General features: G+C 46.8%; 1 protein-coding gene across 1 annotated transcript; it reads right to left on the bottom strand.

Annotated features, from left to right (window-relative positions):
* Positions 1–105013: 105013 nt before the first annotated feature.
* CLIC3 (chloride intracellular channel 3) lies at positions 105014–256390 on the bottom strand. Its single transcript, XM_069609744.1, has 6 exons — positions 256079–256390; positions 135860–135969; positions 129835–129960; positions 128917–129023; positions 109581–109756; positions 105014–108673 (listed from the first exon to the last, which is right to left on the bottom strand). Exons 1-6 carry the CDS (start codon positions 256112–256114, stop codon positions 108512–108514), a joined length of 717 nt encoding a protein of 238 aa, XP_069465845.1. The 5' UTR covers positions 256115–256390; the 3' UTR covers positions 105014–108511.
* Positions 256391–288358: the final 31968 nt, after the last annotated feature.

The following is a 288358-nucleotide window of genomic DNA, read 5'->3' as shown; positions in this document are numbered from 1 at the left end:
TGCAAGCATCAGCAGTCATTGAGAAGAAGCATAAACTCTCAACTTGTCTGGTTCATCATTCAAGTGGTAGGGACACCCCCAGAAGTGGTGATGTGGACAAATCCCTCACCCGCATTGAACAGAAGTGGATCAGACTCTTGAACACTGTTCAAGATGGCCTGAATATGTATATTGAGTGGTCCATCCTGATGTTTTAACAATACCGCAGGTGTCTTACTCTATTCTTACCGGTCTGTCAACTATGGGTTACAACTGTTCTTTGACCCAGTAATTTCCACATAGATGACATGTGAGGGGTATATACATAAATAGGTATAGTAACGCTCATGATACAAGCAGCTGTGAGCATTTTTTGATAAGGGGATTTCATAGAAATGAATGTGCACTCATGGTTGGTGCATCATATTGGGACACGCGTGTGGCCCATCCTGTGGGCATTTGGTATACTCTGTACATACTTACACATGTGGATTAAAAGAAAGTGGTGCGGGTAACAGTTCATTTCAAAACAATAACATCTTATAACATCACCCGTAACAAGATACAAACCCATTATGTGACTTTCCGCTGTATACAGCAGAGGTCAAGAAGGCGGCTGCTTTTTGCAGAGCCCGTAAGAATGGCTGGGGCCTGAATCGCGTTTTCCCCTATCTTTACTTCACATGAGGCATTTTATATTTAATAAGTAGAGTAAAGATGGCTGTAGCCAGTTAGTTTCCGCCGAGCAGAGTGGGCATTTTGAAAGCAGCTGCGTCTGTGTTTTTTCCAAAGTAGGTCAAAATAGACTGCACGCACAACTTTTTCGCAAAAACTCCTCCTAGTCTAAATATTGTGTTTCATAATCCTTCTTTGCCTTCCTGATTCATGCATGAAGGTCGTTATTATTTGAACACAGGGTTTGCGTTTTCATGGCAGACCTCTTTCAGATGCAACATCGGGAGACAGGGAGATCCGGGGCTACGCTAATGTCGGGGCTGTCTAGACTCTGGCTAGCTACCCTTTTGGCTGTAGCCACTCATGAGCTTCTATCCAGGGCCACAACCAAAAGACCAGGGGCTATATAGCCCCCCTGAGTACCCTCTAGCAACGCCTCTGTCGGGAGATCTGTTTATACCTGTGCAGTCCATAAGCAGGTTGTTGGAAACTACCACAGCACCGATGCGGATGTGCTTTCACAGTGATTGGTCAGTAACTGGAATTAATTAAGCAATATGCCCCGAGCCCCATAGTTACGAAGGCCCCGGGGCATTACCACAGTCGGTAATGCCCCCGCCATGAGGGGCATATAGCTATTAGTATCCCGGCCTGCAAGAACTGCGTGACCGGAGCACTAAAAGCTTATTTTTTAAATTTTTTTTTTTGGTCCCGAAATGTTGCAGCGGTTCGGGAGAAAAGGCAAAGAAAATGGCCGCTTAGAAAGGGAAAACGGAGTCCGTTTTCCCTTTCCTTGGCGGCCATCAGGAGCGGACGCACTGGAAATGGAAGCGTTTCCAGCATGTCCGCTCCCGAAAAAAAAAAGAAGGTAAATGCGGTTGGGAGGGCGGAAGGGAGGGGAAGAAAAAATAAAAAAAAATAAAAAATGTACCTGGTTCCCGGGCGGGGGACGATAGAAGCCTCCAGTCGCGGGGGGCGTGGCAACCCCTCAGCCAATGAGGATGCTCGAAGCGGGGATATCCCAGCTCCGAGTCTCCACACGGCAGGAGGCTGCCATCGTCCCCCACAGGGGACAAGGGATAGAGAGGGTAAGTGGGGAGGGCAGAAAGGTGGGAGGGAGGGGAAAAAAAAGCCAAAGCCTTACCTAAGTCCCTGGGGGTGGGGGCGAAGGCAGCCTCTCAGCCGTGGGGAGGTTCGGAGCGGGATGGCCCCGCTTCGAGCATCCTCATTGGCTGAGGGGTTGCCATGCCCCCCACGGAGACAAAGGTCGTGGAATCCCAACAGGGATTCCCGGCCTGGTAACGACTCGGCGAGGTCCAATCAGAATGGCTCTTTTATTCTGATTGTGCCCTCGCCGGGTACTGGTACTAATGCCTATTATAGTTCTGGGAATCCATGTTTTTTGTCTTGAGAAGATTACCAATACGTTGCGAGCCATTGCAAATATGCCCTGAGAAAGTCAGAAAAGGGAGCATTGTTAGGGTATTTTTCACATGCTCTGTATCTCTCTGAAATTAAAAATACAGATGCTGTCTTATTTACAGCATTTCCATATATGTCACAGTGATGTATAGGATTGATGTCCACATGATGAAAAACTGAGTAACACTACTTCATTTATACATTAGTGTTGAAGAAAGAAATCCGAATCTGAAACCTACAAATTCATGAAGAAATTATGGCTAGCCCCATGCTTGACTAAATAAGAATAAGCTCAGCGCTTTCATGGAACCCCAAATAACGTCAGTCTTATATTTTGGTGAACACTCTGTATTTGGCCCAATTGGCGGGGTCCAGAATTCCTATTAAAAAGTCTCATCGTATTTTTTTATTCACAGATCGTGTTGGTCTGAAAGTTTCCCCTTTTTCAGAAGTGCACAAATTCAACTTCTCATAAAATTTCTATCTGTGTCCTGAGGAAGGCCCTTCCATCTACTTAGGAGACACCACGGATGATTGACCTGAAATATATAGGGCCGAAACACCAGGTGCCGACACCCATAGACTCTTAGACATAGGGTTCATGTCTAGAAAAAGTAATCTTGGCAGAGATAATAACATCTTAGCTGCTGTAACATGGTGATCAACATCACAAATAAGAATATGTTGATATATAGAATGCATAGCATGATCAATCTTTAAATGTGTACCCTTGGAATGTAATAAGCTTCAGGGTATTGCCAACTGTGTCTGTTTGATCCATGTTCCTCATCTCAAACCAGGCTGAACAAGTGGTGTGGTTGTAAGCACGTTGATGCACTTGCACTTTTCTAGTGGTCTTTCGCATATTTTGCACATTTCATGTAGTACAAATGGACACAAGCAAATGAAATGTTGTTGTGTGATTTTTTTTTATTGTATGAAAAAAATGAATATATTGACAGGTCTATTTTCACCACTCACTGATGTACGAGACTGTTGATGGGGATAATGCAAACATCATGAATAGATATGAGAGAGTGTGGCACCTGATCAGGGTGTCTTACCCTAGTTGCTTGCTCTACTTTATTGGATAGCTGGGGACAGTTGAATCCTTCAGGACGAAACTACGCATTCTAATCGGCGCCACATCAGACTCACTCAAGAGTCGACCTACATCTAGCCGAGAAAGAAACGACGAGATTGGCTTTTTGACGTGCACTATTGGGAGCGGGCTTCTCTCGGATCATGCCAGCAAGGAGATATGTTTGGAACTAGGCTCCTTGGAATGCAAGAGCTGGATCTGGCATCTCAACCCATTACTACTTTGTGATAGGGAAAATAAGCAGAGAATCCAAATAAGAACTGAGTTCTTTCAAAATTAATAAGGGATTAATGACTTCCATTTGCACTCTAGGCGTATTGAGCAAGGAGTCTGCCCGGGGAAACTAAAGAGAAGAAGGAAGGAGCACGTCTGTTGTCAAGATGGGAGCTGGAAAAAGCAAAATGCAAAATTATCAACATTCACTTAAAATGCAGAGTATACTGTCTTTATCACGCCTCCCATATATTGGGAGGGGGTGGAGACAGATAAGGCATGCATGCCACCAGAGATTCAAAGGGTCTGATTCACAGAAGAACTACTGATCTCAACACAACGTTTGCGCCCATCTACAATTTGCTCATAGGTATGCCAGACTCTGAGGGAGAAATCACAGCATTCTTCAATAGGACAAATTGGCGCATAGTTTACCAAGTGACAGGGAGAACCTGAACAAGGTGAGAAGACTTTCGGAAGTGAAAGAAAGCATCAACGGACTTGCGCTAGGCAAAGCCCTTGGGCCGTATTGATTTAGGCGCAGAATTTTGTGCTGCTTTCCGAGACCTGCTTGCCCCCTCCTCTTGACTGAAACCTAAGCAAAAAAGAAATCTGCAACAATGGGGTTTCCATTACCAGTCAGGCATGTTTTAGATTGCGGCAACTGAAGACTCACGAATATCCTGATCAGCAGTGCAAAGATAATCACAAGGTTATGGGCGAGCTGATTTGCAGCTTTCGTGGGGGAAATTGTAAGAAATAACCAGATTGATTTTATCAGAAAGTGCAATGAAAGCTGAAATTCCTAGCATTTAACAGATGCCATGCACTTTTCAAAGGAAAGCTAGAACACTGGTGAGCTACTAGTGAGCCCTGATCCGGATTCATCACGGGAGGATAGCTCGGGGGCAACGTGCTCGCCTTGGAAACAAGACTACACGGAGACAAGTTCGATCCCTGGGTCCGCGCTTAGAAACCTCTGGGTATTAAGCGCATTATAAATAACCTCTCGTTAGGTTTAAATGTCATTTTGTTTGTGTTACAGACCTTTGGAGTGTTTATTATGCTGTGTTCCATTCATGCATACACATTCCGAGAATTTCTGCATCCTAGGATTCTCTCGGAATGTGTATGTACTGCATGCTTTGAACTGGCAGAGTTTGCCTTGAGTACCTTAAGCTGAAGGTGCGTCTGCTGCCTGTGCATAGTTTAACTTAAATAAAGCCTTTTGTTAACTCCTTACGGCGTCAGTCCTATCTCAACACTGGCGACGAGGACGAGCCCTGCTTACACTCAGCTGTTCCCGCCCGCAGCTGAGAAGGAAAGAAAAGGAAGGGTAAAGCCGGCGGCACTTCCCTACTGAAGACTGCAGCACCCTGCTGTGCCCTACGAGCGCCGCTCCTCCCTGCATGGGAGTTCAGAGCGGCGCACTCTCAGCATTTTGAGCCGGTGCACCAGGCAGCAGGCGCTGCCCTACATTCCAGGTCAGAGGGGGGTTCCCAAAAATAGGGGGTGGAGCCCACATCAGCAATGGAAAAAACTCCATACTCACGTTCATGACGGAGTGTGTGTGATTTCTCATATAAAACCTCTTGTGTGGTTCTCATACATTTCGGGAAATGCTAAGGAAATCTCAAGGCCTCTAGGGGAAGTTTCCACCCGAAACAATTTCAAAGACTGCAAGTGGTTGCCCAGCAACTGGCACAGCCTTCTCGTCCAGGACAGAGTTTTGACATTCCATTTAGTTATTGTGATGCAACAAATGGTCTTTGGCTGAGCACCCTTTTCAGAGCCCTCAGGCAGGCCATACCCTGCTCTGATGCCCATTGTGATGTCATAATTGACTGTGCTCATCACATCAAGTTCATGGATTTTGTCCGGCTTTCCAGCTCATCCTATTCTGCCATTGTTCAGTGTTACACTGCAAGACCAAGAGCTCACCTCTGACTTTGACATAATGGCGGCGGCAATTCCTCCGCCTGCACCATTCCTCCCCGAACCTGGGAGGCCCCCAGCCAGATGGGACAGATGGGTCAAGATGTTTGAAAATTACATTGTTGCTTTTGGGGGTGATAGGTATAGCTCTGCCAGGAAGAAGGCACTTATTTTACACAATTTGGGTCCGGAAGGGCGCATTGTCTTCGATGGCCTCACACGTGTGGTGGAGGACAGATCTGGAGACGCTGATGAGTATGTAATTTCTTTGAAAAAGATGGGAGATCACTTTGAACCCAGGAAGAATGTGACATTTGAAAGACAGAAGTTATTTCAATGGGCACAGGACAGTGCAGAAAATGTGGAATCTTATGTGGCTTCATTGAAGACATTGAGCCACACGTGTGACTTTGGGGACCTCACAGACTCCCTCATAAGTGACCAACTAGTGCGCTGCACCAACAGTCCCAGGGTACAAGAAAAGTTGCTTGCCAAGGATGTGCCGTTAGAGCAGGCGGTGGAGTTGACACGCTGCATTGAGCAAACCTCTCAATACATGAGGGCAATGAAAATTGACAAGCAATCACACAGCGTGGCACAAGGGGTATGTGCAGTCATGCCAAAGAGGAAAGGGAATACCAGGAAGGAGTGGTGGAAACAGAGGTGCTCTAGATGTGGAAGTACCAGGCATTCATCAAATTTTCCATCCTGTGCCGCAAGAGTTGCAGAATGCTACAAGTGCCAGCGCAAGGGTCATTTTGCGAATATGTGTAAAGATGCTTCGGTGAATTGTCTTGAACAAAGAGAAACAGAATACCAATCTTCCACACAGCCACACTCAAAGAATGCCAGATGAGCCGCCTGTCCAGGAGAGAAATGCTAGGCATGTGTTCCAGATTGATGCTGTATCAGGTGATGCCAACGGACCAGTTGACCATTTCATGATTGGTGCCACATCAAGATGAAGGTGGATTTGTGTTCGCCTTGGACCATAATTTCAGAAGATACCTTCAAGAATATTCTAGGCAAGACACCTCATCTTCTTCTTCCTGCTGAAGTACAACCCTGCGGTTATGGAGATTCAGATATTGCTCTCACTGGCGAGTTTCATGGCACAGTATCTTACAAAGGGAGAGAATGTTCGGCAAACATTCTGGTTGCAAAGAAAGGAGCGTCATTACTGGGTTGGGAAGAGCAAAGGGTATTAGGTGTCCGTATACAAGCAAGTGCATCAGAACCTGTAACTATTGCAGACATTGAGGACAGGTGGTCCAAAGAGTTTCCTGAGGTTTTCACGTCCAGCCTAGGAAGGTTGAATGACTTTAAGCACAACATAAGGCTCAAGCCTAATGCACAGCCTGTGGTGCATAAAGTGAGGCCTGTTCCACTTAAACTTCGACAACAACTCTGTAAGGAACTTCAGAGTTTGATTCAAAAAGGTGTGATTGAGCACATCAATTGAACGGAATGGCTCTCCCCTCTGGTCCTAGTAACGAGAAACAATAGTTGCCTGAGACTATGTGTCAACCTCAGGGACCTTAACGAGAACATTTTCATTGAAAGGCTCCCTCTACCCATAATTTCTGAGACTCTGGCTACACTTGGAGAACCTAGTTGGTTCTCATTAATAGATCTCTCTGCAGCGTATCTCCAGGTGCCGCTATTGGACAAATGTCAACATGTAACTGCTTTTGTCATTCCAGAGGACACGTTCAAGTATTTTCGCATGCCTTTCGGACTAGCATCAGTTGCTTCAATGTTTCAACGAGTCATGGAGGAAGTACTTAAAGGTCTGAAGAATGTTACTATGTTTCAAGACGACATTTTGGTCTTTGCTAATTCAGAGGGTGAACATGATGTTGCATTGAGGAATGTCCTTCAAAGGTTGAAAACTTCAAGGCTGACAGTACAAAGAGAAAAATGTTGCATTGGTCTCAGGGAGGTTGAGTACCTGGGACACACAGTGTCGGGTCAAGGTATATCGCCTAAAACCAATCTTGTGAAGAATATATGTGAAGTTCCTCCACCTACCGATAAAGATCAACTGAGATCATTTATGGGTATGGCAGAGTTCTATCGCAAGTTTGTGGAAAAATTTGCCACTATCTCAGCAGCCCTAAGGAACTTATTTAAAAAAGGAGTGAGTTTCAAATAGGCTCCTGAGTGTCGGGAAGCGTTTGCTGCTATAAAGGAAGGGATATCAGGAGCACCATATCTTGGTGGTTTTGTAAGCAGTAGGAAAACTGTGCTCACGGTCGATACTAGTTTGATTGGGTTAGGAGCCTCATTGTACCAAGTGGACTCGGGGAAAGAATGTCAGGTGATTGCTTTTGCTTCCAGGCCTTTGAGGGGGGCTGAATGTAATTATTCAGTAATAGAAAGAGAAGCATTAGCAGTGTACTGGGCCATTGTACATAATTTTTTTTTTTTTTTTTTTGTGGGGGCAAGAATTTTTAGTGAAGTCTGACCATAAACCGCTGGTTCAACTTTTAAGTAGCTGTGATTGGGCGAAAGGCTCTCCCAGGATTGCTAGATGGATTTTGGGATTGCAAGGATACAATTTTAAGATTGTTCAGATTCCAGGTAAAGAAAATGTGGTGGCTGATTGCCTGTCTAGAATGCCAGTGAAACACACTGAGGGCACATCAGAAATTGTCATGGAAGAAAATATAACTATTTCAGACATGTCCGCAGTTGCAGTGGGGAAAGATGACTGGCTAGAAGCAGATGCATGTGACACACCTATCACCAGGTTGAAAGAGTGGACAATTAATGGGTGGCCCAGCAGGGATGCCTTAGATAGGAATTTCGATCGTATGTATGAGGTGAAACAATAGCTAAATCTGTCTGAAGATGGAATCAAAATCAGGAGAGGGACCAAGATTATCCCTCCCTCAGGTATTAGGGCCCGCTTAGTAGATCTGTCTCATCAAGGTCATCTGGGAATAAACAGTACCAAAAGATTAAGACAATCGTATTGGTGGCCAGGCATGGACAGCATGGTGGAAAAAAAGGTGAGGGGTTGTCATGAATGTGAAAAAGTGGATAAAGGAAAAGTAGTCAGAGGAGTGCCGCTTAACCCTGTTCAAGTTCCATGTGAGCCATGGAAAAAATGAGCTGTTGATTAAAATTGGCCTGATACAAGGTTTGGGCGATGGCTTTAGGTTTATAGTAGTACTTGTAGACTATCACACCAAGTGGGTTGAGTGGAAGGCTCTAAGAGAGGCCACTACGAATGAAATGGTCTCATTCTTTGAAGAGGTGTTGCACAGAGAGGGCTTTCCCACAGAGATCATAACAGACAATGGGGTGCAGTTCTGTTCTCAGAGAATGAATGAATTCCTGGTCAGGTATGGTATTACACATTTGAGAACTGCGCTATACCACCCTAGAGCGAATGGTTTGGTGGAGATGGCTAATAGATTCATTAAAGGGGGTATTCAGCTAGCTCTCAACTCGGGTCTTGAGTGGTCAGAAGTGTTGAAAGAATTGGTGTGGAATTATCGTATTACTCCACATTCAGTAACCAAGGTGTCACCTTTTGTCTCATTGAAAGGTAGGCAGCCAGCTACCAGGTTATGTCCTGGGTGGCTAGAGGCATCAGGATGTGTGAATGTAGATAGACAGTAATGAATTTGATTCATGATGCGCAGAATGAGTACAAACAGAGATTCAACTCTAATTCCAATGTAAAAGAGATGATGTTGTCGGTGGGAGATTATGTGTTAATCAAAAACTCACGTTTTTGGTGCGAAGTGTACAGAAAGCAAATTCCCAAGTCCCAAGAGAGTTGAAACTATTAGAAGTAGCGTGGTCATTCTTGAAGGGGGTGAGTGTTGGTCGAAGTCTAAATTAGTCAAATGTGAACCGAGAAAATATAATGAGAGACAATGTGTCAGGTTGACACATTCTTACTTACATTGGGTCAGGGGTTACATACATTGACTTATTTTTACATACAGTGGGTCAGGTGTGGCACATATGTAGTTAGTAAGGGTTTAGGTGTGTTATGATTGGTTTTATTTGAGATACAGACAATTTAGCCTTAACCTTAATTGCAGCCTTTGGAAAAGGCCCCACGCCAAGATGGAAGTGCTCAGCCTAAGTTTTGATTGACTGGCGATTGTTTATAGGAAGGACAGTGAACATTGTAAACTGCCTTTCATCGTCAAAGCCCAGCTGAGAGGTCGTGTGAAAAGCTGCTCCTGCTTAACTTGATCAGGAGTTTCAAGTTTCAAGCGGTCGAGTGGCTTCTTAGAGTAATAAACTGGAAAAGAGTTTGGATTTCGTTTTGGACACAGGACAGGAGTGAGAAGATTCCATTATCAGTGAGAAGAACTTTTCTGAGACTTATTCATGAGATAAGTGCTTTCTAATAATTTTTAAGTGGAAGGAAACTTACATACAGAACTATCTTAGTCTTATGTAATTTTTGTAAAAGGTAAATTTAATTGAAAAGGTTCACGAGCGCGAGCAAGTTCACCGTATCTACGCAAAACTGTAATGCGCGCACGCATGCTTTCATAAGCTACGTGACTTTTCAGAGCAAGCGAGTGTTTGAGCCATTAAATAAAGCAACCGCGCATGCGCGAGAATCCTGCTACGTGAGTCAACTGCGCGTGTGCGTGTGTTTGCTACGGGAATTAATCGCGCGTGTGCGAGAACTTTGCTACTGGAACTAAAGCAGGTGTGCGTGTTTTCTGCTACGTGGATCTATAGCTTGTGTACGTGTTTACTGCTACTGGAACTAAAGCGCGTGTATGTGTTTTCTGCTACGTGGATCTATAGCGCGTGTACGTGTTTACTGCTACTGGAACTAAAGCGCGTGTACGTGTTTTCTGCTACGTGGATCTATAGCGCGTGTACGTGTTTTCTGCTACGTGGAACTAAAGCACGTGTACGTGTTTACTGCTACATGGAACTAAAGCGCGTGTATGTGTTTTCTGCTACGTGGAACTAAAGCGCATGTACGTGTTTTCTGCTACATGGAACTAAAGCGCGTGTACGTGTTTTCTGCTACGTGGATCTATAGCGCGTGTACGTGTTTACAGCTACTGGAACTAAAGCACGTGTACATGTTTTCTGCTACGTGGAACTAAAGCGTGTGTACGTGTTTTCTGCTACGAGAAACAATCGCGCGTGTGCGTGTTTTTTGCTACGTGGATGTAAAGCGCGTGTGCGTGTTTTTTGCTATGTGGAATTTTAGCGCGCAAGCGTCAATTTTACTACGTGAATTCCCTTCGCAAGTTTCAAGCTCTAAATCTTTAAGAGACTAATATTAGCATACAAAAAAACCTTTACCAGAATGGATTTCGTTGGGACTTCCTTACTTCATCTTGAACTAAAAAAGTTTGTAAAAGTATAAGAAGTTACTGGGAAAGACTGTTAATGCATTCAAGGACCTATCTAAGAAGGCTGAATGATCCTTAAGCTTTCCTGGCAACTAGTAAGGAAGTCTTATCTATTAAATCACTTCTCAGGGCATTTTCAGGAGAAGTATCAGGTATGGTCTTTAGTAAAGGATATAGTTTATAAGGTCAGTCAGGGGAGTTGCTAGGTCTGGAAAAGACCCGGGGCTAAGCTGGTGTCGGAACTGTTGGGACTGGGGGCTAGCTGGTCTTTTGGCTGTAGCTTCTGAGATTCTATCCGGGGCTACAACCAAAAGATCAGGGGCTATAGCCCCCTTAGCCCCCCCACCCCCTAGCAACGCCCCTGAGGTCAGTGACTCAATGAGTAATTGTGGTGCTGTATATGCTTTTGTCTCAACAGGTGAGGAACCAGCTAGTCAATAGCGTCCAGCCTGGTGTTTGTTATTTTATCCACTTTTCCCCCTTTCCCTTGGAAGTGTGGTAAACTGAGCTGAAAAACAATTTGGAGCTCAGAGTGCTACATTTTAGGTGGATTGTCTGGGGGTTCAGCAGCTTCCGCAGACGCAAGATCAGAATCTCAGCCTGACACAATGTCAATGATGAGAGTCAAGAGGAACCAAGAGGTGAAGGAGTTACATATCAATCACCTACAAACATTAGTGAGCAAGTGGAGAATGAATCCAATGCTGGAGACAACTGCAAAAGAACAAAGAGACTGCCTGATCGTTGTAAAGACTATTACCTTGAATAGTTTAGCTAAAATTCTTCCACATTAAGGGAGGGAGATTTGTTAGGTTTAAATGTCATATCGTTTTGTTTATATGTGTTACAGACCTTTGGAGTGTTTATTATGCTGTGTTCCATTCATGCATACACATTCCGGGAATTCCTGCATCCTAGGATTCTCTCGGAATGTGTATGTACTGCATGCTTTGAACTGGCAGACAGTTTGCCTTGAGTAGCTTAAGCTGAAGGTGCGTCTGCTGCCTGTGCATAGTTTAACTTAAATAAAGCTTTTTGTTAAATTCCTTACGGCGTCGGTCCTATCTCAACACCTATCGTATCATATTATGCTGAGAAGGCTTTTGACAATATTACCTGGCCCTACTTGTTTGAGAAGCTGGGACACTTCATTCTAGGCGAGGCCGTACAGGAAACCCAGCTCACAGAATCCTGCCAATGGAAGAGGAGAGTGCAGGAGGGGTGAGCAGGCTGCAAGATGTGAGATTAGGGTGGTGGTTTGTGGGACGTGCAGGTGGGAAATGAGAGGAGGGTGGTGAGTGCACACTGTACGTGATGGGTTTGGATAAGGAAGTAGGGCCGGTGATACAAAGTGAGAATAGGGCATAGTGTGGAGTGGGTGCGTGTTATGGAGAGATCGGGGGTGAGAACCCCTTGATGAATAGCATCTTGATGAATGGCATCTGTGCCTAGTTGTCAGGTGTTTTAAACCACACTGGTGTGGCCAAAATAGCAGCCTTTTTTTTAGGAGCAACCTTATGTGAGCAATCAACTTCCAGGCACCGAGTGGTCCAGGGATGAATATCGGTTTCTAAACAATCAGTCAGCCCTATACCTCTAGTACGCCAGAAGGGATACGAACAAATTGGAAACACAAGTCAATTACAAACTCCTTGTCCAATTGTGGTAATGTGGACGAAACGGCAAGCTTATCTCTGCAAGGTCGTGGATTGTTGGTTAATTGCAACACAGAGAAAATACAATTACCCAATGATAAAACGGTCTGTCCAGTCAAGGTTGTATACAAATATCTACTTTTTCATTATCCCAACAGACAGTTCAAGCATACTACAAAATACAACCCACCCTGTAAAGGAATGCAGAGGACAGAGAGTTCCAAGAAGGAAAGGGGGTGCACTCTGATACTGACAGGAGGGTAGTCTGTGAAGTATTTAATCACAATGTTCAAGGATTATTGGTCTCAGCACAAAGGGAGCAATGGATCATAAAATGTCAGTAGGGGCCTTCGCAGAAGGACCAGTGGGGCAGAAGCCCCATGTACCTTTTGCTTGTAGAAGTTCTTGGTGCTCGACAGCGTCAAGTCAGTTTTAGGGCGCTTGCCAGCTTCTGTGACAAAAGACGGGAGGCAGTTGCGGATATCAGGCGGAAGGGATCTCAGAAAGTGAGGCTGGACGGATGGCTGCAGGCTGGCCTACACATTGACTCTGAGTAAGGAATCGTTGTCTCAGTGCTGGTCGGTGGGATTGAAACACTAGTCGAGGCCGTCTCAGACGACGTTAGCGACTACAGCATGACAACAGTCAGTGGTGCAGTCAGTTGCAGTTCGAGGGGCTCGACTGTCTTGCAAATTTCCTTTTCGTACAGATGCTGGTTGATGCTCGTCAATGTACTCCTCCTAGCTTCTCCGCTTGGCTTGTCATCCTTTAAGGTGGATGGCCCAAAGTTGAGGATAGTGTTGTAGGCAACAACCTTGTCCTTTGGTTCAGAGACTCTCTGGCACTTCCCACCTATGAAGCTTGCCTGCAGAGCCTAGCAGGGCATGCTGTGTGCTGGCTGGGTACCAGTTATGTAGCTGCTGGAGGGTCTGCTGGATTCAGTATCTCCCTCTGTTCCCTGGGAGATGTTTAGGGGAGGGATCTTCCTTCCCTCTTGGATGTCCTGGCCTTTCTACACTGGCGGAGGATGTAAGGCAGACTGTACTTTCAGCCAGGGCCCAATGCTGAGTTCATCTTTCCTGCTTCTGGTGAAGTATTCAAATGATCTGCTAAGAGAGGAGCTCAGCCCTCTTTCAAAGCCAAATGGGCCACAGTGATTGGTGCAGGCTAAGCCTACCTTAATGAACCAATCCCGGGTCCCCACCAACAATGTTCTGTTATGCATGAGGTCATAACCAGAGTGCTTTACAACAGGAAAAGTAAAGGGGTGAAAACATGTACTACAAAGTCTCACCCATCTTCCTGTCTGTTGTGGATCAAAGGGTCTCTCTGGTTAATTGAGCTCTCTGTGGTCCCTGATCAGAGCGCCGGTCTCCCTTTTCAGTTATGGCCAGAACAGACTTTCTGTCTCCATCATATCACATTCTCATACCTTCCTGAATGGGGTCCCCCTGCGGAATTGACAAGTGTAAACGGTTGTCCCAGACATGACATTCACTGCCCTTCATACTAAAGGGCAGGAGCTGACTTCAAGTTGACAAAGATGCATATCAAAAGGGTGTTGGGCCTCTTGTCCTTTTTTTCTGTCCTGCCATCAGGCCTCCCGAAGACCCACTTCAATTAACTCTCATCGTTATGCGCTGCCACTAGCAGGCAGACGAAGGAAAGGGCGGATACATGGAGCCTTTGATATTTAATTAGGTTAGCTATGGCAGGAGGAAGGTGTTGCTCTCCTCCTCTTGCTGCTTTCATGTACTCCTGGCTGTCACATTCCAACTGAACATGAAAGGAGGACTGTGCCTGTAGACTGTGTCCACCCAGATTACATGTGACTGACTTTGTTGTGCGTTGAGCATAGGAAAATGTGTGCAGATTAGCCCCACAATTATTTTCGAAATCCTATCATTCAATTCAATACCTGCTGTGCGTATTGTCGAATTCCTCACACCTCAACAGGTCACGTTTAGACTATGCACCAATTCTTTTGGGTTTGCTATCCCTAGAAAAGATACAATTGGGTATTGTCAGAGGTGGGTTTTTGTTCCCTTGACTAAAAAACGACCACCAGGATAACATAATGTCACAGCTATGCTTTATCCTTTTCAACCCTGGTAAATCAAATCAAACTTGGGTGAAGTGGAAAAGACATTTATAGACTGACGATTTATGGGATCTCGTCACTTCTCCCCAGAGGGGAACCCTTCCTTGTGAGGCTAGAGAGGTGAGCCTGCTCTGCAATAATCCCCCTAGGGGTGGAGGAAGGTAAGACCTCACAGGGAGAGATTCTGCTCATGGGAACACAGACTTCCATTCCGTGATGGAACTCCTTAACCCCCTTGCCCTTGAGACCATGACATCCTTGAGGTCCTCCAAGAACCAACCTGAGAGCAGTACTGTTTGTTACTGCAATATTCCCTTCTTTTCTCACTTAAGACTTAATACCACCAAGACAAGGAGGAGACAACGAAGCATACAGAGTTATAATAAGTCTGCTCCAAAAATTACTGAGTAGAGAAAGATAGAAGAAGTTATACAAACTACTCCTTTTCCAAGTCTAGACAGTACTGAGAAGAGGTGGCCCTAAGGAGGAATGAAAAATACTTCATTGATACAAAAGAAGGACTATGGCACTACTCAGGGGAGGGCCACGCTACAGGACATAAAACCCATGAAGGGACTCGATAAAGGGTGTGTCAGGTGTGAAACCTGTGAGCTTCAGGAGATTCAAAAATGGGATTGAGGAAGTGAGCAGGAGAAGCTGGCCCTCGGTTGTCAGGACACCCTGAAACAGTTGGTGGAGCACTCTGTAGTACGACGGAGACCCATCCTATGCAAAAGCTGGAGAGGCCGACAGTGGCATGACCTCAAAGAGGTAGAGCATGCAGCCCTTCAACTATGCCGACAACGATAGGCCAAGCGACTCGCAGATCCAGTGCTGTGCAGCGGGAAGCGGAGAGAGAGCAAGACGCGAAGAGCGTTCGACAAGAGCAAGCGAGACCAACACCATGGGAAGAACCAGTGACGTGTCCCCAACAGAAAGAAGGTAGTAGGAGCCATGGGAAACCCAGTAGGGGTTTGGACAAGAGTGATGTAAGGAATACGGAGTAAGACTCTGACACAGGGGCATTGTGGTGATTGTTATAGACTTTTATTAAAGTAAAAAGAGGTTCGGAGAAAAACCTATATCGTCCTATTGCTTTGAGGGGTTTCCCTGCCTCAACTAAACTAAAGGCCAATGTCAGAATGTCGCAATGTAAAGCGTTCTCCGTCCTGTGTTCAAAATCCTAATTTGACCTTACATGCTAAACTCAAAATAAAGTGAAAAAGGATGTAGTCTCTCAACTCGCCATTGGTAGACTTTTTCAATAGTTCCATTTTTTTTTTTAAAGGTGAAAAAAGAAAGGAATAATCAAAGTTCCACAATCCTCAGAAGGGAGATAGGCTGGGTGGGGGGATGGGGCTACCCTTCTCGGAGCCTCTCAGGTACTTTACAGTTCACAATCACAAATCTCAGGAGCTGCTTCCTTTCCTCTGGGTTTCCCAGGTATTTTATGGTGCACAATCACAATTCTTAGGAGGTGCTTCCCTTCGCCTGAGTTTCTCAGGTATCTTACAGTTCACAGTACTTAACGGTGTATGGTTCTTTCCATTCTCTCTCTTTTCCACAATATACAACTTTCCAGCCCAGGGGGTCTGTTTCCATTCCCCTGGATTTCACACCATTGGGTACAGGGCCTAGACTCGCAATCAATTCACCTGGTATACTCTCCTGACAGAACTTTCTTACTATCCTCTCTTAATTGTGGGTGCAGGTCCCAGCCTTTCAAAACAGATTGCCTGGTATACTCTTCTGCCAGGACTTTCTCAATGTTCACTCTTTCTTCTCTCAGTTTTGGGTGTGGGAACCAGACTCGCAAAACCATTTGCCTGGTATACTCTCCTGTCAGGAATTTCTCAGTGTTATTTTATATTTGGGTGTAGGTCGTGGACTCGCTACGAGGTTGACTGGAATACTTCCCTCCCAGAACTTTCTCAACATGCAACTGTTTGACTCATTCAGGCACCAGGTCTTCTCATTCAGGTACCGGGTCATTGACCCTCTTTCATCCGCTTCAATTAGTAATGTACTCTGTGTCTCAGCTCTCTTGCTCAGGTTTGCCCCATCAATATTACTGTCTCTTATCGATGTGCAATACATGCCGCAAAGCACTCCAGTGTCCCAATTCCCCTCACTGGGATTAACGGTCTCTTGTGGCTGCTTCAGCGTTTTCCACAGTCTGCAGTTTCTCCAGCGGGGTGCTTCCTCCTGCTCCTGCTGGTGACCAGTCCGCTCTCCGGTACCTGCTATGCCTCAGCCTTGTCTCCCCAGCTTCTCCTGCTGCCTGCCTCGGTGCAACATATATCCGATATTTGAGCCTCTCTTGTTGCCACCGATTGGAGCTCTCCTGCTCCCTGGTGCAACTGGCCTCTCCCTCGATTCCTAACCTGCAGGAGCCGAAGTCCAGGAACATCGTCCTCCAATTATACACGTCCCATGTTGATGCCAGTTATTGTTTGCTCTGGGTTCCTTGAGCTGGGACAGCTTCTGAGCAGGCCGGGTGGTGCTGAGCATTAGTGTCCATATGGTGCGAGCAGATCTGTACTGCACTCATTGCCGTTGTGCAGAGCATGGGGTTGCTGCAGAAAACTGCACTTGGCTGGTATGGTATTTTCCCATTGATGCTGTGTCGAGGTTTGCACAGCTGTGAGCTGGCGTGAGTCCGGCGAGTGAGGTGCTCCCAGGATCTGTCCGTGTTGCGTGCTGGCTGACGAAGTCTTGTAGCACAGCGTGCCAAGAGGACAGAGACCTGTGCGGGTCGTAGGAGACTCGTTAGCCAGAAGGTGTCCAGGACGGATTGCGCATACCGTGACAGGATCCCTGCGGTGAGTGAGCTGTGAGTGGTGAGCAGTTGTTCATGCCCTGGAGGACTGGAGGCCGGGCAGTCCAATCTGCAGGGGGCATGTCATGGACGGCACTGCGAGGGAGTGGGCGTCCGCTGTGTGCCAGAGTGGGCCAGTGTGGCAGTGGGGGAACGGTGTAAAACCCGGAACAGGCCGGAACGGGCCAGAACGGTACCCTAATATATAAAATGGCAGCAAAACTCACCTGAAAATGATGCAAACACACATGAAGAACATGTTGAAATGAGAAAGGTGCACCAATATGCTGTCATTAACCCATTATTGCCCAAAATTTACATTTTATCACGAAAATGTACCCGGAACGGGCCGGAACGGTACCCTAACATATAAAATGGCAGCAAAAATCACCTGAAAATTATGCAAACACACATGAAGTACATTTTGAAATGAGAAAGGTGCACCAATATGCTGTCATTAACCCATTACTGCCCAAAATCTACATTTTCACACGAAAAAGTACCCGGAACGGGCCGGAACGGTACCCTAACATATAAAAAGGCAGCAAAAATCACCTGAAAATTATGCAAACACACATGAAGAACATTTTTAAATGAGAAAGGTGCACCAAAATGTTGTCATTAACCCATTACTGCCCAAAATCTACATTTTATCATGAAAAAGTACCCGGAACGGGCCGGAACGGTACCCTAACATATAAAAAGGCAGCCAAAATCACCTCAAAATGATGCACACACACATGAAGAACATTTTGAAATGAGAAAGGTGCACCAATATGTTGTCATTGACCCATTACTGCCCAAAATCTACATTTTATCACGAAAAAGTACCTGGAATGGGCCGGAACGCTACCCTAATATATAAAACAGCAGCGAAACTCACCTGAAAATGATGAAAACACACATGAAGAACATTTTGAAATGAGAAAGGTGCACCAATATGCTGTCATTAACCCATTACTGCCCAAAATCTACATTTTCACACGAAAAAGTACCCGGAACGGGCCGGAACGGTACCCTAACATATAAAAAGGCAGCAAAAATCACCTGAAAATTATGCAAACACACATGAAGAACATTTTGAAATGAGAAAGGTGCACCAATATGTTGTCATTAACCCATTACTGCCCAAAATCTACATTTTATCACAAAAAAGTACCCGGAACGGGCCGGAACGGTACCCTAATATAGAAAAAGGCAGCCAAAATCACCTGAAAATGATGCAAACACACATGAAGAACATTTTGAAATGAGAAAGGTGCACCAATATGCTGTCATTAACCCATTACTGCCCAAAACCTACATTTTCACACGAAAAAGTACCCAGAACGGGCCGGAACGGTACCCTAACATATAAAAAGGCAGCAAAAATCACCTGAAAATAATGCAAACACACATGAAGAACATTTTGAAATGAGAAAGGTGCACCAATATTAACCCATTACTGCCCAAAATCTACATTTTCACATGAAAAAGTACCCGGAATGGTACCCTAATATATACAATGGCAGCAAAACTCACCTGAAAATGATGCAAACACACATGAAGAACATTTTGAAATGGCAAAGGATGAACAATGTGCTGTCATTAACCCATTACTGCCCAAAATCTACATTTTAACACGAAAAAGTACCCGGAACGGGCCGGAACGCTACCCTAATATATAAAACGGCAGCAAAACTCACCTGAAAATGATGCAAACACACATGAAGAACATGTTGAAATGAGAAAGGTGCACCAATATGCTGTCATTAACCCATTATTGCCCAAAATTTACATTTTATCACGAAAAAGTACCCGGAACGGGCCGGAACGGTACCCTAACATATAAAATGGCAGCAAAAATCACCTGAAAATTATGCAAACACACATGAAGTACATTTTGAAATGAGAAAGGTGCTCCAATATGCTGTCATTAACCCATTACTGCCCAAAATCTACATTTTCACACGAAAAAGTACCCAGAACGGGCCGGAACGGTACCCCAACATATAAAAAGGCAGCAAAAATCACCTGAAAATTATGCAAACACACATGAAGAACATTTTGAAATGAGAAAGGTGCACCAATATGCTGTCATTAACCCATTACAGCCCAAAATCTACATTTTCACATGAAAAAGTACCCGGAACGGGCCGGAACGGTACCCTAATATATAAAACGGCAGCAAAACTCACCTGAAAATGATGCAAACACACATGAAGAACATTTTGAAATGGCAAAGGATGAACAATGTGCTGTCATTAACCCATTACTGCCCAAAATCTACATTTTAACACAAAAAAGTACCCGGAACGGGCCGGAACGCTACCGTAATATATAAAACGGCAGCAAAACTCACCTGAAAATGATGCAAACACACATGAAGAACATGTTGAAATGAGAAAGGTGCACCAATATGCTGTCATTAACCCATTATTGCCCAAAATTTACATTTTATCACGAAAAAGTACCCGGAACGGGCCGGAACGGTACCCTAACATATAAAATGGCAGCAAAAATCACCTGAAAATTATGCAAACACACATGAAGAACATTTTGAAATGAGAAAGGTGCCCCAATATGCTGTCATTAACCCATTACAGCCCAAAATCTACATTTTCACATGAAAAAGTACCCGGAACGGGCCGGAACGGTACCCTAATATATAAAACGGCAGCAAAACTCACCTGAAAATTATGCAAACACACGTGAAGAACATTTTGGAAATGGGGAAGGTTGAACAATGTGCTTTCATTAACCCATTACTGCCCAAAATTCAGTAAAAAGGCAGCTAATAAGTAAACTCAAAGAGGGACTTTGTGATGACATCTATATTGTACTAGAAAATCCTCATCTACCTAAATATACTCTAGTCACATAAAGGTAGAATTGTAACACTTTTGATTTGATTGACATGAAGGGAAATGATATATTTCAAAATATTACTGGAGGGTGACTACACCTTACTGAACACTAGAGGGAGCAGTAACTGTTTAGTTGTGTTCATAGTCAGGTTTTCCTTTATCACTTCCATATCCTTGTTTCAGGAAGTGGTAACATTTCACATGTTTCTTCTTCACTTAAATGTTGCAGCTTCATCTTGTCTGTGCTGATCACCTTGAGTTTAGATACAGGTCAGATTTATGTTTTTTTTCTCTCTGCAAGCCTTGAGCATAAGAGTGCAACAATGGATTGCTTCATGCTGACCAGATCATTTCTTATAGAAAAGCTCTGCTGCAGCAACTTTGACAAATGTAGGACCACCCTGCCTTTTCACTACTTGGTTGGAAAGAGGTCTTCAAGTGGACAGGGCCCAGCCTCGTATGTGACACAGCAAGGATCATAAAAGGTCTTCAAGGTGGCTCAGCAGCTTATAAACACATTTCATGCAAACAAGGAAGCTTGAATCCCTAAGAAGGGGCCCTTAAAAATCAGACACATCATCTCTTCCTAGGAGAAACCTAGATGTGCATCATGAAGAAAGCTGTTTCATTGTTTTCTCTGTGTAATGAGTTATGTCTTGCTTTCTCCCCTGTTCCTGTGTTGTGAGCCTGGGTGCTGTGGAATGCTTGTAGAATGCCTGCCTCTGGAATGTTGAGAGAGTGTTTGAGAGCTCCTTGCAGTTTGGAGGCTGGGGCTAGAATGATGGCATTGAGGCTTCAGCGGCCAATCAGAGAGGATGTTGTGACGTGGCTTATGGCTGAGGATGTCGAATGATGTGCCATTGAAGGGGATGGACAGCATCACACACTGTACAACGGTTTGCCGCTGCACGCCTCTAAGGGTTTGAACTGAGTCTCAGAGGAGGAGATGTGTCCTGATGGTAATGCTGCTGAAAAGAAAAAGCGTCAGGTAACATCTAGTGCGGCGCCCAGCATGGAATGCTATCCGAGCCGGAGCTGGGAGTTGTTTCAGGAGAGCCGTGTGTGTGCTGTCAGCATAGTGAACAGCTGGGTGCTGTGTTTGGAGACCCATGTGGGCACAGTCAGCTCAGTGAACAGCTGGTACCTGAAACAGTCAAGTTGGCAGTGATGGAGGTTGGGCCCAACGTGTGTTGGGGTCGGGTCACAGGTACCAGCTTGACAGCTGCTCCGGGTATGGTGTGGATGGAACTATGCTGTATCCTGACTGCGTCTCTGGGAAGCAGGAATTGACTGTTCGCTGGGAAGAGCTCTGGGGTTTTTGCCTTGGTTGTGGGGCTGACCTGGGTGATTCAAGAAGTCAATATATGGCAGTTTTCCACAAGCTAGATCAGGGCTTTGTCATTTTTCAGGGAGCTGTCCATGCTGAACCGTGAATATTGATCAACAGTGTTATATGAAGTGAAGCCTGTTTGGGTGTAAGTTGTCCATTGGTACATTGTGGATTGTGGTGGATCTAAGTTGTCCATTGGTACGTTGTGGATTGTGGTGGATCTGGGACGTGTCTGGTGTATTTTGGTAAAGACATGTCCTCTGTTAGTTGAAGGAAGTTGAAGTTTGGTTTGTTCTTGCATGTTGATTTAACTTTTGCCTCCACAGGTCTGTCAGAATATGGACGTGAGAATAGGGCATGGACTTACTGGGGGTTACTTGTGTATGTGGTGTGTGTTGTGCTTACTGGGTGGCCTGGCAAACCACCTTGTGGGGTTGGACAGTTTTGTTTGTGTTTTGTGTGGCAGGGTAGTGCCAGCCACCTGGGCTGCTAGCTGCCAGCACATGGCACACCACAGCACTTTGGGGAGGTATCATGTGCCCGTGCCATTTGCGTTCATGGTTGTGGCTGGAGAAATGTTGTTGAGTGTAGTTTACCTCATTAGTTTGTTTCTGTGGAGGTGGACCCCGCACTCACATGTTTTTTTGCCATTTGGTCAAGTGTGCTTTGCCATTGTGTGTTGGGGGGACCCCAGTACCCTTTGTGGGGGGTGTCGCTCCCACACCTTGAATGTGGTGGTCTCAACCTATGTGTTGTTCTTGTGGTTGGGGTGCTCCTTGTTGGGGCACTGGTGGTGCATTTTCATGCGCCATCTATTTGCGGTGGTGTAGTGTTGCTTGTCTGTCGAGCAGCCTCAGTGTTGGTTTGGTTAGGTGATAAAGTGGTTTTGTTTGGTTGAGATGGGTAGTCAGCAGTCGTTCCGTGGGGTTTGAGGCCGGTCCCTTGTGTGAATTCCTGCTGGTTGGTCAACGGTGTGGATGGTGGCGTGTTTTCACTTGTGATGTTTTTCTAGCATTTCATTGGTAGGACGGTTGAGGGGATTTTATGTATTTAAAGTTTATTTATTTATTTAAATATGGTGGCGAAGGCCCGCAGGCATTGATTGGGGCTCCAGGTCTGGGGTATGAAGGGGTCTGTGGGCGCACAGGAAGGGTTGGCAGAGCAGAGGATGGGAAGTGTAGAAAAAATCTGAGTGAATGGGGGATAGTGGAGAGAAGGTACTGAGGGGTGGGAGGGAAAGGAGGCTAGTGAGTGAGATCACAGATTTTTAAGCCTTTTGCAGTGAGAGACGAAAGAATGAAGAGAGGTCGGGGAAGAAGGGTAAAAACTGATGGTCCTGGATAGTTTGTGACGGTAAAAATGGAGAGAAGAGATGAGGTTGGTGTAGCAGTGTGATGTGACAGAGTGCAGGATGTAACAGAGTATGGGGAGTGAATCCTTGTAGGCGACAAAAAGAACCTGGGAAAGGATTTTACAGCAGCGATGGATGTCCATATAGTATGATGAATCAGTAGTGAGACCCCCCAGAATCTTGACCTGGGACCCTTCTCGTGTGACCAGGGGAAGGCAGATGCTTCCTGATCCCAACCCTGGGGGTGGTGTTCTGCGGGAGGATCACATGGGGTGGGAACAGGCCAGGAGGAAGGAGAAACTCCCTTGTTTAATTTTCTCTGAACCCCCAATCTTGGAATGGCTTATTGTAAGGTAGAAGAAGTTAGGAAAACTAACTTGGTTGGCAGGGACTTCAAGTCCCATAATTCTTCAGTACTGGGACGAGGAAAAGGGATGCAGAGGAATATTGCTGTGGGAGCAATCAGCTAATTAGTGTAAACGACCTACACCTGAGGGAGACTGAGAGGCATAAAAAGCCCCCTCAGGTGCAGGAAGAGGGAGAACATGAACAGCAGGAGCAGCAGGAGAGGAGAAAGCAGTGCAGGCTGCAGAGAAAAGTGAAGCTGGCACGAGAGAAGACGCCGGGACCATTGTGCAGCCAAGAGCGGTGTCAAGTCCTGTGAGGGTCTTTGCCTCAAGCTATTCCTGTTGCAGAGGTTGCGCAGTGGGAAGCGTAAGAACGGGACGCTTGCCCATTGAAGGCTTGTTGTGCAGAGGTTGCGCAGCAGGAAGAGGAAGTAGCAAGGGAAGTGTACCCTCGTTAAAGGCTTTAGGTGGCTGGGTTGCACCTGAGCCTCTGCCGAGTGGAGGAAGCTCCAATTTCGAGTGGCGTGAGCGGAGGTGGACCAGACGAGGCTGTTTGCCTGACCGCGAGGAGCCACAATGACAGAAGACCTGCGAACACCAAGCGGAGCTAGATTGAGCGACTTACCTTGTGAGTTCACAGCTTGCAAGTGACTCCGGATCGCTCTGACACTATCCACGGCAGGCAGTTTCACTCGCGTGTGAGTGAGAGAAGCAGTGATTACAATTCTGAATACTGAACCGTACAAAACCAACAAATGTTTTACTTATTAAACCAAAGTGACTGTGCAAGCAAGCATGTGAGTTGGTGGAAGGGCCAAAATCCCTGTGGTGAAGCTTTAGTCCAAACAAAAGCATACAAACAATACCAAGAAAAAGAGTATTTAAAAACCCGGCAATACCAATATAACAACCATTGCTCAAGATTTCGGGAGGATAGCCCAGGGGCAACGTGCTCGCCTTACAAGCAAGACGACATGGAGCACCACAGGTTTGCCACAATTGTCACATTGTCAATTGTCACAAGCTTTGACACTCTCCTCCCGATGACTGTAAGATCCTCTCCGTGCCCAGATCCAACCGTTCTGGAGGGGGTGTAGCCTTAATCTTCCCAGAGTGGATTCCTGCCTCTGTCATTCCTATGCAGGTCTACTCCTCTTTCAAATGCCTTGTCTGAGGCTTTCTCTCTCTCCTTGCCACTCACTTACCATGGCTACTATCTATCAGCCACCTGGTCAAAACACCTCCTTCCTCCCTGAGTGGGCGGACCTCACTTCCTCCCTCCTGGCCTCAACTACTCAACTCCTCGTTCTTGGAGACTTCAACATCCATCTGGATGCTTTCGCGACCTCTGTGACTCTCTCTCTCTTTCTATTCTCCCCTCTGGCCCAACTCACTCTGCTGGGCCCACTCTGGATGCTCTGATCTCTTCAGACCTCCCCCTCTCTATCCCTCTGACCACTCCTCTCTCCTGGAGTGATCACTCTCTCATTTCCTCCCATATCTCCCTCTCTACCCATCAGGCCAAGCCAACTCCAACACTGCCATGTACCTTCTCGGTCATCCGACCCATGAAGCGTGTCAGTTGAGGCTTCCACTTCCACTTTCTCTCCCCCTTCCTCCTCCTCTGGCTGACTCACATCCTGACACAGCCCTTTCCATGCTCTACTCTTCTATCTCTGATACTCTTGATGTTCTTGCCCCTGTCATGAACATCCGCTTGAAGCCCAAAACCAAGTGCAACTCTTGGTATGACTCTGACCTAGTTACCCTTAAACGCAAGCGTAGGGTGGCTGAGAGGAAATGGCGGGCTTCTTGTGCATCCTCTGACAAACTGGCCTGCGCCTGCTACAAAGGCAATACCAGCTCCTTGTCCGCACTAAGAAGGGAGCCCACATCCAAGCCTGCATCTTTGTGGCATCTAACAACTTGGCCGTACTCTTTAAAATCTGCAAGGAGCTGGCCAACCCTGCTGCAGTCTTTACCTCTCCTTTGCCTTTCATTTCATCTCAAAACCCAGGACATCCTGTCCACCCTCTCGTCCTCTCCTCCTCCTCCCGCTTCTCTCTCTGCTACCTTTGGCCCCCCTGCAGCCGCCTCTCCTCCTTCTTTCTCATTTTTTCCTCTGTTCTCCCTTGAAGAGATTTCCAGAAAGTCCAATCTATGAAAGTATCGTCAAAACAGATTATTTCCTGTTAATCCAAAACCATCAAGGACCACATCGACACCCTTGCTCCTGCTCTGGCTGACTTCTGCAACCACTCCTTCGCCTCTGTAGCCTTCCCCTCCCCTCTGAAGCACTCTCTTGTGCACCCTCTTCTCAAGAAACCCATAGCCGACCCCTATTACCCGGCTAACTATCACCCGATCTCTATCACTCCTTTCCTGGGCAAACCCCTGGAAAAGCTGGCCATCTCCCAGCTTAATCTTCACTCCGATTCTGTTGGTTGTCTCCATGACCATCAGTCTGGCTTCAGAGCTGCCAGAAGCATGGAAAGTGCTCTCCTGAACATCCGTGAAGACCTGCTCTCCACCCTTAATTCTAATATCCCATCTGTCCTCATCCTACTCGATCTTTCTTCTGCCTTTCACATGGTCAACCATGTCATCCTGCTCAATCGCCTCCGTGATAAGCTTGGTATCACTGATCAGGCCCTGGCCTGGCTGACACCCTTTCTCTCCAACCGACCCTCCTAGGTCCAACTTGGGTCCTTCCTTTCCTCTATCTCACTTTCTACCTGTGGCGTTCCCCAGGGGTCTAACCTCTCTCCTTGGCTTTTCAACCAATACCTGGCACCGCTAGCCCACTGCATTTCTGCTCTCTGCTGAAACTTTCAGGGCTATGTGGATGACAACCAACTTGTTTTCAGGCTCCCCTCTGCCACCTCTTCTCCCTCTCTCATCTCTGACTGTGTGTCTGCAATACAGGTGTGGTGCGCCGCCAACAACCTCTTATTTAATGCCAGTAAGACAGAGATCCTCCTCATCGGCACACCTGCACCTTCCTTTCCTGTCACTCTCTGGCCGGCCTCCCTTGGCCCTCTCCCTGCTCCCACTTGCGAGGCTAAGAACCTCTGGGTCATCTTCGACTCCACGCTTTCCTTTTCTCCACACATCTCTGACGTCTCAAAAAAAGTCTAACTACCAACTGCACCTCCTCAGAGGTATTCTTCTTTGCCTCTCCTTCCCCCATTAGCTCACTGTTTCCAGAGCTCTGGTTCTCTCTAGGCTGGACTATTGCAACAGCCTCTTTGTCAATCTGCCTGCAACCACTCTCCGCCCTCTGCAGCTCATCCAGAACAGGACTGTGAGACTTGTCCTTGGCCTCAAGCCCTGCGATCGTATCTCTCCAGCCCTGAAATCCCTTCATTGGCTCCCAGCGTCTGCAAGGATTAAATTCAAGACCCTTTGCATTGTCCACAAGGCTTTCTGGTGCCTGATTCCGCAATACCTTGAACTCTCCCTCTGTAAATACCTTCCTACTTGAGCTCTTCGCTCCTTCACCTCCAACTCCCTCAGGATCAGTCGCTTCTCCAAGCAACAAGTTGGGGGTAGATCCCTTTCCTCTGCTGGGGCATACATCTGGAACAGCCTCCCTGCCTCTCTGAAACTTGAGGAGAACCATCTCCGGTTCCGGAAGCACCTCAAGACCTTCCTCTTTGCTTCTGCCTTCGCTCTTCCTCTCCCCTGCTAAACTGTCTGCTTTGGCACCGGGCACCTGGTTACCCTCTGATATCGGGCCCAGATCCCTGCCCTCCCAGCCACACACCCGCACTGCCTCCTGACAACCCTTGCACTTGGGTCTGTACCTGCTACCCTACAGTCCCCTTCGAGCACTTATAATACACCCATTGTTTACACCTTATTTTCGCACTTACCACCTACTGGGCACACTACCTGTTGTTCTATCACGTGTTCAGCACTTTCCACTCTTCCCCTGCCCCTCGCACTTCCCCCTTCCCTCTCCCCTGCACTCGCACGTTCTTATTGTCACTGGGCCTAGTAAGATCGTTGTTCTGTCCTCCCTTGTTTCCCCTCCCTTGCCTCGTTGCGCTCTGAAACAATTGTGTATTGGTGCAATACAAATAAAATATCAATCATGTAAATATCAGCCTCAGAAGGAAGGTGAGTAACAGCAATATTCGATTGAATAGAAATGATTTCATCCATAAAACATGCGGACAAGGAATTACAGAGGGCCTGAGAGGAGGGAAGAGGAACCGGTAAGCTAGTAGAGAGATTACGAACCACTTTGAACAACTCCCTGGGGTGATTCACAGAAGTTTCAATAATAGATGCAACGTAGACACGTTTGGCACATGAAATGGCTAGGTGATACTGGGAGGTGACCAGAGACAAGGCAAACTTTTTCCTGGGGGTATAAGAGTGCCTCCACTTTTGCTCCATCTGCCTGCATTGTAGGCGAAGGGCACGCCGCTTGTCCATGAACCACTGCTGAGAGGGGCGTGAAGATAGCCTAAATGTCTTGAGCTGAGCAAGGCTGCCTGCAACTACGGTCAGAGTACTAGTTAAAGAATTCATGTCCACAGGGGACAGCCCTGAAGTCGGGCAAGTATCAAAGAGGTCATATCAGATTTAGATACTGAGCGCCATCCACGCCGCTGAACTAATTTGGCTGGTGGAGCAGATGGCGGGCCCTTAATGCCCCAGGGGAAGGGAACAAAGAAATGATCAGACCACAGGATTTGAAAGGCCACAAAAAGAGTGATCTCAGCATCTGCTGAGAAAATCAGGTCCAAGGTGTTACCTAAGGAATGGGTCTGTTCATGAACCTGCTGGGGGAGGGAGAGTTCTTTCATAGAGGACAGAAAGCTTTGAATCTTAAAGTTCTCCACCTCATTGACCTTAAGATTAAAGTCACCCACAATTGTAATTGTTTATTTATAACATGCTTAATACCCAGAGATTTCTAAGCGCGGACCCGGGCATCGAACCTGTGTTGCTCCGCGTTGTCTTGCTACCAAGGCGAGCACGTTGCCCCAGAGCTATCCTCCCGACACAATGGCATATCATCCTGACAAAGACAGTGTTTGTTTACTTGAAGGAGATGAATTTAAATCCTGTTCTTACTCCAGGAGAAGTTGGAACCTATCACTTCTTTTCGTACATTGTTGATACAACTGAACTTTTTATTATCAAGTTTTGAATCCGAAAGAACTGTGTTGGAACTTTGTGGCAAAACAGAATTTCCTGATTTCTTTTGAACTGTGGAGCAAATCCTTGCTCAAACCTTGGGAAGGGGAATTAACCCAGGTTATGAGAAGAGGCAGTGGCCACATTGTGATGTGGTTTTATGTTATATATAATTGTTGGATTAAACTGCCATACATTTCCTTATTGATTTATTGAGTATACAAGTGTGAGGGACAGATATCCTTTTGTAAGAGTATTTTCTTTAGTTTATTCTAGGCAGGAAAATCCTTGTCAGGGTAGGGATAGAGTGGCGTTTATCCTACCTTTTTATTTAATAAAATGCTAAAGTTGAAAACTCTTTACAAAGTTGTCGGCCTCACATTTCTTACCCCTCACAATAGGTTCTGAGATGCTGGATGGTTGGGGAAATCCAAGGTTCAATGCACAGGCAAGAGGGATAATGGTACTCAACGAGAGCACTAGTGCTAGGTTAAAATCTGGGAAGGCCTTCTCACTGGAGTTGGTAACAGATGGAAAGAGCACCTAAAGGAAGGGCCTGACTTTATTCAGATGAGGAGTTATTTAGTCCAGTGAGTTTCAGAAAAATTGGGCCGACTGATTGTGGAGGGTGACCAGAAAATGGTCAGAGTATGAGGAGTCAAGGTGAAGACAGTGGCTGTAGTCATGTTTACGGCAGGTTGAATTGACAGGTGTTCAGTGTCAGAGATTTGATTAAGAGGTCTAAGTCATTGGAAAAGAGAGATTGAAGACTCAAAGAGGTCAATAGATGAGAATTATGCAAGAGGAGGTGGAGCAAGGAGCTGAATACAAACATACTCAAAAGAAAATGAGATTAAGTAATTGGGGAGAGAGGTGGATGGCGTGTCTTTACTGATCATAAGACCTCCCATCCTGCTACCCATTCTGCCATCCTTTTAGGATAATCAGTAAGAGTAGGGAAAGTTAGAGGAATCAGTGTGAAGGGCTTCTAGTGAGGCTGATGAAGATATGGGGCCTCATTACGACCCTGGCGCTAAGTGTTTAACGGCGCCGTAAAAGGCTGCGGCGCCGTTAAACACTTAGCGCCTAATTACGAGGTCCCTTTGCGGGACCCGACCTTAACGGCTGGTTTTTCCAGCCGTTAAAGTAGGCACCCGCAAAGGGACCTTGGTGCTAATTACGGTACCGCAATTTGCGGTACTGTAATTAGCGCCTTCCCCATTCCCATTGAGCCCTATGGGTCAAAAATGGGAATGGGGAAGGGCCATGGCAGCATGGGGAATTACTGCCCTACCAACCTCGGAATGGGGTGGTAATTCCCCATTCCGCCATGGCGGACACCGGCATGGACCATGGTGCTAATAGCACCATGGTCCTCCGCCTAGGTCGTAATGAGACCCATGGTGTTTACCCCATTGATACACACAGGTTACTGGTTATCAGCACATAGAGACCCATTTTATGATATAGTGTGGAATTTAGGGCCCAATTCTGCTAGAGGTGTAACACATCCATGGCCCTTAGGGCCATATTCTGCCTGGGTTGTAATTCATGAGTGAATTCCTGATTCGGAATGTACATTTGCTTTTTACACCAGTTTTCTATCTTTATAATGGGACCTATTCTGCTAGAGGTGGAACAACCCCATGGGGATATTACACCTCTAGCAGAATAGGCCCATTATAAAGATAGGAAACAGGTGTAAAAAACAGGTGTACATTCCGAATGGGGAATTCACCCATGAATTACACCTCTAGCATAATTACACCTCCATCAGAATAGGCCACTAAGTCCAGATATGCTTCCTTTATCACTATGTCCCGACATCATCCCTTATCACTGTGTCCCTTCTTGAGTAACAAACCCACAGCCTGCGTATTTGTAATGATCTTAGGGCGTGAGGGAAACAGTGTTCATTTTTAATTTAATTCATATTTTTACTTTATCCTCCAGAATGTGCAGCATAGTTTATATGAACAAACAAACGCCTATTTCACCACAAGAAGTATTCAACATTTTAAGGCATCACCTAAAAGGCAATATTTCCACACTTCCGGCAACTAATCCAGAAAATGGTCAGGTGTTCCTATACAGTTATGAAGGACAAAAGCATAGAAAAGATGATTGGAGATGTGATCAGTATAAATGGATTCAGAAAGGAAGGCATGCTCTGCCGAGGGCCAGTCCTCTGGTGTGGAAGACCTACTTCCAAAGATTAATTGGTAGAGAGGAAGTTACATTTTACAGATATGGCTATGAAGTTCTTGATGGAAGTGTTGAAAAAGTGATTGTCCATTATCTAGGTGAAGACAAAACACCTGAGCCATGCATGCCTCATGGAAATATGAGAAAATACCCCTTAAGAGCTCATGTTCGCACAATGCCATCTGTGCTGATAGAAATTGCTGAAAATAAAGATTTAGGTCCAACTTCAATTTACCAGAAAATAATTGCAGAATGCGATGCTTCCCCTACCCACATGAGAGTTACAGTGCCGAAAAATACAGAGCAAATAAAAAATAAACTTAAGTATGGGAAACAGAAATGTAGTATCAGTCATGATGATTTATATAACATCTTCGAGCTTCACTATGCACTGGAAGGGTTTGTATGCCATTACTCTCTGGTTCCCGAACTTATTGTAACTTTGGCTCTTCCAGACATTATCAATATTTTTGAGGAAGTGATGAAGTTGAATTCAAGAACCCTAATTTCATATGACACAACATTTCAATTAGGTGATTTTTACCTCTCTCCACTAATATTTCAATGTTCATTGTTTGAGGAAAATCCTGCAATCCCTGCCTTTGTACTGATTCATGATAAACGCACAACGATTGTCCATGAAACATTTTTTTCTTTTGTAGCAAAGTGTATGCCTCAAATTAACCATTACTATAGTAACAGACAGAGAAGCTGCTATTGTGAAATCTGTAGAGCATATTATTCCAAGATGCAAGCATGTGGTTTGTTGGAACCACATACTGAAAGACGTGGAATTCTGGGTTTCAGGTCATGAAGGAGGAAAAGCAGACAGAAAAGTGTACACCAATAATATTCTACAGCTCTTAGACTGCAAAACTGAAGAAGACTTTCTAACATTGTTGGAAAAACTAAGGGCCACATGGAGTGCTTCTTTTGTGAAATATTTTGAGGAAAAACTGAGCAAAGACATCTTGACAAAGGCAGGCAGATGGGTCTTGGAAACAGTTGGCATTTATAGGAAAACCAGTGGAGTTACGACTAATGTGTCAGAAAGCATGAATGCAGTGATGAAAAGACTGACTAAGCACAAAGAGGTTCACATGGATGAAATGGTATTGGCAATCTACTTTTTGCAAACATTTTATCTAAAGGAAGTGTTGAGAGGACAGTGTGGTATGGGGAATTATCACCTGTCAAACAGGCATGCTGGCAAAAAACTTAATTCTGGTGATATTGAATTCCCATTTGATTACATACCTGTGGAAAAGATAGTGGACTTTATAAAGAAGGGTCACTATGATGAAGAACCTGTAACAATATCAAAAGGTGATGAGCGCAAATCAAATGCAATGGAAGGCCTAGCAGACTTGATAGTTAAGCAAAACTGAGTATTTCTTCAGGCACAGTCTGGATGTTTCATAGTTACCGGATTACGAGACAAAAAGTATGTGGTAAAGTTATTCCCAGTTGAAACATGCTCTTGCAACAGTTCACGAACATGCTACCACATTCTGGCTGCACAGAAGTCAATTGGTAAGAGTTCAAGTAAGAAAAGAATAGTGTATTCTCTGAAAAAGCTCAGGATGAATGTCAGAAAAGGCAAATCTGGAAGGAAAATAATTAGACAGAAAGATGAGCTGCAGACTGTAGCCGCAATGGATTCTATTCTGATGAGTGAAACTAAATTTGATGACACTCAGGAAGACATTAAAGCAAAAAATAAACATACTAAACAATTGAACCCATATTGTTCCCAAGAAAGAACATTTTACCTCTTTTCTGGTAGACGAGTATGATCTGGGTGTACCACAGCGGTCAAGCTCACCTAAACAAACAAATAAAAAGGTGCCCCTTCCATGGGACTTAATACCAGATTATCCACGCATGCAGAGTGTCCTAGTTCAAAATATTGACATCAATGTTAAAGACATGAAATCTCTCTTAGGTGATAACTGGCTGGTTGACACAGTCATTGAAGGCTTCTTGCTTACTAGAGCTTCTCTAAAACATGTCACTGAATGTGATGTACATGTGAGTGTTTTCAGTCCATTCATAATTCATTCCATTGACTTACGTGGATACTCTTCAAGTGTTCACGAGTTTGGCATCAAATCAGATATTATGGCAAAGGACATCTGGATCATCCCCACAAATGTGCACAATACTCACTGGGTACTTATGCTGGTGTTCATGAAGTGGAAGATTATTCTATATTTAGACTCCAATAAAACCCTCTACACAAAGTACATAAACATACTACAAACATTCATGGACATGCAGGTGGCATCCACAATTGACTGGTCTAAGTGGACAATCCATGCTCCTCATGATGTACCAGCTCAGCATGATTCATCCAGTTGTGGACTATTTCTCTGCTTATTTGCACATACATTGTGTAGTGGGTCACTTGTACCATTCCCTGCAGACATGACTGCTGTGCGGCAGTGGATAGCTATGGAATTAATTAGTGGAAAATCCTTTCTCCCAAAATCACAGTTGAAGAAACAAAAATATTGCAGAGCAAAAAAAGAGATTAAGCAGAATATTAAGAAAGATTTTAATACACCTTTTTCAAGGAATCCTCCAAAAGAGGAAACATCCACTGTTGAATTCTTAACTACAACATTAGATGACTATTACACAGCAACTTGGTTCCTCTGTTTCATGGGTAAACTCTGTAAAAAACCAACAAAATCAAAAATGATACTCTGCCAGGGACTATGCCAGGACTGGTATCATTTGTCTTGCCTTGACCTAGCTCATTTCCCTAGTGGTCTGTACAAATGTCCGAAGTGCATTTAGGGAAGCACTATGTATTTGAAAAAACAGAATAAATCTCTTCAAATACACACAGATGTCTACCAAAAGACCAATAAAATATGACACTCACACTGCATCAAAGTTTATGGACAACCTTTGAAAGACATTTTATGTTAAGTTTTATGTGACTTGTTAGCACAACATTTGCCAGATGCAGCTGGTTCAGGCAACACAATCTGCTTGTCTCGTGTGCTAGATTAACAGGAATAGAAGGCAGGTTTTACTGACATCCTACAAGTGAGATGATCTCCCAAGGCGCTCAGGTGGCTTGGTCAAGAGTTTGAAGAAAGGGATGGCATATATTGTGAAAGAGAGCTCATCCATACATGTCTTATTGGTAGCTTGAAACCATGTTATAGTATCTCATTTACAAAGTTATTTCATGTATTTACATTTGGTTAAATGTTATAAAATCTATGCTAACATACAAGTACTAATGTCTCTCGCCTTTGCTGATTTATTACACTGAGGGTGGTAAGTGACACTGGTGAATTGTACTTAGTGCCATTGCTGAATTTGGGTATTCATTGCAGTCATACCCAATGCCCCATCTTACAAACTTGTCACACAAAGTTGCACTCCTCTGCCTGTGCCTTCCACTTGTGCAGTGGAATGTATATAAACATAAGCATATCCACAGCACTAGCCAAGTTATACTGAGCGAGTCACTTGTCCCAACAGGTAGCGAAGAGCGGAGAGTCTTCTCCTTTGCATGTGCTCCCCTCACCCACTTGATTCCACTTGCGCAGCCCTACCAGACACTGCTGGTGAGTGCCCCTGCTCTTGTGTTTCCTCTTACTGTCCCCCATCCCTCCACTTTCATTTCGTCTTAGTGTTTTTTTGCTTGTTTGGTCCTTTCCCAGTCCCTCCCTGACCTTCACCCCTGCACACCCTGGTCCTCCTGCAACTCCTGGATTGGGCCATGAGCGAATCACGTGTCCCTCATCCTGAAGAACTCCAGGGCAGCCTTGCCTGAACAGCCATCGGCTAATGCTTCTGTGATAAGACTGTGCTCTTCTACCATACAGCATACCCTCATACCTTTAACTGACAAGTTCTACTCCATATATCCAGGTACTGGCAGACAAATCACTATAGACCATGTTTGTGAGTAATGGGTTAATGACAGCATATTGGTGCACCTTTCTCATTTCAAAATGTTCTTCATGTGTGTTTGCATCATTTTCAGGTGAGTTTCGCTGCCATTTTATATTTTAGGATAGCGTTCCGGCCCGTTCCGGGTACTTTTTCGTGATAAAATGTAGATTTTGGGCAGTAATGGGTTAATGACAGCATATTGGTGCACCTTTCTCATTTCAAAATGTTCTTCATGTGTGTTTGCATCATTTTCAGGTGAGTTTCGCTGCCATTTTATATTTTAGGGTAGCGTTCCGGCCCGTTCCGGGTACTTTTTCGTGATAAAATGTAGATTTTGGGCAGTAATGGGTTAATGACAGCATATTGGTGCACCTTTCTCATTTCAAAATGTTCTTCATGTGTGTTTGCATCATTTTCAGGTGAGTTTCGCTGCCATTTTATATTTTAGGGTAGCGTTCCGGCCCGTTCTGGGTACTTTTTCGTGATAAAATGTAGATTTTGGGCAGTAATGGGTCAATGACAGCATATTGGTGCACCTTTCTCATTTCAAAATGTTCTTCATGTGTGCTTGCATCCTTTTCAGGTGAGTTTCGCTGCCGTTTTATATATTAGGGTAGCGTTCCGGCCCGTTGCGGGTACTTTTTCGTGATGAAATGTAGATTTTGGGCAGTAATGGGTTAATGACAGCATATTGGTGCACCTTTCTCATTTCAAAATGTTCTCCATGTGTGTTTGCATCATTTTCAGGTGAGTTTCGCTGCCATTTTATATTTTAGGGTAGCGTTCCGGCCCGTTCCGGGTACTTTTTCGTGATAAAATGTAGATTTTGGGCAGTAATGGGTTAATGACAGCATATTGGTGCACCTTTCTCATTTCAAAATGTTCTTCATGTGTGTTTGCATCATTTTCAGGTGAGTTTCGCTGCCATTTTATATTTTAGGGTAGCGTTCCGGCCCGTTCCGGGTACTTTTTCGTGATAAAATGTAGATTTTGGGCAGTAATGGGTTAATGACAGCATATTCGTCCACCTTTCTCATTTCAAAATGTTCTTCATTTGTGTTTGCATCATTTTCAGGTGAGTTTCGCTGCCATTTTATATTTTAGGGCAGCGTTCCAGGTACTTTTTCGTGATAAAATGTAGATTTTGGGCAGTAATGGGTTAATGACAGCATATTGGTGCACCTTTCTCATTTCAAAATGTTCTTCATGTGTGCTTGCATCCTTTTCAGGTGAGTTTCGCTGCCGTTTTATATATTAGGGTAGCGTTCCGGCCCGTTGCGGGTACTTTTTCGTGATGAAATGTAGATTTTGGGCAGTAATGGGTTAATGACAGCATATTGGTGCACCTTTCTCATTTCAAAATGTTCTCCATGTGTGTTTGCATCATTTTCAGGTGAGTTTCGCTGCCATTTTATATTTTAGGGTAGCGTTCCGGCCCGTTCCGGGTACTTTTTCGTGATAAAATGTAGATTTTGGGCAGTAATGGGTTAATGACAGCATATTGGTGCACCTTTCTCATTTCAAAATGTTCTTCATGTGTGTTTGCATCATTTTCAGGTGAGTTTCGCTGCCATTTTATATTTTAGGGTAGCGTTCCGGCCCGTTCCGGGTACTTTTTCGTGATAAAATGTAGATTTTGGGCAGTAATGGGTTAATGACAGCATATTCGTCCACCTTTCTCATTTCAAAATGTTCTTCATTTGTGTTTGCATCATTTTCAGGTGAGTTTCGCTGCCATTTTATATTTTAGGGCAGCGTTCCAGGTACTTTTTCGTGATAAAATGTAGATTTTGGGCAGTATTGGGTTAATGACAGCATATTGGTGCACCTTTCTCATTTCAAAATGTTCTTCATGTGTGCTTGCATTCTTTTCAGGTGAGTTTCGCTGCCGTTTTATATATTAGGGTAGCGTTCCGGCCCGTTCCGGGTACTTTTTCGTGATAAAATGTAGATTTTGGGCAGTAATGGGTTAATGACAGCATATTGGTGCACCTTTCTCATTTCAAAATGTTCTTCATGTGTGTTTGCATCATTTTCAGGTGAGTTTCGCTGCCATTTTATATTTTAGGGTAGCGTTCCGGCCCGCTCCGGGTACTTTTTCGTGATAAAATGTAGATTTTGGGCAGTAATGGGTTAATGACAGCATATTCGTCCATTTTTCTCATTTCAAAATGTTCTTCATGTGTGTTTGCATCATTTTAAGGTGAGTTTCGCTGCCATTTTATATTTTAGGGCAGCGTTCCGGCCCGTTCCGGCCCGTTCCAGGTACTTTTTCGTGATAAAATGTAGATTTTGGGCAGTATTGGGTTAATGACAGCATATTGGTGCACCTTTCTCATTTCAAAATGTTCTTCATGTGTGCTTGCATCCTTTTCAGGTGAGTTTCGCTGCCGTTTTATATATTAGGGTAGCGTTCCGGCCCGTTCCGGGTACTTTTTCGTGATAAAATGTAGATTTTGGGCAGTAATGGGTTAATGACAGCATATTGGTGCACCTTTCTCATTTCAAAATGTTCTTCATGTGTGTTTGCATCATTTTCAGGTGAGTTTCGCTGCCATTTTATATTTTAGGGTAGCGTTCCGGCCCGTTCCGGGTACTTTTTCGTGATAAAATGTAGATTTTGGGCAGTAATGGGTTAATGAAAGCATATTCGTCCACCTTTCTCATTTCAAAATGTTCTTCATGTGTGCTTGCATCATTTTCAGGTGAGTTTCGCTGCCGTTTTATATATTAGGGTAGCGTTCCGGCCCGTTGCGGGTACTTTTTCGTGATAAAATGTAGATTTTGGGCAGTAATGGGTTAATGACAGCATATTGGTGCACCTTTCTCATTTCAAAATGTTCTTCATGTGTGTTTGCATAATTTTCAGGTGAGTTTCGCTGCCACTTTATATTTTAGGTTAGCGTTCCGGCCCGTTCCGGGTACTTTTTCGTGATAAAATGTAGATTTTGGGCAGTAATGGGTTAATGACAGCATATTCGTCCACCTTTCTCATTTCAAAATGTTCTTCATGTGTGCTTGCATCTTTTTCAGGTGAGTTTCGCTGCCGTTTTATATATTAGGGTAGCGTTCCGACCCGTTCCGGGTACTTTTTCGTGATAAAATATAGGTTTTGGGCAGTAATGGGTCAATGACAGCATATTCGTCCACCTTTCTCATTTCAAAATGTTCTTCATGTGTGTTTGCATCATTTTCAGGTGAGTTTCGCTGCCATTTTATATTTTAGGGCAGTGTTCCGGCCCGTTCCGGGTACTTTTTCGTGATAAAATGTAGATTTTGGGCATTATTGGGTTAATGACAGCATATTGGTGCACCTTTCTCATTTCAAAATGTTCTTCATGTGTGCTTGCATCCTTTTCAGGTGAGTTTTGCTGCCGTTGTATATATTAGGGTAGCGTTCCGACCCGTTCCGGGTACTTTTTCGTGATAAAATGTAGGTTTTGGGCAGTAATGGGTTAATGACAGCATATTGGTGCACCTTTCTCATTTCAAAATGTTCTCCATGTGTGTTTGCATCATTTTCAGGTGAGTTTCGCTGCCGTTTTATATATTAGGGTAGCGTTCCGGCCCGTTGCGGGTACTTTTTCGTGATAAAATGTAGGTTTTGGGCAGTAATGGGGTAATGACAGCATATTGGTGCACCTTTCTCATTTCAAAATGTTCTCCATGTGTGTTTGCATCATTTTCAAGTGAGTTTCGCTGCCATTTTATATTTTAGGGTAGCGTTCCGGCCCGTTCCGGGTACTTTTTCGTGATAAAATGTAGATTTTGGGCAGTAATGGGTTAATGACAGCATATTCGTCCACCTTTCTCATTTCAAAATGTTCTTCATGTGTGTTTGCATCATTTTCAGGTGAGTTTCGCTGCCATTTTATATTTTAGGGCAGCGTTCCGGCCCGTTAGCGGGTACTTTTTCGTGATAAAATGTAGATTTTGGGCAGTATTGGGTTAGTGACAGCATATTGGTGCACCTTTCTCATTTCAAAATGTTCTTCATGTGTGTTTGCATCCTTTTCAGGTGAGTTTCGCTGCCGTTTTATATATTAGGGTAGCGTTCCGACCCGTTCCGGGTACTTTTTCGTGATAAAATGTAGGTTTTGGGCAGTAATGGGTTAATGACAGCATATTGGTGCACCTTTCTCATTTCAAAATGTTCTCCATGTGTGTTTGCAGCATTTTCAGGTGAGTTTCGCTGCCATTTTATATTTTAGGGTAGCGTCCCGGCCCGTTCCGGCCCGTTCCGGGTACTTTTTCGTGATAAAATGTAGATTTTGGGCAGTAATGGGTTAATGACAGCATATTGGTGCACCTTTCTCATTTCAAAATGTTCGTCATGTGTGTTTGCATCATTTCTCAGGTGAGTTTCGCTGCCATTTTATATTTTAGGGCAGCGTTCCGGCCCGTTGCGGGTACTTTTTCGTGATAAAATGTAGATTTTGGGCAGTATTGGGTTAATGACAGCATATTGGTGCACCTTTCTCATTTCAAAATGTTCTTCATGTGTGCTTGCATCCTTTTCAGGTGAGTTTCGCTGCCGTTTTATATATTAGGGTAGCGTTCCGGCCCGTTCCGGGTACTTTTTCGTGATAAAATGTAGATTTTGGGCAGTAATGGGTTAATGACAGCATATTGGTGCACCTTTCTCATTTCAAAATGTTCTTCATGTGTGTTTGCATCATTTTCAGGTGGGTTTTACTGCCATTTTATATTTTAGGGTAGCGTTCCGGCCCGTTCCGGGTACTTTTTTTCGTGATAAAATGTAGATTTTGGGCAGTAATGGGTTAATGACAGCATATTGGTGCACCTTTCTCATTTCCAAATGTTCTTCATGTGTGCTTACATCATTTTCAGGTGAGTTTCGCTGCCGTTTTATATATTAGGGTAGCGTTCCGGCCCGTTCCGTGTACTTTTTCGTGATAAAATGTAGATTTTGGGCAGTAATGGGTTAATGTCAGTATATTGGTGCACCTTTCTCATTTCAAAATGTTCTTCATGTGTGCTTGCATCATTTTCAGGTGAGTTTCGCTGCCGTTTTATATATTAGGGTAGTGTTCCGGCCCGTTGCGGGTACTTTTTCGTGATAAAATGTAGATTTTGGGCAGTAATGGGTTAATGACAGCATATTGGTGCACCTTTCTCATTTCAAAATGTTCTTCATGTGTGTTTGCATCATTTTCAGGTGATTTTTGCTGCCATTTTATAGGTTAGGGTAACGTTCCGGCCCGTTCCGGCGCGTTCCGGGTTTTACACACACCCTGGAAGTGGGCCTTCGGTGGGAGTGTCCGTGGCCATGGCGGGCACGAGTGAGGTGTTTATGGACTGCTATCGCGAGCGACTGGCTCGCCGGAGGGCAGGGTGTTTGAGAAGTGCACCCTGCCGTCACCTCCGGCGAAATGATGACATCGAGCAATCATCACATGGTTTTCCAGTGAGAGCGGCTGGAACACATAGACCGTTCGAAGCGTGCTGCGCAGGGACTGCACTTGCCTGGAGAGAGTCATGCAGGTATGGCACGCGTGGTGATGTTGGTGCCGGAAGGCAGACACGCCGATCTAGTCCATGTACGGGTTGTTGTGAGCAGCTGTGGTTTGTCTGTGGTGCTTTGGGGCAGTTTTGAAAAGTAGAGGAGCAGAGATGCGGATTTTCATCTGAGCCTCATAACGGGGAGAGCGTTGGGAGTGAGGACAGCTTGCTCCATTATTTTGGCGAACATACGCCCATGTCTGAACATTTACTGGTGCTGTGGCTGCAAGATTTCTTTTGGGTCCATGGAAGAGTCATGTTGGGATTTCTGTGAGCATCATCACGTGAGGACGACTACTTGTTGCTGCGTGGGACATTAGGAAGCAGCAGTCCTGTTAGGCCGGTTTGTATGGTGTCTTGTGTTTATGTTGTGGCCTGTTTCATGTGTGTTTGTCCTATGGGCCAGTGTGGGGATGTATGTTTATGTTGTGGCCCTGTGTTATTTGAAAGAGATGTTTTCATGTGAGATGTTTTCCTTTGATATATGCATCTTTCTGCTTAACCCGTTTCTTTTTGCAGGTTTGTTTAGGTGGTACTCGGACTCATGGGTTGCAGGTGCATTTGTGATTGAAAATTGTACCTGATGTTTTAATTGTGGGTACCTCAAAGCTAACATGTATTTTTGTGGGTCTTCGACCTGGACTCATGGGTGGGGTGAACTAATGGGGTTTTGGTTCTCAAGCGGACTCGCGGGTGTGGACTTGGGGAGAATTTCCACAGGATGTATCTTCTGTTGTTCAGTGAGATCTGAACGGTGACCTTAACTTTGGCAATGATATTGGCATTTGTCATCAATGTGTCTCCATCTTCTATGTGAAGGCAGTTGAGTGTGGTGAGTGATTATTGCGTAAAGGGTGTATTGCTGCATTGCGGTCTGGCTTGGTCTATTGGTTGGTTGTGTGTGTGTGTGTGTGTGTGTGTGACGAAGTACCGCGGAGATGCAGTCAGCATTGGGCTAGGGATCCATGTGGTGAGTGGAGGTGTTTCTGCAAAGGCAGCCTCACTGGGGCTAGGGGTCCCGGGTGTAGTGTTGGTAAGCTGCTGTGGTGCAGTTTGGCTGGACTATGGGTCCTAGGTGTGGTTTGGTGTATTGTCACGGGCAGTTGGTTGGGACTTGGGTATCATGCTGCGGTGGTGCAGTTGGAAAGGACTCGGGGTCCTGAGTTGAGGCGTTGGTGTGCTGTGGTATTGCAGTTTGGCTGGACTAGGGGTCCTGTGAGGGCAGATGTGGTGTGCTGTGATGTGCAGTTTGGCTAGAATTAGGGGTCCTGTGAGAGCTATGGTGTGCTGCGGCGGTGCAGTTGACTAGGACCAGGGGTACTAGGTGTGTTTGGGTGTGCTGCGGAGTGCAGTTGGCTTGGACTTTGGGTCCAGGTCTGTTTAGTGTGCTGTTGATGTGGTGGTTTAAGGAGTGTGCTTTGTTGCGGTTCAGGTTTACCTTGTTTGTTAAGAGGGCTCGTGATTGTTGGGTGTGCTCTTTTGAATGCAGTTGTGGACTGATGTTGGGATGGTCTGCTTGTTGTTGCTCTTGGTGAGCTGGGATAGTGCCCGGGGGTGGCAGCCCTGGTGCCTTAGGGTGCAGACTAGGGTGGAAGGTTGTTGGTGCACAGAAGGGTTGGCGCGTTAGGAAATGTATTTTTGGGGAATGCTGGAGCGTGGCAGGCTCTAAGTTTCAAGGGGCAGCTTGAAACGGGTGGAGTGCGTAGTTTATTATTTTTGTTTTTTGAGTGTATTTCCAGTTCCGGTTTTAAGGGACGAGATAGCCTCATTCTACTTCGGTGGGTTCCTCCTTGTTTGTGTTTTGTGGGGAAGGAGTGGAGTTGTAAGTAAGGATTCTGAGTTGGAAGGATTCTTCAACGTAGTTAGCCAAATGTATGGTTCTTTCTTCTCCATTTGTTAGGCACAGTTAGGGTGCATATTCTTGGGGTGCCACGTAGGTTATGGGTGTCGTGGTTTTAGTCCTAATTGAGGCGCAATTCCGTTTGTGATTTCTGTTGGTTGGCATCTGTCTACATAATGTATGGCGTTGGGGTGTGAGCGAACTCCAGGTGGCAATTTTTTTTGTTGCCAGTGGGGTCTGGTTAGTTGGTGCATTTACGTGCTGGCCACAAGTGCATGTAGGGGATTGTTTTTGGGTGATAGTTTTAGTTGAGTTCCTTCTTGTTCAAGAAATGTAAGGAGGGAGAAGTGTAGTAATGTGTCTGAGTGTGGGTGACATCACTGATGGTGGAATGTGGTGATGTCAGTGTGTATGGAGTGTTGGGATGTTATGTTCTGAATGCAGGTTCTATGATTTACAGTTTGACATCTAAGCTGGCATGAAGGGACGTGCCGGTGTCTTTCTGGCACAAACTTACAAATAAACCTGCAAATAACTTACCTGCTGGTCCGTGTGTTACTTCAGGTACCAAGTAATTACACTCTTCCTCGTCCCAGTTGTTTTACTATAGGTATAGTAAAGAATCCTATTGTCAGCGCGAATTGGATGTATTGGTTCTACTTTGCAATAGACCATACAGTATTGGGAATTACAGGGTTGATGTCATATCCTGAGTGGAAAGGCAGATACCATGTTTCTACCAGTGAGTCTCCTTCCCTTCTATAAGGGTCATCTCCAGCCATATGGTCCGTCCTCAGGCAGCCACCCCCAGGGTCAGGATCAGGTAGCGGCTGCCTTTCCCTGGCCATATGGGGGGAGAGTTTCCCCGGAGAGGTAGAGATGAGATCACTAGATTCATCGCAGTGAAGAATACATCGGAAATCTCCCTTGTCACAGTACTCACAAGAAAGATACCAAGAGTGGGGAGCATCTCCCTCAACAAAGTAGTCGTAAGAAAGATACCAACATTTAAGAAGATCTCAGGAGTAACCCTTGTCACAGTAGTTGCAAGAAAAAATACCAAGAGTGAAGAATACATCGGGAGTAATCTCCCTCGTCACAGTATCCACAAGAAAGATACCCAGTGTAAAGAGTGTCTTGGGTAGTAATCTGCCTCATCACAATATTCACAACAAAGATACCAAGAGTGAAGAGTGCCTCAGGAGTAATTTCCCTCGTTACAGTAATTACAGAAAAGATACAAAGAGTGAAGAGTGTGTTGTGAGTGATCTTCCTTGTCAGAGGGTTTTTGAAAAAAAATCAAGAACATTTTTGGAGTGATCTCCCTTGTTGCAACTGCCAAGACGAAGATGAAGAAGGTACAGCAATATATATAACACCCAGAAAGAATAATTGTTGGACATTTAACCAAGCACAAAGAAGCCACTCGGAGGAATTACAAGGACTTAACTGAAGTGTTACAGCAGTCTATCAGAAAACAGCCCTTAATGCTGAACCAGTTGATGCAGGAGAAGGGGTTTGTTTTCCTGGCTTAATTTCTGCTTGCTGAATACCTTTGATTAGTTGTAGTGTCATAGTTTTGGACAAAGGACCTATTCTTTAGTTGGACAACCACCCTGACACCGAGCACCCGAGTTAGAATTCAGTTAGGTAGGGCAAACCATCTAGTAATGGGGAAAGATAGGACCTTTTTCTTATTATGTAAATAAAACCTTGAGTTTGAAATGCCACCCCTTTCTCCGACTCCTTCTTCTGATTTACCACAAGGTATAACGATAATCTCTCCGAACGGTTGACCTGAATGTGAAAAATATATCCCCATGTATGGGTCGTTGTGCGTTCTTGATGCCATGCTGTCCCATAACAAGGTATTTTATATCAGTGCTAAATGGAACAAAAATCGGGCTGGAGAAGTTGGGAAGATAACAGAATAGCAATGATTGGGCAACATATAGATGGCCCAAAAGAGATAACCTATATTATATTTATGGTAAGAATGTGTTTTAAAGAGCCAAGCACATTAACAAAACCTAGAATATCCACTATTTCCTATGATACCCCTTTCCAAATATCCCTATGGGCAAGGGGACAAATGGCATCAGTGTGTGTTCCTGGCTACTTATATAATCCAACCACATGTTAGTAATATAAGAGACAACAGCTCTGTATGTTTGACAACCATGTCTTAGATTATAACAGTTGTACACTTGAAACATTAAGTACATATTGCACACTTGGCTTGGTGCCCCTTTAACTGTCCACAAAACTCACCCTAATATGTAGGCAATTGTGATGTTTGAAACCATATATACTGATTTGAATAGCCTCAGGATTTGGGTTTTAGGATACAATGTCTGTGATATCTGTCACCTGTGAAGATCTGGGAGTAAGAGACGGACACAAGGGTGGTATATTGGTGCATACAAACTTGTATTGAAGGCAAAATGAGAGGGCTTGGAGAAAGTCCTAACTAGCCCCACCTCTATGAGGGGTTTCCCTACCTTAAGAATTCTAACCAAGGATACTGTCAGTGTCAGGATGTCCAAATTATAACCCACCATCATGTGTACAAAACCTATCCTATCCCTCACATGCGAAACTTAGGAAAAAGTGAACGGGTAAATATCTCTTTGACTGCCAACACGCAGCCCGATCTTTTATTCAACACAGAAGTTCCAAATGAGTTCAATAAGGGTGCTGAAAAGGTAAATGTAAGTTCCACAGGGCATGGAGTTGATTACCCTTTCCCCACAACCTTTCTTGTATTCTACCAGCTTGATTCTTGATGAGCAAACCTGCTTCCCAGGGCTGTCACAGTGAGGCTCAAAATATGAGATGGGGAGCAAACAAATATTCCATAAGACCCAGAGGTTGGACTCCCTTTCCCCAAGGTCTTTCCATTATGTGTTCAAGGTTTATCTTTCATATGCAGACCTGCCTACTAAGGCTGTAATAAAGTCACAACAGATTGCACTCATTTTCCTCACTTGTGGGTCTCCGACCTTATTTATAATACTTCCCTCCTCGGCGCTCTTGCTTGACAAGTAGAGTACATTAGGTTCTTCCCCCTCCAACCTTGGTATATTCTCCTGGCAAAGTCTCTGGGTGTCACTTGTCCACACAACGTTTGTATGTTTCTCAAGTATTGTTTGGGGATCACTTCCCCAACCTGTATTATCAATCTCTTCCACGTGTTCACTTTCAGCGCTTCTTTCCTCCAATCTCTCTATTCCAGATCCCTGGTTTACTCCCCTGCTAGAGTCTGTAACTGTTACTAGTCTTTGGGGTGTGTACTCCCTTTTCTGCAGAATCGTTTGGGGAGCACTTCTCCAGTTTGGGTTCTCAAACTTTCACTTATTCACTCTTATTGTTTCTTTGCTCCAATCTCTCTCTGTTCCACAGCCCTTGTTTACTCCCCTGCCAGGGTCTGTGTTTGTCACTGGTTTCTTTAGGATCAGGTTCACCCTTGTCATAAATTGAGGATTGCCCTTTCTACATGGATCCGAGAACCTGATCACTTGATTGATTACAATTGTTTCTCTCCTCACTCTGTGTTCACTATAGCAGTATATTTAGGTATTGGATGACGGGAACAGAGAAGGGATTTGTGTAAAGGTGGGATGGGTAAGGGGATACTGGGTTCTCCCTCTAATATCACTGTCCCCAGTGGGGTCTCCCCACGAGGTCCTCCTGCCGAGTACCCCCCCCCTGGGGTACTATCGGGTAGTGGCCTCACTGTCCTGGCCTCATGGGGGCGGGGCCATCTAGAGCAGTGGCAGTACCCTACGATTCGTCACACACTCCATTCGGATCCGAGGGGGCTGCCTGGTTTCTGAGAGTTCCTCTCCACAAGTAGAATTTTTAAAAGAGGGGCAGAGAGGGGATAAAGCATACTCATTGTAAGGTGTATGCGCAATGCACAGAAATCCTTAGAGAATTATATATAGAGAGGATTGCAGTCTCATTGTTTTCTTTTCCCCAGCACTCATTACTTTGGTTGCATTTTGAAACGATGTATGTTTCAACATGAAAGACAGCATGGCCACCCTGACGAGAGGCACTTGATGCACGGTGAGCAAATGTTAGAGCAGTATCGCTTAATCATGTGTGCATCCTTGGCTCGGTGTGCAGACATGTCTGATTGTCTATGGGCGTGAAGAGCTGGATGATCCCTAAAATGTTTGGAAATCCATAAAAAGTAACTTTGCTGCACTGGTGGTTGGCACATCCGAGGGAAAGGTTATGAATTTATTGAAATGATGAAACATTGCAGTTTGAACTGTTTTGATACGATAAAGGGATATTCCCTGAACCATGGCATTTGTATGAACAACATGCTTGAAAGCATTAATTGCAGCACATATTATGCAAAACAGAGAATAGGCAGACATGGCCGTTTCTGGCCATGTCTGCCCGCTCTGCTCCACCCCTGCCCCCGCTGGGAGGTGAAAGCCATTCACACCCTACGTTTATCCGGGGTGTGAATGGTTTCTTCTTCCGCTCAGGAGATTTGCACTGCTTGCGCAGCCAATCTTTCCATGGGGGGAAAAAAGAAAACAAGATGCCAGCCGCCATTGGGGAAAGGTACTAGGCCCCTTTTTCCCATTTATATGGCAATGGCAGGGATTGGAAGGAGCGCAGGGACCGTAGCTCAAAGCTACGTTCTTGCAGGTAAGTTGAAGTGGAAGAGAGAGTGGGGAAGCGGTTTAGTTGGTTTTGGGGATTGGGAGGCAACAGGGAGAGAGTCCCTATTGCCTTCCCACATTAAAACAAAAACAATGGCACCACCTGGGGATGGGCTTTGGGTGGCTGGAATTGCGGGCGGAGAAAGTATATTCTCACCCGCTGTTCCAGACACCTGATTGACTAATGGCCCTTTCCCGGTCCAAATTATGAATTTGTCCCTATTTTAGGTGAAGAGCATTCCACGTTCAATACACACCAGTGATACCCTAAAGAACATGTCTGCATTGTGACAATATCTTTAAGCTTTGGGTTGGTGAAGTTCGTTTACTGGGGCGAGAAAGTGACATCAGCACTTACCATTTGCAGGTGTAGTGTTTGAGCGCCTGGGTTAGGAAAATAATTGCTTGTGTAGAGGAGGTCCCAAATAAAGCCTGCACTCCCATTGCCCTTTTTGAAGTACCAGGAACATTCGCATCAAAATATGTGACGTATGATGAGCAAATAAACCAGCAGAAAGCCGCAATAGGGCTCTTCCCAGTGCCTATCTGGAGAACAACACCTGTCGAAATACCGGTACCTAGAAAACCATGGACAGTAAGGTATCCTTTGAGAAAACCCTAGCAGCAAGTAAAACGAAATGAAGATAGCCTAAATACCATCCCGGAAGAAACCACAAAGGCATTATTTGAAGACAAATAGTGACGTCACGAAGGCCCGGACAGACTTGCAGATAGAAGATAAGACGACCCAAAGATGACACAAGAGACGAAATGTCATGAATAAGGATATCGTGAACCTAGAAGAAGAGACAATGTTGAAATATAAAGAAGCTTAGACTATAAAGCAGGATGAAGTCATTCAACCAGCTAACGCCTGTACATATGCTTGAAACCGCAAGAAAGCTAAGAAAACAGTGCAGCTTGCTATGCTTAGTAGAAGATAGACCGCGGCAAGCGCCACCTATACACATCTACCTCAACGAAGCACATTAAACAAGTGCAAGTCCACTTTACACAAAAGCAGAATCAACTCAGGTTACTAGAGGCCAAACAAGACATGATTCGTATTCCAGCTAAAACGAGAAGGGACTGCTGAATCGAAACTCAGAAGAGGCAACATGCACCAGGAAAGAGCCAAGGTCAGACCAATAGAAGAAACGAACAGTAGCCTCGAAGAATCGAAACTTAAGAACAGAGTATCCTATCTTTGGAAGGTCGAGATAAGGAGGCGTAGGCAAGTGGCAAGACGAATAAGAATTAAATGCACAAATTGAAGGAAACTAGGCAGATTCACGGTGTGAGCAACACGTGACCATCCGAGCAGGAACAAGCACGGGTTCACACCTACGCTTGGCAGTCACCCAGAAAGAGATATCATAACTTTACCTGGCAAGAAGACAGTTTTGAGGCCGACCACAGCCAACTAACTGACACATAGCCACTAAAGTAATGATGGATTGAGCGAAGGCTGGGTGAATTGTGGGACACTCTACACCTGGCTGACCATTCTGTGTGCTCCTAAGTAAAGTGGACATTTATGCATGGGGTTGAAGCCAACCCAATCACAATGGACCAAATAATCTAGGGTCCTATAGATAGCAGACCCAATGGGACGTCATACTCTTAATGATGTCCACAATAGTAATGTTAGAAGGAAGGGCTTAGATGCCCACCTGATAGTGTTTATCCAATCCTCTCACTCTGTTACCATATACAGATATAGTACCTATAGTAAAGTTCCCTTTTCCTAACCAATACAACTGCATGTTAACTTTTGAGTGTTACACGTCGATGATGATTTTTGAGTATAAATGTTACTGTTTGTATGAAGTTTGCGGGAGTTGAAGCGAGACAGACTATCGCATCACTGTTGATTTCCATGTTTCCCTGTTTTTTGTACTTGTCATTAAACAGACTCCCCTTTGCCAAACCATTGAGTTGTCCCTATTGATTGGTGTTGGAGTAATATACCTGCACCCCATCCATCACAAAGGTGCAGCTATCTCGTCTTAAAGTACTGCGGAGCAATCTCTGACTCTATGGGCCGGCCGGGGTCTCCCCAGTACACTTGGTAGCAGAGGATGGTTATCGACTATTGATTATTTGACTAAAATAAGACACCTATTGACCATCGACATAAAGTAACTCTAGGTCTTCGGCAATATCGCGAGTCCTTTGCCATTCGGCTGAGTAGACCGTGAAGCTCCCTCTAGACAATGGTAGCTTAAGCAAGAGTCTGCAGAAAGGGTCTGAAGGGACCCATTTTCCCACACATCCCTTCCCATTCCTACAGGCAGCTGAGCAAGCGAAAAACCGAAGGAGGCGGTAACAAAGGCGGTGATCCCTTGGGTCCAGAGACGAACCATGCGAACAGTGAGTGAAGCAAAAAATTTGAATGCTTTGGCAAATAGTGCATGCCTTAGAACAAATAAAGGGAAAAGGTAATGGAGGGAGGAGGGAAAAGAAAATATAGTTAGAAGTAGAGAAGACTGTGTATATATATATATATATATATATATATATATATATATATATATATATATATATATATATATATATGGGGATAATGACTTGAGAGTAATAAAAGGTAAATGAGAGGTTACCGGTGTAGACACCCGAGAGGAGAGAGGATTCGCCTTATTCCTCAGCTTTAATATAGCGGCTAGAAGAAACGTGTACCCAGAGTCCCACATAATGGGGAACTACTAGGCTACCAACGGTTAAAGACGTTGTGAAAGGGGTAGTGATTAGAGGCAGAGATATTTGTGTCCAGCTGGTGTCTGTCTAGTCTGTTAAGTATCTGTCTTAAATGTTTCTCTGTTGTGACGTCACACATATGTATTGAACATTTTCGAGAAAACTGGTTTAAAAATTTCATGGAATTTGATAGCTGAGACAGAATCGCACATGAATTTATGTTTTTTGAACAAATTGGTAGTATTACATTTTGTGGAAAATTTGGGTTGGAGCTTGCAATATTTGGTGCTTGTTCATATTGCTAGAAGCTGTTTGAACCACACGAAAGCATTGACAAGTGTTAGAGGAAAGGGAACAGATTTAAGCATGGAAGAAGTAACTCCATTGGCACACTTATGCAAGCAATTTCCAAAACACGCACCCAAGCTAAAGAAATATAGTACCGAGTGGGTTAAGGCCCACAAGTTGTTTATGCCGTGGCCACAAAATGGGTCTTTAGCCAAAGCCCTCTTACAACACATGACGACATATTTGCATGCCACATATACAGGCAAGAAGTTAGAAAAACGCCTTGCTGTTCTTGAGTTGTGGAAAATGTACGAATTGGTAAAGGAGGAAGAACCACCAACAGATTGGATACTTAATTCTGCACAGAGGGGGGGTGAGATGCCTACCGCGCCACCTGCCCCGCCTGAAACAAAAATTGAAGGAAGGACGAGGGATTATACCCGTTGAGGGAACTTAAAGCAGCCACGGGATACAGCAACCCCGCATATGAGTCACCTACACATAGTAGTGTCGACAATCAAGGGAAAGATGAGGACAAGAATATTTTCTCCACAGTCCCAAGGCACAAAGGGAGGCGTGATGACAAAAGAAGAGATCAGATACAAACAAATACATCTCTCGACAAGGCGACAGAAGGGAAGCGATGGAAGGGAAGCAAAGACAGAACTGATGAGACAGCATTTACGAAAGACGAATGGATGGGAAGACATATTTTATTGAAATGCAATGGCAAAGGCATCGATGACGCGAGGGAAAAGGAGAGGTTAGATGAGACACAGAGGAAGGGGAAAAAAAAGGAGTTCAGAGACGAAAGGATAAGAATGAAAGACAGACAAAGGTGAGAACAGCTATATAGCGAAGAGCAAGAAAAACAGCTCTATCGCAACCTAAGAGCTGCCAACAATCAAGACAGACAGAAACAGCAAAGGTTAGAAGAAGAGCAAACGATACGTGAGAAAAGAATAAGGAGATGAAGACATTCGAAGGGCAGATGAATGAAGAAATGAAAAGAGAAATGAAAAAGATGGGGGCAGAGAAGAGCGCAAAGAAACCCAAGAAGGGAGGTGAAGTGAAAGGCGACTCCCAAGGGAAAAGGAAATAAGATGGTCAGACGCTAGTGAGTCTGCACCAAGAGCATCAGAGTCTGCCACGCAGCCTGACTAATTATGAAGAAGTATCTCACGGTCATAGGGGGGTGTCTTTGCCACCCTACGTAGATAGACTAAGGGCATTGCCAGTTAGACGGCGATGCAGGAATATTACCCCAGGAAAATATAGGAGAACAATGAGAGGAGAGAGGTTAACCCATTCCAATTTCCGTTGCTCGAGAAGGGGGGCAATAAGACCGCAATATATTCCATGGCTACACATGGATTGAGAAAATTTGAAAAACAAGCTTCCAATGCTGACATCGGGAGCCGGAAAATGGATACACGAGTTAGAAAAAAATGACAGGAGGCAAAACGCTAGCTATAGGGGACATCAAAGGTCTCCTGATCGCTATACTTGTTGAGAGAGCAGACGATGTGTGGCACGAGCAGGCTACCCTGGTGTAACCACAATTAATACCTTGCATGATGGAGCTCCATTTAACAATTGTAGAGCCGCAGTATGGAAAGGATACAAGTACTTTACCCAGATACTTCTGATACGGGAGCTATAATGACTCGAAAAATGAAGGAGTCGGAAGATCAGTTGATTTATATACAGAATTTCCAAGATGCCTGGGTGCTCGAAACGCATTAATCTTGGACGAAATCTATATCTGTGTTTTACCATATATTGTGCCAAAGGCTGCCAGAGCCGGTGCAAAAACAACTCAAGAAATTGGTGGGAATTGAAGCCAAACCATGGGCAGAAATACAGTTGACCATCGCACATTATTGTAGACTGTTGCAAGAAAAGAATCGCAAAAGGGAAGCGACTCGTAAGGGTGAAGAAGCGAAATTGGTGCAAAGGAAATTGTCAAAATATGCACTTGCGGGAGCCATAATAACTAGTATAGCTGAATCAAGCATGCATCAGGTGGCTAATCCACAACAAAATAATCAGGGCAACACAGGATTCTATCCCAGGGGAAGAGGATGGCAGAGCAATCGGGGAGGTTTCCAAAATAATCAAGGAGGCTTTCAAAATATGCTAAATGGTAACCAAGATATGTCAAATGGGCAAATGATCCGACCACCGCCAGTTTGTTGGCTGTGCGGAATGACAGGGCATTTGGCGCGCACATGCAGAAACCAAGGCATGATGCAGAACGGCCAAGGAACATGAGCAGGCATGATAAATCCACCTGCAGTTTTACAGCAGGGTGGTGCACAGAATCACATGATGCAACAACAGGCACAAGGAGCGCAGCAAGGAGTGCAATCACAAAGCATGGGGAATTTTCCACAAGGACAATCCCAACAGGCACCGCTGCAACTATCATAGACCATGAACCCTGGAATGGGAGGTAACAATAGGAATAGGGGAAAACCACCAGCACACGATGGGCCGAATTTATATATGAGCTAGGACAGCTCACTGGGAACCCTGATGTGTTCTATCCTATCAGTGACACCAGACCCTCACAGGGAACCCAGGGTGGATGTCATTATAGGGGATAAAGATTATTCCTTCCTAGTTGACACGGGTGTGACATGCTCGTGCATACGTGAAGGCAAATTTTCCTTGTCCGGCGAGGCCATAGATACTCAGAGTTTTACAGGAGCAACCAGTCGAGTTCCTTTTACAAATGCACTACCAGTCACCATAGGTGAGTGCAAAATCAATGTACCTTTACTATATTCTCAGCAGACCCCAGTAAATATTTTGGGACACATAGCCATGAGGGCCATACCATTAGAGCCAGAAATCTTCGCATATGGCATGCGTGTGCTCATGGCAGGATTGCCAGGTCTTGCAGACAAAACCATGAGAACCCCTGATGAGTTCCTATTCAGACCAAGAATACCGATGCACGAGGAGAAGGGAAAAGTATTTCCCTTGATGATACACACGGCTGCAATACGAGGGAAAGTGGTCTTAGTTGACGGTTACGATGACGAGGGCAGGCAATGGTGCGCGATAATTACCATTGAAGAAGGATATCGAGTGATGGACGTCAACGATGACGATCTGTTTGAAGAACAAGCAGAAATGGGAGAGACAATGGTGGAAGTGAGTCTCACCTTTTGGGTAAAAATGATTAAAAGAGGAGTACCGCAGAGAATGATGTTGGAACTAAAACGCCCTGAATATTTTGATGATGACAGCCAAGGTGCCTGTCTCAGTGTGGACTACAGGACCCTATGACGTGGGTCTCTTGAAGGGGGTTGGAGAAGTAAGGATTAAGTGGAAACCAGGAGCGATTCTACCAAAAGCCTGACAATATCCCATGTCCAGAGAGGCAGATGAAGGGATTTTTAAGACAATCTCTGCCATGATGGACCAAGGCATCTTAGTGATGTCAGAGTCACCATGTAATACGTTGGTGTACCCTGTAGAAAAAAGTAAAGGGGGGGGTCTTGGAGGCTAGTACAGGACCTAAGGCCAATAAACGATATTGTTGAGGCCGAGTTCCCTCTAGTCCCTAGCCGTCTACAATTCTATGCAGTATACCCGTTGAGGCAAAATATTTCACGGTGATTGACTTGAAAAATGCATTTTTCTCAATCCCGCTGCACCGTGACTCACAAGATCTGACGTCATTCACGTTCAGACAAATGCATATGAAAAGCATAAGGCTGCCGCAGGGGTACTGTCAGTCCCCTTCTATTTTCAACAGAGTCCTGCAGATGGACTTAAGCAATATTGCATTAAAAAGTGTTGTCCTGCAGTATGTAGATGACATCTTAATCTGCAGCACAACAGAAGAGCAATGCAGGCACGATTCTATTCAACTACTGACTATACTGGCTGAGAAAGGATATAAGGTTGACAAGGAAAAGTTACAATATTGGGAACGTGAAGTGCTGTACATAGGCCAGCTGATCTCACATGAAGAAAAGAAAAGTGACCCCAGAAAGGGCTGATGCCATATTGAACACGGCTAAGCCGAACACAATAAAGCAGATGCAGAGCTTTTCAGGCCTATGCAACTATGTCAGGGCACAGGTCTTTGAATACAGCTCTTACACTAAGCCTTTACTTGAGGCCCTAAAGAAGGCCCAAGTGATGAAAGAAAAGATCGAATGGTCTGAGGCCATGGAGAAAGGGTTTGCAGAACTCAAAATAACTATTTGCCCAGCTCCAGTTCTAGGGATCCCCAATTATGCAGAGGAATTTTACTTGCTTTCACAAACAAATGGCAGCGTCATGACGGCAGTGCTCGCTCAAAGAACCTTGTTGGGGTACAAGCCCCGGGCTTATTACAGTGGGAATCTGGACCCACTAATGAGAGGCCACTTCCCATGTGAACAAAGTTTAGCTGCCACAGCGTTCGCCATAGAGAAGGCGACAACAATTGTAATGGGATGCTCAATGACATTGTACGTCGAGCACTCATTATTTGCTATTCTAGAGAAACCGAAAGGCACATTGACATCTCAGAGAGCTTCTGCTTATGAAGTGATCCCTCGATAAAAATAGTCTGATGTAAAATAGTGAACACAGCCATGTTTATAGCAGAGCCAGTCACTGAGGGAGAGCCGATACATGACTGTGCAAATTACAAAGAATTCTATGATGAAATCCCCAGGGTGAAAGAAAATGCCTTGGCAGGAGGAGAGATTGTCTTTATTGACGGGTCTTCAAGGATTGATCAAAATGACGGACAAAGATATACAGGCGTCGCTGTGATGACACATAACAAATGGAGAATTTTGAGTACTTGTCAGTGCGCGAATACCATCTCATTACTCAGCACAGGCTGCAGAATTATTGACGTTGATACTCGCCATTGAGAATCACGCAGACCAGGAAGTAACAATGTACAGTGACTCCGCCTATGTGATGTGAACAGTGCATGCATGCTTAGCGTGCTGGAAGAGGAGGGGCTATCTCCGAGCAGACGGCACGCCAGTGCAGCAGGCAGCCTTATTGGACAGGCTGATTAAGGCACTACAGCTCCCAGTGGGCATAGCGGTCGTGAAATGCGCCGCCCACACAAGAGGGACCAATTTTCTCACGCGGAAACCAAGCAGCAGACATGGAAGCCAAGCATATGGCATCCAAAAGTGAGACGATTATGGAAGTGGAAGTCGCCTGTACAAATGAGAGGATGTTGGTTGCACGAACAACACCTGAAGCCTAAAACAGTCTTGGGCAAATGCAGCTAATGGAACTCCAAGGGGAGGCACCACAGGAAGAGAAGAAATTGTGGAAACGTCGGGGGTGTTCTTTAAACCCCTCTGACAGCTTGTGGTGAAAAGACGGCACTGGTAAAACAGTAATGCCTGTAGCCCTACTAAAAATAGCGCTGGAGCAGTTACATTACCCGGCGCATATTACAAAGGAGAATCTAGCAGCAACGCTCGTGGAAGACTGGTTCATACCGAATTTAGCTGAGCATGTTGCATTCTTTATGGTGAACTGCATAATCTGCCAGCAATTCACCGCTGGGCACACATTAAAAGTTATGAGAGGAGTCATCCCCAGGCCAAATGGGCCTTTTCAGCACTTGCATGTCGATCACGTCGACATGATTCAAGTATGCAATGGGCACAGATAATTCATTGTTGTGGTGTGTCCATTCTCTAGATGGATAGAGACATGTCCGTGTACACACCCAAACGCTACATGTGCGGCAACATTTTTAGTGAGGGAAGTGTTCCCTAGGTGGGGGGTATGCGAAGTGATGAGATCAGATAATGGCCCTCACTTTGTTAATGCAGTATTTGAACAGATTAACTTGCTGCTTGGTATAAAGCACAAGTTTCGTCGGCTTATCATCCACAAGGTAATGGAAGCTGTTAGATGCTCAACGGCTTGTTGAAGGAGAGAATAGCCAAGTTGAAGCTTACTCTAAGGAGGGGATGTTGCACTGCCTTCCACTGGCACTGTATGCACTTCGGAACCAACCAGGCTCCGACCATCATTTTACGCCACAAGAGATAGCCACAAGAAGAAGAATGAGAACTCCTCTAACACCCCGAGATAGAGCTAGATGTAATGCCCAGTCAACAGGAGAGGTTTTAGGGTCTGAAATACAAAACTATCTGAACTGCATGACATCTTGCCTTACTGTACTTTCAGACCAGCTGCAGCGATGACGAAAAGGGTGCAGCACAGCACAAAACACAGAAGGAGACACTGCAACAGACCCAGTTCAAGGTCTACATGTTCCACTCATCTTCCCTGGAGACGCCATCCTCGTGAAAAATTATACAAGGAAAAGGTGGGACGAGCCAAGATTCAATGGCCCTTTTATCGTAGAGGACTGCACTCGGGCAGGAGAGCATTGATTTTTCTCTGTGATATCAAACCCTACATCCGAGAAGGCCTCCTACCTGCACCCCAATGAGAGGAATCGACGAGCGATGGGGAAGACCCACAGCACGTGCAGATGAAATCCATGACGAGAGAGAAGGACGCATGACCAGCAAAGTAAAGACAAAGAACTTTTTGCAAAGTTGTGGTTTCATTTGGACACTTCCTCTAAGCAAAAAAGGGGACAAGGACATAAAAACTGACACTCCGTGCATCCTAGTTGCAGGGTGAAGAAGAAAATTGGGCGTATAAGCCACAACATAATTTGTTGATTTGAACTTTGGACTGAGACATACTTGAGCCTTAATGAGAAAAAGACTATGCCAAATTTTGACAGATGACATTTACATTGGAAGCAAACACAGTATCTTGACTCGTTCCACACCGGAACCCTATTCGGAATCACTTATGGTGTCAACAGTAGAGAAATCACAAAGGACCTAGTCATCTATTTCGACTTAGTACTGAGGTCATACCCGTCACTGGTAGGGAGGCTCATCAGTGTCAGACTTTTTACAAGATCCTGAAAACGAAAAGACAATAAGACAACTCCTCACTGTCATCGCCAAACAACTTATCCTACTCCCAGAGTACAGTGAGAAGAAATTAAATGTCCCCAACTCAGGCGGAAATAAATGAGCTTGTCAGCACACTGTTCTTTCGCATAATCAAAGACTGTCCAACTATTATTGGAAAAACAGACACACTCATGTTTCTTCGAGAGCCAGCAAACACCGAACATTTAAGCCATCTTTTAAATAAGATTGTCATTCTAGTCTCACTCCACACGACCGGACAGTGCAGCCATTGTTTACATCAAGGAAAAAACATATAATCCTGAAATCAGCAAGACAGGACAGATGTCCCTGTCACCAGAAGACAGCAGATTGGCACACAATGTCCTCTTTCGCCTAGTCACTGACTTTCCAGAGCTAGTGGGGAGACCTATCAATGTTGACGTTCATCAGAGATCCAGCTAATGTTGCACAGATGGGAATGCTACTGCATGGAATCATTCTCCAAGTGGAACTTTCCAACCATCAGAGAGACTATCTGAGGAGATTCTAAGAAAGCCTTCCGCCGAGGGACAGATCGAGGGAGCAGGGTCAAGAATTTTATTTGTCATTCTTTCCCTATTTTTTCATACTGATCAGTGTCCAATATGTCCTCAGGACTGAAGCAGATTCGAGAAGTGGACTGGGAGCTTACTATATATGCACAGTAAAGGAACTCACTGAAGCGTTATTTTATTTTTCTTCCCATAGTCTAGCAAAGGAACTGCATCCTGAAATAAGAGACAATTTGTCATTCCCAAGAAGGGGGATACTTGTGAAGCACCTGACATTCATAACGATAAAATCTGAAAGATGATATTGGGTGAGGGAACAATAACATTGACATTTGGCAAATGATCAAGATGGGGGTCCAGAGCAGCAACCTGGTCCTCCCACAAGAAGAGAGGCAACCCCGCTTGTCTGGAAGAAAATGCTGCACCTGACCTATAAGGGCATAATGTACTTTTGTATTATACTCATCATTATTGTACTGTCATTAACAATCAGAACTGCATTCTTTATCGGTGCACGAAGCGTTCCAATTTCAGTGCACCCACCTGATGATACACGCATGAAACCCACAAAAGCACCCAGACCTTAAATAATCATTCCAGTCCCTAGAAAATCTGATGGTAGAGTAAATGAGCTTGAAATTAACGTGATTAATAGTGATATACACACACTTAAGGTAATGAATAAGCAGGAAAGCCGGAGACAGGGTCGGCATGAAATGAATGCAGAAAAAACAGTGACAACTACACGCACACACACTAAATGCACATGAAACAGGCCTAGTATCAATGACCGCAGAACCATAAACAAAAGCAGCAGAGAAGATGAGACTGCCTGCCATAAAAACCTTCACAGAAGATAGTGTGAGAAAACAAGAAGAATTAAGAGAAAGCCCTACAGAAGCAGTCCTATCAGAAACCTTTAAGAAAACAGGAGCCGCCTCAGAGAAACTCTCTGCAAGGACACAACTGATAGTATACTCATTATTCCCATACATAGCCAGAGGGAGGAAACTATAAGAGGAAATGAAGAACAAAACAGCAGAGACTGTATTGCCAAGCACACATCTTCTAACACAAAGGACCAGTACCAGGCCTACAATACAGCCATCTACCGGACCAGTGTCAGGCTGGTTGGCATGGGCATTTGCACGCAGCAAAGAAAAGATGCATGAGGACCAGGAAAGAGCTGCCAGACTCCCGTCCGCTCAAATGGCGCAGATGAAGAGACCCGAACCATGGACCAGGATAACCGAGGATCCTCCAGCAAGAAAAAGTTATACAGAGGCATTCAGAGATGTAGTTATAGCGAACTACAGGAAAACCTTAAGAATCAAGAGAAGCATGCATGAAGATGACAATGAACAACGACTACCTGGACATCACAGCACATCTGGGAAACAACATTTGGTACCAGCACATGAAAGAAGCTGGAAGACTAAGTTCAAAAGGAGAATGCTTTGTTTGTGCACTCCTACCTTACAGCATGGGGAAGTCCAAGATCTTCGTAGCTGTAGAAATTGAAGTCCCAACAGCCTACTGTCTCTCACACATAGCAATGTGCAAGACCAGAGGCCAGTTCATGGGAAGGGATGCCTCATTGTTATGGGCAACTGAAATGGCCTATCCCGATGAAGATGATTGTCCAGGACATTAAAACAAGAAACAGAGCTCACACTAGGAATCATGTGATTCGATACGAGAAGCCTGGAGTTAAAGGAGGAGGAATCAGATGGGAAGTGAACCAGAGATTAAACGTCCAAGGAAAAACTCCAGAAGAAGCTAAAATTTGGAAAAACAGAGACCAAATGCAGATTTGGGGAGAAGTGCTTTCACCAAACGGATGGGAAGAAGGAGTAGTGATCTGCTGAGCATGGATGGTCGTCGGAGCCTGCAAGGAAGCCATTGAAAACTCACAAAGACTGTGCAAGCCAGTATGGCCAAAACTTGCAAAACTACTGACATGGGTGAGGACAGAGGAGGACCCTTGCAGATAGTGCCACTAGAAAACCCAGGATTGTGCTTCAGGAACAATGGCACAAGAAAGATGAGAGAGAATCAGAACTGTGGATTAATTTTTGATGCTCCAGGAATGGATCATGGAACCGCAGTAATTATGGATCATTATTGGGCATGCAGACCCAAAGCATACATCAGACTGCCGAAAAACTTGGAGGCATATGCACAATAGTGAATGTCCACGTTCCAGCATTAGTAATCCCGAAAAGCGACCTGAACATTGACAGTTTCCCGAAAGCAGATGCTCATCTGAGGAAGAGATCTGTGGAACTGATAACTCGAATGAAGAGAGAAAACTACTTCTCTGCTAAATTCGAAGAAGCATTTCATGCAATCCCATATGAACACAGGCTGTTCAGCCTCACCTCATCAGTGTTCACAACGATATTCATGCCAAGAATCCAAGTTAGAGTGAATACTAAATGGTTGCAGATAACTAGATGGGAATTGCTACAGCCATTCAACACGACCATAAAGGGATTCAATGCGATTAAGGAAGAGTTAAGAGCAATCCGACTGATGACTCTCAAACAGATACGTCCTTGACATGATCACAGCTATGGATAGAGGAGTTTGTGCAAAAATCGGAGAATTGTGTTGCACGTTTGCTGTCATGATCCCCGGCAAGCTTAGAGCTCCGACTGGTAATACGGCGAGCTTTTGGGTCAAGAAGCTGGCTGCTTGGCGCAGGCACAGGATGCTGTCAGTACATTAGTTACAAGTGCCCCATCCAAAATGGCCTCTAAGGTTGGCCTATTCAGTAGTATCCAACATGGCCTCTAGAGGGCCATGATACAAGCTTCCTTGGTGGTCTAGTGGTGCTGGGTGGGCCCAGGGCTATATAAACCCCGCCCTGGGCCCCACCCAGTGCTTAGCATTTTCCCCGGCTGCTAGTGTGACGCTTGCCAGCCGTAGACCTGACGTTCCAGCTTTGTGAGTGAAGACGCCGTGAATGTAACACTGCACAGCATGATCTGCACAACGTGTCAAGATATCCAGTTCTGCTCTGCACCTCAATCCTGTAATAAGACCCCGGAACTACGCGAGGTGATATTCCAGTTCGTTACCTGCTAATGTCGTGTTCTTCGGGTGCGGCTGCATCCATCCAGCAATCCACTGCCGGCGCACGTGTTCTTCGGGTGCGGCTGCATCCATCCAGCAATCCACCGCCGCCGCACGTGTTCTTCGGGTGCGGCTGCATCCCTTCAGCAATCCATCGCCGGCGCATCAGGCATTCCACCGCTCCTGTGGACAAAGAGACAAACGTAAGTAGAGCATAACTACCACGCCCGCCCACCCTCAACCTATTACTTACCTGGATATCCCTCAGCAGTTGTACCCGCTACGTCCTCACGCTGCTGTTAACCCCTCCAGTACATTTAAAACCTGGGGAAGAAAACAAGAGAAGAGGGGAAAGACTGTAATTAGTAAGCACATTTGACCATTAACCCACAACCTCATGGGTGGGCACCTTCAGCACCAAAGGACTACTCTAAGGTGGTTTTGACGTGCCGCAGCCGGCCTGGGCACCCATCAGCACAGTGAAGAAACTGGGCTGAATACTGCCGCAGCTTCAGTGAAGGAACTGATAGCTACTGCTACAAAATCCAGTGAAGGAACTGGGTTGCGTCTGCAAAGAGACTGGGAGTGACATTTCACACACCTGGAGGTGCAACACAAGGGAGCCAAGACTCATTGGGCCTCATTACGAGGTTTGCCGGTAAGGCAAAAACGTTGCCGGTATGGTAATACTGGCATCGTTTACCGTCCCATCGCATTCCGACCTGCAAACCCGGTATTAGCGGCACCCTAAATAACGGTGCCGCTAATAGCGGCATAGGCGCGTACACGCGCCCCTTCAGGGAGCAAATACCGGCATGCCGGTAATAGGGGGTAATTCCAACCCACGCATACATGTCAATACCGGCATCGTGAAACCGATAATCACGGGCTGCACGATGCTGGCCATAGAGGCATCGCGGACCACCCACAAACAGCAAGCAGGATACAAGGCAGCTGCTACAGGTGCACACAATCCCCATGGTGGAGTCAATGGAGGCTGTGCCAGTATAAACTGAGCACACCCACACACCAGAACCCCTCCACAGGTGTAGGCAATGTTGAGTGGCCCAGTACAAAAGGAGCACACCTACACACCACCCCCCTTCCTACACCAAAATGCTACCACTAGCAGTTGCAATCATGGCGCTGGAGGACATGCCTATACTGGTACAACTACAGCAACAACAACTACAGCAGCAACAACAGACAGCACAGATGAGATGCAGGAGGGGAAGGAGGGTGAGACAGGCCCAGCAATTACCACCAGCGCAGCCACCAGTGCCTCGTAGGCAGCAAACAATCCCTCGCACCAGACCCAGCCCATTCAACCTAACCCCTGAGCAGATCCACACCCTGTACCGGTTGGAGCGTGACACCATCACCACCATAGTGGACAGGATACAGAACGACATTGCCACCCACATAGAAATACGCACTGCCATCCCCCCACTACTAAAGGTGCTGTCTGTGCTACACTCCCTGGCCACAGGCACCTACCAACACACAGTGGGCCAGCTGCATGGCATTTCACAACCACCATTCTCACGCATGCTGGACCATGTGCCTGGCTGCTCGGTGAGTTGCACAACAGGCCCATGGCCATGCTGTGGGATACTGATGTGTGCGGATGCAGAAGGGGGGGGGCTACTGTACCCGGGTGGGAAAGGGTGGGGGGGTAGTGCACCTGGGTGGCAATAGGCAGTGATTGGAGAATGCATGCAGATCTAAACACACCTCACCTGAACCAGCCAAACAGAACATGACACATTACTGGGCCACATATCACAAATAATGCATATGGATGAAAACAAGTAAGTGGCACAACCATGGCACCATGGTGATGGCAAGCAATGCATGACTGAATAGGATGGCAACTGTGGCAATGCGGCTAGTGTGACCATGCATTGTAAAGAATATACAGCATGAATTGGAGGCTAAACATTGTTGCACTACCACAGCACATCTGCCTCAGCATGCATGATTACACCCTGCATCATCTATTGAACCCCACCCAGTGTACCGCACCTCTTTACATTGTACATTGCATATAGTTGACTATTTTGTACACGTACTGGGACATGAGCATGCCCACACCAAATAGCTGCTGCCATGACGGTGCTCCCTGAAGGTGGCAGTTCAGAGTGACACACACCTATTTGTATCTGCTTGCAGGTGATGGAGGATATCTCTTGATGCCGTGGCTACTTACCCCTGTGCGGAACCCGCAGAACAGCCATGAAGAAGAGTACAATTGTGTGCACACTCATACCCGTGCTGTGAATGAGCAGACCTTTGGCTTGTTGAAGGCGCGGTTCCGCTGCCTAAGCAGGTCTGGTGGGGCACTCCTATATAGGCCTGAAAAGGTGGCGAAGATCACCATGGCCTGTGTCATGCTGCACAACATGTGCGTCCAAAGGAATGTACCACTGCCACCTGACATTGACATGCATGGGCCAGGTGAGGATGAAGCGGATGGAGACCGAGGCAAAGGAGCCCACCTGCCAGTACGTGATGCATGGGATGGTCATGCTGTACGCCAAGCACTAATTGATGAATACCTTTGAAACGCAGGGACCATGAAAGTAATATGCCTGTGACACACTGGCTGCATGTGGACATGCACACTTGTTTTGTCAGAAATGCCTCACTGTACAACATCACACATCAAATGTACATGCACAAAAAGAAGTATGTCCAGCCAATGATTTTCTTGCACACAATGGGCGTATTTTCCAGACATGTGATAATGTGAACATAATCCCCTCACAACCCCCAGTGAACTCCCTCACCCACCCTACAAACCCCAATAATATCCAAGTAAACTCCCTCACCCACCCTACAAACCCCAAATGTCCCCATATGTACAACAAATACTGGTCCCTTGACCAACGTACATTTTCCAAATGTCATTGTCTGCCCACTCTAGTTCTTTGCTATTTTGGGATCTGGGGGTGCCATGGTCAAGCGTTGTGCACTCCTCTGCGTCAACCGCACGTGGCTCGATTGGGCCGTGGTAGAAAGGGTTGTGGCAGTGGAGGTGTTGGTGGTCAGTCCCATACCTGCCCCAATGAGTCAGGTTTGCAAGCAGGGCCTGCGTAAGTGCCCCCAGACACTCCCTCATGGCACTTGTAGATGCCTCAACAGCAGTAGTGTTGGCTGTGATGGCTGTGGAAATGGCCCTCATGGAGTCATTTCCATCTGATATTTGTTGCCGCATCAGTTGGAGCATCGACTCCTGTCGTGCCTCAACCCTTGACAGGCGAACCTCGAAGGAGTGGTTGGCTGCAGGAGTGCTGGTGACTGGGGTGGTGGTAGGCAGGGTGGTGGTAGGCAGGCTGGTGGTCGGCAGGGTGGTGGATGGCAGGGTGGGAGATGGCACCTGCGTGGGGCCCACGTCCAGGGCACAGTCCTCCTCAAAGAGGCCTATGTCTGAGTCTCCAAGGTCCGAGTCGTGGAGGCAGGGATCATCAATGCTCTCGGCCTCTGTAGGGGGGGTAGGCTGGTAATGGGGCTTGGGGTGGGTGTGCCGGACATGATGTCACCCTCATTCTCCACCTCTGTATCCACAACGTCTGCGGTGGCTGGTGGAGCGGGAATGGAAATGCCTCCCACTGTTTTGGGTGGCTGCTGCTGGACTGTGGCTGCAGGTGTTTCCTGCAGGGTTACTGCCCGGTGTGGCACACTGCCTGTTGCTCTGGGCAGTTTCTTGGGCTGGGGGGTGGCGGTGGCCTTGGTCCCTTGCTGTGCAGTGGATGAAATTGCACCCCTGTCCTGCATTCCATCTTCCTCATCAGTGCCTGGGGGATAGAAGAGATGCAGGTCATCAGTGATGGCATCACATGGCAGCTATAACGTATTGCGCTGTGACATGTTCATACATTCATGCATCAATTTATTTCAGGGGTGTGGCATTTGGTGTTCTGAGGGGGCATGTGGGCAATCAATGCATGGCTGCTGGCATGGCATTGGTATGGTGTCTGTGTGGTGAGTTCCATGGGCACGGTTGGGTCATGTTGCACTTGTGTTGGTATTGGGATTGGCACTCAGCATGCATGGTTTGCAGGGTGTGGCACACATTCTTGACTGGATATGTTGATGTGGGCCTGGGACATGCATTGCCTTGCCTAGTCTCACTTCCACATCACTTGTGCCACATCATGGTTTGGCCCACATGGATGTGATGGGTCACTCACCTTCTTCTGTGGATGATGCGGCGCTCACCTCCTGGTCTCCGATTCCCTCTATGGATTCAGGATCTATAAAGGTACTGGCGGTCTCCTCCCATGCCGTCAACTTCACTGGGGAGTGTGGGCCCCCGCCTGTCGCCATTACGGCCCTCCTGTTCTCCGCCAGGATCTTTCTCACCCTGAGGCGGAGGTCATCCCACCGCTTCCGACAGTCGCGCACACTCCTTGGGGTGGTTCCAACTGCCGACACCCTCTGTGCGACCTCCTTCCAGACTTCTTTTTTCTCGGTTTGGGCTGCATGCTTCATGTCGGTTCTCCTGATCGTGTCCGCATGCTGGGCCATGGTGTCAGCGAGCATACTTAGCTCAGCGTCTGAAAAACGCTGTTTTCGCTTCCTGAGGGTCGCCTTCCTGGTAGCCTTGGACATCCTGCTTCTAATCTGCCACAGAACAACACAAAAGAACTGGTGGTTGTGGAGGATGGCAATGGATTGTGTTTTTAAAGATGGCCGCCAGCCCATTTCCCGTTCCTGCGCGATGACATAATTTCCGGGTCTGTTTTTTTCGAACATGGTAATACCGTGCCGGTATTACCGTGCCGGTATTTAGGGGTTGGTATGAGGCGGTAACGCTATGGGCGGGCCCCGCAATGCCGGTATAGGGGGGTTGGTGGCCCTTTACTGGCATGGCGGTATTGCCACTACCGGCATGGGGGAACGCGCGTGCTCGCGCAACGTAATCACCCGCTACTAGCGGGTTCATACGAGCACGTACCCGCTCATTCCGGCATGCCAGTAATGAACCCGCTTTTACCGGGCCACTCGTAATGAGGGACATTATCTGGGCCACTCCTGCCTCCCTGGCCACTGGGTGATTTAACCTGCAGTGGGCAGAGTGGAGGGAGTGTTTTGGACATCATCCGGAGGTATACACAGACCGGACCAGAACCCGCTGACAGACCGGACCAGGCACTCCTGTAGGGCCCCAGAGGTCAGCTTTACAGAACGCTAAGCCCACGTTATCCCTTTGCCTGAGTGTCATGGCATCTGAAGTCGACCAGCTAGCCCAACTGCTGGGAGAGTTACGAGCCGAGGTGCATGCTGCACGTTCAGAGACTAGTGCAGTACGGAAGGAACTGATAGTGAACCGGGAGAGGACCGAAGAGCTAGCAAGACGCCTCACCAGTACCCGAGCTGGACAAACCCCGTTACCAGGCGCAGCAGATGGACCAGCAGCACCATCCCAGATACAGGTAACCACTCCTGTCCCTGTTCCCCTAGCCCCACCAGAACGATTCTTGGTGGATCCCCTGAAGTATGGGGTGTTCATGACCCAGTGTCGGCTCCATTTTCTATGTCGTCCAGGGGCATTCCCGACAGACCAAACCAAAGTCGCCTTTATCCTGTCCTACCTCGGGGGGCATGCCACTAGCTGGTCAGTCCGCTGGTCGACCGGGACGATCCTGTGTTACATAACTTTGTGCAGTTCCAGCAAGAAATGGATAAACTCTTTTCCTGTCGTACCCGGGGACCGGCTTTGGATGCAGAGTTGCTAGCCCTTCGACAGGGGTCTCAGGATCTGCTTGCTTACATAACTACATTTAAGCGATTGGTGGCTGAAACTAACTGGCCGGAGAATAAGAGGACTACCCTGTTCTATCGGGGACTACAGAGCGAGCTAAAAGATGTCCTTGCTCAAGTCGTGAACCCACCCGATCGTTGCGCGGACTACATAGACTTGGTAGTTCACTCGATCACCGTCTGCAGGAAAGAAAGTCCGATCTGACCCGTTTTGAAAGCCGACCTTTTTACGTCCGCCCCCGGGATACACCACAAACCACCGATAATGCATCTGAACCAATGCAATTAGGAAGCATACGAGGTCCGTTAACCAAGGAGGAGAGGGAGAGACGCAGGAAACAACAACTATGTTTGTATTGCGGCAAACTGAGACATTTCCTAAAAGACTGCCCAAATAAGACACCTCGGAAGCCTTTGGGGGTCCTTTGAAACCACAACTGAACCACAAGAGCCGCCGGAAAACTACATGGTTCGACAAGAGTAGAGACAGGCTTGTCGGGACAGGGACAAACGTCAGCGGTCTCAAATATTACAACGACAGTTATCCTACTAAGCACCGAACAGCCACAACGGATGCATGCCCTGGAAGCATACATCGACTGCTGGGCGGTAGGTAATTACATGGACATCACGATGGTCCAACGGATTGGTGTATCCACCCAGACAAGGGAAAGGATTGATACCATATTGTCCGTAGATGGAACCCAATTGACTTCTGGGCCCGTGACCCGATGTACTGGTACTGTAGTGTTGCTATGCCACGACGGCCATCGGGAGCGAATAGTCTTAGATCTTATTAATGCTCCTCAGTTCCAGCTTATCCTGGGGATGCCATGGTTGGTACGCCATAACCCTGTCAATGACTGGGGTGCTCATACAGTGACGTTTCCTGCGGAATGTATTCAGACCTGTTATTCAGCTCCAGTGGAATGCCAAGGGAAATCCGAGTCAGCAACACAGGTATTAGGAACTGTTCTTGGGATTGTGGGGGAGCTGCCTCCAGAGTACAGCGATTTTCAGGATGTCTTTCGTAAGGAACAGGCCAACGTTCTACCACCTCACAGGCCCTATGATTGCCAAATCGATCTGATCCCAGGAGCACAGCTACCATGTAGTCGTATCTACGCTCTTACAGAGAAAGAAAACAAACACCTAAGTGAATACCTGGACCAATATCTTGCTAACGGATTTATTCGGCCCTCCAAGTCTCCCATCTCCTCTGCTCTCTTCTTCGTCCCCAAAAAGGAGGGGGACCTCAGGACATGTATAGACTATAGAGCACTCAATAAACTCACTGTAAAAAAATGGTGTCCTTTGCCCCTGATCCCCGTACTCCTGGATCAAGTGAAAGGGGCAAAGATCTACACAAAACTGTACCTCATAGGGGCCTATCATCTGGTCCCCATGAAGGCTGGGGACGAGTGGAAAACAGCCTTCCACACCAAATTTGGTTTATTTGAGTACACAGTCATGCCCTTTGGACTATGCAACACACCAGCTGCATTCCAGTATTTTATGACTGATGTATTAAGAGAACTGTTGGATATCTGTGCAATGGTCTACATTGATGATATCTTGATCTACTCAGAAAGCATCCAGGAACATGTACATCATGTGTGAGCAGTCCTAACCAAGCTGCGTCAGTATCACCTGTTTGCAAAACTTGAAAAATGCGCTTTTCATGTAACTACAGTGGAGTTCCTAGGTTACATACTCAGTCCACAGGGCATTCAGATGGATAAGCGCAAGGTAGACACAATATTACAATGGCCATCACCTTCTTCGGTTAAGACAGTTCAGAGTTTCCTAGGATTCGCGAACTTTTATAGGAGGTTCATCGCTGCCTTTTCTGAAGTGGTCCATCCAATTACATCATTACTCCGAAAAAATCATGTGTTTCAGTGGACCACCGAAGCCGAGAAGGCCTTCCAACAACTAAAGATACGTTTTACCACCGCGCCAATACTCAAGCACCCCAATCCAGACATTCCATTTCTAGTGGAAACTGACGCCTCGAATATTGCCATGGGAGCAGTTTTGTCCCAAAGAGATCCGGACACCAATCGGCTGCATCCAGTAGCCTTCTGCTCTAGGAAATTCAACCCAGTAGAACAAAATTATGCAGTAACCGACAAAGAACTCCTTGCAATAAAAGTAGCTTTCAAGGAATGGCGGCACCATCTCTTAGGAGCACGGCATCCCGTTTTAGTACTTACCGACCATCGTAACTTTCAATTCCTACGGACAGCTAGAGCACAAACACCGCGACATCTGCATTGGGCCCAGTTTTTCTCAGAGTGTGACTTCACAGTGAGTTACCGCCCCGGGACGAAGAATGGAAAGGCGGACGCATTGTCACGAATCGGTTGGAATATTGAAGAAGAAGATGCTTATGCACCCCCTTCTCCATTACCCATCATACCTGAGGAAAAGCTAATCGGAATAACCGGTAAGCACCAGACTACATTGGAGAACCTCAATAAAGAAATCATTGAAACTATGACCCTAACGCAAGTGCAGACATGGGTTTCCCAAGGACCACAACGTTCTGCAATCAACAATCTACTGTACTACCAGAATAGCCTTTACCTGCCATATCAAGCAATGCGGGAACTGATCATGGACACTTACCACGACGCTCTCAGCGCAGGACATCCCGGCACAGCAAAAACTATGGCAAAGATTCAACAGGATTTCTGGTGGCCTACTTGGCGGAAAGACATTGTACGACATGTAAAGACTTGTGACATCTGTGCTAGGAACAAGGCATGAAGAACCAAACCACAAGGATTGCTTCGCCCTTTGTCAATTCCACCGGCGCCATGGCACACTATTTCCTTAGATTTTACTACGGACCTACTGTCAGGGCTGGAGCCATTGATAGAGTTGTGGGGGGCCTGGGAGGAGTTCAGGAGGCTTGGGGTTGTGCCAGCAGCTTCTCCAGGCGAGTTCTCCATCCTTTTTTCAGAAAGAAGGCCCTGGGATGGAGAACCGCCCGGAAACTACATCTCCCAGCAGGCCGTGTGCTTCACAGACCTGCTGGGAGCAATCGTATCCCACGCGCACAACTGCGCATGCGCGAGCCGCGCCCAAGGAGCTCCGCTCGCAATTCAGGTCACCGGCGAGAGAGGACGTGTTCTTCCCGAGCTCCAGGAGGCACGCCTACACGGGGCACCGCCCGCCTGCTACATCCCCGGCCCCGCGTACAAAAGAAAGCTAAGTACACGTTTAACTTTTGTCGGCGTGAGACGCGCTGAGTGAGTCGCGCTACGCGCGGCTGGATCTATGTTCCTAGGCTGAATCGAAGCACAGGAAACTTGATTACTGGTTGCATGCAGAGCATGATTACTAACCCCAAGTTGGAGTGGGCTAGGCGGTGAAGTAACCGCACTAATTAACAAACTTGCAATCCTGTAGGGAACGTTCTTAAGGAACGACTTTTCGCACGCACGTGCATTGACTTTGTTTTACTGTTCACAGCATGAGTTCGAATCGGATCTGGTGAGAAGTATCACAGTCCATCAACACAGAAAGGCCCAAGGACCTCGAACTCACGCAGAAGCCAGAGCTAAGTGTTTCACACTTGTTTGCATGTTATTGTTTGTTGCCTACACATGGGGTAAATGTGGGGGACTTGTGACAGCACATTGCTATGATATCTTGGGCAAGCCTTACAAAAGTGACACCAGAGCACAAGGTGATCATTGGTTAGAGGCTCCAATACAAAAGCCTTCCAAGAAATAATCTCTGAGTTAAGTATGTGGTACTAAATGTGCATGTATGAGTGGGCGGTGTATCTCAACTATATACCTGCAAGATCGGCACAGGAGTCGAGGAGTACGTTACCCTAATTTCCCCCAACCCATCCATTGTTAATTCCTAAACCTCTTTCCGGTCATCCTGAACTCCCTCTACCCATCCACTCCACGGACCCTAACCCTCTTTCCCCAGAGGGTTGCGGAGGCCTGCGGTGTCTATTTCCCAGGTGCCAAAACCCAATGGGAAGGGAGGCGTTTGTGCTGCTTCTGCGCCTGTCAAGAGGAGTGAGGATCTGACAGAATTGCGAGCCCACGTATCTTTTGGCGCCTAGGCAGCACAATTATGGCCGACGTAGTAGCCCTTCTCCAGGATTTGAAAGCCGAATTGGCGGCAACCAGGCAAGAGTACCAGAATCTAGCAGGCCAAGTCCATACCTTGACTATCCAGACCCAGGCCCAAGCAGTGCCTTTGCCTAGACAACCCCCACCAACTCCGGTACAAGTACAGGTAGCCACGGAGCCAACCTTGCCTCTTGCTGCTCCTGAGCGGTATCATGGGGACCCACAGCACTTTGACCAGTTCATCATGCAATGTCAATTACATTTTTTGACCAAACCCGTAGTATTCAGAACAGCTCAATCTGGTACCGCATTTGTGATTTCCTACCTGACGGGAGATGCAGCCTCATGGGCGACACCTTTGGTGCGCAAGGACGATGCCTTGTTGTACAGTTGGGACACATTCTTAGAAGAATTTGGTAAGATATTCAACCGTAGGTCAGCGACCTTACTTAAGGATCGGGAGTTGCTGCAGCTACGACAAGGAAGCAAGGATTTGGTGACGTATGTGACAGCTTTCAACCGGTTGGCTGTAGAGACTGATTGGCCTCAGGAGAAAAGGATGGCCCTGTTTTATCAGGGACTAAGAGAGGAGTTGAAGGATTTAGTGGCCCAAGTCGACCCCCAGCCTGAAGACTGTTCTACTATGATAGATTTGGCACTACGGTTAGACCAGAGACAAAGCGAACGTCGCCAGGACCGTCGTAAATGGGACAACAAACCTATGGTCCGGCTAGACCAACAAAAGACCAGCAAGGCGTCGGAAAAAGGAACTGAAGAACCAATGCAGATTGGAACTGTACGAGGCCCTTTGACTAAGGAGGAGAAAGAAAGAAGAAGAAGAGACAAATTATGTCTCTATTGTGGTAAATCAGGCCACTTTGTTCGAGAATGTACAACTAAACCACCCGGTGAAGGAATCTCGTCGGGAAACGCGGCAGCTCGTCCATGAAGGGGGTGAGGGCGAGCAAACCTGAAGACACCCCAAAGATGTTAGCAAATGTACACCATACTCCGTCTGTTCACATAATGCTGGCTGGTCATCTAAATGTGCAGGGAAAACGTATACCAGTGTCACTGATGGTCGACTCCGGGGCCACGGGTAACTTTGTGGATGACCAAGTAGCGAGAAGACTAGGACTTCCATTAAGAACTAAGAAACAACCAGAACCAGTAAAGTCAGTGGATGGATCGCCGTTGGTTTCGGGCCCCATTACCCAACACACGCAATCCATGGAGCTCGAGTGTGGAAAAAGACATCGAGAGACAATCGATTTCGATGTCATCACAGCACCTCAATTTGGGTTCATTTTGGGCTTAGCATGGTTACGACTACATAACCCAGTCGTGGATTGGGTCACAGGAACCTTACAGTTCACCTCGAAGTATTGCCAGACTAGTTGTAGTGTGGAGGAACGTTGTCCCCACTTTGTAGGAGGCAGTATTGATGTAGTCCTACCGGAGGAATATGAGGAGTATCGGGACGTCTTCAGTAAGGTGGCCGCTGAGACCCTACCACAACACAGGCCTTTTGATTGTCGCATAGACTTGGAAGCGGGTGCGGTATTACCTTGTAGTAGGATATATGCGCTCACTGAAGCCGAGAACGAGCACCTGAAGGAGTACATCGAGACCAACCTGGCAAATGGTTTCATACGGCATTCAACATCTCCAGTATCCTCTCCTTTGTTCTTCATACCAAAAAAAACCGGAGACCTGAGGACTTGTATTGATTACAGGGCGGTCAATCGCATTACCATCAAGAACCGTTACCCGCTGCCTTTGATTCCCGTGTTGTTAGACCAGGTACGGGGTTCCACCATATACACGAAGTTGGATTTGCGGGGCGCGTATCATTTAGTGCGCGTCAGAGAGGGCGATGAATGGAAGACGGCGTTCAGGACCAAGTTCGGCCTGTACGAATATCAGGTCATGCCCTTTGGGCTCTGTAATGCCCCTGCAGCTTTTCAGCACTTCTTAGATGAGGTGTTACGGGGGTATTTAGATGATTTTGCCATTGTATACATCGACGACATCCTAATTTATTCTCACAACGCAGAGGAACATCAGGGTCATGTGAAGGCTGTCTTACAGAGGTTGCGTGAACATAAGCTGTATGCGAAACTTGAGAAATGCCAATTCCACCAAACCACAGTTGAGTTTTTAGGATTCATCTTATCACCTCAAGGAGTTACTATGGATCAAAAAAAGGTGCAGGCCATTGTAAACTGGCCCTCCCCAAGTTCCGTGAAAGAAGTACAAACAGTATTGGGATTTGCCAATTTCTATCGCCGGTTTATCGAGGGGTTCGCTAAAAAGGTACGACCCATCACTCAGTTGTTGCGAAAAGGTGTACCTTTCCAATGGAACGAAAAGGCTGAAGCAAGTTTCCAAACCTTGAAAGAAGCATTTGTGACAGCACCTGTCTTGCAACATCCAGACCCTGCTAAGCCTTACCTCATAGAAACTGACGCATCCAGTTATGCAGTGGGTGCTATCCTGTCGCAGCGAGACAATAATGGACAGTTACATCCAGTTGCTTATTATTCAAGAACATTACTACCAGCAGAACAAAATTATGTGATAGCTGATAAAGAGTTGTTAGCCATAAAGGTAGCATTTGACGAGTGGCGTCATTACCTCATGGGAGCTCGCCATCCAATCACCATCTATACAGATCATCGAAATTTGCAATTCTTGAAATCCGCTAGAGCCCTTAGTCCGAGACAACTTAGATGGGCTATGCAGTTCTCAGAATATGACTTTATCATCACGTATCGACCTGGAGTGGAAAACCGGAAGGCAGATATACTATCTCGGTATCCAGAGTCAAATTCGCTTCTGCCAAAAGACTTGGATGAACCCAAACCGATTGTGGATCCAATCCGTGTAGTGGGAAGTGTGGTGGTGGACATCATATTTGAAAAGATTCGGAAGGCAATGTCTGCACAGGATCTGGTACGATGGGCAAGTGGAGGTCAAGAACAGACCATAAAAGAGGGATTACCATTTTACAAGTCTGCACTGTACTTACCTACTAAACCGCTCCAACAACAAGCTATTAAATGGTGCCATGACTCCCCCTTTGTGGGTCATCCTGGGGCATTGAAAACCAAGGAGCTACTCAAACGCCATTTCTGGTGGCCTAGTCTACAAAAGGACGTGCTCCAATACATATCAGGATGTGAAATCTGTTTGAGAAATAAGACCGAACACAGGAAACCTGCGGGTACATTGCAACCCCTTCCTACTCCTCCAACACCGTGGCATACAGTGTCTTTGGATTTAATTGTTGATCTGCCACCCAGTCAAGGATTTTCAGCTATCCTGGTCGTGGTGGACTATTTATCCAAGATGGCTCATTTTATACCATGTAAGGGCACTCCAACTGCCAGCTCACTAGCGAACTTATTTCTACAACATGTGGTGCGCCTCCACGGCCTACCTTATGGGATAGTTTCAGATCGGGGACCTCAGTTCACCTCACGATTCTGGCAAGCGTTTTGCAAAACTGTAGGAATCAAGATTCGATTATCCACCAGCTACCACCCAGAAACCGATGGTCAAACCGAGAGATTAAATCAAACTCTGGAACAGTATTTGCGGTGCTTAACACAGGGAAAAGAGAACGAATGGGCTGAAGTGATTTGGCTAGCCGAATTAGCTTACAACAATGCAGTACACGCATCAACCAAGGTTACCCCGTTTTATTGTGCCTACGGCTACCATCCCCGATTTCAACCTGTGCCTCTAGAATCAATACCCGAAGTACCAGCAGTCTGTGAGAGGCAGAAACAGTTGGAGAACGTTTGGCGAATCGCACAACACAACCTGAATCTCGCCAAAGCGACTTATAAACGTCATGCAGACAAGAAAAGAAGACCAGGTCCACAATGTCAGGTGGGGGACCGAGTGTGGCTTTCTACGCGCAATTTGCATTTACGAGGGTCTCGCAAGTTCTGCCCACGATACATAGGTCCATTCCCAATTGAGGCCTTGGTGGGTCCTGTGGCAGTGAAACTGACCCTACCCTCATCCATGAAGATACACCCCGTGTTTCACATCTCTTTGATAAAACCAGCCCCAGCCTCCATAAGATCCAAAAGACCCTCGCCTATTCTAATCGATGGCGTCCCGGAGTATGAAGTACACCATATTCTGGATTCACGCTGGAGACAGGGGTCTCTTTGGTATTTGGTGGACTGGAAAGGGTACGGCCCAGAAGATCGCTCTTGGGAGCCCGCAGGTAACATTCATGCTCCTCGACTCCTCCGCCAGTTTCATCTGTTAAATCCCGTTAAACCAGGGCCTGCTGGAGGGAGGGGGAGTACTGTCAGGGCTGGAGCCATTGATAGAGTTGTGGGGGGCCTGGGAGGAGTTCAGGAGGCTTGGGGTTGTGCCAGCAGCTTCTCCAGGCGAGTTCTCCATCCTTTTTTCAGAAAGAAGGCCCTGGGATGGAGAACCGCCCGGAAACTACATCTCCCAGCAGGCCGTGTGCTTCACAGACCTGCTGGGAGCAATCGTATCCCACGCGCACAACTGCGCATGCGCGAGCCGCGCCCAAGGAGCTCCGCTCGCAATTCAGGTCACCGGCGAGAGAGGACGTGTTCTTCCCGAGCTCCAGGAGGCACGCCTACGCGGGGCACCGCCCGCCTGCTACATCCCCGGCCCCGCGTACAAAAGAAAGCTAAGTACACGTTTAACTTTTGTCGGCGTGAGACGCGCTGAGTGAGTCGCGCTACGCGCGGCTGGATCTATGTTCCTAGGCTGAATCGAAGCACAGGAAACTTGATTACTGGTTGCATGCAGAGCATGATTACTAACCCCAAGTTGGAGTGGGCTAGGCGGTGAAGTAACCGCACTAATTAACAAACTTGCAATCCTGTAGGGAACGTTCTTAAGGAACGACTTTTCGCACGCACGTGCATTGACTTTGTTTTACTGTTCACAGCATGAGTTCGAATCGGATCTGGTGAGAAGTATCACAGTCCATCAACACAGAAAGGCCCAAGGACCTCGAACTCACGCAGAAGCCAGAGCTAAGTGTTTCGCACTTGTTTGCATGTTATTGTTTGTTGCCTACACATGGGGTAAATGTGGGGGACTTGTGACAGCACATTGCTATGATATCTTGGGCAAGCCTTACAAAAGTGACACCAGAGCACAAGGTGATCATTGGTTAGAGGCTCCAATACAAAAGCCTTCCAAGAAATAATCTCTGAGTTAAGTATGTGGTACTAAATGTGCATGTATGAGTGGGCGGTGTATCTCAACTATATACCTGCAAGATCGGCACAGGAGTCGAGGAGTACGTTACCCTAATTTCCCCCAACCCATCCATTGTTAATTCCTAAACCTCTTTCCGGTCATCCTGAACTCCCTCTACCCATCCACTCCACGGACCCTAACCCTCTTTCCCCAGAGGGTTGCGGAGGCCTGCGGTGTCTATTTCCCAGGTGCCAAAACCCAATGGGAAGGGAGGCGTTTGTGCTGCTTCTGCGCCTGTCAAGAGGAGTGAGGATCTGACACCTACCTTCTTGTGGAGGCTACAATACCGTACTGGTGGTTGTGGACCTCCTCACTAAAATGGCGCACTTCATCGCGTTGAAAGGCATACCTAATGCAGGAACGTTGGATCAAACCTTCTTGAATAACAATGTCCGGCTAGATGGTTTTCCATTGGCAGTGGTATCAGACCGAGGAAGCCAGTTTATATAAAAATTTTGGAGGGATTGCTGTAACAAAGCCCAGATCGAGGTTCATCTATCTACTAGCCACCATCCCTAGATGGACAGACAGACCGAGAGGACGAATCAATCACTCGAACAATACCTTCGGTGCATGCTCGCCCAAACAGATTGGAACTGGAAGGAACTTCTATGGGCAACTGAGTATGCATATAATAATACAGTTCACAGTTCTACTAAGGTTTCACCCTTTTTCTTTTTGTATGGACGGGATCCGCGGACTTCAACCTTGGATCCTCCAACATCTCTGGATATGCCAGCAGTACACACCCTGCACACCAAAATCAAGGAAACCATAAAGAAAGCCATACAAGCCGTTCAGGAAGCTAAGAGTAACCAGAAGCGCTTCGCAGATAAAAAGAGGATTCCTGAGCCTCAGTACTTGATAGGGGAAAAAGTATGGTTATCGACAAGATACATCCAGCTGAAAGGACCCAGAAAATTCCCTCCAAAATACATTGGCCCATACACAATAAAGAACATCATCAACCCTTTGGCCATGGAACTGAACTTGCCACCAACACTTCGTATACATCCTGTATTCCACGTCTCCCTGCTGAAACCTGTACATCCGGGTACTCGAGATACCCGTCAACGACCACCACCCATAGTCACACAGGGGGAAGCTGAGTATGAAGTCAAGAGCATATTGGATTCCAAAATTATCCAAAAGAAACTCTATTACTTAGTGGACTGGAAGGGGTACGGAGTTCTGGACCGGACCTGGGAACCAGTGGAAAATGTGCACGCACCTCGCTTAGTGGCTCGATATCACAGAGAACATCCGGAACGCCCAGGCCTAGGAATAGCTCTCCTTGCGGGGGCGGGGGGCTTTAGGGGGAGTGCTGTCATGATCCCCGGCAAGCTCAGAGCTCCGACTGGTAATACGGGGATCTTTTGGGTCAAGAAGCTGGCTGCTTGGTGCAGGCACAGGATGCTGTCAGTACATTAGTTACAAGTGCCCCATCCAAAATGGCCTCTAAGGTTGGCCTATTCAGTAGTATCTAACATGGCCTCTAGAGGTCCATGATACAAGCTTCCTTGGTCGTCTAGTGGTGCTGGGTGGGCCCAGGGCTATATAAACCCCGCCCTGGGCCCCACCCAGTGCTTAGCGTTTTCCCCGGCTGCTAGCGTGACGCTTGCCAGCCGTAGACCTGACTTTCCAGCTTCGTGAGTGAAGACGCCGTGAATGTAACCCTGCACGGCGTGATCTGTAAAACGTGTCAAGATATCCAGTTCTGCTCTGCACCTCGATCCTGTAATAAGATCCTGGAACTACGCGAGGTGATATTTCAGTTAGTTACCTGCTAACGTCGTGTTCTTCGGGTGCGGCTGCATCCATCCAGCAATCCACTGCTGGCGCACGTGTTCTTCGGGTGCGGCTGCATCCATCCAGCAATCCACCGCCGGCGCACGTGTTCTTCGGGTGCGGCTGCATCCATCCAGCAATCCACCGCCGGCGCATCAGGCATTCCACCGCTCCTGTGGACAAAGAGACAAATGTAAGTAGAGCATAACTACCACGCCCGCCCACCATCAACCTATTACTTACCTGGATATCCCTCAGCAGTTGTAACCACGATGTCCTCACGCTGCTGTTAACCCCTCCAGAAGATTTAATACCTGGGGAAGAAAACAAGAGAAGAGGGGAAAGACTGTAATCAGTAAGCACATTGACCATTAACCCACAACCTCGTGGGTGGGCGCCTTCAGCACCAAAGGACTACTCTAAGGTGGTTTTGACATGCCACGGCCGGCCTGGGCACCCATCAGCACAGTGAAGAAACTGGGCTGAATACCGCCTCAGCTTCAGTGAAGGAACTGATTGCTACTGCTACAAAATCCAGTGAAGGAACTGGGTTGCGTCTGCAACGAGACTGGGAGTGACATTTCACACACCTGGAGGTGCAACACAAGGGAGCCAAGACTCATTATCCGGGCCACTCCTGCCTCCCTGGCCAGTGGGTGATTTAACCTGCAGTGGGCAGAGTGGAGGGAGTGTTTTGGACATCATCTGGAGGTATACACAGACCGGACCAGAACCCGCCGACAGACCGGACCATGCACTCCTGCAGGGCCCCAGAGGTAAGCGTTACATTTACACCTTCTCACAATGAAGAAAATTGAACTCTAACAGAAGCTATAGGAATGCTGAAGAAGCTACAGAATCAGGTGATCAACGAAACTGACAAAGTTGATGATGACGGCTGGTTTGGATCACTGTTTTCATGGGTTCCACAATGGATGGCAAACATATTCAAGTTCCTAGGAGCCCTGCTAGTGATGATATTACTAGGATTTTGTGTCATCAAGATAATAATCTTGCAATGCCAAAAAAGGCAAAGAAAGCTATAGGGATGAAGATCATGATTGATGTCAAGCCAGGATGGAGGCCTAGAGATCTAACTGATGATGAAATAAGAGACTTTGTGAAGGCCAGCGAGCATGCGCCAGAAGGTACAAAGTTTCTTTATCCCACAAAATGCAGAAATTACGAAGGAAAATTGATTTACTGCAGCCCAAAAGGGCAATGCCAATTAATGACATGGAATAAAGATGAACATGTAAGAACAGCAGGAATCCTGAAAGGAGTGATAAAAATATGAACTCCAAAGAGGCACTTCTTCAAACCATCATGTACAAACCCAGAAGATGAAGAAGGAATGAACCCAGAAGATGAAGTGAAGATGAATACAGAAGAACCAAGTAAGATGAATCCAAAAGAGGAAGCGGAAGTGGTCGATGAATCCACCAAATGGGGGGGTGTAGAGGAGGTCCCAAATAAAGCCTGCACTCCCATCGCCCATTTTGAAGTACCAGGAACATTCACGTATGATGAGCAAATAAACCAGCAGAGAGCCGCAGTAGGGCTCTGCCCAGTGCCTATCAGGAGAACAACACCTGTCGAAATTCCGATACCTAGAAAACCTTGGACAGTAAGATATCCATTGAGAAAACCCTACCAGCAAGTAAGACGAAATGAAGATAGACTAAATACCATCCCAGAAGAAACGACAAAGGCCTTAATTGAAGATGAATAGTGACGTCACGAAGGCCCGGACAGACTTGCAGATTGACGATAAGACGACCCAAAGATGACACAAGAGATGAAATGTCATGAATAAGGATATCATCAACCTAGAAGAAGAGATGATGTTGAAATATAAAGAAGCTTAGACTATAAAGCAGGATGAAGTCATTCAACCAGCTAACACCTGTACATATGCTTGAAACCGCAAGAAAGCTAAGAAAACAGTGCAGCTTGCTATGCTTAGTAGAAGATAGACCGCGGCAAGTGACACCTATACATATCTACCTCAACAAAGCACATTATAAAAGTGCGAGTTCACTTTACACAAAAGCAGAATCAACTCAGGTTACTAGAGGCCAAACACAACAAGATTTGTATTCCAGCTAAAACGAGAAGGGACGGCTGAATTGAAACTCAGCAGAGGCAACATGCACCAGGAAAGAGCCAAGGTCAGACCAATAGAAGGAACAAACAATAGCCTTGAAGAATCAAAACTTAAGAAGAGAATATCCTATCTTTCGAAGGTCGAGATAAGGAGGCGTAGGCAAGTGGCAAGCCAAATAAGAATTAAATGCACAAATTGAATGAAACTAGGCAGATTCACGTTGTGAGCAGCATGTGACCATCCGAGCAAGAACAAGCAAGGGTGCACACCTACGCTTGGCAGCCGCCCAGACAGATATATTATGACTTTTTCTGACAAGAAGACACAGTTTCGAGGCTGACCACAGCCAACGAATTGACACATAGCCACTAAAGTAATGATGGATTGAGGGAAGGCCGGGTGAATCGTGGGGCACCCTGCACCTGGCTGACCATTCTGCGTGCTGCTAAGTAAAGTGGAAATGTATGCATGGGGTTGAAGCCAACCCAATCACAATGGACCAAATAATCTCAGGTCCTATAGATAGCAGAACTAATGGGACTTTGTACTCTTAATGACGTCCACAATAGTAATGTTAGAAGGAAGGGCTTAGACACCCACTTGATAGTGTTTATCCAATCCTCTCACTTCGTTACATATACAGATATAGTATAGTAAAGTTACCTTTTCCTAACCAATAGAACTGCATGTTAACTTTTGAGTGTTACACGTGGATGATGACGATTTTTGAGTATAAATGTTACTGTTTGTATGTAGTTCACGGGAGTTGAAGCGAGACGGACTATTGCATCACTGTTGATTTCCATGTTTCCCCGTTTTTTGTACTTGTCATTAAACTGACTCTCCTTTGCCAAACCATTGAGTTGTCCTTATTGATTGATGTTGGAGTAATATACCTGCTCCCCCATCCATCTCAAAGCTACAGCTATCTCGTCTTAAAGTACTGCGGAGCAAACCCTGACTCTATGGGCCGGCCGGAGGTCTCCCCAGTACACTTGCCAGGTGGGAACTGAGCAAAAGCAACACCTGACACATATTTTGTTTTATTAGAAGGGCATCGCTTTGTCTGCAGGTAGCCAACCTGTCACCCTCCAAGAGGTATTGGCCTACAACTCCAAGCAGCCCCACCTACAACAGTCGGTGGGCATAGAGTTGTTGGCCGAGACAGCTGGCGGGTGACCGCTTGACATACCGTGGTCCAAGCAGCAGCAAGTCACCTAACACGAGTGAGACAAAACAGCTCAAAGCATAGGGTGATACAATAATTATGCAAAGTAGGAAACATAGAAGATGTGACTGTTCATGTCTAGCGGCATCCTTCTTATTTTACGTCCTCTTCCTTATTACCCCTATGCCAATTATATATTCATTCTGCACAACATCTAGTGGTGTGTAACTTTTACAGCTGCTTAGGAAGCCAAATACTGATAACTGCATGGAGTTGCTTCTACTTTCTTTGGAGGAAATAGTGTATGACTGACTGAGTCAATGGGCCTCATTACAAGTCCGGTTGGCTGCCAGCAGACTTGTTAATTGTTACCGGTCGCCTGACTTCCCGGTGCCACCGGGGGATTCCATGTCTGGCAGCCCGGGAAGTCAGGCGCTGGTAAAATGGAAGTCCCCATTCCCATAGAGTCCCTAGGGCTCTATGGGAGTGGGTACATGGAAGCACCAGCACCGTTGCTTCCGTGAGCAGTCTGCCTACTGTGGCTGCTGCACCCAGCGGGGGTCAGACCTGTCGATCACAGCGGCTTCTGGCAGGCAGACTCATAGTTTGCCAGTTTGGAAACAAGGGTGCCGGTGAGCTTACCAGCACCCTTGTTTCCGGACCGGCAAATTTATAATGAGGCCCAATGGCTTTACTCGGTGACCCACAAAATGAAAGTGCTATTCCCGTCGCCACTCATGCATGCCAGTCGGCCTGTCTCTAAACGACACTGTTAGTGCATCATGAGATGCTGCATGCTTCTGATGCATTAACAGTGAAAATGCAATCAAACTCTATAGACTTCAGATGGTATTGCTGGTCATTGATCTGGGAGTCTGCAACCGTGGGCTCTCCAGATGTTCTGGAGTACAACTCCCATTAGTCCTGGCCAGCAAAGTCAGTGGTGCGGGATCATGGAAGTTGTAGTCGCTATTGTGTTGTGTTCTTGATTACCCAGACAACTCTGACTGATGAGATGAAACCTATCGTGATATGGCACGTTTGTTGTGAGGTCGCGTGTAAACAGGGACATGTTGAAACCTGTCAACTAAAGGAGAATTCAAGCACAAAATCGACCCCACATCCCAGCCGGGTAAATGAGAAGCATTGTTGTTGGGAGAGCACGGCGCCCAGTGCAGACCCGGTGGTGGCTTTTGTATCACTTTGGCAGAGGTGGCAAACTGGGTATTGTGGTTGTTCCAGAAAATGGGGCGTTGAAATGCAGGAGTCATGAAGTGGGGCTGCCCAAACAGGCAGACGGGTGTGGCTGTGCCGTGCACCCGGGCCTGGAGAGCCACATTCCAGAGGAAGTGGCTGAGCTGGCTCTACAGCTTGGACTTCAAGGCAGCATTGATGCAGCAACCCACAAACTCCAGTTCCCATGGCTGCATGGCCGAGTGCATAGTTGAGAGTATGAGAGGTCCCATTGTTCTCACATTTAAAGCAAATGTGTCCTACTAGGGAGCTTGCTGGCTTTGGCTGGAAGCCAGTTTAGCTGTTGCGAAATAGGCTGAAGGTGGTCTTCTATTTTGGTTCTGGGTTTTAGTTTTCTACCAACTGTGTGCACTCTTCTCATGTGTTCACTGGAGAGCTCAGCGCAGAATAGCTTCCATCGTTTAGCATGATGGCTGTCCTGAGGAGGCTTCTGTGGCCTAATGTTATTGAATAGATTCCAGTGAAGGTTACTCGGCTGGCCTTCTTTTGAAATGAGTGGATCCATGTGGTCAGGTTTGCTTGTGCACCCGCCTTGGTGCGCCAATGGAAAAGGTCTATCCTTGGAGCTGGGCAACTTATATTCAGTTCAGCGTTTATGCTCTCCATAGTCCAGCTACTTTTTGCTAATACAAAAAACATATCATTTGAATACATTTTTGCACCCAGGTCCCCTTCCTGCCAGTCGCGCTCCTGCACTGCCCTCCTGGCAACCCCGCACTTGGGGACTGTTTTCTGTATCCCTACAGTCCCACTACCAGCACTTGACACCTGATGTCTGCACTTACCCTTGCACTTGCCACCTGCTGGCCGTACTTTGCTTATTGTTTATATTTATTTTCTTATCCCCATGTACTGCACTGTCCTCTCCCCCTGCCCCGCACTTCTCCTCTCTCCCCTACACTTGTGCGATCTGAATGACACCTGGCCTAGTAGGATCGTTGTCTGTCTTCCCTCTGTTCCCCTCTGTTCCCCTCCCTTGCCTCATCGCGCCTTGCAACACCTGTGTATAGGCGCGTTATAAATGCCATAAAATATCATATCATCAGCACTAGTCGAAAAATGCAATGAAAGAATCTTTTTTGCCCAAGGGCAAACTTTGTCCTGGTGCTAATACCGTACAAAATTGCACTTGCACCAGTGCAAATGTTTTCTAACAGGCACCAATGTTTTTTGCACTAGGACAGCCCTAGTGCTAATACCCACTTGCACTGGTGCAAGGTTTCTGTAATCTGGCCCCAGGAGTTTCTAGAGATAAGTGCTCTTCTCTCTACAGCCGTAGTGTCTAAGCTTTGGTTGTCAGTATGCTTCTGAAAGCCGGTTTGGGCTGAGTTCCATAGGCGAGTGGCAAGATCAGCTGTCTGGGTGAGTTCTCTTACATCAGCCATCAGTAGTCATGCATGACTTTCCTTGCCAGTTGGTCTTTACTCAGGTAGAGTATTTTGATCATGTGATATACAGCTTAATTTCCATTGTACTTGAATTGGATGGCAACAGATGCATAACCTTGACCAGACTCTAGGGCAGTGTTCTTAAAACTCGGGGGCTGGCCCCCAGAGTGGGGCCCAAATGATGTCCAGGGGGGCCCCCAGACTTTTTAAAAAGAGATTAAAATGACTGTAAAATAAAAAGGATAAAGGTAACTGCATTTAATCGAAAATATAAGCAGTGGACAAAGCCTGTGCCCCACTGGACATCCTTTGGGCCCATTTGGGGGGCCCAGAAACAATATTTTTACACAAAGGCGGCTTGGTATGAAAACATTTGAATACCACTGCTCTAGGGTCATGGGTTCCAGTTCATCCATGAACAGAAGAACTATATCAAACGCACCAATTACAGGCTTTGCAGCTTGTGCATCAGCTGCCGGATGTCTTACTTGGTCACTTGAAAGGCTAAACTGACGCTTCTGTGCCATCGTGATAATACAGAGAGGAGAAACATGTACTCTAAGATTCTGAAGGCTCAGTTCAAGAAACTCTTTGGAATACACTGCAGTGCCACGTGATGGTGCGCAGACCCTTCAAAGCATGGCATATTATGATCAGCAAAGAGAGGAATTCACTGACTCACCAAATCGAAAAATCCCCAAAGGATTTCTGGATATCTCCAATTAAAAGGTATGAGGAAAACTGCATATTCACTGGAAATTCTTAGCATATTTGGTGGTCACTCTGAAAATCCAACATGATTTGACAATTTTATTCAGCAACAAGCCAAAGTCCTAGTTCAGAACCAGAATGTCCGCATCTCACCCTTTAACTCGATTGTGATTTTGCAAATATGCAGTTAAATCAATTGAATAACTCAGATGAGTGTGTCCCTTATGCGTTGTCTTATTTCCACATAGTAAAGTCATCCTAGTAAATTGTTTGATCCTAATTGAAGCAGAGTGTGCGTCTGTATGATTCCCCCCTCCTGGTCACCGCTTGGACTCCTCTGCACTATTTCAAGTGGTCTTCATGGTTCGCTCCTTATCAGTCAGTGATTGATGGATGCCTCTGGGTAGGCACGCCCTCTTGTTATGTTATCCATTTTGTACCGAAGTACAGCACAACTGACACCAAAAGGCAACCTGTTGCTAACAAGACTGAGAAGTCATCAAAAGGCCGAACAAGGAAATCAGAAGAGCAAGGTTTTTAAAACGCGTCTGAATTACAGGTGGGCGACCGAAGTGTAATGGGCAGGGCATTCCAAGGCTTGGCAGCCCTCAGAGAATGAGCGACCGCCAATGCGGACAAAGCGAAACCCAGGCACAGAGATGAGAAACCTGTCCCTTGAATGCAACAGACGGCCAGGAACATAAGGCTGAAACTTAAGTTGCAGGTACTCCGGCCTCACGAAATGAAGGGCACTGTGTACAAGAAACAGGGACTTAAAGTGTGCATTCTTGACCACAGGAAGCCAGTGTAGAGCATGCAGAACTTCAGAGATGTGATCTTGAAAGGAGAGCCGGTGGCAAGCCGGGCAGCAGAGTTCTGCAAGATTTGAAAGTATTATAAAGAGTTGCAGTAATCGATACGACTTAAGAACTAAAGCTGCAAGCACCAGGGTGCGAAGATGATGGGGAATAAACTTCAACACCTTTCTAAGGATCTTCAGCTGGAAATGACCCGCCTGGCAGACTAAGTTGATCTGAGAAGACATAGAAAGGGAAGCAGACAGTTTAACACCAGGATTTTCTACAACAGTCACAGTGACAGGGAAGAAACCAAAGGGAGAAGGCCAGAAGGAAGGAGTCCAGAGAGAGGGGTAGCAGAGGCAGAACCCACAACCAAGACCTCAGACTTAACAATTTGAGCCAGTTGTCACTCATCGAGCTCCCAACGGCCTGCAGACAACCTCTCAGCTGAGTGGCATCTTCAGGGTGGAGAAGGTCCAGCCGAACTATGATCTGGGTATCATCCGCATCAGAGTAGCATCTGATGCGGTGGGAGCGGATGAGAGCAACAAGAGGCTGGATGTAAATATTGAACAGGGTGGGTGAGAGGGCAGATCCCTGAGGAACCCCACACACTAAAGCAGATAAAGCAGAGAGAAAGGGCTGCAGAGATCGCGACTGAGAACGTTTGGAGAGGAAAGAGTGAAACCATGAAAGAACTGGACCAGATATCCCAGTGGCTGATGTGCTTGTCTTGTCATCTCTTGCTTGATTTATTATATCAATGAGGTGTGTCCTTTGCTCAATATTTCTTTGCGTAGCATTGTTGGAAAATCATTGAAAATTGTGCACCTAACTAGTTTGCATATGTCAAACAAGCAGAGGATACCTTCTGCCAGAGGTACCCTGAGGCGCGAGGGAAATTTGCAAAAAGGAAATGTCATCAGTAATGCAGCCATACCAAATTGCTTTGAGAGTGCTCAGCCGGGTGGATGGTGCAGTCATTTCTTTGCAGGTGTGTACCTCCGATACCTCATTGATGTCAATTCAATGAAATACAACGAAGTTGACCTAACCCAAAGCGCAGCGCAGTCGCCCTCGCTTTCTTTATGAAGAAGCATGAAACATTGAAGTTTAGAAATGCGAACTAGAACATGACTTCACGAACAGGAGACCGGGAGCTGGACCGCGTCCAGATGCGCGACACATTGAGCTAAGTAACCATTTCGTTTTCCTTGGTAGCACAGGTGACTGCATTCCTCAGTTAGGTGTTCCCTCCTGTCACTCCGCAGCTATGTAGAGTTTTACTCTTCAGTGCTCATGAGGTATTTCAGTGAGGCAACTATAGAGCTCAGTTGATTTATAATTTGTGAAGTGGCGCCGAAGGGTGCACGCATGCAGTGGGGTGGAATATATGCAGTGACTGGACGCCTTTCTGTAAGGGCTGTGTGAGAAAACGCCAGTGATCGCATCATGGAAGTGGTGGCAGTGTTCTGACAGGGAATATAGCATGTCGTCTTCCCTTTAGCAGAGTGTGGGATCAGGACTGTAACCACAGTAGAAGCCTGCCTTCTCTGCTTCTCCTTTGTTCTCCTCGCAGCTTCCACCTCTCTAGCCAATAAACAAGCTTGGAATGGAGGCTCGTAACGCCTGTTATGCTTGCACGCCAAGATTCCCTTGTTGTTGTTGTTGATGTATATACACTGGGTCTGAGAGACATGGGCAAGATGTGTTATAGGAAACCTGAGAGGAGGCTGCAATGTTTACACCCTGCACAAGCTCTAACTGTGTTAGTCCTTACCGTGGGGCTCTGTTGTGTGCTAGGTGACTGTCACCCTCATCAGGTCCGCACCTTTGCCTTGGGACCACTCACTACACAGCAGCCATCCACCACATAATAGGGCCCTCTGGTGCAGGCTCTAAGGCTTCATTGCAACTCGTTCTATGGAGAGCCAGATATTTGGCAGTACGGCTCCCATAATGCCTCACCATTGACTATGATGGCTAGGGCTCATGGAGTTTTTTTAATACAGAACATCTGGAGAGTCAAAGGTTGCAGACCTCAGACCAGTGACAAGCAGTCCTCCATTCTATGGCATTTGCATTTCTGTCACAGATTTGATGTTTGCTTTGAGTATGATTTGACTATGATATATACTGAGTACACGCCATAAACCGAATCACTTGCAGATGCTAGCAGAGGGGACATCAGGTTAGAACGGGACTAAATGGCAGAATTGCATTAAAAAGTAAATCTTTAGAGCCTGCCTGAAAGTCAAAGGACTTAGGATTCTCTGAATAGCTACTGACAATGGGCCTCATCATGAGTCTGGCGGTATCCCGGCAGTAATACCGCTGGTATTCCGCCAGCACAAATGGCATTACTGCTACTCGGTCCGGCGTTATTAGCGCTGGATCATGAGTAGCTGTTGGGCAGTTATTGCCCAATCCCCATTGGTATAATAGGACCCAATGCGGTTGGAGGTGCTATTGCTGCTGGTAGTAATTGCACCAGTGTGATACTGCCCATTATCTGCAGATTTTGCCACTGATTGTACATTTTTACCTCCAGCTTTTTGCTGGAGGTAAAACCTAGCACCCAACCCATACTAGGACCAGCCCTTAAATGCAGTGGTAATAGCATTACCGCCGCATTTAAGGGCTGCTGCCCAACTCGTGATGAGGCCCAATTTATTCCAAAAGCTAGATGGCTAAACAGAAGATCTTCTCTCTCCTCTAGCTGTAAAGTAAAATGGGGAAAGAGGAGCAGATATTGATTAGATAGCTTTGCAGGGAAAGAGCTTGTCATTCAAAGAGTGAGGAGTTTGTTGAGGAGCTTGTCCATGGGGGGGGGTTTGTAAGTAAGGCAATCATTCTTACAAACAATGCCACTGAATACGGCGAGCCAGTGCAATAAACCCTTAAGATGATTAATAAAAATCCCTTTTTCTCAAGGCAAAGAGTTGAGTTGTGTGCGCTTTGTAGATGGTGCATTTGATACTCGGGAAGAACTGGGCACAAAGCAGTTGCATAATTCAAATTTAAATTAATCGGGCCACGACCAAAGAGCTGTGCATTTCCCTTGGTATAAATTGGACAGTGTGGGTGTGGCGTAAGGTTGAACAATTTTTCAAGATTTGATTCACAGGAACTTCAAACTGAGGTTGGATTGCCATAAGACTCGCAGGTGATATTATATGATAGGTTATTTATAACACACTTACTAGGCAGAGGTTTCTAAATGTGGATCCGGGGATTGAACCTGTGTTGCTTCGGCGAGCACGTTGCCTCTGAGCTGTGCAAGGACCACACGGTGTATCTAGCCATACAATGCTGCCTTCCACCTGGGCCACTGGCACCTCTCCTGTGCGCTGCCATCTTTTTCATCACCCAAACTCTCTGGCTCCCCCCTTAATTCCACCACCGTAATCCTGCCCCTCTTCTCCTCCTCAGCACTCCATTGCCCTAGCCCACCTTTCATCTCGGGCTAGCGGGCCATTACTGGCCTGATGACCCCTAGCCTGCAGCTATGACCGCTATAGAGTTGATGACTTCAGAAGCCTGCTAGAACGCTCCATGTCAGACTGCAAGAACCAAGCTTGAAAACTTGCTAGAGCTGTTGGTCTATGCCTACTTTAATCTCAGGGGTAAGCGTGTTTGGGCTTGGAATGAACATCTGTTTTAACTCTGAGTGCAAGGTGCTGCAAACCTAAGTATACGAATTCTACAAAGATCTGTGCAACACTATTCGAACCATGGGAATATCGTTCTGCTTTCTTGTCTACGCCTGCTAGAACGGCAAGGTGCAGTGGCATGGCCAGGATTGTCTAACAAGTTGGACCTGAAGCTAATGTAGTTGGGCCCACCACAGTGACATTAACATCTGTAAATGCCCACACAGGACTGATGAGTGGGCATGTACAGATTTTGGGTGGGCTTTGCCCCCTCAGGCCCTACCCTGTCTACGCCTCTGGCAAGGTGATGCCCCTACTACCAGTTTGGTACAAGAAACACTGTGTGGGGCGATCAACCCTGATCCCCCACAAAAAGCCAATGTTCTAAAAGCTTAAGATCCCTTTAGAGACATCTACATTCACTGCTAACAGTATATTTAATGTAATGTGTAGCCCAACCCCCACAAAACCCCAGTAAAGTTACACGTCTTAAAACAGCCGCACTCCTCCAAAGTGACACTTACTCCTTTGGGGTTCAAGGACTCTTAATTATGCTAACTGTAAAGCTTTGCCCATCCACAAAGTAAGTTGTGAGGACAATGCCTTTCAATGAACACTTGGGCATAGAAAGCATAGAAAGCATAGAAAGAAGCAGCCTTGCATTACATGGAACAAAATCAGACATTCTCTTCCAAGATCTCTGACACGTGTCTGCCCTTTCACCTTCCCTCCACGACCCTTTCGCTTTGATCTTCTACAAAATCCTTCACACACTCTGCAAAGAATCCAAGAGTCTAGCTGGAGAGTGATCTAGAGGAGTGTTCTATCTGCTCAGGCGGCTGAGAACGACTTGCCCATAAAGTCTGAGAGCATCCCCTGCCATAGTATAAGCTATAATGAGCATCAGACACAACCTTGACAATGCTGCATCCTCTGCCCTCCCAGAATACTGACTTTAAGGAATTCCGGGGGGTAAAATGCTGTCATCAGGCATTAGAACAATGGTCCCTGACCATCTACAGTCGAGATTCGGCACAAGCCCCTCAAATAAGGCCAGAATCCAATTCAAAAGCCTCTACTTGATGTGCAAATGTCAAGCCGACAAAGCCCTCGTACCTCTACAGTAAATCACCCCTTGCGTAGCTAGCAATCAGAAGACCTCTCCACCTCCTTCTCACCGCACCCACATCTTATCAGATAGGTGTATCACCCATACATTTAGGGGCCACCATATGATCCCAATTAATGATGTGATGACGTGTAGCTAACAACCACAAAGGAACCATAACACATGTAATATGGGTGTTGAGAGGATAGCCCAGCCCACCCAGTGGGTGCTAAATGGACAGCCAGCATAGTGGGCCGCCCCTCTGGCACTCTGTGTTTGGATGTCTCGCATCTCCCAAGAGAGGCGGAAGTGGCGTGCCACCCGGTCAGGCCAAAACCGGCTCTGGGCTCAGGGGCTCTTAAAGGCTGGAGCTGCAAAGACTCTGCCTCTTTGCAGCCCGGAATGAACTTGAGCAGCAGGAAAGGGGGTGGGGGGTGGTACCTCCTAGTGCATGGTTATGGGATTCCCTTGACCCTGTTTCAATTTCGCAAGATTTCGGCGGTAGCACTGGCTGAGGGTGGCTACCATGGTAAGGTTGGGCCTCCCACAGCTTCAGAATAGAGGTGGCTACGACTGCTTTGCAGCTCGGGATGGCTGGGACAGCAATACAGAAGTTGGGGAGGGGGGTTTATGACCGCTACAGGTTATACATAAGGCCTGGCAGGGTTTCCCCATCTCCAGCTTAGGTTCTGATCAAAGCGGGGCATGGATTGGAGGAGGGAGTAGAGTGCGTCCAGGATGACCTGCGCGTCACAATTCAAAGTGATTACTGTTTTAATATATACTCATAGATATATATGTGAGGAATTGGACCATCCACACGGTGGGCGTGCGCTCCGCTGGCCTTTGGATTTTTTTTTCAATGAAATGGAATGATGGCAGATCAACCTCTGGAAAATGTGTGGGGCTAATCCGCATACATTTTCCTATGCTCCCCGCACAGCATACACATAGACCTATGTACTCTGGGTGGACACAGCCTACAGGCACTCTCCCCCCACCACCCTCCCATCCCAGTCATATTTAGTTGGAATCTGACAGCCAAGAGTACATCAAGGCATCTCAGAAGGGGGAAGGTAAAACCTTCCTCCTGCCATTGCCAGCCTAATTAGCTAACAAAGGCTCCATGGATCTGCCTTTTCCATTGTTAGCTGCTGGTAGCAGCTTTGCATACTAATCCGTTAATTCAAACGGGCCCATGGGAGGCCTTGTCGCAGAACTAACAAAGGATAGGAAAACCCCAACAACCTTTGATATGTACTCTGTCAACCTGAAGCCAGCTCCCAACTCTCAGTATCAAGGGCAGTGACCTGTCATGTCTGGGACAGCCGTTTACAATAGTCATCCCCTCTGGGGAACCCAATTCAGAAGGTACAAGTATGTGGTTTGGCAGCAACCGAATGTCTGGTCTCGCTGCAGCTTCAATGGAGACCTGCCGCTTTAATCAGGAACCACAGAGATCTCCATTAACTAGAGAGACCCTTTGATGCACAATAGACAGGAAGAAGGGTGGGACTTAGTATTGCATGTTTTCACCCCTTTACCTTTTCTGTTGCAAAGCGCTCTGGTTATGGCCTCATGCATACAGGAGATTGTTGGTGGGGCCCCAAGATTGGTTCATTAAGGGAGGCTTAGCCTACACCAATCGTTGTGGCCTATTTGGCTTTAAGAGAGGGTTGAACCCCTCTTTTGGGCAGATCATCTGAAGACTTTGCAATGAGTAACAAGAAGAACTAATTTGGACTATGGCTGTAGGTACAGTCTGCCTTACAGCTTCCATCGATGAAGGAAGGCCAGGATTTCCAAAGGGGGAAGCAAGATCCCTCCCCTTAACATCTTCCAGGGAACAGAGGGAGATACTGAATGAAAAGGATCATCCAGCAGCTCCAGAGCCGGTACCCAGCAAGCACACAGCGTGCCCTGCTAGGATCTGCAAGCACGCTTCCAAGGTAGTATGTGCCAGAGAGTGTCTGAACCAAACCAAAGACAAGGCTGTTGCCTGCAACACTCTCCTCAACTTTGGGTCATCTGCCTTAAAGGACGACATGAGCACAGTGAAGAAGCTAAGCGGAGTGCATCGACAAGTATCAACTAGCGTCCGCCTTTAAGGACATTTTCAGGCAAGCCGAGAACCTCGTGTTGCAACCGATTGCACTGCTGACTGTTGTCATGCTGCAGTTGCTAACGACGTCCAAGATGCCTTGGCCATTGCTTCAGACCTGCCAACCAGCACTGAGACAACGATTCCTGACCCTGAACCACCGTGTAGTCCAGCGTACAGCCATCCGTCCAGCCTTGCTCGCCGAACTGACTGCCCCTGATACCTGCAGCTGTCTCCCATCTTGAAGTCTCAGAAGCTGCAAGACGCCCTAAAACCGACTCGACCCTGTCGAGCACCAAGAACTTCTACAAGCACAAAGTACATTACGGTTCTGTCCCCCTGGTCCTTCTCTGAAGCCCCCTAGTGACATGTTATGACCCATTGCTCCCTTTGTGTTGAAACCAAGTATCCTTAAACTATTGCGAATAATTACTTTACCAACTACCCTCCTGTCAGTATCCAGAGTGAATCACTTTTCCTGCTTGGAAAAACTGTCTGTCCTCTGCATTCCTTAACAGGGTGGGTTGTATTTTGTAGTGTGCTAGAACTGTCTGTTGTGCTCATAATAAAGTAGATATTTTTATACAACCTCGACTGGACAGTCCCTTTTATCGTTGGGTAATAATTGTATTTTTGCTGTGTTGCAACTAACCAATGATCCACGATCTTGCAGAGATAAGCATGCCGTTGCGTCTACGTTTCCAAAATTAGACAAGGAGGTTTTTAATTTGCTTGTGTTTCCAATCTGTTTGGATCCTTTCGGGTGTAGTAGAGTGTGGGGCTGATTGGTGGTTTAGAAACCGATATTCATCCCTGGACCACTGGTGCCCCGGAAGTTGATTCGACACAATATATATTAAAATAAATATTTTAAATATGTTTAATACAACTCATTGTATTGGCATTTGGGGCTGTTTGGCTCATGGGGCATTCATTTGTGACGTGGGCGGAGAAGAGAGTGCAGCAATGACGGGGAGGCGGCAGCATGGGTCTGAGGAACACAGAATTGGTGTGGCTGGACACAGCGCTAATGCAATGCCATTCTTTTCTGCCTCCGGTTTGCAGACCGCTGGGGATGATTCCAACACATTTCATTGTGGTCTTGCACATGGAGGAGATGGGGGTGAACTTGCCAACTTAGGGAAAGGACAGCGAATAGTCCGCATGCAGGAGGGCATCAGAATTTTAGGTAGAATGCTGGCAGGCACAGAAATATTGGGGTCTTAGATTGTGCCCCGGAAGGTGAGGTAAAGAGCAGTTTCCACATTTGCCATGGAAAAATGCAGGAAAAGCGTGGATAAGAGTTTGGAGAAATTTATGAAAACAGAGGGCATGGGTTTAATCAGGAACAGGATGCTGTGCGAGAAGGATCGCACGCATTTTGCTAACAATGGATTTCATCTATCGGAAGAGGGGTACAACGTTTTCCTCCCGGACGTCTTCGCAGCTCTCCCATGGACTGGATTTGAGTGAGGTGTTATGGTGAGTATCAGGAGCGGGAATTGGTGGTGTGGGGCCACCCCCAAAGCATGGTGGAGTTACTGGGCGGTCCTAGCCGGGGAGGAGTTGTGCTGCGGATGCATTACTCGCTGGCCGCACGAGCCAGGTTGGGGTTAGATGGGCACCCTTGCGGACAGTTGAGACTCCTCGACAACTGAATGCAGAGGACCTGGGGTTATTCGGTTCGTGCAAGGGCATGGGAGATTTACCGGCCTGGCAGTATTAATAACCAGCCATCCGCTAGGAAATAAACCGGAAGTGACAGGGGTCACCTGGAAGGACTTTAGACTGAAATGCTGGTGCACTGGTTGTGGAATCCCAGGAATGGCAAACGGCCACCCGGTGACTGTTTTAGGACAAATACACTGAGCAAGGCTGGGACCGCCCCTTATGTTGACTCCAATAAATGTGATCTGTTTTTTCCAATATAAAATTGTCCTCTCAAATTATTATGATGGTAATATTTGGTATGTTTTGTGTTGTATTGGTCGGAGGGGGGCTCAGAAGGGGTTAGCCTCGCCATGTTGTGTACAGTGCCAGCCAGTCATGAATGGCTGTGATAGTTACCAACCTTTTTAAATGCAAACATCTCACCCATGAAAAAAAAATAATTGGACACTTTTTTAAATCTTCCATCACTTACCTGATTGGTAATTTTCACCAAATGGCCACCAGTGGTAGTGTCTCGGTAGGGGTATGTTGGAATTCCCTGTGGAGAGTGTAACAATGACCCTGACACTCCTCAGATCACACTCACAATTGAGCAGCCCTGAGGCAGCACATACACTCTCAAGCCTCCAAAACCTCGGAGAGAGCAGAGGGAACCCCAGCATGCACTGCTGTCAGTCCCTTCTGGAAGCCTGCCTTAGGTCTATGTGACTTCTCCAGCCGCCATGGATGCCCTGTTAGGGATGAGGAAATAAGCCGCTGAGGCCCTTCCTGGTGCTCCAACACCTGGCCACCTGCTCCACAGTTGAACACGTTAATAATAATTATTATTATTTTAATAATAATTATTTAGCATTTATATAGTGCTACAAACCCTCGGGTATCTGAGCGCTGCTTATTATTACCCACGGTGTGTGGTGCTCATTTATCGACCTTGGAAGGATGAAATGCTGAGTTTGGCACTGCCGGGATTCAAACCTGCGTGAGCAGTCTCTGCACAGATGTCAAAGCGAGTGCTCTACTCGCTGTGCTATCGGACCAGCCACGTTCTGTGTGGCTCAAGTAAAAAAAAGAAAAGAAACATACACCGTTGCTGTGTGGCACTCCGAGTACCAGGGGAAGTGGTAGTGGCGACGTACAGGTGGCAGGCTTTGCCCCCAGACCCCCATTTCCCCCACCCCTCTCCATTGTCACTAGTAAACCTAGTGCCCAGCCTCTCAAAAACATAGATTGCAGAGTGCTCTGCCCGAGGCCGGGTCCAGCCCCAGCCCCTGCCGTAGTCCTTGTGGGTGATGCACGTCTGGGGTTGAAGGAAGGAGAACCACCATTAGCCTGGGCCCACACAGTGCCCAGTGCCCCAAATATCTGGGTGCCAAGGGGTAAACAAATAAAAACCAAGCATTGGCAATGCCAATAGGGTTGGCGTTTACGTTCCTTGCATTTTGCATTTCAAGGCACCAGGGTGCAAGGAGGAGAGTGCAAAGTTTCAAAGGAGGATATAATAAGGGGTGCAGGTGCGCAATGGAATGAGAAGGGGAATAGAACAACGAAGGATGCCCCTGATAGAGGTTGCCGATAATGAGCAAGAGGAAATATGAGCGAGAAAGGATGAGAGAGTAAGAGAAAAAGTGAGAGCGAGAGGAAGGATGAGAGAAAAGGTAAGGGCTGAGAGCAAAGGTGAGAGTTGGAGAAGACGGAATAAGGGGATATCTCCAAGAGTGCCAGAGAGAGCGACGGCGCGTGCAGCGAGAGAGAAACAGTGACAGCGCGTGTGGGAAGAGAGAGCGTGAGCGACAGTCACAGCGCATGCGGGGAGAGAGAGTGTGACAGCATGCGAAGAAGAGAGTGACAATGTGCAGAGAGAGCACAATTGTAGGAAAACTAGAAGCCTTTGCGGCAGCAACATCTCAAGCTTCTCACTTCCCTCGCACTAGTGCTTGTATCTGTAGGATACTGTGTGAGGGCCACTTCACTTGCAGTAGTGCGTGAATCTGTAGCATACTGTGTGGTGGGCACTTCCCTTAAACGAGTGCATGGATCTGTAGGATGCTTTGTGAGCTGGCTCGTCCCTTTCACTAGTGCATGGATCTGTAGGACACCGGGCGAGAAGCACTTCACCTGCAGGATCTGTAGGATGCTGACATCTCGCTCTTGCAACCCCCAGGGAAGACTGTAGGCCGGGAGGAGTGAAAACAGCTCACTGTGAACCGCAGCATGGGCGTAATTTTAGAGGGGACGGGGGTGTTTGTCCCCCCCCCCCCAACTTTCATGGCACACCATTTTGTCACCATTCATTTGGCTGGTGCACCTTTTCTTCAAACATCATGTCCCCCCCAACATTTTCAGCAAAGTTACTCCACTGAACCACAGACACTCTAAGGCGGCAACTCCCAGGCAATGAGTCTGCACATTAAATCCCTTCTCTAGTTCCCTAACTTTCCTTCTTTTCTCTCTCGCTCCTGCACTTCATCTTGATATTGCAGTCTCAACTCTCCTATCTCCCTCTCTTTCATTCTCTGACACACACACCCACATACACCCTTTTCACTCAGTAAAACTCCAGAAGCTAATGATTCTGCAGGGTGGCTCACACCCCTTAGCTCTCTCTGCACGCTATTTTGTGGGTTGCACCGGCACATGCAATAATGTCCTCATCTCTGAGCATTGTTCAATGGACAGTGATTCCGTTTGGATTAACCGTCCAATCCCTCTCAGCATCCTCAAACCGTGCGTGTGCATATTACAAGAGTCCCCTCCACACCCCTGAAGTCAATTCATCACATTAGTAAATCTCTCTCTCTCTCCCCCTCTTTCTCCTTCTCGCTTTCTCACTCCCTCTCGCTCACTCTCCTCCCAAACTCTTGAAGTCAATGATCCTACACCTGACTGAATGCTCCTGTCCCACCGACCCTTGGAGTCATAGATCAGCGTTACAAAAGATGTCAACTCATTCTCTCAGCCCCTCCTCCCACAGGCAGCCATCCTGCACATGTCTGAATTCTCCCATCTACCGCAGCACCCCTGATTCATTGACTGTGCATTGCAGTGGATGTCCACTCGCTCTATCAGCAGCCCTTCACACCCCTTCCATGCCCTCGTCCCCCTGCGTTATTGATTGTGCATTGTAGTGCCCAGTACCCCAGGTAAGCTTTTGAAGCAGGAGTATTTTACTCCCTCTTTTTTAAAGTTGGGATTAAAATGATTCTTAAGGGAGTACGAATAGAAGTCCTATTCCCAATGGGAGTATTTTATAAGCGAGTAAAAATGTTTGAATTGGGAAACGGAAATGTTTTTGTAATAATGATTCCTCTGCACCTAGTTATTCACACACATTAAAAAAGATACATGTTACTTCTTCCAATCAGGCAGTAATAATAGTTTCTTCCTGTGGTAGTATGCGCACTGCTAGTTCAAATATTTCCATGGAGATGTGTGGATGAAAGAAGGGGCACAAGGACCTACTTGTCCATTTACTATTTTTTGTTAGGAGTATTTGTACTCCCCTATATTATTTTTGGGGAGTATTTGCCTATTTTTAGGGAGTAAAAGTGGTCAATACACCCCTTATCTGTAGGGCTGGTAGTGCCTGTGCACTCCTCACTTGCTCAACCCTCCAACTAAGACAATGATGCCGCCCTTTACTGGCTAAACCTCCTTTCATTTCAGTGCTTCCTTCCAAGCCCTGGATGCCGCAAATGTTTGGAACGTTGAAGGCTCCCATTGCCCGCATTTAGGAACACCAGCGGCACATACCCAGAGCCGACCGAAAACTCAGAGAGCAAAACCAGAGGCACTGAACGATATTAGCCACACAAGGCTTCAGACAGAAAAATGGCACGAAAAATGCAGGACAAAACTTAAGAGCCAGTCCGTGTCTGTTTCCATCCGGCAAAGAGATCACTCTGTGGCCACCAATCACACATTTGAACACTTAGGGCATTGGCAATTGTATACCACAGCATTTCCAGTTGTCAATGCAATCACAAAGGCTGCTTCTTGGAACCCCTTTCTTCTTGTAGCAATTGTTTTGGCGATCTTGGTGTCTTATCCCACCAAAAAGCGCAAAAACTAATAAGACTATCACCCATACAGTGCTCCAGTACTAGAAGGGTAGTACCACGGTGAAACCACTGTGTTCCTATCTGGGTAAGGAAAGATCGAGCTGGTGAACCTGAGGTGCTGCAGTCCGATGTGCCCCAAGGAGAGCGTTTGTACACCTGTCAATGGCCTGGGAACACGCACTGCCTTCATTGTTCAAGTGCAGAGGGAGGAAGGGAAGGGGGGCAAAGGGAGAGACAAAGGACAAGGGGGAGGGCCACTCCGGTGCTAGTTTGAAAAAAAAGTCCAGCAGTTACCTAGCTGTAGACACCAAGCACAACTCAAAGAAAACCAGGCCTCCATTCCCTACTACTAGGGAGGGAAAACCAAAAAGTAAATCATCAGACAGATTATCCTGCCCCTCCCCCTTCCAAGGGGTTACTCAAATGAAAACATGAAATACAAACAAGAGCTGTAGCCCAGAGCACAAGGCTAATAAACAGTGTGGCCCTGTTGTAAACAAGAGGAATAAATATACCTGAAGGTCTGCAATGTAGGACAGCAAGGTCCTATCGCTAGCCTGTTAATCCGATGTCCTCCAGAGATGCCCTATATAGCCTGCCCTTTTGCGGGACAGCTACAGAGCAGTATCCTCTGTGGTCTCAATCTCCAGCAAGAGCCAGCACTGTTGCATAGCAGAAGGGGGGGGTCTACAGAAAGAATCTGCCCCAACCCCGCTGGCCAGCAACCCACAACAACATCCAGCAGGCCTTGCAGTCCAGCATCCAGCAGGTAGATGTTCCAGGAGACACCTAAGACAGCTTTTAATTTAATTTAATTTTAGGACTCCTTATGCCTTTGTAGTTAAGTTTTATTTTTGTTTTTGTTTTTGTTTACGTCAAACTGCAGCAGCTATTCAACAGATGAGACTTTTTGCTATGCAGATTTATTTTTGTGGAGGACTTAACTTTGAAATAAACCCAAGGTTAAGTGCCTTTCTCTAATATATTTGTATTTGTATTTATTGTTTTTATATAGCGCTTTAATCCAAAGCGCTTGTAAGGTTGTCCATGACTTTTCTCACACAGTGCTACAGCAAGGAGCTGGAAAAACTTAGTGTCTGGAAAGAATGTTCTGTTTCAAGGTGCACACAACCATATTATTCAGCTGTGGCCACTCTACATATTGCTCCAAAAATTATTCCTTAACCGGCCCACTAACCATGGCCTTCGGCCACAGCCACACCATTAGGTTTCTTTTGGGCACACTAGGTATGACCTTCGGCTGTGCCCATTTTCCATTTTGCACCCCTTGACATGTTGCCCCAACAGGTTTAATATGGGCCTCCTAGCCATGGCCTTTGGCCGTGTCCACTTTCGTTATTGCACCAATCCCGAAAGTAACCCAGTACCCCCACCTCATTTTAGCTGTAAAATTCCACTTTTCTATGTATTAATCAAATTTTGTACACTCTCTTTTAAAAAACATTTTTCCCATAACCGCAGTTATACTAGAAATGTACTACAAATAACCCTGGTTGTCCGTAAATGACTGCAAATAAGCATGCGTATTTATAGAAAGCAAGCAAAATACAAAACTCTTCCATGCCCGCACAGGCACTCACCAAGTGTGCTCCTCCTCTTGCCATGCTACCCCACCCCAAGTCCTTTTTCCCTCCCTAGTACTCTCCCATTCCCCCCAAAACTTGTTGTTTCGTGTGATGCATTTTCATTCCCAATTCCGTTTTCTGTTATAACTGTAGTTATCCCCAGTATATCCCTGGTTATGCGAAAACGTTCGCGCTATGAACTTGGTTCCCAGCCCTCCCTACCAACTCCTCCATTTCTCATGATGTCCTCCTTCCACCTCTAGCGTGATGCCATTTGATCCTTTTTCCTCCTCCAAATGACATTTTTACACTTTTTGTTTCTGGCTAACCCCGGCCATACCCGTTATAACCACGCTTCCATCTCGCATCAAACCATTTCTGAAAAGCCTATCTGCTGTGAAGCACCATGGGAGATACAGCTATAATTTTGGGAGAATGGGGCACCCCCTTTTTCGTCAAATATTTTAACATCTTCTGGATGCAATAACCCCTGACCCCTCTTGGAAATTGAGTCAATGCTTCATGCCCAAGTTGTTTTGTACCTGCTCCAATTCCATCTAGCGGTTTTGCTGTGCACTGCGCAGAAATGTGGACTTTTTCCTCTATGGGGAAATTACTTAATAACTTTTTCATTTTTTAATGAATCTTTCCCAAAATGTCCAGTCTGGGGGCTAGGGGTGGGGGTCGAGGGGCCTGTGACAAATATTGTTTGCAAAATATCAGCCATGTCCATCATGAGAGACAAAAGTTATTAGCAATTTAACTTGATACTCAACTTAATTATAATATGCCAGATTCCTGCCACTTCTAAGCACCAGAAAAATTACTGGTATAATTACCCAATTTAATGGTACTCAATTTATCAGCATCAGAAACATGAAGGGTAGTCCTCGCTGCCATGATTCGAAGATTGTAAAGAGTTGTCCTAGGTGAGCACTTACCTTTCCAATCTATCTTACCCATCTAATTTATGACTCACTTGTGATATATGAGTGCATAAGATATCAATTTCCTGCTTTTAGCCTTCTTAAGTTAGCTAGCCATATTTCACTTCTAGCCTAATTGTCTAAGGTAGCCATACATTGCTCCGAGTCCAAACCATTCTCTGCTTTAGCCCAATTTGAGTTAGCTAGCTAGATTCTAACCTGAGAACTGTTGTATTAGTTATATATTAGCCTTTTTCCGCCATTCAGCTGCATCTTGCATGTGGGCTATTGCATTAGCTTTGAACGTAAGTGTTTTAACCAGCCTATTTGCACCAGTCTAATCTTGCAAGGTATCCATTGTAGCCTAATTGCTGTTGGGTAGCCTTCTGCATGAGGTACTCTTCACTCCTCACTCTTCACTCTACATCTGCATCTCTGTACACTTTTCTAAGACCTACTCTCCCTCTCTGTCTGAATCTATTCACGTCTCCTGCTCCTAACCAAGTCCTCCACCATATTGAATAATTCCAAGGCCAGAGGAGCCCTCTGCCGCGTCAGGAACCAGAAGCCCACACGCTCCATCCCATCCTCCTTTCCTCCTACTAGTGCCTTCAGCCCTGTTCATACCTCAAATTATTCCCTGCCCTTCCCCCACTGAAGGACCTCCTTCAATCTCCCCCTTCCTCACTCCCCCTTCCTGCGCCTCCTTCCGTCAGCACCATCCCAACCCCTCCCCCAGTCCCTGGGGAACCTCCCACCACCCTTCCCCCTCCTTTCTCACCCAGCTCAAATCCCCCCTGTCCAACACTCTACTTTCCCTTCCCTTAGTGCTGCCCGCACAGCCTTGGCCAAATATTCCCCATCAGCTGACCCTCTCAAACATTCCCCTGGCACCGGCTTGCCGGCCCAGGATCATAAGACCTTCCTTCCACAGTCGCTGCCACACACCTCTGCAATCTTCCTCCACCCTACCCTCTCAACTCCACCTCCTCCCTCTCTCCAACACCCTACACCAACCCTCTCTACCCAACCCTGTACATACTCTATCCCTCTGCCCTGATAACCCCATTTGACCCCGTTTGACTCTCCACTGACCACCCCTGCCCCCTCCACCATCCCCTGCTTTCTCCCAGCCCAATACCCCCACCTAGGCACTCAACCTTCACTTCATTAAGTGCAGCATGCACAGTCTTGGCCAAAACGCTGGCCTCTGGAGACCTGCCCACCTTCACCCACACACCTTTGACAGCCCCCCAATTGGCTCAAGCACAGAAGACTTTCTAATCACAGCCACACTCCTATCCCCAACCCCTGCGACCCCTTTCCTTCTCACTCTGCTACACTCTGAACCCCTCCCCCATGTCCAACCCTGTCCATCCTCTCGTCCTCTCCCCTCTTTCTCCCTCCGCTTCTTACCCCACCCATGCCCCCAACCCCTCCCACAGCATCTCCCTCCTTATCCACCTGCCCTGTTCAGGACATTGACCCCCCCCCCATTCCCTCTCTTGCATCCTCATCAATGCCAGATCAGTCACCAGAAAAAAAAACTCATGATTTCTTACCTTATCTCTGACAAAAACCATGACATCCTTTTCATCAATGAAACCTGGTTCATGGATGACTTCCTCCCCTCTACGCACAGGGCCTTCCCCCCAGGCTACACCCCGATCACCCACAACAGAGCCAGCAAAGCAGGTGATGTAGTCCTCCTCCACAAACCTCGCCTCACACCCATACAGGTCGAGAAACTAGCCTCCAATGATTACTGCGAAACCCTGCTAGTTAAATACCAATCTTACCCTTTTTTCTCCCTCCACTGCCTCTTCCTTTACAGACCTCTGTATCGGCCATACTGCTCCCTCACCCAACTCTCACTGTTCTTGGTGATCCACACATCTGGTTCGACACCCCTGCCAGCCCCATGACCCGTCATCTCATTGACAACATTGCAGCTCACACCTTAGATGTAGTGTTCAGCTCGTCCAACCTGATCTATGCCCCTATCACCCACCCCCTCATCTGGACTGATCACTCGGCCATCCTCTTGTCAGTCCTGACTCCCATGCCCCTATCACTCCCCGTCTACTGCTGCCTGCCCCAGGATCCCGCTCTGGAACATGGTAATCATCTGCCCTGATCTTTCCTCTGCCCTACTCTCCTCCCATCTCCCCCTCCAGGGAGGAACGCCCTCCCCAGACCTTTTCAAACAATGGCTCTCAGTCGCACTCCCACTTAACCACCACAAAACCCCTGTCCCACCACAAAGGTCCTTCCCGCAGGTGGTTCAGCCCTCACCTCAAATTCCTCAAAGCCCTCAACCATCGTCTGGAACGACACTGGTGTACTAAGCCTTCCATCCAAAACAAAGACACTCTGGGTAGACATATGAGAGCCTACCAATTCGAAATTAGGAAAGCCAAACATACTTTCTACACCTCCTGCATCGCCAATAAAAACAACCCATGAAAAGAACTCCACAAGATCATCTTTGGGTTTAAGACACCCCCACTCTGCTCTTCCTCTCCGCCCCATCTCCCTGGTACTGTGCAACACCCTTTTTGACCATTACCTCAACATAACCATTGAAAAGATCCATGCTAAACTAACAACCCCTTCCGCACCGATACCGACAGCCCCTCTTCTGCTGCCCCTATGCGCACCCTCTTCGGCTCTTTCTCTGCAATATTCCATCCTGAGCTCTCAAGGGTTCTCTCCAATAGCCCCTCCTCAGGTTTCCCGGGAGACCACTGCCCCCAGTTCTCCTCATAAAACATGCTCTCCTCCACCTGTGCAGGAAGCCTCGCAAGATCTATTACCAACCACTCGCTAACAGCAGGGATCTTCCCACCAGCATACAAAACCTCTCATGTCAAACGACTACTAAGAAAGCCCTCTCTTGACCCCTCTTCCACTCCAATTACAGCCCCATCTTCAACAATCGCTTCGTAGCCAAATTACTAGATTTCACGGCATACTCCCAGCTCAGCCTCTTCAGAGTCCCACGGCCTTCTTGACCCTGCCCAGTATGGCTTCAGACCCCTCCATGGAACTGAATCCTCCCTGGTCGCTATCTGGGACGACCTGAAAAGAACAGCAGACTCTGAGGGCTGAGCTGCTCTCATCCTCCTTGACCTCTCAGCAGCCTCGACATGATTAACCATTCCATCCTCATAAACGGACTCTTTGGCCTAGGCATAAGGGATTCCGCCCTCAGATGGATCTCCTCTTTTCTCTCTGACCGCTGCCAAATCACTTCTCTATCCTTTCTCCTATGCCCCCCGCCCAGTCCCCCACAGAACCCCCAGGGAGCCTCCCTCCCCCCACCCTAATCTTCAACATCTACCTTTCGCCCCTCCCCAAGCTTATCTGTTCCCACAATCTCACTTGTTAGGACTATCCTGATGGCACTCAGATAATCCTCAAGATTCCCAACTCCCCTCCTCACTCCCCCCAGACCTCGCATCCTGCCTCTCAGACATTGACCTCTGGGTGATAAACAATCACCTACTCCCCAACCCCTGGAAACACTGAAACCCTAATCTGCAGGAAAACAGCTCTCCTTCCCCAAACTATTCCTTGGCCGCATTCATTAGGACTCGCCAGCACCCACTGCATCAAAAACCTAGGATGCAGATTTAGCTCAGACCTGACCCTCTCCTGTCACGTCAATGCAGTCTACAGATTGGGCGCCTTGCACCTATGCATCCTCAAGTAGATCTTTCCTTATCTCTCATACCCCCCGTAGAGTTTCTGCAATCATGGCCATCATCCTCTCGCACCTAGACTACTCTAACTCCCTATACCTAGATGTGTCTACATATCAACTCAGAAAACTTCAACAGATTCAAAACTCTGCAGCAAAGCTCCTATTTGCACCCCCCTCCCCCAGAAAACACATCTCCCCTGCACTCGGGAGACTCCTCTGGCTGCCCATCACTCGACAGGCCTCCTTCGAAGTCATGTGCACCCACTGTGCAATTCACAAGAAAGACCCGGAATTCCGACAAAACAAGCTAGCGCGCTACCGCCCTACCATAATCCTTAGATCAGGCTCTCCACATTTACTGGTAGCCCTCCCTTAAAGTTCTCCAGATTAGGAGGTGCCTGTTTCTCTGTCCTTGCACCGACTTCCTGGAACTTCCTCTCCCTTGTGCTCCGCCTCATAGAGGATCACCAGGTCTTCAGGAAAGCCCTCAAAACCTGGCTGTTCCTCCATGACTTCCTGATCCCCCCCTGTCTGCCTGCACCCACTCCCAGCCTCTCGCACACGCGTTTCATCCTGCAGTTCCCCCACCCTGTCCCGCACACTCTCCTGAGCTGCCCTTCTGTCAGCTACTTCTTTCTTTTCAACCGCTTTTCTCTGCCACCCAACCTTCCCTGTGGAACGCCATGTACTCATGTAGTCACTCCAGCAACTTGCACCTGGAATGAATCCTGACAGTGGGCCAGGTATTGCACTCCTATGGTTTTGGAGGGTGGGCGATGCATCACACTGAAAATGCACTTTGGGAAATCACACTAATCATCCCATAGGAGGTCAATGTGGCACCTCGGACCCCTCACTCGTGGTTGGCACTGCATGTAACTATAAAACACAGGAGGGTGGGACATGCCACCGCATGTAATCATGAAATGAGCACCTTGTTTTTGCAATATAAGGAATTGGGAATGTCAATCTCTCACTCTAAGAGCCTCTCAGAGGGGTGATTATTGTGCACTTAGATCGCCTATGAAACATAGCACTGCTCCTTGCACATAATTGGAACCCAGGAAGTAGATGTTGTTTGTACAGCTAACCCATTGCTCCTCTCGCACACCACACCTAGGCAATTTAGCAGAAGGCACAGGCTCACGTCACACACCCTGCATTCACATTTATCACAAACACTATTGCACAACACCTATCCCATAAGAAGGAAGGTACTTTTAATGACAAAGATTCGACCTGTAGCTTCCCACATAACTCTCTCGTTAAACAAAATTCCCCTCCTTTAGTCCATAGTATTCATCTGCTGTGCAGATGCACACTGAATTTAGACATGGGTGACTACCAGGGTCTTGGCCACCCTCGCATAACTTTAATGGCTGGAATGCACACACACATAATAGCACCTCCCAAATTTTGGGACTCTGGTCTCTCCGAGGGTATTCATTCAAAAGCGCGTTGGGACCCTAATTGTGGTGCAAGGCGCTACAACAAATGACAAAATGAATGAACGAACTTATTGATCCTCTCCATTCCACTGGCCAGACCGGGTGCTGCGCTATTCACTCAGGGCCAGTTCACCTGTGGCTAGTGCCATTAGCAAGGCGTCCCTCAGGTGCAAGGCAAGTGTATCAAGACGAGTCACCGTGACCACTAGACGACGCTGTGGTCTAGCCACAGTGATGATGGTATAGGTCACGGTTTGATGCATTTGATTTTATCTGTGAATATTTTGTTCTAAATATAAAGAAGTTGTGCAGGCCTGAAATGCTCTTTTTGGGGTGGTTTGCACTTCATAAAGTGGGCAACAAAAACTCCTTGAATCTGGAGACAGGTGTCGAATTAAGAACTCAAGCGACTGAAATAGTTCATTTTTATTTCATTTATTTACATTTCTTAAGCATTCTTCCCACACGGGTAATGGGAGCTACAGGTTTCCAAGCATTTTGCAAGGTACTAAAAATACACAAGTTTAGAGAAAGTAAAAAAACTAAAACAAAAAACAAACAGCAGCAGCATAGGTGATAAAACCAAGAAGCGGTTCATAAAAAAAAAAAAAAAAATTACACATAATTGTGCATGTAAACAGCATGTGAAGAACACACAACATTGTACAAAGAAAAAATAAGTGTAGAAAAAGTCCAATTCAGAATTAAAAGCAGGGCTATGTTTGAATGAGATGGTAGGTAGTGTTGGACAGTGGGTGGACATCAATTGGGGCGGTCCTTATCTTGAATGCGGGACCCTCCGACTGGAAAAAGTCATTGAAGCCCAGCTGACGTGGAGAGTGCGGGTGGATGCATAGGTGCCACACCGCCACTTCCTCGCCCTTCAAAAATGTTGCATATTTAGGTAATTTGCATAGCTCCACCCACCAGCTTAAAGGGACACAATGCGCAGTGTCCGCACCACACTGAATGGGGAAAATTGCATTTGGGAACAGGACCGGAGCAGAGTTCACCTTGAGTTACATTTTTCATAAGTGTTAGTATAGATACGTGCAATCACTTGAACAGCGGTGGCACTTCCTCGGTGGACCACGATCTGCCATTGGTTTGGCATGCAGTGACATCATCTTATTTGCCTCACTCTGTGGAAGTGTGTACTGCATTGCACTTTTAAGTTACGCTTTAATCAACGTTGAGAAGTGGTGAGATTGCACTGGAGTACCTTGTGATCTTGGGCACAACTGTTCTGGGATCTTGTGTTCACTATGAATGACTATCTTGATATATTAATATATCTTAATATATGTAGTAATAGAGCAAACACAATGTTTTGGACTCACAATGAATCAAATTGTAAACATGGCATAGCCAGTTCCCCAGTGAATGCTTATTTTGGTCATCGTTTTCAGAAATCTGCTTTATTTTTGCCTGGACCCCACCAATACATTGTAAACGTGAATCCCACGACACTAAATCCCTTTTTTTTTAATGATGAGGCGAGCAAGAGCAACACTTCTAGGATGCCACCAATAGGGCCTCTTTGCATCTAAAAGGCACATGTCTTGTAATGTAATCACCTTGTTTCTCGGCCTCACCTGCTGGGGAGTTTTGGACACCACTGCAGCCTCGTGTGTTTGCTGTGTTATTGAGGGCCAAGTCCGCTAGTCGCAGGTCATTTGGCAACTATGTGAGGGGAGACTTGAGGTGCTCAACTATAATCCGGGTTCTAATCATTAAGACAATGATAGTCCCAGAGCGCTGACTTGTCGAGGGATTCGGCGCGCGCCTTAAAGCGCTCAATTCGTCTCGTTTGCCGTTTCCATGGGATTATACCTATTTAAACTGTGGCCACTTATTGGTTTGAATCATGTCAAAATGATATGAATCGAAATGAAGGCCTACTACCAAAATGACATCTAATTAAATTAAATAAAACAAAAACTATATATATTGAATAAACAAAAGTGAAAAATCAAAAAGCAAAAAAAAAAGGCTGTGCCACAGGTACTCTTTCAATCCACCCTGGAAAAATGTAAGAGAAGGATTTACAGCTGGCTTGTTTCTCCAACACAGCAAGATGTAGCGGGAGCGCAGAAGACCCTTTGCCACTGCCACTGGTCACAGTGTGGTTTTAGCACGATACACCTGCACAGGACCTAACTGGTTTCATCAGCCATGCTGCAATTCATTTGTGCCTCAGTCATCAAGGCCACAAGGACACGGGACGTCCAGGACTGAGTCATGTATACCTGTGTGATAAGCCTAAGGGTTATGGGGTGCTGCATTAGGCAAGGGCATTGCTACTAAAAGCTCCCATGTGAAAGACCGCTGGGAACCCTAATTGTCATGGATTCGAGGTATCCATGGCATATGATACTAATAGCTTTAATCACGCTGAATGCATAGCATTTGGTCCATAATATTTAAACTAAATGCAGATTGATCTAAGCACTTTGATCGGCGCTGTCTGCTCCTGTAGCCTCTCTGTAGGCCCCCATATTTAACTGTCAAGCGGCTCGCATTACAGAAGAGACTGGATTACTGCCACCGATTTTAGGCCAGGTCAGGAAATAGTCACATTCCTCAATAGACCATCACGTCTCTGTAAGTAAACCTTTAAAATCATCTCAAATTCCCTAATTTTGCTCTGCCCGAATTCTTTGAAAATCCTCATCCAATCTATTTAAAGGGTACTTTCCAAGAACGCTAAGCAAGCCAGGCTAGAGGAGCCATGCTTGTCTGATCTGTTTAATCTTCTACAGGTTTTTAAGTAGCAATGTAATATGGAGGCAGATTTTCCATGGCTTCAGATTGGAGCAACTATGAGAAGGGGGGCGCCTCGTGCACGAGCAAGGGCATTTCCTGCAAGAGCTCTGTAACAGCGCAGGAAGTGACGGAAAAGCTGTCAATTCTTGTGGTTGAGTGAAAGTAAGACAGTACAGAATGGTTTATATATATATATATATCTATATGTACATATTTCATAAATATGAATATTCTGTGGGTTGTTTATAAATATAGTGTGTATAGCTCTGGGGTGAAGACAATAACAGCATCTCGAAGGTGGCAAGGGAAATGGGGGGCTGGGCATGTGAGATTGGCATGGGGTCAAATCTGGCATGGTGTTCAAGGCCTCCATTAGTATCTGTGAGTTCTCTTGGCCATAAGATTATTTGTTGTTGCTGTTCTTGGGCCACAAATCCACATACACATTAAAGCATCTGTGCAGTGCTAAGTCACAATGTCTTGGGACCAGGTATGTCCTGCTGGCCCCCAACTTTAATTTGTTTTTATTAAAGCATCCATCTGCACCTTAATGTCATCGTTGGGGCATATCTACATCAGGGCGTGACTCCCAGCTCTTATGTACTTTACGTTGTTTTCACAGTGCTAGTGGATGTGCCCTAATAAGACAGTAGGAGACTGTGTGCCGCCCTGCAGTAGGCAAGGTACATCTGCTTGATCTGCCCCAACTCTGGTAGGCTGCTGCAATGTGAAGCTTAGTATCTTATTTAGTGACCGGTTACAGTATATCCTGCAGACTTTGAATATTTAAATGCAGTTGGTCCATCAGAATAGCTGCTATGTAGGAGCACAATCTGGATTGAAGAATGTATACGCTTGCCACCTTTAGACATGAATGAAGAAATAGATTTTCCACTCTGACACTTTTGTTTGATTTTGAGCTTAACATTTTTGGTAACCCAAAAGGTGCAATATAATGACCCATGACTGAGATCTAGTGACAAAAGCATTGTCCCAATGCCTTGTGCCTAATTTTCCACCAGGGAGATTACTTTGCTTAACACACGCATCTCATTGTAAAAATTCTGGCAGGCCGAGGGGGATATTTAGCACACTCTGGTGAATGGGACGGAGTTCATAGATGCTGGTCCCAGGTGGATAGGCCAGATTGCTTAGGGCATGTGCTTGACAACAGACCGATAGGTCAGAAGGATCTCCTCCTTGTTGGGGCAGGTGTACTTAAACTCCTTCAATTCTTCAGCATTCTTCATGTATCGCGTGACTCCCTCCAGGTCCTTGGGGATCTCAAACCTCCTGAAGTGCTTGCACACGGTCTGTCACCAAAGGGAAAAAAAACATAAATATATATCTTTTGATGATTTGTGTCTTTTATGAAACACTAGTGTGAAAGCCTGTGTGCATGAGGAGAGAGATTCTCAGACTGTCAATATGTCACGTGGTATATTTGGTTGTATTTCTGAGGCAACAGCTCGCTCTATCGATTGCAATAGGCAAAGCGGGCAGTCTCTACTGCGCATGACGGCATCGGACAAACCTACATCTGGCCTTTTATTGTATGCATGATGAGTACCACTGGCTTCACATGCCTTAGTTCACAAATTTAATTAAAAAAGATTACATGTGAATGAAGCCTGTTCTGCAATACAAAGAAGATGCAGGCGAGGGTCACCCTTATGGCTCTTCCAAGTGTACAGGAAGAGTGGAGTGCAGCACACTGAGAGATGCCTAAAGAGCTGTGTGCAGGGGCAGCAGCATAATGAACTGCATAAAGGAAAGTCCATTGGAAGAGGTTTCTAGGGTACCAGCGGTAGAACACCAGGGGTCTAGTAAGCTAGGAGTAGAGAAGAATCACTGGGGGACCCAACTTCGGGACTTACTGCTGGTTGGGACTATGATGTGCAAAGCCGATTTGCAGGTGCCATTGTGAGGATTAAAAGGGGTGCTGAAGATCGGGCTTGCAGGGAATGCGCAGAGCTGAGCCTGGCATCAGTACTAGAATGGCAGGGTGTGCTGCAAGTCAAGACTAAGGGGAAATGCCAAGTGAGGTGCCCCAGTGGGAGGATACAGCCAAGAATCCTTAAACATTTAAAGAAATTGATAAATAGCTGTGCAGGCAATAGTGCGGGCGGCGAGGCTCATGAATCACGCCTTCCCAAGATTTTAATAAAGAACAGTTCTAGAGCTTTCAACATGGCAATGAATGGACCAGTGCAGACTTACATTCACAATGTGGAGTTTGGGCAGCAGGCTGCAGTCGGGCAGAGTGAGTACATCCCCGTCCAGGAACTTTCTGCCGGACACTTTGATGCCAGGCTTGGCAGCGACTTCATGTTCAAGGGGGTCGCGCAGGTACCGGTCCAGCGTCAGCAGGGCCTTGAGCATGCTCTTCTGCAATCCTGCAAAGAACCAGGCACAGGAGCTGTTAGTGTCTGCAGGCCAGTGGCATGGCATCATGGCAGCTCCTGCACGAACACAGACTGTGCAGGAGGCCCAGGCCACGGTGAGCAACCTTTGGTTTCTTTGATAAAAAATAGACTGCATCATTACTTCCTAAGTAGCACCTTTCACAAATAGGAATCCATTTCTGAAAGCCCGTTATTGGAATATTGTCACAAGTCACACACTTGTTTAAGACCAGTACCCACTATGCCTGTGTGAGTCCACCTACACAACCAGTAACATGTATGGGAGAGGTTGAAAATGTTCTTGCACTAGATTGGCAAACAATGTTACTTTTTCATTGACTCATTTTAAATATTCCTCGTAATGATGCCCCGTTTATCTTAATCCACACTATTATGTGCTCTGTGATATGATAGGTTATTTATAACGCGCTTAATACCCAGAGGTTTCCAAGCACGGAGCGAATCTGTGTTGCTCCGTGTCGTCTTGCTTCCAAGGCGAGCATGTTGCCCCTAAGCTATCCTCTCAAGGCTTATGTAAGGGTCATGTGAGCCTTACTTTTGAGGTTAAATAAAAGAGCATTTCTCTTTCAATGATAGATTGCTCTGCTTAAAATGTGTTATGGCACACCCCTCGTGGGCGGTGATATTCCAACATGTACGATTAATAGCGAAGGCGCCATGTAGGGACAATGGAGGTTTTCTGACAGCATGGCTGTTGGATTCATTTAGAAGACTTGCAGTGTGTGGCTGATCAAGCTGGTGAACTTTGACAGAGGATATCGGGTTCTTAAGTCTCTAAAACATGACTGATGAAGCAGAAAAAGCAACAATTTGATGCACTAACTGAAAATTCTATGAACTAAGGGACAGGCAACTGGGCTTTGCGTTAAGGGGACCTCCATTCAGCAGTTGAGAACAAGTCTCGATCGCTGCAAAAGATCCAAGGCAATCTCCAATATGTATCCCACCCAAGGTAAAAAAGGTGAGGGCTATACCTGCCATAAGGAACCAGACAGCCATCCTTTTAGATAAGGTAGGTGCAGACTTGTAGGTCCAGAAACGGGTTTCCTCACCGTTCATGTCTACAACATGTAAATATAGCCCCAGAGCCTTCCAATGACAAGCTTGACTTCAACAGGGCGAGGCTTTAGACAAGGGTGACAGCCAATGTTATTCCATTCTGCATTGCATGTTACAATCCATAGGTAGTGTCCCACTGTGGCTTTGCTCCAAGGTACCATTCTGTAATCCATACCCTACTGTGATTTGCTCCTAAGTGTCTCAAGATAATACATGCCCAATGCGACTCGCTCCCAGGGGCCCCAGTGTAATGCATGCCCTACCGTGACTTTGCTCCCAGGTACTACTCTGTAATTCATGCCCCACTGTGATTTCCCCCTAGGTGTCCAGGCGTAGTTCATACCCTACCGTGACTTTGCTCCCAGGTACCACTCTGTAATTCACGCCCCACTGTGGTTTCCGCCTGGGTGTCCTAGCATAATTCATGCCCTACTGTGACTTTGCTCAGGTACCACACTGTAATTCATGCCCCACTGGGATTTCCCCCTAGGTGTCCTAGCGTAATTCATGCCCTACTGTGACTTTGCTCAGGTACCACACTGTAATTCATGCCCCACTGGGATTTCCCCCTAGGTGTCCTAGCGTAATTCATGCCCTACTGTGACTTTGCTCCCAGGCACCACTCTGTAATTCATGCCCCACTGTGATTTCCCCCTAGGTGTCCTAATGTAATTCATGCCCTACCGTGACTTTGCTCCCAGGTACTACTCTGTAATTCATGCCCCACTGTGATTTCCCCCTAGGTGTCCAGGCGTAGTTCATACCCTACCGTGACTTTGCTCCCAGGTACCACTCTGTAATTCACGCCCCACTGTGGTTTCCGCCTGGGTGTCCTAGCATAATTCATGCCCTACTGTGACTTTGCTCAGGTACCACACTGTAATTCATGCCCCACTGGGATTTCCCCCTAGGTGTCCTAGCGTAATTCATGCCCTACTGTGACTTTGCTCAGGTACCACACTGTAATTCATGCCCCACTGGGATTTCCCCCTAGGTGTCCTAGCGTAATTCATGCCCTACTGTGACTTTGCTCCCAGGCACCACTCTGTAATTCATGCCCCACTGTGATTTCCCCCTAGGTGTCCTAATGTAATTCATGCCCTACTGTGACTTTGCTCCCAGGCACCACTCTGTAATTCATGCCCCACTGGGATTTCCCCCTAGGTGTCCAGGCGTAGTTCATACCCTACCGTGACTTTGCTCCCAGGTACCACTCTGTAATTCATGCCCCACTGTGGTTTCCGCCTGGGTGTCCTAGCGTAATTCATGCCCTACCGTGACTTTGCTCCCAGGTACCACTCTGTAATTCATGCCCCACTGTGGTTTCCGCCTGGGTGTCCTAGCGTAATTCATGCCCTACTGTGACTTTGCTCAGGTACCACACTGTAATTCATGCCCCACTGGGATTTCCCCCTAGGTGTCCTAGCGTAATTCATGCCCTACTGTGACTTTGCTCCCAGGCACCACTCTGTAATTCATGCCCCACTGTGATTTCCCCCTAGGTGTCCTAATGTAATTCATACCCTACCGTGACTTTGCTCTCAGGTACCACACTGTGATTCATGCCCTACTGTGATTTCCCCCTAGGTGTCCAGGCGTAGTTCATACCCTACCGTGACTTTGCTCCCAGGTACCACACTGTGATTCATGCCCCACTGTGGTTTCCGCCTGGGTGTCCTAATGTAATTCATGCCCTACCGTGACTTTGCTCCCAGGTACCACTCAGCAATTTGTGCCCTATTCTATTCCTGGGGGTCCCAAGTTAAGTTGTAATTAATATAACATGCTTCTAGATATCGCTTCTTGCTGAAGTTAACTTGAGTTTATCCCTGAGGACTCCAAGGACTCTACCCTCTCTTCTTTGCCTCTTTATGTCCCAACAGTGGGCTCTTCCCTAAAACTGTTTGTACTCACTGGCTACCTGGAGCCTAATGTGTCCCTGCTGTCCTATATCTTCCCTTATTCTCCGTATTCCCCGCTCTGATTCTGGAGAACCCGCTGCACAGTGTCCGTTACCAGAGATACTAGCCCCCACCCACCACGGTGCCTCGGGACATGCCCTGGAAATGACCTTACCTGACGTGCAACCCTACCAAGACTTAGACATGACTACACCGGATGGATGCTCCAAGTTGCCACCACTAAACTCTACTCAAACACCACACTATAGGCTAGTACCAACTACGTCACACACAAATAACAACTGAATATCCCCAATGAGAGCGAAAATCGGAACGCTCCACTTCTCCAATAAACATTTTTTTTGTATTTATTTATTTTAAAAATATTCTATAGTGCGCACATGGCTAGCAAGAGCATGAGAACACTTTACAGAAAACATGTAAAATATAGCAAGAAACATAAAATGACAAAACATTAAAACAATCCACATATCTAAAAAGGCAGCCTAACTCCCTAAAATACACAGAAACAATACATCCAAACAATGCATTGCTGTTAACTTTCTTAGAGATAAGACTTTTTTTTCTTTTTCATAAAACGAATAATCCAAATCCCGTTCACAAAAAAAAGCCTGTACCCAAAACAAAGGTTTCACTTTCTTCCTAAATTTGAGGCAGTTTTTAGTCTGTCGAATGTCTTTCGGGAGAAGGTTCCAGAGTTTTACGGCCGCTACTGAAAATAATATTTTCTGTGTGAACGATTGTTTGAAGCCTGGAACCTGAAACAGCAGCATGACTTCCATGCATCCTACCAACGCAGCCACACGAGGCTCCCTTCTGCAAACCAATGCCTCAATGTTCTCCACATAAGACACTTAGAAACAGACCCTCAAACCGTACCTTGGTACTTCCGAACTACACGCATAAGCACAAGAGTGCCGCTATTGTGTGTTTTCCTGCTCTCGCTCCACTAACCTAACTTGACCCTGCCCTCCCCCCGCCCCCCTCTTTTAGATCCACTAAGGTGCCAAGAGACCAAGCCAATGGCAGCGGTCTACAGGATACAACACAGCAGCACAACATAACATCCACCCAGCTGAGATGAACGATTCCCTCTGGTGCAAGACCCTAACTCCACAGCAGATGAGTGAGTAGATCTAAGGGTATGCAGCTCTTGCTCAACCTCAAGAGGAAAACCAAACAAGTTGAAGGCCTAATTAGAATGGAGATGGGCGACAAAGTTCACAATAAAAAGTAGATGAAATACAGGAAATGGCACATCAATGGACATGGCACTCACTAACTTGATGAGACACATTCTACTGCACATGCCGCCTCCCAGATTCCAGACTGAAAAACCTAGACGCAGGCCCCATGACTTAAAGGGCACCTCCCATGAGAATACTGCAGCACCGCTACCCTCACAACGCATTCTCCCCAGTCCTGATATGATAGGATAGGTTATTTATAACGCGCTTCATACCCAGAGGTTTCTAAGCGCAGCCCCGGGGATCGAACCTGTGTTGCTCCGTATTGTCTTGCTTTCAAGGCGAGCACGTTGCCCCTGAGCTATCCTCCAGAGACTGTACATTTTTGAGTCTGCACTGTCTGTGGTAGGCCTTATATATCAGGAGCATAGCTTTATCCTTGGCTTCCTGTTTGGTGATAAAGTCAAACCAAGGAGATAAAGCTATTTTTAAGCACATTTTTATATGGGAATTACAACTCACCTAGATGGCAAGCAAAGGAGTGATGTGGAAAGGGGAGGCACATTATCAGGGTGCAGGAGTAGCAGGGGAGCTGGGCTGGGTAGGGTTTGCAGGGGGGAGGACATTCCGGAGGGAGAAGGGATGAGCAGAGTAATCAGTGTTTGGCAATATGTTCTTTAAAGAGTAGGATCTTTGGTCCTTCCTGAAGAAGTTTAGGATAAAGAGTGACGGTCTCATCAACAATGGTAGCTTGTTCCAGAGAAAGACTGTGTAGCAGGAAATGGGTGGTGTCCTCTTTTTCCTCCCCTTCTTCCAGTTCTTTGTTTCCAGCCTGTCAATATTGTGGCTTATCGTGGTGGGATGGTGAGTCTCTCAGGCAGGTAGAGTGGTGTTTTGGTTGTGACTGCTTTGCAGTTGATTGAGGCAGCTTTTAGGATGATGCATGTTTAGAGAGGTAGGCAGTGCAACTCATGTGAATGGGGGTGATGTGGTTGAATTTTCTTAGTTCTGAAATGAGGCATGCAGGACAGCTGTCAGAGGGGCCATGGTGGCATCTGGGACTCGGGCAAGTAGAGCATTGCCACGTTCTAAGTGGGAGAGGGCCAGGGCTTGGGCAACTGTTCTGAAAATCAGGATAGGTGTGTAAGGCTTGACTTTGAAGAGGAGTGCAAGCATGTACCATGCTGTTTGGTACATCTTGGTGATGTTTGTTTTGACGGAAAGGTGACAGTCGACAGTAAAGCCACTAGATTTTGCATCTGGGGAGAGTTCAGTGGTGAATCCATCAAGCTTCAGGTAATTCAGACAGTTCTGGACATGGGCATGCTTTGTGGGGTTTCCTAGGAGAATGAATTTGGTTTTTGTAGGGTTTTGTTTCAAGTAGGTGCTTGACATCGAGGCTTGGATGAGGGACAGACCGTACTTTAGTCAATGGATGCTGTTGATGACATTGCTCTTAAGGCAATGCTGTGTGTCATCTGCATACTGATGTATCTTGAGGTTGGTGTTAGTGGCAATTTCCTCCAGAGGTTCCATGTAGAGGTTGGAGATATCAGGGGACAGAATGGTACCATGTGGAACTCTGCAGTTTAGTACGTGGCGCTGTGTTATGTTTGGGCCCATCTGGAGGCGATGGTCTATGTTGGAAAGGTATGAGGCGCACACTTGCAGAACTGTTCCATCAAAGCCCGTCCATGTGGTGGCAATGTTGAGGAGAGCTACATGATGAACTGTAACAAAGTCAGCTGAGAGGTTGAGGAGGACGAGTAAGTAAGGGGTACTCTTGTCCAGGATGTGAAGAGCATCAGTGATAACTTAGTTTGTGTTGGTCTATGTTGCATTGTGTTCGGAAACCAGATTAATAGTCATTTAGGGGTTTTGCTGAGTGATCCATTCATGCAACTGGATGGCGATGGTCATCCAAGTCACTGGGCCAAGGAAGGGTAAATGCGTGATGGGGCGATAGTTGACCAGGCTATCTGGATCAAGTGTGGGTTTCCTCAGCTTTGGGTGAATCTGTCCCGGTTTTTGTACATCTGGGGAAAGTGCTTTGTGTGAGGGATGCATTGTTGACGATGAGAAGTGGTGTGAGTGCTTTACATTTGATGATGTTCGCAATGAAATTGGAGAGAATGTCTTTTTTGTAGTTGATGGGTTTGAGGAATGCACAAGTGTTGGTCAGGTCTTCTGGAGTAATTTTCATGCATTTGGTCCATCTTTATATGTTGTTGGTTGGTATGGGGTGGATGTCTGTTGTCTGTTTGGAGCTATCAATGTGTTACCTTATCTTGTCTGTGATGGCAGTACATTTGTCAGTGTGTTGTGGTATTGCAGTGACTGGCAGTGGGTTGATGCAGCACTTCAAGGCTTGGAAGAGCACTCTACGTTTGTTGGATGCTTCCATGATGGTAGTTGTGTAATAGTTTGCCTTGGCTTAGGTGATGAGGGTCATGCATGATGAGTGGAGGGTTCTCAGGTTGCTGAGATCTTCTAGTTGGTGAGATTTTCTCCAGAGGTGTTCTTTTTTGCAGATGGCTCACTTGCTGTCTGGGTTCTTGCGTGTAGCAAGACATGGAGGACTTACGTCGGTTGTGTCAATGTTATAGTGGTGCATGGGTGTTGGTAGTCTCAGGGTGTGTTTGAGTGTTCTGAGATGGGCCTTGACATTCTCCAAAGGGTTGGACATGGAGGACAAGGTGATGGGTTTTCCTTCCAGTACATCCATGGGAATGTTCTTGTTGAAAGAGTGGTGGGATGTCTTGATTGGTTTGCGTTGGCCCCAGTGGGTGAGAGGTGTGTGGTGGACCAGGATAGGCATGGCTGTGTAGTCTATCCAGCCTAAGGGTCAGGAGACATACAATGGCTGGGGAGGTGATGAATACCAGGTTGAGTGTTACCTGTTTTGTAGGTTGGGTCTGTGACAAGTTTCTTGTGTCCATTATGTTGATCAGTTCAAGTAGAGTCTTGCATTTGCTTAGTAGCTTGGGTCCAGGGCAGTTTGAGGTCTCCAAGGAAGATGTTTGTTGTGTTGTTGAGGGATGATGTTGTGAAGAGGTCTGTGATTTCATCGAGAAAGGCCTTGTTGGCTTGGGGTGGTCAGTTGATCAGTTGGAAAGTAGCTTTCTGAGCATGGTTCCATGGGGAGTGGTAAGTGAGGAGCTCCTTGGATGCATGCGAGGTTAGCTCCTAAAGGATGCCTCTCCATGAGGTTTTGTGGATAATAGCGAGCACTCTGCCAGTCTTTCCTTGGTGGTCTTTGTGGTGGATGCTGTAGCTTGTAGGGATGAGGACTTGCAGGATGTGTTTGGAGGCAGGGGTGAACCATGTCTCGGTCAGTGTTGATGAGATAAAGAATGTCTGCTGCATGTAGTACTGCAGAATGGGAATTGAAGAACATGGTTTTGTAAGTGTTTTTTTGAGGATGCGAGTGGGTGGTGATGAGAGGTATGTGGATAAGGTTCAGTGGCAAGGAAGTGCATGGGAGTGTTGTTGCTCAGTGGTTGTGTGTTAAGGCTGGGGATTGGTGAGTGAGGTATAATGCACATGCTGCTGGCTTACCGGGGCTGTGTGGAGTAGGGATTCTGCCCCTTCCAGGTCCTAACGGAACCAAAAAAGTTATTGCCCTTTTCTACGTCTGCCCTTCACTTTGGCTGTACAGGCGAGAGATGCCATGGGATCTAAGAGTTAAGAAAGGAAAGGAAGGGGTGTGGCTATTCAGATGGATGGGGCAGACGTCATAGGACATAGATCCACGTGCTCCAGCTGACCACTACAAAAGCAATGCTGCAGGGCTGCTTAATTAGGGAAAGAAAAGGACAGGGCTCAGAGAAATGGCACCAACAAATTAGCAGGTGGCTGGTGCAAAGGTTATGTGATCTAGATTAACTTGCACGCGTTGACCATTTATGTGACATAATTAATGGTGACTGGGTATCCTCACTTATCTGTGAGCAAACATTAAAGGTGACGCCGAAGCCCCACCTGAGCCAAACTTAATAGTGGTGCTAAAGTGACACCTGTAGCCAGAAACTAGAAAGCTTCAGTAAAAAAGCCAAGGCTAATGCTGGTAAAGAACCACTTGAGCCGAAACGAATAGTGTCGCTAATCAACACCCATGAGCCAAAATGGAAACCTGCTATTCTTCTTTTTAAAGCGTATAATAAAGCGAGCAAACAAAAGAAATGAGAAAATACCAGAGCCAGCTTCCTGGGTACACACTACACCCCATGCCAAACACCGTAGGGAAAATGACATCCCAGCTCAGATCAGAACCTAAAATATGACTCATATAAAACAGGAAATTCAGCCCCTGTCTGTGGTGATAATATTTCATTGACATGAATATGATCTTGTATTTTTAAGTTTCTAGCAAGGCCTCAACAATACAAGCTTCTATTTTTAGAGTATTTATTCCATTTTATTTTATAATGTTTATAAAGTGCTAAACGCCTCAGGGCCCAGCTACTACAGAGCGCCATTGGAGGAAAGGGAATGGCGAGAGAAGACATGGGGCTGAGAAGGTGTAAGGAAGGGGAACCTAAATAGAGATGCGCCCCCCCCCCCACTATCCACACTAACTGCCCCATCTACCTCTCCTGCCCTCAGGAATACTTTATGTAATATGTGAGTATGTAAATGCTGGCCTCAGGCTCTCAATGCATGTCCTCAGTCCCTGTCCCTACTATATGTTCCCACTCTTGCCCCGTCAGCACCCGGCATGCACGTATCTGGAGGCACCTGGTCATATGCCTGCCTCCAATCTCTTTTATTGCCTTCTCTATAAGTCATTTCTGTTCAGAATGAAACCCTGTTCTTCAATTAATATAAATGATCAAGATGACAGACGACGGAATAAAACAAGTGAGAATTAGCGACAGGAAGGGAACCTAACAGAAAGCAGGAGGAAGGGGGGACAGGCCTTCTGCTTAGTGTGGCTCCTTAGGCCACACAAATGGGACAATATAGGACAAATAGCAGGTCTGAGGCTCTTGAGCAGCGAGCAGTGCAGATTACAAGGGATGACGTGTGTCCATTTCTATTCTGATTAAGAAACTTCTAGAATGAAAGATCTGTGATGAATGAGTCTTTCCTTACTTGACAAGTTTCAGGAGACGTGTGTGCATCTGAGGTGTGTTGCAAAAGCTCTCTATTGGGTGGGACCTTCAACATGTACAGCTTTGCCTCCAAAAAGCTTATTTTACCAATTGATGACATGAATGATTATTTGGTCCCAGGACTTCTTATCACTCAACAGTAAGTGGCACCACTCAACATAGTGTATATTATACAGATACACATGTAAAACCAAAACTTAACACTTTCATTGCCCTTGGAAGAATGGAAGTCTGATTCAGCCGTGCCAGAGATAAAACTACGTTTTTATCCTGATTACAGATTCAGCATAATATTTACCTAGATGAAATTACGCAGCCTACAGAACTGACAAGCTTGACACCACACCATGTCTGCCTATATACATTGTAGTTTTATTTGTATATGGCTGTTTGCCAGCAATTTTGAACATTATGGACCACCAAAACCAAAGGCCATTTAGGTCTACTTTAAATTTTGTGATACTAAGTGACATCAGCATTGTTCATATCATCAAGTTTTGTATCCTTGATAAAGCCCTGTAGCGTAAAACTCATGGCCATGTATTCTGCAACTTTGAGTCCACTACATGTCACTAGTTTCACTATACTAGCACACAAGCACTTCTATAGGAGTGTGTGGAAAAACTTTGTTATATTCAATGAAAATAATTTGAAATGATCGTGAATATTTTTCTGAAAGGAGTGCTAGCGTTGGGCTCACTTTATTTATGTACCAGCACTTGTTGGTCCCTTCCTGGAGCAGCTCTTTGTTCTTCCAAATAGAAGAAAACAGGGATAGTGGTATAGGTGCGACTAACTTAGGTCTGACAACCCATTTGTTTGCCCAGAAACAAAACTCACAACCCTGAGACTGATTGGTTCATTAAATGGTGGTCCAAGAAGCTATGCCATCCTCCCACATGGAACATGAACTCATACCTTCTCCAAAGACCTGTACCAAATCTTTCCATAGGCTCCCTAATGCATATGAAGTACCGGACAAGCAGTGAGCCACATGTCTTCCGCGGCCACTCAATGATGCCATGGTTTGATGCTCTCAGGCTCAGAAATTAAGAATTCTTTTTGATCAGGGCAAGGAAAACTACCCTGAAAATGTAAAACTGCACTTTCCAGAGGAGCCTTCAATAGGGGAATCTGATCAAGAGCCACTCTCCATATCCCCACATCCTCCCGCTAATGACTGGCGACCAGTTCATCTGCACAAGACTGGGTAAAGGCGTTCAAGTGGCCCAATTCATGGGGTCCTGTTGCGGAAAATTGTCAATTATAACTAGGCTTTCCCAAATTAGGTTTAAACTGATTAGATTTGTCCCATCCCCCATCAAGATGAAATGTTTTCTTTTAAGTTGAAGCTGGAAAAACACCATGTTCATGGCCACTGGCTGTACTGTTTGTGTGAGTTACATGTGTTGGATTTGTGGCCGCGTTGTACCTTGATTATTATTCGTAGTGCTCCAGATAAGATTTTGAAGTGGGAGTATTTTACTCCTTATTTTTGAAAGTTGGGAGTAAAATGATTTTTTAGGGTGTACAAACATGAGTCCTGTTCCTAATGAGGGTATTTTATAAACAAGTCAACATATTTTCAACTGTAAAACAGTTTTTTTTAAATGAGAAATACTTCTTTGCACCAAGTTATTAATGCATAATAAAAGAACACATCCATGGAACTGTTTGGGTGAACGCAGGGGCAAACCCTCCTATGTGTCCATTTCCCATTTTTTACTGGGAATATTTTTACTCCTTGTTTTTATTTTTTGGGAGTATTTGCCTATTTTTAGGGAGTAAAAGTGGCTGATAGCCTCCTTTTCTGCAGTGATGAAAAAGGCTGCAGATTGCATGTTCTGGTGGATGCTGTTATCCGAGTGCAGCTATTTTATTTACCATGTTCATGGGTGAGTTTATCTGTAGGAAATGCTGACTCTAATATTTTGGGTTACCTATTGCATGGTGTTGTCTATAAGCAAACACTATTGGCATGGAAAGTGAAGTTAAGTAGGAGATGGGATGTGAAGCGGGACACACCACCTGCGTTCGTTTTATTAGCCACCCATTGATGACCATGGCCATGCTAGACCCTTGTCACAGAAATGAGGGTGATCCCACTGCTCTGTTGGGAACAGGTGCAGTGTGAGTCGCCAGTCATGACAGTGTCCTTTCTGACCCTGTCATGAATTAAATCACGGCTGTCACACTTGCATTTTCATCCCCTAAAAATGAAGGAAATGCTTTTTTTTCCAAGCATTTCATATATCCAGGACATTAAAAATCAGTCAAACATGATTTGAAGTAGCCTAAAGGCAATATGTGTGCCATAAAACACAGATAGCAAATAATTACATTTGTATTTACTTTCTTCAAAAACAATTGAAAACAAGCATTGAAATAGCCAATAGGTCTGGCTCTCTCTGCTGCTCTCCAGCTGGTTTGTACTTCAACTTCCATGAACCCTCACCATTCAATATGCTAGCAAGGCCTGGTGGGAGTAAACTATACCCTTTGGTGTTTCTCTGCAACCTGGGACTTTCCAGTTGTTTAGGACTATGACTCCCATGACCTCTCGACATTGACAATGCTGGTTAGGGCAGATGGGAGTTGTAGTCCAAAATATTTGGATAGCTAAATGTTGCAGACCCCTGCTCTAGAGTGTTAATAAATAGGTGCTCAGTTAATTAAAATGACAATAAAATGTTGCCTTTAAATTTGACATCACTTTACTGACTTGCAACCACAACTCTCACACAGCTCCTATCAGCGGCTTACAAAGAAATGCTAGGTTGTAGCAGCACTTCACGCTGCAGCACTTCGGACCAAACTCATGGATTTTTTGCACGGCTCAGTGACTTTGCACTGGCGACGCAAACCCTGATTCATGGAACTGTGCAAAGTCAATTTTTGCAGTGCAAAGCCATTTTGTACTGCAACAATGACCACTTGCACCGACTTTGCACTCCAAAAATACACTTTGCACAGTTCCATGAATCAGGGTTTGTGTCGCCACTGCAAAGTCACTTTTCAGCAGTGCAAAGTCACGGAACCGTGCAAATATTTCATGAATTGTGCCCTTTACTGCTTCCTGGACGCAGCAAGCATTTTTCTGAGAATATAACGAGAAGCAGCAGATCAACAGATACACGACCCTCCCAAAATGGCAGGTGTTAAGCAGACAATAAGGCAAAACATCATGTAGAAAGCAAAAGTGACAGCTAATTATAGACCGAAGAACTAAACAATGCTGCCCTGCCTAGAAGCAGTGAAGCGCCCGGAAGTAATGGAATTCTCCGTCTCGAGACACGGAGGCCTCCACGCGATCAACTTTCATCTCTATACAATGGGACTTCTCAAACCTGCGGGGGCTGGATATAAGGGGGGGGGCGAAGTCGACTTTGGGGGCCACTCGGTGGGATTCAATTATAAATCATATTCAGCTTATTAATGAGGAAATGCTGGCTGCCAGGTCCAGATAATGTGAACTTGTTTTTAATTGGGCAAAGTTAACAAAAAAAAACGTGTCTAACATCAGTAGAGCGCTCAACAATGTACTCACAGAGTAACGATGTGACACGCACCCTGCTTAGATTGCACGCAGCCCCGAGCAAGCAACAGCCCCGAAGATCGCCCAGTCACAACTTGAACAACGTTTCCCTACTTCGTGACGTGTGCCTCTGCTGCTGGAGCACTGAGAGATGCAGTGCTTTAAGTGGGGTAAGACATTGAGGGGGGCCTCGTTTGGGGGCGTGGCTTTCATTGTGGGCGTGGCCTAAAACGTGCACAAATCATTCTAAGGTGCGCAAACAAATATATAAATGTATGTCAGCATTTATATATTTGTATGCGTAGTACTATGGTTTGTGTACTTGTCAAGCCTTATAAACGTAGCAATATTACATATTTCTATGTTTATAAAAAGGTGGCTTGAAAAGTGCACAAACCATAGTAATTTACGCACACTTATGCTCAGAGCAGATAGACCACAGAGCCCGAGGTGTCTTTCCCCCTCTGCGAACCCGCGGGCTCCGTGATTGTTACAGTGACTGACAGAATTGCCAACCAATCACAGCAACGCTGTGCCTGACTAGCACTTCTGTCAGCTCGACTGACATTTAAATGGCGGGCACAATTCCCGTCGCGGCTGCGGCGGGATAAAGCATCCCGCCAATGTTGTGTGGGACCGCGGGCCCTGGCAGGGCCCCGGTTCAGTCCCATTTTTTGGAGACTGCCGGTGCCTGGCACCGGCCGGTCCCGGCCGTCTTAAAACACTGGAGAGATGAATGCTACAGCTTTCTCCAAATCTTACATCTCAGTGGCCATGCTGACACTGTGCTGACATAACGTTCACAGGCTGCCATTTCCGGCCTGGAAAGGAACCAATCTATTTCCACAATGTTAGCATAAGGAATAGAAAGACAGAGCTGCACCTCTACACAGTAATGCCTAAAAAGAGCATGCGTGAACTAGCGCCATGAAAAGAGAAGAATTTCTTAGATGCGACTTCATGGAAGGGAGCCGTTGGAATGGAAACTCTCATTAAGTAGTGAGGTGCAGTGCAGCCACAGAATTGGGTCTCTATCGTATTGCCAATATCAGCCTAAAATGTGAGAAAATCGTGTTTTCTCTGCATAGGAACTTGGACTATAGAGCCAGAGAACAGGGAGTCCTGTTAACCAAAACCAAGCATCCTACCAGCACTTTCTGTTCCCACACATCTTTAGATCTTCCTCTAGGGAATTTGCAAGCCAGACGAGCCTTCTCTTAAATGCACAGAATCAGCTCTGCCTTCTTTGACGACGGTCTAAACTCCCCACAGAAGAACATTTAGCATGTGCAGAACTCCGCTGACCTTGTTACTTCCTAAATCAGGTTACTTTCCAGGCCCTTCATGGGCACTGGTGCAGCCGTTTTATTTTTAGCTATTCGGTGGTGCTACAGGGCCACCTGTAAACTGAAACTATTGTATTGATGTACAAGTATGAGGAAGACGAGATCTGAGCAGGGACACAAAGCATGTTTTTGTTATTTATCCATCCATTGACTTTCCATGACCATGCTAACCCATGTTGGCATTGCCAATGCTTCTTTAGGATATGCCATCCGCACGGCCTCCTAGTGCTTTTGTGTCCTGTACGAGAAGGTGAAGGGAGCTTGAGGAGATAGTGTGAATAAAGTACCCTGAGGCCTTTGGGTGAGAGGCGCTATATAAGAAATATTTAGAATATAGAAAACAAGGTTGCTATTGGTCAGGGCTCAAGTCGAGGGTAGACAAAGTACACCAACTTTTTTCAGAGGGTGGACTCAGTCCCCCACAGCTAAAATGAGAAACATTGAATGCCCTCTTTGAATTAAAGCCGACCTCGGGGATCAAACCACAGTGTCAGGATTGTAGGCACTTCACTACATAACCTGTTGAAAAATAACCGATAACTAAAGGTGAAATGTCACATTTCGGTACTGCAAGTTCCAGAGAAAACATTTGTCTTGGTTCTTGGAGTTTAAAACATGTACACCTTTTAACGTTTTCAAAAACACCATTAGAAGAAAATATCCTCTCTTGGTTTTGTGTGTGTGCTGATTTTTTTGAAAGGCAAATGCTATTTGTCCTATGCAATTTGGGTGGTTATGCAAAGCCAATTTAATGAAATGTGTACATTTCACCTTGATATGCTAATGTCTGGTGACGTCACACTCCATTGCGTTTGTTGATGAGTCCCCCCACTTTTATTTTTAGGATTTGACCCCTGATATTGGTAAAATGTTGATGTAATGTAAAGTGCCATGCTGTATGTGCTGATCTTGGCCTAAGCATTGCGGGAGGTGAGGTGAAACATAAGATTCTTCACAATGGCTGGCATCCAGCGGCGTCCTCCAGCCATCCTGGAGTGCACTTGTGGGAAGCTGGTTGGATAGTTGCTTAGAGTGTGCGTTGCTGGTCAAGGAGAAGGTGAGTGGTTTGGGTTTGATGGCATACTTGCAAAACTTCAAGTGTGGAGAGGTGTGAGGTGGATTCTGGCCAATGAAAACGATGGGTCCACGCTGAGTGTGCCTGTTATGGTAGAAGGCTGAGTGAGATGTGGCGCTGGGTCAATAATTGCGTCACAGCGGACGGAGGGGTTGCACATGGGTAATTTGACCACAACAGTGTATCTTCTGGTGGGGGTTAGCCCTAAAGCTTGTTCTGTCCTGAGTGCTCCGTTTGTCTAGTTTATGCTTTGGCTTTGCGTGTAGCACCAGGGTAGGGGTTAGCTCCAGGTTCCACCATTGCCATCCATGCGCGCCTTGTTATCTGCAAGTTCCATCCGGTTGGTGGTGCCAGAGTTCAGGAAGGCACGTGAGTGGGGATGATCCGTCCTTGGCTGTCGCTTCCACTCCAACCTTCCTTTCATTTGATGTTAAGGTCCATTTAAAACCCTTTGACTTTTTGCAACAATGGAAACCTTCCCTTTTCACTAAATCAACTCCTCTCTCGCTCATCCTCTTCAGGTAAACTTGCAATTTATAAAAAGTGTAATGGTTCAGGGTCGGAAGACCATACACAAGACCGAGGTTGCAGAAGGCAGCCTGAGAAGGCCCCCGCGAATATCGGTCAGATGCCTCCCCCCGTTCTCCGAGCCATTTTAGTGGTTGTCCCCACTGTCCCAACCCTCCACCCAGCCTTCCTGCCCCATCCTCTCTATCCCCGCCACTTGCCTGTATTAGACCACGCTGCCTCAGCTGTCTGCTAACCATGCTGCTTGCCTGGATGTCTGACGCAAGTGACATAGGGCCTCATTACGAGTATGGCTGGCCGGAAATAAGGGTTCCGGTAGCAACCGACCGGAACCCATTCTGGACCGGCAGACTACAACTCTGCTTTCCTGGGCCTGTATGCCCGGCATGTGTGACCTGCCGGGCGCAACGGCCCCGGAAAGCAGAGTTGTGACTGATGCACCGGCACTATTAGCAACGGTCCCGGTGCTTCGATGAACTCATTCCCATGGAGTCCTATGGGACTCCACGGAATTGGGGACTTCCTGAATCCTCCGCCTGATATCCTTGTAATGTCCCGGTGGCACCGTGATTTCAGGTGGCAGATTTGGTGTTATGGGGACGGCAGCCCATAGTCTTTTTTTATGGGGACGTGGTCTAGAGATCGCAATTGAGTTTAACATAACAAATACAAACCATGCTTCCCTTTCAGTTGTAAAAAGCCAGCGGCCTTCCCAGTGACTCACCACTCCGATTAAGGTAACTTGCGTTAGTCTGTTGGGACATTAATATTTAGATTGTCATTTATATCTCAAAGCTACTTTCTGCGCAATTGAATGGAAACTGTTAATTTGTCAGTATTTTATATTACGTGGTTGCCGATATCCTGAAAAATCTGCATTTTGTTCACCCCGGTAATAAATGAGACTCGCATCCCTTCCATTTGAACCTCTCGCGAGTGCAAGACTCAGTCTCCCGCCAGCAGCCCGCCTACTGCTATATACATACATTCCTATTGCCTTTTAATGAGAATGTGCCATTTCTGCCCTTCATTATATTTTTGTTTCTTTGAGAACTATTTGCCCTTTTTAGTTTTGGCTATAATGTGGCGCTAAAGCCTCACCTATAAGCTGAAACTATTGCATTAGTCGGGCGGGACATTGGGTGACCAGATTTTCAAGATAGAAAACCAGGACGGCCAAAAACATAAAAGAAGTACTAACCCAGTTCCCCCTCTCCCCCCTTTAACTCAACGACCTTCCATGCACCCCCAAGCCCCCCACTGTATCTGCATAAAACTTGTGCGGTTTTGACAGTTGATAAAAGCACAAAAATAACATGCATGGTCCGTTTTAACCTGGATTATTATTGGTATTTAGTGTGAAAAGTTTAGCATCTCAACTATAACACACTTTAAAAATGTTAAAAAAAAGCTAACGTAAATATCAAAGCCGCTGTTGCTTGTTGACATTACATATGATTTATTTTGTTTCTTTCGGACTTCGACCCTCATAATGCCGAGACAAAAACCAATCCCCAGCCTTAAATGGGGTCAGGTGTGGGGCGCTATTTTATGCTGATGATGCGGCTTTGATAGATTTAACATAGATGTTCTCCAACAGTGCCTACTCTATGCAGCTAGGTTCTTCGAGGTCCATGGTCTGGAATTGAACCTCGGGTCGTAATTGGGAAGAGCAAAAATAATTTTGTATGGCCAAATAATAATGTTAGCATCTCAATAGAGGATACACACACTTATTTAGGTAGGCTGTTCCATAGGAATTTAGTGACTGTATCATATTAAAAAGGAAGCAAATCGGATCCAAACATGTTTAATACATTTATATTATAATTTTCGGCGGGAAGAGATTGGACAAAGGACTAAGCATGATGGAGGCTAAAGTCCATACCTCCGCATTATACGGCTGCGAAATCTGGGGATTTCCTAATTGCTCCAGATTAGATACAGCTCAAAATGAATTCCTATGAAAAATCTCTGGGCTGGGCCCGAGTGCTCGCGGGATGCCCGAAGGACTGAGCTGAATTTAGCATTTCAGTTCTTGCCGAATGGAAGTTTCTGCCAGAATTTCTGAATTGGAAGTTAAAAACCCAAATAGGTGAAATGTTGTGAGTGAAATTTGCTCGTCTCCTCTGCAGGAAAAATATACATGGCAGAAATATAGAAATATGTTGGTAAGGAAATGGGGACTTTTGCTTGACCAAATGTGCAGCCTGGCAGAGCTGAAGAGTGTGCTAAAAGGTAAGGCAGTTGAGCTGGAATATGCAACTATCAGGAAACGGATAGGCACACAGTACACTACCGTCAATGTCGTTCTTGGAAGCTGCCTGCGAACACATTGTGGAGAAGAGTCCAGTCAGTGCGTTCAGGTCACCAGTGCACAGGGGGACCATTTGAATGATTTGTTTACCTTTTGCAGCAAGAATGAATGGGCTGAGGTGTCATAAAGAGTGCTTATGCGAGTTAGGGTGTGAGGAGAACCTTTTACATTTTTTATTAATTTGCCCCCTGTTGGTTGACCTTAGAAAGCATCTTCTCAGAAAGCATTTTTATAAACAACAGTATCAGAGATATCAAGAACGCAATGTCCTTATTGATGAATTTGAATGACATGAATTTCATATCAGATGTTGGTATGGACGGGGTTTTAGAAGGTATGGTAGACTTTTGTAAAATGTCTTGCTGATTTAAAAAAAGAAAAATGGGAGCGGCTTTTAAAACTGTAGAATTTGTTTTTATATTTGTATGCATTGTTAATGGCTAACGCACAATGAAAATGTGTTTTCCTTTTCCTAGCCCTATATCGCAATCATACTCTTAACATTATATTTGCTTAGTCTCCTTCCTCGAGCTCGAGCTGCAGTACCTGGAAAGTGCAACTCCCCGGTTTTAGCGCAGCCTTCAAGCTTCATTTGCACCCTAAACTAATAAACCACAGCAGCTGATCTACACAGGCTTACAACCCCTCCAGGCTTATGATCACCACCAAACGGCAGTACACTCTTATTTGACTGCGGCCGGCAGTAGATGTCCAAGATACATACCATGAATGCCTTTGCCGGTCACCAGCCAGTCAATTTGGCAGATTATGGTGCAAAGTATTACTATGGCCAATGAATTTGGGCAGTAAAGGGTGGGATAATCAAATAGGCATTTTCAATTGGGTGATCTGGAAATCAGAACAGATTATGGGGATCTATCTAGAACTCATTAGGACCATCAGTCCCCACTCATTGCTGCAGTTATGTTTTCTAATGCATGCCTTATAGGGACAACAGAGAACTATGAAACTAGAAGAATCCATATCAGTCGAAATCAAACTCCCCCCCCCCCCAAAAGAAGAATTACTTGTGAGACCCACACTCACCGTCTTCCTTCTTGGGATCGTAGTTCTTGATGTAGGCGGAGAACTTCTGAAAGACGTCGTTCCCAGCTGTAGAAGATCCCTTGTACCTGGGAGTCATGTTGGGATAACTGTGGAAGGGATGGTTGCATCATCAAAGGTATGCTTGTTGGTACATACAGGGCATTCTGGGCATATGTAATGCGTGGCATGATTGGGTGCATGTGCAGGACCCTCGCATTCACCTACACATTCTGAAGGTATTCACTTCTTCAGAGCCATCTACTGTCTATTCTATTTCAACCATGAATGTGAGCTTAATTCCAGATCCTGAGCACACGTAATGCTCCCTTGTCAATACATTTGAGCTTCTTTCAGTTACTTGAAGTTCTTAACACCATCTGTTCTTTTTCTCTGTTAAGATGAACTGTATGTTAGTTGACCACATCAAAGACCTTTTATCTCTGCACTCTGAATGAGAGCTTCATCTCATACACTTGGACCCCTTGAAGCCCTATGCTCCCTTAACTCTGAAGATGTTCTTCATGTCAGTTTCTGGACACAATCTAAAGCCTATGTGCTCTGATCTCTTACCCGTGAATGTGAGCTCTACATCACTTATTAGTGACCACCATAAAACACTATGCTCTCTTATCCATGAACGCAAGTACCAAATCAATCACCGGAGTACAATACAGGCCCATGTGCCCTTTTAAAAAATGTGTGCTCTGTGCCATTGTCTGGACACCTGGATAGCCACATGTCCCCTCGGCTATGAATGTAAACTCCATGTCAGAATCTGGATGCCATTAAGGTCCTATGTACCCAAGAGAACTTTATCAGTCACTCAATCGACCTTGGGAGCCCCATCTCATAATCCACACGGTGAACTTTGGAGCGCAACACTGGCAGACACATGATGCTAGCGCTCATTGCAGGTACCTTGGAGGCCTAAGCTTCTCTTCCAGGAATTCCTCGATCTTGTTGGTGTCGGTTTTCACTTCTCCGTTGTAGAGTAGAAAAGGTGGCTGTGAACCTGGGGCCAGATCCTTCAGCACCTCTGGAGCTCTGTTTAGGATAAGGAACATGTTAATTGAAATGCAACCAAGTCATCACCTAAAATCAGCTGCCCTATGTTCGCTTTGAAAAAGAACTTTAATCTGAAGCAGAAACTTGAGAACACCTATAGATGCACAGGGGAAGAGACAACAGGACATTACAAGTGTGGAAAATGCATGGCCTGTCGGTTTACCAATACCACCCTCACTTTTGAGCAAGGACCCATCAAGTGGGAAATCCGTACCCACACAAATTGTAATACCAAAAATGTCATATACATCATCAAATGCCCATGTGACCTAATATATGTGGGAAAAGCCAGCAGCCCAGTCAAATAATGCATATCGGAACATTGGTCATGCATTAGGAATAAAATCAACGACAAACCGCTCGTTGAGCATTACATCAGAAAGGGACATACAGATCAAGACCTATTTTTTTTCTTTCAACAGAATATCAAGCGACACCCCCACATCGGCAATATTGACACTGTTAATCGGGGACTTAACATCTCGATGGAGTGAAATCAGGTAATCTTCACGTGACCCAAAGGATACATCAGACATGATGCACAGATGCGTTGTTTGGAGTAACCATTTCCACACAATCAATCCTTTTTATTCCATTCCTCAGTAGTTAAAAGAAGTGCTGTTTTGACCTCTGTACCCTGGATGTGGCCACAGAGGGCCCCCCAACAAATGATGTTATATTCCCATCTCCTGAAAAAGAAACTTCGGATTTACCCATGGAGGTAGGTAAGGGATATGCATGTTAGATGCAGACCCTTGTTGCAAGTTTAATAACAGTCAGACAAGGATTGAAAAAGGAATATTTTATAATATATATATTCATCTATGTATAGATGCATGGATCCGATCCATAGTAAATCGTGCATAATAGTGAAATACATATATCCGCTCGGCTGCCACATAAGAGAGAGTATGTGTGGAATGTAAAAAGGGACTTTTCCATCTCCCAAAACAGTGAATTCACCAGATCATCGTAGCTAGCGAGCGCATACTAGTAGCGCTGCAGAAGAAGTAGCTTTTCCAGTCCTCTCTCTTTTTCCATCATGCAAACAGGTCAACAAGAGACTGGACCATGCCACTGATGTCCCAAGTTGACTGAGACAAGGTGTGATAAATAGCCCGCATGTGCCAAAAGGATTCCAATCAAAAAATGAAAGCTTGAAATAGATATTGCACTAGAAATGTAGTACATCATCCTAACCTACGTGTGCATATTTGGCGCACCATAGAGACGGCAGCTACTTGCAGTCCTCTTTCTTTCCCCGTGAATCATGCGGTAAAAAAGGGACCACTTTACATGAACAGGTTCCCGGACAGATGCAGCTAACGCACGGACAAGAAACACACCAACAGGCAGCACAGGAAATGCCCCATGAATGCCAAGCAGAGACTGTTAAGGGTCTCTGTGGCTTTAAGGCACAGACGGGGACACTGGCGGGAAGCGGGAGCGAGGGAGGAAAGGGAGGAGTCAAGGAGGAATTGCCAGTTAGAGGTTAACGGTTGAATAAAGTGGAGGTGCAGTTTTCCCGCAGGTGTTGGGTCCTTCCTTTGGGTGTAAGTGCCATTTACAACAGAGACTAGACAGGTTCCCACTAGGGCAGCAAGCAATAGTCTGTTTTGAGAAACCGGTTGTTTTGAAAGGTGAGACTCGACCTGGAAAACACACGAATTAGCAGTGCACAATGTCCATGAGCAGTTGTTTGGACAAAGCCTGTACATATAGAGACAGTCATACATTGGAGATGCTCCCAACATCAGAATGACGATGAATACATCCGGGCAGGCATTAATGTTGTATAAGCCACACGAGCAACACGTTTTGAGCTAAGACCCCACACTAAGTCTTTTCAAAATGAGAAAGGCAAGCGCTAAATAGAGGTATCCTAACAAATGGTTGTACCTTAATTTTTAGGCACATTCAGTATGAACACGCGGCTGGAAGATAATCCGTAGAGTGACAGATGGCTCCTCAGGCAATACATCAGATAAAGATATAGCCTCATAAGTGAGTAAGTACTGCTGCAAGTGATGCCTCTGCGAATATCGTAACTAGCTAGAGTTGGATTCAACAAGCTTTGCTCACTTATTGTCTCGGGAGGATAGCTCAGGGGCAATGTGCTCACCTTGGAAGCAAGTTGACATAGCAACATAGGTTCAATCCCCGGGTCCGCGCTTAGAAACCTCTGGGTATTAAGCATGTTACAAATAACCTATCATTTCATATCACAGGTAATAACTGAGAGGATTTTGGGAAAACCCCTGTGGCGAACTCTTGGAAGTCAGGGGTGAACAAACCTACAGCACAACAAAAACTGTATAAAATGTGTGAGTTTTTTCTTACCTAAAGGGTATGATGGAAGTGAACTGAGTGTTCTTCTCTAGTGCACGACATCCGACCTCCCCCTGTATCTTTTGTCTATAGATACACTAGGACAACAAACAGCCAACACAAATAAAGAAAGGCTGTGACAAAATAGGATCAAGGGCACGCAAGCAACATAAGGTATGCACTTCTGTCCCATAATTCATTTGATTTGTAATTGATATCATATATTTAAGTCATTCTTCAATACTGTTGTACAGAGAGGCACATTTTTTAATACGCTATCATGTTTTTGCTGTAGACACTTTGTGAACAGCGAATTTTAGAAAGGAGGTCAGTCCATTTAGAAGCCACTCCTTGTCCTGATGATGGGAAGAGCAGGATTTGGCGTGAATGTAGCTGAGCCCCAGCTGAAACACGTGTCGACAGATAAAAGGTTTTATCATTTGTCAAACAAGAACTGTATACAATTATTGGTGTGTAGAGATATGGATCTAGGTGACATTATTGTGTATGGATGAGAGGCAAGTATGGAGTGAGTCGAATGAATTAGGATATATAAAAATATGTATACAGCCATTTTTATATGGTGTTGTAAAGTGTGAACTTGTTGAATTGAACTATCTCAATAGTAGAAGAGTTTAAAACACGAAACTAGTAGAGTGTTTTGTTCTGATCTATACAAATTGGCCTTGATCACTTTTTTGTTTATATACGTTATGAGAGCCCGTAAGATCAAGACCCAATAAGGCACCCCTATTTAAATTTCCAGGGCTTAGGATGCATCCATTGGCTGCATAGGCTTCTTTGGAATCTTAGGGGGGTTTGGTAGCAAGTGAATGCATATGCAGTGGGCGTAGGATGCATCAATTGACTACATGGGATTCTTTGGACTTTTAGGTGAGTGTGGTATCAAGAGACGGCATACGAGGCAGGCTTGGGATTCATCCATTGGCTGCATAGGCTGCTTCTTTGGACTCTTAGGGGGTGTGGGCTTAGGATTCATCCATTGGCTGCATAGGCTTCTTTGGAATCTTAGGGGAGTTTGGTATCATGTGAAGACATAGGAGGTGGGCTTAGGATGCATCAATTGAATGCATGGGTTTCTTTAGACTCTTAGGAGGTGGGAATAGGATGCATCCATTGACTACATAGGCTTCTTTGGACTCTTAGGGGAGTGTGGTATGAAGAGACAGCATAGGAGGTGGGTATAGGATGCATCCATCGACTAAATAGGCTTCTTTGTACTCTTAGGGGAGTGTGGTAGCAAGTGAAGGCATAGGAGGAGGGCATAGGATGCATCCATTGGCTGCATAGGCTTCCTTGGACTCTTAGGGGATGTGGTAGCAATAGAAGGCATAGGAGGTGGGTTTAGGATGCATCCATTGACTACATAGGCTTCTTGGTGCTCTTTATGTGTACATTGGGTACAAGCTTCCAGGCCTATCTACAAGACTTTAAGACGCCAATGGGCCATCTCAAAATAGTGCAGAGGATTTGCTATTCTTCAGATGTCCCTTTATAAGAAATGCCGCTACACCTTATTCTCAATGGTGACGTGAGTATTTCCAGAGGGCTGTGCTCCAGCGCAAATGATGTGCTGGCCAGTCTCATTCTATACATTCTTGTCGGAACCATGCTCCTGATGCTAATGAATTGCAAGCTCCCAGCACCAACTTGGACTTCACAGCAATGGATCCTTATGATATGATATGACATTTATAACGCGCCTATACACAAGTGTTTCAAGGCGCGACGAGGCAAGGGGGTGAACAAAGGGAGGACAGACAACGATCCTACGAGACCAGATGTCATTCAGATCGCACAATTGCATGGGAAGGGGGGAAAGGAAGAGTGTGCGGGGGGAAGGGAGAGGGGAAAGTGCAGTACATGGGAAGTGGAATAAATAAGATAAATAAAACACATAAAACAGTCAGCTGGTGGCAAGTGCAAGGAAGTGCAGACATAAGTGCTGGAAGGGGGACTGAAGGGATACAGAAAAAATGGTCCCCAAGTGCAGGGGTTGCCAGGGAGGCAGTGCAGGTGGGCAGTTGACGGGGCCTGGGCCAGAGATCAGAAAAGGGTGGCCAGGTAACCAGTGCAGAGGAGAGGAGAGGAGAGAAAGCAGAAGCAAAGAGGAAGGTTTTGAGGTGTTTCCAGAACCGGAGATGGTTCTCCTCAAGTTTCAGGGAGGCAGGAAGGCTGTTTCAGAGAGAGGCTCCTGCCGAAGAGAGTGATCTGCCACCAACTCGTTGCTTGGAGAAGCGACTGACCCTGAGGGAGTTGGAGGCAGATGAGCGAAGGGCTCGAGAAGGAAGATATTTAGGAAGAGGGAGTAGAAAGGTATTGCGGCCCCAGACCCCAGAAGGCCTTGTGTACAATGCAGAGGGTTTTGAATTTAATCCTTGTAGCCACTGGGAGCCAGTGCAGAGATTTCAGTCCTGGAGAGATGCGATCCCTGGGCTTGAGGTTAAGGACAAGTCTCGCAGTCATGTTCTGGATAAGTTGCCGAGGGCGGAGAGTGGAGGCAGGAAGATTTACATAGAGGCTGTTACAGTAGTCCAGCTTGGAGAGGGCCAGGGCTCTGGAGACAGTGAGCTTCTGGGGGAAGGAGAGGAAAGGAAGAATACCTTTAAGGAGGTGCAGCTGGTAGTGTGACTTCTTAGAGACGTCAGAGATGTGAGGGGAGAAGGAGAGTACAGAGTCGAAGATGACCCTGAAGATGACCCCTTTAAAGGGCCTGTCATTCTGAAATATTTCCCAAAAAGAAAAAAAACATTTCTATACGTGTTCCACTTTGCATGACAGTGTCAGGAATGACCATGTCATGCATTGCGCATCCCCCTTTCACTTGTCCCAAACACGCACAGGGAAATGAACCTTTCAAATCAAACCCCGTTTCTGAATTCAGAATGCGCATCATTGAAATGTGCAGCCATTATTTGTGCTGATATGCAAAGGGTTTCAGAAAGGGCATCTCAAATGTGCTCAACATCGAAGATAAATTGCCTGGGTGCATTTTGCAGCCATTTTACATGTATAAGTATTTTCCGTATATCACAGGTGGTAGCCATGACCCTCATTTGTAGAGCGAGGGCCCAGAAGTTGTCCTTCTGTTTCGTATTCACACTCTAGAAGATTGTTTATGAATTAGGTTTTCTCTAGACTTCTGGGTAAGTCTCAATTTGGCCACATGTGTGTTGAAAATCTTTTATTTCGGCGATGCCATAAAAAGTTTGCAAAACTAAAACATGATAAAATTTACATTATACATCATAAAACTAAAAATTAAAACACAAGAATTTAAAAATGTCGTGCAGATCCCAAGCAGAGGCTAAAAACGTCATTAATCGAATTATGCAATTTTCACCCCTTGTTATTTTCAGCAGCCTTTAGGCTGCAACAACAGTGCTCGTTCGCCACTGAACAAATAACGGTCTTAAATAACGTCTCCTTGCAGAGATATATAAGGGGAAAATACAAGTAAAGTACACATGTGTAGCTCATCCCTTAGTGTGCCTGGCACCTCAACTCCTCACTTGCTGCTCGTAGGTACCTTTTCATGTCCACTGTGGTGAGGGTGAAGGGCACTCCTTTCTGCATTAGGATCATGAAGATGCGGTGGGAGAAGGGGCAATTCCCGACGCTCTCGCCGTCGTCGCTCGCCTGTAGAGAGGAGAGAAAAAACAGCCAGAGTATGTGAGTGAGGAGCCACGGGCGCATCTAGAAGCTTCTCAATGCCCCTCAAAGCCAAGAGCGATACTGACCCTACAAGGGTGGTGCTACACAGAAGAGTGTGTGCGTCTGTGTGTGCGTACATCGATCGGTTGGGCATTTTCATTTACCAACAAATGTTAATAGAGGCTTTGAAATAAAATTGTTAAAATAGTAAAATGTTAAATAGTGTTTACATTGAACAAATTATGATATATTTGGCAAGAGTTGTAGTAGAAGAAAGTTGGAGAAGGTTTCTTCCCCTACTCGCATTCTAACTTTTTGAATGGTAGACCATGTGCACTACTCTTTATAAATGGTTTGGTTAATATCTGGTGAAATATTGCTATGTTTCTAGCTATATATTAGTATATCTTTGCTTAGTATCTGGTGAAATGCCAGAAATTGTTGTCTAGTAAACAGCTGGTGATCTGTTGATAATTGGGATTGAAAATATATACTGATCCCTGGGAAGTTATGGCATGCATAAATGTCTGATAATCTAGTGGTTACTCTTGTATGCTAACTATCCAAACGATCTATTGCTAATTGTTGGTTCAACATTTTCTGGGGGTATTTTGGTAATTGTTTATTTGGTAAAAATGTGGTGATCTGTAGGCCACTGTTGTGTGGTATATGTGGTCATATATTGCAATTTCTAAGCAAATATCTGCTGAAATATTCATAATTTTTGTCGCAAAAAATATCTGGCTATACATTGGCAACTGCACAATAAATACCTAGTGATATATTGGAAATTGTATATTTCTGGCAATTATTAGTAATTGCTTAGTTAAGATATTGTAATCAATCAATAAATACTTGTTGGTACATATTCAGTGATACATAGGTTATTGATGTTAGGTAAATATCTGCTGGTCTGTTGGTAATTGTTGCATCATAAATATCTGTTGATATTTTGGTAAAATATACAGCGCGTCACTGGGAAGTGCAACCTCTCCAATACTCTGCTTTTGTGTTGACCTCAGCCATGTAATGCCTAGCCCAAATTCGAGATGCTAGGTGCTAGTTTAACAGAAGGCTTCCCAGCGAGTGCATTGTCGATGAAGCAGTCGGCAACAGCCAGTTCCATCGGAGGTTGCTCAGTAAATCCCACCCACACATTTCAGAAGACCATCCAGGCAGAACAGTACATGTTGACGTGAGACAAATTCAGATTTAGGAAGGAAATGTACATGCGGTCACAGAAAATAATTTATGCACGGGCAAGAACTGCGGTAAAGGCCAGTAAACAAGTTCATACCATAACTGTACCAAAATCGTACATGGCTGCCTATATCGGACGCCGAGATTAGTACAAAAAGGTAAACAAAGTAGTTCATAGGAGTGCCTCAAGTAGAGCAACACCTTTGCTGCATTACATTTAAAGGCACCATGCGACCTGCATCTCTCCTGGCGTCTTGGACTACAACGCCCATGACCGGTCACCATTGACTATGCAGATTAGTGGTAATGGGAATTGTAGTCGTAAACAACTGGAAAGACAAAGGTTGCAAACCTCTTACTTAGGACGACAGCACATGTTTAGTTTAGTTTAGTTTAGTTTATTCATTTGTATTGCGCACCAGACCCGAGGGTATGAGGGCGCATGAGCAGCAAGGTGATTCAAAGCTTGGTTACAGGATGCTTATACTTTACATTACATAATTATACATTACATTACATAATTACAGTGTGACGATGAAGGAACATGTGTACAGTTTGGCAGGAGAGAATGCAGTAGATGTATTTAAAGAATTACAAATATATACAAGTTTAGTATTACAAATTTACAGATTCTCTTAAAGCATGCAACGCGGAGAGCAGCCGTGTGGTGTTAGAGGTGTTAGTGGTTCGTGTTCTTTAACCAATGGATGTAGTTGCGTCTAAAAAGTGAGTAAGGTTGGGGAGTTCTGAGCGATGGTGGTAGGGAGTTCCAGTGTTGGGGTGCTTTCACCTGGAAGCTGTTGCCACCCATTTTAGTGCGTTTAAACCTGGGGACGGTGAGCAGATTAGCATTGGAGGTTCTGGTGGGTCTGATGGGGCTGTGTTTGCATATTCTGTCTGCCAGATAGCGTGGGGCAGCATTATTCAGGCATTTGTGGGTGAGCGATGCTACTTTAAGCAGGATTTTGTCTGTTGTGCTGAGCCAGTTATGGGATTTCCTGATATTGGAAATGTGTTCCCTCCTGGGAATATTGAGTGCTGCCCTAAGGGCGTTGTTTTGTAGCGTCTGAATTTTGTTGGTGATTTGTTTGGTGGCTCCTATGTAGAGGGCGTTACAATAGTCCAGTTTGGATAATACCAATGCTCTGGCAAGTGTAGTGCAGCTGTGGGTGGAGAGGAAGGGTTTGGCTGCTCTTATGAGCTTACATGTGTAGGCCGTAGAGGATGCCATCGAGCTAACCTGTTTGTGGAAGGTTAGGGAGGAGTCGAGGTATATTCCTAGGGTTTTTACTTCTTTCGAAACCTTGATTAGGTTCCCATCTATGATGAAGTTGGCATAATTGTGGTCGAGTTTGGTTAGGTTGGACGTGGAACCAAGGATGATGAGTTCAGTTTTGTCATCATTCAGGCATAGACTGTGCGAAGCCATCCATGCCTGGATGATGAGATACACCCTGTTCACCAGGGCCAAATCCTGGTTGTAATCTCCCGTCAACGGGATGAGGATCTGTGTATCATCGGCGTAGTTAGTGTAGGTGATACCCAGGCCGCCTAGATCATCAAACAGGGGCTTTGTGAACACGTTGTACAGAGTGGGGGAGACGCACGAGCCCTGTGGGACTCCACATGTAATGGGGATGGGTTCGGCGGCGGCAGAGGAGGAGAAGACTCGCATGGATCTGTTGTTGAGGAATGACTCAATCCAACTGATGGCTTCTTGTGAAAAGTGGGCAGCTGAGTCTAAATGATTACATAGGATTTTATGGTCAACTAGGTCAAACGCTGCAGAGAGGTCTAGCAGGAGTAGTAATGCAGTTTTCCCGTTATCTCTAAGGTCGTCTATTTGGGCTTTCAGATCTATCAGGGCTGTTTCAGTTCCATGTTGGGGTCTGAAGCCGGATTGTCTTATTCCTAGAAGGTGGTTTGTTTCAAGATACTTTTGGATTTGTTGGTATGCTGTCTTGTCTAGTATCTTGAGCAGGAATGGGACGGTGGTAATCGGTCTGTAGTTGGTTGGGATGGACGGGTCAAGGGAGGGTTTTTTGAGGAGGGGGAGGACCCAGGACTCTTTAAGGTTACTGGGGACTGTTCCTGAGGAAAAAGAGGCATTGATGAGTCTGGTGATGAATGGCGAGAGGTCTCGTGCCGCGTCTTTAATGATTTGTGGGGGGCAGAGGTCACCTTTGCAGTTGGAGGGTTTAAGGGCAAGAATTATTTTTTCTACTTCGAGGGAAGAGACTTTGGAAAAGCTGAAGCGAGCAGAGTTAGGTGTGTGGTGTGAGGGTGGAGGGCTCGAGTGGGCGTTGATGGGGTTGGTAAGATTGGTGAGGGAGTCTTTCTTATTTTTAATTTTTGTTTGAAGGCCAGTGATTTTATTGTTTAGTGCATTTTGGACACTGGTGCACCATTGTTTGTTTTTAACGCAAGTATCTGGGATTGTTACCGGGGTTTCCAATTCTTTCAGGATAGTAAATAATTCTCTGGAGCTGGAGTTGGATTGGGAGATTCTCAGGTTATAGGATTCTTGTTTGGCCGCTATGATTTCTTTTTTATAGTTGGCCGTTATTTTGTTAAGCAATAGTTTGTTGTGGTCAGTCGGAGATTGTCTCCAGACTTGTTCCAGTTTACTCTTTTCCAATCTAAGGGTTTTAAGATGGCTGGAGAACCATTGGTTGAGGTGCTTTTTTGGTTTGGATTTTCTAAGTTTCAATGGTGCAATGGCGTCTAAGGCTATGCGCATGGTGTTGTTATAGCCTTCTACGAGGTCATAGGGATTAGAGTCTTGGAGTTGGCTTAGTGTAGGAAGAATGAGTGGGATCAGTTTTTCTACTGTGATATTTTTTTTGCTTCTCGTGTGGATGGCTGGGGCTAGTGCCATGTTGGCTATAGGGCTTGAGGCCTCAAGTGAGAAGGAGAGGAGGTGGTGGTCGGTCCAGGATTGGGGAGTGTTGTTAGTGATCGATACGGCACAGTTATAGTCTGCTATCCAATCAAGGGTTCTCCCTTTGTTATGGGTGGGGCTGGTTACTTTTTGTGTGAAGCCTAGTTCAGACAGGGTGTTGCTGATGAGAGTGGCTTGATTGTCTTTGGGGTCTTTGTAGCCTAAATTGAAGTCTCCTAAGAGAAGGCATTGTGAGGAGTTTTTTAGGTTGTCGGTAAGGATGGCATTGAGGTCTTCCTCAAAAGATCCCGGGGGTCCGGGCGGTCTGTATAGTAAGTGAATGGATATTGTTTGGGAGTTAGCGATGGGTAGTTTGGCTGTAAGTGATTCACATGATGGGTGGTGTGTGGCGGAGTTGAGTCTGATGTTAAGGTGGGTCTTGGCAATGATGGCCAAACCACCGCCTTTAGCTTCAGTTCTGTCCGCTCGGATGATGGTGTAGTCAGTGGGGATGGCTAGCGAAAGGGCTGGGCCTGCGGCTGCATGAAGCCAGGACTCTGTTATGGCTAGGAAGTCTAGATCTTCAGCTAAAATGAGATCAGCGATGTCCGTGGCATGGGCAATCATGGAGCGTGCGTTGATGAGGGCACCTTTTATAGGTAGGGTTTTGGCTTTGGCAGGGGTGGGGGTGGTAGCTGTGATGAGCGCTCTATTGTTGGTTGTAGTGGAGTTGACGGGTTTAGGTTTGGGTTTTTTTAGCGTAAGGTTAGCGCAGGAGCTGATGGAGGTTCGGTGTGTGAGTATGGATTGTGTGGAGTCCCTGGCTCTAGGCTCGTGTATTTTTGGAAGTCTGGATCGTAATCTGGTCAGCCTGTCCGAAAGGCATGGGGGAGCGAGTAGGCTAAGCATGATTGTGGTGCTGGGCTCTGTGAGGGTGGGTGATGCGGTGCCTAGGCTGGTCAAGTTAGGGGGTGAGCTGGGGAGGCATGCGGAATTGGTGATGTGGAGAATGGTTCTCAGTAGTATAGAGTAAAGGCCTGGGAGGAACATTGTGTGAGGGGGGTAAGGTGCAGTGTGTGTCCTGTCTAGGGTCGAAATCTAGCAGTGGACAGTGCGGCCTGCTTGGAGTAGCCGAATACTACCTAATCCATGTAGTGCAAGGTTGCAGATTGGCATCTGACTCAGGTACAGGTAAGCAAAGTGGTCATAGTAAGCGTTTGTCAATTAGCACAGCATTAGGTTTAGAGTTGCGCCAGTGTACCAATTAACATCTTGGATCAGAGTAGCATGTATTCAGAATAGCGCCTGGAATGGGAATAGCACCTAGGTTCAGAGTAACACTTAGTTCAAGATAACACCTAGAATCAGAATAACCCCTAACTTCAGAATAGCACATAGAGCAGATTAAGCACAACATTGAGTTTAGTGGCTATAAAAGTTTGTTGAGCGGGGACACATTGGGCTGCAGGTCAACAGATCTAGAGGCAGTTGGTGAGCAGATCAACAGAACAGAGCAGATGGTCACAATGCGGTTAAAAATGGCAGCTAGAATTGCATAGGGTAGCCGAGCAGCAGTGAGGCACAGTGCAGTTATATGTTACAGGGATGACTAGCGACACAATAGTCTAAATACGACTGAGCACCTATGTACTGGAAATGGCAGCAACTTTGGGCACAGATACAGCATGCAATAAGGCCTGTGTGCACGAGAGTGGCAATAAGTAGCTTGTGGTTACAAAGCCTTTTCCAGAGTCTAGGCAGTTCAATTTAAAAGCGAAGTGGCGTTTACCGTTCAGGTTGGTCTGGAATCCGGCAGGGGGTCCGGTCAAACGGCGAGGAAGGCTGAGGACAGGTATTGGCCTTATTATCCTGGGCCTTGCTGGGAGTGGGCCGGCTTCGCCTACCGGCTGGCGATATGCTGCTTAAGGTGGCTCAATGGCCAATCGGATGCGAGGACAGTCGGATGTGCTCAGTTAGGCACTGGGGTTCCTTGAGACATGGCGGGCGGCCATCTTGGAAGTGTAAAAACCTCGTGGTGGCTAATGGTGGCAGGGGCAAACACAGCAGCTGTAGGCATCAAGTTTAAAACATGCAGGCTGAGTAGATATTCTTGCAGGTCGGCGGATCAAGGACTGGCTGGCTGTGTGCATTTCCTGGTGCTGGTTGGTGCTGGTATCTTGAAGGGACCGGCAACCTCATCCTGTTCCTGGGTGTCTTGAGTTCACTATATTCTTGAGTGAAATGGGCCTCGCCATGGATCTGGTCAGGGTTTTAAATTCGCCTCTGGTCTCTGCACTTCACAGTGATCTGGGTCAGCTCTCTCTGGTTCTCTGGTCTGGGTCTCTAGTTCTGGATAGATTGGCTCTACTGAAATAAGTGTCATGTATGTTGTTGTTTGAAATGTACTTCCATTGATTCATCAATAATTGAAACATGAAATACAGGAAGCCGAGGATCCTTTTTAACGTGGTTAAGTACTTATTTAGAATTTTGTTATATGGCATGGCAAGAGAATTTAGAGTGGGTGATTGTGTTGCAGGGGTTTTTGGTGTGAATTTATTTTTAATCAAACATTTGTTGAACATTAAGATCCATGGATTATCGGTTCTACGCGATTACATTGTAAATAATTACGACAAATGGGATTTCATCGAATCTTATTTTTCTTAAAAGACATTTCACTGCAAATGTATGCAGGGCCAAGGGGCCCCCAGAGACTACCCCCACACATACCCCACCTTATTTTTACCCCACCTTAATTCTTATCCTAACTCAGCCCCATGCATATATTTGCGGTGAAATGTGTGTTACAAAATTTGTTGGAATTGTATTCGTTGAAATCTCCTCCATTGTAATTAATGGTAGTATACCGGATTATCTAATGCAAAACGTCCACCAGCTAACATTGACAGTTTCTGAGAAGCATCTTTGAGTAAAATGCATTTCATATCTAAAGGCAAACATTGGAAGATATCACCAATCAATCTCAGACAGCAGAGGGAGTTCTTTAACTTTAACGAGTAGAGTTCGACATGGTGATCTGCTCAACAGCAAAATCTAGCCTGGTTTTTAAAATGACCAGCAAGCTTGAAAATAATGTCCCTTGTAGTACACTGTATGGACGTTTTTCTCATGCATATTCCTTTTGAATATCCTGGCGACTGGTATACTGATTCGACTTTACTCTTCAGTGGGTTAACAAGACCAGCTCTACCAAGAGGGATCTGGAAGCTGATGTGTCAGCATCCGCTCTGTTGCCATAGTGCCAGCACCAACACAAAACCTTTCCCATGGTTATGGGCATGGAAATACTCAATAGGACTAAAGTGCCATGAATAAAAATGCTTCAACTGGTGAGCCGATTACCTCCACTTGGTCTCCGCTCTGCTTTCAATCTCTAATATACAAGGTACCGGCTGAGTACCTCATCATACCCAGTACCCACTGCTGCCTGTAAATTTACAAGTATCTTTGAGGGTTGCACGGCTGAGGAATTGCAGCCCTCACCCATCCCCCCCCTCGGTTCTCATGGGCTCATGGTCTAGCTTGGTCATAGCCTTTCCAGGCCCAACCACTCATATATCCAAGGTTTAGCTCATTAAAGAACTGATTTTATACATGCAACTATTATAACACATTAGGACAAATGTGTGTGCAGGGCTTGGCTGTGTTCATCAACTTATAATGCTCATCACGTCCTAAGTAACCGTCAGTCTAAAATCTATCTTCATTTAAGACCAATGTCCAAAATGATCTTAATGTCATGTTTACTTTGTAAAAGTATGTATAGCCCTCTTTGTCAATGAGCAAATCAACGTTGTATTGGCTATTTCTTGTCCTTGAACAAACAAATCCCGAACTCTGTCAAGTGAAGGGTTTTTACGCAGTCCTGTTTCCAGCCATACATTGTCAGGACTATGGTTGCTCCCTAATGGAAGGCCACACAGGCCGCTGATGGACTCACCAAAGCAACATCGCCAACTACTCTGAAGAGCTAGTGGTTTTGATCTTGTAAGTGCACTCCTGAGACCCTAGCATGCCCCCTGCGCCAGCCTCTCCACTATGGCTCTGCTCCACTCTCTCTTCTCACCACTGCTGCACAGCCAACCAGCTAAGCACTCCTCGCCTCACTCCAGCAGGTTGGCTCTGGCCCTTCTGATCCTCTCCGGAGCCTCAGGACTCCCCATGTGTCTCAGGGAGCCACGCAGAGCCATGTAGACATTGGCCCACGCAACTGACTCCATAACTCCTTGCATCGTCTCTCCGTGCAGCGTGGCTTCTCAGAGCACATCCTGCGGGAGCTTCGCGTCTGCCTCCTGCCCACATGGATTCCAGTCTATGCCTGGTGGCTACCCACAGATCTTGCCTGATTTGCCTGATACGTAATCAGTGGAGCGATCTCTCGGTGCATGCGGGCATTTGGGGCTGGTAGTGCTCTCTTGCTTAGGAGGCAGAGCGGGAAATGGTATAGACGGGGGCATGAGTGCATTCCCTACACGTTGACACTCCTTGCCTGTGAGCAGTTGCTACCAAGAGGTTTTTGGATTGCCATTTGCCTTAATACTGTTGGCTATGCACCTCCACAGGATCGCTGACGTTTGATAACTATCAATAGCGCGATGTTCGGTGATCTGTGCTTTTACTTGTAGTAAGAGACTTGGCACTCTGTTTTAATGAGGCTAGAAATCTCCACTCATTGCTGCGCAACTGGCTTGCAGGAAGAGTTCACTGTTAGGCCGCCTATCGGATGCCTTTTGGAGCTGCTGGCTATTGACGTGTTGCAGCCCTGCTGCATGCTGGCAGTTTCTTTACCTGGCCTGCTGATTCATCCTGCTGATATTATGGCCTGCCCGACAATAACGTGCAGAACGTGTCTCTACGTGCCGAAAACAATCTTCTGAAGTTTCCCAAGAGAGTTAAAACCATTGTTTTTGGTTGATCTTCTTTTCGGCGCCTTCTTTTTTGTTGTCCATCGTCTGCCTTTCTCTTTCTGACTTTCTGCGCCCTAATGCCTGCGGGCTTTCGGCGCATTATAAGTGCAAATAATAATATTAAGAATGACTGCATGCCTGTAAACCTCCTTAGTATTAACCCTTGCACCACAATGCAGGGCGGACATGCTGTCCTGTAAGCTGTGAAGCCCCAAACCTACATTGGCCCCTCTGTGTGCCCTCCTGCATAGATGATGTGGATGCATCCATCCCTCTGCAACACACACTCGAGGGAGGACGTTGTGAAAGCCTCGAACATAGCGCTCCATGTTGTCTCCACTCAGCTAGCAGCTAGCAGGGCCCTCTTTTCAAATGCCCCCAATTGCTCTAAAACCTACGCCTATTAATGAATTATAAATCTAATCAAACTGCACTACCGGAAACCGGGGTAAACATTGAGCCTGGGATTTTTTATTGAGCAGTAGCTGTTGGTACATTATAAACCTGGGGTTCAACGCTCCCATTTTGCACAGGCCCTCACATTTCATCTCTTTCAGGCACAGCTCTCCCAAAGATGCCACATCGGCAAGATGCATTTTACCTGTATGTTCCTCCTCCGGCCGGACAGTAAGAACCCTGGAGCTGCTTCTTGCCGTGCTGCTCCACTAGTAGTCCTGATATGAGCAAATCTGTGGATCTGTGTGAGTGGAGGCTGGAGTGTCCTTTGTTTCATGTTTTTGTTAGGAATATTTTTACTCCCTGTTCTCTTTTTCTGCAAGTATTTTCCTGCTTTTGGGCAATGAAAGTGGCCAGTAGGTCGCTTATCTGTAGAACTGTGATCTTGTCACTCATATCTTGTTCTACTTTCTATCTAGTGCAGGGTTGTCCAACTCTAGGGTCGAGGGCGGATCCATGTCCTGTTTTCAGGACACCCCTCATTAATATTCATGAGATACATTTACATACAATGATTCTATATGTATGCACATTTTTCCTCCTGAATATTAATGAGGGATATCCGGAAAACCGATCGAGATCCTGGCGCTCGAGACCTGGAGTTGGGTAACCCTGATTAGCGTATATAGTGCCGCACTTTTTGCTAATCTACATACTGTTGCTTTATTTGTGATTTATCCTCTGTAAGGCGTAATAACCTCATTTAGGCTAAGTTCCTTCCATCTCAAATCTATCCACCTCCTCACACCGTCCAAATGTCCACTGGAACCTACCTCCACACTGTCCAAATGTCTACAGCACCCTGCCTCCACCGCACCGTACAAATATTCACTGCAACCTGCCTCCACCACACCGTCCAAAAGTCCATTGCAACCTACCTCCACCACACCGTCCAAAAGTCCACTGCAACCTGCCTCCACCACACCGTCCAAAAGTCCACTGCAACCTGCCTCCACCACACCGTCCATATGTCCCCTGAGCTGTGAGTTTTTTGGTTTTCTCTTCTTTTATGTAAGTTCCATTCTTCGCCTGGCCATCTCCTACTTTATTCTCACCCAGTCCCTGGTTCCCTTCCTCATTTTCTATATGTGGTCCTTCCACTCCTGATCATCCTTATCCGATAAGGAGCAGAGTAACGTAGTCTATTGTCACAAACGTTACATTATTAAATCGATATATGATATGGCATTTATAACGCACCTATACACAAGTGTTTCAAGGCGCGACGAGGCAGGGGGGAACAAGGGGAGACAGACAAAAGATCCTACTAGGCCAGGTGTCATTCAGATCGCGCAGTGCAGGGTTGGGGGGAAGGGAAAAGTGCAAGGGGGAGAGGCAGAGGAGAAGTGCAGTACAGGTTTAGTAGAACAAGATAAATAATAAGGGCCAGCTGGTGGCAAGTGCAAGTTAAGTGCAGACAAGTGCTGAGAGGAGGGGCTGTAGGGATACAGAGACAGTCCCACAGTGCAGGGGTTGCCAGGTAGGCAGTGCAGGGGAGAGTGGCAGGGCCACGGACCAGGGTAGGTGAGTGGCCCCGTTGCAGATTCAGTGCAGTTTCAGTAATATTAACAGGGGAGAGGGGGAGAGAAAGCAGAGGCAAAGAGGAAGGTTTTGAGGTGCTTCCGGAACCGGAGATGGTTCTCTTCAAGTTTCAGGGAGGCAGGAAGGCTGTTCCAGAGGGAGGCTCCTGCAGCGGAGAGAGATCTACCCCCAACTCGTTGCTTGGAGAAGCGGCTGACCCTGAGCGAGTTGGAGCTGGATGAGCGAAGAGCTTAAGAAGGAAGATATTTAGGAAGAGAGAGTTGAAGGTATTTTGGCCCGAGGCCCCAGAAGGCCTTGTGGGCAATGCAGAGGGTTTTGAACTTAATCCTCGCAGCCACTGGGAGCCAGTGTAGCGATTTCAGTCCTTGAGAGATACGGTCCCTTGTCTTGAGGCCAAGGACAAGTCTCGCAGTCCTGTTCTGGATGAGTTGCAAAAGGCGGAGAGTAGAGGCAGGCAGATTCAAATAGAGGCTGTTACAGTAGTCCAGCTTTCAGAGAACCAGGGCTCTAGAGACAGTGAGCTTCTGGGGGAAGGAAAGGAAGGATACCTCTGAGGAGGTGAAGCTGGTAGTGTGACTTCTTAGAGAGGTCAGAGATATGAGGAGAGAAGGAGAGTGTGGAGTCGAAGAGGACCCAGAGGTTTTTTGCCTTGCAGGTAGGAGCTGGAAGAAGGCCAAGAGAGGCCGGCCAGAGAGCTGCAGGGAAGGAGGGAGTGGGTGTGCCGATGAGTAGACTCTCAGTCTTACTGGCATTAAGGCAGAGGTCATTGGCGGCACACCATTCCTGGATAGCAGAAAGACAGTCAGGGATGAGGGAAGGAGAAGAGGATGCCGAGGGTATCCTGAAAATGAGCTGGGTATCATCTGCATAGCACTGAAAATTGGGGCAGAGAGCGGCGATGCGGTGGGCAAGAAGTGCCAAGTACTGGTTGAACAGCCAGGGAGAGAGGTTAGATCCCAGGGGGACTCCACAGGTAGAGAAAAAGATGTCAGAGAGGAAGGACCCCAGTTGGCCCCGGGAGGGTCGATTGGAGAGGAAAGAGGACAGCCACACCAGAGCCTGACCAGTGATACCCAGGTTATCACGGAGACGGTTGAGCAGGATGGTATGGTTGACAGTATCAAAGGCAGAGGAGAGATCAAGCAAAATGAGAACACAAGGAGTGTTTGAGTCAAGGTTCGAGAGCAGGTCCTCACGAATGTTCAGGTGAGCATTTTCTGTGCTTCTGGCAGCTCTGAAGCCAGACTGATGGTCGTGAAGACTATCAACAGATTCAGCATGGAGATTAAGCTGGGAGATGGCCAGTTTCTCCAGGAGCTTGCCCAGGAAGGGAGTGATAGAGATTGGGCGATAGTTAGCCGGGCAGGTGGGGTCGGAGGAGGGTTTCTTAAGAAGGGGATGCGCAAGGGAGTGCTTGAGGGGGGATGGGAAGACTCCAGAAGCGAAGGAGTGATTGCAGAAGTCAGCCAGGGCAGGAGCCCATTGGCAGGAGCCAATTGAATGATTAATATCTTCCTAGGTACATTATTTGTAACAAAATCCTGCATGTTGGACTGCTTAAAAGATCACACAATATTAGCAGATATGTTAGACTCTTCATTGATTTTGAGTTTTGACTATGAAGTGTTGCCTCTGCGCCCCTTTAAGCTGAAACTATTGAATGGGAGTACAGATATGATGGATATTGTGGGTGTTGGTTGGTTACTTATCCAAACATTTACTGCCCCTGGACATTCTAATCCCTATGGCCAATCCTTCCCACTACCTGCTACTCCCTGCTTAAATGCCCTCCCCCACCCCCAGGATATCATTAAGCTAGCGTTATAATTCAGAATCATCAAACTGTGTGCTGTATGGGGTCTACCAGTGTTGATTCCAGATATTATTTTGAGAGTTTATGGCTTAATTGCAGCTGTAAATGAGTGTCAAGTTCCATTTAAATGTCTTAATTGTTTCCTTCAACCACTTGATTTTTAAGAAATATGTGTGTCCTCTCATCTCCTCCTTGCGATGAAGCCGTTAAAAAAAACCATTGGCAAAGCCAACATTTTCAGGATGTTTATAGGTATTTGCCAGGCAATTCTTTATAGCGCCAGGTTACAATATTTCCTAGCTGTTGCTACCCTTTGTGCAGGTAGAATCATTATGGCACTGCCTGGCAAACGCCTATCCCATGCTTACACAAAAGCCAAAAACTGTTGAGTTTGTCACAAAGGATCCCGCTCTCATGCGAAAGTTGCATATAGTGTAAGATATGCCACCATGTGCTCACTGGTCTATCTTGGCATAACTTACCCTAGACAAATAAAAGTTTACATTGCACCCAGTTCACAAACAAGAACAACGCGTCCCTGTTTTAAACACCTTGTGGTGCATTCTGAAGTGAAACAAAACAAAAGTATTACCCACATTTTTAAAATAAATTGTTTCACACAGCAAAATATGTTCCCAAGGCATGTGCCACCTTGCCCCACACATCCCACTGCCTTGTACACAACATTTCAACTTCCACACTTCTCCCTCTCATTTCACTGAAGAACATCTAGGCGTAAGTTAAGCAGCCGATTCCTGCGGGTAGTTTTAACCTTTTTGTGAATGTGCCTTTTTTAGTGCACGTTTCTTTTCTTATCCCTAAGAAATGTTTTGTGAATGGAGCCAACCTTCTGCATGTGGTGGTGGTGGAACTCTGTCTCATCGTCTAGACCAGGGGTGCCCATGGGCTGAATGTGGCCCCACAGGGCATTATTTGTGACCCTCCATGTCACATGAGTTCATTGATGAAGTGTTGCCTGGCCTAAAGGCAGTCAGTCACTAGCTCCATCATGCCATCTGTGAATCCCCTGTAGTCCACTTTTTGCCTTTGCATCATGGTACATGCAGTTTTACTTCTAGTTAAAAAGATGAGTTCAGTCCCATAACACAAATGAATGTGCTAATGCCATTAAAAGGCAATTTATCACGGGTTACAGTAAACAAGTAATACATTAAAAGTGCACCTTCAAAGCTAGGTTTTTTAAAACTCAAATTCTCCCAACGAAGACCCCACCACCGGCTTATTCCCATGGAGGGTTTGGCCCACCGAATGGGACTTGTGTGGTACATTCGGCCCTCCAGCGAAAAACTGTTGTGCGACCCTGGTCTAAACCAATGCTAATCAGTCTTTTTGATGGTTTGAAATAGACACACTAGGAGCCGGGAAGATAGCTGAGAGACCAGGGGCAATGTGTTTGTCTCGGAAGTAAGACAGTGCAGAACAACACGGGTTCGAATTCGTTTAAGCCGGTCTCTGGCATTAAGCACCTTACAAAAGTTTAATTAAGTAGGGGTGTGCTTTAAAGATCCAATAGGGAGTGAAAAAGTTAAAGCAGAAAAAAAGACACTCGTGGTCAGAGGCAGTTGGAGGGCATCAGTTGACCAGGTCAGCTTCTACACATACACTATATAGAGCTTTAAGTGGACGGGGGAGGGTGGACAGTCCTGGGCCCCAGCACTGCTGTGCAGCTGAGCCTCAACATGGGGCCCAGGTGAGGCCCACATCTGCTGGCAGAATCCCCCTCCTCTCACTATGCATAACAGGGCTGAGCCAATAATGCATGGAGGCTTTTTAACAAAGGGAGTCAAGCAGACACACCAGCACCTCCCTAAAACAGAACACCCAGAGTGTGGTGAGGTGGAAAAACCATTTATTTCATTAAAATGTACCTACCATCTTTTTGGCCCAGACTTGCTCTATTAGAAACAAACTGGAGTGCAGACACTTCAGTTTTGTGGGATGGGCTGAAATAATAAGCGCGGACTACAGCTCGTCTGCTGTTTTGATGGAGGGAGCTGTTGTCTGAATGTTACACAAAGATCGCTGCAGCAGGCACATTACCCTCTTGAGCTATGTTAATGGACTGGGAATTTTTGACCGGCGGGTTACAAGCACGGCTCCGCCTCTGGCACTTTAACACTGGGCCTGCTAACATGGATTGGAACCATCATTAACCTGCTTTGTATTACATTTTAAATTTGAATGTTTTTATATTAATGTTGTTTAACTTCGGGCCTAATGAAACTATATTTCATTCAACTTTTTTTGTATACATTTGAATCCTGTTGATGCTAGGTGTTTTTTGAAATAGGGAGAAAACTCAGCCCGTCTGTTAGGCTATATAGGCTATATAGTCGACGCCTCTTATAACCTTCCCTTGGTTACTTGTACATCTTATGTCGGAAGCCCGAATAAATATCGTTTTCTGATGTTTCTGGGTCCCTTGATCTTCACCCACTTAAAGAACTGGTCCAGTATATAGTCCATTCATAGTGCAAACATGATGGCAAGTAGCCACGGGACGGCGGGCCAATACCATCCAAGGTAATGCCCACGGGGCCCATAGTTACAGGCCCGAGAATAGGAAGGGCCTTAAAGAATGCCTCAGGGGCATTACCGCGGGGGTATTGGCCTGCTGTCTCAGGGCTTATTGCCATTAGTACCCCGGCCCATTAGATCGGGGTACTAATAACATTTTTTCTGTTCCAAAATGCTGCAGAGTTTCGGAACAGAAAAAAATAAATAATTTCTCAAAAATGGGTTCCGGGAAAGGGAAAACAGAGTCCGATTTCCCGTTCCATGGTGGCCATTGGGAGCAGGCATGCTGGGGACAGAAGTGATCTCAGCGCGTTCACTCCCGAAGAAGGCGAAAAAAGAAGGTAAGTGGGGTTGGGAGGGCGGGGAGGGAATAGTTTGCAAGGGAGAGTGGGGTATGACGACCGCCTCCAGCCGTGTGGAGGCTCGGAGAAGGGATTGCCCCGTTTTGAGCCTCCTCACTGGCTGAGCGGCTGCCATGCCCCCGCCGGGAACAAACGCAGACACGTACATGTGTCCACGGGATTACACTGTGTTATGGCTCGGAAACGAGCCAATCCACGTTAAGTGTATCCCATGGATTCACAATGCCGGGTACTAATATCTATTAATGCACCACATCTGAGTTAAATATTCAGGGGCGGATTGTCAAAAAGTAGCGCAAATTAAAGGAGCGCAGAAAATGCTGTTCCCTTTGTGCTACTTTCAGAAATTCTCAGGTGACCTCAGGTTTAAACGGTGGCTGTCACCCTGAACACAAATTGTGAGAAAATGACCCAGTCGTGATTTATGCCTTTCCCTGCACCATGTTTCAAAATGTGCAGGTGGATGACCTGTGTTTCTGCATATTTAAAAGCACATCCCATCTGTAAATTCGGAATGAGATTATAAATGTTCAGAAATGGCCCCTTACTTGGCCAAATGCACAAAGGAGGTATAAAACGACCTTCTGCACGAACACATTTATGATGCACTCATTCATGCACTCTTTGTGAATATCGTTTTTTTTTGGTTCAAGTGAGATGCGCTAGACTTGCGCCAAAAAAAGATTTGCGAATCTGGACCTCAGCGTTTAACTCATGGGCAAGTTTCTCAAAAAGCAGTGCAAATGAAAGGAGCACAGAGAATGCATTTGTTTAATTTGCTCTGCTTTCAGAAATGCTCAGGTCAACTTATTCACAAAGACACTGAGCATTTCTGCAGGGGCTGGACTGCAGCGCAAAGATGCGCCGCTGTTCAGTCCCCTTGCATACATTACTGTCAAAGTAAGATAGGTCCCCAGCAACCATGTTGGGAGTGCATTTCACAGAGACAATGGGGCTCATTATTGGTAACCGTGCCCGTGCTACCGGTGGGTTGCCGCTGGACCGGTACACTTTTCCCAGCACCTGACTTCCCTGAGCCACAGGGGGATTACAACCCCGGCAGCCCGGAAAGTCGGGCGCCGGTAAAATGTTGTTCCCCATTCCCATAGAGTGCCATAGGACTGCCAGGATGGCCTGCCTACTGTGGCTGCTGTGCCCGGCAACGTCAGACCTGTCGGGCACGGCGGCTCCGGCAGGCAGACCTGTAGTATGCCAGTTTAGAAACGACGGTACCGGTAAGCTTACCGGCACCATTGTTTCCGGCCCGGCATACTTGTAATGAGCCCAAGTGTCTATTAAAGTCTAGGTGAAATGACTGGAAAGAAAGCATTTCCATTCATGTTTGGGGGATGGTAATGCAACTGGGACAGTCACGGCATAACCTGCGGCTGTCGCATATAAAAATTAAAAAAATCATGACGGGGACAGAAATGATCCTGTCATGATTTGCACCTCTACCTGCACCTGTTACAGAAGGCGCAGGGGATGACCCTGGTTTCTTTTACGGGATGCACTTTAAGATGCCCAGAAAAGCCCTCTTTTTTTTACACAAGTGGAGAAAAAAGGGCTTCTGAACGAGCATGGAAGATGCGCTCGTTCAGATGCCCTTTGTGAATTGGGATGCTAACGTTTTGAGAATCTACCTCATTATGTTTCCTAATCAGCTTTGAAGGTCTCATGCTCTAGGCACTTGTTAGAGGTCCACTCATCAATGTCTCATTGCATTTCCCCCATATCATCGCTTCAAGAGCCGATATGGAGAAGTTCCTGCAATGCATGGGCTGAGAATTGGGGTGAGGAAAGATGGCACGTATCCTTTACTAAGCACATGATGACAGTGTACACAAGTGTGGTTAGAGGCCTCCGAGACACAAAGACTGATCACCATCATTCTTGATTTTTAAAGCCAGAATCCAGGTAATTTGATTATACTGAAAAAAAATCTGCTTTACAATTGCCAAGGTCCTAGCGCCACCCAATAATAAAGCAGGTTACTGCTGTCCTTACGCTCAGCTCTTTCTCTTGGTCTCTTTTACCAGGGCAAGTGTCTCCTGTGCCTCTACTGCTTCTCAAGCCACTCTTTGCTTCCCTGCTCTTCGTTTAATCCACCTCTGCTTTTTAGCCCTTTCTCTTTGTGTGGGTCCATTTTATCCAGTGATGAAGTCAACTGCTTGGTGGTTCTTGGGACCATCAACGTTGGTACTTAGGGGACCTGGTGCCATGGCTAGCCAGTAGATGTTGGGCCCATGGGTGGTATTGAGTGGATCACTGAGTCGCCCCACCTTACAGTGGTGGCACCAATTCCAATCCAGGGAGGCCATTTCTTTCCCATTCCCTTGGTATACTAGGGCAAAACAGCCCTGACTACTATGCCGCTTCTCAATTCCTTTGATAGACCCTGCATAGTATCTTCAGTACACCCCTCTTAGTAGCCAGAGCCGATGCTTACGCTGTCTTTTCCAGCACTGGCAGTGAAGGCGAAGACCCTGACAGAAGGAAGCAGGCTAGGGAAATTGTTGTGGAGAGAATCACAAGGAGGCCACCTTAACTCAGGAACGACCTTAAGGGAGGGGAGAAAGCACTGAGGACAGGAGGGTTGGGGGAAAGAAGACGCGGGGCTAGCAGCGGCGACGAGGGGGGAACGTCGCACACGCACACCAGTCAGCAGCAAGGAGGACAAGTGAAGCAGCACGGGGAAGCAGCAGAGGCCCTGGCGCCGCAGTCGGCGGTCTGATGAAAGGGATACACAAGTAGAAGTGGCAACTCCGCCACGTCGGTGACAGGAGGCAATCCGCTGCCACTGCCACCCGGTTTCACCCAGAGGAACATCCTGTGGGGGGCTGTGTATGGATTGTGGAGACCACCTTTAATAGAGGAAAGTCACCGCACATTCAGAGGTATCCCTACAAAATATCCCCACCAAAAATATCGCCGTACATAGGGCCGTTTGTCTCGCCATAGGCGACATTTTTGGAGGGGATAATTTATGGGAGCGGCGGTTGCGGGGGTGTCTCCCGCACATTAAAAAATGATGCGGGTTTGTGGGGGTGTCCCCCGCAGGGTCCATGTGTGAATTCTGCCACAAAAATATGGCAATATTTTTTCATCGCAATATTTTTGCGGCAGAATTAACACATGGAACCCATTCAGAGTGCTCCACTCTGCACCTACTGACAATACATGTAGGTAACATGCAGAGTGCAGCAAGCTCACAGGAGAATGTCGGCACTGTGAACAGATGTAAAAATCTACCTAATGTACTTATGAGCAGAGATGCCTAACACTGTGCCATCACCATCAAAGAGCAGGGACACCACCAGTCCATATAGTGACGTTCTGAAATCCAAAATGGTGGGTAGCCTTTTTAGTTGGGCTATTAGGTGAGCCCAAACGATTGCATTAGAAACCAGATAGGGGGAATGGCATATGTGGAGGCACATACAGCCTGTAAGTGTTGTTTGGTTATGTGCCCACCCACTGACTGCCTATGGCCATGCTAATCCCTATTGCCATTCTCATCCAGTTCTTGCCCCTCCCTGTCCAAAACACCTCCTCATGGGAAGTCTTTGAGCTCCCTTTAATTAAGCCTTACCATCAAACTCTGCACTTGGAGTGCCTGCCAGTATTGTTTTCAAATAAGTCTTCTGAGAGTTCATTACTTAATTGGAGCTGTAAATCTGCTACTGGTGTAATACAAATGTCTTACCAGCTCTGCATTCAGCCACTCAATGTATAAGCACTATGCATGTCCTTCATTGAAGGCCTGTTCAAAAACAAGCATTTGTAAAGCCAACAGTTTTGGCTTGTGTATAAATGTTAGGCATTTGCCAGGCACTGCTATTAGATGCCAAGGTACTCACACCATGTTCTCACCTGCTGCCATCAATGGTCCATTAATGCCACTACAGCTGTGCCCAGCAAGCACTTTTCCCATGACTACACAAAAGCCCAAATTGTTGGCATTGCCGATGCTTGTTTAAACATAGCCCAGCTACTAGGTAGTCTAGTAAACTGACCTATGGCAATTTAATTGAGCCAACCAAACCCCCCTAAGTAGTTCACTATGGTAGCTGCAACCCCTTCCAGGGGAACCAGCATGTGTTCCCTAAAAAAATGTTTCATTTGGTCAGTGTATACTGTAGGAGAAGGAGGTTTAAGTTTGGAGAATGCTGGGGGGGCGCTGTTGAGCTGAAGCAAGATGGCTGCCTAGGTGTTGTGCTCCGGACGGGGAGAGCAAAGAACCTTCACGTTCAGGCCCGCAACCCCACTGCATCCGCCTGAAATCGACGGCACATCCCTATAACCCTATCCTCTGTGGCCCTGGGAGGTTTCGTGGAGAAACGTGCCCCCAGCGCTGAGCTGTGATCCCCCGGTCCCCGCTGGGACTCCTTCTGCCCGATCTCCCCGTCTGCCGCTCCGTGGACCGCAGCCCTCCCAGCAACTTGGGGGTGTGGCGTTGAGGCCTACTGCGGGGGAGGGGCCTGCGGAGCCGGACTCTGTTCTTCCTGCCCTCCCGACGGGTTGCCTCGCCCTGTTCGCCCTGTTGGCCTGCCACAACTACTGCAGATCCGACCTCCGTTGACACCAGCGACGCCTGTACTGAGAGATTACCGGCACGGCTGGCCCGCCGTCTGCGGCTCTGCGCCTACTCGCACAGCACCTTCCTCCCTGCCACCCCTCCACAGGCGCTCCAGTTCAGGCCTGCAACCAGGTAGGGGGTGAGGGGAGTTGAGTGGGTCTGCCTCCAGCGGGCCTTGGCGCTCATCATCGGCCCCTCCCCCCGGTTGGACTACGGCCCCTCGGCCGAACCGGTGCCTTACGTGCGTGTGTTTGAACGCCTGGGGGAGTACCCATAGCCGGTCTGTGTTTTTTGGGCTCCTTGACTCGACCCTGCTCATAATACGCGCCATCATCGCTCCCTGCTACGGGCATCCTAATCAGCCGTGCCCTGCTGGGGATTTCAAACTTTGGCCGGGAGGCACACATATGAACTTCTCTACTCCACGTTCCCACCCCCTGCGATGTGAACGGCCGGCTGAATTGTCCACGCAGTGGCTCACAGCTGAATCTGGGATTGATTACTGGACATCACCGGCCATGGAATCGCTTGTAGGGGTTCGGTAAAGCTGAGGAAACACCGCTCCTGGCTGGGGTTGGACCATCCCTTGCCTCCAGGATTACCCTGCTTGCAGCTGCCCACAGTGACTGAGAAGATCATTCCCTGTCTCTTATTAGCCTACTTCTCGTGGCCCCTGCCATTGCCGCCCCGGCCATATCCTCCTGCACTATCATAGAACAACGATGGCCCGGTGTGTTATCACAGGACAGGCCTCCAGTGGTCCTCGCCTGCCCAGAGAAGATCATCCTGTGCTGCATCCGGAGGGAAACTTGACACACCTTCGGGGCGCCAGCAAATTAATCTCTACTTGCCATCATGACCAAGGGAGCGGGAGCCGGAAGAAAGCAAATCTCACTAAATATGTTTACTAAGACACCCTCGTTATGGTTAAAAAAGTCTTGACGGCCACCAGAGGTGCCCCATGCGCCGAGGCAATGCGCTGGGGCTCCACACACCACCGGATCCACTAGCTCCCTGTGGCTGGTGCCCCCATGGCAGGAATACAAGCAGTACCCACGCGAGTATGGCTAACAATGACCTGACCTTCATGAGCTGTAATATCCGGGGTTAGGCAATCACAGAAAGATGAGACAGGTACAGCTACATGCTGAACGTCATGGGGTGAAAATCCTATGTTTACAGGAAACCCATTCTCGATCGGAGCACTGTGAGCGCTTTGCGAGGCAATGGGGGCCCCAGAGGTACTATACTAACTATTCTATGCAAAGCCGTGGCACCCTTACTCTGATGCACAAGAGCCTGAAATTCACATGCCACCATGCGTATATCGACCCTCTGGGCAGATACGTATTGATCACGGGCAAACTGCTCCACCAAGAGATAGCCATCCTGAATATATATGGTCCTAATATCGACGACCCTGAATTCTGCCTATACTTAGCTGCCCTCCTTGAAAGTTACCCCTTGCTCCCAATATTATGGGGGGGGTGATTTCAATACCATACTAGATGTCACCCTAGATAGGTCAGGCACCAGACCTCGCCAACTTTCCAAGGCAGCCTACACTATCCTTACATCCCTTCCCCGTCTGGCACTTGTGGATGTATGGCGCCTAATGAACTCTGATTCCGGCACATTCTCCTTCTACTCTTCGGTTCACGATTCCCATTCCAGGATAGACAGATGGCTTATAACGGACACACTGGTCAGATCCTCGTCTCACTTGGCTATCCTCCCTAGGACGCTTTCAGACCATTCACCGGTACTCATTTCCCTAAACTGGGGTCAGGATGCCGGAAAAGCTAGGCAGTGGAGGCTGCGACCATATGCACTTCTCGTCCAGGCCTTCGCAGCCGAACTCGAATCCTCCATCGAGGAATTCTTTGAGATCGATACAGACTCAGTAACATTGCACGCTGTCCTGTGGGAATCGTTTAAAGCACATGTGAGGGGGATGGCCATATCCAAGTGCTGCGGCATCCTTAAAGGAATCCGTTCTGACATTGCTACTAGCGAATCGGCCCTGGCTATCCTTGAGTCCCAATATGCCCAAGACCACTCCCCAACCACTCTGGCTGCACTGGGTTCAAAGCTGGACAGGTTTCGCGACCTTGCCCAGCAAGAGGTTAAATTCCTAGACTCCCCTCAGGCGGTGAGGAAATACGGAGAGGGTGAACGCCCAGGTCGTAGGCTTGCCAGGCTTTTGCGCCGGGAGTTCGGTGCCCCCCATATCCCTGCGACAGTGAGACCTGATGGCTCACTCGCCACCTCCCCGCAGGACATCAACTCCCAGTTTCAGCTGTTCTACACCTGCTTGTACTCTGCTGCCGATGGTCCCCAGGTTCCGGAAATTGATTCCTACTTAGAGGGCCTTCCCCTATCAGTACTGTCCACTGAAACCAGCCTTTTCCTGGAGAGACCGTTTACCTCCGAGGAACTTGACGAGGCCATTGCGTCGTTGTGAAGTGGGAGAATGGAAAACCAGGCTCCCGTCCTTCGCCTCTCACGCTTGGCCTAGAGGGTCACGACCCAAACACCCGCCACGAGAAGAGTTTGTCCATTTACCAGACGACCAGATACCCTGGTACAGGAACATACGGATGTGTCCATCTGCTTGCCCAGCAGCCCGCACTGGCCATGCCGACACCTGCGGCACGGATCAACTAGACTAAAATCTACACGTCGTTAGAGATGCCATGACGACCTAGACAACGGGAAGCACATCTGTACAAATATACACACTGGACATTCCCACACCAACCTACACGAAGAATATACTCAGTGCTATGACGTAGGCGACAGGCATATTCACGGACGTGCATCTTTATTATTTTTATATAGGCTTTCAGAATGCAGAAACGCAAGACGCGTCATGAACTTTTTACTAGTTTGCTCACGCTTCTCTTTGAAACCAGTTACCGCCATGAGAAGTATAATGAAGACAATACTGGTTATGGAAGTATATGCTCCTATAACCTAAAGCACCTGTGCACCAAACGGACAACTTATGCACCAGGCCCAAGTAGGCCTCAAACAAGAGCTCCCGTGGACATCAACAAGGCAAGAGTCAGTTGCTGATCCTGCAGAATGAGCTCGGCGAAGCAACCAGCCAAGGTCGCAATGTTGCAAACCCACGTTCCAAGAGCAAATCATCAAAGGCACGATGTTGCAACCTCGCACTCCGCGCACCAACGTTAAAGTCACACCGACAAATTAAACCAGACGCGCAGTAGAAAAACAATATTAATTGTGCAGAATTATGCCTCTTTCACGGTCCCTCCCCACGTGACCAAGCCGAACCTGACGAGATGCCAAACCCGGGAGAACAGAGGCGTCTGGATCCCTCGCTACGAGACACTGGCAGATACACTTGAAAGGCTCAATGGACATCTGCAACAGTGGGAACGGTACCCCGTCTAGCTATGAATAAGTCCTCACATTGTCTGCATGTACCCATAGTGAAACATTGTTGCAACTTACAGGTACACCAAGAGCTGGGAACGACGGTGGTCCCAGGCTGGGAAGCTCACGGGCGCACCAATCAGAACATGGGGCTCTTATCACTGACGCCAGCACATTTAGCCAATCCTCAGGAGTCTTCATGTAACAATTCTCATGTATCTAATTGTAGGGACAACCCAGATATACCACCTGACTACACCTTGTCCACTAATATCTTTCTCTATATGTGTGCTATACTAACCCTACCACTCGAACGCCCAATTAAGAGTGGCGATAGGTTTTTTGTTAACTTTCTGAAGTGACGCAAGTAGCGCGTCATAATACAGTAAAAAGGGCCTGCGAGCCCCACGATTGTGTGTGTGTCAGGACGAACGCGTACGCTCCTTGACCCATCCCTGCCGTTTTGTCTAATAAACAGCAGAGTCACCTTGCTCCTTGTGTGCGTCTCATACTCATCTGGGATACACACGGGAGGAGTTGGGGCCTCCCTGCCTGGAGGTCTGCGGACGGTCCGGCCGACCCCGGCAGAATTTCCCCCCGACAAGTTGGAGGCACCGCTGAGATCTGTTTAAGATCGACTTTTATTTTTACTTTTTCCAGGCACTCCCGTTGCGAGGAGGCCCGGCGGCGCGGCCCCCTCTGCCGTTGCCCCCTTCTGAGGACTACAGGACCATCGCGGAGCTGCGAGAAGACCCGACAGCGCAATCCGGATATTGGCCCTCGGGAGCCGGTTGAGAAGTATCCCGCCCGCGGTTGGCGAGTGTCCAGAAGTGGTCCAGACGAGGGGAGGTGGCGAGCCGCTTGGAGGGGTGCACGCCGTCGAGCGGCCCTGCATCGAGAGAACTTGGTGAGCATGACACACACAACGAGCAATGCGAAATTGTGAGGGAGGGGGGAGGAATTAAATAAGGGAGGAGGGAGGTGTTGCACAGGTGCGCGGCGAAGGTTTGACAATATAGTGTTGGCCATGGAATGAAAGGGAGTGAAAGGAGTGCGAGAGCAGTCGGTTACGTCACGCGAAAGAGGGGGGCGGAGCACGAAACATCACGTGTGGCCGCTCGTAGACACTGATTGGCCTAAATCGCGACTAACGTGTAGGGGTGGGCGTGTGTGGTTTCCTACGATTTGGCATTTATTGATCAATGAGTAGATGAGGTTCCCTATTGTTCGAGCAAGAAACTCGATAGGTAGATGAGGTTCCCTATTGTTCGAGCAAGAAACTCGATAGGTAGATGAGGTTCCCTATTGGTCGAGCAAGAAACTCGATAGGTAGATGACGTTTCCCTGTAGGGGGTAGCTAGTTGCATAGTTGCCTAATACGGAAGATAATTGGCTGGTTAAGCCCTCCTGTTGAGGGGCGTATCACACGCGAGGCGACGCAGCGTGTGCAGTCCGATTATATTATTGATGAGATTACCTTGTTCCAGGAGAGACAGGAAGACAGCTGTAGGGTTAGCGGGGGTAAATTGCAAGTGTATTTTGAAATTAATAATGAGAATGTACTAGTAGCGTAAAGACATCGGTGACGTCACCAGTAGGGATTTTATAGGATATCACGAGCACAAGGAACATTGAGTTTTGAAAGTGGTGGGGAAGAGAAAAATGATGAGGGAGCGGATACGAAGATAAACAATAAACGAGTGGATCGGAAGAGGAGAAGGGGAGAGGGGCGTGGCTGAGCACGGAGAACGCCGGCCACGGCAAGTGTAAAAGGGGGAGGAGAACGATGAATAAGGACGACTGTATAAGATCGTCGTAAAGGGTACGCAGCCACAGGGGGCTGCGTGCGCCTCGGCCGCAGGGGACCGTAGAGGAAGGAATGTACAATACAAAATTATACATATATATATATATTTGTGTTTTATTATTTTTCTTTTTGTTTGTTTTTGTTTTTTTTTATTAATTATTATTATTGCATAATTTGTTAAGGATTGTCGTAAGTCCCCACACTTACGGGGCCAGGTAAACAATATAAGGTTGTAAATTGCAAACTGATAGTGAAGGGAGGAGTAACAAGTGGGGCACCACTATGTCATATGGGACAGGGTTGGGAGGGTGGGGGAACACCCTCACTACCCCACTACAACACATATGCACCACACTGCCACCCCATAGAGAGAAATTAATTAAGTACAGCATAGAGTGGACCCAGGGGACGGATAACAAAATGTTAACACCATGGCCGCCTAATGGTAGTTTCGATCCATATGCCCAACATTCATTGCTAAACCATCTGCACAATACATACAAGGGGAAGAAGTTGGCGAGCCATGTGGAGGTGTTTAACTTATGGAGGATGTTCCAGGGATCCCGACCAGGACCAAATGGAATGTTCTCTATGGGAGAAACACCGGAAGTAAAGGAGATTAAGAAAGAGGGAACGGATGGGGAAAAGGGGTGTGAAAGGAAAAAGAATGCGGAGAATGAAGGAGAGGGAGGAGAAAAGATTGATAAATTAGAAAACATAAAAAAGGAACCGAGCAACGAGATACCCATAACACCGGGAGTGAAAACAGAGGGAGAAGGGTTGTACCCTTTAAGAGAATTAGGAGAAATAGAAGGACAGTTAAGGGCGGCTGAAGGATACTCGAACCCGGCATACAGCCCTCCACCATATGTGGCTCACAGGAAGATAGTGGGGGAGGGGAGGATTGGAGAAGAGCAGATTGTAGAGATAGGACATAATGAGTGGGTAGCTGCACAGATATTATTAAAATTACGGGGTTCACTAACGGGAGAAGAAAGGGAGGCAGTAAAGAGAACAGGCGAGGATAGTACAAGGGAGAGTGAGATGAAGGGGGAGGAGCTATTACGACAAAGAGAAGAGATTTTGGAGGAAAAATTGGCAAAGCTAAGGGATGAGCAGAATGAATTACTAACACAGCTTGAGAAGGGGGAAAAAGAGAGAGTGAGGAAAAGGAAAGAGGGTAAAGACGAATTGGACAAATTAAGGGAACGAAATGAGGAGCAAAGGATAGAAGATGGAAGGGTAAGAGCAGCAGCAGAAAGGGTGTCAAGAGTAGTGTTGAGAGAAAAAAAGAAGGAAGAAGAGGACAACGAAAGGGAATTGGAAATATGGAGGAGGAGGGTAGTATCAGAGGCAGCTAAGAAATATGAAGAAGGGAAAGCAATAGAAAGAGAAAGGGTGAAATGGGAAAGAAAGAAAGAAGATGAAAGAATATTGGAACAGATGAGCAACGAAGTGATGGAGGAATTAAAAAGGAAAAGGGAGGAAAATAGTAGGGAAATGGAGGAGAGGAGTGAAGGGGAAAGAGGAGGGAGAAATAAGGAGAGTGAAAAATGGGGGGATGTATACAGAAGTAGAGAAGTAGCAACAACATCAACACCAGGGGGAACAGTTGGTAACAAAGGAAGAGGAGAAATGGAGCTAATAGACTTAGAAACAGTAACAGTAAAAGGGAAATAAACAGAGTGGGGGATACCATTTATGACTGATTTTTGCAGTGAGGAGGAAGAAGGAGTAGAGAGGGTAGGAAGAAAGAGTGAAAGGGAAAGCTTAGATAAGCTGTACCTCACTAGAACAAACATAGACTCGCCATGGATCCGTAAGAGAAGGGAGGAGCTGGAACAAAGTGAGGAGAGGGTGCAACAACTAGTGGAAAAACAAACCCATGAAGCCACACCATCGCCATCTCCATCACGCCCTCCCCCATCGCACCCTACATGCTCAACCACCACACGCACGCTGCGCACAATAAAGCTTGCGCCCTTCATGGACGAAGTGACTCCCTACGCATGCCGGCTTAGAGACCTCCCTAGCCGCAGGCAAGACAGACAAATAAACATAACCATATTAAACACAGGAGATGACGAAACAAGGGGAAGGGACGGAGAGGTAGGTAGGAGGAGGGGTAGTAAGGAAGAATTTGAAGTGGTAAAGGAAACGGGGGAAGAGGAGGGGTGTGAGGACTCAATATTATGGAACATAAAGGGTGACACAAGACACAACTTAATGCCACTGTTGGAGAGAGGAGGGGTTAGACCGCAGTATGTACCATGGAAGCATACGGATAAAGAAAATATAAAATGTAGGCTCCCATCACTAAGTGGAGGTGCGGGTAAGTGGATATATGAAATGGAAAAACACACCGCAGGGCAGAAACTAGCAGTAGGAGATGTGAAAGGCCTGTTAATATCAATATTAGGGGATAGAGCGGACGACATCTGGAAGAGAGCGGGATTCCATGGAATAACAATAACGAACACATCGCATGATGGGGCGCCATTTGCAAACTGCAGACATGCGCTATGGCAGGCACTGAGAGTACAGTACCCAGACACATCAGACATAGGAGCAATTACTTCCCGTAAGATGCGTGAGAATGAGGATCCTGTTGATTATATCCAGGATATTCAAGAGAAGTGGCGCATGGAAACTAGAGAACAATGGGATAAAACACCAGCCATATTTTATCATATACTAGTACAAGGGCTCCCAGAAGGAGTTCAGAAACAACTAAAGAAAGTAGTGGGAATGGAAGCAAAACCATGGCCTGAAATACAGCTGACAATAGTACATCACTGCAGGATATGGCAAGGAAAAATGAAACAAAAGGAAGAGGACAGGAAAACAGAAGAGGCCAAACTAGTACAGAAAAAACTAACTAAATACACAATGGAAGGGGCACTAATAACTGCGCCCACACCAATGGCCCAAAGCCCCACACAAGTAGTGGCTGCACAAGATCCAGCTCCAATAGCACCTCCACAAAGTATAATACAGCAAATGCCGCCACTACAATTACACGCACCAAACGTGGGAGGAGGGTACCCAATGCAAGGAGCTGGGTATTATGGTTATAACAGGGGGAGAGGAGGATTTATGAGAGGGAGAGGATACGGATATAATACCCAACAGCAGGTGGGGGGAGTTGGAAGTTCCTACCCCACAGGGCAACCGGTATACCAGGACAACACAGGGAGCTTCCCATGGCAAAACGGAGAACCACCCGTGTGTTGGAGTTGTGGACTACTAGGACACATGTCACGCACGTGTAGGGTCAGGCCAGGAACACCAGCATGGAATGAGCAGGCACAACCTAGGCCACCACAAGAACAGCAGGGCATACAACAACAGCAATTAACACAACAACAGCCACTGCAACAACAGCAATTAACACAACAACAGCCACTGCCACAACAACAAGTAGTGATAACACAACAACCCCAAACTGAACAAACGCAATTGGGTAGGGTGACGGTATTGGGACACAACCCTTACACAGGAAATGGCCAATCATTGTACCCCCAATAGGACAGCCCACAGACGGCCTTGGTGTGTCCCATCCTGTCAGTAACACCTAATAGTGCGGAGGAGCCACGCATAGAGGTAACGATAGGTGACAAAAAGTTATCATTCCTTGTTGACACCGGGGCAACCCGGTCTTGCATAAGGGAAGGTAAATTTAAGATGTCAGGCGAAGCCATGAACACCCAAGGATTTTCTGGGGCTAAAGGATTGGTTCCTTTTACTGATAACGTTCCCTTATCTATCGGAGATTACGATCTGTCAGTTCCACTTTTGTATTATAGTGCCTCACCAGTAAATATACTGGGGAGGGACATAATGAATAGGTTAAATATGACAATCTCCTTTACAGAGGATGGTATAATTTGCTCTACTCCAGGGATTAACATGCTAGCAGCACGACAGATTATGCAAGCATACTGTGGGCAGACAGCAATTAGGGCGGAACCAGTAGATGGCGAGCTATTCCAGTATGGAACAGACATGGCATTTGCATGGATGCCAGGGATAGAAGGGAAAATATGGAGGAGGCCAGCAGCTTATCTGTTCCGACCAGAAACACCTGTTAATGAACAAGAAGGAAAGGTGTTTGCAATAGACATTGAAAGCATTATTACAACAGCTGAGTATATTGCTGTGCATGCCCAAGACAAAGAAGGAAGAGCATGGAGGGCAGTGATAGCACTAGCAGAAGGATGTAGGTTGACCCAGGTGTCAGATGAGGAACTGTTTTCAGAAGAAAAGGAGGAGGGGGAAATGGTGTTCATGATGAGTGTAGAAATATGGTTACGAGTGGCTCACAAACAAATAGCGCAGAAAATTGCTATGGCACTTGAGGCACCTGCATGCACCCCAGTCCCTTTCTTTAAGGAGGATATGTCAAAGGTGCCCAAATCATTATGGACCATTAGCCCTTATGACGTAGGATGCATTAAAAGCATAGGGGGTGTACGGATAAAATTGAAAAAAGGTGCAATACTACCAAGAGTAAAACAGTACCCATTGTCAAAAGAGGCAGATGAGGGCATATATGAAACTATAACGGCCCTTATAAACAATGGCATATTGGTCCCCTCAGAATCACCATGTAACACGGCTGTGTACCCAGTGCGCAAGGCTAAAGGGGGGTCTTGGCGCTTCATACAGGACCTAAGGCCCTTGAACAACATAGTGGAAGCAGAATATCCAGTAACAGCAAACCCGGCCACAATATTGTGTGGCATTCCAGCAGAAGCATCACGATTTACAGTAATAGACCTTAAAAATGCATTTTTCTCAATACCATTACACCCCGACTCACAAGATTTAACAAGTTTCACTTACCGAAATACAAAATGGAAACATACCAGGTTACAACAGGGGTATTGTGAATCACCCTCAATTTTCAATAGAGTAATACAGATGGATTTGGGTAACGTTGAGGTGGAAAGCACAGTGTTACAATATGTGGATGACATAATAATTTGCAGTATAAACGAAAGTAAATGCAGAGAGGACTCGTTAAAAATGTTGACTATATTGGCCGAAAAGGGGTATAAGGTAGACATGGAAAAAATACAATACTGTCAGGAACAGGTACTCTACATTGGCCAACTGATATCCCAACATGGAAGAAAGATTGCACCACAAAGAGCACAGGCCATCTCAAGCACTCCCATGCCACAGACTGTGAGAGAACTGCAGCAATTTCTGGGGTTATGCAACTACTGTAGAGCATGGGTATTTGATTACAGCTCATACATAGGACCCCTGCTTGAGGGTTTGAAGGAAGCAAATAAAGGGGAGAAAAAGTTGGGGTGGACTATGGAAATGAGGGAGGCATTTGACGAATTGAAGGACGCGATATCAACAGCTCCAGTACTGGCATCCCCAGACTATGAGCGACGCTTTTTTATATTTTCACATTGCGACTCAGCAGTAATGAAAGCAGTATTGGCCCAAAAAACAAGCATGGGCTATAAACCAGTAGCATTTTATAGCGGTCACTTAGACCCTGTGATGTTAGGCCACTTCCCTTGCGAACAAGGCCTCGCTGCAGCTGCTTTTGCAGTAGAAAAGGCATCAGCAATAACCATGGGGTGTCCAACTACACTGTTTGTGGAACATGCACTATTTGCAATATTGAATAAACCCAAGTCCACACTAACGACACAAAGGGCATCAGGTTATGAGATCATTTTGTCTAGGGCTGAACTAGCGATTGTTAGATGTAGCACTGTTAACCCTGCAAGATTTCTAGCAGAAATAATTGAGGAGGGAGATTACGCCCACGACTGCACCCAACTAAATGAAATATATTAATGTACTAGAAAAGTTGAAGAGAATGCACTAGAGGGAGGTGAGCTTTTGTTTATTGATGGGTCATCAACTATTGATCAAGGAGATGGGATACGGAGAACTGGGGCAGCAGTGGTAAAAATGATGGAGGCTCCGGTGTGTGTGGCTATGAAATGTGTACAGTTACCACAGCATTACTCTGCTCAAGCCGCTGAACTAGTTGCACTAATATTGGCATTGAAAGAAAGTTTTAACAAACGTGTAACAATATATTCCGACAGTGCATATGTTACATCCACTGTCCACTCAGGGCTATCAAAATGGAGGAGAAGAGGGTTTAGGAGAGCTGATGGCACTCCAGTGCAACATGCCCTCTTGTTGGCTGAATTAATTGAAGTAATAAACGACCCCCAAGAGCTAGCCCTAGTAAAATGCACCGCACACACCAATGGTGAAGACCACGTCTCAAAAGGGAATGCAGCAGCAGACGCACATGCGAAATATGCTGCATACTTTGGTGAGATATGGAACCCCACAGACTCACAGAGAGGGAGAGGGAGGGGAATGGCTAGGGAGATGTTAATAAGAGAAGGGTATACCCATCTCCCAGCCACACAGATTATGGAATTACAAGCAGCAGCACCAATGGCCGAAAAGGAAATATGGGTAAAAAGAGGATGTATAATGTCACCAACCGACGCACTATGGCGCCAGAGTGGTACTGGGAAAGTTGTAATACCGTTGGAACTTTTAAATACCGCCCTGAGCCAATTACATCACCCAGCCCATACAGGCAAGGAAATAATTGCAGCACGAATTAGAGATGATTGGTTCTGTCCCGAGTTAAATTCTCATGTGTCAAATTTTATCAGCAATTGTCTCACATGCCAACAGTTTACGGCCGGTCATACCCTAAAAGTGATAAGAGGTACCATACCCCGGCCAGAAGGACCTTTTCGGCACCTCCACATTGACTATGTTGATATGATCAACATATGTCAAGGTAATAGATACATGATTGTAGTAGTATGCCCATTTTCTAGGTGGATTGAAGCAGGGCCCTGTTCACACCCAGATGCATTTAGAGCAGCCAAATTCATAGTAAGGGAGGTCTTCCCCAGGTGGGGAGTGTGCAAGGTATTAAGATCAGACAACGGCCCGCATTTCGCAAACAAAATGTTCCAACATATCACAGCCCTGCTGAGCATAAAGCACAAATTTGCATGTGCATATCACCCACAGGCTAACGGTGTATGTGAACGCCTAAATGGCTTATTGAAGGAGGCAATTGCAAAGATACAACAAACAACAAAGAAAAGTTGGTTGTATTGCCTTCCGTTAGCTTTGTTCGAACTGAGGAACAGGCCAGGGTCCGACCACCACCTCACCCCACACGAGGTGGTTACTGGACGTCAAATGCGCCTTCCCCTAACGCCAACGTCAAGGGCATTCACTGACCACGAAAGTTCAGCGAGTGTACTAGGTGATGAAATGTATCAATATGTGTCGTCTTTGATTACTAGTGTTGTGTTTGTGTCTCAACAGCTCGAGCGCACGCGGGGCGGGTCCACCAGAGATAAAGAAGAAGGCGCCAGTACAGAATTAGAAAAAGAGAACTTGTGCAAACTAGCCAAAGGTGACCACGTGCTACTTCGCAATTTCAATAGAAGGTGGAACGACAAAAGGTTCACCGGCCCACATCTGGTAGAAGACGTATCAACAAGAGCAGTAAAACTAAAGGACAAGCGTGCCTGGAACCATCTACATGATGTAAAGATATACAAACTGCAGACCCGCCCCAGCGCCAACGACAGGTCCATTGGAACAACAGCAACAACATCCCCGACAGCGGAAGGAAGTTCTACCACAGACAACGACCCAATTGTTCCCTTACCTTCTCACTACCCAGCCACCCCAGAGACAACAACTGACGAAGAAAGGGGTGATCACTACACTGCCCACCCCATGGTCACACGTTCAAAGAGTAACAATAATTACGCCATCTGAGCGCTAGAAACCCCCCCCCCCACCCATTGACTGCAAAGGACAGTTGTAACTTAAACTGAAAGACACTGGCCGCACAAATACACATGTAAACACGTGAATGTTCTCTTTTTCTCTCACACATACAGGAACTGCGTATTATTATATAAAGGCAACTTAAACTGAATGTTCTCTCGCACAAATACACATGTAAACACGTGAATGTTCTCTTTTTCTCTCGCACATACAGGAACTGCGTATTATTGTATTGTTAAGTAGAAAGCTAACTAACAAAGTCCACTGTCCAGGCGTAGATGGTACTCCCAGACGATAACTACCCAGAAGAATTGTCACACCAATTTGTATACGAAATAAAAAGGCCAACATACCTAAAAAGAAGAAGGGTACGTGTTTACTACACAGCCTTCCTCCTGGCCATAGAATATTACATGCCCCACCTCCGCCCATACTTGCCGGTCCTAAGAGACCAATCACTTAGAGTAGCGTGGGAGCAGCTCTTCGCCTGGGCACTGAATGACTATTTGATAGGGAGAGCTTAAACAAAACTAACATTTAAAAACGAGCATTTCTGAGAATTTTTAGGCGGGCAACTTTAACGTCGCAAGAATAAGCTGCCAGGACTGCAGCAAGGTAAGAGCAAAATGCTGGTGAGATTAGCAATTGTAGTAAAAATAATAGGGATTTTGATGATCACCGGATTTTTGGCTGCTTCTGTATGGCAGTATAGCTGTGCTATCAATTTTGTTGCTGCACCCAAACCTAATATACCCCCGTTCCTTGCTGCAACAGGTGTTACGTCAGGTGGTAGTAGTAACATTGCACCCAAGAAAAATAGAGTTAAACGCAGCACATACTCAGACAATAAAGGTATTGATAATTATGTACAAGATTCAGCACACGTCACAAACAACATATGGTACCAACACATGACCCGCATTGGTAAGCAGACAACTGAGGATAGCTGCTACGTCTGCTCATTAATACCATACGCCATGAGTGCTTCACGAACATTTGTTGCCACAGAAATAAATGAGAAGATAGCGCAGTGCATAATATACTTGGCACTGTTCCAGACGAAAGGAAGATTCCAAGGAACTGTAGTGCACATGACATGGAAAACACGAGACTCATACCCATATGAAAACAACTTCCTCAAGACCTACTTGAGTTATCACAAGACCAGTTTACATGCTGAAGCATTCAAATATATAACAAGTGGCCCTGCAAAAGGAGAAACACAGAAAGTAACACTGCAGTATCTACCATGTGATTGGTACGCCACTGAAGTTCCGGGTAAACAAGGATGCTGGGAGAGGCCGCTACTGACGATAACAGGAAAGGTGTATCTGGATAACAGCTGGGAGATAGGAGTGATTGGCAGCAACATGGTAACAAAAGAAACTATCTCAACCATCGAGACACACAATCACCGATGTTGGACGACGTGGATCAAGTATGTACCAATGCTCACGTGGGTAGAAGAAGATGAAGACCCAATAACGATACTACCGTTGACTGCGCCCAAGGTATGTTACCAGCATAAAGGAGAGGTGGACGTAGGATATAACACCAATTGCGCAAGTGTGACGGAGTTACCTGAGGGGGGAGCGGGAACAGCAGTAATAATGGACCATTATTGGGCCTGTGGAGAAAAGGCATACCATACACTGCCTCCCCTGTGGAATGGTGTGTGCACAATGGTACACGTCAATGTACCATCACTAGTGGTACCTAAGAAGCACGTCGATGTGGCGAAATTTCCTAGAATGAATGAAGGGGATAAGAGAAGAAAGAGATCTGCACCACTTCAGGAGGAGCAAGGGAACAGGACCAACAGCAATGACACTGTCCTAAATAGAAGAAAAAGACAAGGAGAGCCGCTGACAGGAAATTACCTGTGGGGAAGGTCGGAAACGGCACTAACATCAATACCGCCAGAACACAGACTATTCAGCAGAGCAGCAATGTTCTTCTCCTCAATAATACACCCGGGATTACAGGCTTACGCAAATGCAAAATGGCTCCAAATAACTAGATGGGAACTAATGATGACCATCAATTCTAAAGTAAATGGGTTCAACGCAATAAAAGAGGAGCTGCGAGCTGTAAGGATGGTAGCACTACAGAACAGATATGTATTGGACCTTCTCACAGCAATGGAAGGAGGAGTTTGTGCAAAGATAGGACAATCATGCTGCACGTTCATACCTGCCAATGATGCTGACAATGGTACACTGACAGAAGCAGTTTCGCAATTAGCTCAGATGCACTCCAAAATGACGGATGAAAGCAACGGTGTGAACAAGGATAAGAGCTGGTTTTCACTATTATGGTCGTGGATGCCATCCTGGCTGTCAGATGGACTGAAAATAATAGTGGGCTGTACTATATTGGCTGGAGCTACCCTGATCATAATTAGATTTTGGAAGGCACGAAAGGCACGCACTACTGACGAGTTGCTGGAAATGGTGGGAATGCACCCCTTGATGCCAGCAGATGACGGCCAGCATACAGGTGTAATAATACAGGAAAGGGAGAAGCTGCGCACCCAAATAATTACCAACCATCTAGACCCACCATCAGTAAAGACCGAGAACCCAAGAAACCCCAGGAGCTACATAGGAAGATGGGTATACTGTACTCCTGGGGGTACCTGTGAATATATGTATTGGTCCTTTGAAGATCATGTAAACCACTATGGACATCTCGGAGGAATAACTAAGATATGGCGAGTAAGAGGAGATAACGAGAAGGATATGTTTGTGGTCGACAAGTCGACCAGAGGGGGGACTGAAGTGGGAGAATGGAAAACCAGGCTCCCGTCCTTCGCCTCTCGCGCTTGGCCTAGAGGGTCACGACCCAAACACCCGCCACGAGAAGAGTTTGTCCATTTACCAGACGACCAGATGCCCTGGTACAGGAACATACGGATGTGTCCATCTGCTTGCCCAGCAGCCCGCACTGGCCATGCCGACACCTGCGGCACGGATCAACTAGACTAAAATCTACACGTCGTTAGAGATGCCATGACGACCTAGACAACGGGAAGCACATCTGTACAAATATACACACTGGACATTCCCACACCAACCTACACGAAGAATATACTCAGTGCTATGACGTAGGCGACAGGCATATTCACGGACGTGCATCTTTATTATTTTTATATAGGCTTTCAGAATGCAGAAACGCAAGACGCGTCATGAACTTTTTACTAGCTTGCTCACGCTTCTCTTTGAAACCAGTTACCGCCATGAGAAGTATAATGAAGACAATACTGGTTATGGAATTATATGCTCCTATAACCTAAAGCACCTGTGCACCAAACGGACAACTTATGCACCAGGCCCAAGTAGGCCTCAAACAAGAGCTCCCGTGGACATCAACAAGGCAAGAGTCAGTTGCTGATCCTGCAGAATGAGCTCGGCGAAGCAACCAGCCAAGGTCGCAATGTTGCAAACCCACGTTCCAAGAGCAAATCATCAAAGGCACGATGTTGCAACCTCGCACTCCGCGCACCAACGTTAAAGTCACACCGACAAATTAAACCAGACGCGCAGTAGAAAAACAATATTAATTGTGCAGAATTATGCCTCTTTCACAGTCCCTCCCCACGTGACCAAGCCGAACCTGACGAGATGCCAAACCCGGGAGAACAGAGGCGTCTGGATCCCTCGCTACGAGACACTGGCAGATACACTTGAAAGGCTCAATGGACATCTGCAACAGTGGGAACGGTACCCCGTCTAGCTATGAATAAGTCCTCACATTGTCTGCATGTACCCATAGTGAAACATTGTTGCAACTTACAGGTACACCGAGAGCTGGGAACGACGGTGGTCCCGGGCTGGGAAGCTCACGGGCGCACCAATCAGAACATGGGGCTCTTATCACTGACGCCAGCACATTTAGCCAATCCTCAGGAGTCTTCATGTAACAATTCTCATGTATCTAATTGTAGGGACAACCCAGATATACCACCTGACTACACCTTGTCCACTAATATCTTTCTCTATATGTGTGCTATACTAACCCTACCACTCGAACGCCCAATTAAGAGTGGCGATAGGTTTTTTGTTAACTTTCTGAAGTGACGCAAGTAGCGCGTCATAATACAGTAAAAAGGGCCTGCGAGCCCCACGATTGTGTGTGTGTCAGGACGAACGCGTACGCTCCTTGACCCATCCCTGCCGTTTTGTCTAATAAACAGCAGAGTCACCTTGCTCCTTGTGTGCGTCTCATACTCTATCTCATCTCATCTGGGATATACACGGGAGGAGTTGGGGCCTCCCTGCCTGGAGGTCTGCGGACGGTCCGGCCGACCCCGGCAGAATTTCCCCCCCAACAGTTGGCATCAGGGAAGGCTCCTGGCCCCGACGGGCTCCCCAAGGACTTCTATAAATGATATAAGTCAATCCTGATTCCGCAACTGTTGGCCTTGTGGGAGGAGTCGTGTGAAAAGGGTATACTCCCTCCATCTCTCCGGGAGGCACTGATAACAGTGCTCTTCAAACCGGGTAAGCCCCCTACTCAGTGCGGCTCATACCGACCACTGTCATTGATTAACAGCGATGTTAAAATATACGCTAAACTGCTGGCCAACCGCCTAGCCCCATACATGCCGCACATCATCCACCCCGACCAGGCGGGATTTGTCCCGGGCAGGTCTACATCCCTGAATTTGAGGAGGCTCTTCAATGTAATCAGCAGAATCAGTCCGACGCCACAGGCAGTTGTAGCCACCCTAGACATGCAGAAGGCATTTGACTCGGTCTTGTGGAGGTATCTATGGCGAGTCCTCGAGAGGTGCGGGTTCGGCCCCAACTTCCGTGCCTGGGTAAGGCTGCTTTACACTGCCCCGTCGTCCAGGGTTCGTACCAAGGACAGATGTTCCACTCCCTTCCAGATATCCAGAGGCACACGACAGGGTTGCCCCTTCTCTCCCCTTTTATTCGCTATTGCTATGGAACCCTTTGCGGACATGGTACGCCAATCACATTCACATAGGGGCCTGCGCACAGTCGGCCAATCCAATGTAGTTTCCCTATATGCAGACGCGCTCTTCTGTACATCCGGTCTCCCGACTCTAACCTCGCCCCCATACTAGCGGATGTGGCTCGCTTTGGGGACATATCTGGCCTTAAAATAAATTGCTCCAAGTCCACCTCATTCCCACTTACGGCTCCACGCATCCCCCCTCAGATTTATGTGGATTCAACTGGTCGCTGTCCAGCATCACCTACCTGGGGGTGGTGGTTTCCCGCCACGTGGCCAAGCTTCGTGAGGATAATTATCAGACTTACTTAACTAGCCTCACGGTGAGGGCTTCCAGCTGGTCCAAACTCCGCATTTCACTAGCAGGCAGGATTGGAATACTTAAAATGGTGGTATTACCCCAACTCCTGTACTGATTCACTAACCTCCCTGTGTGGCCTGGGGATGTTTTTTCTCAGAACACTGCACCAGATAAGCAACACCTTTCTGTGGCATTCGGGGCCTGTCCACCTTAAGCTGTCCACATTGACCACTCCCAAGGAACTGGGAGGGTTCAACGCTCCAGATTTCATCAGATACTGGGTGGTAGCCCAATCACAGTTTGCGTTTTATTGGTTTAATACCACTGATCCCCCCCACACATTCGCCTGGAAAAACTGGCGGTCTCGCACCGCGTGATAGGTTCCCTGATCCTCAAACCGGTACCCCCTGACCCAGACTCCGAGGACCCGGTTGCTGCCACGTCCTTAGCATTGTCCAAACTTTGGACAATGGTCGGGACGCCTCACCCGTTCCACGAAGACCTGCCATTATGGAACTTTCTTCCTGATGTCCCGCATATCCCACAATCAGACGTATCTCACTGGGCAGATGCTGGCTTCCTGGCACTCCGAGATGCCTACGCACAGGAGAACTTTATTGTGTGGCTAGATCTCAAATCCAAATTCCCCGATTTCCCCGCCTTACCCCCTGACGAGCCTATAGTGGCGGACCTTTGCTCCTACCTCTCCTTTAGGGGCAAGGTGTCGAGACTGTACTCTTTACTGCAGAATGGGGCGGCCCCCCTCTTTACAGGGCTGAGATGCGCATGGGAGGAGGATCTTGGAGTTGAGCTCACTGACGAGAGATGGTCCAGAATGTGTGCCCGCACCCACAATGTATCCTGTAACACTAAATTTAAATTAATAAAATTCAAGGTGCTACACAGATACCATCATACACCAGTAAGGCTACATCGCATGTTCAGCAGCGTTCCTCCCAGCTGCCCCAGGTGTGGCATGGATCGAGCTTCCTACATTCATATGTTATGGCACTGCCCCCGTCTTACCCGATTCTGGTTAGACGTCTGCTCCACACTATCGGATATCTTGGAACACACTATAGCCCCCTCCCCATTACACTGCCTGTTTCATGATCTCCCACAGCTGTCCCGCGACTCTAAGAAACTTGCAGGTCTAGGAATGCTGTTGGCAGTCCGCTGTATACTGTTGTGTTGGCTCCGTCCCAGGGCCCCTACCTATGCACAGTGGCTCAGGTCAATTACATGGGTTCATGATACTGAGGAATCCTGGAATGTAATGCAGCACTCACACTCAAGGCCAAGAGACATCTGGCAGAAGTTTCGGGACTATATGGCTGCCATGGCCTCACCCACAAACTGTTGTGTCCTCCCCTGAGGGCTCCCCATAAATGTCTTCCTCTGATACAGTTGTTAACGTCCAGTCTGCTGCCTCATTCTCTGCATACTGTAATTGATGCATGATATGTTGCTCATTATGTATGTTGCTAGTTTCTTTGACTCATTGCTGGTGCCTTGTGGCGCCTTGTTGGTTTCTGGTGTGTTTTCAAGACATATAAAGAAAGTTTTTAAAAAAAGGTTTGGAGAATGCTGGATACTGGAGAGCGGTGGAAGAAGCAATGCAGCAGTGGAGAGCAGAAAGAGGTGGTGAGCACCAAGAGGGTCAGGGAGGACGTGACAACATCAACGAGTGAAATTGAGTAGGAGGTGGGGAGAGTTGAGATGGTGAAAGAGGAGGTGGTGACATCAGAGATTAAGAGCAAGCCGAAGGAGGTGGGGAGAGTTTAGAACATAGAGGTGGTGACATTCGAGAGCGATGCTGAGCCAAAGGAGGTGGTGAGAGTTTAGAAGATGGAGGTGGTGACATCAGAGAGTGAAAGTGAGCCATAGGAGGTGTTGAGATTTGAGAGGGTGAAGGAGGATGTGGTGACATCAGTGAGTGACAGTGAGCTGAAGGAGGTGGTGAGAGTTAAACATAGAGGTGGTGACATCAGAGAGCGAGTCGAAAGAGGTGGTGAGAGTTTAGAAGATAGAGGTGGTGACAGCAGAGAGCTAGAGTGAGCCGGAGGAGGTGGTAAGAGTTGAGAGGACAGCAGTGGTGACATCATAGTAGAGGAGTGGACAGGAGGTGGTGGTACCCAGTGAGGAGATCATAACAATGGAGGAAGAAAAAGAGAAGTAGGAGCTGCTGAGAATTAGGAGAACAGATGTTTAATTATACGATGGTCTGTAGGAGGAGGAAGGATAACATCAGCCTGGGCACTGGAAGGGGTAGCAAGACCCAAGAAGGAGGAGGAGGTGTGACACCAGATAGTGTTAGCCGCATGGAGGAAGTAACGCAAGGGGAAGATGCAGACAGACCATGAGGAGGAGGTGGCAGTGGTAACGCAGGGGGAGAGGATACCATTAGATTGATCATCTCCTTAACATTTTTCCTTTCTATTATTTTCTTTTACCCATCCTCTTTTTGGGTCCCTCTACCAGGTTCGGAGAGTCATGCATCCATTCTCTTCATGTGGGTTCTCTTTTATCCTACTCTTTCTCTGAGTCTCTCTTACCCCCTCTTTCCCTCTGCCTCTTTCCCTTGCCCGCTCCCTGTATGAATCTATATATGCTTTTGATGTCCCTCTGCCGCACAATGTAACCCGCTTGATCTCTCAGTTAGAGATGGTGGTTGGCTTGGATGGGCCATTTATTGGAATCACCTTTTTGGCATTTTCCCCAGTACTGTATGCTTTGTATGTGTAGGACAAGGAGGAGCAGAAAAAGTAGGTGAGTTTCATCGAGGACCGTGCAAGCATAGCCACAGCAGGGACTAGACAATCCACCTGGGATCCCTGGTTATTGTGAATGTTGAGGAGGATGCTTTGATTGTACTTGAAATTGAGCATTGTGTTCAGAGAAATACGTACTCCACGAGAGGACAACTGTCCACCAGACAGATTGTCTCGTTCACAGTGGAAGAGGTTCCTTCAGTTGACTCTGGTGTCCGACCCTTGTCCCGAAAGAGATGTGTGTGCCCTCAGTGAATTAATGTTCTGGCTTTAATGGAAGTACCTCTAGATTAGCCTACTGACAGGAGTGTAAGGAATTTCAAGAAAGTGGGACATTGGATGTGGTAGATGGGGAGATCAGATTATGGAAAAAAGGAGGATGATGCCGTGAAATACATCCTGTTACTGAGTGAAAGAGGTTGAACGCCAGTGTCCATTCCGGACAAAATGGCCGCCATGTAATACGAACCTACAGCTGGTGAGATGGGGAAAAAGATGGTTGAAGGTTGCGGCAGCGCAGATGGGCAAAGAAGGAGACATGAAGAACACAGCTGGTGGAGCGTTTGGGGCAGCAAATGGGACTAGTTGCAAAGCATGTTTTTACCAGTTGGGAAGCAAGCATGTTACGAGCATATTTTGTAGGGTCCTTGCAGGTTTCTAAAATGCTGGGGCGGGTTTCTAAAATGCTGGGTGTTCTCTGGGGGATGTAGTTTGGTGTAGGAAAAGGGTGTATTTGGCGGTGCAGAGGTGTAAGGCGGATCGGAAAGGTGAGGCCACTGCAGTGACACTGAAGAGGTCCGGGGTGTTATTCTGTTGTCCAATAATAAAGTAGGTCGTTTTGGGGAAGTGAGGATGTGCAGGCCAACCGGCCCATATTTCGTAAGTGCTGGCAGTGCTGTGAAAGAGGGGATTCTGCACGCTCGACCACACGAATCACGAAAAACCAAGAACATTTAGTGACTAGGCTGAATGCCATGTGACTTCCGGGAACGCAGGGAAGGGAGGGTCGATGGAGGGTCGATGGAGCCATGCAGGGCCATGCCAGTGAGCAGCAGAGCTGGGATGAGGAAGGCTTCTGAAAGCGCCAGCTATGCTGACTGTAGGACCAAGGAAGGTGGAGGGGGCGCAGGGAAGGATTTATACAAAAAGTCAGGAGGGTGGGCGAAGGGGTAAGGAAGAATTCGGGGGATGCCATGGGGCGCATGATCATGGGTGCTGCCTGACAAGGGTGGTTTACTACTGGAGGACGGAGAAGGACAGAGAGCGGACAACAAAGCAATGTGAAGGAAATGCCTGCTCCTATAGCTCGATGCACACATGCCTATACAAAAACAATAATGCACCGACATTCTGCATAAACGGCGAAACACGGCATTATGCGTGTTGGCATTCTGTATGTTGAGAAAGCCAATCGCAGGCAAATGGACCTGAACCGCAGTGCCTGTTTGTGCCAGAAATGGAGCCTACATTGTTTGGTATGCATTCATTTCATAAAATACACATGTATATAACGCTTTTTTTCAAAGCGCTTTACATAGCAAATGTTATAGACAATTATTATCACCGAATCGAAATTGGTACTCATTTTATCAACCTCAGAAGGATGAAAGGCTGAGTGGACCTTTCCAGAATTAAAACCTCTAGTATGTAGATCAAACATAGATTGCGGCAGTGAGTGCTTAACCCACTGAGCTTTCTTGTCAGTTCTGAAGCTGCGCATCAAGCAGTGCTCGCATGATATTGAAGGGGCAGCACTAGGAGGTCAGCGAGATACTGAAAGTAGATCTCTCACTTGGAAAAAAGAACAGGGAGAAGGTGGGGAGAGTTCACACAATTGGTCTGGGCTAGGAGCAGTGGTCGAAGTGTAACAAAAAAAAAGTAGTGGAAGCATTCAGCTGGATCTTCTCAAATTCCAGAAGATCCTTAAAACGTTCTTCTTCTCCTCCTTCACTCCTCTGCTAATCCCTCAGTTGCTGAATTGGTGTCCTTGGCCCTTATGCATCATAGGGGCCTTGACCTCCCACACCAATCTTCCCAGCTCCTGTCTTCCATAGCACTTTGCATCTGCACAGCCTCAGCCCTGGAGACTCGCACTTGCACCACCCGCGGGCCAGACCGTGCAGCACTCAACATTCCTAGCACTTTGTGCATGGCTTTACCACGAGCTCGGACCCCCAAGCACTTACCCCCTCTTCCCTCTCCTTTCTGCACTTGCACCTTCTGAATACTCATAAGCCGTAGTAGGTTTGTCCTTCTTCATCTTCCTCCTCTGCTCTTACTATTATTTTTAATGTATTTCCCACCCTCCCTCCCTGCCCTGTGGGTGCTTTGAAACAGTATATTCCTACTGTATAAGCACTTAACAAGCAAACGATAAATAAATAAACAATGTTCCCTCGCCTTGCCACTTTTTCTGCCCACTCCCCCCATACTCTCTGTCACCCCACCCCATTCAAAGCCCATCCCTGGGTCCTTCCTTTTCTCCACTGCACCCTGCAATATTGTGTTTTACAACAGTTCTAGGAAAACTGAAGAAAACCCAGTGAAAGATAATGGATTTAAATGACCACCATTAGTGTGTCATTGTCCCACTCAGCATGCACCATCATGCAGCCTCCCCTTCACCACCCGCCGTTGATACCCCTTACAGAACATGGCCAGCCACAGACACACCCCTCCCATTGCCAACATACAAGTCTGAGCCTAAAGCCATTCATATGCAGATCCAGATCGCCGTCAAGCTGGGCTTTTTTGCTGTTTGGGAATGGGTTGTAGATCCCAAACAGTCTTTTCAAATAAAGAATCCTGTTCCAGCACTTGGTAGATATTGCAGAGCAATGTTATACTGGCTTGATGTCAGGAGAGCTGGCTTGCAATGGTAGAGCGGTAGCGTTAGGCTGAGTAGTGTGGGCTCCCCTTTGCTCTTGTTTCCTATCCCCTAAACTATGGAATAAATTACAGACAATTTTTGTTGTGGAAAAGTTATCGGCCGTAGGCATTTATTTTCTACAAAAAATACACAAACAAAATATATAACAACAATGTGCTTTTGGGCACTTTGTGTCCAGGGTTGGAGATGCCAAACCTTCTCCTCAGCAAGTCTTTGTTACCCTTCGGCATCCGTTCCTGGACACGTGCCGCCTACGACTTTCTTCTACCATGTACCGAAGAAAGTACTCGGCGTTCCGGCTCCTCCTTGGTTCGTCTTCTTTTGTTTTTTGCAGGATGGGTTGGGTGGCAAAAATGTTTTCTTTTCCCCCTTTTCCAGGCCCTAGGAGCTTACCCGAATAAGGTGAGCTCCTACCTGGTTTGTGCTTTCCCCTTCTTTTGGGGGCCTACTTATACTCCACTGCCCCTTTGTTATTCCCTTGGGGGGCCGGGCTTCCCCCGGGCCCCCTGTTGCTTCCCCTCACACCTTTCCCTGGTGTTGTGGGTTGTTTCCTGGCAACGCTGGGGTGGGGGCGCCACCTGGCCGCCCCTCCCCTTCGCTTTCGCTCCGTTTTTCCCCCACCCTGCGCCTAACCCCCCAAGCCCTCCATCGTGCCGTACTTTGGACGGCCCTGGGCCTGGGGCATTCAGATTGGAAATAGGTTTTGGGTATCAAGGACCGGGATGGGGGCTGGTGGGGTCCAGTATCAGGTGACTTCTTTGTGTGATGGTGCCGAGTGTAGATAAGCACTCGCGTTACAGTATTCCAAGGGTTGCCGCAAAGATCTGCTAATTAGAATATGCACATGTTGCAATATTTGGCACAATTCGAAAGGCATGTGTAATAAATATGTAGCGAGGGGGAAGGCCTCGTCCGTAGATTTGGGAGTTGTGTTGCTGGTTGGGGAGGAAAGGGTGCTGTGCCCCATTAGGGTAATATGTATTGGGCGATTGCCAAGAGCACGGGTAACGTGGTTGGTCTCCCTGTCATGCAGATATGTCTGTCCAGTAATTGGTATGTACATTGCTGCTGTGTGTAACAGCATTGTGGGCTTTAATCACCAAGGATGTGTAGCTAGGGGGGTTAAGATATGTCCAATGTTGTGTACCGTTAGCAGGGATAGTTGTCTTCTTCAGAAGGGAACGCAGGTATCGTGTCGTTTTTGACACATCGGTTTGGGTAGAATCCCATGAGGGGTTTGTGTGCCACCATGATCGTGTGCTGGTAGTGGGTGGGGGGTGGGGCACACGGCGGTACCCAATGATTGGTTCTTTGCAATTTACAAGGCATGTTATAATATACGGTGTATTGTATTTTCACCATGGTGGTCGGTTACAGCATCCCGGTACAGACATGGCTTTAAAGCAAGGCTTTCCTTGTAGGTGATGGGCGTAATTCTGGCTGGTTTGTGCTCTCCGGTCGGCCACTGTGCCGTTGGAGGGGTAGTATTCGAACGGCTGCAATTTAGCTCAGTTTTCTCCAAGTTTAAATGTATGACTACAAGTACCAGCATGCACTGTAATTTGTAGCGTAATGGATCAAGACTGGTTCTTTAATGTGCAGCCTTACGGAAGAGGGTGTAGATAATGCAGAAGATACAGGGTTAAGGGAATGCTGGGTAGGTGTGCTGATCTTACCCACGGCCACGGGTAGATCCTGTGCGAGGTATTTATATAATGTGTATACAGCATTGTTTAGAAGTGCGCAGCGAAAGGGTGGTATCAGGCGATATTACTAGTAGATATCCACCGACGCATAGCTGACACGAAATGAAGGAAATAGTCACCTTGATTAGCTGCCAGAAAATAACTATGTCCTTTTCGTTCCGTTATGTTTGATTTACATTAGGTAATTGTACAGGGTGCAAGTAGTAGGAGGGTCATGCGGGGAATTCACATGGTGGCCATTGTCGCGCACTTCATCGTGCATTGGGGGAACTAGCAGGTGGCAATTTTCACGCAGTACATCATTTCGAAATTGCGCTGCGGCGCAACGTCAGCATGAAAACAGGTTTGGGGTGGTTTTGTTTGCGAGGGCTGCCGAGACAGGGGGCAGCATCTGGTTAGGTTATTACCTGGACCCCTAGGGAGTTGCCCAATGCATTCCGGTAGCTGTAGTCACCCTGATCGAAGGGCATATGGGGGAAGCCACCGTGAGGAGAGGGGGACGGGGTGGGGGGGGGGGAGGGCGGCCTGCTTCACTAGTAGCTGTCACCTCCGGGGCGCTGGCCCTTACAGTTTAATATACTATTGCAGCCTACGGTAGTTTTCATGCATTGCGGTTAGTACATTTTGACAAGTGTTGCTGAAAAAATATTCTTTAAATGCACAATTGCAGTCTTGCAGAGGTATCGGCTCATTTGGGTTATTGTTGGAGAGGGAATAAAGTTTTGGTAGAACCCTCAGTTCAACGTAGAAATAAGGGGCGTGCGAACCGAGCAATAGCTGAATGGGCTAGTGGGAGAATTGTGCTGAACGTACGTAAGGGTTTGGGGGTGCGTAATTTGAACGCCCTTATTGCGAAAGTGAAGTCTGATAACTTCTGGAAGAATTTCAACAAGTCAGAACCTCTGGCATTTCTTGGGCAGCCATTTTACAGCCTGCCATGCTATTAGAGAAGGGAGAGACCATATGCAAATCAGGAGGATCCGTTGCAGCAAGGCTTGTGGTCCTCCTGCAGATGGAGAGTTTCCTAGCAGTTTGCATTCTCGCTCACTTACTCTCTCTGGTAGTCACTTTCGCCATGACTCATGTCTTTCTTCTCACCCTCTCTCCTTATTTGTCGCTCAACTCACTTTAGTGATCTTTATATCCTTTTATTAACTTGTGAAGATATGCAACCCATGTGGACCGTTAGACTGGCGGTGCGAATTTACGCCTCAAGGTATGATCGCACACAGGGGTCTGGTTGGTAGCGGTTGAAGGTAATATCACGGGACAGCTTGGGAGTACAAGTAATGCTACAGCTGTGGTTTAATTGAAGGAATAAGGCATGTGAGTCATGGTTGTCCTGGCGACTAAAGGACGAATTTCCACCACGCAACATTGCTGGTTACTCATTTTGGGAAATGCGGGTGTCGGGAGGGGTGGGATCAGCAAAGCGTTGTCACCCGGGTAATTTGAGGGATACGACAGGCCGTACATGTTGATGTGCACTCTCGAGGGTTCCAGGCAAGAAGACATTTCCAGCGACCGTTGTGAAAGCTTGGCACCTGTGGCGGGTGTTCTGCCGGTTATATGGTTTAGGGGAAATATGGTTATATGACGTTCCTCGTGGTTTGGGGCGGAATGTTGGGCTGGATTGTTTTTCTCTGGTCGTCAGCGGGAGTGGGGATATTGATCCCGTTGAGTGCAATTAGCTCCAGATATCCGCCGTTAAAGTTAAGACTATGGGTACCAGCATGCACCACTGTAATATCAGCCTACTGAATGAAGGGTGTTGTGAAACGTACAGGCCACCAAAGAGGGTGCAACTAATGCAGGAGTTACAGGCACAATGGAACGCTAGGTTGGTTATGTTGGCCCCTCCCACCCCCTTGGGTACATCCTGAGCGGTGGAATGGAAATAAGTTGTACATATGAAAATGTTTGGGAGTGTGCAGGGAAAGCGCGTTGCTTGCATCATCACTGGACGGACTCCTCCTGTTTTGTGCTCCCGAATTGGCGATGCTTGTGGGCTTTGGAGAGCTCCTGGTGTGCGACCACCCCATATCCATGCCAGCCCCCCTGGCCCTCGTGCCCCACCGTCACTGGTGGGATCCCACCCACACTTTTCGTTTCCGCACTGGTGGCAACGATCTGCTGCGGGGGGGTGGGGGGGGGTGCTTGGTTGATGACTTGTTGGGAGTAAGGCAGGCTGATTTCATGCATTTTGCGGCGGGTCTGCCAGTTGCCGCGCCATATGGGGCCATGGTAGAGGGAAATGGTTTTTGTCATAATTTTGCAAATGTCAGTATTTTATGTGAGGTACTGCAATGTGTTCCATGTGTTCCATGTGTTACAGTACTTCCAGTTCTGTAGCGCCAGATGGCATCATCGAATTTCATCAGTTTATGGTGCATTGTTAGGCCCACATGCAAGTATATTGGGAGGCACAGATATGGGGAACACTGCACAGTGTTGCCCTGGGAGGATAGCTCAGAGACAACGTGCTCGCTTTCGAAAACAATCACTGGGAGCAACACAGGTTCGATACCCGGGACCGCCCAATAACATATCATATCATATATTATACGGTGGAGGGGAGGGAGGATTTCATGCCCAGCCATGCCCAGCAGAAATAGGGGCTAGACCTGAGAGATTAGATCGGAAGGATGATGGGTCCCTGGGAAGGGTCTGCTAATAAATGTTGTGAAGTGTATTCATTTGTCATGACCAATACTAATACATTTTGTCTTTCTTCAAGATGGCAACGTCATTGGGCAGCTGAAGGAAATTCTCGAGGGGCTCACCTAGATTCCCAGACAGCTTTTTTATCTGCAAATGATAAAGGCATACTCATGGAGTGGCGCAGGTGAAAGCTGGGGTGCAAGACCATCCATGTTCTTTGCATACTTTGAGTGAAGTTATGCAAACATGTTCTATGTACAGCATATATTAATCAACAAATGCAACGGAAGGTGATTAACTTCCAAGGAGCAATTCACACGATTTATAAGCACTAGGATAGCCGTACGAAAAGCGCTGCACCAGCTACTTCCAAAACCACTAAATGCAGCACGAACAAACGGCTGGCACAGGGGGCTCCATTGTCACGGTGGGTTTCAAATCAATGGCACACACTGATGGGTACCCTGGGAGGGATCTCTAATTGCCTATCTAGTACTACTATGAGTGAGGGAACTTTAAGCTAAGGCGATAGTTTGGTATTTCGACGGACATGGTTAACATAAGTCGTTAAATAGGAGTAAGTGACTTAGACTGAAGGGATATGTTCATAGGTGAGATGCTCTTGTCAACAGAAGGCTTGTTTAAACCGAATGGGTCGCAGTGCTCTCGTCGTTAATGGCGTTTTCTCCTGGTCCCAGTTCTTTGGAATACTGGTACATTGTTCCACATCTGGGGGTCCTGGGGTTGCTCGGTGGCTTATCTGAATTCTTGACTTACCAGGCAACATCAGTTGCTGTTTGTTTGCTGATGTTTATCTAAATTCCTTCGCATGGTGTAACGGGCAAGGTATGTGGGGTTTTGTGCTATGCCACCTCATGCTTGTTAGGGCATAGGTTCAGTCAGTGCCCCAGATAAGATTTGGGAGTGTGAACAGTTACGCCCAATGATTTAAAGTAGGGAGCACTGTGAATTTTAGGGATATATATGCAACCCTGATTCCCAATGAGAGTAATTTAAAATCAAGCAAATTCCTGCCATCTGTTAAACGAAGGGTTTTGTAATATTATTTCCTTGCATCTAGTTATTGATACCTTAGCTTGTGCCTTAGCATAAGGGGGCCTGTGGGGAAGGACTACTGGCCCAAACATACTCATGGAGTGGCGAGGGGGAAAGCTGGGGTGCACAACCATACAGGTTCTTTACTAATTTTGCTGAGAGACGCCTTGGCTGGCATGGGGTGCGAATGAACAGGACACAGGGATGTGCATTGGGTGAGAGAGTGGGGCAACTGCAACATTGGGTAGGCCGGGGCCTCTTAAAACTCTTAATGTTAATGCACTGCCATCCTCTGATGGGGGGGGCCTCCAGGCTTGAAAGAGATTAGGTAATTTTGAAGACACTGTTGATGCCACCACTGCCAGATGGGGGCAAGCCCCTCGTTCAGGAGCTCACTGGCTGCAGTCCGTAAGAGAGACACTTCCACACAAGGGTGAAACCCGGGTCCGAGGGCCCTTTCCAAGGTTCAACACACTGCCGGACACGTCCAGAGTGGCCCTTCTGATGGCATCAATGTTGTGATGAATGTGAATGTGTGCGTTAGATGAACGTTGGTGGTATGTCCCTTGCCTCAGGTCAAGCCACGACCTGGTGTCTGGGGGGGAACTCTCTGCTGCCAGAGAGTCATGGCGGAGTCACAGGTTGATCCCAAGAGTAAGCACTGATAGATACCACAAGGGAACTGTGCAGCCAACAACTTGGAAAGTACGGTTCCCAGGAGTACTAGACACAGGAGAGGCCCGGGAAAAGGGGCAGTGGTAGGGGATTGGATGTCCTTCCAACTCAAACGCGGGGGCGTGTGTGGGAATCTCGGGAGAAGGGGGAATGATAGCAAATGGGGGAAGGGAAAGTAATGGGGGAACGAAAACTTGGGAAAGGGAGGGGGAGTAGTGGGGAACAGGAAGAATTTGCTTACAGGAAGGATTGGGAAAGGAAAGGATTTGCGGAATGGATAATAATGGGGGCAAGGAAGGAGTTTGGTAAGGAAAGAATTGGGGGAATGGGAAGGAGTTGGGAAATGGGAGAGTTGGGGAATGGGAAGAGTTGGGGGGTGGAAAGGCATTGGGGGGAGGAAGGATTTCAGGTGTGGAATGAATTGTGTGGTTGAATGGACTTGGGTTTGGGGGTATTGGAAGAGCCAGGGAAGAAGAATGAGGGTATTGGGGATGGAATCGATTATCAATGGAAGGAGTTGGGGGGGCAGGCAAAACACTTGGGGAACTTAGATGTGGGGCATAGGAAGAAATAGGGTAGGGAATGATAGGTATTTGGGCAATAGAACAAATTGAGAAAGGAAACCGTAAGGGAGGAAATGGACAAAACCGAAGGGGGATGAAAGCACTGGGGCAGTGAGAAGAGACTTGGGAATGGTGGAAGGGGGGATGGGTTAGACGGGGAAGGGGCAACGAGTGGGGAAAGAAAGAAATGGGGAAATAGCGACCAAATGAAAAGGATAGAAAGAGTAGTAAGAGAACTCATGAAAAGAAGGGTAGAATGTGAAGAAAGAAACTAATGAATAGAAATAGGATAAAATGTGAAGAAAGAAATGAATGAATAGAAATAGGATATAATGTGAAGAAAGAACATATGAATAGGATAGCATGTGAAGAGAGAAAAATGCATGAATAGAAGGAAAGAATGAAGAAAATTAACTCATTCAATGATTGGATGGCAGAATATTAAACTAATGAAGAAAGATCTGGTCATGGTAGGAGGTTGTGGCCAAGGCTAATAGTGGTACGCACACAGCTGCACCCCCAGTACGCTTGGTGCAGTCAACAAGGACAGGGAGGAATGGGACAGTGATGTGTCTAGGTTCTGTGAGACTATGGGCATAGACTCCAGTACATTGCTGCACAAAGCTATTCAGTTGGAGAGACCGGCTTATATCAGGCAGGACTGGGCACTTATGTCCTTATTCACCACAGACATGTACTTGCTAGAACTGTTAGAAGCGGTAGAAGGGCCTCTGTGGGTGCAGGAGAGAACTGAGGTAGACGGTAGAGCACCATTCTGGTGGAAGGTTCAGCTGGGTCCCAGTGGAGTGACAGAAAAGCTATGTTTTCTAGCAAACACTCAGTACTAAGAGAAGTTTTCATTGTTAGGTAGGGCACAAGGCAGAGAATGATTGGGTACTTGGCCCAGGAGCGGGTAAGTAGCAGTATCGTGTGCACCGGTTGCCAATGTGGGGTCTGATAGCTTTGCTCTGTGTTGCAGGGTGGCATGCATGCACGATCCTCTGCCCTGCTCGCCTCGGATCATGGAGAACTCCATGTGATCAATTTCATGTCCCCGAAGTGATGCAAACCATTCAAGCCTCGACATGTCTCAACATTGCAGTGCCTTGTAACAGATGCATAGAGGAATCGGGGGATTTCTTACCCAACTCCCCTAGGATAAATCAGTGTTTATTTCAAAATGCAGCAGCTGGAAAATCTGTCGCAGCGGCACAGAAGTCTTATTGTCAGTGGTGGCCATATGGGAAACCGGGATGTTCTCTGTTAGGCTGCTGGGAGTGGAGGCTGGTTTGGACTTTTCCTGGTAGCATGGGGTTGGGGAGGGAGCTGCACTAAAAAGAAATGACAACACATATCCCTTTTCAACATGCTTCTTATCTTGCACAGTGGTCAAAGTGAGCAGGAGCGGGCGGTGCAGAGTTCCACTACTTTAATTTTTTACTGTTAACCATTTCACTACGTTTTGAAACAATTGTCACCATTCCGGAACTGTTCTTTGTGACGTTAAAGCACATTTCTGCACTTTACCACCCAATAGCAGTTACAGCTAAACTGAAATCTGGCCACTGAAAAATGTGTTGCACGTGGCTCCCCGCCCGGGTCACAGTTCCACTACTTTTTTCCACCACTGATCTTACATGGACGCAAGAGGGAGGGGAAAGACTGTGTTACTTCGTTGGGGTTTGCACGCCCGTGTGAGCCTTAGACACTGTGTATATCTCAGCTAGTAGTTTTGTTTCTTTACCATTTCATTGAAGGAAATAAAAAAGAACGAAAAACACAAGAATGCTGGTTCATTTTGACTGCTCAGGCTGCAAGTTCCCAGTTCGGTCCTGACTTATTAGTGGGTATTTATGAAATGATGGGTTATAGACTGCACTGTTGTGGCCCATTTCTTATATAGAGCATTTATTGGGAAAAAAAACCCCTTTCCAGTAAAAGCCTACAAGCGGTGCTTGAACTGTCATCAATATGGACCTGGTGGGACATGATTTTCAAGGGCTGCTTTTGGTCCCCAGTCCAGTTCTGTATTTTGTGGGTGTTTTCATAGGGGCCATCTGCCAGTCTTATAAGCTTGACCCTGGGTGCATTAAGTGGGGTGTAGTGAACTCCCTGGTCCTGTACATGAGCCATGTAGAAGGGAGGCAGCCATTCTCTCTTCACCGCAGCTTCCTGATGATCAGGAACACATTGGCCCTCATTATGAGTGTGCCGGTCTGATAAGAATGCCGGTCAAACGCACACTTCGAGTCCACCGGTAGGGGCAGTGAACTACCGGCAGGCCTGACCTGCTGGGAGTTCAGGCTCCTACCGGCAGAGAAGTCACAGAATCACTGGCACCATTCACAACAGTGCCAGTGATTCAGTAGTTCCCTTCCCATGGAGTCATGGAATGGGTTGCCAGCACCCGTAATATCCCGGTGACACTGGGTTATTGGTAGCTGGTAACGGTAAGGCGTAGCGCCGGTGGGTTACCGGAGGTCTTGTAATGAAGGCCATTGACTCATTACGGGGCTTTCATCCTGGAGCTCTGAGGGATCATGTGCTTAGGGCCAATACTTAGTATTCAGTCCAATCACAGTCAGAGCGGGGACTATATTCGACAGGCCCAAACCTTAGCATTTTTTTTTACAGCATACGGATACCCGAAGAAGCCCGAGAGATCAAATAAAAGGCAAACATGTGCTCCTAAGGAGGCTCTACTGGTTTTATCCATATATGAGACAAAAGAGCGATTGGTCTGTGCAATGACCTTGCGTCAAAACATTGCCAAACAAATGTTACAGAATCACTGGCCCTCAGTCCGGCTGAGATTACCCATTGCTCAGATCTCTTTCTTTGCATTTAAAAGGGCAAAGAACCTTAAAGATCAACTGCTTCACTCTAAACATCAGCCACAAAAGACTACAATTCATCAGAGTGCACTCTGGGATCTCCCACCAGTTGTTAGACATTATCTCTGCGGAACATGCGCCGGTTGTAAATTTACAAAGACTACCTACTAGCTTCTCTGTGGAAGCAAATGCACGGGTTAGGAGAAATCTGACCAATTGTAAGAGTACGCGGGTAATGTTCTGTGCTGAATGCCTGTGCAGCCTCAGCTATGTTGGGGAAACTGCTCTGGCAGTGCTCAAGCGCATCTTGCAGCATAGGTCAGGCATCAGATGCAAAATGAGAATTATACTATTGGTGGAAAGCTGTGTGAAGCAAAATCACACTGAGGATGACTTTAGTTGGTGGACAGTGGTTTCTGTGCATAATAACGCAAGGCACAATGAGCAACAACAGATGCACATGATGCATACACATAAATACGGCTACCACGCTGAGGCTAATACCGCATAATAGTCTTTGTAAATGTGGTAGTTAGACTTTGCCCTCTCCTTGTAGGTGATGGGTGCCTTTGATACTAGCAAGAGAAGCATTTCAGCACTGGATGATTTGCTATGCTGCTAGCAACATTAATGGACCCCTTACTCTAACCCATCTAAGGAATATTAGACCTCTGCCACTGCTTTCCACTATGGAATTTCATTAAAGGTCCCCAGTGGTGGCTGATGAAATTTTGAACTGGTGGGGCGTAAATGTATGTGCCTAATATGCGTGGGTGACGGAGCGCAGCGGGTTACCAGACATTTGGTCGAAAAAATTGGTCGACTGGACAAATGGTCGAACCAATTTGGTCGAAAAGCAAATGGTCGAATTTTTATTTTTTTATTTTCACCCCTTTTTTGTTTTTTTTGGGGGGTCCCACTCACCCCCTTTTTTTCTAAAAAACCCTTTTTTTTTAAAACGAAAAAACCCAAAATATATATATATAAATGTAAAAAAAATTCGACCATTTGGTTTTCGACCAAATTGCGTCGACCAAATGTCTTTCGATCAGTTTTCAGTCGACCAAATGTCTGGACACCAGCGCAGCGAGGCACCCCGAACCAAATAGGGTGTTTTGGGGGGTTGCCCCCTCGAGAAATCTTTTTAAATAATGGAAAAAAATAGTGCATTTTACAGCATTTTATGTGTAAAATTGGATAAAAAGCAGCACAGTTTGCAATCAATTTTGTATGTTAGACATGAAAAACCCAAAAGATGCAAGTTACCAACAGTGCTCAGGACCGTTTCCCAATGCATTTTCACTACGCCTTTTTCCACAACATATGCTAGTATATTCAATATTTTCATGCTGTTTGTACCCATGCACGTCCATGCATAGTGCACCAATATGTTAGTATTACCATATAAGGACTCGCAGCTAGTAAAAAAATCTCATGCCACAGAAAGAATGTATATCCAGCTGGCTAAACTGGCCGAGAAGAATGTAGTAACAACTCTTGTCATGCTTGCTTTACCCTTGATGCACAGTTAAAATGCATAGTAACTGCATCAGCAGTAAAGTAAAGTCAAATGTTATGTGGGTAGAGTGGCCTACATTCAATGTAGGAAAGTCTAGCCAAGTAACAACCAGAACTGTCAACTGACCCGCAACTCTCAGGCGTAACCCTCAAAAAAACAACAAACCGTTGAGGCTGCAAACATGTTGGAGAACCTGCAGACAGGGTAGGCTGAAAAAAACGGTCATCACTACTTTTTTACATGCAAAGTGAGCCTTTCATCTCTGTACAATTGCTCTACTGAGGTCTGCTTCTGCCAAGTGACAGATCTTTGAACTCTTGTAATCTCCTAAAGTTGGCAGATATCACAGCCTAGAAGTTTACAGCCTTGTTGTCACTCCGCACCCCCAACAAAACAAAAAAAAGATTTGAGGCCTTTGGAGTCAGGCACACAAGTTATTGGTGCATCTGTGTTGAAAAAGATGCTCAACTCTGAAAATAAACCATGCACTGATATACAAGCGTTTACAATTGGTCTAATTTTAAGTCCAGATGATTGAGTTTGCCCCATAACTATATATATATATATATATATATATATGTATATATATATATATATATATATATATATATGACTGGTGTTTAAATGTTTAAATTTGTCAAGAAAGTCACTGCTAGTAAACATGCATTCCCAGAACAGTTTTGCCCATGATCACAAAGCACTCCTGTGCAATCACTTCTAATTACCTATTAGAGGGTAATTCAAAAGTACAATGCAGTGCACAGTTTAGCTTAGTGATGCAAGTACGATGACATGCTTGTCTTTCATACTAATCACAAATCATATCTATTTGTCAGCTCTGTGGGGGCAAACATACTTATCTATGCTCTTAAACACTATTACAAAATGTAAATAAAAGGGAACTCTGCTTGTTTCAAATGTTAACAGAAATGTCCTCAATGGTGTGGGTTAACAGGGCATTTTGTCCTTTTAGTGAGTTGGGCAGAGACCTACAAATTATGCAAATAAGTGACCCTTGAGCTCACTGTGAAATCTTGCCATATATGGGTAATAACACTTGCATGTTTGCTTTCACCTTGATGCACAGCAACTGTGCATCAAGTGTAAAGCAAAGACAAGTGCTATTATGTGGAAAGGCTGGAATGCATTCAATGTAGGCAGGGAAGGTCTTAGCTCCGGAAGCACCCTGGGTGAAACAAAGTGGTGCCCCCGGTGCCAGCACGGCAGCTCAGGTCTTACCTTGGGAGGGTTTAAGCCTCCCAGATTGAGGAGGTTGCAGTAAGAGGTTTCCTTCTCACTGCTAAACCCTGGGCTCTGATGGGAATGAGGTGCTACCAAGATCCTGTCAGATTACTCTCCTGGGAAAGCAGACCAATTACATTTAAACATGCATTAACATGCAGTACTGTGTGCGTCCAGGGTAAAGCAAAAAGAATGCCATGCCCAAAGCAGAACTCGTCGCTAAATATAGGGGCCCTGCTGAGCCCTCTCCTGTCAGTGTGTCTACCCTCATGGCATAATAATGATAGCTGGCAGGGCCAGTCTTCCAATGCCCTTCCGGCTCCCACTATTTGCCGCTATGTTTCTTGCAGAGCCCAAAGACTTCCATACCTAGTCCCCTGTTAGGGATAGCTTATTAATGCAACTTTCAGAAGCTTTAGGCAGCTGGTATCAATAGCTCCTTTTGCAAATGATTCCCAAATTATATATTTCTAATTCATGTGTTTATCATGACTTACACTGTAGCAGCTACTGTTCCATTTCACAAGTCTGAGCGAAATAGTGACATATATGATTGCCTTCCTAACACAGAGTATTTATTTTGCATGTATAGGAGAGTGCAAAACCCTAGGGTGTCTAGGCGCTAGTTACAGACAGCACATTATTTCTATAGCAGACCTATGTGATAGTTTCCCTTTAATATGTTTACCAAAAAATTGGATGGTTGGAAAGTTATGAATTAATCATAACCAATAGCATTGCTCTGGGCACCCTTCCACGCCATTGTTTTTAAGCCTACCTGCGCCATTGCCAGCAATATGCCAATCAGTCTTAGTTTTTCCACCAATGGGAGCAGTCCAGCCTGAACGGCTATGCCACGTCTCCCCACATGGAAACACAACAACCTCAGAAATGTTTTCACGGGCTGAAAAACGATGGTGGGGATGTGACCTAGCAGTGCAGGCTGGACTTGCCCCTTTGGGGTGGCACTAGGCCTCATTTGCATACAGTCTTTCCCCTTCTGTAATGGTGTGGCAAGCTGAAACGCCATGGTCTGGAGGGTTGCACAGAGCAGTGGACAGTGGTAAAGAATAATTCCTAACCTTTGCGTCCACCCTTTCATACAGACCTAGCAGTTTTAAGAGTTTTCAGGCACCATCGCACTAATAGGAATGGAACTTCAGCCGTCCACACTGAAGGCATTTATCATTCAAGATACGATGTCAGCACAAGAATTGTACACAAGTGTTGATTTTAAATATTACAGAGTAGTGTCTAATAGCTAACACTCCATAAACCAGCATACATGATAAGAGAACATGTATACCATGGCTGTCTCCATATGCAGATCATGTGTTCCCCTATATAACTTTGCTCCCAGATTACTGGTCTGTGGGGTATAATACAGATTACTTCATCCACACAGCACCTAGAACACTTCCCTTGGTCCTGATGAAGTGTGTGTTTATTTTATAACACTGCATAGCTGAGTTTGGTTTCTAAGTGCAGATCTGGGATTCGAACCTCCATTGCTCTGTGTGGTCTTGCTTCCAAGCCCAGCGCGTTGCCCCTGTGCTAGCGTCCAGTCACGAGTTGTAACATTAACTGTATAATAGGTAGAAACATGTGCATTTTCCGTCACCGATTGTGACCACTAAACCCTCATGATCTATGGTCAAGCGATGACCATGCAGTGATTATTTCACTACACACATTTAGCACCATCAATTCGTTGCTTCTATATGTTCACTCGTTTTTCATTTAAATTTAAATTGTACACATTGGTGTGGCTATTTATGTGTCTGAGATATATATAGGTACTGTTATGGATGATGAAATCTGCCATTTCTTTTGTAATGTGTTTGATGCATTTTTCTGTTTTACCTTTGTCTGATGTCAGCACTTTATTAATATGTTTTTGTTTGGTATTAATAAGCCTCATGTAAATAACTCACAAAATATGTTAATTGGTGTCATATGTTGACCCTGTATGTTATCTACAGATTGATATCAGATAGTTGCAATGAATTCCTGACTCCGTGTTAGGTCTGCAGAGGTGAGTGGGAAGAAGCAGGTGATCAGGGCTTTTCTGAAGGCAGAAAACCTTGATAGACTATGACATGAGTAAGGCAGAGAGATCCAGAGGATGCAAGAGAAATCAGGCAGAGTGATCCAGAGGATGCAAGAGGAATCAGGCAGAGAGATCCAGAGAATGCAAGTGGAATCAGGTAGAGAGATCCAGAGTATGCAAGAGGAATCGGGCAGAGGGATCCAGAGGTTGCAAGAGGAATCAGGCAGAGAGATCCAGGGGATGCAAGAGGAATCAGGCAGAGCAATCCAGAGGATGCAAGAGGAATCAGGCAGAGCGATCCAGAGGATGCAAGAGGAGTCAGGCAGAGCTATCTAGAGGATGCAGGAGGAGTCAGGCAGAGAGATCCAGAGGATGCAAGAGGAGTCAGGCAGATCTATCTAGAGGATGCAAGAGGAGTCAGGCAGAGAGATCCAAAGGATGCAAGAGGAATCGGGCAGAGCGATCCAGAGGATGCAAGAGGAATCAGGCAGAGAGATCCAGAGGATGCAAGAGGAATCAGACAGAGAGATCCAGAGGATGCAAGAGGAATCAGGCAGAGCGGTCCAGAGGTTGCAAGAGGAATCAGACACAGTGATCCAGAGGATGCAAGAGGAATCAGGCAGAGTGATCCAGGGGATGCAAGAGGAATCAGGCAGAGTGATCCAGAGGATGCAAGAGGAATCAGGCAGAGCGATCCAGAGGATGTAAGAGGAGTCAGGCAGAAGGATCCAGAGGATGTAAGAGGAATCAGGCAGAGAGATCTAGAAGATGCAAGAGGAACCAAGCAGAGCGATCCAGAGGATGCAAGAGGAATTGGGCAGAGCGATCCAGAGGATGCAAGAGGAATCGGGGAGAGTGATGCAGAGGATGCAAGTGGAATCGGGCAGAGGGATCCAAAAGATGCAGGAGGAGTCAGGCAGAGGGATCCAAAAGATGCAGGAGGAGTCAGGCAGACAGATACAGACGATGCAAGAGGAGTCAGGCAGAGAGATCCAGAGGATGCAAGAGGAGTCAGGCAGAGGGATCCAGAGGATGCAAGAGGAATCAGGCAGAGCGATCAAGAGGATGCAAGAGGAATCGGGTAGTGGCAGTCAAAGAAGACTGGCGCAGGCAATGAGTTAGACATCAGGGATCACAGTAAGAGGGGCACCAAGACCACAAGGGCTTCAGCGTGCTGCTACTTTAGTTTCATGCCTATCTGTCGGTTTCTGGCGTAAATCGATGGTTTGGGAGGCATATAATTTTGCTGGCCATTCTTAGAAGTGGCATCCTTCATTCATGCCTGTCTGGGAAATTCATAGTGAGTCCAGCGTCTTCTCCTGCAGGTTCTGTGATTGCAGCCAAAAACAGTGGTATGGACTGGACGCTCCATGAACATAATCCCAGAAGATGCGAGGGTTGATGACGCCCTCGCTTGAGTGTGTGCACTGTCTATATGAAGATGCGAGGGTTGATGAAGCCCTCACTTTAGTGTGCACATCAGCTGTAGGAATGTGACAGGGAGGGTTGATGAAACCCTCCGTTCCGTGTACATGTCAGCTGTAATTGATCAGCGATGGTCGGGAAATCCCTCAGTTTAGGGAACACACAGTGAAGCTAAAGACGGGTGAAGAAGCCTTCAGTGTGGGGTACTTAACAGCTGTACAGAGCTGAGAGGGTTATGACTACCCTGTAAAATATATTGAAATATTTTCACTGTCTCCCTCGTGAAATATCCCTAACCATTCCTGCTTCCTGTGACATCTCCCTCTCAGCCGATCCAAAACTTGGCAGGTATGCACTATCACACGACCCCCTCTCCCCTCCACACACAGACACACACACTGTCACTCCTCCCACACAAACAGACCTGAAGATACACTTCTTAACACACACACACACACACAAACACACACACTGACCATCCCACATGCACCCAGACTGCCCTCTGCACACTGCCCACGAAAACTGCCCGCACATACTTTCCACACACTGGCCACACAGACACCTCTAAAGTACACTAACACTGCCCCTCAAACACAATATCCACTCACACACATACGGATACACAAACCCTGACCCTGACATGCATACTACCCACTCACACACACTACCCTCCAAACACTGACCCACTGACCACACAAACATTGCCTCCACAAATTGCTCTAAACCACCCATGTACTACCCCCTCCTCAGTCATCCCACACATGCACTGTGCCGCACTGCCTCCCACACACAACTCCCTTACACTCAGTGACCCTGCACACAATGATGCCCACACACACTTGCTGCCCCACATTGCCTCGCATATATTGCCAAACATGCTCTGTAAACTGGGCCCATGCAAATACTGCCCTACGCACACACTCACACATACTCACACAAGTGGCAGGCGTCCTCAGCGAGATTAAGTGATACGGAAGATTAAAAAAGACGGAAACCGTGCTATTGATAAAAATTCAGTGAAAGTAAGAAGTTTTCAGAACAACTGTTGACCAAACAAGGAGGCCATCACCTACGCCTTGGGTAAGACTAAGTTATCAGCGCCGGACTGCGCAGTTCGGTTCCATAAAGAGAGGGGAATTCAAGATCCAGCCTTCACAAATTGAAGGAAATTTCTTAGACAGCAGTGCAACGCAGTCTGAAAAAGGGAGGAAATCAAAAGAACTTATGACAAGCTCCAGTCCAACCGAAAGACACTGACCAGTGACCGCAAGGTTTGAATTATTGGGGAATATACTATTGCTGCATCAATAACAAAGAAATTACCTGTCCTGAAGCGGGCTATTACCAAAGAGCGAGACACCAGGGATGGTGTCGAAATGCGACTCCAGCTGAAACATATGTAGACATCCATTAGACACGCAAAGATTTGTCTAGTTCAAAAAGAAACTATAATATCTGTCTCCTATTGTCAAGTTTTACCTTGAAAGAAAACAACTACGATATGACAACAATGATGATATGTTTACGTCAGTGATTTGGCAATAACCATTTGTCACATACTAACCACACTTTGTTTTTGCCCTATATTGGGCTTTTTTGAATAACTAAGATAAATGTTTATATGTTTGTATTGCGTGCCTTTTGGAAAGCATCTCATAAAAATGAAATATATGTGTTTTTACCAACATAAGACTATTGTGTTCAATGAATACATTTTGTTTTAATGTGTTCAGGATATTGGCATGATCTCATATATTTGCTTGAATCTATGAAATCGATGAAGTGGACCACACTCCATCGTCCTGCCAGGTTGGTGGACTGAGAGAGAGGTAATTAGGATGTTATTTCTTTTGTACTGGCATATACTGTCCATTTTACAGCCTAATCTCTCTTTACCAAAACATTGGGAATCTCCCATTATATATCCTGTCTTTGAGAACATTCAGACATGTAATTGCCCATTTTACTATAGCCAGTGAGATAGCTATAGCCGCTAAGATAGCTCAGTGCATTGAGGGATCACTGCTGCAATGTGTGTGTGTGAGATCTACAGGTTGCAGGTTTGAATCCCTGCAAGGCCAACTCAGCCGTTCATCTTTCTGAGGTCAATAAATTAGTACCAACACAAGTTGGGTGATATTGTATATTTGTTCTATATAAAGCGCGTAAGTGTTATATAATAACACATCCTTATCATTTGGCCTTGTACTTATACTTGCATTCACAGTAATTTGGTGATGTGGGCTGTGATGCTGGAAATGCATCGGAGGGACAGGGCCTCCTTATCCTTGTCCTTTACTGCTTCTTATCGTGTGTTCTGTTGTGTTTTCCACGCAGGAGTTCATGTGGGACTCCTGGTGGTGCAGCTCTCTCTTTTGGTTTGGTCTACAGACCCATGGGATACCCTTATGGCACCCATGGGTGGGAGTGCTACCTTGTGCCCCTAGTGTATGTTTTTGGGCATTTGTGTGTGGCCCACAGAGCAGGGTATGGGATGGTGGCAGCTCCATGCTGAATTTGACAGGTGCTCCGAGTATCCTCCATTTTGGGATACCCAGGCCCTGCCATTGGAATCAGTTGATTCCTGATAGAAAACAAGATGGCCCCTGTGGCTTTCTATTGCCTGTTACCTTGTTTTCCCAAAATCCTGGGAAGCCCGGACTCTGTCCCTTCCCCCTGACTGGCTGTTGGTTGGGTGGAAGTTCCATATATGGTGTTGTTGTGAAGTCCAGGCCAGACTGGCTGGAGCCTTCCCAGTGACTACATGTTGTGGGTACACCCTGCGGGTGGGATCTGGGTGAATGGAGTGTGTGACGAATATGCACTTCTTGTTGTGGATGTCTAGTTTCTGGTGTTTGACACAATGACTGAGACAGCCCTGCTCGAAACTGGTATGAATGCATGGTGGAGTGTTGAATGGCTGGGTACTTGTCCCAATACACATAACTTGTTGTGAGTGTCTGGAGAGAAGTGAATGGCCTGAATGCACTATGCACCTGATTGGCTACTTGCCTGCATGAATGCCCTTCTGACCGATTGGTTGCCTGAGTGTGACCCAGCAGAATGAATGGGAGATCAACTACTATATCTGGGGGCCTCTCACTGCTAGAATTCGTGTTCAGAAGCTGAAGAGAAACTGGAGTTGAAACTGAAGCTTAACCGTGAAGCCCTGCTGGAAGAGAAGTCTTGCTGCTGCTCTACTTCGCCAATCTGAAAGCTGCTGTGTCTCCAAGGGCTGACCCAGAGAGGACCTGGTTAGGCGCCCTCTTCCCGAGCTACAAGGGACCATCGTGCACTGCTAATCTTTGCCAGCGCTCCCTGGTAGACAGACCCATGACAGGCTGCCGACCGGAGACGGGGACCGCTGCGGAATCATAAGGAGAAGTGCCCGGACACTGTTGTCCATCGCCGTCGACGACCGCTGTCGCCGACCGGAGCCGCCGTGCTCCCTTTGCCTAAGTAATATTTGAACCAAGGATGCTCTCACCTGCACCGTCGACCGCTTTGTCCCGCTGGAGAAAGCAGAGGCCGCCAGTGCGCCAAGAAGCATCCGCCGGTGGGTTTCCCGCCACCTAAAGACCACAGAGACGCCAACGACTTGACGCCCTTGCTGGGCCATAGTTCTTCAAACTCTTTGCGGTCCTGAACTATTGTCACCGAGGTGCCCCACATGCCTCTTCCTTGAAGGACGCCAACGCTCCGTCGTCGATGAGCACTGCTATGAATGAAGCTGCCACCTCACCATCGTCGTTCAACACTTTTCTTCGTGGGATCTCAACAAGCTGTGGCTCCTGCCTTAAAGGGAGCCACTCAAGAAGGATCCATCGACGACCCAACAACAAACTCTGCTATTCCAGGTACATTAGGGTGGTAGAACTATTTTAGAAGGAAATAAGACTCTTGTGAACAATATATGGACTGGGCTTGTATGATATCTTTATTTACAGGTTGCCCAGGTGGGGGGGATCTCCACACAGAACTGTGTCTAGGTAATGTGGCCAGTATTCTGCTAATTGTTCTAACCAACTGCTTTCCTCCTATGTCTATTGTTGGTTACCTCTATTCATTGATTTGTGTGGCATTTAACCAGAGTACAGTTGATGCACTTTAAAGGAATCTAATAATAATTGTGCTACCACTTAGAACTGTATACATTTTTAATTGTAGATTCACTGAGCTATTGTGATTGTGTACATAACCTTGAACTTAATTATATAAAGACTGTGTTTTAACTAATACAGTGTGTGGGCATTCCTTTGTAGGTGCTTGGGGTCTACACTGTACTTACGAACCAGCCTGCATCACCTCCTGAGAAGCTAGGCCCTGATTGCTCGTCCATTGCTACCAACAATAGAGAATGTTGGCTGGGATCCTCTGTACTCCTGCTCTCTATATGGCAGAGGAGAGGCACAGACACTCCCCTCCAGTCTTTACATGGGCCTATAAAGACTGATATTAAGGATACATATGGTGATCTGTTCTAGTATGAAATGTATATCACATTACAGTGATATCGTAACCATATTTTTCGTAGTGTACTTAGGAACAATGCTATCTGATGCCACTTCCTGTTTCGTTAAGTGGTGAAAGATCATGTTTACATCGCTTCCCGTGATGTCACTTCGAGGTGTGGTCAAATGACATCACTTTGTGTGAAACATTGGGTTGGATAATTAAATGGGAGAAGGAATGCTAGTATCTTTTAAATGTCAATTGTTCTTAGACCAAGTTAGTGACATGTTAACTGTTCCTGATTCTCACTTTTTATATATAATTCGGGGTGCTGAAATGAGTACCAGTGCTACAGGTAAAATTGGATGTGGAGATTTCGTAAAAGGGACTACTTCTTAAAGGCTGGTCGGATTTGCATCAAGTCAGCGATATGTAAGGTGCGTCTTGCTCAGCCTTTCATTCTTCTGAGGGGGGATAACAAAGTACAATTACATGGGGAGATATGATTTTTAGGAATTGGACCTCCGAGTCTGGCTGTGCTGGAGCAGAATCATTAACATGTCGAGCGTGTGTTTCACTCATCCTGTCATCAACAGTGAATCCAGGATATGTTAGTCATATTCCTATTTTCTTTAATTGGCCATGATGTGTGATCTTTGGCAAGTCATCTCCTTTCTCTTTGCCCCTGTGCCATTGTCTGCTAAAATGTGCAATCCTCAGAATCTGAACAAGTCCTTCCACGACACATGAACTTGTACATTTTACCAATAGATAAATCAAACGGGGATCTGGCAGAGTCTCAACCAAGTCTTTAGTTCACTGTCCCTTTCACAGAGGAGAAATATCCCTGAATATCAGTCTTTGTCCTGCCCAGGGCAGTCCAGCACCGAAATGCTGGGCAATTCTCTCTGAACAAGAGTACCAACAGCAACCCCATACACGTGTTTCAGCATTGTTGGGCATCGTCAGTGAGGTGGAGCTGTGCCTCTCTAAGAACAGTGGGCAAGGGGTCCATGTCTGGATTCCCCTGCTAATTTAGGGTGAGACCCGAAGTTACTTAATATGCAAATAAAAGGGGGGTCTGGGAGTCTCTCTACCAGCACAAACACAGCCCATTGACCTGTTCTTGGGTGGATGGCCCCTATGAGAGTCTCAACCAAGGCTTTAGCTCACTGTCCCTTTCACAGAGGAGAAATATCCCTGCATATCAGTCCTTGTCCTGCCCAGGGGCAGTCCAGCACCGAAAAGCTAGGCAATTCTCACTGAACAAAAGTACCAACATCAACCCCATACATGTGTTTCAGCCTTGCTGGGCATCATCAGTGAGGGGGGGGCTGTGCCTCTCTGAGAACAAAGGGGTCCACATCTGGATTCCCCAGGCAACTTAGGGTGAGACCCAAAGTTACTTAATATGCAAATCAAAGAGTCTCTCTACTGAGATTGCTGTTGGTACTCTTGTTGAGAGGAGAAATACCTAGCATTTCGGTGCTGGACTGCCCCTGGGCAAGACAAAGACTGATATGCAGGGACATTTCTTCTCTGTGAAAGGGACAGTGAGTTAAAGAATTGGGAGAGTCTCATCCAGAGGCCATCCCCCCAAGAACAGGTCAATGGGCTGTGTTTGTGCTGATAGAGAGACTCTCAGTCCCCCCCTTTGTTTTGCATAAATTGACTTTGAGTCTCACCCTAAGTTACCAGGGCGATCCAGACGTAGACCCCTTAATCACTGTTCTTAGAGAGGCACAGCTTCACCTCACTGATGATGCCCAACAAGGCTGAAACACGTATATGGGGTTGCTGTTGGTACTCTTGTTAAGAGGAGAATTGCCTAGCATTTCAGTGCTGGACTGCCCCTGGGCAGGGCAAAGACTGATATGCGGGGAAATTTCTTCTCTGTGAAAGGGACAGTGAGTTAAAGACATGGTAGAGTCTCGCCCAGGGGCCATCCCCCCAAGAACAGGTCAATGGGCTGTGTTTGTGCTGGTAGAGAGACTCCCCTCCCAGACCCCCCCTTTATTTTTTACCAATAGATCCTGTCTCCCGCTGCTTGCCAGTCATTTTCTGATGCGTGCACTTCTTCCAGCGATGATAATGTCCCAGACCCCCCCTTTATTTTTTACCAATAGATCCTGTCTCCCGCTGCTTGCCAGTCATTTTCTGATGCGTGCACTTCTTCCAGCGATGATAATGTCCCAGACCCCCCCTTTATTTTTTACCAATAGATCCTGTCTCCCGCTGCTTGCCAGTCATTTTCTGATGCGTGCACTTCTTCCAGCGATGATAATGTCTATGAAAGGGGACGAATGATCAAATATACGCCCCCCCCCATCTCCCTTATTCAAGCTTTCACATGTTGCCGTGCATCACAAAAACATGTATTTAGCAATAATCCACAGTAGTAACCAAAGTGCAAAGTTTCTGAGGCTGGCCTTTAAAGGTTGCATGTCATGTTAAGGAATATATTGGTGCTATTTTTTAGGTTTGTAACTTTTTTTTAAAGATGAAATCATTTTGGTGCTAGGTTTTCATTTTGAAACTTCACAGATTTGAAGGCATTCGGATCTCGAAGGTCATTAATCGTTAAAAATGGAGCTAGCCACTTGAAAAGATGGACTCCTCAATGTGTTGTGCAGCTCAGGAAGCACGTATTGCATGTGTACTGGTTTCCCAGATGAGAAGGGGCTTAGGTTTTGTCTCAGTCGTGTAAGTAGCGATCTCTTTATTGCTTTGCTGTTACTAAAACATTCAAGAGCACTTCACCAGTGCCATGCGCAGCCTCTGCGGGAGCTTCAGGGCACTCGTGTACCGTGTTTGTAACGAGGTCACTTTCCTCGTTTGCACATTATTCGTGCATGTTTCCCCGTGGTCGTTGTGGTCGAATTTCCTCGGTAAATACATGTACAGCCACAAAAAGAAAGAGAAGACAAGCAAAGTGTCGCCTCAATTCGTCCATAAGTCAGGTATCACCTCCAGGCCCACATAACCACCCGACAGCATGCCACCCAAGGGCTCTGCCATGGAAGCCAAAGGCAATATAAAGGAACCCTTCACTTTGACCTCTGATTGTTGACCTTTAATGGACAGAGCCGAGAATGGGTAATGCTGGGAGCAGTGTGCTGTGGCTGCAAAATACATTTTGGCCACGAGTCCCGGGTTTTTTTTGGTGGAGTGCAGACCCGCTCCCTCAAAGCCCCACCCAATTTACACCTTAAGGAATTTCAAAGCGTTAGCATGTACCACCCAGCGCCCTGAGGTGACCATAAGGTGATGCCTGGCAGGCTAAAATACTGCCTGATCAATAACCAAGCATGAAACATCTGTTACTTTGAATTCATGTTGCTTGTGCGTTACCTGGTCCATATTTACATGCACTCAGAAAAGTTTGCACTGCTATTGATACTCAAAAAATGAACCCGTACTGGGGAACACGGATTGCGCCTTAAATTAAGCGCAATCTTTCACATGTGCGTAGTAGAGCACATGCTATTGATCCTTACCTCTTTACACATAAAGAGCAAAAATAATGAAAAAACATGATGCTGTTTTTGTAGTCATACTTCAGATCTTTTCGTGATGTGGCCAGGGCTAAATTTGAAGCAAAACCTGTTTGTGACATTTCCGTTTACACAAGCTTAAAACAATGGGAATAGTGGATTTGCCCTACTTTTTGCACAGGTAGTGCGTCCCTAAGTTTGATGACGCGACAAAGTCACATTTTAAAAACGTGGTGGCCAAAGCCTTCACTTTGTTCAGAAATATGTAAACTTCAGAGCAATCTAATGTTCAGTGGAGTGCACAGAAAGGCAGCGTGAGGTTAATATTTCGAAATGCTGGCGCCTTTTTCAAATAGTTCTGAGAAATCGTGAGGCGTTTTCCGGGCATTTTTCGCACCCGCTGGGCCTGTGACTCCCGCAGTCGCAGCGGCGGAAGGACGTCTCACACATGGCCTTGGTCTTGTTGGCTGCGGGGGGAATGGCTCTCTCAACACAGCTGCATTCTCCAGGTGCCTCTGCGGTGAGTTCATAAGGTGTGATCCTGTGCAGGCGTTCTCACACCCCGAGCCATAAAAGAACGAGTTCTTGGCTCCTGGTGGATGGAAGGCAAGGGTGGCGGTGTTTTACATCCACTGTGACACACACGGTGGCAGCGGCGACCTGCAGCCATTGTCTCCAAGCACTGTCCTCAAGAGGCCCAACCACACCAGTTTTTCAGGATAACCACTGATTATGTCCACACTCCCATTTAAATTGCGCCATTCAGCTATATTTTGTGTGAATGTCTTGAAAACCTGGTGTGAATGTGTCTCTTGGGCACCAGAGTAGGAGAGCTCCTAAGCTACAGTGTGAGCCTTCAAGATCATCCATATTTAAAGCCAAGGCTAGGCTTCAGTTGGTTGCCTCATCGGATCCAGCTCTGAAACAAAAGTAAATGCAAATGTGCGTGAGCGTTCATGAAGCTGATCCAGTGCCAGCCTAGCCATCTAAAGACCAGCTTAGCCACCCTGTCACCAACGTTGCCAAGCGTGCCTAAAATTACTCGGTGAAGTTACTTCTTTCCAAAACAGAATCGGCTGTTCCCCCGAACACACATACCAAAATGAACTGTCCTCACACCTGCCAGTTCCACAGCAGCTGCGCCATCTGCCAATTGCTCCCAACACTGCAAGTGTATTTCATTAAAGCAATATAACCCAAGGAGGGGGGCATTACCGGATGGGTAATGCCCCGGCGGCGAGTGTTACAAGTCCGACCAGTAATGCTCCCCTGCAAGGGTTTTATTTCTATGAGTACCCCGGCACGTTGTACGGGGCTATTAATAGTATTTTTACTCAAGTGGACAAACGGCGTGCAAATAAATGGCCACCATGGATCAGGAGGAGGGCCTACACTTTCCATGGTGGCCATTAAAAAGATAATAAAAAAAAAGAAAACAAAGAAAATGGCCACCATGGATTGGGGCAAAGGGACTGCACATAGTCCCTTCTACCTTTCCATGGCAGTCAAACGAAGAAAGGGAAGGAACTCCGAGGGACGCGCTCCGAACAGTAGCAAGCAACTCTTTCTGAGGCAGGTAACGACTCAGCGAGGGCCAATCAAATCGATTGTTACAATATGATTGCCCCTCGTCAGGTACTAATAAGGGGTAACTACAAGAAGGCACAGAACGGAATAGAGACATACAATATGTATTGCACCTTGATGTAACTGGAGTGTCATACTGCGATCTAGCACACTCTCTCTGCCCCGTCTTCCTCGCTTTCAGTCTCTCTCACTCTGTGTCTCTACCCTCTGTGGGTGACAATCACATTTTTTTCTGCTCTCTGTGATTGCAGTCTTTGATTCTCTCTCTCTCTCTCTCTCTCTCTCTCTCTCTCTCTCTCTCTCTCTCTCTTTCTCTCTCGCTCTCTCTGTCAGTTCGGTTTCTCTTCATAACGCATTATCTATTAATGTGTCTTGTTGGCTCTATTCTCTGCCAGCGCAGTCTTGTACAGGCATGTTCTCTCTCCGTCAGTACGGTCTGGATTAATCTCTCCCTATCCACCTCTCCTTCCCTTTCAGTCTCTCTCTCCCTTTTTTCTCTCTTTTTTCTCTTTCACACCCTTTCACTCCCACTCTCTATCTTCCTCCCCCTCCTCTGTTTGTCTCTCTCCCTGCTTTTATATTTCTCACTTTTTCTCTCTCTGTCACTCTCCCTCATATTCAGTGTGCCTCTATAGCTCTCCCTCTGTGTCTCACTTTCTTTGTTCTTCTCTCTCTCTCCTGCCAACTAACACTATGTGTGTCTCTCAACTAAACATTGTCTTGGTGCTCACAGAAGAGACTGGTCATTAATATTAATCTGAATGGAAACGGTCCAAGAAGGAGGGACATTTTGTGAGACAAAATGGTTTGCATTCTCAGAAAAAGAAGCTATTAAAAAAAGGAAATGATTTAACTGTACTTACTTTGTCAATTTTTAAAATGAGCCAGTTTACAATGTTAATTTCCAATGATCACTTCGAGTATACATTCCTGTCAAAATAAGAACATCACACTTCTCATATCGTGCAAATCACATGATCAAAATTTGCAATTCCATATAAATGGTTTCCTGTGATAGGCTTTCGAAATACCTCTATCACGAAATACCTCTATCACAATGGGGTAGGGAACAAATAGCACCACTGACTGGTTCCTGGCTGTTTTGCATAAAATCAAACTGCCTTTTGTGAACATAGTAATTACCACAGATCTTTATGCTTGACAAATATATCTTTGATGAAAGGATTGCAGGCTTGAATTACTAAGCCCGTAATTCACACTGGACTTGGTGCTCATTGAATTGTTCACAACACTACAATTAAAAGATTTGTAACTTTGATCTATTCCAATAGCCTCAGGATTTTGTGGTGAGGATAACATGGAGTCCATTGTAATGTAAGGGATGTTCTCCTTCTTGCCCTATGCCGAATTTTAGAAGAGGGGAAGCTGAGAGTTGAAGCTGAGTCTCATGTTACGGATGTCTGACCATATGGAGTCTGGGGTTGTGTGCACCCCCAAACTCCAATCCAAAGACATCCTTTGAGGATGAAGGATATATGTCTGTCAATATATAATTCTCTAAAGGTGTGTGTGTGTATATATATATATATATATATATATATATATATATATATATATATATATATATATATATATATATATATATGTATATATATATATATATATATGTATATATATATATATATATATTATATGATGTTACCCCTCAAATACCTCTTCAATTAACCCAACAAACTATGGACTTCTCTGACCTCCCCCCCCAGATCCGCCCGCCCCCCCACACACATGTTCCAGGCCATGCATGGTTGCAGGGTGGAACTTGTTAGGAAACAATTGAGTAGGATTACAAAACCTATTGTCCCCTTCTGGCAACAAAGACTCCAAGTGCCCTAAATCAAACTCACTTTTGATCTAACTAGTACACAGGGACATGCCTTCTGATTAACATGAAAGCGTGTGCATCTTGCCCCTCCCGCTTCCTACCACTAATCACAATCCTACACTCCCTCTTACAGAACCTAGTGCCAAAAGGCTGCCCACATGGCAGAGGTCATGCTGCACAGGAGGCCTAGTTGCATTCCATGAAATCTGTACAGCAACATAATAGATGCCCATCCCTTTAGTGACAATTCAAGATGAAGTGAACTTTAACAAAAAGACACACATATACACGCACGGACAAGGTAGAGACAACATATGCACAGGCGAGAAGGGGGCACAAAAAGGCATGCTTCCTTAAATCACAGCCAAACAAGTATATCTTTCTTAAGTCTTATTTTTGATTCATGTAATCCTTTCCAATTTTATTAAGTAGCATATCACAAGCCCAGTGTTCAATAAAAGGCAGAGCTTTAGTTTTCCAGTTTCTTAAGATTCGTTTTTTTTGGCAACGTTAAAGTCCCTTTAGGACACTTTTTCAAATGTTGGTCCAGAACTGGCTGAAATATTTATGATTGCCCTCAAAAGAGTCAATGGGCATGGACACCTAAAAATCAAATTCACCCTTTTAGCTGCTTCCCATTACTGAAGCCATGCCTATTATTGCCAAAGCACACCGCAGACACGAACTATGCGAACAGTGCCACCAATGCACACAACAACTGTGCCAAGTTCCATATCCGGCAGAACCAGCCAGTTCTGTGGGGGAAATGGTGCTTAGTTCTGCCAGAGGCACCTCCTTTACCTCTCCCACTCCCATTCACTTTACCCACGCCCATTACCCCTCATCTAAGAGTGTGAACAGGAAATCTGCTGCTGGTGATTGTAAACACCAGGATTCCCGAAGCAGCAAATGGACTTGGAAGTCTGAATGTCTTTATTGTATCCATGGTTGCCATGTCCAGGATGGCAACATCAATGCATGTTATCAACCATGGCACTGATGACGAGGAAATCGCACGGAAAACCTCCCGTTTTGCTTTTGGCCCGCATGCTGGTGTTTTAGCGTCACCTTGCAGAGAAGGCACTGCTACCTCTGGGTGGATTCTATCTGGTGGGCACTTCTGCATGCACAGCTCATGAGTAAAGCTCTGCTCTTTGGATCGGATCCAGGGGAAGAGATAACTTAGCCTTTCATCTTTCCAAAGCAGTAAATCAAGCAGCGTCCAATGGGATCATAAAAACACCTGTCAGGACAGTGCTTAGAAGTGTGAGGAATCTGGCATGAAGTTCTATCTAAGACCACAAACAATAGTGATTGTTATTATTATAACTACTGCTACTGCAGAGGGGTGATGGAGGAGAAAGTGTGCAGATAACCAGACTATTTGCTTGTCATGACAACTGGCAATGCTACTGCTATGTATTGGTTGCATTACAGATTGCGATTTGTTGTGCTCTTCTGCTCACCGTTCTTCAAGTTCTTAGTCATAGTCTTCTTGCATTTTAGCAGTCGCTGTCCTTAGTCATAGTCCCTCATCACAGTCCTCTTGGTTTTTCAGTTTTTCTTCTTCATCATAGGCCTTCATCCTAGTACTTTGCCATAGTACTTCATCATAATCTTTTTCCTTTGTCCTGGTCATTCTTCTTCATAATGCTTTTCCCTCATCATAGCCCTTAATAATAGCCCTTAGTCTGAGTCTTACTCTTTCTCCATGGTGCTTCGTCATAATCCATTATTATATGCCTTCATTATAATCCTTTATTGTAGCGCTTCTTCTTTGCCACATTCTTTCATCCTAGTTCTTCTCCTTTGTCATAGACCTACAGGATAGCCCATAACATTTGCCTCGGTCCTTCTCCTTCACCGTTCTTCTGCTACATCATAGTTCTTCATCACAGTGCTGCTCTTTGACCATAGTTCTTTGTACTAGACATCCTTCATCAGACTCCTTCCTCATATTGCTTCTATTTCATCATAGAGCTTCACCCTCACCGTTCTCCTTTGTCCTACTCCTTCATCATAGTCCTTCTCTTTTGTCCTAGCACTTTACCTTCATTCTTGTCCTTGCAAGGTGTCCTAGCCCTTTCCCCTAACGCTTCATCCTTCCTTCTATTCCTTCATCCTAGTCCAAATACTTTCTCCTAGTCCTTCATTTCAGTTGTTAGTCTTAGTCCTCAGTCCCAGGTCTTCTCCTTCATACTAGTCCAACTTTGTCCTAGTCTTTTTCCTTCACCCTAGTTCTCCTTCATCCTACTGCGTCTCCTTCCTCCTCCTCTATTCAAGTTCTTGCCTTTTACACTACTCTTTCATTATACTCCTTCTCCATAGTGTCCATTGTCCTAGTCCTTCATTATTTTTCCTTCATCCTAGTCCTCAGTCCCCGTCTTCTCCTTCAGACTAGTCCAAATGTGTCCTGTTTTCTTTCACCCTATTTCTTCTTCATCTTAGTCCTTATCCTCCAATGTAATCCTTTTCCTTGTCCTTCATTCCAGTCCTGGCCTTTCACAGTAGTCCTTCTTCCTTCTCCTTCTCCAGAGTTGTCATTGTCTCGGTCCTCCACTGCCCTAGGCCTCCATCATCCAAGTCCTCCATCCTCCTAGTTCTTCGTCGTAGCCCTTCATTCTTTTTCTTAAACCAATTATTTGTCTTTTGTAGTAGTATGTCATCCTAGACCTTCTCTTCACCCCAGACTTTCTCTATTTCACCCTAGTCCTTCGTTAGGGTTTTTTCGCCTACATCCTAGTCCTGAGACTTAGTCCTTCATCATAGTCTTTAAACATAGTCCTTTGTCATAGTCCTTCTCCTTTATCCTAGTCCTTCGTTGTCATCCCCGTCCCGCTCCTTTGTCCTAGTTAGACCATCTCACAGTCATAGTCTCTTAGCCACAGTCACAGTTTCCCTGTCTCTGGCCATATCATTTCATCTATCTTTTTCTTTGTCTTTCTTTTTCTCTTTGTCTTTCTCTTTGTCTTTCTCTTTGTCTTCCTCTTTCTCTTTCTCTTTCTCTTTCTTCTCCTAGGAGAGTGTGGTACTGGTCAAGGTGTAAAGGGAGGAAAAGAGAAGGCAAAAAAGTTATGTAACGCTGCAAGGAGAGATGCAAGTTTATGCAATCCACAAGGATTGTGCTCTCTTCTGCTGACCCACTTGTAAGCCTGAATACTGATCTGCGTGCAGAAGATTCAGGGTATTCATGGAATTTAAGCTTAAGTGTGAATCTTGCGGACAAGGTCTGAGGAGAGCCCCTGATTCAGTCGTCCCAGTGGTAAATGATAAGGCATGAACGCTGCTCAAATGTTCTCAGACAGAAATGGGAACATGGCTTTCGGATTCTCCCTTCCATTAGTTATAACTGGCATATTTGCATGAATGTTAATGACCTCTCTGTATGGGGAGGTGCTGGGTCTTGGTGCAGCGCGGTATTTTCATCCTGCTGCAAATAACAGTTATGACGCATTCCATGCCCTCCTAGACATTGCATGAATGTCTGCACCCTATTGTGGAGTGGCACTGTGGTATTCTTTGTCCCTGTGGTAAATGGATCGTTGGAGGTTACACACTTCTGTTGGACATTGTAATTGTTGGGTATTTGGGCGTGTTTTACCATTATTGGTGGTGCCGTGCTGGATTGTACAGAGATCAAAAATATTTTATGAGCCTTGGTAGCAGGCTGTGTAAGCTGAAAAATGCCTGCATCAAGGATAGCTTTCAATCTTTAGAAGTATTTAATAAGTAAACAGAAGCTTATAACTGTCGGTCCGATAGCACAGCGAGTAGAGCGCTCACTTTGACATCTGTGCTGAGCCTGCTGACGCAGGTTCCCGGCAGGGCCAAACTCAGCCTTTCATCCTTCCAAGGTCGATAAATGAGCACCACACACCGTGGGTAATGATAAGCAGCGCTCAGATACTTGAGGGCTTGTAGCACTATATAAATGCTAAATTATTATTATTACTACGTACGTAATCACAGTCATGAGATGACCGTCCCTTCGCGTTGCATGGCCTTTTTAAGCTGGCCCTGGTTTATATGGGGTCAACACAAATTCATACTTATAAATGTAGAATGCAATGAACACCTGCAAAAGACAAAATGATTGGCTTTGCTGATGCTCGGTAACAATGTCTGCCAGTCAGCCATGTATAGATTACAACATCTGAGCTTCTATTGCCTATCAATCCCCTTTAAATCCAGAACACACCCGCTGAGCTGCACTTCATCCATCAGCCAGTGGCTGTCATGTCCGGTACATATGACATGTCATGGCTTTAAGGACAAATGAGGGAAAGGTCTGACATCCATGTGATTGGAGCATTAGGGTATGTCTAGCAAGCACCATCAACCACCCTGGTGACCCCCAATGAGAGTGAAATGCACACGTGGTTCTCTGCATCCTTGAGAGATATCTGTTGTGGGTTGAGAATGCAATTTATTTATTTATTTATTAATCATTCTTAGAAAGAGTGAACTAGGCAGACAGCATCAGAGTGCTGAACATGATATATATATATAATAAAAATGAAATCCAGTACATTCACAGCAATTGATGAACATCGAATTAAACATATAAATGTTCAGATAAAAAAACAGTATTACATATAGCCACCTTTTAAGTGCTTTCCTAAATCTCAAATAAACAGGAATTTTCCGTATATAAATCGGCAAAAAGTGCCAATGGGTAATTGCAGCACCAGAAAAAGATGTTTTGTAAGTACAGGAGTGCTTAAACTTGCAGACTTCCAAACGGAGAGAATCGTATACACAAGCTATGGACAGAATAGCACCACCCTAAAATACAAAGACACTTTTCTGGGGCAAAAAGCAATTTTTGAGCTCACGTGCATACCCGGAATGCATTGCTCAGCTGCTCTGAGGTGGAGGCGAACTTCCAGGGTAGGGCTACTGGGTGGCGCTGTGGCATGCGTGGCTTGTTAGCTGAAATGGCCTATTTTACTCCCATGTTTCATACCTCCACCCCACAGAACCCTGATGGTGTTTGATATACACAATTATGCAGCATTGTAAATAAGAGGCAGTACTACTAACCAACCACAGGGCATTCAAATTATTCACAGCATTCAAAGTATTGACCTCAACATAATGAAGGCCGAGTAGACCTTGAAGATAATATTAAAAACTGCAGGTTGAGCCCAGAGCGCGTAACTTACAGAGCTATTTGCTTAGAAAGACAATCGGAAGGCACTGGTAATAGAATACGCGTGTCTCCAAATTGACAGGTGTAGATCAGAAGCTGAATGGTTATTGGGGCAGATTCATCTCGGAAACCAGCCTCTAAGCACATGACCGGAAATTGAGCCTGTGTTGCTCTGCGTTGTAGTGTTTCCAAGACAATCGCACTGCCCCTTGGCTATACTCCCGGCCTGCGGATGGTCTCTGATGGCTCTGGGATCCCGTCTGTTTTGTTTTCCTGTGTTTTTCCTACAGGTTCTCTTTATAGAATCTCACAAGGCTATCCTGTAGGAATCCTTGCATATCACTTCCTGGCTCTTGCCTTCTTGCAAGAAACGCATAGGAATTCCCCATGCATCATTTCAGAATCGAAGGGTACCGGAGGCTGCCCTAGAAACAGGCAGAACGTGCCTCACTGGGGGGTTACATTGTGGTGAGGGTAGAGCAGCAGCTCCAGTGATGGCCGAGGGTAAAACACCTGTGTCCTCATCTCCCAGGGTGCGTGGCTGACGTGCGTATCATTGGCGTTTCCGTAGCGGCCTGTAATGAGAGGCTGACTTCATCTCCCATGGAACCGGTTACCGATAATTGCCATGGGTTCTTACCACCCTTCCTAGCTGAGGGCAAGTACCAGCCTGAGCGATCTCCAATCGTTCATCGACCTCCAATAACCTAGAATTACTCCATACCGACCCGTCCAGCAGCGGAGTTGGGGCGGCCCAACCTTATAGGACAGCATCTTACACCTATAGCAGTGCACTCCAAGTTCTCTGGGTGGTTCTTTCTTTCATAAGCTTGTTCAACATGTCTTCTCACACCCACACCATCCTCAATGTACGTGACCAAGTTCAGAAAGCCCTAACCGCTGCCAGTACTGAGGACGGGGCCGGCTGAAGATGTGCCATGGCTTGTGGGGGCCCATTTAAACAAGATGTTTGGGGGGGCTGGCAAGTACAGTCTGAGGCACTCGTGGGGTGCTAAAATTATAATAGAGACACAGGAATGCAACAAAGAGGTTAATAGTTTAAGATTATCACGGGGCCGTCAGCCAGTGGGGAGATGAAATCATAAATGTCCGCTGAAAGGCTTTTAATCACTCCTTGTCAGCAAGGGACTATTTTAAACACAACTGGAGTAAAAAGGCAAAGTAAGATAAGAATGCTGCTGGATATCATAAGAGGCCGGAGGGAGGGGGCCGCCTGAAGACGGCAGCAAAGGCAGTCTGTACCGTGCATGCTGCAAAGCACACACTGAATGTCCTGAATTAAAGGGGTATGTTCCTGTGTCACATGACTGTCAACACTGAAGCAGCTGCTCAGGGGGTACTCAGAGGGTCTGGCTAATTTCAACTAAAAAACTTGAAAGGCCCTGATGCTGCCCCTCAGCGAGGAGCTGATTTTTACCCTCTCACTCTCTGTGGTAAAATAACACTACCACATATTTTCTTTCTATGACGTAGATGAAAGAATGAACAAAGCAAAACCTCAACATACATTTCTCTTGCTAAAATGTAATCAGACACCTGACTTTCAGTGTATGGAAGCTTCTCCCACGTGGCCACTCCGACGATTCAGCTTTAAATAGATCGGAGCGCTGCTAGAGACAACATAAGGGCCCGAAGGAATTGAGTGACGGGCCTATGAAATTCTCGCCTGTAAGTTTAATATGCGCCCAAATCTCCCCTGAAATCCACGTCGCCATTGCTAAGCCTATTGCTCTGTCCTATTGAAAACTGCTTCCTTATGTCCAGCCCTGAAAGAACCAATGATATCCCCAGTTAAACAAAGCAAATCTCAAAGCTAGGCAGAACTATATGGGGCCCACCCTACGCTTCCCGGTTAATATCACTGAAGCGCGGTCCATCTGAAGTTCCAGAAGTCCTCACCCCACTCCCGCACACTGCTTCCAATGAGTAATGCGCCTTCTCTAGACATGCGCCAGAGATCAGTCTCAGACTCAGAGGCGTCGCACGAGGTATCTGGGGGGGCTATAGCCCCGGTTCTTTCGCTTGAAGCAGCAGTTAGAAGCTCAGGGGCTGCAACCAAAAGGCTAGCTAGCCCCGAGTCCCGACATTAGCGTAGCCCCGGATCTTTTCCAGTCCTCAGACTGATAACAAGCTCCTGTTTCTTCATTATCGGTTTCTTTTCCAACCTTACAGCCATTTCACCCAGAGGACATCTTTCAGTGAACCACAAAAGCACGTACCCTCTCGTCGTGACTATTGCAACGGTATATGTCGTGACTATTGCAACGGAATATGTCGCCATCAACCAAAGTTTATACGTCTTATAGCGTCTTTAGATATCATTTTTTCCTCATGCACTGTTCATTGGGGACGCATTTAAACTGAAAGTGTGTTGTGTGGTTGGAGGTGCATGCGCTGATCAAGCACACTGCCACCAATGCCCAGAGCAAGTGGCAATGCTGCACCCCCTGATAATACTGTATTGCATTTGGTATGCCTCCGTCCTCCACACCATCCAACAAGCACAGAAGAGGGGCCCCGGGGGGAACGCAAATCATTTCCCCCGCGGTTGTTTTGGGCGTGCACAGACCAGCGAGCTAGCCTACGCATAGAGCGCCTCTGGGATTATTTAAGGGGGCTGAGAAGGTTCGAGAGCAGGCGACGGTTTAGGACGAGCGTTTGTCCGGGTCGCCTGCTCTTGAGCCTCCAACGTGGGCCTGATAGCGGGGCATTGTTGGAGGTGAGCTAGGGCCGGTGGTCGGCTTTTAGGTAGTGGCGGGCGGGAAGGCTCAGTAAGGGGCTATTTTGCGGGCTGCACTATATATATATATATATATAATAATAAAAAATACAGTCGGGTGTACCATGCATACGGTACACCCAACCTCACCTTGTGGGGGTCAGTTCTTTGCCGTCGGGTGGGGCCCCGAGGGTGGGTGTTCAGCTGGTGGGCAGCTGGGGTCCTGGGAGGTCTAGTCAAGGTTTTTGTGGGCATTGGTGGGCTTGCAGTCCTTGGCCTGCTGCCGGACCTCTTCCTCTTTTGTGCAGGGCAGTAGGGAGCCCTGGGGGGGGGGTCGGGTCAGACACAGGGCGCCCTGCCTGGGACGCATCGGGAGCCCTCAATCCTCGTGGGAGGATAGAGCTGCAGTGCAGTCAGTGTTGCCAGGTCAGAATGAGAAAATAAGCTGAATGCCCCTTCAAAACAAGCCCAAAACAAGCTGACTCCAATATGGATAAGCTGAAAAAACAAGCACACACCTAAAACGCTCCGGATAAGTCACAAAAGTCAGATTCACCACACTAAATTATAAACCTACAGAAAGGACATAGACATAGTGTGTTACAACAACAAAAAAGGCTTTATTAAAGCTTCATGTTTTTGGCACAGTCCAATAACTATGTCAGGGGAAGTGAAAGAGACCATCATCTGCTTCCTCCTCCACGTTGTTTTCTTCCCCGGTTGTGTAGATATGCTGATTAAAACGTTTCAGCATTTCTGTGCTTGGCTCAAAGTTCGAACAGCAACTTGCTAGTCTTCGCAGCCCAAAACGAATGTTCAAAATGCTGCTCAGCGTTTGCTGCCTCATTCGGTTCCGTGTTTTAGACTTGACAATGTTCATCTGTGAGAACACTCTCTCAACGTCTGCATTACTTAGCGGCATTGCAAGTAATGACAGGGCAAACAAGGCCAGTTCTTTGAAGCACCGCTCCCCACTGGCATCTGTAAAATCGAAAACTTCCACCCAGAACTCAGTTGCCTGCCTGTCATCTTTTACTTTCCAGTCCTGGAAAGAAACCGCACGATACTGGCTGTCCAACAACCCCACATCTCCTCTGAACAGCTTCAGCATGGATATATCTGACAGGGTGGGTTTTACCTGCGACAGTATCAAAGATGGTGAGAATGCTGCCATGGATTTCCACACAGCAACATTTTCGGGGAGTCTTTGCTGCACCTGTCTGGCAGCCTCAAAAAGAAAGTCTCTGCATCTTCCTTTCACAGTCAGCTCCTGCTCCTTAGAAATGACATTGTCTGCAAGTGCAATGTTGAACATTGTTCCAAATGAAATTGCAGGTGTCGGCAAGTGATTACGGTTGTCTCCCAAATCAATTTCAATCAGGCCTGCATCAGATGGAGGGATACATTTGGGGATAATAATTCTCACAATTATTCCCCTGTAGAAGCTTTGCAGAGAGTCCAACATTTTAAATGCATTGCCACAATCCAGTTGGAAGAGTTTGTTTAACCGTACAAACTCTTGCAGTATTGGGGTCAGAAAGGTCACATATAATTTGTTCACCGGGTCACAGTACATTTGATACAGCAGTTCTGCATCATAGCACCGTTCTTTGTCCTTGCACAACTGGAAATGAAGTTTTAGTGCATCCCACTGCTGTAAAACACGCACACAGCAGTCATAGATAGAAAGCCAGCGGGTGGCTGACAGCTGCACAAGCTTCAACGGCTCCTCCCCATTGTTAATGAGAGCATAGATCTTTGCATACTCCCTTTGCCGCTGTGCACTGCGTGAAAACCAGTTGTAGGTACTACCCACAAGAGACTCCAAGTTGCATGGTAGCAGTTCAACTGCTTTGCTTGCGCACAGCTGAATAGAATGGCACACACACTTTATGAGGATGAGGTGCTCGTTCTGTTGCCGAAGTCTTGTGTAGACTGAGTTGTGCCTCCCAACCATGACACTGCAACCATCTGTTCCAATCCCCAGGCAGTTGCTGAACTTCAGGCCAATGTTTCCAAGAAACTGCAGAAGCGAGTTGGCAATGGCTTCTGCGGTTTCCCCTTCCAGGGTGACCAGCCCCAGAAAGGTTGAAATGATCTTGTTGAGAGACTGACTGAAGTACCGTACCACAACACACAGCTGCTTCAATGTCGTTATGTCAGTGCTCTCATCAATCACCAGAGAGTATGAAGTGTTACCAATGTCCTTTATGAGTTCTTCAAACATGCATGGTGAAATGACTCTGTTTATTAAGGCTGTACACTTTGTACGGTGCAGTTTGATTTCCTTTTTGCATGCGCTTGCAACCAGCTCCCCCAAATGATCTACTGAGCGGATTGCGGTGTGACATGAAACAAAACAGGCCATTTGAAGCTCGGTCTTCAGCAGGGTCGTGTCACTTAGTTTGGGGGTAGCAGAAATGCCCATGTCCGTGAGTCGGGCTGTAGAAAAAGGCAAGCAATTTTTCCTGTGCTTCTCTGTATTTTTGTGCTGCATCAGGTCAGCATGGTGTGCACGGACTTCTGTCTTGCAGAATCGGCACGCTGCTTTTGTTTGGTCACCCTGGACGGGCCGGATCCAGTCCTTTAAATCTGAGCTCCTCTCCCAGTCTTTGCAGTATCTCTTTCCGTATTTGCCCCAGCGAGACAGTCCAGCCATTCCAATAGAAGAACATGTGTGGGTCATTTGATCAGTTCCTTCAGCATGTGGATAGTAGCTTTGATCAATCTTACAGAATATTCTTTAAAATACAGAATTTGCTTCACATTTTATCAGCCCCCCCCCCCTGCTTCCTTGACACTATTAAAACAGTCCGTCACACAAGGCATGAATTGCCATTTGCATAGGTGGCCCACCAAGAGACCAAGAGAGGGGAAACACACACAGCAATGGGCGGGCAAGGCATCTCTGCTTGCGGAGGCCAAGCTTCCCGGAGGCCTAGGGTCATGGCATGCGCTGTCTCCCACCTGCTAATTGCGAAACTGAAAGCCCACAAGCACAAGGTTGGAAGTTTGAAATGTACGGGGTGCAGAAAAGTGGAAGTCTAAAGTTTAAACCATAAATACAACACGCCAGGACATTTTATGGTGTGCAGGTGGGGCTATGTACCTGCTGCCGGGCTGCTGTTGGAAAGTACATTTAATTCGGATCAGTTAATTATAATGCTTCAGGGGTCGTACATTCACTCTAATATATCTATTGCCACGTGAAACACCAAAGTCTGCATTCATATCCATACATGCGAGTGCTGCTATGGCTCAGGCAATAGCTCAGTGTATTAAACACGTGTGGCAGAGATCCTAGCTATGCCGGATCACTGCACCAAGTTCGGGCAGGGCGACTCTGCCATTCCCATGTTTGAGGATGGCCATGCCCATCAACTCATCACCCAAGCCACGCACCCAACTGAGAGCCGGCCCTCGACATCCCTCCCCACCTAAAACATTGAAATCTCCCTACCGCCCGTTTGCAAATAAACTCTTCACCGAAAGTCAGAGTGGAAGATTAATTACTGTTTCAAGAACACAATTCAGTACGAAAACATCACTGAACAATGCAGGCCGCGTGCGCAACGCTGAGAATATGCTGGATTCACTGCCAACAGCGTGACACAACCATTACACTAACGTACACAAACACACTTTTTACGATCGCACTTCAGATCGAATGAAATCATGGTGCTGCTGTGCTGTTTAGAAACCAGTATGCCCACGTAAAAAGCTTTGGAAAGAGGGGATAACATAACGTTGCAAAGGGTGTGTGAAGAAAAGGGGGAGGGGGAGAGAGCAAGAGAACTGGGAGATAAAGTCGTAAAAAGCGGAACACACATGACTCACCTTACTGAAGATACTGAATGAGGGGGGGGTGGGTCGCGACTCCTGGTCAGGCTGCAGGCTGGATCCTCTGGGGACTGACAGTGATGCCGGGCAGGAGCAAAACATAGAAGAAGCTGGCTCTGGCTCACTGGAGACGGCAGACGAGTGGCAAGTGGCTGCTGTCAGTGCTCTCTGCTCTTAGTGGCACTGGGGTGTTTTTCAAGCGCTTTTTACGCGGGTAAACTGGTGCTGGTATGAATGAGTCAGTCAGTCAGAGAGTGTTAACTGATGGCAGTTGCACACCTGCAGAGCGGTAAAGCTGCCTAGAATGCAGGCCCACTCCCCATGCACCGGCGCACCTCCCCAACCATTACAATAACAGCACGAAACCATTCAGTGACTAATGGCCCATCATTAGCAGTTTGGTGCTGGCATTGTAATGGGAGGGGCTGACCTTAGGTGCAGGGAGAACTGAAGTGTTCTTATTGTTGTGCTTATGAAGAAATAAGCACAACAATAAGCGACTGAAACACACGATAAGCGGACTAAACCCGCGACAAGCGACCTATAAAAAAAACACGCGACTTGGTTCAAAAACAAGCCCAAAGTCGCTTGTTATAAGCGGACATGGCAACACTGAGTGCAGTGTCGTAGTGCGGCCACCGAGAGCAGTGCAGACCCTTAAAGGGGCCGCACTGAGTTAACGGTCTCCCGATGCAGGGCTCCTGAGCGGCTGAGCACAAGAGGTACAGCAGTGCAGTGCCGTTTTGTGCCATCAGGTGGCGCCACCCGCGCCAATGCATGGTGGACCAAGTGGTCCCTGGGCAGCTTGTCAGTCAGCATAAGGGGAGCAGTGGGTAATTTAAAGAAGAAAAAAATAATGAACTTATTGACAGGAGGTAAGTTCAGCAGCAGGTGTTTGCCCATTGCCTCGGGGGCTTTGATCCAGGGGTTGAAGGCAGAAGCCTGTTTTCTGTTTCCAGCCCCCTTAAGGCAGGCCCCGCAAGGGGAGCATCTTGTGGCTCAGGGGCTAGTTGGAGGATAGGTTCGGAGGTAGTTACAAGCATTTCAGCGCTGCTGCAGCAGAATGGTGGGACAGGGGGCAAAGAAGAGGGGGGTGGTCGATGCCCAGGCGCTGAGGGAGGCCCTGGCTATTATCAGCAGGGCAACTAAGGTCCCGCTTGAGGGGGGTGGTAGGTAAAGTTACGGGGGAAAAGGAGGGCAGTGGGAAGAGGCCACAGAGAAGAGCTGCGGCGGATGGGGCACTTGCCGCAGTGGTGGCTTGCAGCCCTGCGGCTGGGAGAGGGGAGATTTGTGGTAATGGGGGAGTAGAAGTAGGAGGAAGATCCCTATGAGAGCGGAAAAGGGGGCAGGAGGGATAGGAGAGGGGTCGGGGAAGGGTGCAGGGGAAAAAGTCCCTGGGGAGGACGCGGGTCAAAGGAGACTGCGTGAGAGTGCAGGGCAGATGGGGGGGGCATGGGGGAAAGGGGTCCAGGGGATCAGAGAGGGGCAGCAGTGTGTAGGGGAAAGGGGGAAAACACCTGCAGAAGAGTGCGGGAGGGAAGAGGGGAGAGTGGTCCCCTTTGAGTGGTGAGTAAAGGCAGAGGTGCGGAACAGCCTCCCCGGCTAAGAGGATTTTGGGTGGGGGCACAGTACGGCCCCCGCTGTTCCAGAGGGAGAGGGTTTAAGAACGGCCCCTCCGCAGGAGTCAAGAGGACAGACTGGAGGGTGCAGTATGGTCCCTAGCACAGAGGACCGAAGGGTGGAGAAGAGGACCAGGAAGGGGTTTCCACGGCCCTTCCGAGAAGACGCTGAAGGAGTGGCGGGGCAGACGCCCCGGGCTCACAAGAGGAAGATCTACACAGCCTGAGCATGTGCTCGCAACAGCCATGATATTACATGGGGGATGATGAAGGGGTGGAGGAATGCGTGGGCCAGTGGGAAGATGAAGGGTACATTTTTGTAAGGAGGCGGGATAGGCGAGAAGGGGTTTAAGGTGGTAAGGTGAAAACCAGGAGCAAGGAAGCTGGGGGGCAAGAGGTCAGGGCGGGAACTGGCTGGGTGAGATTGCTGACATGTTTTGTCCCCGCAGCAGGAGCCCAGTAAGGAAGGAGATGAGTAGCGTTGGAGTGGAGGCCAGGCTGCAGACGGGCGACGGCAGGGCAGAAAGAGGTGAGCGGGAAGGGGAATGGTCAGTAGCATGGCATAGGGGGGACACGAGGCTAGGGCAAAAAGGGAAGGGGCAGTGGTGCAAGGGGCGAGGAGAGAGTTTGGCTTGCAGGCTATGGGTGCCTTGGTTGTGGAAAAGAAGGTTTCTTCGGTGGAGGTGCAGACAGATAGGGCGATTGCGCCCTTGGCACCCAAGGTACAGGTTCCGAAAGAGAAGGATGCAGAGGGAAAGGAGAAGAAGTTGCCATACATGGGCATTACGAAACCGGTGGGGGGACATTTGATGACATCAAAAAGGATAAGATATGGGCAGGGGAATTTGTGGATGTTTTCAAGCTTCTACATTGGGAGGTGAGAGCCAAGGAGGGTTCTAAGGAGGACAGGGAGTTGGCATCGCAGCTGAAGGTGCCGGTGACGATTGAGAAATGGACGTCAGCTTTTATTGTTTATGTGAGTGTCTATTTTGAGAGAGGTGTGGCACTGTTGAAGTACATGGATGTGATTAGAAAGGCATTCACAAGTTTTGGGGGCTTTGCGTGGGTGCGTAATGATGAGGAATTTAGGGCGAGGATGGCAGAGGAAAGCCAGGTGGTTTGGGGGGAGATCGACATGGATCTCTGGCTGCAGTGGATGGTGCTGATGAGGCCAGCTCCAACGTTACACACAGCGAGCGGCTTACCAGTGCCTTACCAGCCCTTTCTTGGTCGCCCCGCCCATGAGGGGATGAGGGGAGAAGGCAGAGGTCAGCCCTCAGCAGCATGTTGGGCGTTCAATAAAGAAGGCTGCACGAGGACAATATGAAAATTTAAACATGAGTGCAGCAGATGCGTGGGTCGGCATCCAATCACGCATTGTTTTCAGGCAGGGGACAGAGTGGAAGGGCAAGGAGCGGGGCAAGGAGGTTGAGGGGGAGGACCATATGCCAGTTAAGTTGGGGTTTCTGTAGGTAGGGGCCTCAGTTTATCGGAAAGGGTGGGGGGTGCGAAGGTTGGGGAGAGGTTTGGGGGTGATCCCAAGGGAGTATGAGGTGGAGGAGGAGGCAGACGTTTAGGTAGGGTGGGGGACGGCTGCAGGGGGGGGTGTAACTGAAAAGTGATAGGGGGTGGTGGTCGTCATTGGGAGGGCACGGAAGACGGTGATGAAGCCCTCACGCTTGCTGCACGACAAACTGAGCAAGCTTTGGGGGCGGACTTGAGAGGGTTATAGCAGCACAGAGTCAATACGGAGAGATTCACAGAGGTTAAGCGAATATCGCACTTTCAAGCGTATGGTAGTAGCCCCGGCTCGCATGAGGTGCAGGAGACAGGACACGCGCCAGGGCGGGAATTCAGTACGCACATCACGGGAAGAACTTGGCAGGTGCGATCAAGGGAGTTGCAAGTTCGGCTTGGTTTAGTGGCAGTATCGGCTGGGAAAGAAAATGGTGCAGTGCGGTGAATGAGGAGAGGGGACTGCATGGACAAGTGTGCAGAAGCACCCCTGGTGCAGTGGGGGAAAGTGATGAGAGGTGGCTGCATGGACGGGGGTGCACGGGGGCCCTTGGTGCAGTTGGGAAACATGGTGTAATGGACGCAAGGTGATGGAGCATGTTATGTGGATTTGTCTGCATGGACGAGGGCTCAGGTATTGGCCTCTGATGCAGTGGCGGAGAGGAGAAATGAGGAGATGGGCCTGCATGGACGGGGCTGCCCATGGGCCCCTGGTGAAGGGTAGGTAACATGGTGCAATAGCAGTAAGGTGATGGAGGGTGGGGGGCAAGTGTGAACAGGAGGGTAATAGGATAGCGGAGGCAGGAGGTCTAAGTGGGGGGGTAGGGCATTGGTTAGAAGAAGGGGGTTAAAGGTACTAATTAAGGCAGGCTAGGAAGGGAAGGGTCAGGGTTTTGCCGGAGTGGGAGTAAGGAGTTGGTCAGGTGAGGATGGTTTGTCTGGGGGGAGAAAGAGGGGGGGTAAAAGAAAGGTGGTTTTTAGGAGTTAAGTTTGGGTCTGCAGTGCTGGCAGCACATGTATTAGTGGGGCAGGAGGAGGGGTTGGAGAGAGTGGAGGAGTGAGCAGAGGTGGGGAATGTTGCCTGAAGGAGGTTGGCGCAAGGCATTGGGAAGGTAGTTGGAGGGGGACTAGCGGAGAAGGGGGAAACAGAGGGGGGTGCTGGGATAAGGGAAGTTCAAGGGATATAAGTAGAGATTTCCCGGGATTGGGGGCAGATTGGGAACAAGGACAGGAATGGGGGGGTGGTGGTTTGGCAATGGTGAAGAGAGACTCATAACTATTTTCTTTTGAAGATGGGGGCTTGAAGGAGAGGTGAGTTGCCATAGACGTGAAATTGCGGCCAGCGATAAAGGTTATGGGGGTGGGAATGTGGGGAGAGAGATCGGATCATTTGGACACAACTGAGGACGCAGTCATAACTGGGTTTTATTAGAAAGGGGGCTTATAGGGGTCCCTTTGCTGGCCATGTTGTCGATGGGAAGGGACTGTCATGGAGTTTCGGAGGCATTTATAGTACACGCAGGAGGTATCGCTGAGTAAATTAATGAGTAGTAGCTTTGCTATAGAAATAACAGGGGACCTAGCTGTTTTTCGGGAGTGGGGCTCAAGGTAAGGTGGTTGGACAAAGTTGTCGCCGAGGAGGGGTTGCAGGGGGACGGCATTGAAGGGGCATCGGGTAAGTCTAGGAGGAAGTTTAAAGGGTGGTTGGGGATGTGGTTGGGGCAGTGGGGGGGCACAAGTGCTGGTGCTCAGGGTTTTCGTTTCAAGAGGAGGGAGTGCATCTATGGGTTTATGGGAATAGTTAATGAATTAGGGGGCGTCCTGGGCGGTTCAAGACATAAGACAAATGGGAAGTAGAGGTAAGTTAGGATAGGTGGGGCCGAAAGAACTCCTCAGGGGAAGGTTTTTCTGGTGCCGGGGGCATGGCCCTTTGGATGAGGGGGGAGGGAAGCACAATGGGCGAATAGCGCGGGAAAGGATGGGGGTGGTGCTGTTTGCACGACCGGGCTACCCCGGGGGTGCAAAGAGGGGGAACAGGTATTGAAAATGGAGGGGCATGGCCCTGTGGAGAAGATGGGAGAAAGCGGGAAGGAAAGCTGGAGAAAATGGTAAGGAGACTGTAGGGAGCAAGGGATAGGTTAGGGAGGAATTAAAACTGACTTATTTATTTAATTGTTGGGGTAATTGAAATGTTTATTAATTTGTTTGACAGGTGGTTAAAAACAGATTTGTTAGTCTGTAAGTTCAGGGGCCAGGTTAGCATTGATTTGTAAGCTTTGGCCTGTCACATTAAAGTGACCTTTTCCACTACAAGGGAGTCTGGGTGTTTTGTGCAGTAAGCCCAAAATACATTCAAGAAAATCTGTGCACTCCTCGACCAACAACCCGCATACACAACTGAGAATCTCAACATCAAAGGACAACAGCGCCCCTCCCAGCCTCAGCTGAGCTCACCCTCTCCAGATCTAAATCCCACTTAAATCCCTTGCGTGGTCACTCTGGCTCAATGAAGCCTTTGTGATGACATCCCAGAAACCACACACCTGCGCACCTGAGGACTTTCTGGAGTTCAGAGAACAAAGCCTAGCAAGCGCCAACCCTTCACTCGCCCACATGTTGGCATGGAACACTCTTCCTGGAACAACCCACTCCTCCCCTGCAGTCTCCAGGTGTGTATCACTGCCACACCCAATGGATTACAAGAGCGCTACCATGCACCTTATATAAACCATTGATCTAACCGCGGGTAGATGGCATTCTAATATATAATTTGTCCCCAAAATGAACCTCCAAATGTCCTCCTATGGAGATCGACGGGGAGTCAATTAAGCATGCAGCTTTGCCACTCTGCAGCAGATTTTCATAGTAAAACAAGCATTGGCAATGCCAACAGTTTTAGTTTTTGCATAAGGCATCAGAAAGGCATTTGCCAGGCACTGCCATAGTGGTATTAACTGGCCATTAGCTGCAAAATGGTGCAAGCACCTTATAAAGGTGATAGCAGTACCTGGAAAATGCCTAATACTTATACACAAGCCAAACCGGTTGGCTTTGCCAATGCTTGTTTGGACCAGGACTTCACATAGTGCTTGTAAATCGAGTGGCTGAAGGCAGACCTGGTTGACATGTTTTTTTTTTTTTTTTTAACTTCTTTTTATTGGTTTTACAACATAAAAGGGATGGGAGAGAACAAACAGAACCAAAAACAAAAGTCCCCCTCCCATTGTCTTTTCCCCCTCCCTCCCCCCCTCCCTCTCCCCAAAGGCAGCCGCAGTATGTTCATGGTCCTTTGCCGCTTCGGGCCGGCGCCGGTCGTTGTCAAGTTCGTGGCGGAGGGGCCAGTCTCCCAGTGGCTTTTCTCCTTTCCTTGGAAATTTCCCTTGGTCTTGTCTTTACGTGTAGTTGTTGGTCTTTCCCAGTTGGAGTTGCACTGTTCAGAGTCTGCGCAGGTCACGACCTCTTCTCTTCCTTCTCCTTAGTTCTCTCCGTTGTGAGTTATGTAGTGCCTCCTGACGTGGGCGGTTCAATTTCGTCGTTTCCTGTGTCCCCTGGATCGCTAATGTCAGTCGTATCGTCATCGCTTCTGCTGCCAAGCAGGTCTTGCACCAGGGAGTTCCATGCTTGTAATCTGGCTCCGCTGTTGCTCTCTCCCCTTTGTGTGGCTCTCATCCAGACTGCCGTCTCCGCTATTGCCCATTTTTGTAGGTCGGCCCACCATCCTTCCTTCGAAGGGCCTTCACTCTTGTTCCATGCCATCGCTATGCGGCGTTTCGCTAGTATCGTCATTAAATCTTTCATTTTTGCCACGTGCGTCATCTGCCGGTGCCCTCTTGGGAACAGGCCCAATAGGTATGCTGCTGGTGTTCTTGCTGGCATCTGTATGTCTGCTGTCGACGCTTTTTCTCTCACCGTGTTCCAGAAGTCTGCTATTTGCGGGCACGACCAGAACATGTGCACCATGTCGGCCTGTTCGTCTCCGCACCGCGGACAGCTCCGGGATTGTCCTTCTCCTATCTTTGACATTCTCTTGGGGGTTAGATATGCTCTATGTACTATGTATATCTGCAGTTGTCTGAACCTGGCGTTTCTGGACACCTTTTTTGTGTACATGAGGACTTTGTTCCATTCCTCGTCTTCGAAGGGTTGTTGCAGTTCCTCTTCCCATTTCGTCCGTGCCGTTAGTGTCTTTTTGTTGGTGTGTCCCAGTATTCGCTCATAGAGTCTGGACACCGTATGGCCTCCTTCGGATATATCGTACCATGCCTCTAGTTCTCCTTCGGTGTCCTCGGGTTCTGGCATAGTGCTCCACCTCTTCTTTATTGTCTGGACTAGGCTATTGTGTAGGATGAATTGGCCCCTGTGTACATCTTGTTCATCCATCAGGGTCTGGAATTCAACCCACTGTCCGTCACGCCACAGGTCCCCAATTTGGGCCACACCCTTGTCTTCCCATTGTGCCCTGTACGTGGTCAGGCTGGCCACTCGGGTGTCCACCAGCCCTGCCAGTGGGATGTGTCTTGAGCAGGGGTCTCGTATGCCCTGTGTCTTCCAGGCTCTTTTCCATAGTATTCGGCCTAGTTGGGCTATTTTGGGCAGTTCTTTTGCTTGGGCGGCATTGACCCATAGTAATTCTCTCAGGTGATACTTCCGGAGTGCTGGCCCCATAATTATTGCGTCTATTGAGGTCTCCTCGCCCAGCCATCGCACCACAAATTGGAGTTGTGCTGCCAAATAGTAATGCTCAAAATCTGGGAGTTTGATGCCTCCCCACTCATAGCTTCTTTGTAGTGTGCTTAGTGCCACCCTGTTTCGTCCCCCTCCCCATAGGAAGGTTCTCGCTATGGTGTGTAGGCGCTTGAAAAAGGGCTTTGGTATGTTGTATGGGATGTTCGTGAAGTAATATAGGAGTCGGGGTAGGACTGTCATTTTTAGTAGTGCCGCCCGGCCTATCATGCCCAACGGCAGCGTCTGCCAAAATTTCATAGCCTTTTCAATTTTGTCTAAAGCTATTTGTGTGTTACCTGCGTGTGTTTCCATGGTGTCGTGATAGATCTCCACTCCCAGGTATTTGAAGGTGTTCGGGGCCCACGTGATGCCCAGAGGTGGTAATTGATCTGACGGCACTGCTCGTAGGTCTGCCAGGGGAAACAGCACGGATTTTTCCCTGTTGACCACTATTCCAGATAACCTACCGAATGCGCGCAGCGCCTCCAGTAGGTCTTGCAGGTGGGTGCGTGGGTTCTGTATGTAAAGGAGTATATCGTCTGCGTATATGGATATCTGGTGTGTTTCCCCGTCTATCTCTATGCCTGTGTCTTTATAATCCGTTCTTAGGAATACTGCGAACGGCTCCAGGGCCAGGATATATAACATTGGGGACAGGGGGCATCCCTGCTTTGTGCCTCGCTCTATGCCCCATTCCCTAGAGATTTGTCTACCCGTCTTGACTCTCGCTCTCGGGTCTTTGTAAAGTAGTTCTATCCATCTTGTGAACCCTTGGCCTATCCCATAGTGGGTGAGCGTTCTCAGGAGCCAGTCCCATCCCACCGAATCGAATGCTTTAATTGCATCCAGTGAGGCTACAGCACACTCCCCACCTTCTTGGTTTGTCTTTTCTATAACGTAGTGGAGTCTACGCAGGTTCCAGGACGTGTTCCTTTCTGGCACGTACCCTGTCTGATCCGTATGGATCAGGGTGGGTAGCACTCTTTTCAGGCGGTTGGCTAGTGCCGCCGTCAGGATCTTGGAGTCCTGGTTTATTAGGGAAATCGGTCTATAGGAACCGCACTCGAGGGGGGGCTTGCCCGGTTTAAGGATCGGGACTATTATGGATTCCGACATACTGCTCGGGAGTCTTCCCCTCTCGTATGCTTCTTCTAATGTTTCTAGTAGTCTCGGGGCTATATCATTTTTGTATTGCTTGTAAAATTCCCCCGGGAGCCCATCTGGCCCCGGAGATTTCCCTGTCGGGAGCTGGGCAATAACCTCCGTTAGTTCCTCTACGGTGAGGGGGGCATCTAATATTTGGGCCTGCTCCTCCGTCAATTGTGGGAGTTTGATTTCCGCGAGGGCTTCCCTCAGGTCCCCCTCCTCTGCCTCCTGGACCCTGGAGTATAAGTCCTCGTAGAACTGCGAGAACACCTTGTTTATTCCCTCTTGGGACCTTATCACCTCTCCTTCCCTGTTCTGAATTTCGTTAATTGGCTCCCGCTTAGTCTCCTGCTTGGTTAGCCAGGCTAGGAGTCTGCTAGGCTTATCCCCTTCAGCATGTAGTTTCTGTATGTATTTCCCGTAATCTAGTCGTCCCAATCTTTCCCAGGTCTCCACGCACTGTTGTCGCAGGGTGGTGAGGTTTCCTTGTTCCGCCCCCTCTTCCCCCGCTTGTCTCTCTGCCTTCTCGATTTTCCTTTCTATCTTATCTAGTTTTGCTAGGGTTTCTCATCGGAGACCTCCCATTTTCCCCATCGCCTCTCCTCTGACTACCACTTTAAAGGCTTCCCAGACCGTTCCTGTGCTCTCCACACTACCCTCATTATGTTCAAAATAGTCTTCTATCACGCTTTGGATGTATTCCTGGAAGCCCGTGTCCAGTAATGCCTCTGCCCTCAATCTCCATGTTGGTATAGGGGCTCTCCTGTGTGTGTGCGCCCATGTGATCGTCTGGGGGGCGTGGTCAGATAGGGTTCGCGCGTGTATGTATGCCTCCGTGAATTCTCCCAGTGTTTCCCTGCCCGTGAACAGGTAGTCAATCCGTGTGAATGTTCTATGTGGGGCACTGTAATGCGTGTATCCTCTCTCTTCCCCATGTACCTTCCTCCAGACGTCTTCGAGTCCGAGCTGGTCTAGTATCTGTTGTAGTGCTCTCGCTGGCGGTGCCGCTCTCTTGTGCTTATCGTCCGACCTGTCCAGCCGGGGATCCAGAGTGCAATTATGGTCACCTGCCCAAATCATCGTACCTGGTTGACATGTTTATTACACCAGTAGCTCGTTAACAACTCCAATCAAGTCATCAACTCTTAGAAGACTGCTTTGAAAAAACACTGGCAGGCTTAAGCAGGTGTTTTGGGCAGGCAGGGGCAGGAAGTGGGTGGGGATGACCATAGGGATTAGCATGGCCATGGGCAGTCAAGGGCTGGGTAAATTATAAAACGCCTACATTCTTTCTGCCCCTCGTCATATGCAATTTCTCCACGGCTGTAATCTAATGCAATAGTTGTGGCTTACGGCGCGCCCTAATAGTTAAAACTAGAAATAGGTTTATGACTGGAAGCATGACACTTTGCTTCAAGTCTGAAAAGTAAATACAGGGCCACGCAGTATCACTGAAGTACACAGTACACAATCCTACATTATAGGGTAAACAGACGTCCCGGTTTTGCCAGGACTGAACCGGATGTGTCCCTCTGGCCAGGGGGCGTTAGTCCTACTTTTATGTTTACGGTCCGTTCTGGTTTTTCATGTGCAGAATCTGGTCACCCTACTATGATTCTCTAAGTTTGTCCCAGGAGGATGGCTCAAGTGGCAACTTGCTTGCCTTTGAAAAAAGACGACACAAAGCAACATAGGTTCGATCTCCGTCTCCGCGCTTAGAAACCTCTGGGTATTAAGTGCGTTATAAATACGCAACTAAGACATATTCCTGTAACAGCGCCGCTATAACAATGCAAATAAATAAATAAAATAAATAAATAAGGACGTCTGTGCTGAGCATGCACCCATCCCACTAAATAAAGACACCCTCCCCTGGGACCCAGACTCCCCACTCAGCCCCTCCTATTATACAATTCTGTGACCGTCCTACATTTGGAGACATGAAACATACATGATGCGTGGAAACGGACCGAGGACTCAAAATGTTAAAAAAATGTCTAGATGTCACAGCGCTGTTATCTGCACATCCACATCTTGAGGCAGTTTGAATGAGTATCTGTGGTCGATGATTCATGTTTGCAAACACTTCACTGGTGCGGGGAGTGTTGTGAAACATGAGCACCAAGCCCGGTGTGCAATACGTTCTTTGTGAACCACTCATGCAATCCCTTTGTAAAATAGAACCATATATTCTGCATTTGGATACGAGGATAGAATGGCTGTGACGTCAGTCCCTTTATTGGGACCCCATGGCAGCTCAGGAAGTAATGTTACCTGCGGGTGAGGCTGGCTGTGCATATTCTCAGTTCCCATTGCCATCCTAGGAGGATCATGCATATGGGATTCAGTGTGCGGCACATAGCCCACCTTGCACCCGTGAATAGTGTGGGCATTCTTCACCCTAAATCTGGTGTCTGTTACTAAACACGAGACTATGAGGGCTGCCATGTTTAGTTGCATGATATATGCAAATCAATTTTTTGAAACATTGGAGAGAGAAACTGAAAGAGAGGGTAGCGTTTCATTGGTAGATAATGTCAAGAACAAATTAGCCTAAACATAGATAATACCAAAGTTTACATGTTAACCTTTTGGCATATTGTGGGGTGAAGATGCAAGCTCTAGGTCCTTGCAGAGATCAGGTCATGATTCTGAATATGTGTCAATGAAAACGGCTTTGACAATTATACAGTTGAAGCTTCTTAATAAGTGAAATGAACACAAGACAACCACTGCCAGCCCAGTGGGGCACTTCGCAATGCCACGACCCATCATGGTGGATGGCTTCTCATTGCCCGGCCCAGTGATGTTACCAGGCAGACTCTGAGAAGGGAATTCCCCATGTGGGCAGCTAACACATTTTATACATCTTTTAACAAACATCACAAACAGGTAGTTGCTCCCACATTCATTGGCGTGACCAGATATTCCAAACCAAAACCCAGCACAATTTTGCAAAGTGAGCAAAATAGACATAGAAGAAGGAAACCAATGGTCTAGCTCTAAAAGATAGACGAGCGATCTGATTGGCTAAGTCCTCAGGCTTTTCATCACTGCTTTTGACACCGTGGACCATCCCACCTTGCTGACTCGCCTGACTCAGATTGGTATCTCGGGTCAGGTATTAGCTTGTTATTTGACATTCCTGGATGATCGCACTCAGGTGCTTTCTCTCCCCCCTTTTTTTTGGGTTCCTGCCACCTTACATGTGGAGTCCTGCAGGGCTCTGCCTTGTCGCCCTTTCTCTTCAACGTGTACATCTGGCCTTTGATTTGTTTCATCCGCTCCCTCGGCGTCAGGTGCTACCAGTGCTTAAAGTGGGCCGGGGCCTGCTGGGGCCGGGCCCCGGCAGTCTCCAAAAAGTGGGACTGAGTCGGGGCCCTGCCGGGGCACCCGTCCTACAGCAACATTGGCGGGAATCGCGGGATGCATTATCCCGTCGCGGCCGCAGCCGCGACGGGAAATGCGCCTGCAATGAAGTCAGGCAAGCTGACAGAAGTGGCAGCCAGCCACAGCGACGCTGTGACTGGCTGCCACTTCCGTCAGTCATAGTAACTGCGTCTGGTGACCCCTCGCACGAGAGGTCACCAGAGGCAGTTACTGACTTACTGTCCCTTTGTTTCCCCAGGTCGCCGAGGCGTCTTTAACCCTTGGCGAACCTGGGATCCCTCGACATATTTCGAGGTTTATAAAAGATGGCTTTGAAAGTACACATTTCAAGCCATATTTTATAAAGCTTTGCCGACGGACAATTTTGTCCGTAGTCAAAGCTTTATAAAAGATGTCTTGAATTGTGTACTTTCAAAGCCATCTTTTATAAACCTGAAATGTTTAAAAAAGATGGCCTGAAAACTAGTCAAACCGTAGGTATGCACACAAATATATATAAATGTTATATATTTGTGTACGTACCTTACTATGGTTGGTGTACTTTGCAAGCCATCTTTTATAAACGTAGAAATATGTTACATATTTCTATGTTTATAAAAAATGGCTTGCATAGTACACCAACCATAGTAAGGTACGCACACAAATATATAACATTTATATATATTTGTGTGTATACCCTACGATTTGCGTACTTTTTAGGCCACACCCCTCCCACAAGCCACACCCCCAAATGAGGGCCCCCCGTCGATTTCTTACCCCACTTAAAGCCCTGGGAGCTACTCTTATGCCGACAACACTCAGATCCTGATGCGTTTAGATCTTGATCAGGCTGAGGTGGTGCCGTGCCTTCATCAGTGCTTGACGACAGTTGGTGAGTGGATGAGCCGTAACTGGCTAAAGTTGAATGGGGACCAGACAGAGGTGATGGTGGTAGGCACCCCCGCCCCCCGATCCTGCACGTTGGGTGTCTTCCTTTTGGCCTTCTTCTCTTGGGTCTCTTCCTGTACCAGTGTCGAAGGTGAAGAACCTGGGAGTGACGCTCTCGGCCTCCTTTTCGATGAACGATCAAGTTTCTGCTGTCTGTACAGTGGGTCATTTTCACCTGAAGACACTAAAAACGGTGCTTCCTTTGCTACCGGCTACTCTTTGTCCACCGGTGGTTGCGGCCATGGTGTTCAGTTGGTTGGATTATTGAATTCTCTATATCTCGCCCAGCATAAGGGTATAATACAACGGCTTCAGCGTCTCCAAAATCTGCCCGCCCGGATGGCAACGGGTGCACCCTATGAGGCACACATCTTCCTGTTGTTGCGGGCCCTGCACTGGCTCCCAGTGGTGCAGCATATCAAGTTTAAGGTACTCTGCATTGTGCGCCGGGCGCTGCGTGGACTGAGGGCTAAATACCTCCAGACCAAATTTACTTGCTATTGTCCAACCCGCTATCTGCGTTCTGCTTTGGCTGGTCTGCTGGTTGTGCCTACCTTTCCCCGATCGTGCATTGGAGGCAGGACTTTTTCGGTGGCTGCTGCCATAATGTGGAACAACTTGCCACTGTCAGTAAAGACTTTGCCAAGTCATTTGGCATTTAGAAGGGCCTTAAAGAAATTTTTGATCTAGTGGTTGGTGGTTGATGGATGGTGGTGCCGGGCTCTCCTCTCTAGCACCAAGACAACTTCGGGTGACCGTGCGCTGTGCAAATTCAAATAACATAACATAACATAACTGCAGTGAGATATGGAGCACCGCTTTCAGGTTCATGTTATAGTTATTGAAAATATAGCAGGAGAATTTTAATTACTTAATACATTTTTAGAGCATTTTGGGTTCATTTTCTGCAGAGCACTGAAATGCATTTATGACCACATTCTCTGATGGGTACACCACAAGTACACTTGGTGTACCTCTATCCGTTATATGGCTTCCTCTCCTCAGACCCAGCCTTCATTTTATTCACACAATCTTCCGTCCTCTGCCCATTCTGGTTGGCTCCATTCTACTCCATGTGACCACAAAAGTGATGGGTGGAAGGTTTCGAATGAATTTGAACCACTGATAATTGCTCTGGGCAACCTTCCACACCACCGTTTTTTAGCCCGTCTGCGCCATTGCAAAAGGGGTCCAGCCATGTGCAAATCAGTCAGCTGCTGCCACCAATGGTGGCATTCCAGCCCAAACTGCTAGGCCAGGTCCCCTCTGCACAGAAAACCAAGCAACCCCAGGCATGTTTCAGCCTTGTTGGACCTCCTCAGTGAGGTGCAGCCTGGTTCCCTATGGCTCAGCGAGCAACTGACCCACGTCTGGGCATACCCTCTCTCACATGGAGAGACAAACGGTGACCACAAAAGTGATGGGTGGAAGGTTTCGAATGAATCTGAACCAATGGCAATTGCTCTGGACAACCTTCCACACCACCGTTTTTTAGCCGGTCTGCGCCATTGCAAAAGGGGTCCAGCCATGTGCAAATCAGTCAGCAGCCGCCACCAAAGGTAGCAGCCCAGCCCGAACTGCTAGGCCAGGTCCCCATTCTACTCCATGCCATCACTTCACACTGTCACTCATCTCTTTTTTCATGCTATTTGTTTTATTGCTGCCAGATGGACAGATAGTATCAGAGGCGGCTGCAACATTGTTACTTGTTATTTATTTAATTCTATAGCACCTTACCCAAAAGGGCTTTTCAAAAATGCATGAGTAGGTACAATGGTTACAATTAAAATGGCAGAGTACAAGAAAACAGAAAGAAAAGAGAACAAAAAGAACACCAATTTAGGATGAACATTTATATGATGGTCCATAAACTCAGTAAAGGTGACAGTCCAGCAAGCAGATGAAATTTCAAGACTAGCCTTCCCCCAACCAAAAAGTAAACTTGGAAGGGAGCAGTTCTTAAAAATACAAAGGTTGTTGCGGAAGCAGTGTGCCGTAGAAGTAGATATTTCATCGCCACTAACACCAGGCACCAAACTCTAGACTCACCACGGTGGCCAGAATACTCCTGCCACATGCCAGAGAGGCCGCAACGCTGCAACAAACAACGGCAGTCCAAGTGCACCCCAAGCTCACCGTGTCTATAAAAGGGGTGGGGAGGGTCGGCACGACTGCCAAGCCCAAGGACCCGCCAAAAGCGCCACCACACGACCAGAGCCACCAGAGCTTTCTCCATAGCGCCTCTGACAGAAGATGCTGCTGTTGACGATGGACCAGAGAGACCAGTTGTAGTTCCTGCTGCCCCGCCCTCTGGCAGCTCCCTGCTCATGGCTCTCAACCCCCATGAGTGCAAGCAAGAGATCAGCCGGAGGGACAGCCTTGCATTCACCCTCTGTCAGAGAAAGGCCTTGATAAAGATCTTGAAAGATGTCACTGTTTTGCAGGACGTGGTCAGGATGAGGTTACATACTGAAAAAATAGGACAGTTGCCCCATAACAGTGATGCCTGCTCACCCTAAGATTCATGCATGCCTGAAATAGTTTGTATACGCGCTCCGTCTGGGGTCTTCACTTCTGGGGTCTGCCGGCACCACGTCTTCATCTTGGGTAGACACTTTGGACCCCCCTGTTCCCTCTGTCTGATCAACACTGAACCTCAAGCCGCTTTTTCCAAACTCTATTCTGAGAATGTACACATAGCTTGTAACTTTGGCTCAGACCCTGATGATAAGTCACATGTATCTAAATGTATGCCAACAATCCAGGATTGGATGGAAGTCAACACACTGCTGCCAGTGTGGCTAGTGCTGAAGTCATTTTCTTTGGGATGGAGCAATCCCGGATGCTCCCCTTTTCATGGCTAGCAACTCTTGGTTCCCCCGGCTCCAGTTGGTGAAGCAAGAAACTTTGGGAAGATGTTTTCCTCTGATTTGATCCTTACCTCTTGCCTCAATGAGGTGATCCCCAAGACTCATTTCCACCTCCACGTGCCAAGGCACATCTTCCCAGTCTTGTTCATGCCCCACAAGTCTACAGTGGTCAGCGCACTCATTCTCTCTCTTCTGGAAACGGACACACCAGCTTCAACTTCTTTAAAGCAGAAAAGTCAAAGCCACTTTCGTGTTATTCTGATCTACAAATATATTATGGTATTTTGCATTTGGATATATGTTTTGGTAGTGGTATTGATATCATGTGTACAGTTGTATTGCACTCTATTAATACCCAAAGTAAACATATACAAATATTGGAAAACAATGTATTGGTGCAGGAGTTGGACTACAAATACAAGAATGCTTTGGTGCAGGAATCTAATTACAAGTTAAATAATACATTGGAGTAGCAGTTGAACCTCAAGAAAAACAAATGCCTTGGTGCAGGGGTTGAACTACAAGTAAATTATCCATTTGGGCAGCAGTTGAAATGTGTGTGAAAGGAGTTGATCTACCAATAAACCAAAGCATCATTGCAGTAATTGCACTTCAGGTAACAGAGTGCATTAGTGAAGGACATTGACTACTTATAAAACATTCATTAATGTAAGAGTTTGTGTTACAAGCAGCAGCAATGCTTAGTGGGGGAGATGAACCACAAGAAAAACAAATCCTTGGTGGAGGAGCTCAGTTACAAGAAATGTAATTGTTTTGCAAGAGACAAACCACAAGTAAAACAATGCCTGGGTGCGGCAGATGAGCAATGCATGCATCAATGCATTGCTGCTGGAGTTGAACTACCTACAACACAATGCATTAGGGCAGGAAGTGGGCTACTGCTAAAAGAAATCATTAGTGCAGAGAATGAACTATTTATAAAAGAATGCAACAGTGCATGAGGAGCAAAACCGGGCAATGGTTTAATGGAGAAGTAACAATGTACTGGTTTGGGCGATGAGCTTCAAATACAACAATGCAATGGTGCAGACAATGAAATGCAAGTAAAACAATAGCCTGGCACAGGCGTTCAAATGCAGGGGAACTACACGCAATTCAATGCCTTCGTGCAATAAACAAACTACGAGTACAGCAATGCATTTATGCAGGAGAGGAGCGACATGTGAAACAATGCATTCGTACACGAGTTAAAATATGTTTAAAACAGTGAATATGTGCATGGGGTACACTACCAGACAGTTCTTAGGTGCAGGATTTGAACTACAAGCAAAACAAAGTAGCAGTCCGCAAGATGAGCTACACATAAAATAATGCATTTGTGCTTTAGAAGAACTACATTAAAGTCAATAACTTAGTCTGGTAGATGGACTACATTTAAAAAATGCATTGGTGCAGGACTTGAACTGCAAGAAAGGGCAATTGATTCGTGGTCTTTTTATCGTTTCTGTATGTCTCCCGACACTTTTAAAACATCACATAACTTAGTAATGTATTCACGAACCCCCAATTTGACGTTAACCCCTGCTTTGCTTTCTATCTTCCCATGCTCTACAGAGCACATTGTGTTTTGGCACCCACCTCTGTGCGTTTCGGCACACGCCCCGTTGCCCGGGCACCCCACAATGGTGCCTTAGACTCTTTCCCGAATGGCGTCGTGTATGAGTGTGTACTTTGATGTTTTTAGATTTTGATCTGCTAAGTGTGTGAAGATTCCAGAAATATGTCTCCCAGAAGCACCTGGCGTGTCTGGCACCGTCCTTGGGCTGCGCACGGCCACTCCCAGGGATGAGTCACTTCTCTGAGGTTTGGGTGGCAGGGGATGTGCCTGGCTGTTGCTCTTGCCTTGAGTATTACCTTTGGGCGCGGTCCAGGCTGCCACCTGCTCCAGGAGGCAGGGAGGGCCAACAACGAGACCAGAGCGGGAGTGCACTGCCTGCAAGGAAGGTAACGCAATTCCCAGAAGGCCACTCGCTGCCTGGGTCATACAGGCTTGGGACAGAGTCAATCACATGTCGATAGAGAGAGAGAGAGAGAGGCAACAAGAAAATAAGGAAGGGAGGGAGAAAGAGAGAAGCTGTATCTTCTGTGCAACCTATGCTAACTGCATGGTACACCAGCAGAGAAGCATTCATGGGTGGTATTTGAACATCCTCTCTCCCCCCACCCCCGCACAACCAGTAATAAACATTGCTACCAGGTGGTCAATTACCACCAGGATTGTACCATGTGCGCCCCGTTATTATTGCATGCACAGATATGGGATTCTGAGAATGACATACATTGCACACCCCAGTCGCTCCTCGGCGCACGACGTGTTAATGAAATTCAGGACAAGAGCACAGCGCAGAGCTGCCACGGAGCGTCTGCCAGACCTTGTTGCTCTTTCGCCTTGACTGCATTCAGCAAGAGCAGAACAAGTGTCCGAAATTTATGGCAGATAGTGTCTCTCGTTGACAATCAGAGCAGACACTTCGTTCTGGTCATTCAGAGCCAAGGTGAAGGAACTATTCACCTTGCACCAATAGACTGTTAACTGCACTTAGCGAAAGCCTGTATCCTTGTATCGAATGCCTATGACACTGCGATGGACTATTTTGTATCCGGTCCATCTACTACTGAACACTGCCTCTCCATGGACCACTCTGTAACCTGGTCCCGTATACTTCTCACTGTACTGTACCATTTTCTACTGTACCTTGTATGTGCAACCTTCTGTAACATATATTTTGCCTAAGTCTAAGCGCCCAGTTACCCCAGGGTTTGGCTGCACTATACAAATAAACAAACTAACCTAAATAAAACTAAACATGATTACTTCTTGAATGGAAGCAGTTTCCCAGATGAAGACCAGCTATACACACTTTTGGTTGAAATAAGTTGGGTGATCTTTGCAATAATCTAATCACACATCAGGTGCAATAGTTTCTGATGCGAACAAAGATATGTTGAACTGATTACATATAAAAAAACACCAATATGGTGAAATGTAAATATATTTGGTCATTACAACTCCATGATGTGTATAGAAGGATGGTTAACAATAAATAACACATGCATGTACATGGACGAGAATAAATGGGTAGGACTGAAGAAGTGCTACGACTTCATATGGAGGTATGCAAAGTTCATGAATTTCAGAAAAAGAATTGATTCCATTGGAGAGGAGTCGCATCCTCTCTAGTCAATGCCCCCTTACGCCCACCCTATTGGAGTGAACGACAAGGAGCCACAATTGGGAACCCATGCATACATTTATGCAACATGTCCCTACCACATCGACTATATGAAAAACAATATGCACTCATGCAGCCATTCAGAAGATACCCTCACATTGAAACAGTCGAGGAAACCTAGCAAGAAGGATGTCTTTTGCCGAGGTGTCGAAAAGCAACCATGAATAAAATGGTGCGAGACATGGATGTGCATTAAAATGAAGTCTAAAAACAACACAAGAATGTCAGAAAGAAGATATATGACCCTATGCTGAAACAATCAGAAAATACTTAAGAATGACGATGTAACTGCAAAAGTAAGAGAAACATGCTCCATGATGCAGTATTTACGAATACAAAGAAGAATTAAATGTTCACTGGTCAACAACTGAATACATAGAAGCTTGCTTATGAGAAGTATATATTCAATGTTTAGGACTACCATCAGAACAAGATGGATGACGGCTTATGTGAATCAACCCAACGACCTCAATATGCGAGCCTGGAGTTTTAATGTGGAAAGACGATGTAGAAGCTGTTTTCCTTGCAAAATGGGGGAGTACATTGGCTTTGAACCAAGTACGCTATTTCTAGATATGAAGGAAAAGCATAAAGGGAGTCTACGAGCAGACCATGCTCAAGGACATATTTTCCAAAGATTAGGAGGAACACAAACATTTACTGATGCCAAATATTGGATGATTCAAAAAGGCATACAGTCAATATGGGATGGAGTGAGCAAGTCTATAAAGGCTAAAAAGAGAACTTCACCCAACAAAAGCTGAATCAAATAAGGTTAAAAAATACGGCAATATGGTCAATTTCATGGTCTTACAACACGTGACGAAGAGCTTGCAACAAGGGCTATTCATTAGGCCTGAAGCTAAGATAGCGATGTACCTACACTCCCTCGAATTTCCCGAAACAGTGCAGACTGGTAAGGTCAAACTTCAAACAGAAGAAACTGGCATCAGGCCTACCGATGAGAGAGAGTGGCCTAATTGGGAAACAAAGGGAAAGCTGACGTATCTCCAACCACCTGGGTTTCGTTTCTATGTATGTGCTGCTAACAATCCGAATGCCCATGGTTGGATTTGGGTTGCCAACCAATCAGAATAGCCTGCCATGCAATTTGACATGTAATATTGCAAAATATTACTCCACAGCCACATTTTCTGCTATGACGAATACCCTAAACTATGTGATTAGAAGTAGCTTGGGCGTGTCCTACAGATAAGGGGCAGCCAATGCGAAACTAATATTTATGCATTCTATATGTAGACATGATCCCCTAATCCAATCCCACCCCTCAATAGGTTTTTCGAATTTGCCACATAGGATATCATCATAGGTGATGCATCTTGCATTATAAGCTATGCATAAATGATAAAATAGTGTGATCTTGCATGAATCGATTTGATGAATGTTTATTCGCCCTGCTTTACTTCTTGAGATTAACACAGTATTTTATTATCTCCTTTGAGTCTGTCCGGTTATTGGTTCCGAAGTATTTTCTTGGTAATTCCATCTAGCACACCTAGCACACCATATATGTATGTGTAAATCTGTACCTGTCTTTGGAGGAAAGGCAACACATATTGCAACAGTCTAAATTGTACACAAGAAGTGGTGTGTTTTTTGTATAGGAGCTCAGAACCTTGACTTAAACATTGAAAATATTTGATTCACAAATTGGTGGGCCACAATGATTGTGAGATGTAACACCCAGATTTAGTTAAATTTGTTATCCTTGTCAACAATCTCTTTGACATAGGGGGACTTCCGTCACCCGAGGTAATTGGAGACAGAAGTGGGGCACATTTAGGAAGTTGCTCCCGGGGCAGAGGCAATTCTCGGGTTGGCGCTGGGCATTGCATACATAAAATGTTTTTCCTTAACTTGATAACCACCCGTCTTCATCGTTTGCCGCTGCTCCTGAAGTGGCCCAGATGCCGCCACAGTACTGGGTGCAATTTGTCACATGACACTGGGCCAACAAATCACATGGTTGTGCACCCCCAGCCTATCTCAATGGAGCAGAGGCGCTAGATGTGATGGGGCCGCCTGCTGAGCATTTTAGGCTTCAAGTGGGTCTGTATTTTGTTAGGTCTTCAGCTCTTGCAACCAATGAGCTTTGTGGACCAGCTACTGCATCTTGCAGGTTTCCATCTGCTGGAAAGGGAGGCCATGTAGAAACTTTAATAGGGCGCTACTGTGAAATTGTCACTTTAGGCATATAAGTAGTCAGGGGCTCGATTTTGAGCTTTTTTCAGCTTTCTTGGTCATTTCTGGTGAAGTTGATCTTAAAAAAAAAAGAACAGATAGGCTGTAAGCAGTCTTGAAAGGGTGAGTCCCGGGATAAGGCGCACTGTCATGCTGTTACGCCCCCTCTAGGTGAGATATTACCAGCACATCCACTAATCCTGCTTTGTGTTTCAGGGACAGCAGGGGTGCAATTTTCTTAAGTATGTAGAATTCAATGTTTGGGATCCGTGTCATAGTATTCACTTATAGATTGAACAATAGTAATGTCTCCACAATGACTCACGCGTTTCTTGCTTTCCCTAATGGCAGAAGGAAGTTGTCCAGCATTGCAGGCTCCTAGGCTGCTATGTGGCCTGGGAAGCCCTTGCTAAATATCATCACCACCAGTACTGGACCACTGTAGTCAACAATTATCTCCCATCCTCCCTTGAATGGGGCTGGGAAGGGATTTACGAGATGTTTATTGATGGCTTTTATGGAAGGAGCCTTCTACCTCTCCAAAAGAGACCATCTCATCCGGATGGCTCCCAAAGTTGTCCAGTAACCTATACAGTTCCACAATGCTCCATTATGTCCCCCATCATCTTCAACTTCTACATGGAATCTCTGGGGGAACCGCTCGCTGACACCAACATCAAGATATATGAATACACAGATGAAGCGTAGCCTAACCTAAAGCTCAAATGCTTGAGTAGCATTCATCTACTCAAGGATTGTCAGTGCCTCATCCAAGCCTGGATATCAGATGCTTATCTGAAGTTCAACGCAACAACGGCCAAATTCATTCTCCTAGAAAAATCCTACCAAGCATTGCCCACATCAAGAATTGGCCAACTGGCGCTTGGACTACAAAAGTCTACTTGGACCCTCTGCTTCATCAACGGACTCTGCACATTTTTACCTCGTCACCCACATCCTCCAGGAGCATCACTGGCTACCCCATCAAGCATGTATCTTATCCAAGACAGTCTGTATCATCTGCAAAGTATTCACGACTGAAACCCCACTCTATCTGTCTGAGAAACTCACCATCTCAGAAGGCCAGCACATACCAGAAGCAACAACATTGCCAGGCTGCAAGCAAACCATTGCAAGACAGAAAAAAAGAAACAACCTTTTTCTGCTACACACCCTGGCTCTGAAGCAAATTGCTAGCATAGTTATGACTGACCTTCTCTATCATGCACTTCAGGAAGCATTTAAAGACCCACTCTGATTACTCCATTCCAACCTTAGACTACCCCTCTGTAGCTCACCCATTTCCCTGCTCGCCCTATCCACCCCAAATACTCTGCCACCCCAGCATCCTTGCTGTCCTTGTTGTCCCCTATGCACAGTGCTCTGTTGCTTCTCAGCTACAGTTGTGTTTTATAAATCCCATACATAGATACAGAGCTGGATCTATGTGTCATCAACATACATTTTAACGAGCATGCTGCATTGCTGGTTAATGAGGGTGTGGGGTGCATGTGTACATTAAACAGCCATGGTGAGTCTATCACACTTTAGACAGACCCTCATGATACTCTCAGGATTTTAGCATATTTTGTCCTATCTTTATTTATTGTGATCAGTTGTGTAAGTAAGATATCCGTTGTGCAAGTAAGATGCAATCCATGCAGATATAGGCCCTCATTACGACCCTTGCGGAAAGCGACTGACCGGAGCGCCACAGCGTAAATAGCGTTTCCGCCATTGTACGAAGGAGCAAAGTGCGGCCCATTCCGACCCATCGGGCACGAGCACCACGCCACGGCGGAAGTGCAAAGTCCGCGATGGCGGAAATGACCCCAAAACGGCCCACATCGCCGCCGTACGGCGCCCTAGGTGCAATACCGCCACCCCACTTAGCGGTCACCGCAGTGTGCGCCTACCGGAAAGTACGGTGCCCGGAAATATACGGAAACGGAAGTTAAAACATGGGCCCGGAACGGGAAACATCCCGGCGTACACCTATAAAAACACCAAAACCACACAACCACTAAAATCACTACCCTGAAACACACCCCAACCCGTCAACCACCCTAGCGAAACCACGAAAAATGGGAAAAGTAGCGAAGAAAGCGTGCGACCGCAAGCGGCAGGTCCACTTCTCCCGTGAGGAACTCACCGTGCTAACAGAGACCCTCCAGGAGAATGCAGCCGTCGTCTTCTCCACGCAAATGACCAGGACGGCACTTGCAAACAAGAAGGCCATATGGGCTCTGGTGGCACAGCGGGTAAGTGCGGTGGGGACCGCACCCCGCACCCCACAGCAATGCCGCAAGCGATGGGACGACCTGCGGATACGCGTCCGCAGCATACTCTCTGCCAACCGCAACATTGCCACAGCCACCGGGGGAGGTCCTGAATCACCCATCAAGTTGACCCCCTGGGAAGAAATCTGTGCCTCCACCATCGGAATGGAGAGCATAGAGGGAGTCGGAGGGATGGAGAAAGGAGTGCAGACATCCGAAGATTCAGGTAGGAGGGCCAGATAAAACAATGCCAAATCCACAAAGTCCAACCATGTGAAGTACCATGCGTCCACATAGTGCAACAGAAACACATGTCCAGGAGAACGTCCACACACATCGGCCTGAAAGCGCACCTCAAAACCCACAATAAATACATAAATAATTAAAAACCCCTAATACACGCACTACACGTGCAGCAGGCACACCCTAACTGCAGGCTGCCAAACAACTGCACCCTCACTCCACACACAAATCAAAGCACCTCCAAGACCCCGACCCAAATCACCCTCAGGTACCACCCCAATGCATGTGATACAATGCCATTCCAATTCCCACTGACCCATCAATAACCCTCTCCCTCCATTACTCCACCACAGGGTCCGATCCAAACGACGAGCTACAGGACACCCCTACCAGCACACCTGCAAAGAGGGCCAAGACCAACGGCCAGAGACCCTCCACCTCAGCTGCACGCATCAAGACACGGCAGCAGCACAAATCAGGTGGCAGCACAGAGGAGGGAACATCAACAGGCACCCCAGCAGCCAGCATGGCCACAACACCACCACCACAGGTCCCCCCAATGGATGCCACAGAAGGCACTGCCTCTGGTGGCAGCAGCACCATAGGTGACACCCCATTGATGGCAGCATGCTCGGACACAGAAGACGGGGATGTCGAGGTCAGATCCATCCATGACCTGTCCCAATCCCCCTGTCTGTCCCCTCCCGTACAACATGAGGATACCACGCAGGTGCAGCCACAAGACGACGACTGGCCATCCCCCACAAGCCCTGTGGCAAGGCAACATGAGGACAACAGCCCCTCTGTGACACCACCGCAAATGGCCATGGCCCAGCAGAGGCAACAGTCCCTCGACAAGTTAATCGTCCAACAGCAGCAAATGGCCACACTCCTCAAGGGCCATGCCGATGAATGTGGGGGCACCAGGGCAGACATAGAAACATCAACAGAGACACTTAGGGCAGAAATGGAGAGAGGTACAGAGACGCTAAGGGCACAAATTGAGAGTAGCACCGAGAGCCTGAGAGTCCAAATGGAGAGTAGCACCGATAGCCTGAGGGGGGAACTGCATGCGACGTCCAAAGACGTATGTGCCGAACTTGCCGCAGTGCGCCGTGTGCTCACTGAGCTCTCGCAAACCCTTAGGGACATGCATGGACGTGAGCAGGCAGACACATCATCCGTTGCAAGTTCCGTCCAGGGCAGCCCCCAACGTAGATCTGGAAGGAACCTGCGCTCCACAGGCAGGGGTGCCCCTGACACCCGCAGAGGGGGCATGCAATAGCGACAGCCCACTGACAATGAGCATCTTTGGACACTGGTGTTCGGGTGGGAGGTAGGAGGGTGGAGGGGGTGTGTTGGGCTCACTTGGGTGGCGGGTCGATAGGGTGTTCAACATGATATCACATATGCCATAAAAAGTGCACGATCAACCAATGAGAAGTGTGGACATTGATCTTTGTGTACTAGGCCATCATAGGCGTACAGTCCATATTGTGCATGTCCCAGACACACGCAGTGCCACGAGTCCCGTGTCCATGCATCAGCCACCAGGCGTGAGTGCTAGAAGCATACATCAATGAGATGCTGACGAATGTCACGGCCCTCCGGTGCCTCGCAGACTCCATGAGGTGCTGCCACATCCCCACCCTCATCATGACCATCATCAGGTGCTAGCAGTTCTGCGTCAGGGGGCATGGGCACATTTCTACGTACGCACATGTTGTGGAGCATGACACATGCCATGACCATCTTTGCAACCTTCTCATGGCGGTACAGGAGTGCCCCGCCAGACCTGCTGAGGCAGCGGAAACGAGTCTTCAGTAGGCCGAATGCCTGTTCTATGACTACACGGGTACGTGAGTGGGCATGGTTGTAGTCCTCCTCATGCTGGTCCCGTGGGTTCCGGACTGGTGTGAGGAGCCATCTCTTCAGTGGATATCCAGCATCACCTGTATGTGGACGAGAAACGTATGATGTGGAATGCCATTGATACGTACGCACACCCCCCCCCCCCCTTCCTGGCAGGTCATTGACAATTCACATACCCCACATCATCATGCATGTAATGAGACTCACCGAGTAGCCAGGATCTGTTCCCTGCGTGTCGTTCCATGTAGCGTGGTATTGTAGAGTTCCTCAAGACCATCGAATCATGGGTTGATCCAGGGAATCGGGCACAACAATGTGTAATGATCCTGTTGGAGTCACACACCATCTGTACATTCAGGGAATGAAATTGTTTTCGGTTGCGGTACTGGGCCTCCATGGCATGTGGGACGACCAATTCAACATGGGTGCAGTCGATGGCACCAATGCAACCCGGTATGCCGGCAAGTGCATGGAATCCCACTTTTGTGTTGGTAATTTCCTGCTCCGAGCGTGGTAGAGAGATGTAGTCGTCTGCGTGCTGCAGGAGGGCATCGAGCACTTGCAATAGTGTCCGTGAGAACAGTGGCTGAGAAATGCCATGCAACTGTCCGACTGTGTGCTGGTAGGTGCCTGTGGCCAGGAAGTGGAGTACAGACACCACCTTCAGTAGGGGTGGGATGGCGGTTGGGCTATCTATCATGCTGACAAGGTCAGCCTGTGTCATGTCCACAATGGCGGCTATGGTGTCCCGGTCCAGACGGTAGAGGGTGTGGATCTGCTCATCAGTGAGGTTGAACGGATGTGCTCGGAGGCGTTGAATTGCGGGCTGCCTGCGTGGTGGTAGTGGCTGTGCTGGTGGGCCTTGCTGGCCCTGCCTTGGCCTCCTCCTCCTCCTGCGTCTCCTCCGTGCGGCTGGTTGTAGTTGGTGTTCGTCTACTTCTTGGAGTCGGAGCACTTGCAGTGCTATCAGGTCCCCCAGGGCCAACATCGCGAGTCCTGCCGGTAGCATTTCGGTGTGGTTGTGGGAGGAGACTGGCTGTGCAATTTATGTGTTTTCAGGCTGTATGGCCTCCACCTGTGGTGATTGATTCCACCTGTGCAAACTGCTCTCCCCTTTGGCCGAGCACGTCCCGCGCACAACGCTGCAATTCGGGGAATTGTATCTTGCTATTGCAATCATGTATTAGTACCCGATGGCCGTGTAAGATTGGTTGATATGTTCATTCTGCTGTGGTCCCATTGTTTCACATACTAACTGTGCAGTCGCGAACAGACTTGTGAGGGGTCAGTGGGACGTAGTACTCGAGTAACGGTGGGCCCTCATGCATCACTGTACCGAGTTGCAACGACGGGCGGGGCGTCCCATTCGTGGGTGAAGGCAGTTGCCATTTTCACACACAGCCGCACTCGATGGGATAATTAGTGATTTCAAACGGCCACAGATGCCTTTTCGACGTGATGTTGCAAATGAGGAATTCGAAGGGCGGCGCTTTCGGTTTCCAGCTAGCGGCGAGGAGATGCCCACAGGTCTGACTGCAAATGTAACGTTCTATTGTTCTATGTCCTTGAGACAGGGCCCATGGCGAGGGAGCAATGATTGATATGAATAGTTTGGGATGCGCAATAGCTACGTGGGCGATGAGGCCGTCCGTTCCAAAATACATGTTACTTCACAACACTGGAATTACGGGCTGGGGCACTGTGGATTTAGCAGGCTGCATAACGCACAGACTCAATGGATGTTTCTAATGTCATGTGAGTAATTATTCAGGCATTTTGATCCCGGGATGAGGGAATGATGGATGGATGCATGGGCAGGTGATTTGATACAGAGTTTGCCATGTACAGGGCTTCTTGGGATCTATCCGCCTCCCCTACGCTATGTGATGCAGGGCTGCCATAGTGGGACCATCGTCCATCTGGCCTTGTTGAGCCCTCCCTGTCTCGAGGCGCCCTCAGACACTCGTTTGCGATGGTGTTTGCACCTCGATATAGATGGTTATGAGTCGCAAGTGGTTTTGGGGTGGTGATGTTCCTTTGGAGTGGGCTAGCATGCATATGGCTGTGGATTTCGTGTGATCATTGAAGTGAGTTGTTGGTATGTAGTTCTGATGGCCATTCTGTTCTTTTTCTTTTCTTTTGGTTGACAGGTATCTCCTCCCCTTTTGCCACTGCCATCTGTATGCCACTCCTGCAGATGGATTTTACTCCCGACACCTGCTGCTTCGTGTTAATCAGTGGAGCAGCATTACGATCTTATGGGACGATCGCCAATGGGCCACATGCCCTTACGCAGTACTGGTGGCTCGGAGCAACATTTCGGCCTTTCAGCTGGACTAGTGCCTCCCCATTGGGACGGCCCTGCGGTTCTGTGCGCTTCCATGTTGCCTTTTCGGACGTGAATGTGGCTCTGTGTACCATGGGGGAACAGGGCGACACACAGGTAGTGGCTGGTCATTTCTTGCGGAAGCAGCCCACAATGGTGATTGGTGTTTTGGATTTCATGGCCTGATGGCTGTATGTGCTTGGTGATTTTGATGTGCATAAATATCTATTCTGATTTGGCCCGTGTAGCGTTTTTCTTTGCAAGTGATGTGGCATATGCCTATTTGGGGGGCGATGTATTGTGAGGGGATCTGCATTGGGTTCCAGCTTCGGGGTTTAGTTGCGTGGTACTGTGCTGTGCGCGTTTGCCTACGAAGCCCAGTGAGGTCAGGGATGGGGGCTGCCAATATGACAGTTTGAATGTTGTCATGCTCAGGGGCGGGGGATTGGGTTTTGTGTAACAGATGCCGGTCAGCCAGGTGGACTGGTGGAATGATGTGATTCTCGGAATATTGCTGGTCACAGGTGCCTGTGTTTGCGTGCGTTTCTTGGTGGGGGACTGTGGTCATGTCCATTGGGATGGCTTCTGTATTCGTGCCATCTGTGCCCTGCAGCTCCCATTGGCCCCTGTTGTGTTTCTTTTGTTCGTTGGCATGCATGGGTGACTTGTACATTTCAATGGTTGCATTGTGGCTTCATTGCACCTACGGGGAGTTGTACTTTGTGGGCAGGGAGCGGTGTACAGGCACTCAGTGGGGCCGTTTACGGTTGATTCGCGATGCCGTACTTCTCGCCATGGCGGAATGGTACATTCCGCCATGCCTGATGGCGTTAGGTACATGTCCGCTAGGGTCGGAATTGGCGTACCGTTGCACCATGGTGGTGTTTGCGGTTTGGCATGGCGCGCGCGCGCGTGCTTGGTGCAGTTAGCGTTGGCGTTCACTACGGTGTCGCTAATGGCTTCGTACTTTGCGGTGACGGGTCATAGTCGCACCGAGCGCTATTCGATGGCGGTATTGCATTTCCGCCATCGTTTTTCGATTTCCGCCAGGGTCGTAATGAGGGCCAGTAACTGAATTGAAAGTCCTGTAGTAGTCGTTCTTCTCTGTAGTTGCATATTACTCTATCTGATTGGCTACCATGCTTTTAATCATGCTTCTTATTTTATTTTATTGTTCAAAGCGTGGACCTAGCTCCAGAGCAGCAGAGTGTGGGTGTGGCCAGCCAGCACTTGGGCTGCCATCTTTTAACAGTAGCACAGTACTGTGAGTTGAGGTCTGTGCGTTGGTGTGTGCGATTGGACTTAGTCCTTGGTCCTTTTTAGAGCTTTATTTGGGAGGATAGCATGAATGCCAGCATACCCTTGACACTCTGGAGGTGGTCCACAAGTCCATGTTTCTTCTTTTTATCCTGGGAGAAAAGGCAACCCGAGCCTTCCTTGGTTTCTCAGAAAGCAGGGTGAAATGCCTAGCCCTGTTGGCATCAGATCTGTCCTCAACACCAGGGTCCGAAATCCAGATGGCAGTGTGAAATGTCTTTCTACGTGCAAGTGGAGGGAAGCAGAGGGACGCCATTTTGCAGAACTTGGTTCTTGAGACTTAAGTTGCAGCAGAGGAGTAAGGGTACTAATGATTTTAAAAAGTTACTCTATGTATTAAAGGGTGTCTCCCATCACGTGTAGGAGAGCTGAGCATGTAGAGTGCCTTACTAGCTGGGCGAGTGAACAGAAAAATATCTGTGTCTGCCTCTTTCTTGGATACAAATATGACTCTAAAGGTGGCACAGAAGACCTCTGTTGTGTGTGATACCTTAACCAATTGCAATTTGCATGTTGGGAGTTGCACACCAATACTTAATAAAAAAAGGAAACTACAAAGGCTAGAATGCATAGCAATGTTGGTTGAAAAGTCAGCACTGGTTCAAGGTGCCATAGGTGACATGGAGTCACTTGCCAGCTTTGGGCCCCTTGTTATTGGGATACCATGTTCTCAGTCCTGCGCTTTCGATGTACAAATCTTTGCTATCACGATCCTTATGAAAAACGTTAATTTTACATGAAGCAAGACAACAACTCCCAGAATGCATCAGTTTGTTAAATGAAAGCACATGACTTGGCAAGTGGTGTCCCAGTGACACGCAGTCATCTGGTCACCTTCGACATTTTTCGAGCCTTCAGATGGACACTTCGTATAAGCAGGGCCAATTTGAGAGACAACACTGAATGCCGAGTAGACTGATTGATACAATATAACTAATTTTAAGAGTGGGTTCCCTTGCTTTGTTTCCTTTCCTGATATTTGGTTGCAGATTAAAATCAGCAGACAAACCAAAATTGATGATTCCATAAACACGATCTAAACAAGGGCACACTGGTGCAATATAATGTAAAGTGATCTTGTGTAGTGCAACTATGACAAATCAACTTCCAGGGCACCAGTTGTGCAGGGATGAATATCGGTTTCTAAACCACCAATCAGCCCCACAGCTTGGAAACACAAGCAAATAATAAATCTCCTTGTCCAATTTTTGTAACGAGGATGGAGCAGCAGGCTTATCTCCGAAAGGTTGTGGATCGTTGGTCAGTTCAACATAGCAAAAATACAATTATTACCCAATGATAAAAGGGACTGTCCAGTCAAGGCTGTATAAACATATCTTCTTTATTATTATCACAACAGACAGTCTACCACACTACAAACTACAACTCACCCTGTAAAGGAATGCAGAGGACAGACAATTTCAACGAAGGTAAAGGGCTGCAGTCTGGATACTGACAGAAGGGTAGTCGGTATAGTAATTAATCGCAATAGTTCATGTATACTTGGTCACAGCACAAAGGGAGCAATTGGTTGTCAAATGTCACTAGGGTCTTCTGAGAAGGACCAGGGGGACAGAACCACAGGGTACCTTGTGCTGTAGATGTTTTTGGTGCTCGACAGGGTTGAGTCGGCTTCAGGGCCCTTTGCAGCTTCTGCAACAGAGTTCAAGATGGGAGACAGCTGCGGGTATCAGGCGGCAGGCCATTCGGTGAGCGGGGCAGGACGGATGGCTGCAGGCTGGCCTACACTGCAGCTCAGGGTCAGGAATCTTCTCAGTGTTGGTCTGTGGTTCTGAAGCACTGGTCGAGGCATCTCGGATGGTGTTAGTGACTGCCGTGTAACAACAGTCTGCAGTGCAGTAGGTTGCAGCTCGAGGGGCTGGACTGGCTTATGAATGTCCTTTAAGAATGACGTTGGTAGATGCTTGTCGATGCACTCCTCCTAGCTTCTTGACTGGGCTTGTGTCATCCTTTAAAGCGGATGGCCCAAAGCTGAGGAGAGTGTTGCAGGCAGCTGCCTTGTCCTTGGTTTGGTTCAGAGACTCTCTGGCACTTCCCACCTAGGACGCTTGCTGCAGAGCATAGCAGGGCACGCTGTGTGCTGGCTGGGTATCGGTTCTGGAGATGCTGGAGGGCCATCTGGATTCAGTATCTCTCTTTGTTCCCTGGGAGATGTTTAGGGGAGGGATCACGATTCCCTCTTGGAGGTCATGGCCTTCCTTAACTGGCAGAAGATGCAAGGCAGATTGAACTTTCAACCAGGGTCCAATGACTAGTTATTCTTGCTACTCCTTGCAAAGTCTTTGGATGATCTGCCTATAGAAATGGGCCACAGTGATTGGTCTGGGCTAAGCCTACCTTAATGAAACAATTCTCGGTCCTCACCAACAATCTCCTGTATGCATGAGGTCATAACCAAAGTGCTTTGCAACAGAAAAGTTAAATGGGTGAAAACATGTAATACTAAGTCCCACCCATTTTCCTGTCTATTGTGGATCAAAGGGTCTTAATGGATCTCTCTGTGGTTCCTGATTAAAGCGGTAGGACTCCCTTAAAGCTGGGTGGGACCAGACTTTCTTTCGCCGTCAATACACATGCTCGTATGTTCTGAATGTGTTCCCCTTGCGGGAATGACTACTGTAATACACGCTGTGCCAGACATGATATTTCCCTGTCAATCGATACTGAATGCAGGATCTGGCATCAGGTTGACACAGTGCATATGAAAGGGTTTTGGGGGATTCATGTCTCCTTGGTTACCCTTTGCAGCCAGGCCACATGTGGGACTGTTTGAATTAAACTCGGATTAGTATGCATAGCTGCCACCAGCAACAGAGCTACACAAAACGACAGAGGGGATCCATGAAGCCGTTGATAGTTAATTAGGCTGGCCATGGCTCGGGGAAGGTTTTGCTTTCTCCCTTCTGAGATGATATGGTGTAATCATGTCATATCCCAACTAAATATGAGGGGGGGGGGGGAATGCGCCTGTAGTCTGTGTTCACCCAGAGTACATGGGTCTATGTGTAGATCATGCAGTGAGCATAGGAAAATGTGTGCGGATTAGCCCCGCACATTTTCCGGAGGTTGATCTACTATCATTCAATTTCATTTAAAATTTGAAAAATACCCAGGCGAGCGCACAACCACTGTGTAGATCGTCGAATTTCTCACAGCTACTTTGGTGGCCTCTTGGCACTAGGCCATGTACGAGAGGGGCCAGAGGAGAGTTATGGGGAGGAGAGGGTTGGCACTCATCCCCCGGAAGAATATGTGCTCTGTTTGCTGGGATGTTTCTCGGTGTGTTGTGGGGAGGGCACTTGGGATAGGTGTACCCAGAATAGATACGCAGGTGTAGGTACCGGGCTTGATTTAATACTAATAAGGTCTGCCCTGAGAGTGAGGATGCATCGAGTGATTCCTGAGGGCTGGAGGGCAAGTTGGAGAATGTGAATGGAGTTTGTGCATGCAGGGAAACAGTAAAAAGCATATGTGCCCTATTTCAGTGGGGAGAGGGTTGTCTAGATTTTAATTATTCCGTGCATTCTGGGACACAAAGTCCAACGTTTTAAATAGTGGAGTCCAGGAGTACAAGTCGCAAAAGGCAAATACAAAAAAAAAAACAGGACTGCAGTACCAAGACTGGAATCGAACATTTTGCTAGTCTTCATCTGCAGCGGCTGGACGGTGTGTGCAGTCTAAGGTGGAAAGTGTAATGAGGTAGCCGCATAAAGCGAGGCATAACATGGCATATTAGTGAGTTTTGAAAAGGCATCATAAGTTATTTTAAAAAAGCATAGAAAGGGACACCACATATAGAATTTGGTGCCCTCAAGTTGTCCATTATGGAAGACCCGAGTAGTCCCTCCAGTCCGGGTTTTATTCCTTTGCATTTTGATAGGTGTAGCTTTTAATGTTTCCTTTATAAATACAGGATACTATTCCTGAAAAGGTCAAGAAAATAGGAATAGGCTTGTGGGCTCATGCTTCACAGGGCTGCTGGCTCGTGCCAACATAACAGATTCTTCCTAAGCCTGTCCCAGATCTACCAACCCTTCATTAAATAAATACAGATTTCCTACAGGCCAGTGTGCCTCTACCAAAATACACACGCACTCTCCCGTGGCGTCGTTGCAGACAGCCAGAGGAGGGGGAGTTTAGTAACTCAAAGAACAATCGGCTAATTACAGCCTCGATACAAGTCGTGTGGCAGCATTGTGCCTGTGCAGGGGCTGGGATCGCGCGTCAGAGCACAGGCAGCCTGTCACTGGACAAGATAGCAGCAACCTGTCATTAATCGCTGAGGACTCTTGATGTGTTATCTGTTCTGCTCAGGTCCTTCCTGAAATGACACCTGCCCCATTTTTCCACGTTTCGTCGGTCCTACTAGAATAGCTGGCTGGGTTAAGTTCCTGTAGCAAGGACTTGTGTGTAACTTTCAGGTCACACATGGTTCCCAAACCTGCTTTTCGCCTTTGCCAAGATTGATGACATAAATGCAGCTGAGTTGTGCAGTAACAACATGTATTTGCACACACAAGTCGTAATGACCTCTTCTAAGCTAATCGTAATGCAGTCAATATTTCTGTTATTGGCCACATTCCAAACATATTAGATGGCACTGCATACGCTATTGTATTTGATCACAAAAGTTTAAAAGCCTTATAGACCCCTGGAGCACACCATATGGATTTGCCAACTCATTGTCCTCAGCCATCCCACAACAATGCCATCCTCCCCTCTGCCCCCCACACCCCTTTCCCACCGCCATGGTCTACAATGCACATTATTTAAGTGTCAAGAAAGAATTCCCTTTGTTCTTTCTGCAGCACAATGGGCCAGTATTTATGTTCCACTGAACTTTACAATCCAGTGATTTGTCGGAACAGCTCACTGCTACCCGTCTCCGGAAGTCGACATGTTGATGCTTTACAAAACATGGATAATGAGAACTCAGCACTGACAAAGGTGGGGGAGGCACTGGATTCTATGTCCAACCTTTAAAGTTGGGAAGCCTAATGCGCAGCCCCCTAGGGGCTAACAGCGCCAAAGCATAAAAGGGCGGAGGGAAAAGGGTGGAGGGGGCGAGCACCCCCAGCCCTGCCTGCCGCCTCAAAAGCGAGGTGCTGGCAGGAAATAGGAAGTGTGGCTCCTATAACTAGAGTCCACGCAGGGAGAGCGGTCTATTTGCACGCCCGTTCCCTCTGCAGGAGGTCAGCGTTGTCCCACCCAACCCGCCCGAACATGTAATTTCTTTGCAGGTTATCTAATAATTGGGCCTCATTACAATGCTGCCGGTCCGGAAACAAGGGTGCCGGTAAACTACGTGTTTGCCAGCTGTGTTTGCTGCACCCAGCACATCGATCACGCTGGACTTGTAATGAGCTGGTGGGACAGGGAAGTCAGGCGCCCCGGACCCGTAATGAGGCCCATTGTGTTTTTGTCACAGGCAGTCACTCGGGCGATGGAGCAGTGCCCAAACTAGCCTCCTCCCTGTAGCCTAACACGGCCTTTAGAGGACGACATTAGAATAAACATAGCTGTTTCTCTTTAAAATGCGGGCAGGGTTGCCCAAGATTCTCTCTAGCAAGCCTTGGAAATACTGTGAATTCCGAAGATGGGCGACTCCGCACTTCCATGGCAGAATACTGAAAATGCGGGAAATCAGTTTTAAAAAAAGTGTTGGTAGGTGCCCAGAGAAACCGGGCAGTTTCCATGATAAGGTTGCAATGTGCACTCTTTGAGACAAGGCAAACACAATGGGGCTGATTCAAGGAATTATTTGTGCCGAAAAACGAGGATTTGTGCGCCATTCTGCCCGCAAATCCCTGTTTAACAAATGGGGATATGCGGGCAGAATGGCGCACAAATCCCTGTTTTTCCATGAATCAGCCCCATTGTGTTACATTAATACATAACCATTGGTGCTAGGTTCACTATTGTAAATTATTCCTATGGACACAGGAGCTGCGGAGAGTATAGCGATTGGCCACTCTCACACGGCTGCGAAGTTGGATGTTCATCATATAGCACACAGAATAACCGCGAGCGGGACTTTCGGCGCTACAACTGCACTGCAGCCCTGCACCTCGCAGGGGGCATGGTGCAGGAAGCTTCCGAGACATAGTCACCAGTTATTTCGGGGAGCTCTGCTGGGGTGCGTCCCACCACTCTGACAGAGCAATGTCTGCAAAAGTTATACCCACGCTCGGTTTATTTGGGCATTGTGGGCTGAACCAGTGGCCTACCAGAAGGAGGGAGGGGCAGGGGGGCACGAATGACACACATGGAATCGCGCACACTGCATTTGGGGGGACTTTTTCGTGCCCCACCCTCCCCCCTCGCCCGCTTCTTAATGCTGGATAACCTCCTGGTCCGCCCAGCAGTGGAGTAACTTTGCTGAAAATGTTGGGGGAGACATGGCATCTGAATAAAAGGTGCCCTAGCCAAATGAATGGGGACAAAATGGTATGCTATGAAAGTTGGGGGGGACAAACACCTCTGCCCCCCCCTAAAATTACGCCCAAGCCGCCCAGAAATATTAAAACATACACTCAAAGGCAGGACTCGACCACTCCTACAATTTGCCAGTTTCATTTGAAACCCAGCACCCTCCAGCCCACAGCATTCCTCGCCTGTATATCATGCCACATTTTTTAATTTATTTTTTTATTGTGGATTAGTCAATATTTGACTTTTCACAAAACGAAAAGAAAAAAACAACACATTTAAAAGAACAATCCAAAATTCGCATCGTTCTTACAAAATTGATAAACATTTTCAAAATGTCATAACCATCAGAACGTAGAATGACAAGACTGACAAAAAAATACCCAGAATAATAAAAAGAAAGGAATGAATGAACACAACTCACGTGATATATTTCTCTACCAAGTTAATAATATAATATCGTATTCATATTCTTAATTTCCCAAGGCAAAGGAAAGCAGGAAAAAGATGGAAAAGGCGGCATGAGTTGGGGGGCTCCGATTACTCCGTGTCACCCAAGTACCAGTGCTCCGCTCCTGCTCATTCATTCACGCATGCATTCTGGGCTCTGTAGCTGTATTTGACTCGATTGACTTGAGCCCCTGGCACCTGTGATGTGTAACAGTTAAGCTTGGGGGATAATGGGGTGGCATGGATGCCTCTGGAGGCCATAATAAGCTCTGGCCACCCTTCAATGCCCCCCCTCTTCACCCCCAGGCCCCCATGGCAGCTTTGGCACGGGGTGGTGGGCATCACGCATCTATGCCACCTGCCTCCTCGCTCGCACACCGATGCGTTACGGCGCCTTACCTTGACAAAGAGTTCGATCTTGTCCGCGTGTGCCATGGTGAGCTCCGCAGGGGTGCCCTCCTCGTTCCGGGGCTGCTGTCGGTGTGGTAGGGCTGGCGCTTGGTTCTTGCAGTGCCAGGCGCTGCGTGTCCTCCGGGGGCTGCTGCGGCTCTCACAGGGGCAGGCGTATGTGTGCGTGCGTCTCGCGCAGGGCCTCCACAGGGCTTAATGTGCTGCTGGCACTCCCTCTCTCCGCGCAACTGCACCGACTACATTTTTACCCTCCGGTAAGAGCGGACCTGATGAACCTGTTGGATTCGCAGCATTGTCTCATCCTACCAGAAGTAGATAGATACAGCAGGGGGTGTGGCACGGGCATATGAGCAGCCGGGCAAGGCAGGGTGGGTTCCCGAGGGCAAGGCACATGTGTTCAAGACAGGTCAGGCCGGAGCAGGACGATTAGGCGCGGCCAGTTCGGCGCGGGCCGATTCGCCGCGACCGATTCGGCGCAGGAGACAATTGGGCGCGCCCAATTTGGGGCGCCCAGTTCGGCGCTGCGACATTTGGGCGCGGGGATGTTTTGGCGCGGGGGTGCGGGGGGGTGGGAATTGTCATTGTTTTGCGTCGTTCAGTATTTTTTATTGTGAATTGCCCAAAAAAAATAATACAGCATTTGATATGATATGATAGTTTATTTATATAGCGCCATGAAACACATTGTGTATAGGCGCTATATAAATAATGGCACAGGCGTCCCAGGCACGGCAGCAGTGGCGTCACTAGAAATTAGTATTAGGGGAGGCAAATCCTGGCCACAAATACAAACAAGGGGGCTCAGGCTGGTGGCACATAAAATAAGGGTCAACAGGCCTAACTGGTTTAAGTGTATACCTATATCTTACCAAACTGGTTAAAAAATGGTTCTATGTTCATTCATCCCCGGTTTTATTTCGCAGCATTTTTTGCCGAACGTTTTTTCTACAAAAAACTCATCTCATTTTTTATTTATTTTTATTTCAGGAGGTCCCCCCAGACCTCCTCTATCCTTTATTTAGTCCATATTCCCCACCCCACCCTACCCCTTATACGCCCTTATTCCCACCTTCCTATGTTTCTTGCTGAGTTTTTTCGGGCACACCTTTTCGGCAAAAAGCACTTAAAAAAAAAAACTGGCAATGAATGAACGTTGTACCAAAAAAATGTGTCATTAAACATGTTCAGAGTAGGTTTAAGACGATACCATTTTTATATCAAGTTAAGATACATCCTAAAACGTTAGCCCGCTTTCAACAGTTGCAAAAATGCCCTATGCACTCAGCAAGAGACTTAGGGCCTCATTACACGGTAGGCTGTAACCATTAGCGCCATGGTTGCCGCCGGTATTTTACCGTGTCCGCCTTGGTGGATAGTGGAATTACCGCCCTACTCCAAGGTGAGCGGGGGCGGTAATTCCCCATTCACTAAGGCACTTCCCCATTCCCATTATTGCCCCCATAGGGCTCAATGGGAATGGGGAAGGCGCTAATTACGGTACCGCAAGTTGCGGTACCGTAATTAGCACCAAGGTCGCTTTGCGGCACCCTACTTTAATGGCTCGTAAAACCAGCCGTTAAGGTCGGGTCCCGCAAAGGGAACTCGTAGTAAGGCGGTAAGGGTTTACCGGTACCGGTGCCCTTACCGGTACCGATAAACCTTTACCGCCTACCGTGTAATGAGGCCCTTAATTCTTTTAACTCAAGCAGACACCGCTCACACCACGGCTTCACACAGGGGTCATTACGACCCTGGCGCTAAAGGGTTAACGGCGCCGTAAAAAGGCTGCAGCACCGTTAACCCCTTAGCGCCTTACTACGAGGTCCCTTTGCGGGACCCGACCTTAACGGCTGGTCTGGACCAGCCGTTAAAGTAGGGACCTCGTGGGTAATTACGGTACCGCAATGGGGCAAAATGGGAATGGGGAAGGGCCATGGGGAAATGGGGAAATACCGCCCCGCCAACCTTCGAATGGGGCGGTATTTCCCCATTTCACCATGGCGGACACGTTACGATACCGGCACCAACCATGGTGCTAATAGCGCCATGGTTTAGCGCCGGTATCGTAATGAGGGCCAATGTGTAGTTAAAGGTGGTATTTAGCAGGAGAGATATATCTTCCAGCTCAGCTTTAAATGATAGGCAGTCAAAAAGAGTCAGTTTAACAGAAGAGATATCCCTCATGCCTCAGTTTCAAATGATAGTCAAGGACAATTTGTTTACCAGATGAAATATCACATAAAGGTGCCAAGTACAGGGGGACAGGAGGCAGCTGCTTCCTTGGTTCTTGGTAACAATGGTGGCAGGAATCTCACTTTATCCCCATAGAATTGTTAACAGTTTTCAGTTTCTGGTTGTACATCCCGGTGGCGGCTGGTGAACTTTTCAATTGGAGGGCATACATTTTTCCCCTAAATATGCAACAACCAATCCAGGGGTTGGGGTGGGGTTATCCCCTGCAGGTGGGGTGACCCCCCCCAGACATTTTTCTAAATAATGGGCCTCATTACGAGACTACCGCCGGTATTTTATTTTTTCCGGTGCCCAGAATTGGGCAATGTCCGGGTCATTACGGCCTTGCCGGACCCGGTATTTGCCCATTCCTGGGCGCCGGGAAAAATTCTTCCCCATTCCAATTCGAGCCCCATTGGGCTCAAATGGGAATGGGGAGGTCGGATGCACCGGCACCTTTATGAACGGTGGCGGTGCATCCGACATGCTGTGCTCGCGGGTGTCGCTCTGCCTGCCAGGTCCGACCGGGCGGGCAGAAAGGCACCCGCAAGCACACCATGTAGTTTGCCAGTCTGGGAACTACTGTACCGGCAAGCTTACCAGTACCAAAGTTCCCAGACCGGCAAACTTATAATGAGGCCCAAAAAGGTGTGTTTTACAGCACATTTAAAAAAAAAAATGGGTAAAAAGCAAACACTTTGCAATTGTTTTTCTAGGGTAACTCATGAAAAAATCCAATAGATGGTAGTCACCATCAGGGCACAGGACCATTTCCCCAACACATTTTCATGAGGCCTTTGCCCACAATATATGCCAGTATAAAAACATTTTCATGCTGGCTGCGCCCCTACATTTACATGCGGGCTGCACTAATATCTGCCAGTATTCCCATAAAAGAACATACTCATGTTTGTTTTGCGCATAATGTCAGTAATGATACTATAAGAAAGCATGCCCACGCTTGCTCTGCCATATGGCAGTATCCCCACATATAAACATACTCCAGTTGGCTTTACCATTCAAATGCCATGCCACTGTATACAAACATGTCTAAACTGAAAATCTCATGCCACAGTAAAAAATGGCTAGACTGGTTGCATTAAAATTTCTGTCTAGCTATATAACATTTATCGTGCTTGCTTTATCAAAGATGCCAACTGCAAAATATGCCAGAGTCAGAAATGGCTATACTGGCTGCATCAAAACCCCTGTCTAACCACATAATACCACTTATGTTTGCTTTATCAAAGATTCCGAGTACAAAATGGCATACCACAATAAGAAAGGGATGAACTGGCTGTATCTAAATTCTAGCCTCGCCACATGATAACCCTTATCACGCTTGCTTTATCAAAGATGCCAAACACAAAATGTCATGCCACAGTACGAAATGGCTAGACTGGCTGCCTTAAAATGCCAGTCTAGCTACAGCTACATAATGACACTTATCATTCTTTCTTTATCAAAGATGTCCAATACAAAATGCCATGCCACAGTAAGAACTGGCTAAACTGGCTGCATTAAAATGCCAGTCCAGCTAACATTTATAATGCTTGCTTTATCTTAGATGCCCAGCAAAAAATGCCGTGCCTGCCCCCTGAGAACCCCGGCATCGTGCAAGCACACAATCTGATTATGTATGAATGCGAGGTGCTCGGGGGCCCAAGGTGCAGACATGGTATTTTTTAATAAGGCATCACCGATAGATGCCCAGTAAAAAATGACCATGCCTGCCCCTGGTCACCCAGCACCTCGCATAGGGAGACAATTTTGGCCAGTGGAGGTGAGGGGGGATGTGCAACAAACCCCCACCCACCAAATTAGCCCCACAGCCCATCATTCACAACATTCACACATAGCATGCATTCCCTAATTCACATGCGCACCTTCATCATACACTCTTTCGTTACACACAACACACACATACACACTTACCTTCTGCCCTGGTCCTGAACTTTCCTTCCAGCACTCCAGCTCCCACACAGCATGAACAGGAGCCAGGAAGCAAAGAACGCATGTGCGTAAGAGCAAGAGCACTGATGACAAAGTGCACTGTTTTGTGTGTATGTGCATGGAGGTGCAGAAACCGCCCCCTTGCACATACAAACATGCAGTTCCCCAGCCAGCATCCCCAATGAGCCATGCATGATTGGGGAAGCAAAACGCCCCTGGCTTTGCATGGCCCATTGGACATGTGCGGCTGGGGAACAGAGCTATCAAATGGAAACCATGTTTCCCTTTGATAGTTCAAGCCAGTCTAGGAGCGCTCCCTCAGCTGGCTCTTCGGGTCCTCAAGCTGGCTTCTCGGGTCCTCGTAAGTCAGCCCCCCTCACCCATTGAGGACGAGCCACTACTAGTACACCCTCAATAGATCTATGCACAGGGGCAGTGTGGCTGAAGATGAAACAATGTTGACTTTGAAGTCGTGTACATGAACTACACTGTTGGTAATGCAGTGATTTTTAGTACATTAGGAGAACCATAGACACGCTCTACAGTAGAAGGCTGTCAGGGTAGCACAACAGGTTGAGTGACAGTTGCTGAGAGGTTATATATTTAAAACTGGTTGTTAATCGTATGACTTTTTGCAATTCCTTAGTAAAAAAATGTGCTCTAAAATGTTTTCGCAGAGGGGATGCGTTGGGATGGCGGCTTGCTAATATTCAGGGCTGGGACGGGGACATTTCTGCACCTGTAGTGAAAATCAAACGTTGGCACCCATGAACCCACAGTTGAATTTCCTAATAACTGCTGTCAGCACAATACAAGTGTAGAGGAGCAGTTACATACCTCTGCAGGAAATCCTGTCCCCCCTACCTCCTCTATGTTGGAAGCCTGAGATTGTGACATGTTTGACACCAGCAGTTGTGACCATACCACAGCAAATATTCAAAAGAAGGTACCCTCTGAGAAAACCCTATCAAATGTATCCCCAAAGAGATGACAATCTAAGAGAGTAACTCCCTATAGGAATATGAAAAAGAGTGAAAGAGGAGCTGGAGACATCATGAAAGATGCGCGTGACGCCCTGAGAATACTGGCTGAAGAGAATGCATGGATCTTACAGAAACTGATGACTAAGTAAAGAATCGAGTCACCTTTCATATGTAAAAAGAAGATTGCATGTGTGTGATGCACTACTGAAAATGTAAGCCATTCAATAATTGTACAGATGCTATAATGCAATTAGATTAAGTAATCTTAGAAGCTGGCTATACGTAGTGAATAGATTGCTTGTGAAGCCACCATTGCATAGAAGCTGGACATCGGTGTCATGAATTTAGTAAGCCTGGACCCATGAAGAAGAATGGCTGAGAACGGTTTTGCAGCAAGAATAAGATGAGATTGTGGAAATGAATGGCGAGGCTATCTGGCCTGGTGTCAAAGTTAAAGCAGCCAAGAGCAGTTATCTATTCTTGAAGGCGCTTACCGTGAGAAGCTGAATCATCCCGTGTTAAGGTGCAAAAAAGAACACAAATGTGTCAAGTTTTATTAATTTAAGACATTTAAATGCTGCATAATGGATCAAATCATGGTCTCCAGTCACGTGAGCCAAGGATGGAAATAGAGTTAAGCATGGAGTCCAAGAACAGCGATAGTGAAGGCTTGTACTCCGTTATATTCCCAGAGACAAGAATAAATTGCATGGCGAAGTTCAAAGACAATCTTCATGGCAGAAGGCATTGGTGAGGAGAGATTCTGGGCTAATTGGGTGGAGAGGTAAAGTTTAAGTCCACCTCCTGGCACCATGCTATTAAGTGAACTGAATGTTCCAGACATGGCACGAGCATGCCAACCAATTGTTGAGGGCCGTATAATGAAGGGCCTTATAGTTTGGGAGCCAATGATGTACCGTGTACTTAATAGTGGTGAAGATGACATGTTTTAGAGGGAGGCAGAAGTTGTTCACCTGACAGTAGACATCCAATCACAATCCCACTTCTAATAGAAAGTATACTTAAATATGTCCCATTAACCTATCACAATCCCTCATAGGTTTTTCTTGATTTGCCACATACTATGATGTCACGTCTGACATATTTTTTGCATTAAAGGATGTTTTTATGAGAAATGCACTGAGAGCTCAAGCGAACATCTGTTGATGTCCGTTGTAACTCCCTGTTTCAGATAATTGTTAATAAAACAGAACCTTTGCCATCTTCCTGAGTTGGTTTGATTATTTGGTGTCAGAGTTATTCTGAAAACCCCATCCATTCCAAGCATGATACCCAAAGGGCCATATGCTCAAAAGCATTTATATGTGTTTAAGCAGTTTGACAAGCATGAAACATCTTTATAAATATATCCTGTGATAAAACACAAAGAAAGGGCCACAGAAATCATAGAGTATTTGTGTGGTAGTCTGACATAAAAAGAAACACATTTTAGAAAACGAGTGAAGGCAAGTTCAAGAAGCATTTTTCAGTTTGGAAGTGTCTTTTTTGTTTTTTTCTATGCAAGTGTAAGATGCACATTTGGAACACAATAGTGTGCCCAGCATGTAGGAAGCCTGCTTTTAACAGTGATGGCCCATTGATTCCCGTGGTGTCCCTTTGGTACAACCTCCTTTCATTGTGGGATGAAAGGACGCTGGGTTTTTCTCCATTGTTATTTCAACGTGAAAACTCATCGAATTTTGTAGGGGGGGGGGTTAAAAAAATATATAGATGGGGTGTGGGAGTTCGGGAATAGTTAAATAATTAAAATAAATAATAAAAAAACCCAATGAGTTTTCTCGTTGAAGTATCCACAGAGAAAAACCCATTGTTGTTTCATCCTGCGATGAAATGACATGGAACCGTCCCTTTCAGGCCAGAAGAAAGTAAGCAGTCCGAGCAAATAGAGTCTGCAACGGGAATGGCGGATGGGCAAAGGAGCACCTTTAACATTTCTGGAAAGAGTTCTTTGCCAGAGGGGGTGGGAGGGCAGACCAAAAATTAGGGGAGCAAAGCAGCAAAGCAGCAAATAGGGGGTGCAATCGCCCTCCTTTGCCCCCTCTGGGGACACCTATGCTATGCAAGGCATGGAGGGTGCGGGCAAAGCAAGGAAAGGACTTAATGGAAGAGGCATACCATGCAGGATATGGAGAGTGTTGCCCCGGTTTCCCAGGCAAGGAAGGCAGGGTCCCAGGAAAGGCAAGGACCGCATAGAACAGGAATAACACGCAGGGCAAGGAGAATATGGCATAGGTATACGAGCAAGGCACGGAAGGACACAGGCAAAGCAAGGCAAGGACGTCATGGAATAGATATAACATGCAGTATGCAGAGAGTGTGGCACAGATATTTCCGGCAAGGAAGGGAGGGTCCCGGGCAAGGCAAGGGCGGCCTTGCACATGTGTACCATGCAGGAAAAGCAGAGTGCAGCACAGGTAGCCCATGCAAGACAGAGGGATTCTGGGAAAAGCAGAGCAAGGAGGGTGTGACACAGGTATACCACTCAGGATAAGGAGAGTGTGGCAAAGGAATCCCAGGCAAGGCAGTGAGGATCCCTGTCAAAGTAAGGCAAGTAAGGCATGGTAGAGGTATAACACGCAGAACAAGGAGAATGTAGCATAGGCATACCAGCAGGGCATGAAGGGTCCTGGGCAAAGCAAGTCAAGGACGTCATGGAACAGGTATACCATGCAGGGCAAGTAGAATGTGCCATAGTAATACCAGGAAAGGCAGGGTAGGATATCAGGCAAATCAAGGCAAGGACATCATAGAACAGGCATACCATGTAGGGTAAGTAGAGTGTGGCACAGACATCCCATGCCAGGCAGGGAGGTTCCCTGGAAAAAGCAAGGCAAGGACGGCATGGCACAGGTATAACACCAGGATAAGGGGAGTGTGGCACAGGTATACCACATAGAATACAGGAGTGTGGCATGGATATCCTAGCCAAGGCAGGGAGGATTCCTAGAAAAGCAGGGCAATGGCGGTGTGGCACAGGTATTCCACGCAAGATAAGGAGAGTGTGGCACAGTAATCCTAGGCAAGGCAGGGAGGGTCCCGGACAAAGCAAGGCAAGGAAGTCATAGAACAGGTATATCATGCAGAATACAGAGAATGTGTCACAAGTATACAAGCAACAGAGGGAGGGTCCGGGACAAAGCCAGGCAAGGGTGCCATGGCATGGGTATGCCATGCAAGACAGGGGAATGTGTCATAGACATACCAGCACAGCATGGAGGGTCCCAGGCAAAGCAAGGCAAGGGTGCCCAGCAGGACAAGGGGAATATGGCAAAGGTATACCAACAAGGCAGGGTAGGGTGTCAGGCAACGCAAGACAAGGACATCATGGAACAGGTATACCATGCAGGTTAAGCAGAGTGTGGCACAGATATCCCATGCAAGGGCGGGGGTGTCCCCGGAAAAGCCACGCAAGGTCGGAATGGTAGAGGTATACCATGCAGGGTAAGGAGATTGAGGCACAGGTCTCTTTGACAAGTCAATGAAAGTCCGATGAGAGCAAGTCAAGGGACTACGTGGCACAGGTATGTCACATACAACAAGGAGAGTGTGGTCCACACATCCTAGGCAAGGTAAGCAGGGAACTGGGAAAAGCAAGTCAAGGAATGTATGTCAGAGCTATACCACGCAGGATAAGGGGAGGCAAGGGGGCTGTAGCACAGAGATACATGGCATGCCAACAACGTCTTGACACATTGAATTCATTTTATCCAATTTATTGAGTGCCTTTCACCAAAGGGACTGAACAATAAAAAATATCCAAAAAAGTACAATTTATCATGTTAGAAATTGAGCATAGGAAGAAGGTTCACTAGAAGGGAGAGAAGGCAGAGAATTTAAGAGAGAAGAGAAGATAAAAGATAGGTTTTGGAATTTGTTTGAAAGATACAAAGAGACGAAGCGGAACTAAGTGAAAAGGGGAGAGCATTTCAGTGTTTGGGAGCCAGAAGAGTAAAAGAGTGGAAATGAGACGAAGCACAGGGAGGCTTATGAACAGTTAAAAGAAATACATTCTGTGATCGTAAAGGGCTCGAGGGGACATAGAACGAACGTTAGGTGGAAAGATAGAGGGGGGGCCAGACCATGAGTGCATTTAAAAACAATCGAGAGGAAGTGGTAAAGAAGACGAGATTCAAAAGGAAGTAATGAAATTGATAATAGGGAGGCTGTGATGGAGGACCGAGTGGGTAAAGAGAAAAGGAGACGAATAGAGGAATTATAAATAGAACGAAGAGGAAGAAGGTGGCAGGCAAGGAGACCAAGCAATAACAATGAACATTAGTCAATGCAGGAAAGGACAAGAGAGAAGACAAGTTTTGTAGCATGAAAAGAAAGATGGGGGGGACACATGTTAAAAAGAGCATAGTGACTAGAGCGGGCAATGGAAAAAATATGAAAAGAAAAAGAGAGAGAAGGATCAAAGATAACGCCCACGTTGCGTGCAGATGGTGAAAAGGGAAGAAAGGATGGGGGAAAGGAGAGATAGAGGCGGTGGGGTGGAAGTAATAGTAGAGGCAGGAAAGAACAGAACCTCCATTTTTGAGGGATTAAGATGTGTGAAATGAGAGGACATCTGAACAGCAGAAATGCAGGTTGAAACAGTAGAGTGAAGAAGAGCATCAAAGAAGGAAAAGAAGAGAACGATCTGGGTGTCACCAGCATAAAAATGAAAAGAGAGATGGAAAGAAGAGATAAGGGCAGAAAGGTAAGCAGTGTAAAGGGAGAAAAGAAGAGGCCTGAGTACCACGCCTTGAGGGACACCATAAGGAAGAAGGAGTGATAGAGAAGAATGACCTGCTCCGGTAACAGAGTAGGTCCAAGGACACAGGTTTTCTTAGCGAGGCAATGACAACAGGTGACATAGTCCTACCAGCCAAGTTGGGCACATGCATCACAATCCAGGCGGCTGTGGCACAGGGATAGGGGGCATGCCAAGGGGGGCAGATTGAAACAGGTTTACTAAGCAAGGGAAAGACAACGGGTGGCACAGATATTTCAAGCAGGACAAAGAGGATGTGATAGGAAAGGCGGTGTGGCACAGGGATACCTGGCATGACGAGAACAAGTATGAACATGTATATCAAGCAAAGCAAGGACAACGTGTGGCAAAGGTATACCAAGCAGGACAGCACGGATGTTGCACCAAGACACCGTTCTATGAGAAGAAGGCACTGAATGTAGGAGAAAAAAGTGGGACCGAGATGGTCTGTGGTGCACACCGCTCCATTTTCCTTAATATTACTCTGGATCTATCCTTTGGCTTTCCATTGATAGGTCGTGTTGTTGGGTGTCCGTGGCAGACTTTCGTAGATGCCTAGCTCTAGTTTCCATTATATGCAAAAAAGACGGCAGTGGAGGTAGGAAAACTAGAACACATGTACAGGCCTGACAGTGTACGGGTCGGCAAATTAGAACACAGACCGAGGTCGTCCCAATACACATGGCCAAGTCAGTGTTCACTGCAAGTTTTGATGGTAGTGGAATTGAATGTTCCATTGAAAGGCCCTTGACTTGTATTGCAATCCCAAACTATAAGCCAACTCTAATGCCAGTCCAAAACAATAGATCTTTGGCCGTGGCGGTGAATGGAGATTTGGAATTCCAGTTATACCCAATTTTTCATCCACGATGGAAATTGTTTGATTTCAAATTTTGGAAGTCAAATGGATGGTTATTTCAAATCTGTGGCAAGCTTTAATTGGATGTGGTCATAGGGCTGTACGTGGGCACCCCTGCTTTGCATGCCCCGGGATAACTGTTGCTGTTATAGAAATATGGGATGCGTCCACAGCCCTGTGTATGAGGTTCACTTTCCATGGTCTGCACTATCTTCTTTTTCCCATTTCAAATAAGATTGCCCTTTTCAAGGGATCTATACAGGTTCCTTCTCTTCGTCAGAAGGGACCCGCATCTCCTACATGGGACTACAAAATCAAGAGTGCAAAAAGACTTTTCTATTTTTAAATTTTAATATCTTCAGAAACAGGTGTATTTAATCCTCTTAAATCAATACAAGCTATCTATTTCCTATGCCTGTGTTCCCACCACCCACTTCCCTAAGCCCTAAAATCCAACTATATGTGGACATATGTATGTAGCCTATATATAGCACTGGGAGGAAAGCTCAGTGGCATTGCTCTTGTCTTGAAACAAGACAACACTGAGAAGCCCAGGTTCCGACCCGGTCCCGCGCTTAGAAGCACAATATAAATGAGAAATGTAAGTTTATATATATATAGAATGTTCTAAGGATGCCTATTCATTGGGGATACGCTTCCCTTCTCAGCCCCTCCTTTTCTAAAATTCACATAAGGAAAGGGAAACATTATCTCATGGATGAAAAAGAAGGACGCAGCCATTTTGTCTTCACGTGCACATCTTGAGTGTGTTCAACTAAGGAGTGTACTTGATTCAAAGTTTAATGCTAGAATGAGGCTTGCAGATTAAATGAGCTCCAACCCTGGTGTGCATTATGCACTTAGGGCCTCATTCTGAGTTTGGTGGAATTTCGGAGGTAAATGTGCTGAAATTCTGCCAAAATCGGTTACCGTTACCACCACTTGATGCCTTGGGTTTACCACGGGATTACAAGGGGTTGTAGGGCAGCGTTAGTCCCCATTTATGGAGTCACAGACTCCACTGGGGATTTTCGGCGAAATTACCACCAGAGGAATTACAGAGTGATATTTTTGAGGAAAAGTGGAGGATTTTCCACCTGCATCAAGCTTCCTCCAAAACGTGTGATTTGGCAGTGCAGGAAAAAAATGCTGGTAACCGAATTACCGCCATGCTTTCCTACATCACCAAACTTGGAACAAGGCCCTTAGCGATTGAAGCCCAAAAGTCTTTCATCAAACACATTTATGTCAAATATACAGATCTGTGGTCATTCTTATGTTCCCAACATGCTTTCTGCTTTTTTACAGAGCCACCAGGAACGCCCAATTCTCCTTTCTCTGAGGGTAATTTTGAAAGAGCGCAATAGCAAATAACATACATGCATATTCTAGGCTTTGATAATGTGCTTTGCTCACTAAGACAAGTGTAACATTCTCATTATGATGATAATATATACTGGATGGGACGTACATTTTTTTTAAAAAGCTGGTTTACAAAGTTAGTATAATAAATTAATTTCAATTGACAATACATACCATTAATCTCTCAAAATATTCTTATTTTACAGAAAGGGTCGCGCTCTGATTAAAAACTTGTAGCATCAAGATGGAGAGAGACCCAGACCCAGAGGGAGAGGTAGTGAGAGACACACACTGAGGGAGAGAGAGGCACTCAAAGAAGAAGGGTATAAGGAGAACACCTGACCCAGACGATATTGCCAGGAAGAGCATGCGTGTACCAGACTGCACTTACACAGGGATGCAGAGAGAACGGAGACCACACTAACAGTGGAAGAGGCACAGAGAGGGAAAGAGGGAGTGAGAGAGGTAGAACTAGAGATGGAGAGAGACTGCAGAGAAAAAGAGAGAAACAGACTGCACGACTGAGAGAGACATTGGGCCTCATTACGAGTTTGGAGGTAGCCATTCCGTTTTTAGCAACATGGCTACCCCCAAACTCGGGTCCCGCAAAAGGGGATTTACCGGGCCATTCCGACCTTGGAGGGCCCGGTAATTCCCTTTCGCGGGACTCAGACCCGCTACATCCCCATTCCCATTTGAGCCCCCATAGGGCTCAATGGGAGCGGGGAGGATGCTAACAACGGGCCTGTTAATGATGGGCCCACTCTTAGCATCCTGTTCTGCTAGCGGGTCCCGCTCTGCACGTCTGGTCTGGCCAGGCGTCCAGAGCGGGACCCGCTGCAGAACTCGTAATGTGGCGGCCCGGAATGAATGGTGCCGGTCCCTTACCGGCACGGTTCATACCGTGGCCGCCACAGTTGTAATGAGGCCCATTGAGAGCACACTTGACCACACTGACAGAGTGAACAGAGAGATCACACCTATCAACACAATACTCATCCACCGAGAGAAACACAGGCACAAACTGACACAGAGGGAGGCATGGAGAGAGAGTGCATACCGAGCAAGAGAGAGACAGACGGAGGAGGGCGGTAAGGGGTTAACGGCGCCGGTAAAGGTGCCAGAGCCGCTAACCCCTTACTGCCCCATTACGAGGTCTGCTCGCGGGACCCGCTAAGGACGCCTGGTTTTACCAGGCGTCCTTAGCGGGCCCGACGAGCAGCCCAGGATACTAACAATGGGCCTGTCATTAATGGGCCTGTTGTTAGCATCAACCCCATTCCCATTGAGCCTTATGGGGGCTGAAATGGGAATGGGGATGTACCAGGTCCGGTTTCCCTGAATGGGGAATTACCGGGCCCTCCAAGGTTGGAATGGCCTCGTACTTCCCCATTCAGGGAACCCGGACCCGGTACCCGGAATGGAGTTAGCCATGCCGCAAAAAGCGGCATGGTTACCTCCTTCCTCGTAATGAGGCCCAGAGAGAGCACTGGACCAGCAAGTGATGCGCAGGGTTCAGCTAGTGATATTTATCAAGCATTGGCCTAGCTAGGACGCAACAGAGCCCTGTGCCATGTGGTCGATGCGTCTATTGTGTCCCTTGCAGTTAGGCTTTTATTTACATTTCGATTTTCAGTACTGCATCTTGCTCCATCTCTTCCAACCATCGCTTCTATGGGGGTACTACCCCCGCTCCCATGCCCCCATGGACATCTACCTACCACCCGCTCCAGACAACCATTGCCATTGTTACCCATTCCCTCCTTTCAATATTGGACGTAGTAATCCAGTTTTGTTTGGTGTTAGGGAGTTTTTGCTCTTTTTCGTTGGACGGAATCCGAAGAAACGCCCTACTCTGGTCGTTTTCGGATCTGGCTGCGGCCGTGTCTGAGGGGGTTTATCCATGAGGTTCACAGTTCTGTTTGAGGAACTCCTTGATCACCAGGGCTGTCCGTTTGTCCTGAACAGCGAAAGCGATGGAGCCCTGCAGGTAGATGGTGTTCCAAAGTGCTGCTGCTGAACATAAAGTGACCTGCTTCCTATTGTTTGTTTCCAACATGAATTTGTATCCAGTCTTGCGATGCTGCATCTTCTGGGATTGTGCGGACATCATGAGATCTCATGTTTTTGTGGCTAGGCAAGGTGGCGTTTGCTCTGCCACATCCTTCTGTGTAATACTGGCTGTGCTAAAGAGGATCAGAGCCGATACTAGAAGCCAGTGTTGCTCCCTCAGAGTAGGTGAGATGTGTTCACATTGTATTATGCTGCTGCTAAGTCTGGCTACAGAGGGATGTACCGCTTTGAATGAAGTGAGTGATTTGGCAGGGACGCCGGGGAGGAGTGTGCGCCACCCACCCAAGTGTGATGCTACCATTCGAGGTTCATTTGCGCTTGCGGCTAGCTTCAGTGTGAACCATTCGAGGTTCATCGGAGCGAGGCTAGTGCTTTGCGCTTGCTGCTAGCATAAGTGTGAACCATTCGAGGTTCATCGGAGCGAGGCTAGTGCTTTGCGCTTGCGGCTAGCTTCAGTGTGAACCATTCGAGGTTCACCGGAGCGAGGCTGGTGCTTTGCGCTTGCGGCTAGCTTCAGTGTGAACCATTCGAGGTTCATCGGAGCGAGGCTGGTGCTTTGCGCTTGCGGCTAGCATCAGTGTGGTTCACCGGAGCGAGGCTGGTGCTTTGCGCTTGCGGCTAGCTTCAGTGTGAACCATTCGAGGTTCACCGGAGCGAGGCTAGTGCTTTGCGCTTGCGGCTAGCTTCAGTGTGAACCATTCGAGGTTCACAGGAGCGAGGCTAGTGCTTTGCGCTTGCGGCTAGCATCAGTGTGAACCATTCGAGGTTCACCGGAGCGAGGCTAGTGCTTTGCGCTTGCGGCTAGCTTCAGTGTGAACCATTCGAGGTTCGTCGGAGCGAGGCTAGTGCTTTGCGCTTGCGGCTAGCTTCAGTGTGAACCATTCGAGGTTCATCGGAGCGAGGCTAGTGCTTTGCGCTTGCGGCTAGCATAAGTGTGAACCATTCGAGGTTCATTGCTGCCATGATTAGAAGAGGTTTAGACTGTCTGGATCTCAAACTCTGTTTTGATTGCGTTGCTGTTAGGTATGTGCTTGACATCCACGACTGAGGGCGGAAGACAGCATTTCAGCCATGAGACGACATTGACACAGATGACCTTATGGTATAATTGCGGCTCAAATGCTTATTGATGCATTGAGATGTTGGGGTCTTTGAAGGGTACACCTAGAGACTCTTTGTAGAGATCAAAGAAGAGTAGTGGTAAAATGTCATTTTAGGGGACTCCACACACATTCAGATTGGCTGGTACCTGTCCAATAGATATGAGGCAAGCAAGGTGCATACCGATTTTATGACCCTCACCCGCAAGGTGAGAAGCTTGAGAAGAAATCCAAGGTTACCTGTGATGGATACAGAGGAAAGGTCAAGCAGGCCTAGGAGACACGAGTCAACTTTATACATGATATGCAGTGGGTCTATTGTACAATCCATTTTCTACACATTACACCTACTTCGTCTTGCCCTACCGTTTATAGCCCCCAACTGACCACTCGGCAGTGGTTGGTTCTTTAGTAAATTCCAAATTGGACTATGCCAGGGCTATTTCACCTGGCATCCCACTTGGACAGCTTCATTGTCTACAGTGTGCCCAAAATGCTGTCCGACTTATTTGCAGGTTTACCAAGTTCTCTCTGCTTTCTGCCTCGTGAATATCACTACATTGGTTGCCAGTTAGGCAAAGTACTACATTTAAAAATGTCTGCTTATTTTTTAAATATATCCAGGGACTCGCACGTCCTCATCGATCTGATAACATCTCCCAATATTTCCCTGCCCATTCACTTGGATCAGCAGATAAATGTCGATTGGTTTTACCTCCTTCTCGCTGCGTCTAGAGAGGAGACCAACGTTTTACAATTCTGGTACCTTGATTATAGAATGCTCTGCCATTGCCTATTCGAAGTGTTACTTCCCTGCCTGAAGGTACATCCATCTTAAAACCTGCGCCCAGGTGCAATTAGTTCTGCCTGGCAACATGGTGCAAATTCTACAGGTCCACAAAGCAAATCACATGCAGTGCCTCGTCAATGACCTGTATGCAGCTTTGGTGCTACAGTGCATGCAGGGCTGGACCCAGACTGATGGTCCTGTAATAGACCAAAGTGATTTATTTGTTCAAGTAGTTGCAGGGTGACTTTTATTTCAATAACCTTTCCAAGAAGGAGAGATGAAGGTTGGTAATTGGGTGAATAGTTTCTCAAGTGGGCATAGATTTGCTTTTTTGAATAGTGGGCATAGTAAGCTTGTTTTGAGAGACAAGGAGGATGCACTATCTTACCCAATGCCACTTATTGTGCATCAAATTAGTGTCACAGAATGCCTGACTATATGCCATCCTGCTGTGCCACTTAAACACACAATTACACTGTGATGAGGAGATGGAGGTCCCTGCAGGTGCCCTATCACAGATCTGATAACACCGGATAGGCGCTTACACAGATGCACCTTCGTCACCCAATCATCTCCCAGACTGGCAGGAGATGGGGACAGACATTAGGTCCCAGAACCTGCCATGGAAACCTCTTAACAAGTCTACAGTGGAATGTGATTGGGAGGGCAGCAAGGGTTCTGACTCCCTAATAAGACAGCTCCCTCATCTACCCTGGGATATGCAGCATTACTGGTCACCACAGCTCAGGAATTCAGCAATCCCGCAGGTAGCTCACCAGTGTCAAAAGGTCATGCAAATGGAAGAGGTGTGCTGTACAAATCCAACATAACATAACACCTCTTCCGTCAACAGCTTCCTCTGGCTGAAAGTGATGGTTTATGTGCAAGAACCCAGAGCGGAAGTTTCAGTTCACCAGTTACACATGGTTTCAACTAGATGCAGTAACAACTTATTCATTTGTACTTTTGCCTCTTTCTCTTTGTCTGTCTCGCCCTTGATCAGGGGTCTGCAACCCGTGGGTCTCCAAATGGTTTGGACTAAGACTCCTATGATCCCTTAACATTAACTTTACTGGCTGTGGCTGATGGGAGCTGTAGTCAGAAAAGTCCTGTGAGCCAAAGGTGGCAGAGCACTGCTCTGTACATATCATATATGTGTGAAAAGTTCAAATCAAGGACAATTCAGATATTTAAATTAAAATACACAGTGGGCACAATAAGAGACCAATAACCAGTTCCAAGAAGCAAAGAGAATCTACAGGAGTTTCCTCCATAGCCGTTCAGAATATGTCCAGAAAGTCCGATGCTGGACACCTGGAATTCCCATTTTAGTGTACATAGAAATGTATCTGTTAGCCTTAAATGAATCCGATTTCCATATTACAAATAACCTTGCTGAACAACAGTGATGTAGCGCTTGAAGGTATCCGTTCCCACTTTGTCATGTATGTGAACGCTGTAATCATAGCTATCAAGTGTCCCCATTTTGCGTGTGACACCCTGAGCCAGTCCTGGCTTTTCATTTTCCATACTGGGAATGTAAGTTTGTTTTCCCATTATGACTATGGATCTAATTTGCGTTGCTAGATCTGGAAAAGATCCGGGGCTACGCTAAATTCGGGAATGTCGAGATGGGGGCTAGGTAGCCTTTTTGGATGTAACCCATGAGCTTCTATCCGGGGCTACAACCAAAAGACCCAGGGCTATAGCCCCCTCATCCGCCCCCTAGCAACGCCTCTGGATCTAAAACTCCCAGCATGTAACGTTAAAAGCCTATTCTGGATCAAGGTATCAGACATGGCATGGGACCCCTTGGCACCGATGTATGATCATTTGGTTTTTAATTTAGTACATGCGTAATGACATGTTTTTTCGCTGAGTGACAGTGGATGCTGTCATTGCTTCAAGATTTATTCATGTGGATGCAGGAACTAGATGTAAAAATGTAGTTTGTGGACAAGGTGGTGTGGTTATTCCATCTGTGGAACTTTGGAGGAAGTGATTGCTGGAGATATTCAGAGGACATTGCGGATGTAGCCTTGGTGTGGGGTGCATTCGCGCAAGTATATGAGGATAGCTCAGGGGCAACGTGCTCGCCTTGGAAGCAAGACTTTGTGGAGCAACACAGGTTGGATCCCTGGGTCGGTGCTTAGACACCTCTGGGTATAAAGCTCATTATAAATACCCAATTACATGTGTTAATACAATCTGAATGTATTTTCTGTCCTGACCATCAACATAGAAAGTGGCTTCAAAATGTAGGAGCAGAGAAGGAGGAGCAAAAATGTAGAGAATAGAATAGTCCGAGCTATTCTCCTTAACATCTCCTATCCTTCTCAACCAGGTCGTTCTAATTCTTGAGGATTAATTAGATTGGCATTACCGTTCTTGACATCTCGGATGCTCACCAGGGTCAACCTGGCCTATCTGACATATGGATGCCATATGAAGACTGACACTCCTGCAAAGATATGGCTGTGGATTATATTTTTTATGTGTATGTGGCAGAACTCATAGATAGAAACAATCCTCCCATGCATGCATGAAAAGAGGTCTCTAGGAGTGGCCAGAGATGACCAAGATGGCTGAATAGTTCTGGTAAGGTCCCGTTTACTGCTGTGGTCACCATGCTCAATATACAACGATGAGGTCTTTTCACAGCACATCCACAGACCACCATGGTGAGGATTACACTGCAACAACTCATGGAAATAGGCCCAAACGGCAAAGCTATTATTGCCACACTAAAACTGAAACATGGCGCCCACCCATGCTCTTACCTGAACTCTGGTTGTGCTGTAATTCTCGAAGCAGCATTATGCTGCTTCAGATCTGATGGCTCACTGTTGCAGTCTTTCCCATTTCGGGGTGCTCAGCCCACCGGCGGCCTCTGGAGGTGCTCCCACAATACAGAGGTGGGGAGCTGAGTGCTAGGATCAGTGTCAGGATCCCGAGATCTGCAGAGACAAGGGTACTCACGCTGACACAAGATGCTCTTCCTTCCATGGTCCACATGGCGCTCTGGACAGGACTGTACAATGAATTAGTTATTTTTACTGAAGCTGCAGAGTGTGAGCATCCGTGAGGACTTGCTCTTCAATCTTGACTCTAATCCCCTTCTGTCCTCATTTTCCTCAATCTATCCCCTGCTTATGACACAGTCAACCATGCCATCCTGCTCAATCTCCTCCGTGACAACCTTGGTCTGGCTGACCTTCTTTCTCACTGACCGACCCTCTCAGGTCCAACTTGGGTCTTTCCTCTCTTTTATCTCTTTCTCTCTACTTGTGGTGTTCCCGAGGGGTCTAATCGCTCTCCCTGGCTCTTCAACCACTACCTGGCACCTCTTGCCCACCGCATCGCTACTTTCTGCTCCAATATTCAATGTTATGCGGATGTCCCTCAGCTCTCTTTCAGGCTCCCCTCAGCCACCTCTGCTTCTTCTCTCAAACCAGACTGTCTGGCCGCAATTCAGGAATGGTGTGCCGCCAATTATCTCTGCTTAATGCCAGTAAGACTGAGATCCTCCTCATTGGGACATCCGCTCCCTCCTTTCCTCTCTCTCTTTCTGATAGCTCATTCTGGGCCCTCTTCCTACTCCTTCCTGTGAAGCTAAGAACATTGGTGTCATCTTCGACTCCACCCTCTACTTCTCTCCTCACATCTCTGACGTCTCTAAGAAGTCAAACTATCAGCTGAACCTCCTCAGAGGTATTCTTCCTTTTCTAACTTCCGCCCAGAAGCTCACTCTCACCAGAGCTCTGGTCCTCTCTAGGATGGACTATTGCAACAGCCTCTTTCTAAATCTTCCTGCCTCTACTCTTTAACCTTTACAACTTATCCAGAACAGGACTGCAATACTTGTCCTTGGCCTCAAGCCCAGGGATTGTATCTCTCCAGCTCTGACATCTCTGCAAAGGCTCCTTGTGGATGCAAGGATCAAGTTCAAGACCCTCTGCATTGTCCACAAGGACTTGTGGGGCCTCGGGCTGCTCTGCCTTCAACGTTGTCTTCCAAAACATCTTCCTTCTCAAGCTCTCCGCTCATCCATCTCCAACTCTCTGAGGGTCAGATGCTTCTCCAAGCAGAGAGCTGGGAGCAGATCTATCTACATGGCTGGGGCCTCCTTCTGGAACAGCCTCCCTGCCTCTCTCAAACTTGAGCGTAACCACGTCCGGTTCCGGAAGCAACTCAAGTCTTCCTTTTTGTTTCCGCTTTCACTCTTCCTCTCCCCTGATGATGCTCCTGACTGCTCCGCGCACTGGTCACCCGGTCACCCTCTGAACTCAGGCCCAGGCTCCTGCATGTCCAGTTGCCCTCACACTGCCTCTGGGCTGCCCAGCACTTAAGGGTATCTGCAACCCTAGAGTCCCTTCTCTCTGCACTTATGAGCCACCCACTGGCTGCACTCGTGAGTTAAATGCACTTCCCCCTTTCCGCTCCCCTCTGGCACTTCTCCCCTTCCCTCTTTCCCACACTTGCAGGATCTGATTTACACAAGGCCTCGTAAGATCGTTATTTTGACCTCCTTTCTGTTTCCTCCTCCTTGTCTTGTCACACTGGAAACACTTGTGTACAGGCACGTTATAAATGCCACATCATATCATATCATTGAAGGAACAGAAACATCAAGGCCTGGTTATAACAGCTCTTAGCCATATTAACCCAGCAACACATTTTTCAGACATTCTTCTGGACAGAGTTCACACAGTCTGTCCAATTCGGGTAGGTAGACAGGATGGATTCAGTGAGGACTGCCTTTCACGTAGAAAGCATATGGAAAGCATGAGCTAAGGTGATTTTCCAAAGGAAATGGACTATCACCAGAACGATTGATGAACTGTTGGAGTGTGCCTAAGGATAGAGAATTGTCAAGTATAGAGGATGGGATCGGGACATTTATTACCTGTCACCTGTGGAGGTGGATGGCTTCCGGGCATTGTCAACAGGACAAAATACTATATTTTACTTCTAAGAAGTATAGATTCTGCCCATTGTCCCACAGACAAAACACCGCTTTTGACCTGTTTGATTCTGCGCATTGTACTTACTCATAGAAAGGATGGGTAGCACACATTTACTTGTCAAAAGAATAGGTTTATGGCAATAGTCCGGTCCCAGGATCAAAGTAAATGTATTACCAGAAGGATAGTGGCTCTACCACTATGTATAGATGGATAGAAAATCTGTCTCTTACAAGAAAGGTGGATTCCGGGAATTTGCTCAGGGACAAAAACAACCTTTCCCTTGTAGGAAGTAGAAGATCTTGGGATTCACCCATGGACAAAGAACCTGCTACGGGTAGAAAGAATGGGCACTGGGGATCAGCACGAAGACAGAGAACCTTTCATTCAAATATGAATTTGGCCAGTACGAGTTATACAAACACAAGTTATTGTTATGTTGGAAGAATGGGTTCTGATAATCAGAAAAGAGGTGGCAAGTTAGTCTTTTATAGGAATGATTGTTTCTGGGATGTGGCCTCAGGATCTGGCTACTTGTGGGAGGGATGCGTTTGGAGGATTCAGCAGAGACAGAAAAACTGGCCAACTGCAGGAAGGATGGGTCCTGGGGATTTAGACCGTGATCAAGAATCAGGGAGGAATTCACTGGGAGAGGGGCCATTCTATTCAACCAACCTTAGTCACATGTAGGCCAAGTGCTTCAGCCAAGTACAAACATTAATATTATTATTTATTTGTTATTACGTGCAACTTGCCCATAGGCCTCAATGTTCACATATAATGGCAGACAGTACAAACAAGGAGAAATCAGGCAGCAAAGATTAATAAAACATCCACAACATTATAATGGTACCACGGGTACTAATCAATCAGTGGAGTTAGCAAAATGTGTCTTTTTTTGCCTTCTTAAAGTAGAGCACATTAGGCAAGGCACAAAGACATGTTGGTAGGTCAGGCGCACACATTAAAACTTGTTCCACCAACGTTTTCAAGTTTAAAACTGGGATGATGGAGCTTGTTCTCTCCATTGGATCTTAGTGATCTAGGTATTATCGTGCTGCAGGCAGTCAGTAAGATAGCTTAGGGCTTTTCCAGCTCGACACTTATAAGTAAGTTACACATATTATCTGAGATCCTTTGATGAACCGGAAGCCAATGAAGTGTTCGTCTAGCTTCAGTAACATGATCCATCCTGCCCCGTCCACATACCATTCTTATTGCATCGTTTTGTGTAACCTGCAAGAAGTTAAGATTCGTTTTTGAAGTGCCTGCCAATAAACTGTTACAGTGATCCATTTTCGAGTTGACCTGGGCACCAGCCAAAACAAGTCAGATTATTTATAGATATGTAAGGTCTAATCTGCTTTATCATCTTGATGGTGTATGCACAGGTTGATCTTAAACGCGCTATATGCTTTTTCATAGAGAGGTTGGAGTCAAAGTAAATCTCAAAGGTCTTCACTGACAACACAACAGGTATGATACAGTCAGCGATTTGAAACTGACCATATCGCTCATCAGCAGATCCGACATTGAGCAGGTTGGTTCGTCCATCATTGAGAGCAAGGGAATTCATAGCCATCCATGTCATGCCTGATCAAGTGAGTAGGTTTTATTTATCATAGATGAGTCAAGATCATTGTCACCTGTCAGCTCAAAGATCCCATGCGTGTCATCAGCATAGTTGGTATATGTCACCCCAACACTTTCCAGCCGATCAAATAAAAGATGGGTGTAAATGTTAAAAAGTGTTGGGAATAGACAGGGAAGTGGAACTGGTGGTGCCTTAAACTCATGAACTGAAACTCTTGAAAGTTGTAGGTTAAGAAAAGACCCAATCTAAGCTGAAGCAGAGTCAGAGCAATCAATAAGCTTAGTCAACCTCTCCAACAGCAAAGTGTGGTCCACGAGATTGAATGTTGCACAGAGGTCAAAAAGCATCAGATGGCATTCCTGCACTTATCAATGAACTCCCCAGGTTAGCCCTGAGATCAGGTAGGGCAGTCTCGGTAACATGTATTGTCCTGAAACCAGACTAGCGATGACCAAGAAACAGTTACTTTCAATGTGTTTCTGAAGCTGCCGATACCCCGTCTTTTCCAGAATCTTTAAGATAAATGGAACGTTGGTAATTGGACTGAAATTCCAGGCAACCTCAAGATCAAGAGTCTCTTTTTTTAAGAGTGGATTGGCCCAAACCTCATTTAAGCACATAGGAACTAAGGCGGTCACAAAGGAAGAATAAACAATGTTGGTAATCAGTAGTGCAAGATAATCAATGGTACTCTTAACTATACTCGCTGGTCAGGAGTCACCCTTAAAAGAAGTTGGCTTCAGACATCGGTAGCTTAGACCAAGCTCCAGACTTATCCCAGTCGGATTTGCTTGGGGATTAATGACCCATAATTACAATGCAAATAAAGAAAAAAAAACATATGGATCAAGAATGGATAAATGAGATAAACATTCTGTCAAATGTAGGAAGGATGGTGTGAAACTGTAATGCAATCGCACAACCTGAATGGTATGTTTTGTATGTTGGCCAAAAGCAAATCGCATCATATGACAAACATTGCAAACCATGATAACCTGAACATGACCATTGGGAGTGCATTTTGTAATTGCCCGCCATTTTCTTTCTTGAACGCCTTTTGCAAATATATTCTGTGCTTCAGGTCTACACACGGTGTGAGGCCACAGCTTGAACTCTAAATGCTAGTGTAGGCAGGAATGTGAAACCCTGCAGAAATACATTGATTTCATAGTCTGCGAAGCCTTGAAGTTGTACACAAGCAGCAACTAATCAGCAACCCAGGTGCCAGCCTGTCTTGCAAATGCTATTGTAAAGAGCAGTAAATAAGAATTATATGCGACTAACAGTGCTCCTCCATGAAAGATGGTATTTTCTCTGCTTCAGAACTGTCTGACCCTTAGCTCATGAGCGCAGCAAATAGATAACATTGTTGGAATGTCTCCCTGCTAGAACATGATATCCTTCCCCGTGCCAGTGCCCCGTGTTCCCCAAAACAGAAAGCTGGCTCTGCAGCCCCAGCTAGAAATATCAAATGTTTAGACTGAATGAAGTTACGTGCATAACTGTCAATTACTGAACCCTAGCTTGTATTTCATGTATATGGGCGGACCGAATAATGCTGTACAATGATGATGTCTTATGTGTATATATTACTGCTTTACCAAAGGCTCGGGGCTCTCTCTTCTCACAGTGTTTGTGAGCACACGCGGTGAGGTGTTGAGACCCGGTCGGCCGACTGAAATACTCTGAAAATAAATCAGACTTGTTTGGGAAATGAACCTCATGACTGGCGTGTCACCAGTATATGGTTATTGTGCCTTTATTCCATATATGGTCTTACAATGGAATCTGGAGATTTAGACAGTGACTGAAAACCTGTGAGGAAGAAACTAGGAGTGTGGCCATAAGTCTTTAATGACTTAAGTTGAGCTTCCACAACACCCTATTTAAACAGCCATAGTCATAAGCAGGGTAAATGCTTCTGCAGCGTACCCCCAGCATACACATGGGTAACATAGGCCAAGCTCAAAACGTACCCACCAGATGTGCTTGGGGATTAATGACCCATAAGTACAATGCAATCTCGAAATAAAAAAGATGGATGTAAAATGAATTAACGAGATGAACACATGGAATAGATTTTGTCACCTGCAACAAGGATGGACTCTGGGATTCCCCCAGAGATATAAAACATGTCACTCATTGGAAAAACCTGTTCGGTGTCTTCGATCAAGGACGGACAACATGTTTTCCTGGAGCAAGGTCACATACATGGCAGTCACCCACTGCTATAAAACCGATCAGTTTAAAAAACATGGGTTCTATTTGTTCACACAGATAGGAAATTGTTGACCCTAGGAAGGATGGGTTCATGCATGGATGGAGAATATTCCACCTGCAGAAAGAATGCGTCAGGGCTTTCTTTCCAGAGACTGTAGGAAATATTGGTGTCTGAGCATTCGCTCAGGGGAAATAAAACTGTTTTCATGCAGAAAGGATGGTTCCTGATGATTAAGCCCATTAGCTTCCTTGGCAAATTAAGCGCTTGCCTCAGACATTTGAATTTAGCCTAGAGGACACAGATTCAAAGCTTAGGAAGGATAACTCAATCTATCGATTGGGTACCATTACAATGGCTAATAAAAATACCTATTACCATAAGGCTTAAAGGTGCGAGAAAACTTGTAGGAAGCTCTACGCAAAAAATATATGTATTATTAATCTATTGGCAGATAACCTGTCAAAACAGTATAGACCTATGGATTTAGCACATAGGTTTAAAATAAAGAAAAGAGATAAGGGTTGCAAGTGACACTGGATACATAGATCAAATAAAAGAGGAGCTAGAGAAGAACCCTAAGGTAAGGGGACGATGAGAAGAAAAGAAAGGGTACAAAGAAACATACCAGAATTGGTCAGTGTGAAAGAAAGCCATCCAGGAGAGTGGTGTTCCGCCAAGGCCTTGGGATCAGATCCTGCTAACAAAGATGGCATGGTCAATGGTATCAAGTGACTCCTAAAGGTTATTCACAATTAAACCCATGACAGATCCAAAATTAATAGGTGTTCTAATGTCATCCAGTGCAACAAGTAAAGTAGACTCCATATCCCTGTCAAGATGAAAGCCGGTCTTAAAAGGATGAGGCTCTCCTGACTCCTGAACAAGAGTGAAGATGGATAGTAACCAAACTTTCCAAGAGTTCGGCAGAGAAAGGGGGAAGGGAGATAGAGCAAAAATTGGAGGAGACAGTAGGTCCTAGGCTTGGTGTATTGATAAGTGGGAGGGTAAACAGCTTTCTTGAGCAATTCTGAAACATTAACAGTCATCAATGAAGCATTAATGACTGAAAGTAGAGCATTACAGAAAAGAGTAGTGAGTATATGTCCCTTTCGGAACGTGCATATGTAATGGATGGGATCAAAGCAGAATAACTCTGAGTCCAAATAACGCAACCAACTCAGGAAGATGGCAACGTACTGTTTTGTTAACAAGTATCTAAACCAGGGAGGTTCCAATGAACATCAACATATGTATGCTCATTCTTTCAATGATCTTTACACAAAGTATTTTTTTATATGAAAAATGCATCAGTGACATCATACTACATGGCAATAGTGAAAAAAAACCTATCAAGGGTCGAGATTGGGTAAGGGAGTCATCTAAGTATACTTTTCTATAGGAACTAGGATTGTTATTGGTTGTTTGTTATTTATTTTTTTATTTATTTATTTATTCACATTTGTAGAGTGTGCAGCATCCCGAAAGCATTGTGGCGCTTTTTACATTGAGTGATCATAGCTTAGTTACATAGAAAGGCAGTCAGTAATAAATATTGTGCTATATACGTAGAACATTTTGTAATTCTCAAGAGTAGGGAGGAGGAAGAGGAATAGGGCAGGGGTAGAAAATGGTTAGTTATCAGGTGGACAATTTATGCCTACCTCTTAAAAACATGTAATTTTAGACACAATAGATACACAGTTTCACATTGGTCTATAAACTATAAGGTCCTTTGTTATATGGACTAATACAATTTGTGGGCATGCTTGTGCCATTTTTGGAACATTCGGTTAATTTAGCAGCACGTAAGCCCAGACCCAGGTGCAAGGAGATAGGGCATGAAACTACCCCACCCCCCAATTTGCCCAACATCTTTCATCTGCAATGCCTTCTGCCATGAAATTGTCTTTGACCTTGGCCTTGCAGAATATCCTTGTCTTTGAGAATGCACGGGATTGAGGGCACTCACTATCATGTCTCGGACTTCAAGTTCAAGCTCTATTTCCATCCTTGGCTCACGTGACAGGAGTGTCATGATCTCTGCTTCCAAAAGATCAGGACTTGCCCGACTCCCTTGGAAGCAGACCCATAACCCCGGTTCCGAGTGCCAGCCAGTCCCAATTGGGACCTTTTGGACCCTGTCCTGGCGCCAGTGGCACCAGGCTCATAAAGATGCCCAGTCCCAGCGCTGGAAGCGCCGGGCTCATAATGCTTGGGTGGACTTACCTGCAGCAGACCATGCTGCTTACTTACCTGCCAGTTGAACCCCTGATCCTCTTCTGTTTGGGACTACTTTTCCTGTTGGGTGGGGCAGGAGCCACTCCCTAGGTTCAGAACACTGGAACTCTTCTGGAAAGCAGGAACTCTTTTCTTACCTAGGCGTGGCTGTGGAAGGAGACACCTAAGCACTACAGGAGGCTATTTAAACCACACCCGATGGATGAATCTTGCTTTGCGTTATTCTGCATTCTCTGCAGCAGAACGCTCATCGTGTCTTCTGCTTCTGATCCTGGGCCTAAGGGAACAAAGGCTTACCATCCTGGAATCCAGTCTTCAGCAGCATCTGTAAAGACAAAGAAAGAACAGGTTAGCACTACGGTCTTCAGTGGCAGCGCATCTCTTACCTGGTCCATCGGCTGTCACCAACGCCTCGCGCTGCATTCCGGCATCTGAAAGACAAAGGCTTACCTACTCTTCGCATGCTCCGGAGGTCTTCGCACTGCATTCCGGCATCTGAAAGACAAAAGCTTACCAGCTCTTCGCACGCTCCGGAGGCCTTCGGCGCTGCATCCCGCATCTGAAAGACAAAAGAAGGTGCGTTTAAAGACATTGGGCAACTTTATTACTCACGTGCCATTACTCCTTCCCACGCCAAATCCAGTGGGTATTCCAGCACCCTTCAGCTTCTCTAAAGCTCCGAACTTGTACCTGCAAGATAAAAGGGACAGTGAGTGCGCATCGTGAAGCAGGCTACAAGCGCTTACTTACGTGCTTCCAGGCGCTTCTATTCCTCACGCGGGTTCGATCCTCAACTCTCATCAGCCCGCCATCCGCCATCGCCGGAACCCTGCAAAACAAGAGATATCATTACAGAAGACTTTTAAGACATTTGAAGTGCCCAGAACTTACCGTTCGTGCAGTTAACGACGGACAGCAGTCCTCTGAGGTCAAGAGGCCTGCACCCTTATCCAGTGAAGAAACTGGTTACGGCACCCTGCCCCGAGGCAGATGGAGAGCTCGGCGTTCACTTACCTAAGGTGAGGGCGTTAACCTTTGGGGTTCTACAGGAGAAGAGAAAGGGAAGAGGAGAGAGGCACCCAATAACCCCAGTTCATTAATCCCATATTTTCTATCTGCAGACATCTTACTCTTCGAGTCAGACATACAGTGCACAGAGGTCCAGCCCAAAGAGCCAACCGTGTGTTACACATCACCTTTGAAGATACGGCATTCACCCAGTCAAGACCGGCGCCTCTGTGGGAATCAGGTGAGCGTTACAGAACGCAAAGCCTACCGCAAAACTCCCACCCAGGCGCTATGGAAACCTCGGATACCGACCAGCTAGCCCAGTTACTTGGGGAACTAAGAGCAGAAGTGCATGCAGCCCGTCAGGAAACGAATGCTCTAAGAAGGGAACTGATTATTTCCAAGGAGCGAACAGACAATCTCGCTAGACAATTGCTACAGTCACAAGCCGGACAAACTCCGTTACCCGCATCAGGGGCAAATATTCCTTCAACATCCTCTACGAACCCAGTGCAGATCAACCTACCTGGGAATGTACCTCTGGCTCCGCCCGAACGATTTTCTGGTGACCCAAAGAGGTTTGCAGTATTTATTAATCAGTGCCGGTTGCACTTCTTATGCCGGCCAGCAGCCTTTCCAACTGATCAAGCTAAGGTAGCTTTCGTGCTTTCGTACCTTAGTGGCAATGCGGCAGACTGGTCGATCTCTCTAGTTAATCAAGATGATCCGGTTCTCCATGATTTTCAAGCTTTTCAGCTCAGTATGGAAAAACTGTTTGCAAGACATTCACAGGGGCAGGCCTTGGACAATGAGCTCCTTTCATTGCGACAGGGTAATCAAGACCTTTTGGCTTATATTGCGTCTTTCAACAGACTGATAGTGGAAACTCGATGGCCTGAGGACAAAAGGATTACGCTGTTTTATAGAGGTCTACGTGGAGAGCTCAAAGATGTGTTAGCCCAAGTAGTGAATACCCCGCAAGACTGTTCGGACTATATTGATTTAGTCGTTCAAATTGACCACAGACTGCAGAACAGGAAGGCCGATCGTTCCAAGTTTGATGCTCGAGTATTTTCCAAACCACCAACTCCTACCAAAGGAGTAGACTCCGGGGAACCCATGCAAATAGGGGGCCTGAAAGGACCACTAACACAAAAGGAGCGGGAAAGGAGAAAACAGCTGCAATTATGCATCTATTGCAGAAACACGGGGCACTTTCTTCGAGACTGTCCGGTGAAACCAGCCAAGAAGGCAGTAGGAGCTGCAGTTACCAGGGTCACAAACTCTGAGCAGGGAAACGACCTCGCCCGACAAGAATAGAGGTCCTCTTGCCGAGCGTTAAAACCAGTTCCGTGACCTCGCATTTCGTGATACCTATGGTCCTCATTAGCCCTGAACATTCGGATCGATTACATGCGATTGAAGCTTACGTCGACAGCGGTGCCATCGGCAATTATGTGGATCATGAAATGGTTTTGAGGATGAATCTGACTCTTTGTCCAAAGGCTGTAAAGGACGTCATTACTACGGTGGATGGTACGGAGATAGCCTCCGGACCAGTAACGCATACCACCCAAGAAGTGACGCTAGTAAGTCAAGATGGACACCATGAGAAGATCGTGTTCGATGTGATCAAGGCCCCTCAGTTCCAGATTATTCTAGGAATTCCTTGGTTAGAGAAGCACAATCCTCAGATCGATTGGCGAGCAAGAACGGTTCAGTTTCCAGAATGTGTCTCTACTTGTCACCCTCGACCTGGTGTTGCACTGGCAGCAATTTCCTCGGAGGCTCCCCAGTTACCTCCTGAATACCTAGAATTCCAAGATGTTTTCCGGAAGGATCAGGCTAACTCTCTACCTCCTCATAGGTCTTATGACTGCGAGATAGACCTGATACCTGGATCTACTCCTCCTTGTAGTAGAATTTATGCCCTCACCGAGCCTGAGAATCTTCACCTCCGACAATACCTGGATCAATACTTAGCGAATGGGTTTATTCGTCCTTCCAAGTCCCCTGCTTCCTCAGCTTTGTTCTTCGTTCCAAAAAAAGAAGGGGACCTTAGAACTTGTATAGATTATCGCGCCCTGAACCAGATCACCGTTAAGAATAGATATCCGTTACCTTTGATCCCTGAACTCCTGGACCAAGTCAGAAAAGCATGCATATATACAAAGCTGGATCTTAGAGGAGCCTACCACTTGGTACGAGTAAAAGAGGGCGATGAATGGAAGACGGCCTTCCGCACCAAGTATGGGCTATTTGAATATCAGGTCATGCCCTTCAGACTTTGCAATGCCCCGGCCGCCTTTCAATATTTTATGAACGATGTCCTCAGAGAGCTCATAGATGTGTGTGTTGTTGTTTACATTGACGACATCCTCGTTTATTCTTCATCGGAAACTGAACATCGGAAACACGTGAAAATGGTCCTCGAGAGATTGCGTCAACACAAACTTTTCGCTAAGTTGGAAAAATGTGTTTTCAACGTGACTGAAGTTGAATTCTTGGGATTCATATTATCACCTAGCGGAGTGCGTATGGATTCAAAGAAGGTCGATGCAATTCTCAAATGGCCATCGCCATCCTCCGTAAAAGGTGTTCAAAGCATGTTAGGCTTCGCTAACTTTTACCGCAGGTTTATCCCCGAATTCTCTCGAATAGTCCAGCCCATCACCGCCTTGTTAAAGAAAAACAAACGTTTTGAATGGTCTACCGAGGCGGAACAAGCTTTCCAGAATTTGAAGACTAGATTTATCTCTGCACCGATCTTAAAACATCCTCGCCCAGAACTCCCCTACATCGTTGAAACTGATGCTTCGAGCCTTGCTATGGGGGAAGTTCTATCACAAAAGGACCCAGTAACCAATCAGTTGCATCCCGTGGCATTTTGGTCCCGCAAATTCTCGCCTCCTGAAATCAATTACACTATTACTGATAAGGAACTTCTAGCTATCAAGTCCGCCTTTAAGGCTTGGCGGCATTATCTTCTGGGGGCCCGACACACCATTACTGTGATTACAGATCACCGAAACCTGCAATATTTGAAAACCGCAAAAGCTCAATCCTCTAGGCAACTCCGTTGGGCACTATTCTTTGCCGAGTTTGACTTCATAATTACCTATCGACCTGGTACAAAAAACGGTAAAGCTGATGCCCTTTCTCGGATGGGAGTGGAAGAACATTTGATCAATCCTAAACCTGTACCTATCATTCCCGAACAAAGAATTCTAGGTGTAATCGCCACACAATCCATAGAGGAAGTTAAGGATAAAGCCAGGCTACTGGTAACTCCAGCAGACATACAGAATTGGCATCTGCAGGGAAAGGACTTTACGGTGAAGGACAACCTATTATATTTCCAAGAACGGTTATACCTGCCCAGCACAGATTTACAGAAAAAGGTAATCTCTTGTTATCACGATTCTTTAATGGAAGGACATCCCGGTATGACCAAGACCTCGGAAAAGATCAAGCGCTACTTCTGGTGGCCGTCTTGGAAAAAAGATATCAGAGACTTTATAATGTCCTGTGGAGTATGCGCCCAAAACAAGAGTCAAAAGGAAAAACCAGCCGGCCTCTTACGCCCTATTGACATCCCGCCTCGCCCTTGGCATACGCTTTCTATGGACTTCATCACCGATCTACCTCCATGCTCCGGATACAATACGATCCTAGTAATCGTGGACCTATTCTCCAAGATGGCTCATTTCATTCCACTCAAAGGCTTACCAACAGCAGCAACTCTGGCCCGAGAATTTCTCGAAAACATCGTCCGACTGCACGGTTTTCCTTCAGTTCTAATTTCGGATCGAGGTAGTCAATTTATTTCTCATTTTTGGCGAAGTTGCTGTCGGTCGGCTCAAATTGATGTGAGACTTTCGACCAGCCACCACCCTCAAACCGACGGACAAACTGAGAGGACCAATCAAACTCTGGAACAGTATTTGCGCTGCATGCTACAACAAACTGAAAAAACTTGGAAAGATATCCTTTGGACAGCCGAATATGCCTACAATAACTCTGTCCACTCGGGAACTGGGAAGACCCGGTTTTTTCTTTTATACGGTAGTCACCCTCGAACCTCGGAGTTGGATCCACTCCAAGATCTTGGAAC

The sequence above is a fragment of the Ambystoma mexicanum genome, chromosome 8 (genome assembly GCF_040938575.1).
Source record: "Ambystoma mexicanum isolate Mex_15411 chromosome 8, UKY_AmexF1_1, whole genome shotgun sequence".
Taxonomy (NCBI): domain Eukaryota; kingdom Metazoa; phylum Chordata; class Amphibia; order Caudata; family Ambystomatidae; genus Ambystoma; species Ambystoma mexicanum.
Note: the sequence above shows the minus strand (reverse complement) of the source record. Positions and strands in the feature narration are given on the sequence as shown.

Bases quoted from the DNA above. Each gene is read 5' to 3' on its own strand.
- CLIC3 (XM_069609744.1), bottom strand. From the start codon at position 256,114: ATGGCACACGCGGACAAGATCGAACTCTTTGTCAAG. The intron at 129,961-135,859 runs GTACCTACGAGC...TATCCTAAACAG, and splicing joins ACCACAGTGGACATGAAAAG to AGCTCCAGAGGTGCTGAAGG. The intron at 129,024-129,834 runs GTACCTGCAATG...TCCCTTCCACAG, and splicing joins GAGAAGCTTAGGCCTCCAAG to TTATCCCAACATGACTCCCA.